At 36.7% G+C, this 288358-nt stretch overlaps 12 protein-coding genes and 1 long non-coding RNA gene across 45 annotated transcripts; 8 read left to right on the top strand and 5 right to left on the bottom strand.

The window, feature by feature from the left end:
- Positions 1–36299: 36299 nt before the first annotated feature.
- LOC127938539 (cbp/p300-interacting transactivator 2) lies at positions 36300–38738 on the top strand. Its single transcript, XM_052535223.1, has 2 exons — positions 36300–36555; positions 36736–38738. The coding sequence occupies exon 2, from the start codon at positions 36740–36742 to the stop codon at positions 37400–37402; it is 663 nt and encodes a 220-aa protein (XP_052391183.1). The 5' UTR covers positions 36300–36555; positions 36736–36739; the 3' UTR covers positions 37403–38738.
- A 7754-nt stretch (positions 38739–46492) lies between these two features.
- On the top strand, positions 46493–64520 carry LOC127938536 (beta-taxilin-like). 16 transcript variants are annotated; one of them, XM_052535213.1, is made up of 12 exons: positions 46493–46660; positions 48457–48742; positions 50573–50664; positions 51187–51357; positions 56565–56759; positions 58284–58403; positions 59161–59235; positions 61029–61121; positions 62148–62243; positions 62332–63217; positions 63428–63487; positions 63587–64520. In XM_052535213.1, the coding sequence occupies exons 2-12, from the start codon at positions 48460–48462 to the stop codon at positions 64042–64044; spliced, it is 2529 nt and encodes an 842-aa protein (XP_052391173.1). In that variant the 5' UTR covers positions 46493–46660; positions 48457–48459; the 3' UTR covers positions 64045–64520. The 16 variants fall into 16 exon arrangements, with proteins under 16 accessions (XP_052391173.1, XP_052391174.1, XP_052391175.1 ...); XM_052535214.1 differs by having other exon boundaries at positions 62332–63226; positions 63437–63487; XM_052535215.1 differs by having other exon boundaries at positions 62332–63226; positions 63437–63535; positions 63635–64520.
- A 4279-nt stretch (positions 64521–68799) lies between these two features.
- LOC127938538 (headcase protein homolog) lies at positions 68800–77933 on the bottom strand. Of its 3 annotated transcripts, none has more exons than XM_052535220.1 (5): positions 77532–77933; positions 76080–76109; positions 74877–75989; positions 71702–71856; positions 68800–69300 (listed from the first exon to the last, which is right to left on the bottom strand). In XM_052535220.1, exons 1-5 carry the CDS (start codon positions 77686–77688, stop codon positions 69136–69138), a joined length of 1620 nt encoding a protein of 539 aa, XP_052391180.1. In that variant the 5' UTR covers positions 77689–77933; the 3' UTR covers positions 68800–69135. The 3 variants fall into 3 exon arrangements, with proteins under 3 accessions (XP_052391180.1, XP_052391182.1, XP_052391181.1); XM_052535222.1 differs by lacking the exon at positions 77532–77933 and adding an exon at positions 77197–77278; XM_052535221.1 differs by lacking the exon at positions 76080–76109.
- A 947-nt stretch (positions 77934–78880) lies between these two features.
- Positions 78881–81377, bottom strand: abracl (ABRA C-terminal like). The gene is made up of 3 exons (XM_052534425.1): positions 81282–81377; positions 80243–80313; positions 78881–79662 (listed from the first exon to the last, which is right to left on the bottom strand). Exons 2-3 carry the CDS (start codon positions 80301–80303, stop codon positions 79478–79480), a joined length of 246 nt encoding a protein of 81 aa, XP_052390385.1. The 5' UTR covers positions 80304–80313; positions 81282–81377; the 3' UTR covers positions 78881–79477.
- Positions 81378–82288: 911 nt separating this feature from the next.
- slc25a27 (solute carrier family 25 member 27) lies at positions 82289–86109 on the top strand. Of its 2 annotated transcripts, XM_052535052.1 has the most exons (11): positions 82289–82633; positions 82743–82856; positions 83006–83194; positions 83316–83400; positions 83488–83610; positions 84285–84397; positions 84483–84567; positions 84647–84739; positions 84830–84932; positions 85015–85664; positions 85890–86109. In XM_052535052.1, the coding sequence occupies exons 2-10, from the start codon at positions 82772–82774 to the stop codon at positions 85084–85086; spliced, it is 948 nt and encodes a 315-aa protein (XP_052391012.1). In that variant the 5' UTR covers positions 82289–82633; positions 82743–82771; the 3' UTR covers positions 85087–85664; positions 85890–86109. The 2 variants fall into 2 exon arrangements, with proteins under 2 accessions (XP_052391012.1, XP_052391011.1); XM_052535051.1 differs by having other exon boundaries at positions 82539–82856.
- Positions 86110–86442: 333 nt separating this feature from the next.
- LOC127938438 (nuclear receptor coactivator 1-like) lies at positions 86443–137435 on the bottom strand. 3 transcript variants are annotated; one of them, XM_052535045.1, is made up of 22 exons: positions 136892–137435; positions 130370–130542; positions 128611–128781; positions 115807–115912; positions 112167–112333; positions 105242–105348; positions 103959–104136; positions 101497–101676; positions 101120–101218; positions 100196–100336; positions 99572–99719; positions 98497–99472; positions 96763–96928; positions 96483–96665; positions 96252–96372; positions 94979–95147; positions 94581–94883; positions 94268–94366; positions 92971–93364; positions 92447–92621; positions 92168–92354; positions 86443–91205 (listed from the first exon to the last, which is right to left on the bottom strand). In XM_052535045.1, the coding sequence occupies exons 4-22, from the start codon at positions 115902–115904 to the stop codon at positions 91038–91040; spliced, it is 4059 nt and encodes a 1352-aa protein (XP_052391005.1). In that variant the 5' UTR covers positions 115905–115912; positions 128611–128781; positions 130370–130542; positions 136892–137435; the 3' UTR covers positions 86443–91037. The 3 variants fall into 3 exon arrangements, with proteins under 3 accessions (XP_052391005.1, XP_052391006.1, XP_052391004.1); XM_052535046.1 differs by having other exon boundaries at positions 99265–99472; positions 136892–137378; XM_052535044.1 differs by lacking the exons at positions 128611–128781; positions 130370–130542; positions 136892–137435 and adding an exon at positions 123026–123728.
- Positions 137436–143135: 5700 nt separating this feature from the next.
- On the top strand, positions 143136–150212 carry rpl7l1 (ribosomal protein L7-like 1). Its single transcript, XM_052535053.1, has 6 exons — positions 143136–143193; positions 144888–144996; positions 145084–145247; positions 146752–146889; positions 147154–147263; positions 149936–150212. Exons 1-6 carry the CDS (start codon positions 143180–143182, stop codon positions 150142–150144), a joined length of 744 nt encoding a protein of 247 aa, XP_052391013.1. The 5' UTR covers positions 143136–143179; the 3' UTR covers positions 150145–150212.
- A 2497-nt stretch (positions 150213–152709) lies between these two features.
- LOC127938439 (sodium-dependent multivitamin transporter) lies at positions 152710–171320 on the top strand. Of its 2 annotated transcripts, XR_008148720.1 has the most exons (17): positions 152710–153001; positions 159197–159655; positions 161384–161449; positions 161798–161849; positions 161981–162048; positions 162571–162725; positions 162852–162992; positions 163084–163213; positions 163824–163912; positions 164019–164131; positions 164253–164320; positions 164465–164551; positions 164898–165070; positions 165346–165449; positions 166190–166311; positions 166421–168013; positions 169241–171320. XR_008148720.1 is itself a non-coding variant. In XM_052535047.1 (16 exons), exons 2-16 carry the CDS (start codon positions 159308–159310, stop codon positions 166580–166582), a joined length of 1878 nt encoding a protein of 625 aa, XP_052391007.1. In that variant the 5' UTR covers positions 152710–153001; positions 159197–159307; the 3' UTR covers positions 166583–171320. The 2 variants fall into 2 exon arrangements, 1 of the variants encoding a protein (XP_052391007.1); XM_052535047.1 differs by having other exon boundaries at positions 166421–171320.
- Positions 171321–171364: 44 nt separating this feature from the next.
- On the bottom strand, positions 171365–175186 carry LOC127938440 (epoxide hydrolase 1). Of its 2 annotated transcripts, XM_052535049.1 has the most exons (10): positions 175027–175092; positions 174580–174654; positions 174163–174365; positions 173889–174069; positions 173560–173778; positions 173308–173437; positions 172730–172944; positions 172536–172644; positions 172335–172457; positions 171365–171981 (listed from the first exon to the last, which is right to left on the bottom strand). In XM_052535049.1, the coding sequence occupies exons 3-10, from the start codon at positions 174352–174354 to the stop codon at positions 171771–171773; spliced, it is 1380 nt and encodes a 459-aa protein (XP_052391009.1). In that variant the 5' UTR covers positions 174355–174365; positions 174580–174654; positions 175027–175092; the 3' UTR covers positions 171365–171770. The 2 variants fall into 2 exon arrangements, with proteins under 2 accessions (XP_052391009.1, XP_052391008.1); XM_052535048.1 differs by lacking the exon at positions 174580–174654 and having other exon boundaries at positions 175027–175186.
- A 4516-nt stretch (positions 175187–179702) lies between these two features.
- On the bottom strand, positions 179703–180836 carry LOC127938437 (signal recognition particle 9 kDa protein). The gene is made up of 3 exons (XM_052535043.1): positions 180635–180836; positions 180324–180392; positions 179703–180245 (listed from the first exon to the last, which is right to left on the bottom strand). Exons 1-3 carry the CDS (start codon positions 180704–180706, stop codon positions 180126–180128), a joined length of 261 nt encoding a protein of 86 aa, XP_052391003.1. The 5' UTR covers positions 180707–180836; the 3' UTR covers positions 179703–180125.
- Positions 180837–186456: 5620 nt separating this feature from the next.
- On the top strand, positions 186457–269598 carry LOC127938435 (protein enabled homolog). Of its 10 annotated transcripts, none has more exons than XM_052535035.1 (15): positions 186457–186778; positions 226893–227058; positions 231188–231365; positions 244503–244575; positions 254172–254527; positions 258460–259188; positions 260637–260965; positions 261515–261645; positions 262749–262797; positions 262930–262981; positions 263344–263410; positions 263934–263993; positions 265831–265915; positions 266651–266708; positions 267318–269598. In XM_052535035.1, exons 1-15 carry the CDS (start codon positions 186774–186776, stop codon positions 267353–267355), a joined length of 2376 nt encoding a protein of 791 aa, XP_052390995.1. In that variant the 5' UTR covers positions 186457–186773; the 3' UTR covers positions 267356–269598. The 10 variants fall into 10 exon arrangements, with proteins under 10 accessions (XP_052390995.1, XP_052391000.1, XP_052390994.1 ...); XM_052535034.1 differs by lacking the exon at positions 186457–186778 and adding an exon at positions 204966–205124; XM_052535032.1 differs by lacking the exon at positions 186457–186778 and adding an exon at positions 214576–214899.
- Positions 269599–270755: 1157 nt separating this feature from the next.
- On the top strand, positions 270756–281868 carry LOC127938434 (delta(14)-sterol reductase LBR-like). The gene is made up of 14 exons (XM_052535031.1): positions 270756–270918; positions 274703–274877; positions 275174–275356; positions 275845–275922; positions 276560–276740; positions 276967–277163; positions 278690–278744; positions 278910–279104; positions 279417–279520; positions 279728–279853; positions 279943–280111; positions 280246–280326; positions 280408–280530; positions 280608–281868. The coding sequence occupies exons 2-14, from the start codon at positions 274713–274715 to the stop codon at positions 280766–280768; spliced, it is 1818 nt and encodes a 605-aa protein (XP_052390991.1). The 5' UTR covers positions 270756–270918; positions 274703–274712; the 3' UTR covers positions 280769–281868.
- A 1048-nt stretch (positions 281869–282916) lies between these two features.
- On the top strand, positions 282917–285602 carry LOC127938433 (uncharacterized). Of its 2 annotated transcripts, none has more exons than XR_008148718.1 (3): positions 282917–283189; positions 283375–283511; positions 285316–285602. It is a non-coding gene; the product is annotated as an uncharacterized LOC127938433 (long non-coding RNA). The 2 variants fall into 2 exon arrangements; XR_008148719.1 differs by having other exon boundaries at positions 283370–283511.
- The last annotated feature ends 2756 nt before the right edge of the window (positions 285603–288358 follow it).

Here is a 288358-nt window from a genome sequence, read left to right as displayed (position 1 = left end):
ACAGGGATGTACTAATAGTGGAGTGTTTATTTGCAAAGGCTAGTACCAGTATTGCCAGAGCTTGAGCTCTTATAGCTCCGCACTTTACCCCGCAACACCCGCTCATTTGCATTTAAAGGGGAAGACACGAAAATGATACGTTTTGGCTCATAGCCTAAAAGTGGCAATTTTAACAAGCTATAAAAAATTATCTTTTAATTATTTTGAGTTAAAATTTCACATACACATTCTGGGGACATCAGAGACTTATTTTACGTCTTGTGAAAATGGGCAAAATAGGTCCCCTTTAAGAACTATATTTTCTAAGAACATCGCAAAAGACATTTGCTATAAAAATATAAAATACGTTTTATGACTGTGTATACACACACACACACAGACACACACACACACATAATATACATGTAAGCTGTTTACATTTCTATGAAGATCGCAAAACCAATAGGCTAAAGAGCAAGATGCATTTATTGACCTCCACAGCACCAAATAACCAACCCCCTCTGCTCATGTGACTATTTCATGCTCAAACTGAATGCTATTACATTATCTGTATCCCTCAGAACATGTCGAAAATGATGGCACCAAGACACAGGCAGAAAATAAGGTAAGTCCCAGGCACAAGAATAATGTTCCCACTACTGTCTAATCAATATGTCAATGCCTGCCACAACCAGATAAAAGACACAGGACTATCCCTCAACATCGCACGCTTGAACACCTCTGGCTAAATTGAAGTGCATCCAAAGCTTCATCCTTTTAGAATGGATTCCAGTGATAGAAAGTTCAGGATCCAACAACATCATATTTCATTTTGCCCCATGACTTTGCTGCAAGGTGTATATTGTTTTTGATGGGTAGTTCTATTTTGAAACTACAAAAGGAAAAGTTGGTTTTCTAATGAATAATACATAATGTGTTCATTCATAAAATTGATGACATATTGTTTTCCATATTTTTGCATGTTTCTTTTCCTAGGTTAAACATGTTAGTGCAAACTCAAAGAAGTGTGCAAAAAAAAATTAATTAACAGTAATTAATAGTAATTAATTTAAAACAATTACATTCACACAGTAAATCTGCATTCAAAAGTCAGAAGGTCTCATAATTTGAGAAGACTTATTTGTGCTTTAGACACAACAAGACAAAACAAATTTAACCCAAGAAACAGAGAAATTTCAATGATCTAAGCAACAACTGGAAATGCGAACTAGATGCAGCAAACATTTCCAATTAAAGAGAAGTGACAGGAAAATCATGGCAAATGCTTTCTTACTAGAAGACTATAAATCTCATGTCATGCATTTTACACCTTGAGCCTTGTGCAATGAACCACATTTGTAGTTGTTGCACATACAGGGACAATATGTGTGCTCACCCAAGAATAAATAAAACACCAGTCCATACACCAGTACAAACAGTCCATGCATAACGTGTGTACAGGTGTGTAGCACAGTCTCAGAAGTATATGTGATGGAATGTGATAAGGATATGCACCTCAAAACTATAGTGATATTGTAATTTTGTGACAATATTAAAATATGTAAAGAGCCCTAAAAGATAAGATAAGAAAGTGATTTAAAGCTGCGGTAGGGAACTTTTGACGCTCTAGCGGTTAATAAACAGAACTGCTTGCGTCTTGCGGAAGAACATCGTAGCCGGAACTACTTCTCTCTGTTTATGTCTATGAAGAATCACAAAGGTACTGGGTTACTCCGCCGCGATATCCCCGAAGCAATCTAAAATAGTCAGAATATAAACACTTATTATAGGTGCACCCTAGTGATTCAGGACAAGCCAAAAACATGGTTTGGGAAATGGATTCATGGTGTACTCGCTTATTATATACATTTTTCTACATTTTACAAAGTTACGGACCGCAGCTCTGATTGGTTGATTTCTTACCGGGAGCGGTCTGTAACTGCAAATGGCAATAGGACCACTGGGAGGAGCCAGAGGAGCTTGATTTTTTTCACAGATTATCTGTCTCATATTCTACTGTCAGGACATAATGACAGGTTTAACAAATATGTAAAAAAATATATACATTTCCAAAAGTTACCTACTGCAGCTTTAAGAAAAAAAACAGTTTAAAAATATTTAAGACTTACAGAAACAGTTGATGTACAGAAATGAGTAGTCAGTTATGGTGTATAATCCAAATTATGATTAAACAGGCATGTGTCAACAGTCTTCAGATTTTGAGAATCGTGAATACAGGTTCAAGGTCATCTGGTTACAGCAATCAGGTTAATTCCTTTACATGAGGCTTACATAACTGGATCAAATTATGATTAATATTGGAATATTTCCGTGCATATAAACACAGTCAAGGCCAAATGGAGTAATGATGTAACTAAAGAGCAAATGCTGCGGCAAAGGTGTTTAAAGCAATTTGCTTTTGTGCAGTTATTCTTGACAAGCCCAAAAGCATACTGTATTTTAAAAAAGCTCCTAAAACATTGCTGTTGAAAAAAGAAAAATAATTCCTTATTTGCTAGCTCTCCTCTGGTGACATCAATATACTCTCCTTTCCTTTAAGTGAAAAGGTATTGTCCATACATATTACGTATTAGTACATCAACAGGGTATCTTGAAATTTTTTACGTAATAGAATGGCAAACAAAGAGGACTCTTGGGTAATCAAGCTCAAGCTAGCTAAGCAGCTATAAAATGACCCAGTTACAGAGCTGAGATAAAACCTACTCACAGAATGTGTGTGTGTGTGTGTGTGTGTGTGCGTGCGTGCGTGCGTGTGTGTGTGTGTGTGTCACACATCAGACACAACGGCTGCAAATATTTAAAACCCATCTGCACTCGGCCAATGGATGTCCTGTTTGTATGTTAATGCAACAAGATGGATTAGATCTTGCTTACTTAGTGTCTCATCATTGCCCAAAACTGACTGCTCATTACAGCCAAGAGTCACTACGTAGATGTCAGAAATCTTTAGAGAGCCAAGTGTGAATTCATGACTTGGAACTTTGTTTAAAACACATAAGTCACAGGAACAACTGCAATTCATCAAAACAACAAATTCAAAACAAATACACAACACTGAAACGAACATTCAGAGATCAGTTTCAAGAACAGCTTGTTTCTCACACATTACATTTAGCTTTAAATGACTTGATTTCCAAAAACTCCAGCCAATTCCTTCTCAACCAACTTTTTGTTGAAAAACTAAATAAATTATACATATGCTGAAGCCAAATATTAATTAGTTATTTGCTATCACTAATCCAAAGCAAGGTGGCATTTTCATTACATTAAATATATGCATTTGACAGACACTTTATCCAAAGTGACTTACATAGCTTTCAAAATAAAATTTTTATCAGTTCTTGATTTCCCTGTGAATCCATGATCTTGGTGTTGCTCTACTGTGAATAAATGCCTTCCTGTAGCTCAAACGGCCTACCTGTATCTTAGAAAAATAATAAAAACAAAAAAGAACAATAATATGTCAACATTAACTCCTTGATTGAAACCTTTTAACATTACAAAAACACAACCGAGGCTGAAAAGATAATGTGCACCCCTGCTTTACACAATAAAGCGATAAATAAATGCATCATTCATTAATTATTAAAGTTATTTCCAGCAACGTTGTATCTTTGATTCGAAAGGTTATTTCCTAAAACATTAGGGCATTAAAACATATTTTACATTAAAAAAAGGCCTTACAGATTTATAATTTTCCACCAAAAAATGCAGTACCTTGGGTGCAGCCAGATGCAGGGTTTCTGTATCTGTATCTTGAACGCAGTCACGCTATTGTGGAACAGTAAAGTATATTTGCTTCCCTATACTTACATACTTGCAATCCCAGCAAACACTGGCTTACAGCTGGTACCATATTTACAAACACTGCTTTTGCCACATCCAGCCATTCTGTCCAGACCTCTGTAAATTTGAACGTGGCACAAAATTATACACTGCGACAAAAATCAACAAAAATGTACCACTGGCTTCACATAATGCCAATTTTGATTTCAACGTGAAAGCGAGACTTAATGCAAGGGCTGAAATCAGTTTTAGGAACCATACTAAGAATAACATGAAGTAAGTTTCTTCATTGCATTTTAATCATAATTTCAAGTCTGGCTCAGAAAGGCAGATTTGGAGCTCCTATAAAGAACCTCATCTGGGGCTTTTCCAGTATTCCAGTTCCTCCTCCCAGTGTCACATACATTAACAAGAGTCTCAAAAAAGCTGATGTGCCTGCCAGCAGCAAAGGAAGGAGGATTCTTAGCTGCTGTCTTTATTTTACATTTGTGCAGCCATCTGCAGTAACAGGAATAAGTGATAATTAGCCATTAGTCATCAGCAGATCCCATTTCTGCCCTTGTTAATTACCACACCAGTGTCAGTGCAGGAAAGAGGGTGATTGGCTCATATTTTTCTATGCTGAGATGTCACTCATCACTTACCCTGAATTCTCTCTCGGAGAGATGATGATTGGCCCTAGATTGATGAAGATGGCTTGGTGCAATGATCATAACAGTTAACAGCATGCAGTGATTGACAGGATACTGCTGATTCCTCCCGGTCAAGTTCCTTTCTCTCTTTACCAACCTTATTGCTCAGTGTTATTGCGCTGATTACAGGAGACATGATTTGGCAGAATCAGGCTCCCTTCCCTCCTGTTTCTCCTTCAGCTGTGATAGTGCTAGTCTTCAAGATCACAGCAGGGCAAACGCTAAATTTGCTTAAATACTGTCAGCGATGTCTTAAATATCATCCCTGTTGAGATTAATCATTTGTGTGTTTTTATGTGATGCTAATACAAACCGTGGTTTCACATCACACCAGGAGATACTTCAAGTCGACTTATTTCAATTCCAGTTCACACAGTGCTTAGGCAGTTTGTGTTCATAAAACAGGCATCTTAATTCCCTCCGAAGCTTTGTGGCAGTTGACAGTTTCTGTTCTGTTCTGCTGTATTGTTGCATTGAACCTTTTCTTGTCTCATCGGCTTCCCTCCCTTGATGCTTCTTTTACCACATTGAGCTTTGACAAACCATGATCTTGGGAACAGTAGGCGTCTTTCAGTTTGAGCAGCCAGAATTTACATGCACACACATATGCACTGACATATTCAATGAAATACTCATGGTTTCAGACAGCTATTCGTAGTTTCACAGTTTTAGAACACATTTGTGATGTTGTCACCCTTAACACCTGATTTCCTTGCTGTGCAAAAGCCCTAAATTGCATACTCAAATTTTGAATTATAGCTTAATATTTCTATAACAAATTAATTGCAATACAGTTTTCAGATTTTTTCTTTTTAATCAAATCAGTTTTTTTTTTTTTTTAATTAAAACTGAATATAGATAACAATGTATGTTTAAGAGAAAAATGTTGACACATTATTGGTCAAAATACACCACGTTCAGAAGTTTGGGATTTGAGAACGATTTTCTTTAAATAAATTATTACTTGTATTCAGCAAATACACATTAAATTTATCAATAGTGACAGTAAAGACTTTTATATTGTTAAAAAAATGCATTTATATATCAAATAAATGCTGTTCTTTATAACTTCCTATTCTTCAAAGAATTCTGAAAAATGTATCATGGTTTCCATAAAAATATCAAGAAGCAAAAAGGAATTAGAATGATTTCTAAATGATTTTCGAATTTGACATTGGAGGAATGAAAATTCAACTGTGCCATCACAGGAATAAATTACATTAAATATAATAAACATTAATGTTACATTTTAATACTGAAACAAAAATATGTTTCCACTATATTTTTAATCGTGTAAATAAAGCTTTGGTTAGCAAGAGATGTCTTTCAATAACGTTATAAAAATATCTCCTGACACTGAAAGCAGAGGAAAGCATCCAAGAAGCATATTATTGCTGAGTGTACTATTAATATTATAATATGTTATACAATGGGGCCGTTGATTTCTTGAATCTGATTGGCTGACGAACGTGTGCAGTTATTTTCTGATAAACGCACAGCAAATGTAGTTCCAGCCAGCTCTCCTGACCGCATTACAGTTCCATATAATTTCGCATAGTAAAGCTGTAATAACGGATATAACAGGAATAACAAAAACAATAACTTGACAGACGATTTCCTGAAAGTAAATAAACATGACATTTCTCATTAACGAGGTAATAACAGCGCTGTTTAGAGAAGCTGCTGCAGCCTAATTCACACAAGCTCTCTCTCTTTCTTTTTTTCTCTGTGTGTCTCTCTCTCTTTCGCTCTCTTTCTAATAACTTAATAACTATATTAGAATGCTATCAACGGCTCATGCCTCCATTACCAACTTTAAAATTACATTTTGGAACCAGCAAAAGAGGCGTTGGATGAGATGCGGAAGAAATAATACTTAAATTCGTGATTTAAGTATCCCTCTAAATATATCATTTGATCAATGTCTTGAGGTGTGGTAACCATATAAGTGGAATAATTGACTCTGGGCCGTTGAATTATTATAAAAATAATAAATACCCGAGGTTTAATGGCCACGACGCAAATTCAATGGCCCGTCGTCAATTATTTCTTACATAATCTTTTTGGTGCCCAACTTGTAAAATAAGCTTATTTTTGGGGAAATCCAGTGTCAGAAACCCATTAATACACATGACTATGTATTTAAAGGTGCTGTATGTAAGTTTTTGACTCTACTAAACCATAAATATGCCATAATATGTTTGCAGATATTTAAGAAACATGCTTAGTTAACATAGGCTACTTGTTTAAATGAAGAATAATGCTACAGTGAGTAGCATTATAAATAATAATCAAATTTAATTTTGGGCTCTGTTGTTAAATGTAACCTTATAGTAGGCCTAATGTAAAAGGGCTCACTTTAGAGTGTTGTACTCACATGTTTAGAGTGTAATTATAATTGAATTTATTTAAAGAAAGAGCTATTTGTTCAGTAAACCAATTTTAAACCAATAAATTAGGTTTAATCTTTCCTCCTGCTCTACCAAAACTGTACCAATCTGTGACATCAAAACTGAATGTACCGTTACACCCCTGATATACAGTACATTACAACACTGCTTAAGTTGTAACTATAAAGATATAATCGATACAAAAAATAAAATGATAACTGAAAATAGAACATCTCACTCAACCATGCCATGCCACTCAACCAAAAGGATATTCATTTTTCTTTTCTTCTTTTCTGTGTGATTTCACCTCCCATAAGGAGACCCCTATTATACATGAATCAATTTGAGCAATGGCTCCAGGAACAAGTTCACAGGAGCTGTGGCAGATAACATGGGAATAAACACAGCTGCCCATCTGCACTTACTTCAGGCTTACTTAGAAGATATTTTGGGTTATAAATGAGCCAGAATTAGGACAGCAGAATGACTAACATGTAAACATGCATAAACAGAGCTTAGACTCAAGGTTTTATGACTTTCCTGGAGTTCTTCCAACATGTCTACAAAAAGGCCAACCACACACCATATTTCAGTGTAAATTAGAAATTATTCCCTGAACCTAGAAAAGTTGTGTATTTGGTTACAGAAATATTATAGCCAAACTGTTTCAGGGTGATAATGTTCTACATGGAAGTATGTTTCATGAATTATTAATCTACAAAGAGAGAGAGAGTAAGCAAAACTGTCCTCATTCAAGCTACTATAAGAGTGAAGTGTGAGATTCAAGTGTTAATGAATTCAAAGTGAAGGGCCATCTAGCACTGCACCATGCTATGCTGAGCTAACTTTAGTCTGGACTATTTTGGTTGGGCCCAGTGAAGCGTGCATCTCCCAGCCTCCCTGTGCCTGCTACTGACCTGGATTGCAGCAAGAATACTCATATTCACATATCATATGCAAGAAAATGCTAACAAATTAGCTCATAAACCAATTGAAGGAACTATGCAGACAATGAGCAATTGGTAATTTAACAATTATTTAATTAAAGTCAAAATATACCATATTAAGCACTTTACTTTGTGAAAGTGAAGCGGAGTTTGATTCTGCTGTTTGATTTTCACTGGTTGAGAAAAATTTTAATATAAAATTTTTTTAATATATAAAACACGACCGTTCAAATGTTTGAGGTTAGTATGTTGTTGTTGTTGTTGTTGTTGTTGTTTTATATTAAAACTTTTCATACATCAATAAAGACTTTTTACATTTGGCACCAAAAAAACTTAAATAAAACCTAATCTTATGAACAGTAGTTTTAAGGGGTCTTATTATGCTTTTACACTTTTAGAATTTTAGTCTGTGTGTAGTGTGTATGTTTGGGGAAATAAGATCTACAAAGTTACAAGATCTACAAAGTCCACTCCAAATGGAGACAATTGGTATTTAAAAAAAATCCCTTTTCAAGAACTACAACGAATGTCTCGTTTGAACTAGAGCGTTAGGTGCCATTAGAATATCATTAAAATAGTTCCTGCCTACAGGAAATTCATATGGCAGGGGGTGGAGAGGGGTATCTAAATCAGACAAGACAACGACGAAGAAGAAGTGCTGCTGCAGAGTAAGTGCATCAGAGGAAACGAAGAAGAAGAAGAGCTGCTGTAGCGTCAATTTTTTTTACAAGCTTTTTACAAGCAGCAGATGTTTTCTTACTCACTGGGCATTTTAATGAAGTTATTACACATGCACCTGGATAATTATCTATGTAAATATGTATGTTACATTTATGAAAACGTTTTTATAAATTGCTGACAGTACAATACAGTTTCACTGTAATTCATGTTATAATGTTAGAATTAAAGAACAATAAAGATAATACATATTACCATTGCACTTATCTGTATATAGTAAATGCACTTATTTTTAAGCGGTTGTTGACATCGTATCTAAAACCTGAGTAAGCCAAAAAAAAAAAAAAACTCTTGTTCAATATTCTCGTGGTCTGAATCCCACTCAAACTGATATGGCAAAATTAACGCCATCCTTAACTATACCGGAGTAGATGGAACTTGCTGCTTTGGCAAGGGGCAGGGCAGTACTGAAACACCATCTAAGATGGACAGCTAACCAATTACAACACATTTAGTTTTTTGGAAGGCAGGCATTCATCAGACCTGGAACTAATCGAGCTGTTTGTGCCAGGTTGAGGAGAAAGCTATTTTAATAATGTAAATAATGTGAAAAAAATTTTTTCAAACCACCAAGCATGAGAGCGTGTTCTAGTAACCTCAAAAACAAAATCAAGACTGTGTAAATGAGCATAACTGGACTATTTTAAAACAATCATCTACAACATAGATGACAGACAGACAGACAGACAGAGCTATGTTGTTGTTACACTAGCAATCATTTTCATTGCATGACTACTCCAGTAAAGGTACCAGTATCGTGAAAAACCACACCTATCCCGCTCAAAGTCTCTTCCAGCTCTTGCCATCAGGAAGACGGTACCGGAGCATCAGAGCCCACTCTGCCAGACTGCTCAACAGCTTTTTCCCCCAGGCTGTGAGAGCCCTCAATTCCTCAATCACTTCACCCCCACTGAAACCTCATCTACAACCCTAGCTCCTGAAACCAGGATCATCTCTCCCACCACACCACATGCACCACATGAAAACTGTTGCAACCTCAAGAACATTGTACAATTCTGAGTGTGTTACACACAGGTGAGTGGGCTGGATAAACCACCTGTAGAAAAACACACTCTTTCCTCTCTATAGGAACCAGACACTTTCTTATTAACACTCCATGTTACAAGGACTTAATAAGATAACACAAATGTTTACTTGTGAATGCACAACAAATCACACCACTTAACTTTAAATACATCTTCTGCACAATATCATGTACAATTATTATGAAGTGAAAGTGACATTCAGCCAAGTATGGTGACCCATACTCAGAATTTGTGCTCTGCATTTAACCCATCCGAAGTGCACACACACAGAGCAGTGAACACACACACACACACACACACACACACACACACACACACACACACACTGTGAACACACACCCGGAGCAGTGGGCAGCCATTTATGCTGCGGCGCCCGGGGAGCAGTTGGGGGTTCTATGCCTTGCTCAAGGGCACCTAAGTCATGGTATTGAAGGTGGAGAGAGAACTGTACATGCACTCCCCCCACCCACAATTCCTGTCGGCCCGAGACTCGAAATCACAACCTTTCGATTGCGAGTCCAAGTCGCTAACTGTCAGGCCACGACTTCCCCCCAGATGTATAAGTACTTATGTAAAAGTACTTATATAGTCTGTCTTAGGTTATGTGTATGAATAGTCAACTATTTATAGTATATGTGAAATTAGATTACTGCTTCAGAAAGTTAGCTATGTAGGTCTAAAAATTGTTCATATGTTTAGTGGCTGGCAACTAGTACAACATCTATCTTCTTGCCCTCATGTGATACGAAGACAACCATAAATGCATTTCCTTTTATACTGCATCTCTCACTTCAACAGACAATACATACTGAATTAGTTTCCATTGTTCAATTGTGACTTCAGATGACCACATTCTCTTTTAGAGTTTGCTTTCCGTAGTAATACAGCATGAGCAGCCTCTGTTGAGATGAGCTGCAGTGATGTGGATTGACCTACATCTGTGGCCAATTGTGTTTGTCAAGAAGAATCAAGGTTTTGTCTTCCATTTTGGTTTAAGAGATTGTTATTTGTTCTTTGTTTGTCCATTACTTTATATGTTGCCTTTTTACTACATGGATTGAGCCTTGGTCCATTACAAAGTGATTCACAAAAAATAGCTATTAAAAAGTCATCTTAACATCATAAGAAGATTTTGCATCATTAAAGATGATTACATTCAAAAAGCTTTATTTTAAGGCGTTATACAATTCATTAGCGCTGTCATTATTCTTATAAAGCAGAAAACTGAAAATTATATTAATTCAAATCTGCATGCTGTTTATGTTCCTAGGGTGCGCTTGCAAATGCTGTACTGAAACAATCAGGTTTGTCCTTCAGTTTATGCCTTTGCAGTTAAGTGATTCATCCGTAATTAGTAATGCACTTCAAATACTCCAGCGCTGTTTGTCTGTGTTCTCTCTTCTAAAATCACTGTTCTGACTCGAAGGAATTGGTATCGGTATCGAAAAAAATTTTACGATACCCAACCCTAATGATATGGAAATAAAACATTTTGATATTTCTTTTTTTTTTTTTTTTTTTTTTTTTTTTTTTTTTTTTTACAATTAAATGTTTTATGTGTAATCTTGAGTAATCTTTACGAGGCTTTCTAAATGTGTGCCTTTTCGACACACTATTTAGGCTAAAGGCTATGTAGGCTATGTGGGCTAAATTTACTTAAAAGACTAACAGGTGGCCAAACTGACTTTTCGCTTCAACAGGTGACAGGACTGATTTTAGCCTTGAAGCTAAAATTGGCTAACAATTTCACACCACGTTTGTTATTTTTTTGTATCAACACTAAGTAATATACTTTTGTTTTAACATTTTTATCCACTCAGGATTAAGCATGTGAGTTATATAGTTAAGGATTAGTTCTATTTTACAGCTGTAATTTAGTTGTAATTTGGATTACATGCTCAATATGCATTACTGCTTGTATACAACTAATAAAGAAAACTAATAAAAAAACAAGGTTTATGTTTGATAGACTTAAAACTATAGTTTGTAAATTGAAAAAAAAATGAGTTGCCATTGTAAGTGTAAGGTGAAAATGTGTATAGTATATTAGAACAAACAAAAATAAAATGAGTTCCAAATATTAAAAAGCTAATAAAGTGAAGTGAAGTGACATTGAGCCAAGTATGGTGACCCATACTCAGAATTTGTGCTCTGCATTTAACCCATCCAAAATGCACACACACAGAGCAGTGAACACACACACACACACTTTGAGCACACACCCGGAGCAGTGGGCAGCCATTTATGCTGCGGCGCCTGGGGAGCAGTTGGGGGTTCAATGCCTTGCTCAAGGGCACCTAAGACGTGGTATTGAAAGTGGAGAGAGAACTGTACATGCACTCCCCCCACCAACAATTCCGTCCGGCCTGAGACTAGAACCCACAACCCTTCAATTGGGAGTCCAACCCTCTAACCATTAGGCCACGACTTCCACACTTCCCCACTATGCAAATAGTTGTAGTAAAACAGGCACAATAGTTTTTATAGTGTACTGATATTTTGTGCACCACTAAACAAAAAAGTGTGATGTGCAAAATGAGAAGAGAAATGACAATAAAGGATTAATTCGATCCAAAAGCTTCCTAAAAATGTTGTAGATTGTTTTAAAGGTTTTAAAATATGCTCAATGTTTTTATTCTTTAATTTGAACATAACTCACTTTTAAACACACCTTCCATCACTAAGCCACAGCTGGGAGAATCCAAGCATCCAGTGTATACAAATTATCCACAAACAATATAACAACTATTTTCCTCCACAGGCAATAAAACACTAAAAATCAATACGAGTGCAGATGCTGTGCTTGTCATATTGTTTTGTGTGTCAGCAGAAGCCTGTTCAACCAAGCTGTCAATTTCACGACAGAAACTTCAAACTCTATTGCTGTTCCTAACACTCCTCCACACAAGCCCAACATGAGATGAAAAATATAATGTCATAACTCCACCTGGAAAATTTCCAGAGACCATTAGAAAACACAAATTATAATGTAAAATGGTCAACAACAACAAAAGGAACAACAGCCCAACTGTACAAATTACATCTTGAGATGAAATACCTTCACCAAAACCAAAGTACAAGATTAGAGACTTCAAAAATCAAGGCAGAACTTCTTAAAGGTTATTTCAAAACCCCATCTCTGTGGTGCAAATATTTTTGTCTACTTTACAATGCCGCTTTGAAGGCAGAATGCTAACCTCTCCAGGATATAACAGTGGTGTTTTGAAGGTTAATTCCTCGGCAGTGTAAAGAGCAAACTCTCTAAAGCAGTGCCCCCCTGCCATCCTCTGTGCTTACAGGAAAAAATAGAAGAGATAAAGAGCCTTGCACAACCTTGCATATCGAATGAAGCTCATGAGCAGTTCCTGTGCTCCTGAGTGCAAATCCCCCGGGTGCATCACCTCCCCTCCTTCACCCCCTCCCGGGGAGTCTTTCTCTCTCTCTCTCCTCCCTGACAGTGAGCAAATATTTCACCCAGACTCTAATTGCCCAGGGCTGCAGCATTCACTGCCTTAGCCACTGCTCAGACCGCAGAATGCAGCTTCTTGATCTACTCTGGACTGAGGTGAAATTTCAAAGACAGATGGCTGACCGTCACATTGCTCTTGGGTTTCTCTCGAACTCTTTTGTAAATGCTTGCAGTTTAAGGAGGACTAGACTACGATCTTGTTTTATACTGTCTTGTCACCAAGGAAAACCGATTTGGTTTGGAATCACTGCTTGGGGATTGAGCAAAACATCAATAACACTGAAAATCATGCTTAAATATTGTGTTTTGAGAAATCATTATTTGATCTCAAATATGGCACATCATTAGAAATTGAAACGTGTAAGTAGCAGCGACTTCTCACTCTAATGCTAACCTAGTTAAATGTGCTCTATTAGGAGCATATCCAAGGTTTTGCGTGGAGTGTGGAAGCTATTAGCGTACTACTATGACATGGAGCCGCCAGCGTGATAACTGACATTTTTTCCTGATAACAGTGGAAACAACTTAAAATACTCCCATCATTTTTGCTCAAACAGATAAAAGGAATCTTTTCGAAACTGTACAGGGTTCAGGGCCGCTGCTGGCCAAATGGGTGCCCTAAGCAGGATTGTATTGTTGTGCCCCCCCTTCCTCAGATATGATTATGGAAAAAAAAAAACACCTACCATAGGGGTGAAAATAGAAAAGTAAATGAATAAATTGTATTATTTACTAATTACAATTATAGCCCCTGACATTTATCTATGGCTATAACTTTATTATGATTCTAATTTATTTTATAGTCTCAGGCATTCAAAAATCATGCAAAAGGAAATTAAGCAGTTTTACTATGATAAAACCATGGTTTATTTTTGTAAGGCTTGTGATATGCACATTTTTTTTTTTTTTTTTTTGTTGAAGAAATTTTAAAGGCTGTGTCATCTATAGCAAAAAGGTGGTCAAAAATTAAAGATTAAGTGAATATTTGAATTAAATGTTTGGTCAGTAGCCTAAACAAGGATTTGATTGTCCTGTAAGTGTAACAGCAGCAATTATATGGCATTTGGCTCCCTTTGCAGGCATTTGTAATAACATGTACATAAATTGTTTATTTTGTATTTTGCCTACATTATATATTTTAACAGTGTTATTATTAACCAATCATTATTGCCTCATTGTTTTTTATATATATATATATATATATAATGCAGTTTAAGTCATTTTAAAGGCTATTGATGGCTTAGGTCTGTTTTTATAGGAACACCAACCACAACAAAAAATATTACAGTATATTAATACTTCTTTGTAAATTATTATTTGAAGTAACAACACCATAGTTAATTTGCAGTTACCATGGCTACAAGAACGATGATTTGTGGTGTTGTTGTTAAAACCATGGCTTTCTTTCGTTTTCTTTTCTCTGCGCCGGATTGCTGATCTGCTTTACCTGAGCATAGATGTCCATCCATCAATTATGAACATTCAGCCGCAAATATGAGGTGCGAGCGGTCTCGAGCGTGGATGGGAGAACGGCGCATGTTTTTTTTTTTTGAGCAACTGGGATGGTGCCCCCTCTGGGAGTTGGTGCCCTACGCAGACTGCATACTCTACTTATAGGGAGCGGGGGTACTGATAGGGTGTACTTTTATTTTTTGTATACTCACAATATCAACAAAAAATAGTGCTTTCTCCCATCTCGGCCTCCATGAACAGAAGCACATAACAAAAATGAACCGAAACTCAGTGTATAGTCTACTTGACTCACAGGTATGAGAAATATATCTGCAAAACACTTGAAATTTCCAAACAATTCAAATCAAAAACAAATACTCTCATTCTACTCTCGGAATGAAATATTCATTTCACTTTGAAGGCACATCCACTGTACTGCAGAGATGGCGATTCAGCATTGTCAACTTCATCTTTGCAACAAACACTGACTATTAATTGGGCCTAATAAAAAAAATATCTCCTTGCTATTTTTGTTAACCACAAAACATGGTTTTTATAGTTATAAACATTATTTAACCATGGTTTTGCTATAGTAAACATAGCTTAACCATGTTATTTATTATAAAACTGTGGTTATACTAATGGTAACCAATCCGCATGATTATAAGCAGTCCACACATTCAGAGTACGTGATCTCTGCAAAACAGACCTTCCCACCTCTATAATGAACATGGAGATGTTAGTCCTGTCCGAAATGATACGTGGAATCACAGATGTTGGGTGATACGAACTATAACTCAGACGTCATTTAGAAAATCAGTCACATTCCAATAGAGCTTTAGATGCCATTTTAAAGAATGACACCAGCAACAAACAAGGGGAGTCTAACCAGGCATGAAATTCGTCAGTGTCTTTTGCTGCATGGTGTGATTGCGCTGACATTGTTTGGAAGCTACTGCTACAAATAGCCCTGTCTGCAGTTTTGGGGGGAGGGGAGCAGTTTCTTCCCCCCTCATTGCTTTTCAAGGGTTGTAACCTGATCCAGCGACTTCCTGCTGACAGGGCTAAATGCTAGGTTTGAAAATTTGCAACGCATATTGTGACGGGCCATCTTCTAGCTTCCCTGTCAAGTTTCACAGTCCAACTAGACTTGGTTTAGAAGAAGAACGCAGTGCATATGCTACTTCAACTACACACATTTAACAAAAGTTTTGAAGTGGACGCCTGCAAAAAGAGGGGGAGTATGCTTGTAAAGCAACGATAAGAGATCCAGAGCATTTATGGATGACTAAGCTGACCTTTTCAATCTTTCCAACGCTTTATGTGACACTCTTTCCAAAGAACTGCAAACATTAATACAGTCATTTCCAATGCTTTCCCCTTTCACCACACTGAAGAAAATGGTGTTGAAATAACTAAGAAATTGTTTTGAATTGTAAATTTCACAATTAATAACAAAGTAATACATTCAGTTAACGACTGAAATAATAGTTTCTTGTAATCTGTAAGATTTTTCCAAGTTGTAAATAAAACAATGTAAGTTTATGTGATAATGCAACCATACAGTTGTACATCCTCATGTTTACTTGAATATTTGAATACATGTAGTTTTAAAGTATATTCTGACAATAACTCCCTCTGAAACTAATAACACAGATGAATTACATACTTCTGTGTATGGGAATAGAAAACAGCTTACTGTGGATCTTCATATACAGTCTTAATTCTGCACATGTGATTTACCCTTTATGAGTTTGCACTTTTTTACAGCCATATGTTGCAGCAAAGTAGCACACAGCTCCTCTAATTCTTCCTCACTTTACACAAACTCGTTCCTTTCCTTCTAGGTAGGGGAAAGCTGCAAATGTGCCGTTTGTCTCCCTACCCCCATTCCTCTGCGTCCCCCCTTTCAAAAGCATAAAGATGCTGTAGGCACTTGTTTTTCCTTTCACTTTTTATCTTGCCTCATAAAAATAAAAGTTATAGGGCTATTTTCCAAAGCATTCTTTTTACAGGAGGGATCCAAAAACAACATAGTGAGACAAAGGAAAACAGACAACAAAATAAGCCCATAAACAATAAGATGTAAATGTGTGACTGTGGAAACACAGCGGATGAATATGTTAGATGAAGGAGAGGTTATAAGGTGCAGTGGATAAGACAGGCGCTATCTTCCTCACAAAACATGATTCTCCTAGGGATAAGGATAACCCTTGAGACTGAATATCCCTTTAGCCTCTTACACAAGAAGTTTTTGAAGAGCCTTTTTTCAAATGTCTTTCAAAAGAGCAGAGCTGGCTTCAGTATCTGATTGTGCCAATTTTATGTACCTTTTGCATGTTCTTACTACAGGCAACTACTAAAGGTACACAGCCTAAAAAGTGTGTATTTTTAAAAAAAGGTTAGAAATGACACACTGGCAACTGAAAGTAGGTACTGGTTGTTGTCATGCACAAGGTGGTCTAAAATACCTAACTGTTAGCATTGCCATTTATCCCAGATGCAGTTTCTCAACTGGTGAAGGACTCCCTAGAGGTCTGCAATTATGCCAACTTTGCTTTCCTAAGCTGATTGTCTGATGGCACCATAAGGACATGCACTGTTCCAAACCCTTCACTAGCAATTATTCTAAGCTAAGACGTAGGCCCCGTCCACACGGAGACGCATTTCTGTGAATACGCACGAATTTTTTATCGGATAGGCATTTCGTACACACGGATCTGGTGTTTTCGTAAGGTGAAACCGCTATTTTTTGAAACGGGTCCCAGAGTGGATAAATGTGAAAACGCCGTCTTTGCGTTTTCGTTTGGACGGCTAATCTGTATATTTTCTGAAACGATGACGTCATCAGCCCACGTTTCCCCCCTAGTCAGACACCTCTACATCACGTAACAGCAACAAAAACATGAACAAACACTGAACGATTGTCTTTTTATTAACTAACATTAACACAGATTAATAAATGTATTGTTTCATGTTCGTTTGTGTAGTACCACACGCAAGGTTTATGAGCATAGTCCAAGTCTTCTTCTCTGTTTTTAGTGTATCTCTGTGGCAGAATTACAGCGCCACATACTGGTCTGGCATGTATACTACATCATTTTGCGGTTTCGTGTGGACGCGGATATTTCTTGAGACGAGGAAAAAAAAGATCGGATTGGGGTAAGCTGCGTCTCCGTGTGGACGGGGCAGTAAAAGGTAGTCATATCTAAACTCTTTAGTAAATAAATAAATAAAAAAACACAAGGGAAAAAAGTGCTACAAGTGAATTTAGACATCACATCAAAGCAATAATTATGTTTAATTAATAATTAAAGCTAAAGATTACTTTAAACTTTTATTAAATTACTAATATGTGTAAACATGAACTTAGATGATGCCAGTGGTAGAATATGTAGAAATGAGCATGCGTCTTTTCAGCTTAAAATTGGTTTTTCATTAAGTGTTGTTTCAGAATTATGGGAAGATTTATGGGAAGATTTATTTTATTGCATTTTATCTATTTGTATCGGTAGATTTCAATTGCATTACATAGCTTTAACGAGCATTTTATTTATTAATTAGATCAATTCTTATTTGCACATTTAAATGAAACATTTCAGAAAACCTGTAATACAAAACATTTTTTGCAATTTAACTTGGGAAGTATGGGAATATCTATTAGTTACATTTTAACCCATATTCCTTGCCTTAAATCTGGAGAGTTGACGACACTGATAAATGAATGCAAAAAATAAATAAATAAATAAATCACTAGCAACTGCACTGGTATAACGTGCCTCCCTAGTTATCAAAATCTAAATGCAAAAATTCCTGCCATTCATGAAAGCATAAATTTAACCTTACACCTTACAAAATCTGATGGTAGCAGTCCATAGAGCTGGTAGATTATTGTACTATTTAATAGTGAAGTGTGATTTTTTTCCACCACTAGCATCACAAAACTGCACAAATAAAGACCATTTCCAAACAGGTTTCCTGGATCAGTGATAACTGGTCAAACAAATATCCCTGACCCAAACACACTGTCAAACAGTAGCCACTGTTGCTATGACAGACTGATCTCAAACAATTAGTATTAATCTTGTAATATGTCATAGTCTATTACTTTCTCACTCATGTTATTTTGACAAGTGGGGTAGTTCTCTTCCTGAGCCATAGTTTTATATTATTCCATAAAAAAAATACAGACACATATTACTTGGAAGCAGAAAAGATGTTCTTAATTATTTGTCCATGGCCTGAAACAAGTCTTGCAATCTAACAATGAAATCAAAAAGAACTGCACAGTCCTGCTAGGGAAATACATTCGTTTGGCAGTAAAAGAGCCAAGAAATTAAATAAACAAAGGATATCAGAACAATGTCCAATTAACAAAGCCACTTACCACGCATCATGTATTTATGTCTCATTTCAATATTGTGAAACTTAATTAGTTGAGCTTTTAGTTAATTGGTTTATACGTAAAGATGCATTGAGTCATGAGTTGCTTTGCAGCTTATGCAAACATGATTAATTAAAACATTCAGGCTTACATTATCAAATCTACAGTTAAAGGCTGCACAGCAGGTGTGGGATAAGAAAAGAGATCTTGAGAAATCTTGAGTTTCTTCACTATAATTCCAAGATCAATCAGACTTTCTTTTTCAACTCTCTCAACAATCAACAGTACTTCATTAAATAAGGTTACATAGTATTCATTGCAACTGAGCTGCTCATTTGGTAGTCTTAAAACTCAGAAATGAATTTTAGGCAACAGAAATAACCATAATAAATATTGAGACCATATATACTCTGCTCCAGTTACTGTTGTCTCACATGTAGTGTTAACAGCATTACAATTATTGTAGTCAATGTGATCCCTTTACATAATCATATATTCTCTAAACATGCATTAGAACAGACAGTCTGTGTGTCATTCAGAAAACAAATCACACAAAGAACATACTTTCACACTGTGATGAGCTCCATGGCTCAACTTTTAAGTTAAATTCCCAATAAAGATTTTTTTGTCCAGTCATGTACCCTCAGGGAGGAGAGGGGGAGGTTGTACTGAAAATCCATTTTTAAGAATGAATACCATCTGCCAGGCACAGAGAGGTCAAAAAAAGGTTGGCAAGCTCGTCTGTGTTATAATATTTTGTCAGTCTGCTTTCCTCTGCATCCTGTTTACCATTCATAAATGCTCCTCTGTGGCTGCCCAACAAAGCACCAAAAATGCTAAATTAATATTGCAACTATTAATATTACAATGAAATGCAACTTCAACATGTAAAACTTATGTCTGAATAGGATTACTGTCAAATTTTGGTCACTTGAATTAGCCGGTTTCATGTTCTCACCAGCAAACAAAACACTTTGTGGTCAACGCAAGCCATCAAGAATCATGAGAACCTGTATGTATGTATAACCTGTCCATGTTGGCATCAATCACATTTGGTTAGGTTCAACCAAGTGACAAAACAAATCTGCACCCACTCTCTTGGAAGCTTGTAATAATATAATACAACTTGATTGTAATGGGAACATTTATCATACAGCCATGTTTGGTTTAGGGTTAGGGTTTGAGTTAGGGTTTCTGTACAACCCCAACTTGGTTTCATCATCTCATACAAATTATTATTACATCTCTTAAGACCAGGTTGAACATACAGTTGAGTTGGATTGAATGCAGAAACTCAAACATAAAAATTATATGGTAAACTTTTTGTCCTCCTTTTTACAAGCTCATGAGTCTATGTTTTGAAATCTTAACTATGCATTTTATTTTAATTTTCAGACTGCAACCCACCAGTTGTGGACAACTGCTTTTAAACATCACACATTAAAACTGACCCCTTTCTTCACCAAATGTGCTCTTGATATTCATTCACATTCTAATTTATTTTTGTCCAATTTGTGAGCCATTTTGAGAAACCTTGTGCACAGAGAGCCTGCAGTGTGTCCTTGCTTTGGCTCGAGTCATAATAAGTCAATGTTATGAGAAAAAGGAAATAACTATTTATAGGGCTCTTCAGTGGGCAAGGAGGCTTAATGAAAGCTAATAAAGCTTATTCTTACTTAGCCTAGATTATTTGGAATATATTACTTTCCTACTGAGATACAGAGGGACAGAATATGCGCAAGAGTAAGAGAGAGATTAAGAGATCTCATATATTAAATATAAGTGGCTTGTGGTATGTAACAAAAAAATACAATATTATCTGCAAATATAAATAGCTTGCAAACTTGACAGGTACATTTTAAATTTCTTTATAGGATGGGCAGTTTAAAATGCACAAGTAGAGTATGGATGGATTAGAGCCATTAGATAAATCTGCAATAATGAAGTAGAAGCAGGAGAGGTTGGCTCAGTAAAGACGGGGAGCTGTAACCTTTCTGTATCCACCATCCACACAGAACTTTTTTTTTTTCTTTGAAAAATGTGAGATGCGGGCAGTGGGATGGGGGAAAAACACAACGTTAAGAGGTTTGTTTTTTAATTTGAACTTATTTTAACTTCAGCGCTGCATCTTTAGAATGCCATGTCATGCACGAGATCCTAGATAAGACACAAGAGCAACAGTCAAACACGTCTAGTGCATTTACTTTGAAAATGTAAAAATATGTTCTCTGCAAACAGCTCCTAAGATATCATGCTTTTTTTTTTCTTTATCGTGATTGTCTTATTTTTTCCTTGATTTTAAAAAGTTCACCCAACAAAATTTCTGTCATCAAATATTCACCCCCATGTTATTTCAAATCAATATTTGAAATATATTTGACTTTTTCTTTCATTTTAGTTACTATTAACTTCTGTCCATAGAATTGGATTGTATGAGGAAAGAACACTTATGGGTGATTATATCATAACAGCATTTTCATTAATGAGTAAACTTTTTAACACAGCAACAACTACGTTTTCTCAATCGCACAACTTGATTTCTTATGATCTCCACATAAAAGTTTTTTTTTTTTTTTTTTTTGAGATCTCAATTTAATGTTCTTATATTCTTTTCCCTATAGTGCTTAGAATGATAAAGTTGCAGTATCCTCCCTCAGTGTGCTTTAGAAGTGGTCTATCATTGACAGACATAGCTGTTTCAGCTTCAGTAAATCTCTGATTAAAGTTGTGTTGCTTCCAGACCAAGAACTGGTAAATTTTTTGGTAAATTTGAGTCCCAGCCAACTATAGGGACTGAGATGTCTTTTAGGTTTACATGATGATTGACTTTACTTTTGATGCCGTTTTTTAATGTGAGAAATTTAAATGACAAAAGATCACAGAACTTCTGTACTATATTATAATAATATAATCTACATATGTATGCATATACACACATTATTATTATATATAGGGCAGTGTTGACCAACTATGGTCTTTCAGCTTTGTCAGTGAAAACGGGGTAAATGAAGACATATATGGATAACCAAATGCATTCTGACTTGTTAAATCCTCCATTTCAGTGCTTAAATTGTGTAGTTTAATCTAATCCTGCAATGAAGAGCAAATAAAATGCTTAAACTAACAGTACAGCTGGCAATCTCTCTCCATTACTCTGCCAGCTTAGAGACTCAGCATTAAGTTGCTATATAGATATATTAACACCTCTCCTACTTCCTTATTCTGAACAGACAGGATGTAACAGTAGGACATATTTTGCATATCTTAAGTCCCCAATTGCATCTTTAAAAAAAGTGCCAGCAGTCTATCAGCAGTCTTATGTTTTATTAAACAGCTGTACAGTTTAAACTGGGACATCTTTATTCTATTCGGTTATTCAGACTCATACACTATCTCCCGAAATGTTAGGATATCATGTTTTAGCTAATCCACTCATATCTATTTAGTGACTGTAACATTACAAGGTTCTAATATGTGTAAAATTAATTATTGGTTTGTCAATCCTACACATTTTATAGGCATAGCATGCAAAAAAATCAAATTCTGTACCAATTGATTTTAACTGTATGGAAAAAATAACACACAGGCATATTTTTAAATATATAAATACAAAATAACTCAGACAGGTTTGGAATAACATAAGGTTGACTAAATGAAACAGAATTTTCATTTATGGGTGAACTACTGCTTTAACTGTCAGTCGTCCTTGCAACCATGCTGAGTGGCAGGAGCTTTTTTCAAGGGAAATGCATATTATATGCACTCACACTGGGTAACGATCCCAGCTCTACGCTTTGATTAACATTTGCAGAAATGCAGATCAATACCGCTAGAGAGAGGCCAGTGGTATTGTATCACAGAAAAATTACTAGATATTCTGGAGCCCAACTAGTGCATGTGTGTGTGTATGTGGCGTAGGAGAGACCTTTGGCCCCTCATCATAAGACAACCAGTCTCCAATGGGTCCAAAGGTATTCCAACATCACATGGCCTGCCAGCCTGTGTTTGTTTACCCCATGCTTTTCGTCCTAATTCCAAGCCATGGCAACACTGGAGCAACGGCACGGGGGAGTATCGCTGTAACACAGGAATGTAGATTTCATAACAAGCGCTAAGTTCGTAAAAAAACAAAGTCAGAATGAGTTTGCAGGGCTGTGAAAACACTGTGGTGCTGCTGCAGCGCTTTGGACACCGACACACAGTTGTCACAAGGGCATTCCAGGCTGGAAAGGCAAGGGAAGGGGAAAAACAAAGTCAGCAGCATCAGCAGGACCCCCTCCTTCTCTTTTTTGCCCTCATTCCCCACTCCAGATATAGACAGCTGTTACAGATTTCTTCTTTTAAAGACATCTTTAGGCAAAAGGGTGCAGGAACTCCAGGCCATAAAGGACGGTGATGCCCTTGAGGCAGTTTCGACAAGGGAGGAAAAATAGTTCCTTTTGAGGCTTGTTGGAGCTGGAAGATTGAGGGAATGTCAGCCAGGAATTCTGGAGCCAGAGAGGGGGGCATTGAAATGAATAAAGCCCATTCTTCATACACCGAACATTGCCAACTTACAAAGAAGAGTGGTTGATTAGGGCTTGTTTTGCTTTTGTGACCTTAGTGCTTACAAGGTCTCAATCCCCCACTGAACCCAGCAGTGGCCTGGAGGGGTTCATATCAGCCTCGTTTGGTTGTTTCTCTTGCCCGTATAGATGCAGAAGCATGCAGTTTTGTCTTATGGGCAAAAATAATGTTGTAGAAAACTGTTTAGTATTACAAGATGTTTTACAGTACGTTGGAAGAGTAGGACAGCTGTGGAATCGAAGACCTATTCCAAACCTGCAATTTTTCACACTGCAAAAAAAATATATACTGGTACGGATTATGAACATACAGTGTAAAATCTTACTAACACATACTAGTTTCTTCAAGTAGGCTACACTTAATGTGTCTAGATGGCATATGCAAAAAATATGCAGATGAGGTCACGCATAATAATAAAAGTGTTGAAAGCTCTATGTATAGATATTTGGAGGAGAAATAAAGCTCATGTATGTACACACAAACTCTTATTCTGCTATATGTACAGTATTATAAATCAGAAAATGTTCCTCAATTATTATTTTTTTATAATAATCTGCCATTTGTAATCGGCACACAATTTTACACACCAAGCCCCTCGATTATATACAGAAGCCACAAAAGCCTAATTACATGGAGCAATATAGAATTTGAAAGTCAAATGGTTATTGTTGGTGGGTAGCATCTATTTCTCTCGAGTGAAGTTTGCCATACCTAATGCTGACAATTTTTCACAAAGAGATCACTTTTGTGAGCTCCAGTTTAAAGCTAAACTGTCTGAAAGTACTGTCTTTCACCAACTATTTGATGAGGGCGATAAATGACTCATCTGGTAAGTTTTATTGCAGTAAACATTTGTCATGATGTTCTGCTGCAGTTGCCTGGCAACCTTTGTGAGATGAGAGAGATAAGTATGGCAGGGCAGCCCACACCGCTCTAATCAAGTTTCTGAGATGAAGCTAATTATTGCTCCGGTTAAATTTAAGGACAAAGACAAAGTCCTAATCTTCTCTCTAGCAAGCCAACGGAAATCACATTTCTGGTAGATATTTCAGGTTATGGCAAAACAGTTGACGATTTAAGTTTTTAACAAAGTAGAATGTGCTCATTGTAACCTAAATGAAAGCATTATAGTAATTAGCGATTTAGTATCAACTGCACTGCATCCACAAAATATTGAAAGCAAAGCATGGTTTATATGTAATGGTTTATATGTAATGGATCTTAAGAATCCATATAGTTCATACACAGCTCAATAAGTGTGTAATTGTGTCTGTAGGGGTTGGTCAGGTTTTGTCCACATAATAGGGAACCAAATGGACAGAAAACCTGAAATCATGGGGACCAGCCAACTGTCCTGTTGAGGAAATACTGTTTTATATATATATATATATATATATATATATATATATATACCAGGTAAAATCTGTCAATCTTACTTGAATCATGTTTGTTGGAAAGAAGCCCACTAACTATAATCCAGCAAGGAAATATGGAAATAAAAAATTAAAAAATTATATATATATATATATATATATATATATATATATATATATATATATATATATATATATATATATATATATATATATATATAGCTTTTCTTCAAACAGCTCAGTTCAAGCATCAGACTGCTTAATTTAATAGCTTCAGGCTGCCAATTACATTCAGGGGAGCAAGCAGTACACTGTCAATTTCATCCTGTTGGGTTGAGTATTAATTTCCAATGACTCTTGTTGCTTGGAGACCGGCATAAAGTTGGATTGCTTCAATGTTTATTTATCAGAGTGCTTTCAGCCAGTGGAGAGGAATAATGCTAGACATACTTAAGATGGGAATAATGTCCTTGGTTCAGCGCAGTGAACTCACAGTCTGTACTGTGGCATTTCCAGATTACTGCAAAGATGACTTGAATGCAAATAAAGAAGTCAAAAAAGTACAAATCATTACAGCTGCTCCTTTTTGATCTATGATCTTCTGTACGATAAAGCCAAATCTATTTTGTTTCTGGACTAAAGTAGCAATGTAAATGTGGTGAATTCTGTAAGAAAAGTAATAGCTGAAAGTTTCTATTAACAGCAAATACTGTCAAGTTAGCACTAGGGACCAGACCTACACCCACATAAAATTTAGCTGAAGGGATGGTCCAGGGTAAATAAACGTTAATGTTTGTAATGTTCCATATTAGTAAACTGCTTTAAATAAATATGTATTCTATATGACAAAATGTAATAATGCTGAGCTTTAACAACAACTGCAGATGATTACCAAAGAAGATTACAAAAACATTAATCAACAAGAATAGTCAAACCAGAAATATTATGATTTAGATAACTTTATAGCTCAAATAATATATATATTTTTTATAGAAAAGTGTTGTAACAAAAACATGAAAAACTTCACATTTCAGCATTTAAAATCTCTGGTACTATTAAAGTGGTACCATTTATTCTATAGGCAACATATTCTAACCATTAACTTTTTAATGCAAGTTTGATAAGTTAACTTTAACAGTAAAACTAAAAAAAGTAAAAAATAAAAATAACAATAATAAAGAATGATCTGAAATTATTTTCTGTGTTTGGTAATCAATGAAACAGATGCAGTTCATTAAGCTTCACTTGTACTGAACCCAGAACATTCCTTTAACTAACAGCAATCAATGAATGTCGGGTTGCAGGCTGCATAAAATGATGATATATAAAAGTGCACAATGAATGTCAAATCAGAACCATTTATACTAACATATTACTTTCTAGTTTCGAGCCCTGCAATCTAATGTGTTAGGCTCTGTGGAATCCTGGTGTTGACCCTGCATTTCTGTTACTAGAGTGTGAAATGAAGCAGAAGAGTGCATGCGCCAGGACGGCGGAATTCCACAATCATTTTGCCACGCTGAGCAGAAGCTCACCAGACAGGATGGCAGCTACATTGCAGAGAGCAAGAGAATGTCAGAATATTATACAAGTTTTCAAGAGTTGATGGCTAATATAGCTTTAGTGTGGCATTTGCAAAGGTTTGTTGTTAACATGCCATTATCACTCCTGAAAATTAATGACACGGAGTTGCTGTGCTAGTTTAAATAAAGCCTGCAGGAAACTGCAGTCTTGATTAATATTAGAGGCAACTACTGGACATTTTTCAAACTTCTAATATTTTTAAGAAAAACTTTTGAGCCCATAACAAATGAATGCGTGATTTCAGCTCTGTGTAAGTTACAACTGCATGATGCAGGCATTAAAAAATATCACAGGTCATGTTTACACTTAGTATTAAATCTATCTTGGTTAATCCAATTGCAAGATTGCTTTGATTTCTTGAGTATATACCTCGATTACAATGTCAGTGTGTTACTACTTATTTTAAAGTGCACTTTTATCTCAGTGCTACACTGCAGTTTAATTCCAGAAATAAATTTGTTTTTGAACAAATCATTTGAGTCAATGGTTCAATGGTCCATTCATAAAGATAGTAACTTGCTTCATTTCTAAATGAATCAGCCATATTGAACAAATCATTTGAATGAATATACAATTAATCACTCAATAAGACCCCCACCCCCACCCCCCCAACCAAAAATTTTTTTATTAGTAGTAGGGCTGTGCAAAATTGAATGTGATGATCATGCGCACACATCACTAATACCTGTTTTGTGATTAGTAGTACATTTCCATCACGTGCTTTCAGATGTAGTGGCATTTAATACACAGAGCCATAGTTCACTGAAAAGCTACGAAATACCGATTATGAACGCATTATTGTGTAGCTTGTCAGTGAACTACAGCCCTGAGTATTAAATGCCGCACCAACTGAAATCAAGTGATGGAGATTTACTACTAATCACAAAACTGCCTTTATTGACGAGATGTGCATGATCTTCGTATTCGACTACTTGTAAGTCCCTAACTAGCAGTTATTGGAAAAAAGTCCCAAAAAAGAAATTGAGATCTCATTTTTGTTAATATTGCACACATCGACTAACAAATGTTCACCCGATGTAAACTGCTTGTTTTACAGATCAATTTCATTGCAACAAAAGGAAGTGCAATACTCATGTTTCAATTCTCACTTCAGTAAGTCTCAAAAATATATTCCAGTTAATTGAGACAGCAGAAAACTGTTTTACAGCTTCGCCTGAGGAAACTGAAGTGAGTGGAATGTAACTAGTGACTCAAATAAGCAGGTCATGCAAATAAAGCCAGATTAAATCTATATTCAACATCAGACACGGTATCTAAACTGCTAAAGCAGGCCTGCCCTGACCTCACAGACAAGCTGGAAACAACAACAACACTTGCAACTCCATAAATCAATGGGAACCTTGATGAACTGTGGAGGCGTAATTGTTGCAAAAGTTGCCTCATGCCTCAGCACTTTCTAATTGACTGAACTTATCCCCACATCTGCCATGCGTACACACACAACCACTTAAAAGGCTAAATGAACTGATTTATTGGCTCCAAAGTCTGTAAACATCCTGTCTTTGCAGAATGAACAAAAGTAGGTTTGAGAACCTGGTCTGCCTTCCCACTATGGGATGGCTGAAATATGGCGATCACATACACACATTCCTGCTGCAGTCCATCGGAATCATCATTTAGACCACCTTGAAGCAGCTTGTTCAATGGAAAAGACTGAAAAAAAAAACCTTTTGGATGTGCAACATGTACCATGACAACCAGACTGACATAAAAGGAAATCGCACACAGAGGAATTAACTAGCAGTTTAGACAAATAATCCATGACACCCAGTCATAAAGAACATAAAAATAAGATCAAGAAAACTTTTTAATACATGGGAATGACTTCAAAATAATGGCATGACCACATGAAATGTGTCATTGTCAAATGTATTCTGTTCTAGAAAAACTGTGCTGGTAAATTGCTTTGCACATCAGTGTAAATCAATACACTTGGATGACACTGTAGATGAATCATTTGAGAATATTGACAGACCTTTCAAGCAATGACAAAGGCAACGCATGGCATGCCCTCTCTAATGTGATATCAGAATCTCATAGGGGATTTCAAATGAACAGTCCAACCTTCAATACACACAAATGTGACTTACAGTTGAACAGTTCATTAACAACAACCAGTGGTCACATTTGTACAAGAAAATGACATGTTTACTTATGCTTATGAAAACTTAATCCTTAACATTTGAAACCTTTCTACTCAAAGGTATATATGGGAATTAATCAGTTTACTAGCTAGGGCCACAAAAATGCTTTTTAACTTTCATTTAAAATTTAAAGAAGTTCTACTTTTAACTATATACTGTGACGTTGGCTATTTTTTTTAGGTTAACAGACAAAAAGTGAACAAATGAAAAGCTGACGACTTAGCAAATATGTTTGTCATGTTGAAAAAAGAGCTTGTGAAGGTATGCATTAGAATCTTAAGCATGCAAATATCATAATTCTTTATGTAGTACTTTCTCCTACACATGCAAGCTAAAAATTTGACTCATAATTGCCATTTACACAGTTGGCTAGCTTTGATATACATGCAATATATCCAATATATATAGCTAATAGGTATGTGAAAGAAAGTAAGAAAGAAAGAAAGAAAGAAAGAATACACTTGTCTAAGTAAATTAGAGAGTGGAGAGTGAAGAAATGGGTCAATGTCTATTCCACTGACAGACATTCATTCATACCATTAAAGAAATGCCAGACATTAAGTGGAAAAAGGCAGGCTGATACATGATTAATGCACTAGAGCTCACTGCCCCCCCCCCAAAAAAAATCTTTATTTTCACCTTCATTTGACCCGCTTATATGTTAAACTATAAGTTATATTATGAAATACTGATATTTTCATTTGTTGCTATAGCTGTGCACTATTCATCTATCTATTTATGGCTACAATCATATTCATCAATGGCAAAACAAACTTATTTACCATTGCAATAAATAGTAAATTTACAATGAGATGACTAACATGAAGGGTCAACACATCATAACCAGATTAAATCCAGCAAAAATCTTAATAAATAAATCTGGGGTGGGGGGGGGGTTATAATACAGGGAAATCAAAACCATTTACATCTGCCAAATTTTGTTTTCAATTAGATTTGTATTAATGAATTAATTACTGTGTCCACAAGGTAACATTAACATTTAGTTACAGCAGATGAAGATATCATGGTACTTTAATAGATACCATATCGTTTCCGTTTGATATTTACCTGCCACTTAGACCGAATGAAAGTTGTTTACCTTGAAATATCCATTTCAAAAACATTCTGAAGGTATGCTGACTTACGAATGGCTTCTGTTTCCCACAGATGTTCTTTGGTGAGTGCGTAATTGTAAATGCGATTATTAATTACATCAACACAGTTTACATTAAATTATATTTATACCATTGTTTAATACAACTGCATGCTGTTTTTTGTATGAAAATAAACAAGCTAAGAAAAATCTAACTGAAAAACTTTTAGTGCTTTTCTATAGTATTAAGTCTCATTTATGTTAACTATACATCAGATTGGTTTCTTTTTTAAATTGGGCCTAAAAAACAAATATGAATGAAATTACAATGTTATACTTAAATTAAAATAGTAGGAAAAACCCTTAAGACAACATGCATCTTAAGCATGCAGAATAACATACCGTATTTTTCCGACTATAAGGCGCACCTGAGTATAAGTCACATCAGTCCAAAATATGTCTTGATGAGGAAAAAAACACATATAAGTCCATAGTTCATTTCTCTCGGTTCATGTCAAATTAATTTTGATAAATAAGTTGCACCTGACTATAAGTCGCAGGACCAGACAAACTATGAAAAAAAAACTTATAGTCTGGAAAATACGGTAAGTGGACTTTGAACGATTAATTGCTGCTTTGATCATGAAGTAATTGTGTCATCCATTATTGTAATCGCAATTCGAAATTCAATTAACTGTGCAGCCCTAGATCCAAAGTCGCAAAAATACTCAAAACTACATACAGTTGTTTTAATTTACTTCAAAGATTACCATGGTTCATGTAAAATAAAGTAATGTTACTATTATGATACTATTGTGTTACTGTTTTGCTACACTTGTGTTGCATGGTGTTTACCTTCAGAGTCGTTCACACAAGATGCACTGGCTAGCATTCACAACGTAATAAAATCTACAACGCTGGAAAACGACATAGTGCAGGTTTAGATTCGATGGATGTTCGATGTTGTTAAATTATAAATATCACTGTTTACGTACTTTTAGAATATATATATATATATATATATATATATATATATATATATATATATATATATATGTGTATATATATATATATATATATGTGTATATATATATATATATATATATATGTATATATATATATATATATATGAAGTTTCTGTGGCTGGCAGGCTTGTAGTTGATTCCCATATAAGTCTATGATGAGATATGCAAATCCCACCTTTATATGAACTCTAAACGAGACATTGAGGTATCATTTATTCATCTTTATCATCTATATAAAATAAATGTTCATGATTGAGTCATTGCAGGATAAATATTGCAGGCCAGTTCCCTCACAGTGCTGGCCTTGTGCCAATTCTATAAAATGTAACCAGCTTTTGCCCTTTGAGTAAACAGAAGAGGGGTTTACTGTACTTTTACTATAATGCTCTGTCTTATGAAAACATTGCTACATGGAGAAAGTAGTCCAGAGAGTTGTCTGCTTCTTTAGTTCACTGGCCAAATACTGCTGAAATGGAGTAAATAAAACTTTTTATTTCCTCCATAACTAAAACTGATTTTTATATATATAGTGAAAGCTGACACTACGTCTGCAGTTTTGCAAATGATAATACAAACAATTGATTCACACAGTCCCAACCTAAAAGGAAGAAGTGAACTTCTGTTTTACAAATCAAATTTAAAAGGGTTCAATGAATCTAAATTAATTTAGAAATGAATGAATCGATAGACACAAATGATTAATAATGCTACATTATTTTAATTTAGTACTTTATTGAGTTTAATATACAGTACATTGAAGACTGAATTCAAGACATGTTACTTTTTATATTTATATGTTTATGTTTACATATCTGATGACATCTAAAAATACATAAACAGCCAGGTTATTGAAATGGTCAAAGCTTAAATCAAAGTCGGGTTAGAGGTTTTATATTGGGTGCTAAAAGATACTCAGCTAATTTAATCTCTTCAAGTCTACCTAATCAACATGCTAAATGTTTGTACATGCATGACTGTTCACATGCACAGTGAAGTAAAAACAACAGAGACGGAAAGTGATTCAGTGTGGTTTTGAGATAAGGAACACATGGGTGTTACATGTGCTGCTGTTATGCTTTCAGTTTTCAGTTGTTATTTAACTTGTCGTTATTATTCAGACACAAGAATAGCTAGATTTTTATTGATAGTTCCAGATCTTAAAAGTGTAAATTGGAAGCATGTAACAGTACAATGCTCCACGTGACCCAGGTAAAAACAGTACAAGGTGCTCTGGGGTGAGAAATTATTTGAGGTTCTATATCAACTCATTTATTTGTGCAGTAAAAGTCTTCTTAGCTTATATGGTCTAATTGTGATGATCTCCACTGAAGAGAGGAAAAGATGTTAGACATTAGATATTTTATTTTTATTAACATGAAATAAATATCCTCAGTATCCTTCAAATTAAACTTCAACATCATAGTATAGCACAGGGAACAATTTATCTGTAATTTATTGTCCATAATAAACCCAGTTCTCTCAAATAAAATCATATGGCCCCTGACGGTTTTATTGGTTACAAAGCACAAAAGGGATATTAAAGAATATATTTTTTACACCATGTCTTATGTAAGAAAGTGTTGTTGTTTTTCTTTCTAATGTTAAAGCACTAAATTAGATCCAATGCACCAAACAGAAAAAGTCTATTGAAATAATAACAGAGCATGTTGCTTTTAAAAAAAAGCTCACAAATCAATGAGTATCTTCTTGTGACACAAATGTGCATTAGGTTTCGAACATAAGGCTTAGAGGGTGTAAAGCTCATTAGTTAGTTTCCCTACTGAGGCGGATTCAGGCATGACTTTGGGATTAAACGGCTTTTGGAATGCTATTGTCTAAGCAGCCTCTAAAACTGAAGGAACACAAATGGGTCCAGGTCTTTCTATGTGTACAAACTCTAAAGATACAGATCTTGTTCTTGTTTGACAGTATTAGGAGAGTGTCTAAAAATTAATGAACTAGTTTATTAATCAGTTCTTGATTATGCTTGTCTATTTATAGATATTTCATTAAACACTGACTTCATACCTCTGACTTTCAAACAGTGTGTCATTTTAGATCCTGTAGTGAAATATTTGAGATATTTTCATGCAAAAGCTATGCTTTCAATTAGCTCCTGTAGTGCATCATGCCATATTTCAATATTTGTGTGTGTGTGTGTGTGTGTGTGTGTGTGTGTTATTTTTACACTGAAATATTAAAACCAATAAGTGAGTTTGACTACAAATGTAAACATAAAATTGCACTGTACATTAAATATATTATAATATGTTTAATTATTTAAAAATTGGCCACATTTTTTAAATTAAGTTTGGTTTTTTGGCCTTTCGTATTGAAAACTTCTGCAGAGCAATATGAGGTTATGAGCCTTTCCCAAAAGTACATTGGTCACATTCACACATCACACGCTACAAAACATTTCAAACATGCATGCAAGTAATGATGGCCACAATAGGATTAATTGATGACCTTGTTAATGGGCCCATTAAACAAATGATCGTATCAACCAACGGTGATGATTTCTTGTAAACACGTATACATTATAATTGAATTGGAATGGCTTGTGTTTAGTGTTGAGATGTTTAAAATGCATGAAGCTCTGATCAACATTGCAAATTATTTTGACATTATTACCAGGCTGTTGCATTTAAAACAGGTGTTGTTTTATGTTTATCTTTCACAAAAAAACTTTTTTACTTGCTTATCCCCTCCATCTATTAAGGGCAGCATCTATATCGAGACTCACAATGAGATCATTTTTAGAGGTAATTTTCTAAAATAATAATTTACAAACTTGTAGCTGAATGGCAAGAAGTGTAATTTTTTTCACTTTTCCAGAGAAAGGTTTTAAGAGCATTATGCATCTGACACAATTACACACGATAACATAAATCTCTAAGGTTAGGTTTGTTTACTTGATTTCTTGAGATCAAACCTACTGTCAACTGTCTCTCAGCAGGCATATTGGTCTGGACGTGCAAAACGTGAAGATTCTTTGGCAGCAGCGCACACAGATTCTTCTTATCAGCACTACTGGGATTTAATGGCTGCTCTTTTTCCTTGTCTTGTTTTATGCTCTTAAATTTGACTGTGGACAAAACTGACACTTTGCATTAGTGTTCAAGTTACAGTGTAAACATTAAACAAATACTAATGATTGCAAATTATAACTTACAAATTAAATTATGTTTTTTTACTTAGAATTTTTTTTACTTTTGCTCTGTAAGCCCTTTTTATTTTAGAGATGCATATTATTGCAAGTGTTGGTATAAATTACATGTGAATAAAAAATGTGTGACATGGGCACTGCAGTGTAAAGGGTCACCAACCCTGTTTATCTCAATCAGTGTATGGTGTTAATGGATGTTCGAGCACGCACACTACCTTTAAAACCCGGTGAAACGTGATTCCATGTTTTGCTCACTCTTACCGTGAACAGAAATAGCCGCAATGAGGTAATGTGTGGAGCGGTGTTGCTCCATGCGCGCAGAAGGCGATTGGTTGAGCGCTTCAGCTCCACGTTTTGCACGAGCCCAGATCCAGACTTTTACGGCAAGCCATTTTAACATTTATCCATTATACGTGCTAGTGTCCATTTTTTTTTTGTGACTAGTCAATATTTTTCAATTACTAGTACACTGTAATATATTTTCGAAGTTGTAAATAAAACAAAGATTATTGTAGCATGTTTTACAATAAAAAATGCAGCTTTTGTTAAAAATTGCCTGTTTGTTCAGTGTGTCGCTATCATTTATTTGTAATTTCTTTTGTTGAGTTTAATTTACTTCTACACCATTTTTTTCTGTGTAAATAATAGTAGTTTTTTTTTTTTACTAGTAACTTAGATACTAGAAAGGTCTACTAGTAATCTATACTTATTTAATATACTGAACAAAATTATAAACGCAACACGTTTGTTTTTGCCCTCTTTTTTATGAGTTGAACTCAAAGATCTAAGACTTTTTAAGTTGATCAGGTTGTTGTATGTGGTCAGTAAAATGTTGGTCCACTCCTCTTCAATGGCTGTGCGAAGTTGCTGGATATTAGCAGGAATCCACAGCATCCCAAAACTCAATGGGTGACATGTCCAGTAAGTATGCTGGCCATGCAAGAACTGGGATGTTTTTGGCTTCCAGGAATGGTGTACAGATCCTTGCAACATGGGGCTGTCATGTGATGTCATCACAGTAACTATGTGCATTTAAAATGCAATCAATAAAATGCACCTGTGTTTGTTGTCCATAACATATGCCTGCCCATACTATAACCCCACCGCCACCATGAGCCAATCAATCCACAACGTTGACATCAGTAAACCACTAACCAACATGACGCCATACACGCTGTCTGCCATCTGCTCTGTACAATGAAAACCAGGATTCATACATAAAGAGAACACCTCTCCAAAGTGCCAGACACCATCGAATGTGACCATTTGCCTAGTTGGTTATGATGGCAAACTGCAGTCAGGTCGACACCCCGATGAGAATGACGAACATGCAGATGAGCTTCCCTTAGATTGTTTCTGACAGTTTGTACAGAACTTCTTTGGTTATGCAAACCAATTGTTGCAGCAGCAGTCCGACTTTTGGAGACAGCTAAAGGCAGAGAAATGAACATTCAATACACTGGCTTTGTTGGACATTCCTGCAGTCAGCATGCCAATTGCACGCTCTGTCAAAACTTGCAACATCTGTGGCATTGTGCTGTGTGATAAAATTGCACATTTTAGAGTGGCCTTTTATTGTGGCCAGCCTAAGGCACACCTCTGCAATGATCATGCTGTCTAACCAGCATCTTGATATGCCACACTTGTGAGGTGGATGGATTATCTTGGCAAATGAGAAGTGCTCACTAACACAGATTTAGAAAGATTTGTAAACAATATTTGAGAGAAATAAGCCTTTTGCTTTTTTCTTTGTCATATTTAAGGGGTGTTGGTGACACCGTTTTACTAAAAACTAAAAACTGAAATAATAACTTTTTATTTGTGTTTGCCATTTATTTACACGACAACAGCACTTTGGCTGCCTGAAAATGCAAACATTTGAAAACAGGTTTCAAAGTTCAAGTTTCTGAAACCGATACCATTATTGTCTCTATGTAACCTACAAAAATGCGAAATTGTGAAAATGGTGAAGTTATGCACATGCATATTATGTATTCAGTTTATATGTTTGTCGGTGTGTAGTGTTTCTTTTGCATAGTGACATCGACAACTACTGACCTGGCATGCAGGACTGTTATACTTAAATTAAAAATCAAATTACTTATAATAAAAAAAATTATTAAACATTACCATAACCAGTATATATAGTGTATATATAGTGTATAATAAAATACACTAATATATATATATATATATATATATATATATATATATATATATATATATATATATATATATATATATATATATATATATATATATATATATTAGTGTAGGAATATTGGAACAACTATCTATTATAAAACAGATTCAAGGAAAAGGGGAAAATTTAAGAACTACCCCCAGGGGACTATTACAAATAAAGCTGGTAGTTTGGATGAATAGACTACATGATAATACCGCTTGCCACAGGCGTGAATGTAGTCAGATTGAAGGTTGGCTTTGCTCCGCCCCTGGCTTGATTGTATATGAGTGCTGACCGAGAAGCATGCAGCAGTTTTTCGTAATGTTTTTGATGCGGAGGCTGGGGCTTAATGCGGTCCGTATTTGGAGAGCATACGCTTTTTATTGACTTGGATTAGGAGGGACTGTGAACTATTTCATCTTTGGGATTGTCAGTTACTTTTTGCTGTTGTCGTCTGCGGTGCGACGCACTCAGCCGATTCAAGCAGAGAGGTAAAGGTTACAAAGTTTTAGCCTGCTTGTGAATGTTGATGACACATTTAGACGCGTGTGTGTTTAATCGTGCATATTATAAACAAGCTCCGCAAACCAAATCCCTGTGCCTTCTGACGATTTATTTACACTATATGTTTACGCAAATTGCCATATTAACTTTTGTAAACTGTTTTTCAGTGGAATGGCAGACCGCATGATGGCAATGAACCATGCACGTTTCCCAGATGCAGTGAATGGGCATCAACACTCCACGCGCAGGATGGGAATGGGACAGTTTTCCAACGCGCTTCCACAGCAGCAGCATTATAACGTTAACATGGGAGATCACATGCATTACGCGGGAGGGAATGTAAACGCAAACCACGGGATCCGGCATTCCATGGTCTCTGGGAATAATATAAACGGAGGGATCCCCAATGGTAACTTTCCTGCCCGATTTAACTCCCAGTTTGTCGGACAAGGGCAGCAGCTCGCTGCCAGTATGCAGTTGCAGAAGCTCAATACGCCTTACTACGGTCACCACACGCATCCTTCCCATCATCACCATTACATGCACGAAATGCACCCCGCCAGTCACCAGTTAAACGGGACAGCACAACAGTTCCGAGACAGTAACGTTAAGCAGACTGGGGTTCCTCTGCCCGGCCACCACATGCCTGCAGCAATGCTGCCCCCCAACGTTATCGACACGGATTTTATTGACGAGGAGGTCTTGATGTCACTGGTGATAGAAATGGGCTTGGACCGAATAAAGGAGCTGCCAGAGCTCTGGCTGGGACAGAATGAGTTTGATTTCATGACAGATTTCGTTTGTAAGCAACAGCCCAGCCGAGTAAGCTGTTAATCTCGGCTTTGTCCTTTTTTATGAGACTGATATTACTGGTGTTTTCCTAGGTCCATAAACTAGAGGGTTCCCACAGTCCTGAATGTATCAGGGAATTTCAAAATTTAATTTTTAGGCCTGAAAAAGTCTTGGAGATTAATTACAATTAAAAAAGCCATGGACATTTGTGTAGTCAATATAAAATTTCTAGATATGCTGACATATACCAATGACCAAAAAAAAAAGAATGCGATTTCTATATTTTGAAAAATACTCCACGTCACGCATGACAGGAGAAGGGTGGAATCCTGTTAATTGATTAGTCAGGTGTGGGAACCCTGAAATCTGAATGATGAGCCCACAAAACATGGAAGTACCATTCAAGAGTAAACATTCATCAGCTGATTCATGCCATTATGTAACAGAAATTGATTTGTTTTGCATGAGGATGGTTTGGACACCCAAGAGTCATGCTATAAGTCACATACACAGAGGCTGGAGAGTGAGAAATGCACGGAAATCCCAGACAACTCAAGAATATCTTTTCAGTATTAATGTAGCAGAAAAAAAAAAATTAAAAAATCATGTTTTGCTTTTTCAGACACTTTTAATATGAGACCTCCAGTGGTATCAGATGTCAGTGAATGCATATTCTAAATAGTGTTGGTGGTTATGTGACATGATTGTAGATAATAGTGTGTAATTGTCTCAATCAGCAATGTAATATACACTTTAGTGGCCATATTTACCAGACTCCTGTGCTGCTCAGAGATTCACTGAACTGTGAGCAAATGCTTCAAGTTGTTCTTCTCTCCACCCTTTCTACATCTACTCAGGCCCATGTTGCCTCCATGATGCTTGTGTGTATATCAGAGCCTAAAACATATACGGAAATTATATGAATGTGAGCAAGAGTGTGCATTCGCCTGCTTCTCTCTATATGTGCTTACATCGAGTACAGCGTATCGAAAAGTCCAAGAAAAGGCATTCCGATCCTGAATGTCATAGTCTGGAATGTTTTATAAGAAGGGAATGTGGAAATATCCCAACACAGAAGAGTTTCATCTTCACCTGTTTTGAAAAATAGATAGACCACTGTGCTTATTATAGTATGCGGTACATGGCAATACTACTGTGTTGAGGCTTTCTAGGAAAGTTTGACAGTATTTTTGTATATTTTTAGAAAAAAAATGTTAATTTATTTTAATTTGCCAACATGAATAAAGCAGAAGAGGCTCATTACTGAAATCAATGCCCTGTTCTTTTGGGTGTCAGCATAATTTACGATTCCAAATTGTAATTATGATGTTCTATTCATGTCAGTTTTACAATTAAAGTTCTGTTCTAATCAACATAATACAGTGTTTTTGTTTTAACATTATAAATCTGTTTATACATTGCAACAATATTGTTTTCAAGCTAATTGGTTTTATTTGATTTGTTAATTCTACAATTAATTTACATTTAAGCTATTCATTTAAGTTAAGCTTTTATTTGGCGAAGAATGTCCTTTTATAGTCCCCTTTTTAAATGAAGTAATATGACATGTCATATGACACTTTGGCCAGCTTGTCCATTTCTAGTTCTGGTAGAAAATGTGCACATTTAAAAGGCTCACTGTAGATGTGTATTAAAATGCAAGACCAAGTGCTGGATAAAGCGTCCAGTTTCACTGCATGCATAATTATCATGCAAATAGGTAGCATTCAGCAGAGTTTGTCCTGCAGTGAAATTGAAGCTTCTCAGAGTTGACAGCTTACTAGTGCCAAGAGCAGTCTAAAAAAACCCATCAAGAGCTGACAGAGTGAGCATTAGCATAATTCGGAATTCAGGATATACAGACGTGGGAAATAAGAGCTTATCCTCATCCAGAACTGTATTTAACAATGATTTCAAATGTTCTTCTGGAGTTATATGTAACAAAAATGTGATAAATTTCTTGATTTATATGGATTCACTTTACGCCTCCTTTATGACCTTTTTGTATCTTCTAAGTTTTGGTTACCTGGACATTCAGTGGAGGAACATAAAACTGTCAGGTTTCTTTAAAAGTATTTTATTTTTTGTTTGAAGATGTTTTAACCAAAATCGTATGGGTTTGGAATGACACGAGGCTTAGTAAATGATGTTTTTATATTTTTGGAGTAAACTATCCCCTTAAGAGCAAGAACGTACATTTTCTACTGGCCAATATATATATATATATATATATATATATATATATATATATATATATATATATATATATATATATATATATATATATAGGTATTTTTAAGTACAGTTTAATAGAAATATATTATTACAGTTATGTTGAGAAGTGTTTTGTTCAAAATATGCCTTTTTAATTCTAGTTTCAGTGCTTCCCTGTGGTGATATTGACTTATAATGGATGTTTCCACAATGCCATTTTTAATATCAGATATCAACAACCTCTTGTTAACCTGTTAAATGTGAAGCAGACCTTCCGTTAAAGAGCCTGTGAAATCAAACTGTGTGTGCTTGATGGCTAACTTCTCAAGTTCCTTCATACATTAGTTCTTGCAAAGGCAATTATTCAGAGCTCCATTATGTATCCATTACAGCAAGTTAATTTGAAAAGAATTTTAAACACCGCTTATATCAATAATTGAGACTAATAAAAGGGAAATGTCAAAAGACTCCCTGATGAATATTGCAGAGAATATGCAGGCACACGCTCTTCCTCAAGGTCTGCTGTCCTTCAGATTTTTGGCAGAGCTTCAAATTCTGTCACCTAATTCAGAATTAAGTAAAAAAAAAAAAAGAGAGACAGACTCATGGAAATAGAGGAGAATTAAAACCATCTTATTGGCAATGAGAGAAATTACATTTACAGAACAGGGCAGAGATAAATAAAAATGGTAATTATGGAAATGCATCACTATTAAAAAAGGAGGAATGTCAGTGCAATGCCAAATGTCTTCAATAAGAAATCCATCCAATAATTTGACTGTGTCAGATACTCTGCTCACAAATTTAATGAATGATTGCATTTTATCAATGATCTGTAGCATACGAATTTAAACCATTATATTCATATTTCACACTGATAGAGACACTAAACCTTTAAAGAGAGTAAAACGTCATAGTACTGAAGTTGCCTTGCTCAAGAAGATCTTTGCACATGGGACTAAAATGCCTGTAAATGTCATGTGACTAATTACACTGTAACATGGGAACACACACAGCCTCAGTCGTATCACTAAGGGCTTGAAATGCGAAAGGCTGCATTTACATGAAAATACATGATTTAAAAATATACATTTTTTGAAAAAATAATTGGTAGTCTCCTATTATAAAAAATATTTCATTAATTACACGTTTAAAATTTTGGGTTCAGCAAGACCTTTTCCCTTTTTTAAAGAAACAAATACTTTTATTCAGCAAGAATGCATTAATTTGATCGGAAATGATAGTAAAGACATTTATAATGTTACAAAATAAATGCTGTTCTTTTCAATTTTTTTTCCATCAAAAAATGCAAGAGTTTCCATCAAAATATTAAGCAACTGTTTGCAACACTGATAGATGTTTCTTGAGCACCAAGTCACAGTTTTACCATCAGTTTTGTTGTTTTTTGTTTTGGATCAAATAATGGCAAACTTAGTAATTGGTTATTGTTATATATTTTATTGCCCAAAAAAACTTTAATCAGAATACATTGCTTTTTTTAAATGGCAATTAACCAAATGGTATAGTTATAACATCTACCAGCAGGGAGTAACTAGACCATGTTAGTAACCTGTCAAAACTTTGACCTTTTTCTCTTGATCATGTTCTTAAATATTATTTCCGGTGTGAAATAATCACTTAAATCTTTATTTGGTATATCAATCATCCTACTAATACAGTCATGACACTAAATCAGTGTGTAGAACATTCTGTAAACAGGCAAACGCTACATGACACTGATCTGGATTGTGATATTTTTTAATATACTAAGTGTGATCCATTATAACAGTCTGTCAATGGAGGTTCTGCCCTGCTGCTCAGAGGTGAGTTTCACAACATCATGTTTTTACAGCTTAATGCTCTGCAGATGCTGTCACTGCACTGCATGAAAGAGCATTGGACACTTACATGGTCCCATCAACATATCCATTAACACGACACTGCTATGAGTCAGTCTGTGATCACACCATTTTAGGGGCTAAAGAGGTATTTTTTATTTAATAAGGTTACATAGCCATTGCTGCTGTTGATGTCTTCCTCTGAGATGTGTAATTGCTCCTTTTTGCTTGCTTAAATAAGCACTCTTGTTGGAGAGTAATTCATTTTCCCATTTGCCTTTCCTAAAGGAAATAGTGCTTGTGAGCCAGCAAAATAGGGAAGATTTTTAGTGAAATGATCAAGAAAAGAAGAAAAAAGCGAAAGAGGAATAGACCCAGTTGACATCACACATGAAAGAAAAATCTCTATGATATTTCATTTATTCATTAATATATTCTTGGTCAGCACTGGGATTAAATTGAGAGCAAATTGAGGCTATTTTAACCCAATTAATCTCACATCTGTCTCCATCTAGTGTTGAGAAGTCACACATTGCCTCAAAGTTTGTGACCAAACCAGAGTTGAACATCAGAGATTTGTCATTGTCATTAAAATTAGCTTAAGATGTTATGTCAACAATTTTTCATTTAAGTTTTTCTCCTAAAAGGTTTTCAAAGTTTAAATAAAGTCCGGTTAAAGCAATATTAAATGTGTTTGACACACCACAGAAAAATGTGTTTTTAACCACCCAGCCAAAGTAAAAAAAAAAAAAAAAGGAAAATAAGGTATCGAAATCTTAAAAAATTAAGCAGTATTCTCTGCGCTCAAATGCAGGGGGCGTGTCCGCTGGTGGTGCTGAAACCACGCCCACTCGCGGGAAAACTGCCATCTCTCTCAACTCTCAAATGCAAATAAATTTAATCAAACGAGACTGAGCTGTTTTGTAAATTATCGCAACCAGGTGTTATGCATTTATGTGACATAGGCATAGCTAGAAAACTGTAGGCTGTAGTAACTAACAGCAATGACAGTAACTCGCTATTGGGCTTGGGCGCCGAGTTGCATTCTGGGACGTGGCGGTCCTGCTGGTAGCCTCGCGAAATGTAAACATACAGCAAGTCGAACGAGAAGAAGCAGAGTTGGGAGAAAGAGAAAGGATGGTAAAATCACGAAAAGGTTGTGGGATTTAAAGGGATACACAAAATAGGGATGTCAGGGACCGGTATGTGCACAAAATCGACACTATTAACGGTTTGGATCCATATGAAATTCCCAACAAAGAGTGGATCACCGACGATTACTTGCTGCCGCACTTTGGCATTACAGATATCCTCGACTACATTGTTTATTTTATGAGCACCTACACTTCAGACCAGTCCATGAGACACACATCCCGCGATTACTCAATTGAGTTTTCTCGCATCTTGTGTTTGAATGTTTTAGACACTTTTGAATGTTTAAATTGGTAAGGCTTACAAACACGTGCAAATGATAAGCTTTGGTGACGATGCGCAGCAGTGTCCCATCTGCTGTCCTGAGCATCTTTTAGGCTGGCCTCAGTCAGTCGGTTGAGATCACGGAGGAGGCCCCCCCCCTTAGCCGTGAAGCCCCTATGATCGTCACCACCTTTCATCCCACTAGCAACGGACCTGGGTCTCACTGTACTTTGATGACACACACACCAATCAGTCTGCGCAGCACTACTTCAAGTTGAACACACCTCTTATTACAGTGTTAGGGGAGGGGCCATGCTCTGTGGCTTCACTACGTCATCGAATCATGATTTTTGCCGTGCCCAAAATATCCTTAACACGTAAATGCTGAAAAACTGTCTAATGATCTTACTTAACAATTAAGTACTACATAGTTCACAGTCTTTGTAACATGTTTCAGCGATGCATTTCTAACATGTATAATGTGTTTAGAAACAATTCTCAGAATTGACTTTACTCAGACTTTAAGCAAATTTATGGAAACTATTAACGATTCGACTTATTCACAAAGAGCTTTCATTTTTAAACGAATCAATGTTTTTGTACGATCGAGCGCAATCACGACAGATTTTTTTTCACAAAACAGCTCAATAAACAATAAATTAAAGTTGAGTAACTTACATATTAGACATGATCTTTGAAACAAGGCTACTACCTTGTCTTCTCTGCTAAGCTATTGAAACTAAAGCCTACCCAAAAAAATAAAGACACAGTAGAATTTCAATCTTTGAATGAATCAGTAGAATGATTTTAAAAATAACTCACTCATAAAACAGTCTCTTGTTGCCTCCTATTGGAGTAACCGAACGATACAGTCCAGTTGAACTGCTACTAATATAAACACTATTGAAATGCTACTTCAATCATCCAAACTAACTGATAGCCTAACACTGAAATAAAATAGCCCTATGACTGAAACTCCAAGTCTCCATAAAATATTAAACTTCAGTTTATAAGTAAAATGTCGAGATCCAGGTTTTTTGTTGTTGTTGTTTGTACATTACCGCATTCCTTTGCTCTTACAGGACGGGTGCAAATTGCAATGAAGTCACGCAGAGGGATGTTGATTGTTATAATTGCCTTCACTGCGGGAATGTTGGTTGTGCTCATAACAGTCAGCGCTGAGCACCCCTGTGCTTTCTAGTCTCTGTAACTGTGAATCTAGACACCTCCTCCAGCCTGCATTGCAAGGAGACACTGTAGCCGACAAACAAGTCAGTCACATACAATGTCTGAAGAGCTGCTGGATTGTGTCTCCCTGAGAGCGTGAGGAGAAATTCTCTCTGTTAGCTACACGCATGTGTGACACATTGCCCCATCAAATGCTGCTCCATCTCTGCCCTGAGAATAAAACACAAGCTAAAAAAATTATAATAAGATATTCACATTTCTCAGAGAAATGTATTTCACTTCCATTTTTCATTGAAAATGTGTATTCACAATTAATTTGCATAATCAGAGTTCTCCGGTATGTATTTAAAAAACTGATATATTTTTTTATAAATATGTAAAAAAAAAAAAGACATTTTAATTTAAATCAATATCATTTATATGTGTATTATTGAGTATTCTTGCCATTTTTTATGATGTTGCTGTTATATATGTCTTAATATACTATGAAGTTTTCCTTCTCAAGTAAATTCCTCTTTATTTAAAAGATAGTTAGATATTTTGTGACAGTTTAGAAAAGTAAATATGATTCAAATAACCATCTCATTTGAATTTTTTACCATCTGCTATCAACTTTAACAACAAATCTGTGATCTAAAAATGACAAATGGCAGAAATTTTTGAATATGGCAATTCTCATTATCAACCATTAAATACAATGTCTGATGGAGTAAATTATATGCAGGATATGTTGACATTCTAAGGATTAGAGTTCTTTTGACAGCACCTGGAGAAAAGGGAGAGACGTGTACATCTTACTTAATTTGAATGCATGACTCAGCAGCTCATTTAGACAAGCCCTCAAGCCAAAAATAAATACAAATGGAGCAAGATTCTGTTGTCACTTTTTCAAAAGAGCTAGTCCTTTGCCACGGAAAACAGGAAATGAGCAGTTCGGAGAAGTATCGTTCATTCTTACCAGCTCATCTGTGCCTATGTACGCAAAATGTACAAGCCCAGAAACATTGGCCGAGTCCTTGTCTCTCCAGCTCTCTAAAATGCTGACAGTTGCGGCGAAATACAACTCAAGGTTAAAGAGACATATATCATAACACCCAAGCACGAGACTCTCAAAGAACAAGGACGTTACAATCATTAATTGAAATGCAGGTGCTGAGGGAAATAATTAAGCCTGGAGCCAGTGTCAGAATCATTTCGATCTGGTGATTAAAAAGATTCCCTCCTCAAAGCCAAAGAGGGTGAGGATTATCAGAGAGATGACCTGCAGTAAAGTCTATAGCCCACCACCCTTTACAAATCCTTAACATGACCCTCCAACAGTTTAGATTCATTTGTGCTTTTAGTAAGCGCTATTGCAAATAGCAAAGTAATGATTCTAATGCCCAAATTTGCTTATATCAGTGCATAAAAATGCTCTACATAGGCCATACATTAAAGACCCCATGATATTGTTTGATGAATAGGTGGGTACATTCTTAAAAATAAAGGTGCTTCAAAAGGTTCTTCAAGCTATGCCATAAAATAACCTTTTAGTCAAAGTCGTTTGACTTGTATGTCATTGTAAAGCACCTTTATTTTTAAGAGTGTATCCGTGTTTCAGTTGCATGCCAGTATTTTTAAATATTTAGAAATGTGCAGACAAAAACGCTGTTATGGAGTGAGTTGCACTGATGCTAATCACTTCACAACTCTCCATTTGCATGATTTGAAGCGATTAGAGTGCAATTGACTGGAATTATGGTGGACAAATGTGATAATAAATGCTAACAGGGGCTGTGAAAACCCAGGATTAACCAGATTGTTACAAGAAATTAGTCCTTAGGCATTCAGTACACAAGTCAATAACTGTAAACGCTGCTCAGATTTGCATGTTAACCCTATAAAGCAAAGTGTATTATATTTAATATGGAAATTTCTATGGGTTCTAAGTTATGAATATAACCAAAACTGATGTAAAACCTGTTGTACACAATCTACTAAATGCCTTCCATCATCAGACTGAGAGTAACCTCCAACCTCCTGACAGCTGATATTTAACATGCATTTTGTGTAAGCAGTCTGCTATACTGTTATAAATATCTCATAGATTATATTACAAGCTATCTGAGACTTTTTTCCTCTTTAAGTATGCACCCAATATATTCTCATTAATACAAAAAAAAAAGACGGAAACTTTTGATTTTCTTGTAGATTTTGTCTAAAGGTTTAATAAACTCTTCCATTTAAAAAATCTGACAATCATTTAATTTATCAAGCTTTAAAAAAAAAAAAATTAAATAAAAAAACATATAATTTTACTTCTAACCAACTTCCAGTTCTAAATCAGAATGAATTTTGGATTAGTATATCTGATAACTATCTATAATAACAAGTCTGAAGCCTTTCAAAGGATACTACAAAATTAGCTCCTCAGCTGTCTTCCTGAAAAGCCTAGAAAGATCTTGACGGGCCGATTCATTCAGAGTGTTTGGACAACGCTTCCATTGGTGTTCCAGTGGAGGTTATTTTAAGGGGCTCATGCTGTCAGCTGTTGTCTTAAGTCCTTTTGGAGCCTCCTCACCTCTCTTTTTCACTCTGATAAAACTGTGGACTGGCTGGTTCATTGTCCTCCTTTTCTATTTGAACCCGAACAGACACGTGTAAGGTAAGTCCTGAGCTGTCCTATTTTATTTAACTTTAGTTGATGTTGAGCTGATTGTCCCCATTGTGTCTTTGAGAAACTTGGTTGGATTTATTTGACCGTACGTTTTGTTTCAGTAATTATAGCATGGTTTCATTATTATGAATAAGTAAAAAGCACCAATGTATTACACTCTTAGCTTTGTTTAGATGTAAATGCAAATGTTTAAAATAGTCACAGTTTTTTCCACTTTGCATAAAACTGCTTCCATTGACATCAGAGTCTACGTGGCTAGAATAAGAAATAGCTTGTCCATATTTAGAGGGTCCAAAAATAGCATGTGGCTTCACAACAGGTGTCATGTTGCTAAACGAAGAGGGGTAGGTGCATGCACATGCACGGGGTTTGGAATGGGGGATATAATTTTAACCTGATAAGCAACAGAGCTGGGACATAAACAACCTCTGGAATCTCAGAGTTCATTCCACATGAAATCAGCTCTGTAGAGTTGAAGGGCTTCAGGCCTGGCGCTATCAGTGACACATCAGATTTAGAGGCTCTGCCACTGCGATTTGTGCTATTTTCTCTGCACCCTGTCCTTTAGCCTTCTGTGTCACAAGCTGTTTGTTGTCTCTCTTCAAATGTCCACCAGACATGTAGGCAGCTTAGAGATCAGATCTGACTAAAAATGTTAAAGAATGTAACTAACTGCCACTAAGTAGATCTGTATCTACTCTGTCCCCACAAGGATAGTAAAACCAGTCAGTTTTGACCTTGTGGGGACATTATTTTTTTTTTGTCCCCATGAGGAAAACCGCTTATAAATCATGCAGAATTAAGTTGTCTGAAAATCTAAAAATGCAGGTTTGGGTTAGGGTTAGGGTAAAGGGAAAAGAAGATACAGTTTGTACAATATAAAAACCACTATGTAATGTCCCCATAAAACATGGAAACCCAATGTGTGTGTATAAATACATTCAAAAGTTTGGGGTCAATAAAACAATTAATTAATAACTACATTAATTTTGTTTTGAAAGAATCTTGAAAAAATATATCAGGTTCCACAAAGAATATTAAGCAGCAAAACTGTATTGAAAATGTATTATAATAAGAAATGGTCCATTAGTAGTAAATCAACATATTAGAATGGTTTATAAAGGATCATGTGACACTGAAAATTCAGCTTTGCCATTATAGGATTAAATTACGTTTATAAAATATATTAACCAGAAAACAGTTGAATTTAAACAGAATTAAATAAACATATTTATAAATATTAACAAAATATCACTACACAACCATATCAGTACGTCAAAATCGAAACAAGACAGGTAGATAAATAGAACTTATTAAATTGGCCATCGTTATTGTATAGACTATTACTTCACATTTCCCTTCAGTTATTTCCAATTCTCAGTTTTAAGTTTCTCCAATTATTTGCTTTTCAAGGCCATTTCTCTATTATCCACATCATTTCTGCCGAAGGCAAACACATTAATCAAATTTTCTTTAATTTCCCCAAATTTAAAGTCCCATTTCTTACAAACAACCTCATGCATTTCAAACATACATTCCTTATGCAAAAACGGCCAAAAGCCATCCATCTTCACTTTAGTGGCTGGTGATTTCAGGGAGTCATATCAAACCTCTCAACAAGTAATGCATAAGCACTTCAAATTAATTTCAACAATCTCATTTCAGCATCAAGCTAAGAGTGTAATCAAGCAATTGGCTGTTCTACCTCTGCTAATCAATCTGCTTTCTTATGAAGTACTTTTATGATATATTTAACTTGTTTTTGTTTTGTTTTGTTTTTTCAGCATATGATGGAGGGCATTGACCAGACCTCTGAGAACACCAATGAACAAGTCAATGACCCTGAGGAGCAGCCAGTGGACCCCATGGAGGACTTCAGCCGGCAGCTAGAGGATATAATCAACACGTATGGAGTGGCATCGAGCCTGATGCAGGAGCAGATCTCCATCCTGGAGTCTGAGGAGAAAAAGGAAGAGGAGGCAAAGGCTGACGAAGAAGCTGACCCACAAGAAGCTGGTGCCAGTCCAGAGAAGGAGCAAAAGGCTGATAAGAAACTCCTCAAGGGCCTGGGTGAGCGATCTGCCTTTCTTTTGTTCATTTGATAAACAGAGAAAACATCTTGAGATCAAACAGACTAACTAAAAAACTAAGCCTCACAAAGAGAATTTTCATTTTGCTCAACATCATAAAAGGTCCCCTAGTATTGCCAAATCACTCAATAATTGGTTAAGAAATTACATGGGCCATTCTTTGAAATAGGTGCCATTTTAAGTTTGGAAACCACATAAATAATAAGTTACAATGTGCCATATCAAGTTAATCAAAAATACATCATAAAAGTCTTCTATTTTAATTTATTTCAAAAAGAATTCCAGTGATGGTCTTCATTGTCATATGAACCTTTAGAAATCATTCTAATATGTTCATTTGGAGCACTTTTTTATTTATTAATTATTATCAGTGTTGAAAGCAGCAGTGCTTAATATTTTGTTATATATAACAATGTATACATCATTTATAGGATTCACTGATAAATAGAAAGTCCAAAATTAATAATTTGAAATAGATTTTGTTGTAACGTCATATTTGATCCGTTTTAATGTGTCATAAAATAGTTTGAGAAAAAATCTTACTTACCTCAAACACTTGAACAGTAATGTAAGACTGAGTGACATGAATGACATCCATTATCTTAAATGACCCACAGAGCAGAGATTTCAGTGAGAAAACTGATTACTGTTTTATGTTTGAAAAATAATGTCATATGCAGCACCTCTCAATCGCACAGATGGAGCCATAAACAGTGATTGGGTTTTTCTATCAGCAGGATGGTCGAGTGCCATGAGCGTAGTAATCAACTGTCTGGAAAATGTCCATTCTAAAGAAAAGAATACTCTAAAGCACACTTCACCATCAAAATGCAGACAGCTATAGTGCTTGACTTAGTTTTCTGACACACTTGCAAACCTGTATGACTTTACTTTGTGGAACACAAAAAGAGAAGATATGAATTGGTCACTCAATTCAGTTTAGTTACAGGGGTATTAAAGTTTTTTACTAGGGGTGCAAGATAAATATCGGCCGATAATTAATGCACATTTCGTCAGTAAAGCCGGTTTTCTAATCAGCGGTAAATTCCATCAGGTGCGTGATTTCACATAGAGCAGCTGTTACTACACAGGGCCATTGTTAACTGACAAGCTACGCAAATCCACAGTCATTACCAGCTGACGAGATGTGCATTTATTATCGGCCGATATTTATTGTGCACCCCTAGTTTTTACAACAAAAAAGTACCATAAATGTATTATAAAACATCAGAAAAGTGCTCTATACTCATGCACTTCAGTTCAAGGCTTCTGAGGTCTTATAAATAGCCTCGTGTAAGAATAATTACAGATAAATTGGGCTGGTAGACACAGCAATGAGTCAATGAGTTGAACTGAAAAACTGGACGAGTCTGATTTGTGAGCTAAATAATGAATAAAACATTACTTTTCAGTTTGTTCCTTACAAAAGCTGTCTTAAGTCTTCTGAAGACTTGGAATATAGCACAGAAATGTTATGAACTACTTCTACAGTGCTTTTTCTGCTTGTTTTTTATAATAGTTTTTTGGAGATTTATATAAAATAAAAGACAACCAATAAGGCTTGGAAGGATAAATAATGACAGCGTTTTAATTTTTGGATGAACTATCCCCTTAAGACTGAGTAAGTGTCTTGTGCTTTATTTGCTTCTCTCAACCATTTTATCGTAATAAACACTATCATGCTGTGATTTCACCACTCCTTCCATTGATTTACTTTAAAGCTTGCGTGCAGAACTCTCCCTTGTGGGCTTCTGCTCATCTTCTTTATCTTCTCGTTCTCTGATCTGAACGGAAAACGCTTGTCTCGTAGGTAAAGAAGCCGCATCCTTATTGCAAAGCCTGAACAAGCTCGGCTCTCCAGAAGAGAAAGTGGAAATGGTGTTGAAGAAATACACTGAGCTGGTGAGTATCCAGACCCATGAAAGAATGCCGCTCCCTGAGCAGTTTTCACTATCGGCAACAACGATGCATGGAGGACAGTTAAGAGGAAACAAACAGAACAAACTGGATTGACACTGAGAGAAAATAAACTAATGCCTGGTGTGATGTAAAGAGTGGTTTCACTGATACTGCAATGACTTAAATATTCAACGCCCTGGGCTGAATATGCAAGTCTGAACTTAAGGCCATATGCCACACAAGAAAGTCACAACAATCTCTTCAATATGAGAACACAGAGATAATGACAGGGACACACAGAAAAAAGCTTAAAAATGACGGAATTCTCCCAGTTTTGACAAAACCAAATCTTATTCTCAGAAATAATCCAAGGGCCTTGAAAACTGGGAAAGTCTGTATCCCGTCATTCCTAAATCCTCTTGAGGACAACCAGGCAGACATTATCTAAAGCAGCTTTAGAGCAGTCAGAGGTGTATAAGATCAGGTGTGGATCACACCTTTGTGTGTTTTGTGCATATGGGGCAGGTGGAGGAACACAGGACTGAGAAGAAACAGCTGGAGCAGCTTCAGCAGAGACAGGGTCTTCTGGTCAAGCAGAGAGATCAGCTTCAGTTCGAGCACAGTCGTGCCATTCTGGCCCGCAGCAAGCTGGAGATGCTCTGCAGAGAGCTTCAGAGACATAACAGGACACTGAAGGTGAGAACATGATCTACTGACAGTTTGAGAGAATTTAGAAACATCCAGCAACTGTATCTTGGTAGGTTTATTTTCATGTATTTATGAAAAAATATATACTTTATTTATTTTGTCTGAATTCTGTTTTTAAAATAGTTATGCCTATTTTCTTATGCCGTTCAAATGTTTGGGGTCAGTTAGGAGCCAGCTGTTCTTTTTACATTTCTATTCATCAAAAAAGTATAATGGCTTCCACAAAAATATTATGATTTCAACATTGAAAATAATAAAAAATATTTTATGAGCACCATATAAGCACACTTCAGTGACACTTAAACCTGGAGTAAAAGATATTTATAAAAATTACATATATTAAAATTGTAATAATATTTCACAGTTGTATTATTTGACTGTATTTCAGTCAAATTAAAAGTGCAATGTGTAATATTTACAACGCTCTATTTACAGAAATGCAATATAATATATGTATACAAAACTATGTTGTGTTTATTACATTAGTTTAGCTATTTCTATATAAATACACTGCGGGTCCTCTTACATGTAAGTCGCACTATGTTTCTACAATAGCCTATAAACGGACAAACTGCTCTACAGAGCGCGTTTCCAAACTTCCTATCACTACTTTAAAGAGCACCTATTATGGCATTTAAAATGTTCCAAATATTGTTTTAGAAGTCCCCAACAACAGTTTTGCAAGCATGCTATGACAAAAAAGACTTTAGTTTTCTTATAATATGCATTTCTTTTTACCTGTTTTGATAGCGATTCTCAAATGATTCGTTTAGTGATTCACTTTTCAAAACCCCGCCTTTACGTGACGTTACCGAGTATAGACCAGAGTTCATATTGTAAAAGCACAATCAGTCTTTGTTTGCGTTAACTCGATGCATAAACATAACGTTTTTACCAAAAATAAATGCAGTAACGTTATGTTACTACGAGGTATGACTCTATTCTTAAAGAAAACTCCGAAAACAACAACAAACAATTCACATATCTCAATACAATTGTCATTGAAGACCTAGAAGCTAAACGGTGCTTACACAACAAACCAAACAATTATTAAGCATGCTACATAAAACATAAAAGCAACAATTATTAATAACACTTACAGGTTGTGATACAGAGGAGGAAGCTGATGCAAATACACTTGGAAATTTACACAACAGAGCCTATATATATATATATATATATATATATATATATATATATATATATATATATATATATATATATATATATATATATATATATATATATATATATATATATATATATATATATATATATATACACACACACATATATATATATATATATATATATATATATATATATATATATATATATATATATATATATATATATATATATATATATATATATATATATATATATATATATATATATATATATATATATATATATATAGGCTCTGTTGTGTAAATTTGTATATATATATATATATATATGTGTGTGTGTATGTGTGTATGTGTGTGTGTATGTGTGTGTGTATATATATATACACATTTACCTGAAATAAATACAGTAAGACCACAATAGCAGACCTCAACTTGTTCGACATGGGAGAGTGTTGAGCACCTGATATGTTTTCCTATTATTATCCTGTTACCCATGTCAGTGTTTTGATTGCTGAGATTGAGTCGACTCAACTTTCTTCTGAGAAGACAGCGTCTTAGAGCCCAGTGGGATGTTAGTGCACTCTGTGTCTCTGCCTCGATGAGACACTAGCTTTACAGACTCAAAGTGCTGCTGACAGATTACTATGACAAGAGGGATCACATTACTGAGCTTCAGTGGCATTTGCCCTTCTTTTATAAATCAAACGTCAAAGACAATGTCTCATTGGCTCAAATCACTGCAGAGGCCATGGCCTCCTGTTCTTTAGTTCTGTTGGTGCTACAGTGAATACATCTACATCCCAGTTTTTTATATTTTCTGTGCTAATTTTAAGGTGAAATCTGCTAAATTCTGCATGGATTTAACAGTGCAACGCTTTACACCTAAAGAAATTAATATTGCAATTAGATTTACACTTACAAGCTGTTTTATTTTACAATGAGCAGTTGAGATCACAAGAGACCATGTGACCGGCTGAAAACAACAAATTTTATTGTGTATACCACAAAAAAGTGCCATTACTATTATGTTTTCTTATATCAAATATTGCAAAAACAAGAACACAAAATGATCAAGTTTGCATTCGAAAATTACTTATATTTACATATTACATCATACAGGTAATGTTTTGTTTATTTTTAAATACCTTATATTTTTACAGTTTTACCACTCTCATTACAAATTATAAGGTTATATAAAAAAATCTACCCCAACTTCAAGCCTTGGTTTCAAAACATTTTGAAATTCCTATGGTTCGAGTGTGAACCGAAAAATGAGGGTTAGTTTTAAAAGATTCTGGGTAAGTTTTATAATGTAGGTTCATTTTTAATAAATGTAATGAATTTTAATATGCATGTGTAATACAAACGGGAGAATAAAATTTAATTGGTACCTAGTTTGCCAAACTTTAACACACATGCATTACACATTAATAAATAAAAAACACAAATTTGACAGAACATCATATTTAATAATGTTTAATTATTTGGTTATATTTAGGTACTCTTCCTGAAAACAAAGTGATTTGTAAAAGGTGTTATTATACATTGCAATTACAAGTTTTTGACCTGCAGGTGCCACCATCCTGTGGTGTTTGAGAGCATCCAAACAGTGAATCGTTTTGCAAAGACAAATAATTCAGGGTTTCAAAAAGCTTTGTTTCTCCCATCACTATGTTTAGCATTCACACGATTCAATAAAAAGAACAGACTCATAAGAGTCATTAACAAGGGAATCTAGATTTTTTTAATTCTTTAAAAGATCCAGTTCATAAGAGGTGGGGAATCAGACTTAACTGGTCGCACTGTATGTTTTTGATTCATGTAAACAGTTCTGAATATTAAAAATTGCAACCTAATTTGTGAATGCCTCTCTCAACTGAGATGCCATATTTGTCATTTTACAAAACTGTTATTCAGCACTTGAAATGTTTCCAGTTGTCGGATATAGCAGTCCACTCATTTCTTTCACTCTGCCAAACAATTATATTGCCTTCCAAGAAACAATATTACCTCCATTTGGTGAACGTGTACATAATATGAAAGATGTTATGAATCTTGCGCAAAGCACCTGGAGCCATTTTCTGTTTGCAGTTCAGCAACTGATTTCAGTACATTTGTACTGCTCAACGAACAGGTGCATGGAGGACTTTGTGAGAAAAGGTAGTGGTTTCTGTCCCAGCATCCACACACACAAACTTTTTTCAGTTTTTGTGGTCTGTAAGGTGACTCAGAGGAGCTTTCTAATCACGTTTGCATTGTTTTTTCTCCTCCGGGCATTGAAGATATTAAACTCTTGCTCTAATATAAACTCTGCATGCCTTTGGAAGCTGATGCTATCCTTCCCTAGAGGCTGGCTTTGACCTTGTTCACTCCCCAGTCAATTTTATTCAAGTATTATGGAAGCCATTAATGAGTGGGTCATAGCAGAACATCTAAGCCCTGTGTGTAGGTGCGACTCTCAGCTATGAGGACCATAAATTAGATTTAATCTGGGGTCATTTCCTTCGCGGTTATGTGAGCGATTCACCTCCCTGATGAGCTTGTGTAGTAATACAGCTTCAGCTTTCCCAGGTGGAAGCTTGAGACTCATGTCATGTGTAAACACAGGCAGGCAAACAGATTCAGCCCTGGAGAGGAACACTCCATGTGTGGATTCCTTACGAATCGCTGAGTCAGGAAGCTGGTGCTTCTGAAACAGGAGCTGATGTTTACAAAAGCGCACACATTGGATGGCAGGCCTGTTTAATATTCACACGTCCAATCCCAGATACTAAAAAAGGATAGTGCCACATAGATCTCATGTAGCTTAATATGTCATTTGCATCATTTGATTAATATGATCATTAGCTAGCCTTCACCACTTCCAGACCTTGTAAGGTAGAAAAATAGTGCAGTTAAAGTAACGGTTAGCACTATGGTGCTCATGTGGGCCACTCAGGTTCAAGTCTGGCCTATAACATGTCCATTCCCTCTCTATTTCACTATTCACAATAAAAGCCCCTTCCAAAAGGTTGTCCATTATTACTTTTGTGACATACTACTTTTATTAAAAATAATAATGTTTATGTTTCTTTTCTTTTTTTTAAATAAAGGTTACAACTCTTTTGTAAACTGTTTTACTTCTCAAATGCCTTTTTATATATTTTATCTTTTAAATATATCTTTTTTATATAGTTTATACCAGACACAGACTTCCAATCTGTGTTAATACGAAAATACAAAAGTCCATCATGAGCATTTTATAATATTATATTTAATATATCATATATGTTTTAGAATCATGATAATCTAAAATAAGTCAAAAAACAAACCATTGTGCATTTTACAATAATTTTCACACAATAAGAAATTATATTGTAATTTTTTTATTCATTTGTAACATATTAAGATTATTTTTAATAGTAATTTCCACCACTATAAATATATATATATATATATATATATATATATATATATATATATATATATATATATATATATATATATATATATATATATATATAATTGTATTTTTTATTTTTATGTTATTTTTTTATGCATTTTATATTAGTTTATTTTAGTACTAAAACTTATTTTAGTTAGTTGACGATGCAACATTTCTCATTTTCGTTTAAGTGATTTTAAGTTTAGGCTTTTCATCTAATATTTATATTATTTGAGATTTATTTTAATTAACAAATATTTTATTTAAATAGTGACATTTAGTGTTAGCATGACTGGGATGAAATATGTAGTTACAAATGAAGCAACAACCAAAAACAAATCATGCTGCATATCACTTGTGATCAATCCAGATGTCAAATTCAAAATTGTATATAACTGTCTGTATTTAGAATATATAAAATCCAAACTATGAAATAAGCTGAAGTAAGAGTTGGCCATTTTATTCCTCAAACATTTAATATATAGTTTCTTCTATACAGAATGCTATCAAATACAATACATTATTTGACTTACCGTCTAGTCTCACACCCTGACCTAATACTAGATCTAGATTGCTTTCATTACTTAAGGCTGCACATTCCCAGATTTCCCACTCATTTCCTTCTCTCTTTTTCCCTGCAGGAGGAGAGTCTGCAAAGGCTGCGGGAGGATGAAATGAAGCGGAAGGAGATCACCGATCATTTCCAGAGCACGCTGGTGGACATTCAGAATCAGATCGAGCAGCACAGTAACCGCAACAACAAGCTGTGCCAAGAGAACAGTGAGCTGGCCAGCAAACTCAAGACCATCATAGAGCAGTATGAGCGGAGAGAACAGGTACAGACCGAAAACAACACACAAGACATATCTGTACACATACCATTTGAAATGCATTAAATCCACACATAAGCAGAGATACAGCAGGCCCACCTTTCACAGTCCCTCTGCTGCATAACAAAACTCTATTTTCAGCTACACAGCACTGTGCTGTCTATGTGGGCAGTGTGAAGACTGTACCTGTTAATATGGGCCCTAAAATAAATATGTGCTTACGGTGTGAAGCAGATTGAAGACCTGTGCAACGAAAGCCAGCAAAATTAATTGAGTATTTTTCAAACACCCCAATATCTAACACATCTGTCAAAGCGATTCAGTCACAAATCCATTTAAAGCTGCACCCCGAGGCACAGTTGAGATTAGAGTAAGTGTGTGATACGATTTGATTTTTTGTTCTGGTCCATCTGAAAAGCTGAATGAGTCATTACTGGGGTTCCGAACTTACTTCAAACTCTGCAATTACATTACAGTCAAAAAAATTCAGAACAATTACTTTCTTTATGTCATATGAAGCCTCTTATGCTCACCGAGGCTGCCATTTATTTGATCAAAAATACAGTAAAAACTGTAATTTTGTAAAATATTATTACATTTTTTTTCTATTTGAGTATTTTTGTTCAAGTGCAGCCTTAGAGAGCCTAAGAGATTTTCAAAAACTTTACAAAATTATTCATAATTTACATGAGCAATTTTTACAGTCACTGTGCATAAAAAAACATATGCGTGTTTTAGAGCTGGAGCCTGTCAGAGCTGTAATTTCACAACACTAGGTGGAGGAAACTACACACTCACACTTTCTAATCCTGCTATATGCACACAGTAGATACTGGTATTTTTTTACTTTGACTCAGGGATTCACGCCTGGTTTGACAGTGAATATAGCACCTTGTAAAACACTCAGTATTCTGTATCTAATCACATGAGGATCGACCGATGGAATGACAAGCCTGATATGTGGGGAAGTTAAACTCAATCTGTCATGCTGATGGGTACCACAGAGGCTGCTCGCACACAGCTGTGTTGTGGGCTAAATTCGACACCGAGAATTGAACTAACTCGAATAAATTGTGCAGCGTGTCTCTGCTGCCCTCTGCTGGCTGCGATAGAGACACACATCATATGAGCGGGTGCTTAATGTTATTTATACTAGAACATGTTCCTGGAACAACATCCCTATTGACCAATCACCACCCTGATTTTAGGTGTAAAAGAATTGATACGAAAGCTGTTCCAAGAACAAGAAATGATGTTGATCCTGGAACCAGTTCTGCTTGTTAATCATCACACTGTGTGGTGTATCAGGATAGAGGCAAACCCAAAATCTCAATGTTGAAATGCACTGCCTTAAATGTTGTTCCTAGAAATTACAAGAGCTGGAAAGGGAAACTACAAAAATAAAAGGAAATAAAATCCGGCATCCCTGCGACCCTAACTAGGACAAGTGGTTTGGACAATGGAATGGAATTAGATTAAATCAGCTATGACCCCATTGCGTCTAAATTAATATTCTGTATTTTTATGCAGACTTTAGAGAAGATCTTCAAACACAGAGATCTACAGCAGAAACTGTCTGATGCCAAGCTGGAAGAAGCCAACATGCTCCTCAGTCAAGCTGAAGAGAAGCACAAAAGGGAGAAGGAATATGTAAGACACACAGATCTCCTATCCTGGCTCTTCAGATTTGCCTCAAGCAAAACGAAGGGCAGGCAAATTCATTTGCATGTGCTTACAATGATTTTCTTTACAAGCAGGGTCTAAAACGAAGTGCCAAAATGCAATTAAAAACTAGCTTGTAAAAGGAACTGCAACATAATATATTAAACTGATATGTATGAATGATAATGTGACCTTTCATGATGAATGCATTCAAATAACGCTGTCAGCTAAAGAAAACATCTGGTGAGTGAATTGCAAGTCTTCTCAGTGGAAAATTTCCCATAAAAAAATGTTTCTTGGATCTTCGTTTGGTCTCTATAATTCCATGTAGGAAAACATATGTAAAATAAACCTCACATAAAGGTACTGAAACAAGAATGCAAAGAACAAAATTACAATACTTTTATGATATAAAGTCACTTGCTCATCTCAAGTGACAAAATATCCATATAATAATAAAAAGAAAGAAGTATAAATATTATATAGCCTCTAACAATAAATTACATTTTCTCACACGAGGCAAAAAGTTAATTTTAGACCCTGTTTATAAAAACGTTTCAGTGAACCTCAAGAACTGGCACATGTTAACATCTCACCATTTATGTTGTTAGTTGCTTAAAGAGGCTATTGAAAAAACAAAGAAATGCTGCGCTATGAAGGAGCAGGAGTTACAGATGAAGAAACAGGTAATGCCAAGTTCTCGGCCTCTCTCACCTGTTTGTGTGTGTGTCTTGTGTTTAACCAGTTACTCACTCAGGCTGCAGAGTGGAAACTACAGGCTAAAGAGCTGAAAGAGCAGCACACTGTCATGCAGGCCCAGGTGAATATCTATCGCTGTGGCATTACCCACAATCCAACACTCTCTCCTCTCTAGCTGTGGTGTTTCTCTCACTGAGCTGTGTGACAAACCACATAAACCAATCAATCTTTAAAAGGCAATTCATTTATAATGGTGATTCATAGCCATTAGGAGCACTTAATGCTCTGTCTGGATTCATTTCAGTTGAGATGGATATAGATAAATTATAGACGGATGTTTATAAAAAATATATACCGGTATAGATATAATGAGAGCTTCACATTCCTGTGTAGACCATAATAAAGTACTTTTTTAAGTGCCTCAAGAGATAGTTTATCCAAAAATGAAAACTCTGTTCATTTTTCTGTTCAATTCATTTAGTCACCCTCATGTCGTCCTAAAGATGTATGACTTTTTTTCTTCAGTGGAACACAAAAGGAGAAATCGTTTACAATAAATAAAGTCTGAGGTTTTCCAGCAACCAAAAGGGCACAAAACATCATAAAACTGGTGCATATCGAGAAATATTATTTGGTCTTAGAGCAGAGAAATCATGTAGATACTGGTTAATTCTTTAACCTGATAACTGTCACTCACGTTTTTGAAGATAGACTTGAATGTGCATGATACAAACCCACATTTTTTTAATTCATGACTGAAAACATTTTGTGACATGATTTTGATGTACCATTTACATGGTAATACAATGTCTGATTTTAAAATGGGTTTTGAAGGATGAATTTTGAGATTTTATGTTTTCAAGTGATATATAACTTCTGATGATTTCTAAAATGTTATAGAGGAAAAAGGCAACGAGGAAGTCTTATTTTTAAAAAAAAGGTCAAAACTCCTTTTGTAATGTAGATTTCTGAGGGTGCACTCTTGTCATAAATGAATCTATTACTTTTCCTACATAATTTTTTACAAAAAATATTGGTAAAATATATTTTTGGGAGTCTTAGACCTTTCCAACGATATATAGTTGGTCAAGATTAGATTAGATTTGATTGTAATATAGTATAGTCAACGTAGGTGTCCCGTATACGGGACGGGGTGACTGTTAGCAGGTTAAGGAAATGAATGCAATCTCACTGTCTCTGAATCACCAAAGTTATGAATTTGAGTTATGTTGATAGCTGTATGAAGGCCTCCTGTCTTTCACGGCTCTATTATGGCAACACAGACGGAGATATATCATTTCAGTGTATTATTATAGTTCACAAGCATCACAAGTGCTCAACAGTAAATACGACCTGGATGCGTTTCATTGCTGCTATCATAAATAATAAGTGATGCCTTTCACATTACATACTGAGTCATTGCAGAAAGTGTTCATTTATTTAAAGCTTTGTGTTTTTTGACTGGAACATTTGCCTTGACTAATTGCAGATGGATTGTGCAGCTGCAATATCAGCGATTAACTCTTTCATCTTTCCATCAGGTCCATAATGTAAACAGAAGAATGAATAAGTAAATTAATGGATGTATGAATTAATAAAAGTAATATTTATTTATCCATTCATTAATGTATTCGTGCTTACGTTTATTCATAAGGGAATAAATACATACATTCATAGGAAAGAACAACTTTTTTTTTTTTTTTGCTTTTTCCAAAATAAGATATATTATATATGAAATATATGATACATGATATATATGATATATGAAAAACAATATATGAAAAATGTAAACGGAAGGCCAAGCTGATAAGTACGAAATGTCATTGTCATTGTGTGTGTTTCTCTTACTGTACTCCAAGGTATTGATTTACAGTGATTTTGTGAAGGATGCTAACACTAATTTTCTTCTTTCAGCTGGCGTTGTACTCCCAGAAGTTTGATGAGTTCCAGAACACACTAGCAAAAAGCAACGAAATTTACATCACTTTCAAACAGGAGATGGACAAGGTTTGTTGTGTTATGCACACTTTTAGAGTCAAAAGTTGATAGGAAAAAAGTAGGAATGATTCGTTTATACTTGTATTTCAGTGAAAATATCTAAATGATAAATTTACTTGCTTTAATTTACTTACTTTCACTTTATTTTAACTCTGCTTGATGATGCAGCAAGATACACTTGTATTAATGCTACAATCTCTGAAAACAAGTCTTAATCTCTGTTTAACTGTAAAATAAGACAAAATACTTTTGTTAAAGGTACAATTTGAAAGTTTTTTGCAGTAATATCCAAAAACCACTAGGCTAGAGTTATATATTTTGTCCGGCTGATTACTGACAATAGCTCTAATGTTTTCAACTACTTGTAAATCATGAGAAAATCCCCATTCTAAACAGTGTCACGGGGCAGTGCAGTCGCCTGTCAATGACGTTAGTTCCCCATTGTTACCGCCTTTACTGACATAGAAACCACATGACAACAGTGTCGTGGACATTGCGGAAGTAGCTTCGCGACAAACTTCAACTAGAAAGAGATGTCGATCTCGCTTGTGTTTAACTCGACAGGTGAGTTGTTTTGATTCGTATCTTTACAGAAAACGTATGCTATTATAACAATCAACAAGATTAGAATTATGGGGTGCCAATCACGGGGCATCGCGTCTCTAGACCCGCGCGAGGACTCGTCTGATCTATAGTCTGATCGCGTCTTTGCATTGACTTTGTATATAATCTACTCACGCAAATCGTTGAACTTGCATTAAGTCCATGATTTATCTTTTCGTCTGATTGATGGCCATCAGCGATTGAGTAGAAGACAACAAATCCTATCATTCCACGCTCTTTCTTAGCGTCATCAAACCACGCGATTGTTATTGTTTTGATAGTGCGCCCTCTCGTGGCAGGTCCTACAACCGATACCTTTAAGTATAGGATTTTTTCCCCCTTTTTTTTTTTTTTTGAAGTGAACAATTTAAAATGCCTTTGTCTATTTTAAAGCATATAAGTCTTATGCTGATCACATTTTTATTTGAACAGATGACAAAGAAGATGAAAAAGCTGGAAAAGGAGTCGGACATATGGAAGACACGGTTTGAAAGCTGCAATAAAGCTCTTGTTGAAATGATTGATGAGGTAATGTAATGTAATGATGTAAATGACTTGTCAGTATTTGATTATCATTAGCGTTTCACTTATTTACTGTTTAACTCTACTCCAACAGAGATCAGAAAAGGCCAAAGAGTTTGAACTCTTCACTTTGAAAATCGACCGTCTGGAGACTCTGTGCCGAGCACTGCAGGATGAAAGAAAAAGTTTATATAGCAAGATTAAAGAAATACGGTCCTCAGAAAAGGTTCTAGCAGCTGCAGTGGATTTGCCACAAGTAGATGAGCTTCCAGAGCTTGTCCAACTTCCCAAGTTAGCTCCCAACCCCATGTTGACCACAGAGATGAAGAGGCTGCGAGAAGAGCAGATTCGTCTGCAGGAGTTTGCAGCTTCCTTGGTAAGTTCCATAACAGATGATGCTGGAGAATCTGATAGTGGGGAAGAGGAGACGGCACAAAAGATTCCGGCAATTCCTGAGGCTACCAAACATGAGTCTACTGAACAAGAATCAATACAAGATGAATCCTGTACCACAGAAGAAAACAAAGCAGAGGTTGTTAGTGTAAACGAAGAGAAGTCATTAGTACCCTCAAATCCTGAACCCACCAAACCTGAGACAGAATCCAAACTTTCTCAAGAGCCTCTACAACCAGAGATCACTGAACAACAGACAGGAATACAAGATTCAGTCAAAGAGGAACCCAGCCAGGAAGAGGCGTCAAAATCAGAAAAGACGGTTGAACAGAAATCCCCTCAGCCAAAGCCTTTCATGAAAGAAGAGTGTAAACTTGAAAGTGTTATATCTGAGCTACCTGAACCAGAGCTGCGCAAACAAGAGCCCCTCAAACAGGAACAGCCAAAACCTGTCACGAAAGATGAGTGCAAAGATGAAGCTGTTAAACCTGATCTACTTGAACCAGAGTCACCCAAACAAGAGCCCCTCAAACAGGAGCAGCAAAAACCTTTCACGAAAGAAGAGTGCAAAGATGAAGCTGTTAAACCTGAGCTACCTGAACCAGAACCAGAGCCAGAGCTGCCCAAACCAGAGCCCCTCAAACAGGAGCACCCAAAACCTGTCACGAAAGATGAGTACAAACTTGAAGATGTTAAACCTGAGCTACCTGAACCAGAGTCCCCCAAACAAGAGCCCTTAAAACAGGAGCAGCAAAAACCTGCCATGAAAGAAGAGTGCAAAGATGAAGCTGTTAAACCTGAGTTACCTGAACCAGAGTCGCCTAAACAAGAGCCCCTCAAACAGGAGCAGCCAAAACCTGTAACGAAAGAAGAGTCCAAAGATGAAGCTGTTAAACCTGAGCTACCTGAACCAGAGTCGCCCAAACAAGAGCCCTTAAAACAGGGGCAGCAAAAACCTGCCATGAAAGAAGAGTGCAAAGATGAAGCTGTTAAACCTGAGCTACCTGAACCAGAGTCGCCCAAACAAGAGCCCTTCAAAGAGGAGAAGCCAAAGCCTTTCACGAAAGAAGAGTCCAAAGATGAAGCTGTTAAACCTGAGCTACCTGAACCAGAACCAGAGCCACCCAAACAAGAGCCCCTCAAGCAGGAGCAGCCAAAACCTGTCATGAAAGAAGAGTGCAAACTAGAAGATGTTAAACCTGAGCTACCTGAACCAGAGCTGCCTAAACAAGAGCCCTTCAAAGAGGAGCATGTTGAGAACGCCGCAGCTACATCTGATGAACCCAAAGCACAGGCAACAAAACCTAAAGCCTCAAAATCCCAAGAGGCAAAAGCGAAGGCCGGCAAAGCCCAGCCTAAAAAACAAAGTTCAACCAAGAAGAAAGGCTCTGCAAAGGGTCCGAATAAAAGCTAAGCAGAAATGTATTACCAAAGTAGTTTTTATTAATCATCTCTAGATTAGTTTGTTTGTGTAGATAGACAAGTCTGGCTGTAGACAGGTTTAATTCACACTGCACTGACAGTTACCAATAAAGACAACAGACACGTTTGAAAGGTTTTGTCTGATCAGTGTGTTACGCCTGTCAGCATCTGTTGGTGTTGGTCTGTGCTTGTTTTTGGCAACAGAATGTTGAATCTGCATTTATCGAGTCTTGGAAAGTGTCAGAAGGGACGTAGGCCTACTGTACCGGTCTGCATTGGTCTGTGTCTGTCTGTGCAGTTTGAATTGGCCTTATAAGTTAATACAGATGATGACAGACTGGTCATAGGACACGTTCCTTTATGAAAGTTTACTATAAAGATGAATATTTAGAGATGGGTGTGATACTTTTTTCCGCTTGTAATACTTTCTTAGAACCTTCAAATAAACGTCTGTTCTTGACAATCTTACAGGTATATGGTAAATGTTCTCTTTCACAAAGACATTTGATTATATGACTAATACAATTTAAATGCGAAGATTTGTGTGAAAAAGGCAGCTAAACAGTTGGTTTTCAAATGTTCTGGATGAAGCTACTTAAGGTGTTTGTGAAGCTATGAAATTTACACCTCTTTCAAACTGGAGATGGAAAAGGTTTGTCACACGTGGGAAATTACGTAAAACTGTTTTATTCCAGTAAAACATTTTAAAAAGTTGAGAACTTCTTGGTGTAGTTAGATGTAAAAGTTTTAAGTTAAATTCAAAGCATTGTGTGAACAAGGCAAATTACAGCTAAATACTATTTACAAAATAATAATTTTCAAGAAAATAGCTGCCAGGACGTTGCTAGGTGGTTGGTTTTTAGAACATTGCAATGCAATTGATAAAATCCGTAGCGATCGGTTTTGACCAAAATATCTCAATTTTGTTTTGTTTAGATTTTTGTCATAATTAATATTTTATATATATTATTATCATTATATATTATTCTGAAAATGTTTTTGTGCTGTTACCTTGGCTGGTTTAGGGCAGTAGGTGTTGCCAAGTCCCGGTCTTAATGAGTGATTAATTGAATCATTCATTCAAACGATTCAATGGCTGATATAGTTGAATTCATTTCACGTTTATTTGTATAACGCTTTTCAAATTGCAAAGCAACTAGACAGAAAATTTAAGTTTCTACTTTATATTTAGGAGTAGCTGATCAGTAGTGACCATGTCAAGATGATGTGATTCAGGCAGAAATATACAGTAAAAAATCATGCAGTTAGTTAATGGCATGTATTCAAACAAACGGTTAACACTATTAACAGCAATGATTATATGTTGAGATCAAACTTATAGCATGTGCTTGTTGTCTTCTAGCTGTCTTCCTTTGTGTTTCCACAGCATGAAGGTAATTAAGGTTTCAGGGCTCTGCCCTGGCAGCTTTGTCAATGTTATCTTTGTTTAATGTCTATTGGTTTGTCTTGTGTCTTCACATATTGCTTTGCCTTTATTTATGCCTGCCATGTGTTCCTGTGGTCCCACCTCCTTGTATCCCTTGGTCATGCCCTCTTGTTTAGGCCTTGGCTGCATCCGACAACTTTGGCAGGTGACTTGCTGCCTCGCTGCTGTATCAGGCAATGACTTTGCAGACAGCGTTTTTGCACAAAGGCACCTCATGAAACTTTTTGATTTTGGACAAGCTTCTGAGGCAGAGTAATGGTTTAATGATCGACAGCAAAATATAGAGAGCTTTGGTGACAACTAAGTGAATATTTCATTGCCGTAATATTAATTCCTCGCTAGAAATTACATAAAAAGTGGAAAACGTTGATCAAAAGCATTTGGATGTGCCTTGATGCCTTCCTACCTTGGAATGCGTCCTCCAAAGGCAGCATTTCTCAGTTTTCGGATGCAGCCCTTGTCTTGTCCTCGTTTCCGTAATTGTGCTCACCTGGTCCTTATGTACTTTCCTGTCTATATATTGTGCTGTTTTTCCTCTAGTTGTTGCTAGTTCGTCTTGTGCCAGAGACACTTGCTGCTAGTCCAGTCTTGCCCTGTTACTGTGTATCCTTTTTTTAGTTTTTGCTCTTGATTTTTTATTTTCTGATTTTGGTTCAGCTCTTTAGTAATCTTGTTTATATTTAATTGTATATCATATTTAGTTATTCATCAGTGTTGTTTCTACTCTTTAACTATTTAGATTTTATATTTATATTTTTCAGTCTAAACTTGGATATTTCCGTAAAAAGAAAAAAAGTATTTTATTTTTATAGTTTTGCTTTTTTCATCAAGTTGTCTCTCTGTGTGGTGTGCTGTGTAGTGTTGTTGTGTGGTCTTGAGTGGTGCCTTGTTGTGTGTTCCCTCCTGACCTGCTCTACCAGCCTGAGATTCCCTGCCTGTTGGTTCCCCAAGGCGGCCTGCTAACTGAGCCTGGTGCTGAGAACCGTATCTCTGACACTGCCTGCTTTGAGCTCCTTCGCTCTGCTTGCATGCTCTGCTGTTCTCTGCTCTGGTTTTCTCCCCATCATTCCACCCAGATTTGACCAACGACTTTGACTGTACCCCAGACTCTCTACCTCTCAGGGCATTGATCTCTCCCTGCTGGTTGGACCTGTCCCAAGATTGTCCACCCCTGTGCTGTGAACTTTTGTTTTCAATAAATCTTGTTTCACTCACTCTGCATTTGGGTCCCTTCCTTTTGACCGTGACATAAGGTTGTACAAATTTGTGACCCTGGACCACAAAACCAGTCATAAGGGTCAGTTTTCCAGTTAAATTATTTTAAAATTGTCTAAAAGCTGAATAAATAAGCTGGTTTGTTTGGATATGCAAAAAAAAAATCGAAATATTGAGAAAATCGCCTTTGAAGTTGTCCAAATGAAGTCCTTAGCAATGCATATTACTAATGATAATACATTTTTTATAGATGTACGGTAGTGCTTTTACAAAATATCTTCATGGAACATGAATCATTTTTGGCACAAAAGCAAAATTGATCATTTTAACCCATACAGTGTATTTTTGGCTATTGCTACAAACTTACCCTTGCTTCTTATGACTGGTTTTGTGGTCCAGGGTCACATTTATGAATGAACCTCTCATTTTATTCAATCTTCCCGGTCTATTGTTATTTCTCATGAAATCTGCCTCGAACATTAGCTACAATGTACATCAAATGATAACTTTAATTAACTTAAAATAAGCAATAAGCAAATCTACTTCACCAGCACCTGCTATATACTGCAAAAACTGAGGTTCAAAGACTAAATTCTAAAGATGGCTGCACACTTGCTTCTCTGAAGCAAAAGAGCTATAAAATTAATAGGCCTATCACTTTTGCAAAAGGTATTCAGGAAAACGGCACTTTTGCTTGTGAGATATTACTGATCATATATTATTATTATTTAAAATATTATACAGAAATATTTTTCATAAATTATAAGGGCATTACAACTGCATTATAAGCTTCATCACACAGTGATTGCTTTTGGACTCTCTAGGTGTTTTTTTATTGTTTTGCAAAATGAGTGATGCACTTTAATCTCAGCTCACACATCGTTAAAAAAGCAATAGTTATCGTAGATGATAAATGTTGCACAATCCTAAAAACACATCCATTTTGAATAAACCACAAAATCTGAACAATTCTTCATGCTGATAGCACAAATGCAGCAGGGCAGGTTATTTGCTTAGGTTTAGAACAATTGTGATTAACCCCAAATTACATTTTGGGCATCTTCTAATAAAAGGACTTTCAAAATAATGATGATAAATTATGCTAACTGCTGGTCACTGGCATACAATAACTCCTATTGCGCACCATGATTTTTACTCAAGCAGCAGTTGCCATGGCAACAGCCTAAAAAGACAAGCAGCTATCATGCTTTCGCTGTTCAAAATGATTAAGTGCCCATATCTGCAAGTGAATATGTATCGACTTGTATTTATATAGAAATTCTTTCACATAATTTTCCACTCTGGATTACAGATCCTGTACCTTGTAGACATACTTAAGCATTGCAGATCAAATCGAAATATCATATATTTCAGTTGTACAGCATCCCTCCACATACACAAAGAAGCCGCCTTTGTCCTGTTAAACATACTAATACACAAGCAGACCCAAATACATTTGTTCTGAAGGAAGATTCAGAGCAAGTCTGAGTTATACCTGCAGGCAGTTTTGTCTTGAACTGAGTACACTTTACATCATCTGATCTTGAGTTACTGTATGTGTAGCTACTGTGTTTGGTGTTTGTATGGCAGTAGAGATATAATCTTAGACATATTATTTATTATTTCATATTTAGAAGACAAAAACATGACCAACCAAAGTCCAGATCTAATGGTCTGGTAAATGTTAACTGATATTTTATAGATGCATGTTTCATGACTTTTCTAGGGATGCTTTATTATTAAAACCATGCATTTTTGTTTCCACAAAAATGTGTTGTTCCACAAGAGTCCACATATTGTTCTAGTACATTTAAATTTTACCTACAAAAAATGTATTTATTTCTGCCATTCAATAAGTGTCTTTGTCTTCCAAGATTCACAAACCAAAGGTTGCCTACATGAGAGTGCCTGCTCATTTGATCAAAGAAGCTGCTTCATCTGCAATAATGATGTTCATTGAGCATTGCTATTTGATATGGAAAACAGGAATTATGCAGACAGGCCCTTGGGTGGATGAGATTGAGATCAAAAAGATAACTGACCAAGCCATGGAATAATTAATAATTAGTCTGTGAAAAAGAAAGATCCTTTTATGTATTTTATTGTTTTCTTGTTTGTTTTTGTACAAAAAGCAAATTTGGCATACAGAGATACATTCACTTGTCACAGTATTGTTGCTTTGTTTTTTTAAAATGCAAGCTCAAACATTTCAAGGGTGGCATTAGTATATACGCAAAAGCATACCCTTTTTCTTTTAATAAAAGACACGCTCTTCGACGATCAACATTGTATGCTTTGATTCTTTCTATTGTGTTCCTAAAGATAACTAATTCCACACAAAGTGTCGACAAGAGCCCAAAATAAGTAATTCTATCAATAGAAAAAACAGGGGAAAATACTAGCATGCAAATGCAACTTTTGTCAATAAGCTTCGAGAACTTTGAACGAGGAGAATGGCTTTACAAAGTGATAGTCCAGATTGCCACAGTGAGGACACTGCTGTACATTGCTGTACTCAGAGAAATACTGCATGCCCACACGTACGTCTATGACAGGTTTCCCACAATGCTTGCAGTTCAGCCGGGCCTAGGCAGACAGAGAGTGGTGGTGCATTTAAAACCGAAATTTGGTTTTATATGCATGTATGTATATATACACACACACACACACACACACACACAAAATATATACACAGTGGAGATCTAAAGTTTGATTTCCTAAATTTCAAGATTTCTGTTTAAGTTATCTTAACAGGAGTAGATGGACAGTATTTTAAGCATATTTCATACATTTATTTTATTCTGAAGCACAGTATAAAAAACTTATATGAGATTAAAAAAAAAAAAAAAAAAAACACTTTTCAAAATTAGAGAACACTTACAGATAACTCCAAGTTATTGGTGTTAATCTGGCATATGGTGCCAATTTCCTATTTAACTGGCAGCATTCCTCCAATAGTCACTAAGATTGCAAGATGGCGGGCTGCTCTAAGGTGACTGAAACCCTGCAAAAGGACGTTGTACAGATGAAGGGCAAAGGTATGACCTTTTCAACCACTGCACAAGAAGTTTGTCGTTCCAAATCTGTAATTTCTTGTTTAATTTATTTGGGTCTGATTGGAAACATTATGTTTGGCATCAAACTGGGGAAAGACTGAAACCCAAGTGCATAAATAAGTCAGTGGAAGGTGGAGGAGGAAGTGTCATGGTTCTGCACTAGGAGTTGGGCCTCTTATAAAGCTACATGGCAGGGTGAATCCAAATATTTATCAGAACCTCCTTCAGCAACATGCAGTTACTTCCCTGCAAGCATCTCCCAATCATCCTGCAATTTTCATGCAAGACAAAGCCCCCGTCACACTGCAAAATGGGTAAACCAGTTCCTTGAAGCCAAGAACACTGAAATAATGAAATGGCCTTCCCAGATTTCTGATTTAAGCTCGGCTGAAAATTTCCTTGGAAAAATCCTTGGTGACAAAGTTATGGCCAAGAAACCCACTACTGTACAGTTACCGAACTATGGAGGAAACTGGAAGAAGAGTGGCCAAGATCACACCAGCTCAGTGTGAGAAACTATTGACGTCCTTATGGCTCACTCAAAGCAGGGGTCTCTACGCTTCCTACTAATTTCTGAGAGCTGTAACCCTCCAAAATTTTGTTGTAATCTTCTTTCGAGCTACAGTGGTTACTGTTCTCTAATTTTGATCACTATGTTTCAGAAAAAAAAAATCTACTGTTTATAGATTGTTCTCAAATTTTGATCTCCATATATAAACAGTACAGACCAAAAGTTTGGAAACATTACTATTTAATGTTTTTTAATGTTTTTGAAAGTAGTTTTTTCTGCTCATCAAACCTGCATTTATTTGATCAAAAATACAGAAAAAAAATGTAATATTGTGATATATTATTACAATTTAAAGTAATTGTTTTTAAATTTATTATACTTTAAATTATCATTTATTTCTGTGATGCAAAGCTGAGTTTTTAGGATCATTATCACATGATCCTTTAGAAATTATTCTAATATGATGATTCATTATCAAAGTTGGAAACAGTTCTGCTGCTTAATATTTTTTCAGAACATGTGATACTTTTTTAGGATACTTTGATGAATAAAAAGTAAAAAAAAAAAAAAGAAGCTATGTTTTTAAAATATAAATATTTTGTAATAACAATATACACTACTGGTCAGTAATTTTGGGTCAGTAATTTTTTTTTTCTTTCTTTCTTTTTTAAATAAAATCAATACTTTTTTTCAGCAAGGATGTGTTAAATTGATAAAAAGTGATAATAACGAAAATATATTATTAGAATATATATTATTAGAAGTTTTTATTTTGAATAAATGCAGTTCTTTTTAACCTTTTATTCATCAAATATATTAGACAGCAGAACTGTTTCCAACACTCATAATAAATCAGAATATTAGAATGATTTCTAAATGATCATGTGATAGACTGGATGTTACATGTGACACTGAAGGCTGGAGTAATGATGCTGAAAATTCAGCTTTGCATCACAGGAATAAATTTTTTTTTAAAGTATATTAAAATAGAAAACTATTATTTTAAGTTGTAATAATATTTCACAATATTACTGTTTTTTTTCTGTATTTTTGATCAAATAAATGCAGGCTTGATGACCAGAAGAAACTTCTTTCATAAACATTAAAAATAGTAATGTTTCCAAACTCTTGGTCTGTACTGTATATATGTATATATATATATGTGTGTGTATATATATATATATATATATATATATATGTATATATATGTGTGTGTGTGTGTGTGTGTGTGTGTGTGTGTGTGTGTGTGTGTATATATATATATATATATATATATATATATATATACACATACACACACACACAATTTAAATGTACTAGAACAATATGTGTATATATATATATATATATATATATATATATATATATATATATATATATAAATAATTTAGGTATTTATGAGCACAAACAAATTGATTACCTGGCAGCAGGGTGACGCAGCCAGTATGTCATATGTGTACATTGTGCCCAGCTGGTGCCAGCTTCCATCCCACCTGGACTTGCACTTTATACACACGATTTTGTGCACTCCTTCCAGGCAGTCCACACAGATGGCATAAAGGTGCATCAACCTCCCTTTAGAACATAAACAGAAAACCCTTTTAAACTGCAATTAGACTCTAATTAATGAAAATATATTCTGATAGAGGGTTAATGATATGCCATGATCAAAGCATTATTATCTGTCACAGCTGCTTTGCTTCTTTATTAGAAGAAGAAAAGTTATTTATGTTTCGGTACTTTGCTCAAAACTGCTTTAGTCTTTAACAACAGTCATATTTCATTCTCAAAAGCTACTTAATGATACTTGAATTGTTTTTGTTATGGTAAAATGAATATCATGCACAGTTTATCAACTCACTCGGCTCAACGTTATTTAATAAAAATGGAAAAGCTGGGAATGGAACATTTGTTGCTGTTCTTGGCATTTTAGCCATTAACAGTGTGCCTGCAATGTTCCAAAAAAAGTAAAAGCTATTTTGTAACCAGGGCAAAAGAGACTCGATGAAAAAAAAAATGGCAATGTGAACCAACACCAAAAAACAAGGTACTAAGTGATATTTTTATTTTAGGTATACTGATAATATCACTTCTGTAAATATATTAATACTACAAATTTGTTGGATAATTATTTTCATGTAATAGCTGCTAACCAAAAAAAGGAAAATATTAAATTCTATACAACTTATTAATAAAAATGCTTAAAAAATTACAATTATTGATTTTAAATGCTACAAGTGATTTTATGCATCACAACATTATAATGTGTATTAAAAAAAGTATATTCGTAATGAGATTGGTTTAAGATGACACTTAACAATGTTACTGAATTATTTGTGTTTTTAAAGATTAACTTTAAATGAGTGTTAGAATATAACAGAAGTATTCTAAATGTTAAAACAGAAGAAATGAGCATGAATAATTAATAAGTAAATATATTGCCTAGCAAACAGTTCTGAACATATGTATTGTGCATCCCTAAATTATATTTTTACTCTATATTTTAATAATAAAAAAAGATGTCATAAAATTGATAGTGAAAAAAATTACAGTTCTTTGGGTTCGGGCTATGCTCCGGCCCCCGGACCCCTCCCCCAGGACAGCGCGCTAAAATATGCTTACTATTCGCTTTCAGATTAGATGTAAGGGTGAACTCATGAAACTGAGTAAGCTTAAAATAATACAGCATTGTTCAAACTTAAAATAATTCAGGAAGTTCACATTAACTGAAACTTGTTTAAATGAATGAAAATGGAATTAAAGCTGTGGCTCAGTGGTAGAGCATTGCGTTGGCAATGCAAAAGGTCCTGAGTTCGATTCCCAGGGAACACACATGTCAAAAACATTTATGCCTGAATGCACTGTAAGTTGCTTTGGATAAAAATGTAATTGTAAACCAGAACTTAAGTTCAACTGAACTCTGTAAAACTTGTGAGCGGAGAAATTTTATGGGACACTGATGTATAATAAATTGTAGAAATTTATGGGACCCTGATGCAGAATAACACTTTCCACACTAATATTTATATTATTTCCACACTAATATAAATAAAAATAAATCAATAAATAAAATTATATATATATATATATTAGGGCCGGAACTTTAACGCGTTAATTGAGATTAATTAATTACACAAAAAATAACGCGTTAACTAAGATTAATTAATTACAGAAAAAAAAAAATCCCGCATTTTTTATAACTTATTTTTGCACCACGGAACGTTTCTCACTGGATTTGTTTCGGCGGACCGATTATACTGAAGCACCAACTAGCGTTCGCTTCTCATATCAACGCAAAACCAAGGGGCAAGGAACTCGACCGGAAGTTGAAGTCGGATGGGGGCTGCCATCTTTTAGCAGAACTTCACTTGCGTTAGCATTCCCATTGACTCCCATTCATTTTGGCGTCACTTTGACAGCGAATAACTTTACATCTGAGGCGTTTAAAGACTCTGTTTGTCCATTATTTATTTCTAAAGATACACGACAATGTATAAAGGGCTCCATTACCTTCTATGTTACATTATGGCCCCGTATAAACAGTTTTTGTAAAAAATAGGCTAACGATTGCGTCATAACCACTCGGCTCTCTGTCGCATTACCGTACAGACAGGAGGAGAAGCTCGCAGGCAATTAACTTAATATGGCGTACTGGCGTTACATACTATACAAAATAATTAATCAGAATACTTACTCCTGCTCACTCACGACAAAGAACTCCCCGCTCAAGCTCGCCGTCTCTGCAAGATTAACGATGGCAGTTTGCACACACAGCTACTAGAAGATTTACATCTGTCAGACAGGTTGCTGCTGTCGTCAAGCTTCGTTTGAGTCTGCGCGTCAGAAACGGAAGTGCTAAAAAACGCTAAAACTGGGCTTCATTTGTCTCAATTGAGTTCCAATGGGGTCGCTGTGTCCATTTCTTTTACTGTCTATGCGCAAAACATATAGCAGCTAGCGTGGACTTTACACTTTATGTTGAACTATATATTATTTTGTTGGTGCAACAGTTTATGTTAAACTCTTTATTGTTTTGGCCAAGGTTATTGAGAGTTGGACTTAGTATGTTATGGCCTCTGAAGCAACAGAGAGATGTTTTCTAATAGTCAGTGTTTCCAATGTTCTGAATGTAATTGACAGTATTGTGTTTTACTTAAAAAACTCTTTACAGAAGGTTCCAGCACCTATAAGTTTCCTGAATTTCTGAAATGTACTATTTCTAAATTGTTTCTAAATATGCTATTGCTACACTTCATGGCAAAAATTGCACTGGTCTGCTAGACTTGGTTGAACAAAAATAAACAATATTTTGTTGCTTAACCTTATGTATTCAGTCATTATTTAATGGTATACTATAAACTCATGTGAAAAAAAAATTACTTCTCACTGTTCTCAGGTCAAATATTTATATGCGATTAAAATGCGATTAATTTCGATTAATTAATTACAAAGCCTCTAATTAATTAGATTAATTTTTTTAATCGAGTCCCGGCCCTAATATATATATATATATATATATATATATATATATATATATATATATATATATATATGAGAAATGAATGAGAAATAGTGAGAAAAGTGAATTTGCTCACCTTGTAAATGGCAAGGGACATCATACTCAATTTCATCATGGCGTGAAGGGCTCAGGAACAGCGTTCCATCCACTAAAGGGAACTGCTCAAAGATGGGCAGGGTGTGATGGCAGAGGGCACAGTTCACCACATTGCGGTGACTCGCACTGAGTGCAGAGAGGATGAACTTCCTGAGATCCTCTCCCTGGCCGGCCTGGGCATCGTCCTCCATTCGCACATGATAGGTGTTAAGCTTGTGTCGGGGAATGTGCGTGAGCAGCTCAGAAAGATCCAGCCTCCTTAAGAACTGCACAGGGTTGTCTCCGGGAGAAAGCCGAGGGAGGCACATGTTAGCGGCTCCCTGCTCAAGTTGAGCCCCGCCACGTGCCACCCCGCCTCCGGACAGCAGATGCTTCCTGTGTCCTTCCGTATGAACCGCGTTCTTAAGAAACTCACCCAGGTGCCTTGAACACCGCGGGCCACTGAGGGACTGTGGGGAGAACGAGGAGAAGCCTGAAGGAGGGGACTGAGCGGGGGATTCGCAAGGGGAGCGGAGCCCGTGGGAAACCCCGCCGACGGCATTGGGAGTACCAGTGTGACATCTCTCCTGAGAGTTCTGCCAGTCTGCTGATTGTCTGCGAGACAGTTCCTGACTGGAGCCACGGTGTGCTAGCTTATGGCCTGCAGATGATTTCCCTTTCTTAGACTCATCGGTAGCTTCCGGACCACCTCCACCGCAAGCGCCACCTCCGGAGGCAGAAGCGCTGGGCTTCCAGCTCCCTTTTTCTGGCAACTTCTTCTTGCGCTCGTCCTGCATGCGCTTCACCTGGTACCAATCCGTGTCTTTTTTCAGGTGTCCCTGACCACAGCGGCAGGAGCAGAAGCGGAAGGCCAGATCGTAGCCCTTTTTGGTCCACATGTTCTGTCGGCACTGCTTCTCGTTCCAGCTGCGGGCCCGGCCGATGCAGTTGAACTGTACCAGGATGCTGCTCTCCCACTCATAGAAGCACTGCAGGTGCATCCAATTGCCGTAAGGGCAGAGTTCACTGTTGCACACCACACGCTGGTAGTCGTCCTTCTCAAGGTCAATGGGACGGCCCAGACTGCACACTAATGGAGTGGCACATGGGGCCTCTGCCAAACACAGTCAAGATTATATTCATTTAGGTTTAATGTGATGGAGTAACTCACCTAAAAATGACAATGCTTTCATTATTTACTCACCCTCATGTTGTTCCAAATCAGTATGACTTTCTTTATTCGGTGGGAAAAGAAAAAGAGATGTTAAAGTGATACACTTTCATTGTAGGTGAAAAGAAGATGCAATGAAAGTGACTTAATTGTCAATTAATTGTTAAAAGTTGTGACTTAGGCTGTTATTTTGCCTAATATCTTTTTTTGTGTCCCAGGGAGAAAAAAATTAGCTTGGTACAACATGAGGGTAAGGATTTATATTTCTGGATTCCTATATGGTAAAATATATGTATTACAGATTACAATACCTTATATTAAACACACACAAAAAAAGAGTATTGTTATTTTACGTGGGGTTAAATGTTTTGTACGCTAATGTAAAAGAATAATGACTGAATTAATAAATCAACCCCAAAAAATAACATGAGAAACATTTGATTAAAGAAAACCTTCAACAAATTCACTAACGGACATCTATTCATAGATTCAAGCAGCTCCACTGGCAGAACGTTCAATGTCAGTACATTCAATACATCATTTCTATTTATGATAACTCTGTGGGTGCGAATCCCACTCAAATAGAACAAATATTACGCAACACTCCTATGAATGAAGTCTGAGTGTGTGTCTCCTGAGAGACAGAGAAAGACAATTATAAAATAGAGAGCTTCATTCTTTAAATCTGATTGTAAAGCGCTGCCTTTTTCTGTTTGTTCACTACCTTTCAATTCAGACTATAGAAGTATGGAGTGACAGAATTGTGTCACTGTGTTTTCTTCTGTTTTCTCAATAATCGCTCTTACTGGGTTTCTCTCACAAGTTACATTTAAAACATGGAGTGGAGTCAGGTGCTCAAAGCTTGTTTTGAACGTATTTAGGAACAGCCATGTGGCTCCGCTCCACTAATAAAAGCGGTTCCAGTCCAGATTCCAGCATATGCATCACTTAATAACCTGCAAAAAGTTTTCTGAACTTTTTTTTTCATACAGTTTGCCTAAAACATATTTGCTATCAGTCAATAAACAGTAACAACAAATAATAAAATAAACATCGTTCTGTAGTACTGAATATAAAAGAGCAGTGATATTCAACAGCTCTTGCTCATTATTCATAACTGCCACTCAAAGACAGATTCCACTTCCATCACCTCAAGAGCCAAACCGATTCTATGGATTTTGAAACACTCTAACTGCACATCATTAGCGTGATATGATCTGCCATTACACAACACTGATCCCCAAATCGCATGCAACTCTATTTCAAGTGCATCTACCCTTGAACAAGGCCTAAGCAACCACCTTGTGCAGCAAGATCAGTGAAAAGACGGAAATCTCCATGCAATGTCGTAACAATTCTGATGGTGATGACACGCGCACTAAACAAGTTGCTGCAAGCGAGGGAACATTAAAAGGAAGGTAACGCGCACGCACGTTCAGAGAAACGTAGCATTTGGTAGAACATTGACTGAAGTGACGTTCTTACCGCTTCTATTGTCGCTCGGCGGACCCGCTGTCGCTCCAGTCAACACCGAGGCAGTTCCTCCTGTAACCGCAGACGCAGAGGCTCCATTTTCTTGCTCGTCCCCGCTACTGTTCGTGCGTTTATTTCTCTTCCCCTTGTTGCTTTTTTGGTTGGGCATAATGGTGCGCTCAGTATGAATGCAGCCTGTCAGCGACCGCCACCAAGCATTTCTGCGGATATCATGTCGAGGGTGCTTGGCGAATTCACTGCGAACTGTAATGCACGGGGGGTGCAGATGTTACAGTTCGATCATCATCGTCCTCATCATCATCCTCCTCCAGATTTGTGCAGGCAATCTTGACAGCAGAGGTACACCATGAAGAAGGCGTGTCCCTCTCTTGTTTTGATTCCTGCTCTGAAGAGAGAATGTTCCTCTGGCCCCGCCTCCATCTCTGATCCAGACCTAGAGCTCGGAGTTATTAATAGCAGCACAGACCTAAGAGGGAGTCGCGAGCAAATAAATAATCGACACACTGCTAAAATTATTAGTCATAAATGCTTTGCCACATATGGCTTTAAAAGTGATATACGTTATTTGAGCTTTTATATAGATAAAAAAAAAATCAAGGGTCTAAGTAGAACCTTAGCTAAATGTATTTAATTTGAGAACATTTTTTGATTAGAGAACCATTCTTTAAAGAACCCAGAAATGGTTCTCCACAGCTGTATCACATGGGAACCTTGTTGTAAGTTATACTAAATCAGAATGAGCTTTATTTTTAAAGAAGATTAAAAAAAAAAAGATTTTTAATTTTTACTTTATTTCTAAAAGAAGAACTTTATCCAGTCCTAAGAACCATTTTAGGTTCAAATGCCTTTAAACAATAAAAATCAAATCATTAAATGTCCATTTTTACTAGGCTCGTGCATTTAAAGATAAAAAGTCAGAAATGTGAAATATAAGTCTCGACTCCAGTTCATGCATTTATATTAGTTTATTACACTTTTTAAATCAACTGTCTCCAGCCATTTTAGAAGCAGATGAACTATCATAAGAATAAGGCAGCAACATAGAAATCCAAATACACACTAAAGTTAAAGTCAGTTTTAAATTATCCTACATTTATCTTTAAAAAAAAAATTAAAAAGGTTTTCCAGAAGTTTATATGCAGTCATTCTGGCATAATCCTCATAATGACACAGTAGAAAGTTATAAACACACTCCCCTCTATTTCATTGATTTGTTTAATTCCTATTGCTCCTCATGCTAAGGTCTTCCTGAGCTTGAAATGGCACAAACTGCACCATTGGGATTCCTAGCACATTTCTACAGACATAAATAACAAGAACAGCACAAGTAAACAAGGAGATCTTTTTGCAAGAGCTTTATAAAACAATATCACACTGTACAGTTGATGATTTGTTGAAGGTGTTTTTTTTTTTTTACATTTAATTCCAGAAAATCATAAAGCAGACACATGCTATTTACTAATTTCTGTTTCTCAGCATTTGAGATTTAATGGCACACATAACTTTAATGTCACAGTAATGATACTGCAAAGAAACAACCTCATGATCACCGCAGACGACCATTATGCATTCTACAATCAATACAGTCAGAATAAGACATCAGAGGTATAATCTGTCAAACTGATATTAACCTGCATGGATATTAATTTCAAATAGGTTCATTCAGTCCCAGAAAACCAGTTACATGATCATGCACACTATAAAGGTAATGCTATTTTAATGATATGGCTGTTGAGTTGTTTGAACAGGGAAGATTGCTACTTTACAAAAACTTTGTGCCGATCACTCCCCTGAGAGTAAAGTTGCTGTATAAAAATATTCCAACCCAGTATACAAAAATGTTACATTCTGGAGTATATTTCCATATCAAAATGTAGCAGTGACATGTCTAAAACACATTTTCACCTTTTACTTGAGTTTAGAGAAGACTGTTAAATTCAGTCCTGCAGTAATATGACATCAACGTTGTCATGTACTCCTTGCAGTAAGAGCTCCCCTTCGAACGCGATGACCTTCTTTCGCTTGGCCGCTTTCAGCGTTCCGACCAGAGCTTCAAAGAGGTTGGCGCACTGGTCATCATTAAACAAGACTCCAAATTTGACGCTGATCTTCCCATCTGCATCTGTGAGACAGTGAGAGTGGTCAAGGCTCGCTCTAAATAATTAATTAACAACCATGAACATTTATATTCTTAATAAAGCACTAAACCAACATAGAACCAGTGTTGGCAAATTTCAAAAGAAAAACGAGCACAGAGAGACAAATACCACAATGACACCTGCATTTGTGTCAACTAATAGAAATTAAACAACTAAAGACTGGAGTGATGCCTGCTGAAAATTCAGCTTTGCCATCACAGGAATAAATTAGTTTAAAATATATTAAACTATATTTAAAAAATCTTATTTTAAATGTTAATAATATTTACAATAATGTGATCAAATAAACGCAACGTTGGTTAGAATAAAATACTTATTTCAAAAACATTGCAAAACAAACTTAATTAGATAAATGTATAAGATGCTCTTTGACAATAGAAAAGCAGATCAAACCAAACATTTTAATGTTTAATTTTCGAATCAACTTTTCACTCATTTTAATATCATTATTGGGAATCGGCAAAACAGGGCAAAATAAGCATTTTCACTGGTGGTCTCAGACGTTATACCAACAATGTTGATCAAAAACAGCACAAGACTTACTTTTACTGCCCAATCGACGGATCTCATCAACGAGCAGTGTAACTTCATGTTCCACATTCATTTTTTTGTCACTGAAAGTATATGTGCATGTTAATATTCTAATTTACTCTATTTTACTGTATTCAATCATTGAAAGACTTTAGGTCAAGGGTGTCAAACTCAGTTCCTGGAGGGTCACAGTCTTGCACAGTTTAGATATAACCCTAATTAAACACGAAATCTAATCATTTTGGCTTATTTGAAAACTACATGATATAAGTGCTGGAGCAGGGTTAGAACTGCGGCCCTCCAGGAACTGAGTTTGACACACCTGCTTTAGGATATATTGAGATTCCTATAGTCTAGCTTTGGGTCATGCAATGCTGATTCATGTTTGAATATGTAAACATATTACAGGAATATTAAATAGTTCGTTTAAAACGTCCTAAGCATTCTTACGTGGATTACAACAGTAAACACGTGCTGAATAATAAATAGCTAATCTGATTTTAATTCTTTACACGCTTCATTTAGCGCCCTCTCTGGATGAGTTGAGAATTGCAACACCGCACCCCACCGGTTTATTGCAGATGCTGCCCATATAAAGATTATAATTACTTATCATCTTGAATTTTGCTTGAGAAAATAATACGTGTGGCCTACAAGCCAAACCGCTGGTTAAACATAATGAGGCATAATTAGTAATAGTCTGCACGGCTTTCATTGAGCACGAGGATTATCATTTGATCAAGCAATGCGGAAGTAGCCTACTAATCTGAACACTGAAAGTGAGAGAAATGTGTGAAAAATTGCATTGAGGCACATTGTGAATCACACATATTTTGAACTCTATCACCACACAGATTGAATTCCCTAAAGTATAAATAAACAAACAAACACTTCTATGCGTAAACCCATTCACACGGCATCAAACAGGGTTGCATACAGATTCTGGATTATTAAAGTATAACTCTACTGGCGGGGAAAAAACATATATTCGGACGAATAATTCATTAACATCAAAATCATTACAAAGCAGATGTACGTTGTATATTCTTACCTTTGTGGTGGTTTTGTGCCGCCGATTGCTGATTACAGTGAGAAAGAGCTCCCCTAGATGGCTTGGTGTGTGTGACGTCACATTAAACGGCCCTCATTAGGTTAAACTAGTTACAAAGTAATTTGTTAACCTAAATTGAATTTTTAGATTATTTTGTAATGGCACAGACACTAATACTATGCCGCTGAGTGATGCCATATCTCAACAAAATGTCAAATGTATAAGCGCTTTTAGATTTGATGCTACATGTGTAAAAGATACTGACATTAAAAGTACACATAACAGATTAAACAACAGCTTTAATGGACGTCTGTGATTCTAATAATGTAGGCCTAACTCTTTGTTGTATAGCTTGTTTTGGCAATTAAAATAAACTATAACCTGTGCAAATTGTGTTAAATTTTTATTATTATACGTTTGATGCGTAAATAATACAAGTAATACTAATTTATTATTTTAATTTACTGCAACATTCCATGAAAATGCGATGCAACCTGTTTGAACTATATATATATATATATATATATATATATATATATATATATGTGTGTGTGTGTGTGTGTGTGTGTGTGTGTGTGTGTGTGTGTGTGTGTGTGTGTGTGTGAAATTTCATTTACTAGACACCAGATGGCAGTAAACAGCAATTTATTATTGATTCCTGCAATTTTTAAAAAAAATTTTTTATTAATGCTCAAAAACAGCAATACAAATATCAACAAATACAAATAATAGACAATTAAATAAAAAAAAAATATATATATATATATATATATATATATATATATATATATATATATATATATATATATATATATATATATATATAAAAAGGGGGTGTTTAATACATTATAACCTGGGGAAAAAAACTATTTGAGACATGTCAATAGGAAATTAGTTACAAACAAAGTTTTTTAAAGCATTTTGTTCCTAGACGATCATGTCATGGATCATGTATTGCTCAGATTCTCTCATGGAAACAAAAAAGAGAGATATGGAATTTTAATATTTGCATCTGTGAATGTGGAATTTAGCAAGCAGCAAAATCAGATTCACTGCATAAAACTGATTTTTTTGGACAATTGGACAATTCAACGTTAATATAATATAAATGAGTAGCCTATATATGAAATTTGAAGAAAAAAGCGATAGATAGAATGCGCATGCGTACGAAAATGACGGGCGGTCCTTAGAGAAGTTTAGGATGTTTGTTGACGCCCCTTTGAAATGTGGGAAATGTGGTTTTAGGTGCCTGACGCTTCTTTTGTAGTCTACAACGTATTACGTAAGGGGGTCAGTAACTACACTGACCAACCGGTATGGTTTTAAAAACAAGGTTTCGCCTCTTATTAAAGGTCGTAGTCCGCTGTCTTACTGAGTAAACACGAGCATATACTCCAGGCTCGTGGTTCTTTTGGGAAATCGTTTTACATTCATAAATATATATATACATTTTTTTTTCAGTGGGAATCAAAGGACACCGGCAGCCTGCTATGTCTCCTGTACAAGAAAACTCGCGATGGCCCCGAGTATCAAAGTTCACTCTGTCAGCATGTGCTGCAACTGTTGCAGAGTTAGGTAGCTACGCATCCTTTTCTAGTTTTTAAAATAATGAATAAAAAAATAAATTCATATTTTGATATATTAATTAATGTCTACAATACAGTATATGTTAATAATCATTTGAGTGTACTTCTGTCTGTCTGTTTATAAAAAATGTATTTTAGTCACATTTCCTCTGGACCTTACCAAAACCAGACTTCAGGTACAGGGTGAAGGTGGTTCCCGACATCATGGTGGAAATGTACAGCCTCCAAAATACAGGGGCATGCTGAGCACAGCTCTGGGTATAGTGCGAGAAGAGGGGCCCTTGAAACTGTGGCAAGGGGTCACACCAGCTATCTACAGACATATAGGTAAAATGTTAATTGCAATGTGTTATATGCATGTACAGAATAAAATCTTGATGCACTTTCCTGAATTATTAAATATATGTATTTGAATCCCCTTCTGACCTTTGGAATTCCTCACTTTTAGTGTATTCAGGCGGCAGGATGTTAGCTTATGAACAGCTCAGGGAATCTGTCCTGGGAAGATCTGAAGATGGCGTTTTTCCAGTATGGTGAGGGAAACAGTTGTGGAATATGAAACAGGACAGTGATTAAAGTCTAAATAGATGGGATCAGCATATGTTCTGTGATGTGTATAGGAAAGCAGTGATCGGCAGTATGATATCAGGTGCCTTGGGCCAGTTCATCGCTAGTCCAACAGATCTAGTGAAGGTTCAGATGCAAATGGAGGGCAGGCGCCGTCTAGAAGGGAAGCCGCCAAGGTGAGACATAGACTAAAAGGAATAGTTCACCCTAAAATTAAAATGTGCTGAAAATGTACTCACCCTCAGGCCGTCCAAGATGTAGATGAGTTAGTTTCTTCATCTGAAGAGATTTGGAGAAATTCAGCATTACATCACTTGCTCACCAATGGCGTGAATGGGTGCCGTCAGAATGAGAGTCCAAGCAGCTGATTAAAAACATAATCCACACAACTCCAGTCAATCAATTAACATCTTGTAAGTAAAAAGCTTGCATTTGATAAACAAATACACCATTAAGGTGTTTTAAATCATCGCCTCTGGCCAAAATACTAGTCTATAATCCATAATTACAATTCCTCAGATGAAAGGTCCGTCCCCTGTTGTCCTATTACATCAAAATCTACTGACATATTTGCTTAGCAATGTTTTAGACTGTTTTCACCTCTCTATCTCTCTCCTGATTCAGACAAATTTTTATGGTTTACTTTACTTGCATAAGTTGTGGATTCTTCTGGACTCTCCTTCTGACGGCACCCATTCACTGCAGATGATCTATTGGTGAACAAGTGATGAAATGGTAAAATTCTGTTCTGATAAAAAAACAAACTCATCTACATCTTGGATGGCCTGAGGGTGAGTAAGTGTTTGGATGAATGATTCCCTTAATTCATCCGTTGTTTTTAAACTGACAGAGTACATGGGGTTTACCACGCATTTACAAAGATCGTAGCAGAGGGAGGAATACGAGGCCTTTGGGCTGGATGGGTTCCCAACGTTCAGAGAGCTGCACTGGTCAATTTAGGAGGTACAGTAGCCAAGACTTCTAGAAATCAATTGTCAGCTTCCCTTTTGAAACACGTTAAATATTTTTCACCTTATTACACATTTAGATCTCATGACATACGATACCGTAAAGCATTTTCTACTGAGAAACACCTCCATACCAGACAACAGCATTTGTCACGGATTGGCCAGGTGAAAGTTTGCTATTCTACTAATGTTGCCACACATAATGATGTCATGTTTAACAGTTTGTTGCAAAACATTTTTACAGTGTATGCTCAGGATTGGTTGCAGCTATTATGGGAACACCAGCTGATGTGGTGAAAACTAGAGTAATGAACCAGCCACGGGATTCAAATGGGAGGTTCGTTTGGTGTATTTTTTAAAGCTGATGTGTATTTAAGACAATTATTTAGTTTGTTATATTAACATATTTTTATGCTTCTGTTTGCAGGGGTCTTCTCTACAAGTCTTCTACTGACTGTCTGGTTCAGTCTGTGAGAAAAGAAGGATTTTTTTCCCTCTATAAAGGATTTCTACCAACTTGGTTTAGGATGGTACTATCACTTTAAATATGACATGAGTTTATTCAAGTTTTATTGTCTTGTTTTCCTATTCTAACTCTGTTTTCGTTCCTAGGCTCCCTGGTCTTTGACTTTCTGGCTTACATTTGAGCAAATGAGACGAGCAATGGGCATCAGCTCATTTTGACGAATTTAAGAGTTGGACCTAGAATATTTTTTTACTTTGTCTCTATAAAGTTTCTGAGCTGAACATTCCAGTCCTCATGTTTTTCGGTGTGAATTGTATGCAGGTACCGATTGCAGGACACGAATATTAGGATGAAGTTGTTTGATCACTGTATGTGCTGGAAAAATGTAAATGGCATAGCAATCATTAAGTCCTTTAAAAAAAAAGACATTTGTTGTCTTCTTTTAACATTTTTTAAATGGTACAAACCTGGATCAAACAACCACTAGAGGGCATCCAGTCAAAAAAAAATTGAGCAGAAACGAAATAAACCCGGAACGTAAACATGAACCCGCTGTGTGTGTCATTTCCGCTCTGGCTGTTTTCACATTCAATCAAATGGCAACGCTGAGCAGCGGCTCGTCTCGGCGTTTAGTCCAGTATGTCATCGTCCGATCAGACCTTATTCACACTTTGTCGTGGCGGTTATTACTCAAGCCTGTCACGCGGCCACTGCTGCTATACATTTACACTACAGTGACTCTGATACTCGGGAGTATCTGGCAGAACTGGACAGCATGCACAAAGTAGTGCTGCAGGTTAGTACTGCAATTACATCACATGCATCATGCGATTCTGTCTCTACAGTGCATGATAGGATGGGTAGCATTATATAGTAGTCTTTGATCTCTCTAGTATAATTGTTAACAAATACTAATAAATCCATTAGCCTACTCACAAGTGATAAATAAGTGAATAATTTGAAAGTAATATTTATGTACTATTTTTATAGTTTTAAGTTTTATTGTTACTTTTCCCCACAGGCACCAGATGAGGCATCTCTCTCCGCTCTTGCCAGTAGTCTACTAGAAAAAGACATTGCACATAAGCTATGGATGGAGCAGCCAGAGAATATCCCCACATGTCTGGCATTGAAGCCTTACCCTAAAGATGCCGTGCAGCCATTTCTAAAAAAGTTCAAGCTTTTCAAATGAATTCTGTATGAATTGTACTATATAAAAACAAAGATTGTTCAGAATGGAATGTGGCTAAATTAACCTGCTGGAACAGGTTTTCATCCATATATTGTTTCGACTCTTAAAAGAGCGGGTTCATTTTAGTGAATTACATTTATGAATCAGTTTTACAATTAATCTTACTTATATCATTAATGTCAGACTCAATTAACCAAGAACGAATGTTGGGTTATGTTGTTCTAAATATTAATGATAACTATCTGACTGGATGTTCATATGGCAAAGTATTGTTAAAAAAAATACACATTCAGTTTCTTGTACTGCATCAAAAGAATAATTAATCAAACGGTTATTAAACAGTTTAAATTCCATTCACTAGATATAAAGATGGCACTTGCAGTCCTTTTTTACATGGTGCTTTATTGCAATGTGTTGCATTCTCACATTCATGGATGTTATAGAGATTTGTTAGTCAAAGCATAATTTCCTTCAAGGTATGTATCTACACCTTGGAAAAGCAACAAAGGGGCCATATGCACGAGTGAGTGTTTCTTGTTTGTCTGAGTGTATATGTATGCATGTGTGTGTAAAATGTATGTGTGTGTAAACTTCAAATCTCAGTTTGAGCAGCCACAAAATTCCATGAAATGGACAAGAAAAATAAGACCGATTCAGTAGATGCGAAACAGTTTTGCAGCCCGCAGGACAATCCCGCAGGAGCTGGACCCAGCATGTGACTGATTGTCTACAACGTCCTAAGAAAGGTAGGATTCTCCAGATAAACCTGGATATAGAGAAAACAAAAACATGACAAAACATGCAGAAGTCTCCCAGATACATCTTCATTCATTATGTCCCACACACAGCTGCAATGATACCTCTTAAGAAAAGGGAAAAAAAAAAAGTTCACAAGTATTATACAAAACTGGACAAAATGAGTAAAATGTATATATCTATATATATTTGTTTATTTATATTAATTTTACAGGTGAAAAGTGGAACCTTGCCTTGAAAGAACAAGCGCCGTTTCAGTGGAGCTACAAACACATGACTTCCCTTTACCAATACAACTAATATCTGGATATTAATAAGGCAGCACTTACAAAATGTGAAAAATCTCAGGTAAACAGTAGCTACTGTAGATGATACCGTGTTAGAGATGACATCTGAATGACGAGGAGAGTGTGTGGTGGTCGATACGTAGGATTCACTACTATGATATGAGGAAATGCAGATTGTACAAGTTGGCATAAATGGTTCTTAGCACTTGGCACTGAGCATGCGGGGCCTGAAATGACTTTCAAAGCCTACGATACAGACCAGGATGAACAGAAAGCAGAGTACGATGAGGAATGTCTTTAAAAGATAAAGCCAGAAGGTCTGAACTTGAATGCAATCACTAAAAGGACGGGGAAAAGGGGAGGTGGAGCACCTGAAGAAGATAGGCATAGTTAGATCTATGGTTCAGCAGCAGAAAAAACACTCATGTAGCAAAGTCTCCGCTACCCTGCTCTTTTAAGGGATCCAGTGATGAGGGTCCACCAAGCCAAGTTCTTCCTGAAGAACCCGAGACACGTTTAGATTTTTCGTGGAAAGCAAAATGGCATTTCACTTAGCAAAAATACATTCAGGGGGTATTCTTTTTTTTTTTTTTTCGAACATGACGCTATATTCTGATTTAAACATGGCCTCTTTCCTGGTAATTCATGTGTAAAGTGCAAAATTAGATTGTATTCCTTGCAAGTTCCTGGTACATTTAGGTTTTTAGTAAAAAACTTCATGTAAAATACAGCAAAAGTCTTACAAAGGTCAGTATAAGAAAATCTTCATAAACAAGATGACGTTCATCAAATGGTGAGGAGCAGTCCTCTATGCTGAAAATATGTACAAGAGGCACCTCAAATTTGGTATAAAGAATCCAGCTAAATAAAGTCAAATATCGAAGTATAGTTGCATCAGTATGGTTTTCTCGTTTTTAGCCCGAGTAGTTTGAAACCACTTGTTTCGAACTACAAATGATGTATATCCTTGAGTTAAAAAACTAAATAGAAGAAAAACTGGAGATATTTGTCAGCATGCATTACTGGAATATTGCATTCGAGGCAATAATCCATTTGGAGTAGTCAGTTTTAAAACAAAAGCCTAAAGCTTTTTATTTAAACCTCTAAAGGTGCATAGCTAGCGGTTAGGAATCTGTCTTTCTGAAAACAGTGACTAAAGTTCCTCCCGATGAGGCATTTGCATGTTTGGTAGATCAGTAGCAACGGGGGAACATCTGAAGAAAATCGCTACTGAACATCTTTGAAAAGGGAATATGTCCAAAAAGTAAAGACAAAGTGGTAGTGTTATAAACATGACGGGATACGGGACACCTATTCAGGAAAAACTCAATGCTACATTTGTCGAATTGCATGAACCTTGCATATGATATGGATCTTTTAGTATCTTGAAGCTTTGGTCATATATCCGTTCTTGTCTTAAATGCGTTTACACATGGCAAAAACTACATCAGGCAGTTGACGAAACCCCACTACGATAAGCCAGTGCTGTTCTCAAACCAAGGTTCCACTTCGTCAGAGCTGTTTAAACTTTGACAACAGAGAAATTAAATAATATGGCCTTTTTTTTTCTTCTTTTTTTTTTTTTAAATTAACCCGTACAAAAGCCAGTCCATGCTGCTTCTCCCTCAGCAAAGTCACATTCAGCAGTCGCTAAACCATTCTCACATATAGAGCAATCTCAACACCCACAGGAAAAATTGCAGGTATAAAAAAACAAAAAGGAAAATCAAAATCAGGACATTTGTCTGTTTTTCCATTTTAAACACCAGATATACAGTATTAATCACACACATACACGCTTTCAGACAGCCATACACATATCAAAAAAAAGAAAGAAAAAAAAATGGAAGCAAGTAGTTATTACCACAAACTCGGAGCACTACATTTTGTTGATTCTGAACAGATACATATTCACATTTATCTGTTATATACACAATACTTTGATAATCCAGGTTCTGAATAGTTCTATTGTACCTTGATGTTGTGTATTGACTGTGAGAGCCGTTATAAATGAGAAATCAGAACGATAAAAACAGTATTAATAGGCGCTGTTTGCTAGTTTGGTATATTTGGCATAAACACGGTAATGATGACAGGTAGGGTTCATTAAATGAATCTTATCCACTGCATAAAAAACATTTTTATCTATACAGGAATGCCTGTTCCCCAAAGAGGAGGGCAGAGTTTATTAATTACGACATCTGTGTGTTTTTGGTGAGCCAAAAATGGGAAAAACACAGACTTGAATGACTTAAATGTTATGTATGTGTCAATTAATCTCGCTTTTTGAAATATCTATGTACATTTATACATAGCAGAAAGTGGCTCGATCTCAACAGTACATACTGCCGGCTGAATTTCGTAGACGACTGAGAATCTGCTTTACGAAATTAGACATTTTTATATAGTGTCACGAACAAAAGAACACTGTTAAAGGAGGATGAAAATACGTGAGACGGTTGCGCATGCAACGCGGTTAGGAGCTGTGCTCCAATGATGTTGCACGATTTGTGAAATACCTCGTGCTCAAATGGCGAGACATCAATTTCAAACATAGCAAGTCTTTTTGTTTTGACATCTTTGATCAAAAAAATAAAAAATATTTGATTTTACATTAGCACGTTTCACTTAAAATAGCAAATCTTTAGGTTCGAAATCAATCGGGGATGACTAGTAGGGTAAATGAACAAAGGATAACGCTGATGAACAGTGTGTGACTGGGCAACAGTAGTCTCATGAGCAGTCAAAGAGCTAGAGAATGCAGCCGACGGTACGGACATTGCGCAAAACAACGCCTCGCTCCTCCAGTCAGGAGAGAGCACCTGTGGTTTTGAAGAGCATTCTTGAAACACTCAACTGTATAATGAAAATCAATGTACAATCTACATTTTCGCAACTGCGTGCAATGCAACAGAGGGTTTGTAACATTTACTGGGGTGTTCGATAACCAATATCAATCGTAAAAATTTGAGTCTCTTGATATATGAGAGCGTGCGAGAGCCCCATGGATGATTACGTTTAAAATGACAAAAGTGACATGACAGATTCTCAAAGTCATTAGAAAGGAACTGGTGTGAAGTTGATGCTTCCGAAATAAGAGTTGCCTGTAAATTGATGAGGTTTCATTTTTAAAGGAAATTACAAAGTGTGAGCTTGTCCCAACTTTGTCCATTTGTGCTGTACAATAATACCATCCTGCACAACACGTCGCCGCAAACAACACTGATAGGCTGAGTTGACCCTAAGTGGCTCGTATTCACAGCTGCTGTGGGGGGGAAATGTGTAGGACATGGTTAAAAAAAATGTCTGCTGTTTCAAAACGGTGCTGCCAGGAAAGCTTGCGGCAGACGGATACGCACTACAGAGCAGTCTCCCATCCTGGCGATGCTTGTTCTGAAAACGACAACAGAGAAAAACAAAAAAAAAAACAGAAAAATAAAACAAAATGACAACAAACAAAACAGACTAACAAATAAAAAGAGGTGGGAAATTCCTCCCATCATCAGGCACTGCTGAGGAGAGCCTATCAGTCACAGATCCAGCTGAAACTGAGCAATACACCATGAATATAGCAACACTATGACAACAGCCTGCTCCAGTTTCCAGTTCGACCAATCCAAGCTCAGCTGCTGCGCTGCTCTCCAAGAAGCACTGCAACGTTGGCCTGACCGACAGGACGTGCAGCCGGCTGAAGCAGCAGGTCCTATTTTTTTTTTTTTTTACAGGCTTGGCAAATTCTGGAACGTGATCCTTTCTCCTTTCCGGAAACAGACATTTAAAAAGGTGACCAGGAATGAGCACTTTGTCGAACGGCTATGAAAGCTCACAAGCCTGGGCCCAGACACCGACCCTGCAGATATACTGTATAGAAACCAAAGGTGAAGAATAAAAATCTCTACATGTGGAGACGGTCCTCTGGCAGACGGTGGGCGACTCACTCGGTCAGAAGCTGCTGAAGGAGGCTTTTCTGCTGAGCCTGGGCTGTGGGGGTCCCGCTCGGGCCCTTCTGGGACCCCATGGGCCCCGACTGGTTAAGATAGGAGTCACTTCCCACCAGGTTTACCGTGCACTGGACATCAGCGAACACCTGAACCTGCTGTACCTGAGAAATGGGAATGAATGAAAAACGTCACGTCATGTCACGTTACATATGATTTAAAGAATGCATTACATTGAACAAAATGACAACTAACATTTATAATATTACAAAAAGATTACTTAAAAAAAATATATATAAAATAAGCAGCACAACAGTTTCGCACACTGATGATAATAATACAAAATGTTTTTTGAGCACCAAATCAGAATATTAAGAGTGATTTCTGAAGGATCATGTGGCACTGAATAACAATTAATGGCTTTTGAAAATATAGCTGTCATCATTACAGGAATAAATTAAATATAAAATATAAACATTTAAATATAAAGATATATTAAAATACTGTTTAAAAACTTTTTACATTTTTTTAATTATACTTCACAATATTACTGTTTAACTGTAATTTTAATCAAATAAATGCAGCCTTAGCTTTTTTAAATATAAAAAAAACATCTTCCACATCTTTTGAATGGTAGTGTACAGTTATTATCGTTAACATTTTCAGTACTTGAAAAAATTAACATGAAGATAAAAAAATAAAATATAAAAATAAACCTTTCCCCTTTTAACATTTATTTCAGCTTGTTGCCAACATTTCTAAATAAACTAATAATAAAACTTAAGCAAAAACTAGAGACATTAAAAAACGAGTTATTGAAACATTTGATTACATTTGAAACATTTAAGACATTTAATGAAAACTAAAATTATTATTTTTTTAAATTGCAGTAGAAAATATACAGAAATCTAAAATCTAATTCAAAATATTAACAAAAACTATAATAGTATATCAATTATGCTAAAATAACACAGTGTAACAAGTGTAGTAACAATGAACGAGGACTGAAACTTTCAAAATGTTAATAAAAACATTTTTTTTCCGCTGAAGGAAAAAGTAGTTGCACATAAAAACGGTATGCGGGTGAGTAAATGAAGACTCGATAAGTAACCAATGACCATCTTACCTGATCGTTACACATTGAAGTGACGTTGCCAAGGTTATTGTTGCCCATGCCGACAGATGGTCCAATAGGAGGTAGAGTGCTCACCGCTCCTGACCCTCCAGCCATTGACACGGTGATGCTCATGTTGTTATACACGCCTTGCTGGCCAAAGCTCTGAGAGACAGGCTGGCCTGCCTGGTTATACATACTGCCACAAAACAAGAAGAAATGGTTTAAATGAAGATGAACACACAGACACAAGTTTTCTGACCTTTTGGTGACTGCTATCAAACACCATACCTGTTGTTGCCCATGGCCCCTTGCTGCCAATTCTTTATGTCAGGTGACTGATAACCAGGTGGAGGCTGCGCTTGCTGGAGCAGAGGATTCTGGGAGGTTGAGTTCTGAGGTGAAAGCAGGGGGCTGGTTGGACTAAGCTCAGGAGCGAAGGATGGATCTGCTTGCTGGATCATGCCTGTGAGGGAGATGTGCATTGGCTCTTTTAGTCATCATGACAGAAGCATTAAAAGTTGTCATTATTTTTAATTGCATTTTTTTATTATTATATTTTTATATGACTATTTTTGCAATTTAATATTTTTATTTTAATGTCTACATAGTATCACTAATTTTTACTTCAGCTTTAGTTAATTTAGTGCATCAGGTAAACTAAATAAAAATGAAAAATGTTGCTTATCTGAAATTATACAAGTCTACATTTTAAAATATTTAAAGTTAAATTTTATTTTATGGTTTTAGTGTTAGCTACGGTAGTTATAATAACACGGGTGATGATAAATTAGTAGCTTATAAATGAGACATACCAGATCCCCCAAACTGCTGGAAAAGTCCCTGTTGAACAGGAGTGTTCACAGGCCCACCAAATTGCCCTTGAATGCCTCCCATAATGCCTTGGTTTCCCATGCCCACCCTGGTAGGTAGCTTGGGGTCCAGAGGTCCTCCCATGGGGTTAAAATGGCTTGGGGAGGTAGGCGTGTTTCCAGGCACGGCATTGTAGCCTGGAGAAAAACCGAACTGCTGCTGCTGTGGTGGCTGTTGCTGCTGGGGGCTCTTAGGAACTCGCTGAGCCCCCAGAGGTCCTGTGTTCATCCCCTGCCTCATCAGCAATACCTTCTGCTGCATAAGCTGCCGCTGGCGGTGCTGGAAACTATAAAGCTCCCGTTGCCGCTGGGCCATCATTTGAGCATTGAGTGGAGGCTGTTGAGAGAAAAGACGGGATTTCAGTTTCATTGAAAGACACAAACAGAAAAACAAACAATGATTGCGAAAGCAAAAATGCACAGATGCATCAATGACAATGATAATAGTAATAATAATATTAATATTAATCATTTTAGATTTTCATAAGAAATGCATTGATCTTGTAAAAAGATATAAAATAAATACTAGTATTATTTTTTACCCATGTCCCAAACCACAACTTTTGCATTAATACATAAATATATGTTTGAAAATGTATATATTTAATGAAAAAAATCTGTATAATTATTTAATTACAAATTTATAATCAAAATAATATATTATCATATTTAGAATAATAATTATAATTATTTGTATAAAATATATCAAAATAAAGACGTGTTAATATTTTTCTATCCATTTTACCTCTCTCTCTCTCTCTCTCTCTCTCTCTATATATATATATATATATATATATATATATATATATATATATATATATATATATATATATATATATATATATATATATATACACACACACACACACACACACACAAATAAACAATAATAAATAACAAATAATAAACAATACTAGCTTATTTACAATAATAATAATAATAGTAATAATATGATTTAGAATTTGATATAAAATATAAATGTATGAACTATATATAATACAATTTAACATATGTATGTAAAAAATATGTATAATTTAGCTTTAAAAAAGAAAAAGAAAAAATAAATTATTTTATCATCAGTATATATAATTATGAACCTTACCAAAACTAATCAAATCAAACTAAACTGTAACCAAGATTCATATCTGAGATAAACAATCTTAATCAAATTTTGTCAGAGCAAATGCTTGCACCCCTACTAATGAAATTCATTATTCGCCTCGGTGCATGTGACACTAACCTGAGAGGGCATCTGAGGCTGCTGCATGCCCTGACGCATCCCCATGGCAACATGCCCCCCTTGTGGGAACTGACCCATGGCCGCAAGCCTGTTCTGGAGCTGATGGAGAGATGAGATACATCACCACTAAACAAGTGCAACTAATCACACGTTCACTCGGCAGCTGCACTCGACAAAAGAATAGGTTAGTTCCACAGCATGTTATTTGAAAGGATCTGTTACACAGTGCAAGAAAATCCAAAAGGGGGATTTAGAAGTTGTGGTTCAAATTTATTATTACACAATGAAGTGAAAGCTAAAGCTGAAGCTCTACCTGCTGCGGGCCTTGCAAACGTTGCTGGAGCTGGAGTCTCAGCTGGTTGGGAGGTAGCCGCAGCTGGTTGGGCACACCAGGAGCTCGGTTCATGCCGGGCCGCACCGTCACTCCCACGTTGCCTGGAAACGCCATCCGTGGGGCCCCGAAACTCATGCCCTGTGCTGTGCCCATCTCAGCAGGAAACTGTGAGGGTGAGGTGGGGAACTGAGAGGGGTAGCTAGGCAGCTTGGGGTCCATAGGAACAGGTGTTGGAGGCTGAGACTGAGGAAAGGTCTGGGTGACAGGTTCGAGGCATCCACCCTGTAGGCGAGACAGTAAACCAGTCAACCTTTAGACACACTTTTCTTGTAAATGTAAAATGTATGAGAAGAATTGGTTTTTCTAATAATACTTACTTGAACAATCTTGTCGATGCCCAATGCTCTGTCCAGCTCGGCCAACTCACTCTCGTCAGTGCGGCTCAAGAAAGTGACCAGCTGCTCCAGCAGGGCCTTCTCGTCGTTACAGCCCTCAGGTGTGGTGGGTGGACACAGCATCTCATCCAGCGGACACGGAACACACTGCCTGCTTACAGCATAGAAAAAAAGGCAGTCTATATGATTCCATGACTGGTTGCATAAAAGGTTTAGACTAGTCTTAACAGTTAGTCATCTATTTTTTTCTTCAAGGTTTGTCATTTTTTTTTTTTACATTTGGTTACATAAAACTTAGAATAGTCTAAGCTGAATCCAAAAAATAAGACTGATTACCCCTTGGCTAACTGCCAGTTGGTTAAACTAGTTCTTAAGACACTGTCCCCAGATCTTGATGAACTTTGTTTAAGCAGCTGACAGTTCTATTTCATATTGCATGGTTAATTAAAGTTGAATTTGGGTGAAAGTGCACAACTGCTTCCCTGTGACTGAGATATGTTTATAACAGTAATTCTGACTGGAAATATAAATATTTCTATCGATTCTTCAGAGATGAGACAAAACATTACACCTGCTAATAGTTTTTAAAATAACAATTACACCTAGATATTAATCAGAGATAATTTACTTGAATGTCCTCAACACATATAAACACAAATGTAAAACTAAAGATAAAGAAATATTTAACAAAATCTAATTCATAAATGCAATATAAACACATAACAAGATGACTAAAACTTAATTTAAAAAGAAAAATGAAAATATTAAAATAAAGGCCAATTAAAAACATAAATAAATACTTCCATAGCACATAAAAATTACTGAAATTACTACTTAATGTAGTTAAAAAACATGTTTTTGCTTTCACCATTATATGAGATTCAACAAAGTCAAACTCTGGTGAGGTTACTAATATTTGTTATAGTTATATTTTTAATTATTATTATTATTAATAATAATACTATATATATATATATATATATATATGTGTGTGTGTGTGTGTGTGTGTGTGTGTGTGATTACATTTTCTGATTTCAATCATAATATACAGCACCTACTCCACCACCCAAATGTTAAAGAATCATAGGGATTTTTAAATAAATTGACTAATTTTACATAGGTTCTTTCAGTAGTTAGTGACACCAATAAAAATCACTAAGGTACAAAAATGTACAGAAACAAGAGTTTTCAATAAAATGCAAATCAATAGTTGTTATATTACTCAAATTCTTTTGTTTGTTTCTGTAGCACTCACTCTTGAGGAGAGGACAGAGGGGTCTGTGTCTGGTTGCCCAAGCTGCTATCGAAGGTCATTGGTTCAGCCAGGGACAAGGGCTGGAACTGCTGGGACTCGGAAAGCTCCAGCTTGGCCAGACCTGAATCAAACGAGACAATTTTCTGTTATTTTAACTGTCTTACTTCTCCCCTTCATTAACTAATCAAACCGTTTCTGTTTTCAAACATGGTGACGCGTTCAATCCTGCACCTGTGTTGGTGTTGAAAGAGTTGAGGCTGGTTGAATTGGCAAAGGGGCTGCTGCTCTCCTTGGGTGGCTGAAATGGGTCTGTCTGCCCAAGATCCGACACCTGGACCTGACCCTGGTTTGGTGTAGAGGGGTCACAGAACTCAAAAGAGGACTGATTTGAGAGGTTTGATCCATCAGGGAATGCTACAGAGAGACGGAGGAGGAAAAAGTAGTTATTGAGGACTTAAGATAAATGAAATATTATTTATTTTTATTATTACTATACTAAAATGGGCCTTACATTGGCTTGATGTTCCTGGTGACTCTCTCTTCACATTCAACCCGATGGAAATGTTGTCCTCACTGGGCTGGACGAGCACTGGCTCCTCTGCTGCTTTACCTCCCACAGAGCTTCTCAAAGTGGGCAAGAGCTGGTTCAAAGTGTCCAGATCGGTGCTGGGAAACTGCTACTCATGTAAACACATACAGATGTGGAATGGAAATGATAGCAAAGGTCATCAACATCAAAAGGCACACCAGAGCACAAGAAAGACAAAGTCCACATGTGACTGCCTCAAATCACTGCAATAGAGTAAACTCTACAAAATGCACTGAAATTTCGGCGGCCAAAAGAGAAATATATTTGATATTTAATAATAATGTATTTTCTGTCCGAGTTTTTAAAATTCAGTATAATTAAAATTATTGAGTTAAATTAAAAAGTCTTACAAAATGACTTTATATTATTTAATAAAATAATAAATAATTATTACAATGCATTTTCGATTTCGGTTTTCAACCAAGTGCATCTAGAATTTTCGGTTTCGGCCCAGAACTTTCATTTCTGTTCAAACCGCTACAAAATATACTATCAATATTCATGCTAGAGTTCACGTTAAAGCTGGTTTGAAGCTGGAATTTATTTTCATAAAAGACTGAGATATTTCCTGTGAGATGAATGCTGAGATGTCGGCATGTCCAGCCTCAAAGCAATACAATATAATGTAAGATATTTGCCCACATTAAGTAATAATACAATAAAATATTATATAGAAAACCACGTCAGAAATTGTGGCTATTTTAAATTAGTTTAATTTGTGCATTGTTCTAATTGCAAGCCATAAAAAAATTTTTAAAAAAAGTATTGTAAGTTACTGTTTTCTGGCAAAAAATAATAATAATAATAATATAAAATGTAGTTAATGTCATCATGTAAAAATCAATCATTTTAGTTTTAGTCTGAATAAAATATTATATGTATTAAAATATGCCAAATTAAATCAAAATTTTTAATTTTAACTTAAAACATGCATCAACGTTCAACAAAAACATCTGAAAACAGAACTTTGTTTTAAAACCTGATCTTCTGAAACAACAAAATAATTGCAATTAAATGCATTGAATTCTTTATGCTTTCTTGAGTATTTTTTAATTAAAATTGTTTAAGTATTGTCATAATGATGCTCTTTTTTCAACTCACTCTCATTACCAGTTTTGAAATAAAAAAGAACCTTCAATAACAAATAGTGATTTTGCTGCTGAGATCCACATGGAGAAGCAGTAAATTGTCAAAATAGACTTCCATCGGCCAAACATCCTATTTGCGGTCAGATTTTTAGGAGTTAAAACACTAGAGCATTCAAAAGTTTGGGGTCAGTCTTTTTTAAAATACTTTTCAGCAAAGATTCATTAAATTGATCAAAGGTTAAAGTAAATTAGTGTGATTTCTCAAAGACCATGTGACACTAAAGACTGGAGTAATTGCTGCTGATAATTCAGTTCTGCCATCATAGAAATAAATTAAAATATCTTAAAATATAAAAAGTTATTTTTAACTGTAATAACATTTTACAATATTACTGTTTTAACAGTATTTTTGATCAAACAAATGCAGACTAGCTGAGCATAAGGAGCTTCTTTCAAAAATATTACAAAAAACGTACCAACCCCAAACTATCGACCAGTACAGTAAACTTTACTTGAGTTATGAAGGCCATGAAAAATGTTATAAATAATGAAATAAGGATGTAAATACCGGGCTGGGCTTGTCACTGGATTGAGGCGAGCAAGCGACTGCAGACACGGTGGTGGCGGCAGCAGCAGCGGCACAGGGCACATTCTCTCTGCTCCCTTTCTTCTCTGCCTTTACCTTGACCGTATGGAGGCTAAAGACGGCTGGAGGCGGCAAGTCCTCCAGGTCCTTTTCATCCGTATCCAGCAGAAAGCGCAGCAGCTGGTGGTCCTGGGTTTCCTTCCCATTTCCCCGTGCCACCAAGGCCGCGTTGGGACTGGTCGGGGGCTCTTTCTTGACGTCGGGCTCCTTGCCTGCATCTGCAGGGCTGCTGTCCTGGAGCAGGCGGTGCAGAATCTTATGCCGCTCAGTCAGAGTACTGTGAGAAGCCGGACACTGGGACCCGGGTGCGGGACGGGGTTGGGAGTCATGTTCAGGGGCACCGTCCAAAAGCTGGTTAAGTTTGGGGTTGCCCACCGCAGTAGCTTTAGGCTCATCAGCGGACGCTTCCGGCGGTTTGGCCGGGGGCTGAAGTGCTGGGGAGCTACTAGGGGTTGGAGTCTGTCTGGGGGGTAAGGGAGAGGGGAGAGAGAAACTGATGCTGTCGCCACCAGACTGCTGCCTGGTCAGTCCGCCAGCGGGCGAGTGGATGCCAGGCGCAGAGGGGGAAAAGGGATGGCTGGGCACACGTGGGCTGCTGGCCAGGCCTGGGCTGCCCCGTAGAGGTCGAGGCGACATGAATGAGGTAGGGGTGGCAGTGAGAGGGCTGCCAAGTGGAGAGGGGCTGCTGACCTGCTGGGATGGCCCAACGCGGCTGGGCGTCAGGTAGCCTGGCGGAGTGGGTGTTGGGGGTCCAGGAGTGGCACAGGTGCCATTGCTGTTGTTGAGATGGAGGCTGAGGTCACTGGAGGTCTGCAGGGCAGGTGAGCGGGAGGCTGGGGCAGCAGGAGACAGAAGGCTAGGGGTAGTGTTTTCCTGAGAGCTAGCAGTGTTGTGTTCCCTAAAACACATTTAATCATAAAATTATATATATACACACGATGCAATAGTTATTATTGTGTGACATGCTCATATAAATGCGGAGGACATCATCAGCTACCTGTCTATAGTGTGAATGCCCATGATGAAGGGCTGTACGTCTGGGTTTGGGGGGCAGCAGAATTTGCAGCGTGTCTGCGCACTGAGGGACGTCCCGTCACTCAGTTTGAAATGGTACAGAGGACTGATGGCCATGCCGTGGGTCATCACTGTCAACACAAACACAGAGAATAAAAACTAGTTTGTTTTATAGTTCCCATATTTACATATATCAACTTAGTAACAATAAGTCTCATTTGCTAACTATAATTGCATGCAAACATTTTCACTCAAAAACAATGATTTATCAGTTAGCCTGCACTACATGTTCTCCACATTTAGGATACGTCCACATGTAAGCTGCATACTGACACTACGGTTCAAGAGTCCGCTGTCAAAAATCCTTTCATTCAGCAACGTACAATAAATTGATAAAAATTAGCATGAAATTAGCATTAAATCACGTTTCTACAAAAACACATAATAGTACAGCAAATCAGACTGAATCTGCATGACTACTGAAGGATCATGTGACATTAAATCATAAACTGTCGTTCTCTAGGCAAGGAAGGCAAGGGCAGATCATAACTGCTTGAAAAGTCAAGTACTACTCAAAATGGCTATAGATGGAGGTGAAAGCGCTCACCCTCATGAAGCAGCTTCTTGGCATGGGAGGGCTCATTGCCCTGAGGCTGGAAGAATGCGTAGATGCACTTCCTGACCAGGTCCTCCCAACCTGGTCGGCCTGTGGCCCTCAGAGCACTCGTCTCAATAGAGATGATTTTCCCTGCGTGCGCACACACACACACACACACACACACATGATTTTGTAAACCGGACTTCAGGTTCAAGAGGAAGAAGCTTTTCAAATCACAGATTTAACAACAAACCATTTTGCACTTCCTTCTACAAGAACAGAAAAAGAAAGCAGTTTCATTTTTCTGTTCTTGCAGTCGGTTTTCAGTCAGTAAGAAGAAAAGCAGTCCTTGAAACAAGTTTCTTATGCTCACTAAGGCTGTAAAATGAAGTGACCAAAAATACATTAGAAAAGTAATATAGTGAAATATTATTACATTTTAAAATAACAGCAGCTATTTGAAAAATAAATATTTTGTAATATTATGAATGTCTTTACTGTCACTTCTGATTAACTTTATATGCCCTGGCTAAATAAATTTGTGAATTGCTTTAAAACTAAATCCAAGCTTTTGAACAGTACTGTACAAAACTAAGCACGCTTTATTTTAGGGAGAAAGCCATGTCTGTTTTTAATCAGGAATTATGGGAAACGATGTGTCAGCTCATTGTACCTGTCGCTTCTTGGTGTGACATTCAAAAAATACAAAATAGAGTGCAATGAAATGTAAGATGTGTTTATAATCACTAAAAATTTCAGGAACAGCTATTTCAGCCACAGTTTTTCTACTTTCCAATATTCGTTTGATTCTGTATTTTATTCTTTTTTTTTTTTTTTGCCTATGACAATAACCCTGCATGAGCTCTTACATGATGATAATGTGGTCAGATCAACAGGTGTGTGTGTGTGTGTGTGTGTATAATGAAACACTACCTGTAGGGTCCTGCTTGGTGATGAAGGACTCTGTACTGACAGGGATCTGAGGTGGATGGGGTATTCGGCATGCTATACAGATCAAACAGCTCTGCAGGTCTGTGGAAAATACAGACATAGTGGTTTGAAGTGCCATATGCAACACATACCAAACATTTTTTCATAAATCTGTACAGATCATGATTAAACATAATTCAATTAGAAAAATGCAAAATACAGGAATTTTTATTAGTGGACTCAGACTTTTAAACTTCATGCCTAAAAAAAAATGATTTCGTATTTGAAGACTGGCGTGTCAACGACAGCTTCATCAGACTCCCTCCACTAAGCTAAATATTTATATGGGTATGACTTTATGAGTATGTGTGTGGTCTCACCCTCGCCCTCCTCCTGCACCGCTCTGGGCTGAGAGACCGTGAAGCACTGCATGAGCTCATACTGTTGTCGGGCCTCCTGGTTCTCTGAGTCCACCTCGTCTGGAGGTCTTTTCAGCAACCTGCAGTTAAACGTGTGGCTGTTCCTTCGGCCTTGCTCCTGAGGCCATGGCACACCATTTACTGAAGACACACACAGATGCGCAAGGTAAGTATGAGATAAAGAACCACCAGTCGAGTATCACTGAGCTCTAAAGAGGCTGACCTCTAACCTTTGTGCTAATAGTTAAAACAGAACACTACCTGCCTTTAGTTTTTAGCTAGATTATTTTTAAACAACTAACACAAACGTAACATACAGTAACATACAGTCTAATACAATTCAACCTCGATATCTTCTCCTATATCTCAATTTCTTATGAAATACAAATATACATAAATATTAAAAATATTGTTAATAATGAAATATAAAAAATAGTTAATAATAACAATGCAAAATAAAATATAAAATTATACAAAAATATATATTTTTTATTTATCTTCTTTTATATATCTTCACATATAAATGTTTCTATTTTTTTTTTTTTTTGCTATTTTATATTATTATTACCAATAAAATACTAATAATAATAAAATATAATTAAATATATTAGGGATGGTAAGGTATCACAATTTTTAATTAATTACATGATGTGGACAAAATTACTCCCAAAAGATCATTTAAAGTCATTGTCGTGTAAAGCATCAAACAGACATTACAAAAAGTAGGTTCAGCAAGAAATATTTTGTTTGATCAAATTTATTACATTACTCTTTTAGACCATGAGGTTGAGTAAATGATGACACAATTGTCATTTTTGGGTGGGTGAATTATACCTTTAATAACTTATTTTATTAATTTTATTATTTTTGCTAAGGAAATATTAAATTATTTGTTTAATGAAATTATACTCTTAACAATAAACTAAAACTGCTAGTAGGTGGTGATAAATGTCTTAATGATTAAGTCATCGAGTAATTTCATTTGATTCGTTCCCCAATGGCTGATTCCTTCAGGAGTGAAGTAAACGGCTCTTTATGAATGGTCCATTGAATCATTAGGCTTGTTCGACTTGAAGCGTATCATCACCATCAGACCAATCAGTGCGTGCAAGAGCTATGGAGAGCAGACGGCACTTTATGCTTTTGAATCCCTCTTGAGGTACTTTGATGTCACACATCGATCGGTATAAGAATATTAACTTCTTACTTATTGTACTGTTGTATAAGATTGGTATCATAATTTGCACTCGTGTGATATTTCACTTATTGCTCATGTGATATTGCTTAACTATAATGTAAATATGAGACAAAATCTCAAACGGGCATTTTTGCCCCGTATCTTGAATTTTAGGGACATTCTAACTACTTTCTCTAGGCTCCATGATGAAGTGGGGAACTGTTAGCACCCTCTAGAGAGGACCTAAACTATTGTAAAAAAACAACAACTATATTTACAATTTTAAATATTTTTTTAAATGACAAACTTTTAAATATTATTTTCAGTAAAAGTCCTAATTTCCAATTTTAAGCAATTCATTATTTGACAATCATCATCTAAATAAAATAAATACAATTTCTGTAAAAAATAAACTCTTCAAATCTGCCTATTCAGTGAATACGTCAAATGAACTCCGCCCATTTTCTCCATCTAGCGTTTGGAGCTCAGTGATTGGTGGTCCAGCTATGAAATTACAGAGGGCCCAGGAATAGTAAATCAATGGGAGTGTAATTTTAAATTACAGAAAGACTGACCAATTATATCTTTCCTATAAATGTGTGGGCCTTGTTATCACTAACCACCTGCTGTGGGATCTCGATCGAAAAAGAATATATATGCTAATAAACTAACTAGCCAATCTTCACGTCATGATGAAAGCCGCAAATAACGTAAGTGAGGACATTTACTGTGCCACTGTGCCAATAATAACAGTATTTAATATAAACACTGCTTGTTTGTAATGAAGTGTCTGTCACCGAGTTGTTATGCTGTGAGCGCTGTCTTGATGTGTTGCCATGCATTAAACATTACATTTGTTGGTTTTGTGCACAGATCGATTGTGTGATGATGCATTTGTAATGAAGATCTTTACGGTTTGTAATGCGGTCTTAAAATACTGAAAATATTTCAGTGTGGCTTTATGTACCCCCCACATGATGTAAAGAAGTGTAATGTAATAAAGCAACAAGCAACATGTTTTTGTTCTAACCAATGGTGCCTATGGCTATCGATAGCCCCGCCCACAAAGAAATCTCATTGGTCCAAATTCCTACTTGCCAAAACTGCATATTAATCATCAAATATCTTCTGAATGGTTGTAAGAGTGTCATGTCGCATGATGTCTGGTTGGTTAGGTGTAACATTTCTGTTAAATCTTTAGCTATAATTCTCCTCTTAATGTGTACTTTCTCACCGAGAGACTCACCAAGGCTCTTGGGTAGCAGGTTGCGCACAAACTCGTTGTGATCACCCACATGTAGGATGCTGTAGACGCTGGAGGTCATCAGCTCTTCCTGGGTATAACCCAGATAACTGGTGACGTTCTCAGACACAAACACAATGCGCCCCTCACGGTTCACGGCGAAAAAGAAGCCACCCAGGGCCTTGTGAAACAGAGATAGGAGAAAAAAAGATGTATGTTGAACAAAAGTTTGTCATTCCCAATTATAGAAACTGGGCCAGGCTCAGATGAGGAGAAAAAAAAAAAAAAAAAACTGGTCTACGGCAACACTCTGACATTATAAAACCTCAATATCAGTCTTTTCAACAGATAAACTGTTTAAAAAATCGGTAACACTTTATAATAACTGCATGCTATTAATCATTAGTTAAGCATTAGGAAACAGTTCATTCATCATTTATAAAGCATATCTATAATGTATTTAATAATAGTTTTTTCATACTTTATTAATGATCAATTTATCATTTCTAAATTAAGTATAGCATTATTTACACACCAGTTATTAAGGAGTGGTCAATGGTTCATAAGATCACTTAGAAATTGTAAGTAAATGATTAATAAACTATTTAAATGTGCATTCATCTTTTTATTCAGACATATAGTAATAGTTACTTATAGTATTAATAAATGGTTTATTAACATTTATACTGTAATTCAGGGTTAATTCAGGTAGTTATAAAACATGTAGTTGTAAGTTAACTATTTTTGTGAGCTCATCTAAAGTGAGGACTATTTATGCCTTGTAAAGCTTTTACAAATGAGATTTAAAGGCTGTTAATATTTCTACGTTCTGTTTCACTGTGTGGTGTTTGTTTCCGTTTTTTGTTTAGAAGATAACTGAGCCTTTAAATATCCTTTATAAATGCTTTACAAGGCATAACTAGATTCACTTTAGATGAGCTCACATAAATAGTTAACTGACCACTACTAAATGCTTTATAACTACCTGAATTTACTATCTGTGATCTTATGAATCACTGGCAACTCCTAATTAACTGGTTTGTAAATAATGCTATACTGCATTGAGAAATGATAAATTGATCATGAATAAAGTATGAAAATACAATTAGTAAACACATTATAGATATGCTTTTAAATCAAGAATAAAGCATTTATATCTGTATTTATAAACTGCTTATTACTGTCTATTAATGCTTTATAAATTATGAATTATCTGTTTACTAATGCTTAATGAATGATTAATAGTGTGCAGTTATTATAAAGTGTTACCAAAAAGGCTAATATACCTCCAAGAGAAGTGGCCCAAGGGCTTCCTTCTCCATCATGCCCTGACTGCTTGACGATATGTCACTCTTTTGCACCTCATCATCTGGAGACATCAGAGCTGCTTTCTCTGTGAACACACAAAGAACATCACTTTAAAATCCCAGATACGTGATACAAACGTTGTCTAAATTTGAATGCCTGAATATACATTATGGAAATAAAACAATAATAAAAAATTATTTAAATAAAGTATGTAATGCAATGTGACAAGATATTTATAAATGTCATAAAATTGAAATAAATGCTATTCTTTTAAACTTACTTTTCATCAAATAATTTTTAAAAACAAAATGTATAATGGTTTCCACAAAAAAAAAAAAAAAAAAATTAAGCACTAAATCAGTATATTAGATTGATTTCTAAAGGATGATGTGACACTGATGACTGAAGTAATGGTTGCTGAAATTCCAGCTTTGCCATCACAGGAAAAATTATTTCAAACTGTAATTATATTTCACAATATTACAGTTTTAACTGTATTTTTGATCAAATAAATGCGGCTTTGGTGAGCACGAGACACATTTTTTCAAAAACAAAAAAATAAATCTTACCAACCCCAGATATTTGAACACTAGCATAACACAATGAAACATACATTCACAATTATTTTTTGACCTCAAGTTTTGGTTCCTGGTTTTGAGAACAGTTTGTGGTGTTCATGTAATCCACACCTCCCTATCTATCAGAGCTTTCTCTAATGTGCAAGCGTCTTTTATACACACACAAAAAAAACATGCATCATTTGACTATTGTCCTCCTTCCTCTCTTGGACTGGGTGGATGAAAGCTATGCAGCGGAAGCCTCTCTAAGACTAATGTGAGCAAAGTGGTACTTTTGGACAGGAGCCAGCCGCAGTAAGTGCAGCGAGCACTCTTGAGAAAAGCTTGAGACTGAAGAGTCACAACTCGGTCACTCTTGTGCCAGTTTGACTCAGAGAGGCGATATAAAGTGTCAATGATTATTCTGTGGCCAAACTACTTAACCTTCTTTCTCCTCTTGAGATCAAAGCTTCTGAGAACACGACTCAGTCCAGCAGCTGGAGAGAAGAGAAGACGAGACTGTTTGTTTTGGGCTGCATTTTGAGTGAAGTCTTCTTGAAGGAAATACTAAATTTAGATCAGAGCTCGAGCACCGTATTTACACACATAATAGCAATGTATTTCTCACTGAGGAACTTCTGCAGAGCGCTCAACTCGGCGACGACATCAATCTGGTTTGCTGCGTTCTGAATTTTGGAAAGCAAAAGTTTAAAATAAGGAGTTTTGAAGGTTTTACAGAGACTTTAAGCAAATGCTTGGCCAATTTATTGTAAGTAAAGGGAAGGACAGAGTTAACTTTTTTTGAGGGCTGACGCTGATATCTTACAGTATGATCACACATACATAACTGAACTATGACATTATCGTGAACCCAGGTTGTGGGACTGAAATGAGTCAACATGTGGTTAAGTCAGTGTAATACAATAATTGTAGAAGAGCAAAAGAGAAAAGGAACCCAGCTCCACATCCTTACGATTCGCCCCTAAACAAATAAATACAAATGGGACTCCCAGTCAATCCCACAATCCTCCGGCTGATCAATCACAACGTTCTGACATCACTCCCACTTCAAACACAGCCAGTTGCCATGGCTGCAGTGTTACTCTGGCAGTGGTGCAGCATGCGATACCTGATCTCACAACAGTAGATTTCCGATCTGCATGATGTAAGGGCTTTTTGTGTTCGCGGTGTCACACGCACACAGGCAGCCTATAGATACAGAACTGCCAGGAACCTCCTACTATTTTTCAAAATAAAACAGATAAATCAAAGCATAAGACTTCAAAATTAATTTATTACCATTGTTTGCCAAGGCATGAATCCCCATTACTATTGCTCATACTTATGGCTTTGTTCAAATCCCTAACTATCAGAATTCAACTTTCGTAACTCAACCCACACTTTTTGTAAAACTAACATGTACAATACTCAAATCTTTCAGTGAGGCTGAGGAGAGGTGTGCTACTGATTATTTTTATATATGGTAAACAATAAACCACAAACAAATTAAAAAAAAGGCCAGATTTCGTAACAAAAAGGTACACTGCTGATTGTTAATAGTTTGCTTTCAAACCAGGCAGAATCCTGTTAATTGCAAAATCAGCAAGGGGAAATCTTTCTCCGTCACAGAAAGTCACATGGATTCCTACTGAAATTATTACATTTCGCCCACAAAAAATTCTCTAATAAGGACATACCACATAGCAAACAGCTTAAAAAATCTTAAAACACCTTTGCAACTACATACCAACAACCTGACGACTCTAGCTGGTGATCTACACCACCTTAACATAAAAGTGAAATAAGCTGAAAGTGAAAGTCAATTTTACATTTAAGCACCCTGAAAGCAAAGCAAGGGCACCATCAGTTGCTACTGTAATGATATATTAATTGTATCAACTCCGTTGCATTTTTAAGTTTAAGCTCGGAAGAAGGTGAAACGTTGCTATTTATACCGTGTTTTGCAAGCTGTGAGAAATCTAGCCAATCACAGAAAATGTTTGTTGATTTCTTGAACACAATGGCCAAGGTGTTTAACCACCTCACAATGCCGGAGATTTTGGTGAGTGCCGAGTTATGCTCGCTCTCGCAAAACCTCTCTCATTATCAAACGACATGACACAAGTAAGAGATTCATTGTGCAGTTTAGACAACTAAAGTTCAGGTAAACGACTAGTAAAACTAAAATGTATGACTCTGCAAATCTATTAAAATCAACTTTAAATAACTAACAAACTGTGATTATTATATCAACATGTTGTTTGTTATGATGCATAAATCTCAATTTAATAATGTACATATAACAATTTATTCTTAATCATAATATGGTTTGATTCTATTAATATATCGAAGGTTATATTCTTAATGTGTAGCTCTATTTGACACATTTTGTCTCTGTTGCCTAAAGGGGGTCGCACACCGGACGAGAAGCGGAGCGCCGCGTCGCGTCGCGCCACGTCTTTAAAATTCGAACACATTATTCTCTATGGGTGTACACACACCGGCGTCACCATTCTGCGTCTGTCCGCGGCGCCCAGCTACGACTCAGAACGCTGTTCAAATTTCTGCCACGCCACAGAGCGCCATCTGCATAGTTTTATATTAAAAAAACCCAGATGTTATAAACTGAAACTGAAATTAAAATACAGTACACTTGTTTCATTCAAATAAAACATTACAAAGTATTTGGTTACGTTTTCAGCTGCACAGTTGCCTATACAACAGATACAACAAAACAATAACAGACTTATTATAATAACACAGATTATTTTCATTAATTAACGTTCAAAACTCAGCTTTTATTAATTAAAATCATATATTTAAAATAATAATAATAGATGAAGTTAAAACTCTCCCATCTTGCTGCGAAATTGAGCTCACACATATAGAATGTGCGCATCCGGTGTGCGATACCTTGAGTTGTCCTACATGTGGCGCGACGCGACGCAGCGCTTCTCGTCCGGTGTGCGACCGCCTTAAGGGGTCCTTACCCTGTAAATCGTTGAAGACCCCTGCTCTAAAACATCTTACAACAACCAATCAAGGTTCTGCATCATGAAATAGCCTATATTTAAAAGGAGTGAATGTATTTAAATGCATCGAGAATCATCCTAGAATCAGACTGTGATTCATTGAAATGAAATAGATAAAATTGTGAGGTGCAAGATTCTCCTTCTATGAAACACATCATGTCACTTTACATAAGGTTGACAAAGTGAACAAATTACTATCGTTAGACACAGTCCTCAAAATGAGCTGAATAATTCGTCAAGTAATTTCACCCAGGCACTGAACTTCACAGTGAGTAAACAAAGCTAATGGCCGCCAGTTTTCCTGACCTTTGCCATGCGTATTGTGCTCTGACTTCATTTCTCAGGTTTCAAACTGAAGCAGATTTAGATTTTTTTTCAAGTGCATTTTCTGAGGGGCTGGAATGTTAACGAAGTGTGCTGTGCTGTATGAGAGCATGGCTGAAATGTGGAAAATTTCTTTGATGTACCCTTCATCCGACTGAAAGTGACATTTGGTCCTAGATTCCTAGTTCATATCATCCGGCCAACACATTGACAACCGTTTTCATAAACACAAACAGACAGGATCAATGTAAAAGTAGCCTAAAAAAATTTTCAAGTTGCAAATGATTCCATGACAGATCAGAAGAATTTCCTTGCTGAAGATGTGTGGCTAATTCAAATCTTGATCATTTTATATTATGGTGACAATAATGATTACAATTACCTTTTTCTGGAAATTCAATGAAAAATGTCTCCCAAGACACATCCCGCTCTTTGTTTTTTCACATTATTCAATGTTTCATCATCTCTTTCACACACATAATCTACAACAGTATAAATGGACACACCATTGAAAGTATTGTATGTCATACTCTAAAAGTGTCATAAAAGGCCCTTCGGGTGACATCTTAAAGGTTAAACTCAAGAAGGGAAAGTGTGTTATTGTCTGACAACATTAACACCACCGTGAAGCAGGGATATTAGAGGAGGGGCGGCAAGTTCCTGTTTCTCCTTTCTCGCAGAGAGAGAGGGGAAGTTGAGGTCTACGAGAGGCCCTCTCTTATACAAGGTCAGGGGGCAGGGCAGCGTCGCCATTGGCTGCTCTCTCGCACGCCCCTGCGGCCCCCCATTCCTCAGGCTCTGAATGAAAACAGAGAGGGCCAGCGCTCTGGGTGAGAAACTAGCGACTAAGTGAGATGACATTATTAAAGGATGACAAGAAACAAAATTGCAGTACTTAAGACTTTCTTCACAAGACTTTCTTCACATGCAATGCTTAAACCCTCAAGCGTTTATGTTGGCGGAAATCTCCAGCAAGACCTTTAAATGTCCGCAACAACAGGTTTAAAAACACTTCTCATTACAAATCGACCTGAGATGTGTGAAAGCATAACATGCTGTAATCATCTGTCCACAAAAATGCTGGAAATTAGGCAAATTTGAAAAAGTTTACCTGGCGCACGATGTGTTCCCAAATGCGGATCACGCATATCTTCCTCCATTTATATTCATAGAGACTGATTAGACTTCCTGCTTAAGCCATACTTTCTCCTGTGTCACCTATGCAGCAGTTTTACCCATTTCCCACTGCTTTAAAACAGCTAATAATAATAATGCATTTGCTCCCGCAGCGCATGCAGATGTGCCAGATATAGCAGAGCGGCTCCAGCAACTATCTGTCAAGTGTCATTTTAAAGGATTATGGTGTATACATTACAGTCCTGCAAAGAATCTAGACACAGCTTAAAATGTTTGTGCTAGCCAGTGCCTGCCCGCCTAATATGCAGACCCCACAGCTTTCTGACATTGATGAATTTTTAGATCTTTGGATAAACATCCTCTCATGGCCTCTTTGCATAAGTGATATTCACTATTCCAGGGGCTCCTTAGTTTGCCATGCCAACAAAACCCTTTCTTAAGCCTGCAAATCATGAGATGACATGTTTACCGCTGTCAAAATGAAGAATGATGGAGTGCATGTTCTGAATTACTTTCAAGTGTGAGATAACAGGGGTGGATTTGGAGCTAGCTGACATGCTTTGTTCACACTTCAATTGACTTATAAGTTCTCAAGGTTCCTCTCATTTGGAAATGACAGGGACAACAACTGCAAACCAAGTCAGTTACTGAAGCAAATGAAAATACCGGCAAGATTCAGGATTTAGCAATGCCAATGAAATTAATACTACACTGGTTGATCTTTAAGGTCAACCAAAAATAATCGCCTAACAAATAAAACGATCAATGATAAGTAAAGGAGCTTGGGTCACAAGGACTTTACTCAACTCCAGGTCTCACCATTCGGTGTCAGACAATATTTAACCATTGAGAGGAAATTGCAGTCTACTTATTGTCAGACTTGTCCAGGTATACTATATTTTAAATGGACTTTAAAGCCAAGACAATAAACATTTATGAAATCAATTAGATTATAAAAGTCATGCAAGAAAAACTAAAGATATCAGATGCAATAACTGCAATAAATAATGTGCTGAAATATAATGTCAATCTTTCATTTAGCATTTGTGCCCACTGCGTGCTTTAAGGCATTGCTAAATACACACTCCCAAAAATTATTTATGTACCAAGCGAACTCAACATAATCTTAAGCAACCAGTCTTATAAAGCCAAAATACTTCACTGCAGATCTGTGTTTAAACATAACACAGACATCTAGCTTTGATAAGAGCTAACATCTAATGATCGGTCAACATTGGGCTGGCCACAGATCCAAAATGTCTGGTTTAAAGGAATAGTTAAGCCGAAAAGCTGGCATCATTCATTCATTCACCCTTATGTCATTCCAAACCAGTAATATTTTCTTTCTTCTGTGAATCTACTTTGAATGCTACAATCCCTGTAGAACTTAAAAAACTGACTTAATCACTGACTGTGTCTTGGACTTCGTGTTCCCTTTATTTTATGGCTTTGTCTAAGAGCTTGGTCGAGTTACTGATTAAAACAAAGCAAAGAAGCAAGCAAATAATAACATCCTCTGGGTCCCCCCAAAAATATCAGCACAACTGATATAGAAGCTGCTAAAAAAGGAGTGCCGAACGAACAATGTCATTCTCACCACTGTGATTTACAGCCAGTCTAACAAACCTTATTTATTCACTTTAGTTCTTGTTACCCAAATATATTTTGAAGATGACTGAAGGAACACAAGTTCTTATCAGATTAGGCATGTCAACAAACCAACTTTCATATGCACTAAAATTCTGCAGTGTGCAACTGTGTAAATTTCCTGTCTGTACTGGGAAGTATATGGAAAAACGTGTGTGCAGCCTATGCACGGCTCCAAAGTAAAAGCATGGACACTGGCTACTCACCCTGCTCGCGCCGTTTGATCTGCTGGATCTGGTCCACGGTGCTCTTTAAGATGTGGCATTTGTCCGGCTTCACGTTCAAGCTGGCAATGTCACTCATGTTGGCTGACAGTAACTCAGCCAGTTCGTCAATGTAGCGGCATTCCAGCTCCCGCCGTCTCTTCTCCACACTACCATACGAACATGAACAGAGAGAATTGTACATTTTTTTTTTTTTAGAACTTAAAAGAAACTTAAGCACTGTACTTTACAATCCTATATAACGCTGCATTAGCACAGCATTAGCATTTTGCTGGCACATGAACAACCAACTGCACTCGGAAATAAAAAAGAAAATAAACAAAAGAAAAAAAAAAAGCCTGCCTACTACCGCTCTGTTATGATGTTTTTAAGACAAAGCCTTGAATGGGTAAAGTTTGGCACAGGGGCTGAGTGGGCATTCTGCAAGGACTTGGGCCCTGAATAATTCATGATGCTCAAAGAGCACTATGATCAAAAACAGCCCCTGAACCCAGATTCAGCGGTCTCAGCGTTCTGCCACCTGATAGAGGCAGAGGATTCTGCAGTTGAAAGGAAGAATGCTGGGCGATGGGAGACTATAGGTGCACTCAGGGACAAACTGTGGGTGGCCTGGAACCAGAACGAGGCTAAAACGCACACTTTTACACAGATGTATCATTGTAGAGCTAATAAGGGTTGGGCTGCATACAGTCCCTGCACTAGCAGGCATTCCTCAAAGGCTTTTGCTGCACATGGGTTATCAAGCTGAGAGGAGACACTGAAAGAAAGAGACATTGAATAAGAGAGAGAAAGACAGATGGTCAGGGGCTATGGTGAAGTAATGTTAGATATCAATGGAATGCAAAGGCTTCAGATCTGAGCCCATTTATCATCCAGTCAAAAACAAAAGATCAGCAAAGGCAAGGTGAAAAAGCGCTGTAGCTGAAGGCGTGCACCGTGTTAAAAGTAGTTGAAAAGATTTGACAGAAATGAACGGATTCTAAGGACACAGAATAAGGGAGTTTCAGTGGCCAATGTTTATTCTTCAACGCATAAAGAGTATAGAAACGTGTGTGTGAGTGTGTGTCATACATCCACGGTTGTTGTATGTATGCAGGGATAAATAAATGCTGTTTCTATTCATCAAAGAATTCTGGGAAAAAATGCACCATAGTTTCCACAAAAATATTAAGCAGCACAGCGGTTTTCAACGTTAACCAATAATATTCCTTTCTTGAAAAGAAATGTTTCTTGAGCACTAAATCAGCATATTAGAATGATTTCTGAAGTATTTATGACTGTTGGAAATTCAGATTTGCGTCACAGTTAAATTATATATTTTTTTGTTTTGTTTTGTTTTTTTAAACAGTAATAACATTTCACAATATTACTGTTTTTACTGTATTTTTGAAAATGCATGCTTGGTGAGAACAAGAGGCTTCTTTCAGAAACATAAAAAAAATCTTACCAACTTTTGAATGGTAATGTATATTTGAAAAAAAAAATAATAATTCTCAAAAGTCTAAAGCATTGTACTTTACAATGTAAAAGAAAACAATAAATCATTACAAATTAAACATTTATTGTTTTCATATATAATATTTTGTATAAAATAAAACTTTAATTATATTTATGTAAATAATATATTTATTTATCAAGTGCTATGTCACCCAGGGAAATAAATAAAAGCTCTCCCTTCCTCCAGAGTGTGCCGTGCATGCGTGACCAATGGCTGCCATACATTTGTGAGGATGGAGGATGTTTTTGCTTGTGCTGCTCCTGGGTGAGCAATTGCATGTACATATGAATGACTTGCAAGTGTGAGCGCATGTTGAAGTGTGTGTGTGTGTGTGTGTGTGTGTGTGTAGGAGAAGACGGCAGAGAAAGTAGGTCAGTGCCTCAACAAGGTTGTGCGCAGGCGCGATGATTACACAGGTCAGGGCGCTGCGTGGGGTTGCTGTAGAAACAGGCTATTACTTCAGCCCCACCAAGGCCCTATGGAAGAGTATCACCCAGCCAGACAGACCAGTTCTCCTCCAACCAACCCTGACACAAGAAAACCTTCTAAAACTATGTGCTGGCCTGCTATATTACACCTAAAACAACCCACTTTTGGACCTATATTATGCATTGCCCAAGACAGATACTTTTGGGACATGGCTTTTAGTTTTATTTATAAAGCTGTATTGTGCACAGAGACAGGGGTTGAATCCGGTCTGGACTATGTCACACTTATTCTGAAATTTAAAAGACTTTAGGTTTTTTAAACTTTTTTTTTTTTACTGATAAATGAACAAACAAATGCTGTGAAAATTTAAGTGTCTAAATTGTCACCCATATTCTAAAATAAAATAAAGTTTTTTTTTAAACGGTTTAAAAAATCTTAACTGTTGCCATTATTATAGTATTTGTAGGCTATTTTATTAAATACTTTTTAAAATATTTTATTTATTGTTAAACAAACAAGCAAAAAACCTAACAAACAAATGATTAAAAGACTTAAGTGTCTAAAGTGTTTAAAAACATATTTAAGTGTTTAAATATGTTTTGTTTATGGTTTTGTTAACAAAAAAACAAAAAACACAAAAAAAAAACAAATACAATTTTCATTTATATTTTACATTTAGTCATTTCGCAGATGCTTTTATCCAAAGCAACTTACAATTGGGGTGTACATAAAGCGATTTTTCTTAAAGAGACAAACAGACACAGGAAGTGCTTGTAATACCAAGTTATAGGCTTTGTTAAAATAAGTGCAGGCTACAAAGAGAAGGAATAAATAAAGATTTTTATTTTATTTTATTTATTTTTATTTTTACGATGAAGTCAAGTAGCTTCGAAAGAGATGCATTTTCAACTGTCACTTGAACAAGAAAAAGAACACACACGCACACACACATTGTTTACACTTCAGGCATGCATTCTTGTTAAAATAGATTTTCTGCTATTCACCATTTGATGCATTTCCTCTGACACACCTTGACTGCATTGTCAGCTGTCTGCTTGTCTCCTAAGATCTTATAAAACACTTAAGCCCCTTTCACACTGCCATTCCGGCAAATACAGGGGTAAAGTGTTCCTGTAATTGTTCCCTGGTCGCTAGATTTGGCACTTTCACACTGCCAGTGATGACCCGGTATATGTGTGTGCTTTCACACACAACCCTTGAAGATCCCGTAACGACACGTGACATCAGCGCGTGACGTGTAATGTACGAGTCGACAACGCTTGGCACGTTATACTTTAACTGAAGCAAGCAAACCATCTCTGCGTCAGCGCGGAAAGTGAGGAACTAACTGATCTCTGCTTCATTACAGTTTGCACATATGTGTTCGTCGCGAATGTTGATCTTCCTTCAAAACAGCCGGTAAAAGAGTCGCACGATAACGCGCGTCATCACTTCGATACGGAATTAGATCTGGCTTTTGTTCACACAGCGCTCGTTCCGGATCGATTACCGCAATGTTACTATGTCCCCGACCCGGGTTCGATTCGGTAATCAATTCCGGGACGTGGTTGCTTTCACACAGAAGGCGACCAGGCAATGTTACGGGAATATTGCGGGTCCGACGTGCAGTGTGAAAGGGGCTTTAGTAATGTGAAACACTCCAAACAGGAGAAGAAAGACGATCTTATACTTCACCTGAGACCAGAGGTATCACATGGCGAACCCTTCCTCTTCCGTGATTCTGGGGTGTCAGGGTCAAGGGCATTCTCCCCTGCAGCACTCATTTTCAGCATATGCACACCTGCAAAACAGGGTAGTTACCAGTCAGCCAACGGAGTCAAGCTTGAAGGAACCATTCTACTAAATAAACACAATGCAGGACAATGAATTTAAATCATCCAATGAAATCCAGTAAAAATGAGTATGTAATGGCAGCTGTCGTTGTCTGATACCCATATGTTGTTGTTTATAACTGCATTTATAATATCATCTAGAACTACAAAATAATGGTAGAAAAAGAATCCCCGGAACCACTGCGGACCAACAGTTTCTGGAAAACCAGCAAACTTCAAGTCAAACCAGTTCTGAAATAGTCCCATTTTACTGTAAACGCTATGACAGGCAACATATCTCGACCTAATTTGAGCAGAACAGTTCAGATGACTCCATATCAGGCACAGACCGAGGTGACAGCTCATTCCCGCTAGCAATATGCATTATCGATTGCTCCTTGAAGAGGAACCATAAATCTGCTGTGAAAGGGCTTGCTAACTGAAAGCCTTCTTTGATCTGTGGTGCTATACACTCAGCGCTACCATCTAACCCATGCTGTGAACTGCTAGAAGAGGAAACTGCTGAACCACCATTCATGAGAACAGGGGTGCTCCAATTGATTGGCTACTGGATCACTATCGGCCGATAATCACGTTGGGATGATTGATTGGTGGTCTCTAAATAAGCAGATCTCAAAAAAAACAATCTCAAGCTGATGACGCTGCCATAAGAGGTTTGACATGATATGCAGCGGCACTGTCTCAGTACCTGTACAATGCAGGTGAAATAATTATAATGATATATTTCTTCATTAAATAACTTAAAGTAATTTGAAAACCCTGTGTGAGGAGCGATTACAAAAGTGAAACTCTCTCTCTCTCTCTCTCTCTCTCTCTCTCTCTCTCTTAAAAAACGCAAATGGCTTGAAATCACCACACATCGTGTCTGTCTATAAGAGAGCTGCACGCTGCACAGTTGACAATGGAACAGTCACTTGCTCAGTCGAGGCAGTGTCACATCCTCACTAAAGTTTATAATATGCATTTCTTTTTAATTCTTGCCCATGTTTAACCATTTAGCGCTCACACACTCTCCTGGAGACCGTTTGCTCATGCACACTCACATAACGCCGGGTTCACATTACTCCATTTGCAGTTCACGCGTTGTGCATATTTTTTCTGCGCTCATGCTAACGGATTAAAGTGTTCACGTTAGAGTCTACTGTCACAGTCAAAACATATGGATTTTTGGCTTGGCCAAAAAGAGTGGTTGGTGTTGGCGCAGTGGACACATGCCTTAGGTGTGAGAGACCCGGGTTCGAATCCACTGCGAGACACCAATGTGTCCCTGAACAAGACCCATAAATGTAAATGTAAGAGCACTTTTAGATAAAGAAGGCAATAAACGATGGCACTTGTGTAGGTAGGAAAACAAAGTTCTTTGTGAATGGCAGAATTGCTTGTAATAAAGATTTAAATGCAAAAGAAAAGGCAGTAGAGCTGACTATTTCTGTCAATGGTAAGTTTGTGATTACATACAAAAAGTTGTTTTGCCACTTGCTTGAGCAACTTAATATATAAATCTAGAAGTAAATGCAAAAGTGAAAAGCACTGAATAATGTGTTACTTATATTTATTGTGTTTAAACAGGTCTGTGAAATGCTGTATTACTGTACTGTGGAAAAAAAGAAAGAATTGCAATGCTGTAAAAGGATTTTCAGTGACAAGTGATGTTTGGATTTGAAATCAAAATAATGGATGTTGTGTTTGTGGGAAACAGCTACGGATCAGTAGTGGACTCTTGTGTGAAAGTACAGTCCGTGCTGCTTCCCCTCTCACAAGAGTCACCTAAGAGGGGAATTCCCCCCATTTTCAAAAATGAAATTCAGTCCCTGAATAAATATCTAATAATCCTGATTGGAGTATCACTGTAAATAGTTCTAAATGATAAAAATGTGTTAAAAAATATTGTTATCAGTGATCGGAATCATATTGCTTTCTGTGATTGGCAATTGGTGATTGGCCTAAAAAATCCTGATCGGAGCTCCCATACATTAGAATACTGTGGGCCTCTAAAGGGCTGGTCACACTACAATTTCCATTCCATTGACTTCCATTCATATGCATACAAACACAGGAGACAAGAAACTAGTGAACTGGTTTAGTGAACTCCTCTGTGAATTCTTACCACATGAAGATGTTTATAGAAGACTAGCTTAAGTAAAAGAACATTTTTCAAACACATTTTACACGTATATTTTGAATGTATAATATGTAGAATTTAGTTTTTAAAATGTTACATGTTCGTGATACTATTTTCAGCAACAAATTCTTCTAATTACTTAAAATCACAACTCTCTGAAAAAAGCTTTTTAGTAAAGCATTTTTTTTATTCACTACTAAAAAAAGACACACTACTATTCAACAATATATACATATATACAATAAATGTTTTTATTTATTTTTTAAACTCTCTCCTCGCTGCTCTATCACTGAAGGTACTAAAGAAGTTTTGCTAATGATCACAAATAAAAAGTAATACTGCAAAAACTTACGTTAATTTTTAAATAACTGTTTCTACTTTAATATTTTTAAAAATCATTCTAAAATGTTATTCTAAAAGTGCTTAAGAAACAATTTTTCAGTTCAAAAGAACAGCATTTATTTGAAATAGAAATGTTTTGCAACAGCATAAATGTCTTTACTGTCTCTTTTGATCAATTTAATGTGTCCTTGATATAAATAAAATCAATAAAAGCATGAAAAAGTTATTGAACAGTACTTTACTAACAACTGAAATTTAAAAATTATATATCATTATTACACAGAATTATCTTTTCATATTTCAGAAATGAGAATGAGATTATATTCTGGAGAATTTCTTTTTTTAGAAAATCACAACATCCAATTGTCTACGTCCAGTTTACTTGAGCAAACGTTCTCTACAAGCATCAGGTGTCTTCAGTTGCAGTATGTAACCATAGAAACAGGAAACATTCAAGCTGTACATAAGGAGATCCTAAAGAGCATTCACAGCACACAGATACAACAAACATACAGTACATACCACTGCAGCTATTCACAACCAATACACTGTTAACTTGTCCACAATCCAACCCTTCATACATAGAAAGCTCTGCATCTATATTGACTATATACTCACTACTGCAATACACAGGGTGAATATGGTTAGCTGTGACAAGACCACACATGGGACAGCACGAAATTCCACCAGATAAACAATTTCAACTTCATTTATTGTATTTTCTTATTTATGCATTTGACAGATGCTTTTATCCAAAGCGACTTACAGTGCATTCAGGCTAACATTTCTTACCTAACATGTGTTCCCTGGGAATCGAACCCACAACCTTGCACTGCTAATGCAATGCTCTACCATTTGAGCCACAGGTGTATTGTAGATTATACAATACAACTTGATGTTCAATCAAATAAAAAGCCCAAGTAAATGGGTTTGATGTTTGAAAATAATAATAGTAAAATAACTAATATATTAAGAGGCAGTGTTTCTGCACCTTTTACATGATAGTGCTTGATCTAGGGTGCACCACCCCTTAAGTTGGTGACATCAACAGCAATTGTTCACCTCGGATGACCAACTAAAAAGCAACTTTAAAGTAAATACTGCTCTACCTGGAGCTTTGACGATCCCTTCAGTTTGAAGAAGATCATTAGCCATATCTTATGTTTGGTTTTTTTTCACTCACGGAGGACACCATCTAGACCAGTGCCTGGCTCCTAAGGCACAGTCCACTTTGATCTGCAAGGCCTGAACAGGCTGCTATTGTGGGTCTGTTGAAAACCTCCAGCGGCCCCTAATCCCTGGCAGCTCCATTTCCAGCAAATGCACCCTTAAACAGGCCTATTTAAGTTGAGCGGGGTGTCACTGAATTTTGGGCTGGTTTAAGAATTTAAACACTTGAACAGCTATTTTAGGAGAAAAAGCAAGAGATTTTCTTATATTACAAGCTTTAGCACCGACACATTCTACAATGAGAAATACACTTTTGAAGGATCGACTGAATATAACACTTATAACACAACCTAGAACATAATGAAATACCTCAAATTCACACATTTGAGCATTTCTTTAAAAAAGTTTGGTGGAAATGAGGGCACATTTGAGTTTACTGCCCCGTTTTTGGGGGCCCCTGAGCCTTCACTTTATTGCTCTGGAGAATGTGAAACATGACCATGCATGTGAACATGCAAAATTGTTCAGAAATGAGGCTAGATTAAAAAAAAAAATCCACCAGGACATAATGACTCCTGTGCATCTGAGCGGCCCCTTACTGTAATTACCAACAGCTTGCACCAATGTGTTCAGTGTTCAGTTCAGCCCTGCTCTGCCAAGTGTCGAGGAAAGCCAACCGACAGGTAATGAGGATACCTGTGCTTAGATTTGAGAATAACCAGCCGCACTGCTCGTGTTGCATGAGTTAATCTACATCAGCTAAAGCTAATGTTAAAGAAATGGACATGTGATTTACAAGAAACTTTAGCAGAATCTTAGTATATTTCAACTTCCCAAAACTTGTTTTACGAGGTTTACAGCACTTTTTTCTAAATTTCTAGGTTTTTTTAAGCTAATGGGGAGTAAAAGAATTATTAGTAGGACACCATTTATGTGCCTTAATCTTCTAAAGGAGTGCTATTTCAATATATCAATGCATGTCTGTTTACATTAACAACATTTGACTCATCTGCAATTGTAGTTTAATAAGAAAAATAGTATTTTGTCGCATTAGCACATTAGTCTTTCAAACAAGTTTGTCTTTCTTGTACTGTCTTCTGTTTGCTGGAGCTCATATTTCTAGCTAGATAAGAAATATTTGGCATCGTCCAATCTGATTTCAAATTCCCTCACCAAATGCAGTGGATATAACACACTAACTGCTAAGCTGTAAGAAAGAAGTTGACGAAACAGTCATGAATCTTGTCTATAGGTCAGCTTAGTCCTGTTTATAAACTAAGTCATCAGTCTTTGGTTGAGAAAGTTTGCATGTAAGCTGATGCTTCTATATTATAGAAATATAGTTTCAGTTCAGGCTGGTGGTGGTGGTGTAATGGTGTGGGGGGATGTTTTCTTGGCACACTTTGGGCCCCTTAGTACCAACTGAGCAATGTTTAAACACCACAGTTTACCTAATTTTTTTAATAAATACAAATTTACTGAAAGATTACATTAAGAACTTCTATACTACAGCAAAAACTACTATCTTAACTAATAAAGTCAGTAATAAAACAAGAAAAATTACACAAATTACAAGAATAGATGAATACTACATAACACAGTTACAAATAAAGTCAGTAACAGTAGTATTCAGGTTCAGAAATGTAATAATTGATTGTAAAAACACAATAGGGCTCACACGTTAAATAAAAATTAATCTTTGTTAAAACTGTTGTTTTGTTTGATAAGCGGAACAGAAGAAGGTATTTGTTGGCTGCTGTCTCTTTAAGGCCAAATGGACCTAATACTGATATACATCCGGTTTCTTTCTCAGCTGTTTACTTTCACTTAAGACATTAAGGGTATTTTAACATAACTTTGTGTTTATGTGAAAGAGGAATCAATTTGGTGTTCACACGTTGTGTCTCTGTCTGTGTGTGCGGCAGTTTGAACACACAGAAAACAGCGCGCGAGTTAAAATTACTTGAATGTGTTAAATGGGAAGACTAATGATGTGAAAATGATACATTTTCACTCTATGATGGTTAAACTTAACGGTTAGTCCACAAATCAGATGCGTGTCGAACTGTGAGGCCTGGTCCGTGCGGATCACGGATCACCTACGATCGTTGCACCCTTAATCATAAGTATGGTAAGAATATCTCAATGCATATTTTGTAAGTATACATGAATGTGCTGGGTGAATATGTTTGGGGTGCCTCAGGGCTCAGTACTTTGTCCCCTATTAGTCTCGATATACACAATGGGCTCTATGATAAAGGCAAACAGCTTGTCCTATAATTACAGACTGTATACAAGACTACCCATCCTTTCAATCTGACAACCATGATCTCGATTTATCTGTGATTTCAGATTTCTCGGCCTGAACAAAGGATCACTACCTTTAGAGTTCAACAATACAACTGTGAGGAAGAAACCTGGGTGTAGTGTTTGCTGACCAGTTACAGTTCAATGCCAACATGTTGAGGACCAGTCCTGCAGATTTGTTTTACAATATCAGAAAACAGATTCCATGTGTGCTGCACAGTTCTTAGTTCAGGTTCTCAGGTGACCTGAAAAGGAAAATGGACCATAAAAGATGATAGAAGTTCACTTTAATGCAGTGGTTCTCCTACTTTTTGATTTCAAGGCCCCTACAGTCAACAAGAATATTTAAAGGTGCTTTATCCTTAAAAAAAAAAAATAATAATAATCTAACATACAGAAATTAGAAGCTTTAAAATAATTACTAATAATTACATTGCAGAATTCCAGAAGTTTGGGGTTAATTACATTTCGAAATATCTTGATTTGCAGTTGTACTTGCTTTTTTTTTTTTTTTCATTTTGAGACCCCTTGGAAGTTTGAAGGGCCCCAGCCCCCTTGCCTGAGAACCACTGCTCTAAAGTCTATTATAGCACTCCCTGTGGTAACACTGAGAATCCAATGCATATTTGTGTCTCAATGTGAATTTCAGAATGCAACATTGAGTAAAAGTGAGCTTGCATAGCAAGAAGCAATCACATACTTGCATAGAGTAAAACAACATTCACAATTTTCCCTATTTAACACTGATTAAATATTCATGGAGAGCACAGTGCGAGGAACACTTCAAAATCAAGAGGATCTCACTCATTCTACTATTACAAAAACAAAAAAACATTATCCTCACTATATCCACAACAACATTTTAAAATGTGCTCACTTTGGTCACTCACTCCCAATGCTAGTGTGTATAATCTCCTCACACTTCCTTAAGCAGACAAACAAACTATGAAAGCCCTGGGAGGCCTGCAGTCCCCTCACATGCTCGGCACACATACTCTCCCACGCGTATGTGCACGCACACACAGTCAGCCTGAAAGTAAACAACCTGCTTATGGGAGAAAAACAGTGGAAGGGATTTTCCTTTTCGCTCGCTATTTCTCTCGCTTGCTCACTCACGCACCTGAGGCAGGGCTCAGCTGTCACCTATGAAGTTGGCCAACTCAGCCTGTCCGATCAGAGGAAGGTCCACGACAGTTGCGCTAACCCGTCTGTAAGCACGAGCTGTGGCCGTGTGTCGTGCCATTTCCCAGGATACGGGGCTCCTTCTCGTTGAGAGCTACACTAATCACCTCGTGCGCAGACAGAACAGCAATGTATGTCACTAAGCGAGAGGGACAGACCATCATAAACCAAAGGAAAGGGGATGAAAAGTATTGTTTACACACTCTTATCAGTGCTCACCCCAGACGAAAAAGTGTCTCATAAAAGCGAGCTAACAGGGCACAGCTCAACAGGAGAGGGGAGAGGCCCTCGTAGAGGAGACCAGCAGCAGAGCGAGGAAGTTTCGAAACAGACAAATCCCACGCCTGAATTCACACACCCGTCCCCTTCCGTCCGTCAATGGTTTGCTCCGTGAGACGCCGTGGAGTCACTGTTGCTGTCTACCTTTCCATAGCGATGCAGAAGAGAGAGAAAATGTATACAGCTCTCCCTGAAAATCTGAAATCAGTGCGAGGCTGAAGCAACAGTCATGACTCATTCTTTGATGATGTGCCAAATAATTCAATATTTCTCAAAGAACTGTGATCTTCCCAAAGCAGAAATTTGACCAGAATTATTTTGAAAAAATTTACCTAGTGATCCAAGGTATGTATATTAGGGGTGACACAGTTCAACTTTTTCATGATTTTGGTACAGTTCGGTATGTGCTATGTTTATGGAAAAACTATATTTTCTAATAATTAACAAAAAAAGATTATTCTATCCAGCTATGAGCAACAGCACAAATAAATACAATAAATAAACAAAAAATAAACAAGGATTTTCAGTTTTTTTTATTTAAGGAGGTCTAGCATTAGTTTTTAAGTACAGAAATTGAATAAAGTAATCAAATGTAAAACAGCATTGCATATTTGACTGTATAAATTAAATATTGTTCTTACAAAAGCTTTTTAATAAAGAGCAGTGAGTGGTTTCTTTGTTGTTGCTGTTCAATTAATATAAAGACTGTCTCTTCAAGAGAATGCACTGATCCAGTAGGCCTATGTTCAGCCGGCTATGTCTGCTGTAGGATACTTACAAAGACGGGCCTTTTGACGTCATTTTTGTGTGCATTTGTCCATTTAAACACAATATTTAAGAGACAGCTTAATATTTGCGTGCGTTCTGAGGACGGTTTGCGCGCTTCGGATGAGCGCATGCACAAATCTTCTCATTGTGCACGCGAGCTCACGTCCTCTGGCTCTTAAATGTTTAAATAAGTTTAGTTTAAACAAAGATATCAACGTGTGCTGTTCAGATCTCATCTGTGAGCCCGCTATCAGCACCTTGGTGATGACGGAATAAATGACTGCTCATAATACAGCATATGGCATTCGCGTTGAACAAAAGTTAATGGTTTGTCCAAGGATTTTTTCCCCTCATCGCTGTTCTTGTAATGTCTGGGAAGGCAGAAAGCACATCCATCAACAGAAACATATATTAACTGAACCCAGTTTGTTTTACGTGCTATTTATTAGAGCTGAAACAACTAATCGATTTAATCGATTAAAATCGATTATTAAAATAGTTGTCAACTAATTTAGTCATCGATTAGTTGCTAAACAACTTTTATTCGCCGTAAGCAGCTCATTTTGTGCATATTTTAAATCTGCGATGACCAAAGTGTGGCAGTAATGAGCCACCGGAGGTTTTATTCAGCCAGTACAGCAGGAGAAGTAGCGAATAGCCAATAGCTGGCCTCGTTTTATGTCACGTGCTTCCCGAACTGCGTCTGCAGCAGCGAGATGGTGGAGACAGACGGCAGTGGACTAAGCTTGAGAAAGAAAGTGTGGGAGAACTTTACTTTGAGCCTTCAAAAAAGAAGAGTAACCTCTAAACTCTGAACTAACGGTTTAAGACTTTTATTGTGCAGATTCTCCAGTACAATGTTGTTTGCAAATGTTAAGTCATTAAAGCTTATAACATTGCTTTTTAACAGTTAACATTTAAAGATCTACAAACATGTTCTGTGATCAGTTTGTCATTTACCAGTTCATAATTCAGTCTTGCAGCCTAATTATGACTGAATGAGAGAGGTAAATGTTTAAATGTATTTGAAATGCACTTTTTTCTAAGTATTCACTGCTCTTTTTTACACAGCAGGTTTTTTGTGTGTGTCAAAAAAAAATGCTGGACAACTTTCTGATGGATTTTACTTTAAAATGTGAGTTCCATTCAGGTTTCATGCCACTGGCACTTTATTCGAAGGATTATTTACAATTTCACAGCATAAGCTATAAAGCTGTTTCCCAGGTATACGTTGTGTGTTTACAGGAAAAAAAAATTATAAAATGCAATGTACTGCAAATTTATTCGGTTTTAATCTTATTCTTCTTGAATAAGATTCCTTAATAAGCTTTGTTCGGGATGTTAAACTACTTTAGGAGCCCTAAGGACTGACATGGTGAAAACATTATTTGAAATCTTGTGAAATTTGCTCGAGTATGGGTCAGGGTTTTGATTGCAGAAGACTTTGACAAAGAATTACTAACACATAATAAAACAAAACTCCAGGTATATTTTTGATGAAGATATGATGATGCAAAATGGTTAAAATCTCTAAAAGTCTATGTTGAATGATAAAGACCCTTTGTTAATAATTTAATTGGAAAAAATTAGCAAAACTAAAATATAAGTACATAAAGATTAATCGATTAATCGTAAAAATAATCGACAGATGAATCGTTTATCAAAATAATCGTTAGTTGCAGCCCTACTATTTATAGCAAACCATATTACAGATGCTTTGTCAGATTTAAGTCCTAGTGCGTGCCGAACCGTGTTTGGTGAACAGAACGGTTAATTGTTTTTCAGCGAACCATGCCACACCTAATGATATACACCTATATACAAATTGATAACACACACAAAGCCACATGCTTGTGTTTTACAGGCTTCAAAACAAACTCAGAATCTGTTTGAAAACCACTGTGCTACACCCTAGCTTCTCTTTGCTATTCAGTGTAATTGCACCCTTTTTTTCACCTCATCTGACCCCAGGTTGCAGTCTTGCAAAGGAACAAACGTAAAACTGAATACAACTGAAACAGAATATTATTCATGAAAAAATTGTTGTTCAGAGCCCTACCAGCGTTAAATTACCCGAACCTTACTGTATAACACGTTACTGTCGACATGAGAAAAAGATCACGGGTTCCATAACACAAAACACATGTCAAACTAAACCCGATAATTATGGGGAAGATTGTTGGGAGAGTACAACCTAAGAACGCGGAAGCAGTAAAGAGAAGTCTGACAACTACAGCTATGAAACCAGGTGTCAAAGCACTGTACAATCAGCACAAACACCTTTAAAGAAAACACAGGCATGCAATCATCGCACAAGCTAAACAAACTACCTTATTCCAAAAGAAAGGTTTTTTTGACTAATTCATGCAAGTCAGTGATTACCCTCATATTAAGAGGAAGGTCTGTCAATTCAGCTGGTTTCCAAGCAACTAAGTGATCAGCATGCGCATTTTTCCATACATTAGGAAATGGAGCAAATTATATTTTAGTCGTGGGTTTTTGCATTTGATTACAGCTTGTATGATACCAGTAACAAGGGTGAAAACATACCATCTGACAGCTTTAACCTACATCTTTGTGTGTATGTTGTGCGCTCTGCATCTTAAAAACATGCACACAGAGACGCAGGCAAATGCTGATGAATTTTTCTATGCTTTAGCTTTACGTATTTATGACATTTTAGTTACTTGAATTCACAGAATCAGAACGGGGAAACCAAGCAACCCAATAACAAGGACGGTCCTTCAAAAGCATCAAAGACAAGAATACAGCAATCAGCAAAAGCGGGTTCTTTAACAAACATGCATACATTAAAACCATGCTTATAATTAAACTACCCAAGTTTGAGTGTGAAAATTTAACTGCAAAATAAAACAGAGTGAAAACAGATGCAGTGCAGGCACAATGGGGTTTCACATTACCATGACAACAGCTGAACTACCACTACACATTTAGTATGAGCAAACGCAGAAAACACCATGCAGTAGGGGCAGGAAAGAGTGTTACACCTGCACCCACTGTCCCTAGCACCAATAATTAATATCTGAAACACCTCAAAGTAGTGTGCTGTGCTGAATACCTTACTTGTTTAAATAAAAACAACTGTCTATCGGTTAACTTTGCTGTGATGACAGTTGTTGACAGTTGTGACTTCAACATTAAAAGACTATGAAATATACAGTTTTGGAAGCTACTTTCACTTTTACATTTTTTTTTATCCAAATAAGCATAATATAAGCAGAAGTGAAACTTTTGTGTGCCAAGATGCAAACTAATGAATATTTGTAAAAAAGCTACATAAGAAACAATTTTTTTAAAACATATTAAATTAAATTATATTATTATTATTAACTGAAAAAAAATGGGCACCTTGACATATGCACAAAAAATATATATTTTCAATATTAATGTTAAAGGGATAGTCAACCCAAAAATTATTTCTTGATTCAAATTGATTAAATTTTAATGATTAAAATTCTGTCATTAATTACTCACCCAGATGTCGTTCCAAACCCGTAAGACTTTCGTTTATCTTCAAAACACAAATTAAGATATTTTGATGAAATCCGAGAGCTATCTGACCCTGCATAGACAGCAACGCAACTGGCACATTCAAGGCCCAGAAAGATAAGGGCATTGTTAAAATAGTCCATGTGACATCAGTGGTTCAACTGTAATTTTATGATGCTATGGTCAGAAAGCGCTAGGATTTCATCAAAAATATCATAATTTCTGTTTTAAAGATGTAAGTCTTATGGGTTTGGAACAACATGAGGGTGACTAATTATTATAACTATACCTATTTTTTTTCTCATCTCAATTGTTAAAATGCACACTAAAAAAAATATAAACTCACCCTAATTTGAATAAACAAATATAAAACGCATTAATAATTTTACAAAACCATTCAAAAGTTTGAGGTTTGAGATTTTCAGCAGCCATTACTCTAGTCTTCAGTGTAACATGATCCTTCAGAAATCACTTCAATATGCTGATTTTATGCTCAAGAAACATTTATTCTTATTATAAATTTTGAATTGTGGAGTATTTAACTTTTTTTGAATCACTATAAAACAATGTATGAACAAATCACCTGAATCATTAAATTAATACCCTATATTATGTTACGAGTATATCTGATTTTTACCTCTGCACACATGAGGCTACATGTGCAATATAATGAGATATAAACAAACGTGATGTAACATTTAGTCATGCCACAACTACTCAGAGAAAATAGCTTGTTACTGGAAGCACTACACTATTCTGAAATGAGCTAAGCTACTGTCACGCCACTAAGAACGCAGTCCAGTTACGACCATCACAACTTGTAGTTAGTTACTCCAAAACACTAGATGATTATTTAAACACTTCCTACTATAAAAGGCTTGTTATGGCTGTATCCACAGTTTCAGCTGTTGCCATTTCAGGTTATTTTAATACAGCTTTGAGCTTCTGCATGATCTGCTGACTTACTTGATCTAGGGCTCCAGAGGGATGCTCATTGAGGGGAACACTATGGCTGTGGTCCACTGGGTTTAGGGTGGGAGAGATCTCAAGGAGAGGGGGCTATGGTGCCACACCCTCCCTGTCATGCAGAACCATCCCACCGGGGGGAGGCAGTGGAGAATGGACACCCAGTGTAACCTGTGCAAGAAGAAAAATTGTGTAAGACTGTTTGTAGGCAACATTTACAGAGCAATAGAATATGATCATCAGTCCTATTGTGGTATTATTAGGGATTGAACGATAAACCGTGAGTCAGTTGGAATCAAATATGTGACGATTCAAATCGGTTGAGATGCTAAACAAATCATGAATCAGTTAGGGCGAGGAGTTTATATGAACATATTTCTGAGGGGAACTTACTGTCTTTAGTAAAGTTAAGATGGTATTTTTTATTTTTATCTTGATTCTGTATAATGCATCTTAAAGTTCATAAGTGCAGCGCTGCTTTGTTTACAGCAGAAACCAAGGAAATGCTTTAAGTGCCACCTGCTGGCAGAGAGTGAATCTGCGTCTCCTTCAGCTCGTCTGCTGTTTCATTCAGATATTTTTTATGTATAGTTTCACAAAACTGAAGTCAAACCATCCTGTTTTTGCTTCAGATTTTGAAATTCTAAAATCTAATGTAGATCAAAAACTGCTCATGTTGCATATATGCAGAATCTTTGTTAGGATCATGATTAAAAAACGCAGTGGTTGCCTTGCATGCATTTTGTCTAAGCAATAATAAAAGGACACATTTAATTTATAATTTGTCTTAAATCTCATTTTGTTAAAAAAAAAAATGGTGAATCGAATCAAATCGTTAAATCAATATCATGACTCAAATCGAATTATGAGTTGAGTGAATCGTTACATCCCTGTTGCTATCATATTTACTGGCCAAAAAATAATAATTATAATTATTTCAGTTATTGAAATTAAGCTGAAAACAAAATAAAAAATAAATATTAGATCAGTTTTAGTATCTAAAATAACTACTATAATGATTTGCATTTTTTTAATAAAAAATAATGTACTAAAATTCTAAAGAAAACTGAAAATATATAAAACTAATCCAAAAAATAAAAACACTATAAAAGTTTTTATCTTTTTAAATAAACTAAACTACTTGTTTTGTTTTTGTTTTTTGTACCAAAACTGCAGAAGCAAACAGAAGTTATGTAACATCAAGTATACATGACAGTCATGTTATCAGTGGATGTGAAAATTCAACAGAAGCCAAGACAGTCTAGTCATAATTGCATGTGTGTGCAAAATTATTTTTTTGCATTGCCATGGCAACTGTAAGTACTGTTACACTACATCTAGTAATAAGCCACATGAATAAAGCCTAACCAAGGCTTGGCAAAGTGTTTATACAATTATTGCACCATATCCACATCAATAACCTGCTGCACATCAGCACAGATTGTGACTTTGTGAAGGACCTTGATGGTTATAAAGTGGGCAAACAGTCCAGCCCACGGGAAAAAAAAAACAGCATTTACGACTTTCACCGTTATTGTATGTCTACAGCAAAGGGAGTAATATGTGAGTCTTTCAGCTTTAGTATCACATTGAAAACGAAATGGATCTAGATCCAATTTTTTTTTTTTTTTTTTTAGTAGTCTGTGGATTTTTGAAATGAAAGTTATTGAAGTGTACAGATAATATAGATCTTTTTAATACAGGAGGTCGCTGGATTAACTAAGAGTCTGGGTCTATAAAACTCAATGTGCTGACTTACTTGATCTAGAGCTCTGGAGGGATGTTCATTGAAGGGAACACTATGGCTGTGGTCCAATGGGTTTACGAGATGGGAACTGGAGAACAGAGAGGGGGTTACAGAACCATACCCTCCCTGTCATGCAGAACCATCCCACTAGGGGAGGCAGGAGGAAATATGGCGCTCAATGCAACCTGTGGATGAATAACAAGAGAACATGATCTTGGGATGAGGAAGCAAAATCAATCACACAAACATCAAAATGGAAAATTGCTGGCATTGAGTATACAGGGAGAAGATGAAAGTGACGATTTCCTACTGCGTTAAGAACCTTTTACTTCACCTCAACAGATGTGAGACCTAGGGCAGAGAGCACTGAGGGTTTGACTGAATGAGTGCTTGTATACGTTCTAGATTATAGCAACCAGGAAACCGTAAAGCTTTTGACTTCAGATGGGCCTTTGTTCTTGTTCAAGACCAGTATTCTCTAGAAACAATATTGATTCTCATGGGGCCCTTAAGGTATTTGAAGTGTAAGCTATCAATTTGCGCACCAGTGGGATCATATCTTTTCATATTTAAACAACAAGACTACTGGTAAATTTAAAACAAAAACTGCAGGACTATTTATTAATATTGAACACTTTGTTCATTACTTTAAAACACAACTAAAACACCATGATAGTAAGCAAATATGCCACAAATTAGATTAAAATGCATTGAGTATTTAATACAAGAATCTGCCTGAAGTTAAAGCCTGCTTGAGATAAAACAAAAAATAAAACAATTCATGTTTTACTGACAGGTTTCCCGCAATATCATGGGAGAGTTCATGAGGAAACTGAAGCACAGCTGAAAATATTTTTCCAAAAAGCTTAATTTTATTTGTATTTTTGTCCTATATATAAAGTTGTGCTATTGATTGATTGAACACAAAGTTGTGTTCTTGTCTTAGGACAACTTTGAACTTGTTTGATCCACTTTAAATGCTGATTTCTGTTTACCACATATTACCTGATATGGTCTTCTGTGCCCCAGAACTATTAAGTCTAAATATATGGGCTACATTTAGCAAATAGGCTATTACAGTGCAGCATAACAGTGAAGACAGATGTGAATCCAATGGAATACACAAAAAAATGAAAATCTTGAAAGGCAATGTTCATTATGCACTTATTTCATAGCTACATACTGATTAGCCTTAATGGGCACAAATGTGAGAAGGAAGAGACTGCTGGATGATATGACAACTGTAAAACTATCTGTAAAACTAGCACAGCTATATACGGGAAACTGGTTGCAGTCTGTTAAACAGTTTGGTATTCATAAGACTCATTATATAAAAAATATCTGACTGAAGAATGTCTCAATCAATCAATCAGTGATCATAACATAATATGAATTTTATATGCAATGCAATAGGATCTGGTCATGTATGAAAAATACCATTCATTAATCAAATTTAGTGTACTGTAGAGAAGACAATCTCAGCTTTAAAATGTCAGCTTGATCTTAGAATACAAAATCCAGTAGTTGTTGTCTCTTAATGTTTCTTCTTTGTAAACATCAAGTAAGCACTAGTGAAGTCAACATTATCTTTGTCTCTGTTTTTATGCCACAATCATATGTCCTAGTACAGAACGATGAGTAATTAAAGACATCATGAAGTCATCAGTGCACTTGCACTGAATGCAGATGCACATTTTGATTTGGAAACGTTATTAAACAACATTGTTTTATATAAATGAGTGGGAATTAAATACAAGCAATGATAATGACTGAGAAAAATACATAAATTTTGCAACCACAAATAATGTGGCACTTCAGTTCCCCAATGTAAAGAACGTCTTTACAGCCATTTCACATATTGTCTTTTTTAGCTATTGATCATAGAGTTGATTCTTCAAACCTGTACACAACCGTTCAAAACTTGGGGGTTAATATAATTTTTTTATCTTGAAAGAAATTCATACTTTTATTCAGCAAGGATGCATTAAATTGATCAAAAGTGGCAGATGTTTTTAGGATCATGTGACAGAGAAGACTTGAGCAAAGGCTGCTGAAAATTCAGCTGTGCCAGTCCAGAAATTAACTGCATTTTAAAACTAATATAGAATACATTTCAATACAACACAGAATGCATTTCAAATGGCATGAGGACAAAATAATGCATAACGTCTGAAAACTCTAGTCTACCTATTCTGTTACTCATATATGTTATGATATCTTACTCATATCAGGGCACATATTACGACAAACTAAAGCAGAATAAACTGAGATTTTGTTGCAACTTGCATGTAAGAAAATAAACTTTTTTTTAAAAACAAACATTTTCACAATTCATTCAAACAGAAAACAGATTAGACTCCATATATGGGAAATGTAAATGGTTAATAGCATAAGTATGCAAGTAAATTTGACTGTGACAAAATAAGAGAAAATAAATTTCAGGACTAGAAAAGCAAGATGCTGCTCACCATGTTTAGTGCATCTTACAGAAATACATTATAAGGCTGCCCTTTTGGAAGTCAATGAAGCAGGATGATATGAAAAGCAACTGAAAAAGGACAAAGAATAGAAAAAGGTGTGTGTCGTCATACACAAAAGCAAGGCAAAAAGCTTTGTTTGAAGAAAGGTCAGATTTTCACTGCAAATAAACTGATATATTGACTCTTCAAATGTGTTCACAGTTTGTGTAGTAATTACTTCCATCTCCAAACAATAATAGAGCTAACGAACATCTGTAGATGGGAACTCTGAACACAGTTTCCATGCATGTAACATCTGTGTATAGACTGAAATGACTTTCAGGAAGCATTCAAATTTAAATCAACTTCAAGAAGCATAATGACAATAACCTCTGGAGAAACAGGGTGAATTAGGCCATAGAAGCAGATTTCACTAAATATTTCCATATGTAATGCTCTGTTGATGGAAGAAGAGAAACGTTAATCTGGACTACTTATTAATAATAATCTAATAATAGTCTATTTCCTTATTGCTCATCGTTGCAAAAACAAGAACCTCTTAATTTACAATTTCAAATAGTAAACCTAGTGATAAAATCTTTCATATTAATTTGCTTAATATAGTCACAGACTGTAAATACATTTATGAAAGCTAGATGACCAATGCCAATTGGAAACAAAGATATATACATATTGATCACAATTAATGTAAAGTTTGTAGGTTGGAATCAAATCTTACATGCTCTAGATGCATTTATTTACATATTTAATACAAGAATGTTTACAAGGAAGTCTTACTGTTAGAGATTTATTGGAAAAGTAGACCTATTTATGCTTCAACGGTAACTTAGTATTTTACAAATAAAATGATGGAAAGGGGGAAATGCAAAATATTTAGAAGGTGGTGATTTTCAACCAAGAGTCCCAAAACAGCTGCTCGATGTTGACAAGTTCCCACAGCAGTCAGTCCCCATGGATTTTGCCATTTCAATACATATTCAAGCAATCTCTGCATTATCTGCAATAGCTTACAACTTTTGTTTCACACTACTAGTCACATGGCTTCCAGACTAGAAGACACATTTACTAGTCATTTGTTTACATACTCAACTCATATTCAAAATTATTTTCTTACTTTGAATTTGTCTCGTTTTCCACTACAAATATCTAAACATTCTTAAATGAAGATATTTACTTGAGAAGTAAATTTAAGCTACTACTAAGCCTTGTTTTTTTTTTTTATGTAAAATGCTGTAAGACATTTTAATTAAAAGGAAAATATTTTTCTATCCAATTAATTATATTTTTATTGATTTTAGCAAAAACTCACTAAATTGAGAAATGGCCTATATTAGTTATAATTACAAAATTAAGGGGGAATTGCCTTATTATACTTATTATAAGGGATATTAAAATGTAATGCTTTTTATAACAATTCAAACACCACAAACCAAATATTAGAAATACAGATTACTAATATAGAATATGTAATTAATTCAATCCCTCTCACAGACAAAAGCTAAAATATGCATATATGTTTTATTTTTAGTAACAGCTGACAATTTTCAAAGTGAGAGAGGGGAGAGGGTGTCAAACAATTGCCAGGTTTGTAATAGAAGCGAGTGTGGCACATGTTCTCCGTGGAGAAACTGATGTTTCACTCACACTGAGTTTGTTACACCATCCTGTACTTCTGAACTTTAGGGGCGAGACTGTCCCTCCCACCTCTGCTATCTGTTGATACAACTCCTGAGGCAAAGGAAGCAGTTAGCAGATGCTGCACTCGCAGAAACTGTTGCCCCTCGCCCAAACTTCCACACAGAGGGGAAGCAGAGTTTGTCCATCTTGTGCGGTTCCCGTGTGCTTAAAAAAAATAAAAGAAGCCAGAGTTGTTGTTAAGCCTGGGCATGGTCTGATAACAAGATGTGGAGCGCTGAGCCCCGGGTCCCGCTCTCGCCGTTCTTGTTGCACAGGGTGGGCGTCTGTTCGATGGCTTGAGCAGGCTTGCTTTCCTGTCCCTCTCACTCGATCATTTGCTAGTTCGCTCTGGCGCGCTCTTCCTACCCCCACACATTCTCACAGGCTGCTGCACAAGCTTTTTTCAAAAGAGATGTAGGTCAGCTCTCTGACGTCTAGGGAGGCACAGCTGAGCGCCCCTCTCCGTGCTGCGGCAGAGAGAGACGCTCACAGGGAAAGAAACTGCAGGAGTGATATGATATCGTCGCCTTTTGGTCATGCTGGAATCTGGATTTGATTGCTGATCGTTTACTCACTGAGTTGTGAGCGCATGTAAACAAAAACATTAGGGACCTTTGTAAAAAAAAAATAACAGCGACTACATTATCAACAGTTACATTGTATGAAAATACTTCAATTACTTGCTTTGAGATTTAGAAAAAAAATAAACTTTTTATTACATAATTATCTGGACTTCACCAATGAAACCAAGAAAAACTGAAAGCCAATTGGTTATGAATAACCAAACATTTTACACGGCTGTTTACAATCAATTGCAATTCATAGCATACATATTCATGAGCTCCTTCACTGGAAACTGTAATAAAGTTACATTTATAAGCCAGATACTCTCTCTTATTTAGCCAAACTAAAGTGTAAACACAATGCAGTTTGAAAACATGGAAATCCGCATCTTTTCATCATGCTCCAGGTTCATGTAAGGAACGTGCTTATGAATATGTGCTGGGGTGTAGAGTCGTGATAGTAAGCTGTGAATTCTGACCATGAACTTTGGATATTTGGAGACTTAAAAAATAGTATTAAAGCATTTTCCAGTGGCAAGCAAAGAAAGCACTAGAACAATTAAAATAATAAATGTCAGGATAAAATCCTATTTGAAGCACCTGATAAGTCAAGGACGGTAAATTAATAACAACTATTATTTTTATAATTATTTTATTGTTAGCAATAATAATAATAAAAACGATGATAATGACAATCATAATTTCTAAGAACGATCAACTTAACATAACATAACATTATTAACGATATAATTATTACCTTTATGAAATTTTAATGTTGTTAGAAAATCTTCACTCTCAATTACTCAATTAAATCTAAATTATTCTCATTAAACGTATCCAATTTAGAAAGATAGCTAACTGTACTTAGAAAAAAAGAAGCCACAAACAGAATGATATTGACAGAATAAAATAATATTTTATGCTACTGATCAGACAATAACAACAACAACAACAATAATAATAACAATTGGTGAGACTGGATGGTAAAATAATAACAAACCATTCTTCTCATTATTATTATTTATTATTTTTTAAATTGTAAAAAAAAAGAAAAATACATTTTAGGATTTCAGTCTTTCTGCTTCAAAATTCCATGTTTAATTCAACGTTTTTGCTGATAATTTATAATTCAAAGTGAATCCTACACCTATTTTTATCAGTCTAGAATGACATATGGCAGGATGAAATAATATTTTATTCACCTGATCAGAAATAATAATACCAATAGCAATAATCGTTAACTGGTTGGTAAAGTAATACAATAATAATTATTATATTAGATTATTATAATACTAATGTTACTATAATAATATAATAATTCTTATTAATATTACTAAAAACAGTTATTATTAATAAATATATAAACTGAATATCAAAGACAATTTTTTACATTTATTAAACTCAAATAACTGAAAGATCTAAATAACTGCATTCTCAACTAAATCAAAGCACTTCAGTTTCAAACCTGCAGACACAATTTGACACTGTTTAAACTTGAGGTGTCAACAATCACCATGCTGAATCTCTTGACATGACATTAGCTTGCACTTCAACCAAACGCACCAACTAAAACGAGCAATCCAATCCCAAATATTTTGATCTCAGTATGCAAATCTATTATTCACCGTAAGACAAAGAGAATGTCCAATTGCTCGAAAAGCAGTTTGTGTAAACTCCACTTTGGGTAAACTAGGCAATGTTTATGCATCTGGTTGTTCAGATCAAAGAAAGTTAACCTCTAGTTGGACCAGCCCCTTTATACGATCCCTTAACCAAACATCAACAAATACAAAACATGAACGCATTCCAGTTACCTTTTTGGTCCGTTCTCCTCTTACAGATGCTCGCTGAACTTTGAGAAGGCTCGGAGTATGGTGTTTGCAGGCTAATATTGCCAGATGGGGCGATTAGTTATGCATTCAATCAGATGCAAATATTTCTGCAAGCCCAGCGCCTACGACTGAGCTTGCATTTGAGAGATGAATCGAGAAATGCGCAGTCCATCTTATTCTGACAAAATATTTCCGTTGATGCGGTGCTGTGGTGTCAGTTAAACCTTCTAGTTAGAGACTAGCTAAGCTAACGAGGTTAGCGGGCTAAATTCAGGAGCTATTTTAAATCCAAGACGCAGTTTTCCCTTGTTAAACTCAGGGTGTTAGTTGTTGTAAATGCACTTTGTTGACGATAAGCTACTTCTTTATTCCCTCATGGAGCCGCCGTGCTGCTGTCATCCAAGTCAAATGGTCATTTGTGTGTTTGATTCTCGCGTTGATCTGTCCCCACCGCCATTTTCATCCTCGAGCTACACAAACAAACAGGAGGCTTGCTCACGTCACGCAGAAGGTGCGCGACTGCACTGCACTGATCTCTATGGCATAGTTTGAGGCGGTTGCTTGGTGACACATGACTTGGAAATCTGATTGGCTGCGCAGGTTTGTGTGTGATTGAAGAATCGCTGGGTTGCGTAGTGCGTGGACGTACAATAACGAGGCCTCTGCAGGACTGGGGACCAACAGCCGTTTAGATACCCACATTATTCAAAGTATCTTATTTTGTGTTCATCAGAAGAAAGCATTTGCAGGTTTAGAACAACTTGGGTAACTTATTGACAGAATTTTCATTGTTTGGGTGAACCATATATTTAAGGTGGAGGACACGTGCTTCTAAACCCACTGTTTTATTAACATTTTGATAGTCTGTTAGAGCTTGATGGACATAATTATTATATTTTACTTTATACATTATTAGACAGATGAATTAATGAATTATAATTAATATAAAATTTATAATTTATGTTCATCATAAATATATGCATAATAAATAAACATATTTTACATAAAGAAAATGCTAAATTATTTGGATTTAATGTAGTCCTAATTTAAGAAAATTAATAAAAAAAAATTAACTTCTGCAGTAACAGCTGCAGAACTGTCACACACAAAATACTAATAAGAATTGATAATTAACATACATGAGCATGTTTTCTCATGGTGTATTGTTAAGCTATGAGTTATTCACTGATGATTTGTGTCATCAGCTCATTAGTAGAGTTTTTTGCTCTAGAGTTAGCACCTTTCTTGCTTGAAACTTATTTGGAGAGTATTGCGTCTGAGACACTTCTGCCTACTTTATCACAGGGATTACTTACTTTAAATGCCTAAGAAAGACATTCTTTTGATTGATAGCTGGCGTCCAATTTGTTTATTAAACTTTGATTTTAAGATATTAGCTTTGTTACTGGCCAAAAGACTTAAACTGGTTCTGAGTACAATAATAGATGAGACTCAGGTTTCATCCCAAAAAGGTGAGAGATGAGGCATTAGAAATGAAAGTTTTGTTCTTTTTTTTTTTATTAAGCCTTTGATTAGTACAAATTTTCTGAAGAGACTCAATCACTGTACCATGAACATAATTACTTTTTTCACATTTAAACATTGTTTAGGGAACATAAACAGAAAATTTGGACTAAACCACATGATACGTATGAATTACTTCTCTTTATGGATTAGTTCTCTTTTGAAGTTTATGAAGTATTAAAGTGGTAGTTGTGTGGACGTCATTCAAGGGACAGAAATCTTATATTCTATTAAAATATCTTCAGTTGTGTTTCAAATATAACAAAAAGCTGAGTAAACTGATGAAAAGTTCATTTTTAGCGAACCCTGTAATAAAAGTATATGGCCATAAGTGTCACCCAAGATGCATGGTAATGCCAGGTTGTGAACAGAGCCACTGTGTGACTACACAATCAACTTAGCAGAATGGTTCCTGAGAGAGATGTTGTCATTAATTTTTTTTTTTTTTCAATAAGCCAAGTTCCTGGCTTCTCCCAAGACCTTCAAGGACCCAACTGACTTCTGAATTAGCTGTAAAGGAGGAAGAAACAGATTGTTCTGTTAGGGGAGACTATATTTCAGAATAAGAATATCTATATTCATGCTGTATCTATATTCTGTGTTCATAAATGTTTTGCTGATTTTGTCATATCTGCTATCTAGAATGGGACAGCGATATTGAATCAATTGGTCTCCTACTTCATTTGATTTCACCATCATCACAAGGCTGCAAGGAACCTGGAAAATGTCATCCTGTCAAGCTGAAAAACATCTTCAAAAAGGTACATTTGGACATTTCTGTCACTACCTATTGGCTGCCTCAAAATATTGGCATAATGACATATTGACATAATGAATTCCTGGCTACAAAGAGATTTGTCTTTACGAGGAAGGGCTCTCCTCACCAAGGTGGAGGGTATTTTAGATTGACCTACCCCGCTCTTTCTTTGTATGTGGATAGAACAATTTCTGTAGAGGTTTGCAGAATGCTTTTTTCCAGTGGAGCTATTGCACTTTTGAAAAACGCAGGCAATTCTTTATTATCTTCTTCCTCTTGGTTACATCCTTGTGAGACAGCAATATGGAAGATATGTTTTTTTATCTAGTCCCTCTCTTGGGAATAGAAAGATTAGACAACTGTTTGTGGAATTACATGCCACTGTAGTGCAAAAATGTTTGCGAGAATTTCCTGCATTATAAATGCAAAACCTACAGGAATGTGAATAATAATGCACAATACCCAATGCCGAAATTCAGGTAATGCTTAACTAAGCAAGCAAAAACTAAATTACAGAAGCCTATTTACAGATGAAACTGACCTGCACTTGAAGTTTTGAACAGATCCTCTCACCACCAATGCAATGAAGGGTTGCATATTCTAGCTATAATAATCTCTGCAGCTCAAACACTGGGTTAATTTAACCTATCGCAAGGCTAGAGTAACATTAAATAAAACTTTTTTTCTTTTTGAGTGTATTACTACTGCTTTGAGTTGATTTGTAGTAATACATACATGTTTGACATGCTTGTGTTTGTTATGCTGTGTGTTGTCAGTGGTGGCGTCTCCTGCTGGCCTCACATTCTTGCTGTTAATGTCGTCTGCCCTCCTCATCTACAATGCAATCAGCCCTGCGTCTGCCAGACAGAACCAGCTGCAGAAAAGGTCTCCAGAGGACTTAAAGAAAATCAAAGAAGGCTTTACTGCACTGGACAAGTTTGCTCATAGCAGAATTGACACTATTACTTCAGTAGTCTGCCCTTTTCTGTATATTATACCAGTTTATGGGCCACTGATAAGTGACCTTGTCAAATTTACAGCATCAGAAATAAAAGGATACACTGATATGGATCTTTTCATGGGTGAATTTCAAAAACTTAACGCTAAGATTGACCAATATCATGTAGAGCAGAAGTGGAACAGGCAGCTGGGCAAGTGGTGCCTACCACAAGCCAGAGATACTTATTGAAGATGTGTGGACTAAGTACACAACTCTGTTGCAGAGTCTTAGGGATGGGAAGAAATGGGAAGAAATGAAGAGGCTTAAGTATGAATTTATGAATCTATATACAAAGTATGAGCCTGCCACAACGAGATTACACAACTTGTTGCTGAGTAAGGAAGGAGTGAGCTTCAGATATCCTCTGGGAGACTCACTGGCTGAACATGTTAACTGTCATGAAAAGAATATCAGAGAATACACTGTGTTGATTTATAAACTCATCTACAAAGCCAATACAATGAATGAATTCTACTACAAACTCAAGAACACTGATGCTAAGGCTGACGAGATGGCTAAAATTGCATATGGCGCAGCATCAGTGATGTTCCAAGTCCACATGCAGTGCATTAAAAACAGCATGAAATACGTAAGAAAGGATGTTAAAAGTCTCATTGACCAAAAAAAAAAGCTCGTTCAGAACTAGCAAAAGAAGTCTGGTCATTCCTGGTGAATGCATACGACAGGTACGACTGGATGGTTGTTGTCTTCATTAGCAAGAAATCTCAACATGAAATAGTTACGTTTCTGAACAGTAACGTCTTGACAGGATTTACTCCGGTGGAAGAAGGCATCGTTACTGTGGCAGCTTTAGTCAAACAAGCCATTGGCAGAAGCATTAACGAGGAAGTCCTGTGTTACAAAGTAGCAAAGAAACTCTCTGAATGTAATGAACTTGTGGAAGGTAAGCCAGTATCTCAGACGTACACAGCAGTGCACGCCTATTTAAGAGGCGCTGACGACAGCCAGGATGCACAGAAAGAACAAGAGGAAGACTATGACGTCAGTGCTGCTTCAGATCAGTATATTTATAGAGGGAAGTGTAAGAAATGTCCACTTCTGAAAGGAAAGTTTGTAGTTTTGATTAAAAGTGATAAAGAAATGATGAAAGAAGATCCCTGCTCCACGTTGGACTGTGGTGAGAAAGAAAATGTTCCTGGCCGTGTGCGAGTGTAATAAGCCATTCTATGGCCAGAATTGTGAGAAGAGCTTAGATGACTACGAGAAGAACTTAATGCCAAAGACAGCAGTGGTAGACAGAAAGCATTGTTTGGTTGGTTCTGGCTAAAGACGGAATTCTGGAGTCAGCGAATTTCATGAAATGGCATAATTTCTGAAAATTGGTAAAAGTTCACATGTAACTAAATGTTCTCACTGAATATATTGGTGAAGCAACAAAAGCACTATTTTTTTTTTCAATCCATGAAAACACATGAATCCCAGAAAATAATACTAAAGACTAAACATCTCTATCATCCAAACCTAATCTGAACCTCATTCCTTTCAATACAACAGCAAAACTGAGTGCCAGAGTTACAGTCCATTTCATGAGATTTGTTTGTGATGCCTAGCTTGGTTTTCATTTTTCTGTGATGATGTATGAATGAAACGCATCATCAGCTGGAGTTGAGCTGTAACGCAAACTGCTAAGTAAAGCGAGCCTCTGTCCACAGGCAGGAGGAACTGTATTTTATGATGTCAAATAATAATTAAAAAAAAAGTAAAAAATGTATCCCATTCTGTGCAGCATTTTTGCTAAAGGTGATTCAAACATAAATGGCCAATTCTGTAACATAATGGGCAGAAATCTATGGTTAAAGTGTTTGAAAAAGATACATTTATATTTTATATTTAACTTTTAAAAGTTATATTTGAACTGATTTAATATTCATGTATGACTTGTGTTGATGTATTTATAGTAAACTTCAACCCCCCTCCCCCCCTTTAAACATATGTATAATTAACTTAAATATGTTTCATTTTACAAATGTTAAAATGTCATGATCAAGTCCAGCCTGTCAATGTGATAAGAGTTCGAACCACATGCTTTTACTGCTTCAAGCTTTTGCCCTGAATCTGTGAGCTGGTAAAAATGAATAAAAATATATATAAAAAAAGATTTGCCATTGGGATGTCTTTTTATTTGAATGCCTACATGTTTTTAAAATACAATACTATTTAAATATAAAGTTATGTAGTCTGTTAAAGTACTGAATAAGACATTGTGTTTCTACTCTACACTGTAAAAAAGTCTGTACCTCACCTTTTTTGGGATTGTGTTCATGTAGCTACTTTTTGTAAAAGAATTTGTCTATTTTTACGTGGAGATGTACAAAATGTGCAAGGAAGGGGTGCCTCCAGGACAGGTTTGAAGCTTTCCTAATTTGTTGCTACACAAATGATTGAAACATATTGACCCAAACAAATTTTGGTGGAAGAGAAAAAATATTAACAAAGAGAGATCTAATTGATTGGTACTGCACTTATCATTAATTAAATCAAATTTATCTTAAAATAAATGTTTGGAGACCTAAGGTGTAGATATGTGTGTATATATATATATATATATATATATATATATATATATATATATATATATATATACGTATATATGTGTTATATGTATATATATATATATATATATATATATATATATATATATATATATAAAGACAAACAGATAAATAGATAGATAGATAGATAGATAGATAGATAGATAGATAGATAGATAGATAGATAGATAGATAGATAGATAGATAGATAGATAGATAGATAGATAGATAGATAGATAGATAGTTAGACGTCTGTTTATTATATAATGCAGCACGTTTGCGCAATTTCATTCTGTATTGGTTGTTAGCTGTACAACTTTAGCTCGAGTCTGAGTCTGCTGTGAGCACTCCAAACGACAAGGGGGCAGTGTTACAGAAAACAGAGGGGAACTTAAAACCTCATCTCCGTGCGACCGGAAATAGTCACAGCAGAAGCGATGGCAGAATCAGGGTGAGTGTTTGGATTCACAGAAAAATCTAAAACAATCTGTGTTTAATATCTGAAAGACTATTTCTTATTTGTCATTTTTTAGTATACATATAATGTTTTTAATTTGTTTGAATAATTATTTTCCCGAATAACCGTATATAAACCGGAGTATTATGTGAGCGTGTTTTCACATGGTGTGAAAAAATAAAAAATAAGAAATAATCTTTCAGATGTTAATCACAGATTGTATATTATACTATATATATATATATATATATTTTTTTCTGATATTGGGTCTCTGTTTGTACTCCTGACCAACAAACACGGACATGAATTATTAAAGCAGACGTACTTAAGGCGGGCGTACACGGTGCGATTTTTGCTGTCGTACGAGTTCGCATGCGATTTTTTTTAAATCGTGTGGAAATCGCGTATGCTCGTATGGTCGCGGCTCGTATCATTTGCGATGAATTACGAGCCGAGCAGAGTGGCTTACGAGCACTTCCCGACCTCCCGATCATTTTTAAACATGTCTAAAAAGTTCGTGAGCTATCGGTTTGAATTCGTGCCATTTGTGCGGTTGAACGAGCCGATTTGTTGATTTATCTGAAGTTGACCAATCACGAACTAGGAAAACCACAGAAGACGAAGACGGCAGCGATACGATCTTCCGACCATCCGAATTCGCACCGTGTACGCCCGCCTTTAGGGTTACGTAGAAGTAAAGTTAAACCATTATTTTACAAACTTAAGTAGTGTTGATACAAAATATCTATACATTTATTAAGGCCTGGTTCACACGGGACGATTTTAAAATTGTCGGCAGATTTTCCAAACCTGAGAGACCCCACACACGGCGATTAAAAAATCACGGGTCTAACAGTTTTGGTCGCTCCGTGTGTGGTGTGCAGCCACACGGCAATATCAACACATCACACACGAACCGATTTGACTCCCGAGCATTCCCAGGTCAGACGGGAAATCTCGCAAAATCCCTCGAGATCAAACGTGACTTTAGAGTAAACAATCATGGCGGACAAAGAGGATGCAGTGGCCATAGTTTGTGCTTTGTTTTTAACGGGGAAAAAAACATAAGAAAAATAAGAAAAGGTGATGGTCAAAGAGGTGGAGACGACGCGAGCATGGACTATACTTGCTATATCATGATATGGAGATAAGTTGTTGTTTTATCTCATAGAAATGTTGTTACGTACTACACAGATTAATAACCGTTGAAATAAACGTTCATATATTAGTTTCCATGTACTCTGGTGGACTGCAGTTGTGGATGTAGTTATGCCCATCGACTTTATTTGTATTTGTTATATTATATACGCCGGCTGTTTTGATTTTGTTTCCCGGTACTATCACTGCCTCGTCACCTCGCTTTCTGATTGGCTACACGCCACAGTCCATAGGCTGCGTGATTGTTTGTCCTCGGGGGACACCACACACGAGAAGAAATCGGGCAAAATAAATCCAACATGTTGGATATCCCCGATTTGAGATCGGAGCGGTCCCGACATTCTTCCGAGCAGAGGAGATTAGTCTTAACACACCACACACGGCAGGAATATTTGATCAGATTATTTTACGATAATCGGAGCATCCTAAGATTGTCGGAAGGGCTGAATCGGGGCTAAAATCGGCCCAATTATCCTGCCGTGTGAACCAGCCTTAACTTTTAATGTGCATATTTGGTTTGTTTTGTTCAGAGATGAAAAAGTTATCAAGCTTGTTCCTGAAAACCTCCTCAAGAAACGGAAGGCATATCTTGCTATCAAAGCTACTCAAGCCAAACTTGCATTACAGCAGAAGAGAAAAGTGAGAATTCTTTCTTAATAACCTGCTTTTATATATGGTCCAACAATTGTTTCTGAACAAAACTGTTTTTTTTCTCAACTTGACCAGGTTCAAAAAGGAGTTCCCTTAAAGTTTAAGCGATTGGAGGAGTATTTAAAAAACAGCAAGAGGAAGAGTCGAGATGAGACCCGACTCACCAGACTCAAACACAGACCTCCACCGCCCATGCCACCAAAAAAGAACAGTCTTGTGTTCGCAGTCCGCATCAGAGAGTAATGTCCACTTATGCAACATTCACAATGAGACTTAGGTCTCTGCAGAGCAAAAGTGGGCGTTTATCACCATGTGGGTGTTTCCAAACTGCTGGGTGTTTCTAAATCATGCAATCTAAATGATCCCCCTTACCCAACCTAACCTCATTATTATATCAACCAATCTGGTAACTCCCATTACTTTCCTGCAGAGACCTATACTTGTTCACAATGAGGTTCTTCTTCTTTTAGTTGTTTGGCCGTTCACTCCATAGGAGCATTACATTATCTCACCCTCAGACCCTATATTTCTATATCCTGTAGCATAGACCTGTAACCTCCAAAAAAGGTTAAAACAGCCCTATATATCTGATTGTCACTTAAACCCTTCCCCAGAAGATCCACAACGCTCACTGGCCTATTTTTAATCCTATTAAAAAGACTGTCACGCTGACCATCATATTTACCACAATTAAAAAGCACATGCTCAACTGTTTGTAAAATATTACATTTGTTACACATCCCACTTTCATGCTTCCCCATTAATGCTAATGTTGAATTTAATCCTGTATGTCCCATTCTTAATCTAGATATCATTACTTCTTTTCTATATCTTCCAAAACTGTACTTTTTTCCCTACTGATTTCTCAATACTATAAAACCACCTACCTGTTCTGCTATTTTCCCTTCTTTGTTGCCATTCTTGTATTAATTTCCTATTAATCTCAAATTTTATTTCACTTCTACCCAAAGGGACTTCAACTTCCACCATGTTTTTCTTTAATGTCTCTCTTGCTAATTTATCAGCTATTTCATTCCCTATTATAACAATATAACAAAAATATACAGTTATACCTTCCATTTTCAATCTGTACAATAAAGTATAAATTTCCACTAACAGATCACTATCACTTTAGGTAGACTTTATACTTTTATGAGCTGATGAAGAATCTGAGCAAATTAATATCCTGTTTGTCCTAACCTGTTCAACCCATTGTAGTCCTACTATAATTGCAGTTAGCTCAGTAGAGTACACAGACAGTTTGTTACTTGGCCTCAAGATTATTTCTGTCTTAAAATTTGGAATATACACTCCTATGCCCACTTTTTGCTCAATTGGATCCTTAGATCCATCTGTGTAAATCTGCACAAAAGAATTAAAGTTTTCTCTCATAAAAACATTAACTCTGTAACTATTACTGCATATTTCTTCTGCTTTTTCCCGATCACAATGAGGTTAAAGGGATAGATGACCAAAAAGTGAAAATTCTTTCATTTAATCACCTTCATGTCATTCTAAACCTGATGGAAAAAGTATATTAGACTCAACTGATATTTATTCTGTGAACAAAAACTATTTTCAAAAGACTATCTTTTATGAAATGTTTGGCAGTGAGATGAAAGAGTGGAATGATTTTCATTTTTGGTCAAACTATTCCTTTAAGATTCCTTCAAGACTATTGCTTTATTGATTGTTCCAAATCGGCTAGAACTTTATTTTCTCTCTTTTTTTTTTGCTTTGTAGGATCAAAGGTGTAAGCCACAAAGTGATCAGGGCCATTCAGATGCTTAGACTAAGGAAGATCTTCAGTGGCACTTTTCTGAAAGTCAGCAAGGCTTCTATAAAAATGCTTAAGACTGTGGAACCCTATGTTGCTTGGGGGTGAGTACTCATAAAATGTCCATTTTATTTAAAAGAATATCTGAACAGATTTTAAAAACACCAGATCTGCAGATTGGCTTTGACCTTCATCTACTGTTGTTGAGTCCAGACTGTAGATGGGGACAAAAAAAAACTGTGCAACAGTTGAGTAGCATATTCCTGCGTTTTAGGTTTATTTGGATTTAAAGGACTGGCTTCTTTTTTTCTTTCTTTTTTTTGTTGTGAATTTACCTTATTTCATTTATTGATGTGATCTCTTATCAGTTATCCCAACTTGAAATCAGTCCGTGAGCTCGTATTGAAAAGAGGTCTGGCAAGAGTTGATAAGAGAAAGATTCCTCTGACTGACAATACACTCATTGAACAGCATCTCGGTAAGTGTTTGACACGTTTAATTCAGTGGGAGATTGGGGATTTTGGTGTACCGAACAAAACTTTTCAGAATGAACTTTACTATGTAATATGAACTTTGTAATCAGCTTTTTCAAAAAGGGGGCAGTGTAAATTATATTGGACCTGACAATAATTGCAATTAATCGCATTGGGAAATAGTGTCTATTAACGTACAGGTGCTGGTTGATACATTTATTACACACAGACTGATATTTCAAATGTTTATTTCTTTCAATTTTGATGATTATAACTGACAACTAAGGAAAATCCCAAATTCAGTATCTCAGAAAATTAGAATATTGTGAAAAGGTTCAATAGAAGACACCTGGTGCCACACTCTAATCAGCTAATTAACTAAAAACACCTGCAAATTCCTTTAATGGTCTCTGTCTAGTTCTGTAGGCTACACAATCATGGGTAGACTGCTGACTTGACAGTTGTCCAAAAGATGGCCATTGACACCTTGCACAAGGAGGACAAGACACAAAAGGTCATTGCAAAAGAGGCTGGCTGTTCAGAGAGCTCAGTGTCCAAGCACATTAATAGAGAGGCGAAGGGAAGGAAAAGATGTGGTAGAAAAAAAAGTGTACAAGCAGTAGGGATAACCGTACCCTGGAGAGGATTGTGAAACAAAATCCGTTCAAAAATGTGAGGGAGATTCACAAAGCGTGAACTGCAACTGGAGTCAGTGCTTCAAGAACCTCTACGCACAGATGTATGCAAGACATGTGTTTCAGCTGTCGCATTCCTTGTGAGCCACTCTTGAACAACAGACAGCGTCAGAAGCGTCTCGCTTCAAAAAGGACTGGACTGCTGCTGAGTGGTCCAAGGTTATGTTCTCTGATGAAAGTAAATTTTGGATTTCCTTTGGAAATCAGGGTCCCAGAGTTTGGAGGAAGCGAGGAGAGGCACACAATCCACGTTGCTTGAGGTCCAGTGTAAAGTTTCCACAGTCAGTGATGGTTTGGGGTTCCATGTCATCTGCTGGTGTTGGTCCACTGTGTTTTCTGAGGTCCAAGGTCAACGCAGCCGTATACCAGGAACTTGGCACCTGCACATAGTGCCAAAGCTGCCACTACCTGGCTTAAGGACCATGGTATCCCTGTTCTTAATTGTCCAGCAAACTCGCCTGACCTTAACCCCATAGAAAAATCTATGGGGTATTGGGAAGAGGAAGATGCGATATGCCAGACCCAAGCAAAAGAGCTGAAGGAGCAAAAGAGCTGAAGGCCACTATCAGAGCAAACTGGGCTCTCATAACACCTGATCAGTGCCACAGACTGATCAACTCCATGTCACGCTGCATTGCTGCAGTAATTCAGGCAAAAGGAGCCCCAACTAAGTATTGAGTGCTGTACATGCTCATACTTTTCATGTTCATACTTTTCAGTTGGCCAAGATTTCTAAAAATCCTTTTTTTTTTGTCTTAAAGGGGGGGTGAAATGCTATTTCATGCAAACTGAGTTTTTTACACTGTTAAAGAGTTGGATTCCCATGCTAAACATGGACAAAGTTTCAAAAATTAAGTTGTACGTTTGAAGGAATATTTTTGTTCCCAAAATACTCCTTCCGGTTTGTCACAAGTTTCGGAAAGTCACAAAAGAAGTGTGTTTTTGGTTGCCAGGGCAAGACAACCCTGCACAGATTACCAAAAAAAAAAAAAAAACAGCATTAAGGGACCAGTGGATGGAGTTTATTTTTACAGAGCATCAACGGAGTTGTGCAAGTGTTTGTATCCCTGCATTTCGAAGATGCTTGTTCACAAGGCCCAGTTTGACGACGGATTTGCGTATCATTTATTTCTTAAGGATGATGCAATCCCAACGAAAAAGGGTCACGATTGTGTGTTGGAACCGCAGGTGGTGAGTAAAACTGCTTAAAATATCTCTGCCTCCTTGTTAGTGCGTCCCCTCCCATGCCAGAGACCGGGTTCCAGCCCCGCTCGGAGCGAGTCGTTGCTGCTGCTGCTTTCGTTCAGTTTCAGCCTCTGGATCTGATTCTGGATCATAAATAAACGGCTGAATCTGACTGTAAGCCATGGTTTGTTTTGGATGATGGGTTTCCCTCACGGTAATGTCACAGCTTCCACATGCTCTCAACGCAAAAGCCTATTCGCGCTCGTGATTCTTTAGCTCCTCCCACACGTCACGCCTCCAGCCGGTCGTGTTTTTCCGGGAAAAATCGGTACAGACTATCTTTCTCTTATGAATATAATAAAACTAAAGACTTTTTGGATTTATGAAGGATGCAGTACTACTCTATATGTACTCAAGATTAACAGGATATTGAGTGAAAACGAGCATTTCACCCCCCTTTAAGTAATATTCTTATTTCTGAGTTACTGAATTTGGGATTTTCCTTAGTTGTCAGTTATAATCATCAAAATTAAAAGAAATAAACATTTGAAATATATCAGTCTGTGTGTAATGAATATAATATACAAGTTTAACTCTTTGAATGGAATTACTGAAATCTACTTTTTGATGATATTCTAATTATATGACCAACACCTGTAAATGATTTGAACAGACCGTAGCAAAACAAAATCCTAGTAAATTTGTAATGACAATTATCTATTAGGTTTCATATATTTATACTACAGTTTTAAATTAAACATATAGTTTGAATGGGTTTCTTCTGTTTGTGTCTCAAGGACAACATGGGGTCATCTGTTTGGAGGACCTTATCCATGAGATTTATTCTGCTGGAAAGAACTTCAGGTTTGTCAACAACTTCCTGTATCCGTTCCGTTTATCAGTACCACGACATGCTGCTAGAGACAAAGTTGGACTTCTGAAAGATATTGGTGAACCTGGACCCAGAGCTGAGGACATAAACACAGTCATCAGGAAACTCAACTGAACCAATGGACCGTTATTTTGTCACCGTTGTCAATTTCTTTTTTTTTGAGAATAAATGTATATTCAGAAGCAGTGTTGTGGGTAATGCTTTACAAGTAACTCGAGTAACCTAATCAGATAACATTTTTCAAGTAACTAGTTGATATCAGGTATTTTTTCAAATAAGTAACACCAGTTACTTTTTTCCCACTTTATATTGTGTCCCTAATACCTGTGTACTTGCGTAGTAACTAGAGGTGTACGTAGTATGTAACCACAGTGTAAGTACACATTAGTACATAGTAGCTACAGCTCTAGTGTCTGTGTAACTACATGTATGTAACAACCCACTGAATGATTTGTGTAAGTACAAATGTATAACAGGATATTGGTAAGAAAACTTTTTAATTAATCTGGGCCCGTATTCATAAAGATTTTAAGAATCCTCTCAGAAAACTCTTAATTAAGCTTAAAAACTTTTACGTAGGAGTCTTGGCTTAAGAGTGATTCGGGACCGATCTGAGAGCAACTCTGAGTAAGGAAAAGACAAAAACTTTCATCTTAGTGAAGAGGCGGGGTTGACACAATCTTTTGAAGACTGTGATTGGCTGGTTGTCCAAGAATGAAAAAAAGAGTGATTGTAAGTATAGGGTCTATTCTAATTCTCACTTAATTTACATGCCTAATTTTTCCTATTTGACCGTTCTCTCTCTCACACACACACACATTATACGTGTGTATATAAATCCTTTTTTATTTACCATGCTTTTACTTTCCTATAAGGTATTTTATTGGCTTAGAATGATAAAAATTGTTCCACTCTTACCAATTACAGTGATTGCTGTCCTATTCAAGTGGCAGTTTGAATGTTGGTTTTAATGTATCAAACATGGAATCAAAACCAAGAAGGGCGAGAAACCCAAACTGGAAAGAGAAACAGTGTTTACTGTTAGCCCAGTTAGTGGATGAACACAAGGCCATTCTTAAAGGAAAATTCGGGTCGGGTGTCACAGCAAGGGACAAGAAGCAGACATGGGAGCATATAGCACAAACTATTAACGGTTCATTCCCCCTGCTTGTGCGCACCTAGTCTGCTATATTCATAAATGCAGTTTTTTGAGCCTGCAAGGTGGGAATGTCCAGTGGAAACGAAATGAACTTCGACACAATAAGATGCTCTGAAAGTGCTGTAATTGTGTGATCACTGCTTACAGAAGGTTGTGACAGACCCAAAGCATCACTATTGCATTGTTGCATTTTCCCAGTTGCCAAATATCGTAATGTAGTGATTACTTAATTTATATATTAAATGATAAATTATATAATCTATACTGTCTTATTAACTCACTGTCATCCATTGTCTGCAACAGATTTCTTCTGCCTCTTCATCTTTCTGCCATTTTCTCCTCTGCTAAAGAAACTCTTAAGCCTCTTAAAAGTCCTCATCTGTGCTCCTGACAAGTTTGAGGAAACGCCCACATTTCTAAGAATTTTCTTAGAATTTTGTCACTAGGAGCTACTTTTTGCATTAAGATTCTTTATGAATACGGGCCCAGATATTCATGGAGTCAACTATGTTTTTTTTTTGAGTGAGTTATACAGAAAATATACATTTTTACATAACATCACATTCTGATAACATTTACAGAGAAAAGAGTTTTATATACACTGTGTTTCCTTTGTTACATCACATTATAATTTAGAAAGGAGGAGAAATTTGGTTTACAAAGTGCCCACTCATTCTGTTGTATTCCTTTTAATGGAATTAAATCAACTTTTTGATGATATTCTAATTATATGACCAGCGCCTGTATGTGTGTGTGTGTGTGTGTGTGTGTGTGTGTATACACCCCCCCCACAGACACACTCTTAAAAATAGAGGTGCTTTAAAGGTTCTTCACTGTGATGCCATAGAACCCCCTTCCTCAAATCTTACCCTGGAGGTCCAATGCACTGCAGTGTTTAGCTCCAACCTGATCAAAGTCACCTGTCTGGGATTATCTAATGATCCCAAAGACATTAATTGGCATTAATTAGCATGCTCAGGTGTGTTTGATTAGGGTTAGAGCTAAACTCTGCAGGAAAGTGGATCTCGAGGTCCAGATTTGAGGATCCCTGCCATAGAAGAACCATTTTTGGTTCCACAAAGAACCATTCAGTCATAGGTTCTTTAAAGAACCATCTTTTTCTTACTTTTTTATAATCTGTAGAAACTTCTTTCGCCACAAAGAACCAAAGAAACCGAAGGGTTCTTCAGATGTTAAATGTTCTTTATGGAACCATTTAGACAAAAATTTTCTTCTATGGCATTGTGAAACACCTTTATTTTAAGAGTGTAGAGAGAGACATTATGTTGCACAAGTTTGTTTAAGTTGAATACATTTTACAATTTTGAATTTTGAGGAATTAAAAAAAAAAACATTAATTTATTTGACCATTGTCTCGGTTCAAGATTAATATGGATGGTTTTAGAAACAATCAATTTATATATTATTGCTTAGAATGTTATAGGCGTTAATAACTTAATGCTCAATAAAGTTGGAAATAATTTTTTAAATTAGAAACAAATGGTTTGCAGGCAGATCATTTAATCTTGTGAATGTGAAAGGTTACCAATAAAATAGTTTTTTTTTTAAATATATATTTCAGTTTTCCCCCGCTTGAGAAAGGATAATTGATTAGCTACTTATGAAAGTCATGAGTGAGGCGGCGACATTGTGACGTTCCCACAGCGTGACGTCGGAAGCACGTGTATCAACTGTGGAGCAGCAACCTCTATGTGATGTCAAGGAGAGTACGTTAGCGGTGTTCTGAACCGAGACTGGTTTAAACCTTTCTCCATTCATTACGCATTTTTCATCGGAATAACTGTAACCAAGGTAAGATGATGACATGATGGCTGGGTAGAATGAATGACAAGGTAGGCTAGCTAAAAAGCAGCATCGTTCATTATAATGGGAGCGTTCTCTTCATTTGCTACACAGCGCGAACGTATTACCGTACGTTCTCGTGGGTAGCCCATATTTCGCTCTGTTGTGATGTAAATTTACATTAGCATTTCATTTCCTTTAAGGCATCGTGGTATTCTACGCAGTTATTACATGCAAGGACAGAAGTCCAGGAAACATTAGCGCGAACACGTTGTAGCTGTCAGATGCAGTTCATAGTAGCTGTACATCGGGTTAAACCTATAACTCATCTAACTATGAAATCAATTTTCAAAGCCGCTCTTTCTCTCTTCCTGTGAGAAGTAAACTATCAATCTATTTCTTCTCGAGCTCGTGGCTCTGTTGCTCGCGCATAGCGCGTGGGCTGAAATAGTAAACCGTCTTCGTTTAACTAAACGCCATTTTCTGTGATGTTACGCTCATAAAATGTCTTTTTTTTTATATTGTGATGGATTAAAATTCACTTCAAAACAATGTTGTATCTATCTATTAAAACGAACCGGAAAAATGTCAGACAGGTTAACGTTATTAATTTACCTGTAAGATGTTGCATTTCAACCCTTCAATATTTTTCTTGAAACCATATTGTATTAACATTTCATTTTGGAGTTAGGGTACCTGGACTGGAGTAATGGCTGATGGAAATTCATCTTTGCATCACAGTAATATATATATATATATTTATAAATGTCTGACCTCAACCGAACACAAACACAGGCCTGAACTTTTGAGGAACACTGAAGCTATAAACTTTGATTAAAACGTGTCCAGGACATAAATTGTCATTCTGTATCAGTATTCCAGTAAGTGGCTGCAATAATTGTGAAGTGTTTGTCAGATCTTGTGTAAACTGATTTTAATCTTTGAACATTAATTTCTGTAGAGAATTACTGGGCAAACATTGATTTAGAAATACAGGTTGCATAATAGCTGTTGTAAAAAGATTTACAGCTGTGATTTAAAGGGGGGGTGAAATGCTCGTTTTCACTCAATATCCTGTTATTCTTGAGTACCTATAGAGTAGTACTGCATCCTTCATAACTCCAAAAAGTCTTTAGTTTTATTATATTCATAAGAAAAAGATAGTCTGTACCGATTTTTCCTGGAAAAACACGAACGACTGGAGGCGTGATGTGTGGGCGGAGCTAAAGAATCACGAGCGCCAGTAGGCTTTTGCGTTGAGAGCGTTTGGAAGCTGTGACACCGTGAGGACAAAACCAACCAAAACAAACCATGGCTTACAGTCAGATACAGCCGTTTATTTATGATCCAGAATCAGATCCCGAGGCTGAAACTGAACGAGAGCAGCAGCAGCAACGACTTGCTCCGAGCGGGGCTCGAACCCAGGTCTCCGGCATGGGAGGCGGACGCACTAACAAGGAGGCAGAGATATTTTAAGCAGTTTTACTCACCGCCTTCAGTTCCAACACACGATCGTGACCCTTTTTCGTTGGGACTGCATCATCCTTAAGAAATAAACGATACGCAAATCCGTCGTCAAACTGGGCCTTGTTTGTAAAACAAGCATCTTCGAAATGCAGGGAACAAACAAAAACACTTGCACAACTCCGTTGATGCTCTGTAAAAATAAACTCCATCCACTGGTCCCTTAATGCTGTTTTTTGTTTGGTAATCTGTGCAGGGTTGTCTTGCCCTGGCAACCAAAAACACACTCCTTTTGTGACATTTCGCAACGCTCTCGCTCTGATCAGTGATTGTCTGTGCTCAGCCTCTCAGTGCTCTGCTATACGGGAGCGCGCGCTCTTCCGGCAGACGTCACGTGCCCTTAGCACCCATATAAGGAAATTCCGCTCCATCTAACGTCACACAGAGCCATACTCGAAAAAAACTTTCCGAAACTTGTGACAAACCGGAAGGAGTATTTTTGGAACAGAAATACTCCTTCAAACGTACAACTTAATTTTTGAAACTTTGTCCATGTTTAGCATGGGAATCCAACTCATTAACAGTGTAAAAAACTCAGTATGCATGAAATAGCATTTCACCCCCCCTTTAATGTTTTGTTAGAAGGAGAAGTGAACGACAAGCTGCGAAAATCCAGGTATTGGCATGAATTTGCGCAGCTTGTCAGTTAACAACAGCTCTGTGTAGTAACAGCTGCTCTGTGTGAAATCATGCACCTGATGGATGGATACCGCTAATTAGATAACTGGCTTTACTGACAAGATGCGCATTAATAATCGCCCGATATTTATTGTGCACCCCTATGATATAGGAACATATTGTCAATTGGTATCAGCAGTTCCTTGTTATGAAAAGCAAGATAAAGATAAAAAAGAATATAGAAATATGTTTTAAGTTGTTATAACATAAAATTTACCTGACGGGACAGCCTTGTCATGTAGCTAGGACTAAAAATTTAAAGTGGTATTTCAAGGTAGATTTCCTCTGTTGGTAAAAATTGGGTTCGGTTTTAGAATTAATTCCTTTAAATTGACATCCCTATTTATAAGATAAATATTGTGGCTATTTTTTTTTTTTTTTAAATCAAGAAAGGCAAATTATAGAGGCACCCAAGCTGAAGCAGCATAAATCATGGGACAGTTGGGTTGTTAGTTGATTGGATGGTTAGATTGTGTAATACATTGGGTTCTGATGCTGCTGGTGAGTCATAAGCGGTGTCTGTATGCAGGAGCAGGCCTTGATCTCATAGAGGCTAAAGAAAATCAAACAGACACTTTGCTATGCTGTTACCCCACTGTTTGATCATCAAAAGCCTTGTGACCATAGAAGCTATACAAGTTTGTCCTTTTTTTTGCCCCTTGATAGGCTAAATATAATTTGATTTCTTATCATAGATTACTTGGCTATTTTGCAGAGTAATAGGAAAGAATCTGAGCAAACATTTTGACAGCGTACAGTGGCTTGACGAATCTTGGCCTGTGTGTTCTTGCATCTTTCTTCACTGTTCTGCAGATAAGAACCGGTCTGTCGTTTCTTTTCTTTCAAATAAGAAGTAAGATTAAATTGGTGTGAATTTCATGTGGGATCTTAGATTTCATGTCCGACTCGTCTTTTTTATTTATTTTTTCAACCGCAATTTGACCAGCGCAACATTTGGGGGCAGCACTTCGTGGGTGCAACCTGCATCATTCCATAGGTGACATACGAGTAAGTGATTGATGAACGCGTTGCGTTGATGGTTCGCCACCACGGCAGTTTGCGAAATCGCAAGCATGGGCAAAGACGATAAAGCTGTGGACAAGACCACGATTGTCAGGTCTCGCTATCTTGGTTCTCAGTTTTTGAGCCCCTCAACGGCAGAAGACTTGCTGGAGCACTTTAAGGTAAGACTCTAAAAGTAACATTTAAAATTATTTGAATATGTTAAAATGCTTCATGTGTTTTTGTTATTTCCTAATGAATATTTGGGACAATATATCGATGCGACACAATTCTTGGATTGATTTAAATATTTTCCGAATGCGTTCCGAATTGATTCTGAGCTTAGTTTTTGCAGATGGCGCTCTAGGCTAGTTTTTAACCGAACACTCAAATTCTCACGACGAAGAGCGCTCGTGCGTTCTGCTGAGTCTGAGTATGTAATTGATATATTGCTTTAATGACGCGAGATTAATGTAAATGCCCCACTGCAAACACCCTTGTACTTCGCTTCAACCTTTTCGAACTTTATTAATTATTATTTTATAGTAGGTTCAAGTGGTGTGTGTAAGGCATATAAATCACGCAGTGGCATCTGCTGTTAAAAACTAAACTAAGAATCGATTCGAGAGAGAATCGAAATGCATTCAGAAAAATTGGAATCGATCCAGAATAATTTCTCGATTCAAAATGCATCAATATATTGTCCCAGCCAATCAGTTAAAAAAATGTGGGTGGGTGGGTGACATCTAGGCATAGGACTACTGCATTATGGATGGAAGGCAGTGCTGTAAATAACTTTATTGTATAAAGCATTCAATATGCATTATGCTTCTTGCATATTTTTTATGTTAAAAGTAAAATTGAATTGAATTAAATAATGTAGCCCAGTTCATAATTATACTCCAAATATTTGTTTTGTGCTTCTCAATTTGAGGTTAACAATGTTGACACTGAACCCTATCACATAGGCCCAATTTGTGAGCATTCACTATTATGGCTAAACTTGTTTCTCAAACATTTTTTCTTTGAAATCAAGGACCACTTAGCCAATTAAAAAAAAAAAAAAACTTGGCATATTTGGCTTAATGATCATCCCTAATGCATGTAAAAATGCAGGCCATTTTAGTCTTCTGAAACCATGGCTAACTTCACCTGCTCATAATGTGCATGATTAGAAAACAAGTCATGAGAAGTGAATTGGAAATGTTCAACGGTGTCACAGTCCATGTCAGTCATTTTTGGTTGATGACTTTTGCTCACAGACCTCTTTGGTAATCTGGCATACCTCCAGAGGTCCCCAGACCACAGTTTGAGAATCACTACTTTAGACAAACCATCTAATCTGAGTGAACATGAATGAAAATGTTATCATTCTTGAGGTGGACTTTGTTTTGATTTTATTTTTTTATAATTTCAGGAGGGCACCAAGGAACTTAATTTAAGGAACATGCTTTCTGTGTCAATGGATGGACCCACAGTAAATTGGAAAGTCATGGATCTCCTACAACTGGAACATGCAATAAATTTCTGATCCTGATCTTTCCTACAATTGTCTGTCATTCATTAGGTCTATGCATAGATTATTGAATGTGCTTGCATTTATCTGTGTCTGAAATGACATAGAAAACACTAATCAGACCCTGAACAACATTTTCTTGGGGGAGAACCCCTAAACCCAGCTCAGGGCTATTAGGCAGCAACATTTAACCATAATTTAGATCAAGTATGATGAAAATGGCTTTTGTAATGTCCTGGGGCTGTCTTCCATGTCTTTTTCAAACTGCTATGAGGGGCCAGAATTTAGAAATTACCTGAAGTACCTTAAAGGCTGATAGTTTATACATAGTCAACCATGTCAGGGTTGTAAGGTCAATCAGCACTTGGTATAAAAGTTTCCGCGCCCCTTTGACCTGTCTTGAGCGTGGTTGTGATGTGTTGTGCCACACTAATGCTTCGCCACATCAATCTGTGTTGTCGGACTGAACATTTTCCTGTTTTTTTTTTGTTTAGATAAAGTCTTAAATTTTCCTTTTAGAGGACTTAAAAAGGTCTTAAAAGTCATTAAATTTGCTGTTAAAAAATGTGAAGATACCCTGATTCCAACCCAAACATATTTTGCGTGGTGTTGTTATCTGAGTTGTAAGAAAATCTTCTAGGTCAGAGTCTTTCACTGTCTTTATCATGTCACACGTGACACTTGCCCTTTAGCATACTAGCCGACACAACAGCTTTGATGACACTAAATTAATCTGATGTTCCACAGCCAGGGTTTGAATAAAAATATATGTTTGTGTATATATATTTATTTTAAAGTTACACTCAACTGTTCTTGAATTCAAAATGAAAAATATATTGTGTGCTGTGGTACTAAAAACACATGTTTCTGATTGTAGGCTGTAAGGCTGTATTGTTCCATTGAACAGGTCAGGATTGTGTGCAGTAAATTGTGTACATTGTATGCAAGTAATTTACAGATAGTGCAAGTGTAATCAATAAATGACAATTAGCAAACAGTTGCAATAAGCTTTAGTTTTACCATTTTACAGGATGTTATACAACTTTAACATTGTATGAAATTAAAGTCCTTTTACTTAAACTTTGCTGTTTGGGGTTGGTAAGATCTTTTGTTTTAGTTTTTTTTTGTTCAGTGCATTCTTGCAATCTGTAAGGCAATCTAATGACCCCAGTTTTATCAATGTTCAAGTTCACTGCTCACGTTTACATAGAACCAAGTCTCTGCTCCACATTTATTTATTTATTTTTGATAACCAATTACACGTGTATGGACGTCACCGTATGGAAGATAAAATTTTTGTTGCTACTTTGGTTTGATTGTGAGTCTTACATATTGCACAATGCATTAGTGTATATGTTTCCTTACTGCTAGTTTTGAATCTTTTATTTTAATCTGTAAATTTTAACAATCAGAAATTATAATTTAGATATTCAGTTTGCATTTTTGCCTAATCAGTCTTTAAATTTTTTTTTTTTTTTTTATAGCACGTCACCTGCAGTCCTTCATGATTCACTCCACTGAGCCTTCACTTACCCTTCACTGATAATCCAGGGGTCACATCACTCTGTGTGCTCCTCCCCATACCTCACGGCATTATGGGGGACGTAGTCCTAATGCACTTCAGCACAGTGGATTATGTGATTTTCGTCGTGCTGCTAGTAGCCTCTGCAGGAATCGGCCTTTACTATGCCTTCTCAGGGGGTTGTCAGAGGACCACACAGGAGTTCCTGCTGGCCGACCGCAGCATGCGCTGCCTTCCAGTGTCCCTTTCGCTGTTGGCCACCTTTCAATCAGCAGTGGCCATCCTGGGTGCCCCATCTGAGATTTACACACATGGCACGCAGTACTGGTTCCTGGGTTGCTCCTATTTCCTTGGCCTGCTCATCCCTGCGCACATTTTCATACCTGTTTTCTATCGGCTCCACCTCAGCAGCACATATCAGGTAGCACTTTAGAAATTTACTGTACAGGTGCATCTCAATAAATTACAGGGTTGTGGAAAAGCTCATTTCAGTAATTCAACTCAAATTGTGAAACTGGTGTATTAAATAAATTCAGTGCACACAGACAGAAGTAGTTAAAGTCTTTGGTTCTTTTAATTGTGATGATTTTGGCTCACATTTAACAAAAACCTATCAATTCACTCTCAACAAATTAGAATATGGTGACATGCCAATCAGCTAATCAACTCAAAACCAAATGGTCTTTCAGTTTGGTTCACTATAGGCTACACAGTCATGGGGAAGACTGCTGATCTGACAGTTGTCCAGAAGGTAATCATTGACACACTTCACAAGGAAGGGTAAGCCACAAACATTCATTGCCAAATATGCTGGCTGTTCACAGAGTGCTGTATCCAAGCAAAAAAAGTGAGTGGAAGGGAAAAGTGTGGAAGAAAAATATGCACAAACAACCGAGAAAACCGCAGCCTTATGAGGATTGTTGAGCAAAATCGATTCAAGAATTTGAGTGAAATTCACAAGAAATGGGCTGGGGTCAAGGCATCAAGAGCCACCACACACAGACATGTCAAGGAATTTGCTGAACCACAGACAACATCAGAGGTGTCTTACCTGGGCTAAGGAGAAGAACTGGACTGTTGCCCAGTGGTCCAAAGTCCTCTTCAGATAAGAGCAAGTTTTGTATTTCATTTGGAAACCAAGGTCCTAGAGTCTGGAGGAAGGGTGGAGAAGCTCATAGCTCAAGTTGCTTGAAATCCAGTGTTAAGTTTCCACAGTCTGTGATGATTTGGGGTGCAATGTCATCTGCTGCTTTTGGTCTATTGTGTTTTTTGAAAACCAAAGACACTGCACCCGTTTACCAAGCAAACACATCATGCTTCCTTCTGCTGACCAGCTTTTTGAAGATGCCAACCAAAAGTTGGTTAAATGAGCATGGTGTTGGTGTGCTTTACTGGCCAGAAAACTCACCAGACCTGGACCCCAGAGAGAATCTATGGGCTATTGTCAAGAGGAAAATGAGAAACAAGAGACCAAAAAATGCAGATGAGCTGAAGGCCACTGTCAAAAAAAACCTGGGCTTCCACACCACCTCAGCAGTGCCACAAACTGATCACCTTCATGCCGCGCTGAATTGACGCAGTAATTAAAGCAAAAGGAGCTCCTACCAAGTATTGGGTACATGTACAGTAAATGAACATACTTTCCACCAACAATTCACTAAAAATATTTTTTTAATTGATCTTATGAAGTATTAAAATTTTTTGAGATAGCGAATTGGTGGGTCTTTGTTAAATGTGAGCCAAAACAATCACAGTTAAAAGAACTAAAGACTTAAACTACTTCAGTCTGTGTGCATTGAATTTATTTAATACACCATTTTCACAATTTGAGTTGAATTACTGAAATAAATTAATTTTTCCATGACATTCTAATTTGAGATATACCCGTGTATGTTTGTTTGAGAGATTGTCACTGTTTTGGAACTGGAGTTTTTTAATGACTCAGCCAGTGAATGATTCATCGGCGAATGAGTCTAAATGTAAAAGAATAATAAAAAAATAAAAAAATCCATATTCAGTTATCATTAAACAAATAGAAAATTAATGGGAAAAAACATGGATATTAATTCTAAAAGAGTGGGAACCTTGTAAATGTCCCACATGGTATCATATTTATTTATTGAATGTGCATTCTTTTTCCTCTTCATAGTACTTGGAGCTTCGTTTTAGTAAAAGTGTTCGGATATGTGGCACTGTGACCTTCATCTTTCAGATGGTGAGTTGTGTTTAGCACCTGAATGTGTGCAATTGGATATTAAAACCAGTAGGAGTATAATCTAGTAATTAATATGAATTTTGTCCTTTACTCCTGTTTTGTTAGGCACAAAGACTGTTGTCAGTATAAAACCTGAACTTTCACTTAAAAACTTATTCTGACCTCCCCACTGACATGGACAATATTTTACTCAGTGTTGTTGATCTAAGTGCAATGATTCTCAGAACTATCAGTTACTTAGACAGGGGGAGTTTCAAAGAAAAAAGTTATTATGTGATAAAACAATCTAGTGTGGTTTCAGAAAAGTATTACAGCTGTTTCATTTGTCATATTCTTATTTTTATGCAGGTGATCTATATGGGAGTTGTCCTGTATGCTCCAGCACTTGCACTTAATGCAGGTAATTAAGACGAGGCTACTGATGCATAACAAGACATGCATGTTGATGTATATCAGATTAGTAGTTTTTTTGTTTTGTTTTTTATGCTTTTCCTCTTGTAAATGTTTATTTGAATTTGTTTGTGATCACAGTAACCGGGTTTGACCTTTGGGGGGCTGTGCTGGCCATGGGATTGGTGTGCACGTTTTATACAGCTTTGGTAAGTTGGAGACATGCCTCAGTTTACACAAGCATAAAAGAAAATGTATACTTTTCAGTTTGTAAAGGGAAAGGAATACTTTTAATCAGCAGGGATGCATTCAAATGATCATAAGGGTCAGAAAAGACATTTATGATGTTACAAAGATTTAATTTTAAGTTAATGTTATTTTGAAATTTCTATTGATCATATATATATATATATATATATATATATATATATTATAGAATAATATAGAAACAAAATCATCATTAACATTAAAATATTAAGCAGCAGGCCTGTTTTCATGCTGATAATAATAAGAAATGTTTCTTGAGAACCAAATCAGTATATTAGAATGATTCCTGATGGATCAAAATGACTAATGAATGGAAAATTCGGCTTTATATAAATTACATTTTAAAATGTATAAAAAGTATAAAACAGTTATTCTAAATTGTAATACTATTTCACAACACTTTTTTTGATCAAATGAATGTAGCCTTGGTGTAGCCTTAGTTCTTCTTTTCTCTTTATCTCCAGGGCGGTCTGAAAGCAGTGATCTGGACAGATGTGTTCCAGACAATCGTGATGTTTGCGGGGCAGCTGGCAGTGATTATAGTGGGTACCCATCAGGCAGGTGGCATCGCTGAAGTATGGAAGAAAGCACAAAACGGCAGCCGTATCTCAGGCCTTGAGTGAGTGATGGGATTTTATATCATTTTGTTTCATTTATGAGTAAACTGTTCCATTACGTTTATCTAACAAACACTGTTCCACTGTAACTGAAGCTCACATTCTTTGTTTTGTGGTCCCCATGGCAGCCTGAACCCTGACCCTTTGGAGAGGCACACATTCTGGACTCTGGGAGTCGGGGGGGTTTTCCTCATGCTAGCCCTGTATGGAGTGAATCAGGCTCAGGTCCAGAGATACCTTTGCTCCCGCACAGAAAAAGAGGCCATCATGTAAGAAAGAAGTTGTTTTATGCAACATTTTTACTCTTTCTACTGTGTTATGTCAAATTACTTAACAAAATTGGTGTTTTTTGTTCTCCAGGTCCTGTTATGCAGTATTCCCATGCCAGCAGATTGTGCTCTCAATGGGCTGTTTAATGGGTTTGGTTATGTACGCCCGATATGGGGAGGAGAGCCCACTGGATAAGGGCTACGTCAAAAGTAACGACCAGGTCAGATACAAAAAACATTATTTTTTTGATAGAAATTAATACTTTAAATGAGCAATGATGTATTAGATTGATTAAAAGTGACATGAAGACACTGTTTCAAATGTATTTTAGAAGCTTTTGGCTTTTGTGTTGCATCACTGAATAATGAAAAAATGTATCATGGTTTCCTCAAAAATATTAAACTGTTTTCAACATTGATAATAATCAGAAATGTTTTTTGAGCACCAAATCGGCATATTAGAATGAATTCTGGAGGATCATGTGACATGACCATGCTGGAAATTCAACTTTGCTTCACAGGAATAAGTTATATTTTAAAATATATGAAAATATAAAAATTGTAGTAACATTTTACAATATTTTCAATGCAATGATTAAAAACCAGATATATATGATATGATTGTTTATTTTTATGCAACAGCCTATCGTTTTGAAAATCATTACATTTTGTTTTCTTGATAAGGTGTTATGGCCTTTATCATTATCTTCTGTACGTGTTAATCATTTCTTGTTATCGTTTGATCTCAAGGTCATCACACCATCGCTGAATTGATGTTAATTTGGCAGTTATTATGGTGAAGTCATGTTCCACCTTTCTCTCCTTCTGCAGATGGTGCTGTACTTTGTAATGGATGTGTTGCAAGATCTTCCTGGTTTGCCAGGACTTTTTGTTGCCTGCCTGTTCAGTGGCGCTCTTAGGTATTAACAAGATTTTGTGATGATAGCATATGTATGTATGTATGTATGTATATATTTAGCTGTTAATCTTGATTTTTCTTTAAACGGGGTCCAATTTATTTTACAGCACTATCTCATCTGCCTTCAACTCCCTGGCAACAGTTACCATGGAGGACCTGATCAAACCTCACGTGTCACCCATGACAGAGGCCCGTGCCACCTTGTTATCGAAAATGTTGGGTAGGCTATCTTTCAATAACTGCCTGAAAGGCAGAGCTTATTATTTCATATATTAGTTTCTTTACGAGTTGTCCATTGGGATCATGGGGTAATCATTTTTTGTCATTATATTCCCCCACAGCACTTGGCTATGGTCTTGTGTGTCTGGCTATGGCATACATCGCCTCTTTAATGGGTTCTGTGTTGCAGGTGAGGACCATGATTATCTAATATGGAAATAAAAATAATAAAGTAAATGCAGACAAATTTGAGATGTAATTTAGTATGATGTATTCCTACAGTTAACAATAAACTATATTTATGTATATTTTCCTTAATGTTTAACATCTTTAGGCAGCACTCAGTATATTTGGGATGGTGGGGGGACCTCTTCTTGGTCTTTTCTGTCTCGGGATGTTTTTCCCTTGGGCCAATTCCACTGTAAGTCAAACGAAGCATCCACATCTATACAAAACTGTTGAAAGGATTGGGGTCATATTTTTGGTTTGTTTCATAAGTCTCTTACAGTATGCTCACCAAGGCTGTGTTTAGTGGAACAAAATACAGTAAATATTAGAAATACTTACTTGTCTATTTTCTTCTAATATATTTAAAAATGTAATTTATTCCTGTGATGGCAGAGCTGAATTCTCAGCAGTCATTATTTCAGTCTTCAGTGTCACATCTATTTTTAATTTTTTTTATGTCTTGTCACTAATGCGTCCAGTGGACTTTGGTAGATATTTTCTTGGTTTGATTTAATTTAATGGACTGGGTGTGTTTTCAGGGTGCTCTTGTTGGGCTGTTATCGGGGCTGGTCATGGCTTTCTGGATCGGTATCGGAAGCTTTCTTTCACGAATGTCTGCATCTGCGCCACCTTTGATAAATGCCACCATCATACCTGATGTAGGAAACATGACCACAGCTATCATGACGACGCTCATCACATCTAAACCCAGGTACCCAGGTGCATATTTTTAAGATAGTAGAAATACCTGTTCTAAAATGCTTGATTACTTCAGACAAAGCAGAAATCCATTTGTTTAGCTTCTGTGACCAGTTGCATAAACTTCTTAGATCCTACAAATTAGTCATAACCATAAGGAAGTTGCATAAAAACAATGATTGGTCTAATTTGAGACTGAAAAGTAAGACAGTTCATAAAGGCTTTTCAACATGATAGATATATCACAGACTAAACTGGCCCATTTATTCTGTCGTCTTGTATTTTCAGGCCTTCTGGAGTTCAGGCTCTGTACTCTTTATCATACATGTGGTACAGTGCTCATAATTCTGCCACAGTTGTGGTGGTTGGACTACTGGTCAGCTTTCTGACGGGTAAAGTGTGTTTCCAAACCGATCAAACACTCTACGTTTAAAGTTTTGTTTGGATGCTGATAAAGCTACCTTTGTGAATATGGCTCATTTGTAGTTTAATCTGTGAAATGTAAAGACAAGGTAAGAGTTTACTGCCCAAGTTAGATTGCACTAGGAAATCATCATAGTTGTCCGGGAGAGGTTTTCAAATTGCAGATCGCAAAGGGGTGCTAGTGGGTCTGAGAAAAGGAAAAAGATAAGTTGTTTTGGAATAATAAAACTAAAGTGCCATTCAAATAAATTGTTACTCGTAAATTATTGGGTAAATGCACTGTTAAACTAATACAAAGTAAATATATTCAAGAGAATATTTTAAAAAAAATTTGCTTTAATACAATGACATATAGAAGATAATCATGTAAAAGTGAATTGATCCACATAAAAATATATTATATATTTTAGTAACAGCTTTATATAAGGGCACCTTAAATCACTCACTATGTTATACAATGACATTTATTAGCAGTTTTGTTTTAGTATTATTAATATACTATTATAATATGTATTATTTAAAAGGTTTTACTTTTTATTTAAAAACTAAAAATGTATCTAATATTTATAGTTACTATATATTCAGTTATTTAAATTACCAGATGCTCATTTTAATAGTTTTATAATTTACAATGTACAATAACAACATTGATTGTTAGTCTGCAACAATTTTTATCATAATAATTTTTTTCTGCTTTGTGTTCACTCAGGGCCTTCGAAGGAGAAAGATTTAAACCCAGGCACGATTTACCCTGTGCTTGGCAATTTGCTGTTCTTTCTGCCCCAACGCTACAAGGAGAAACTGTGCTGTGTTACCCCACTGGATGACAAGGTAACTCACTTAAATGCTCAGCTGAGCTTCACTTACGAATCAAAACCAAGTTTCAAATACAGCATTCTTCTATTTTGAATGGTTATGTACGTCTGTGTCTATGCTATAGTCTAAAGTCATGGACCAACAGCCTTACCAGATGGCCCAGAAAGAGAGCAATGGCATTGCCGGCACTAAAGAGGAAGACCAGCTCAGGGAAGAGGAAGGAGAACAGAAATCCGCCCAGCCTACTTGCAACCTGGCCCATACGTTGCAGGAAACAGCCTTGTGAAATGTCCCATACAGCGACAGTCCTAAATGGTCTTAGTTTCCTACAGGACGTCGGTTATGATGCCAAAACAGCGTGCAAATTCACAATCTCACTGTTTTCCCCTCTTGAATTTGGTAAGAATCTTAAGTGCATAAGTTATATTGTGGGCCCTTTGCAATATTAGTACGCTGTGCCCTCAACTGCCAGTGATCTCGTTTATATGTGGTACCTTTTGATGTCAGTGGTCTGTCATAAAAATTAGATTACGTTTAGATCTTGAATGATTTGAGATGTATTGAGCGATACAAGTGATCACCTAAACTTAGTTTACATTTCCTAAACTGAATGTCAAGAATACTTGGTTGAATATTGCTGGTTCTTGATATACATACACCCACACATCAAAAAAATCATGCTGAACGTCAGGTTTATGGATGGTTTATCAGCAGAAAGAACTACATTTGCACAAATCTATAGTCGTTTAATGTCAGTGCCATTCGAGTTTTGGGGTTTTTCTCTCCCAGAGATTTAGTTTCGTCCAAAGTTCACTACATTTGCCTTTCCATTCTGTTGGCCTTGAAAGCACTACGGTCCATGTGTTTGTTCCCTAAACTGAGTTAAAAGTTTACAGTGAATGAAGAATTGCTAATACTGCAAATGTCAGTGTAGTAAACTTTTAGCTTGACATTCATGAAAGACCATTCGACTTGAAGAAGCCTCATGTTGTGATAGATACAGTGAATCTAATGCATGCTGAATCTCTAGTTCCCTCATTGAAGCCCATTGTTTGTGACAAGTGCCTCCTCATATGAATGTATGATGTAGTTTTGTGACTGGATCATTGCTTTAGTTTGCCGTTTCTTCGCCTAGCCCAAATGCCCAAATGGTCCTGACCTTGATAGTATCTGGAAGTATCTAGAAGTATCTGGATACCTCACTATTGAATTCCCATGATGCTTTGCATTGTGAGAGCCTGGCTAATTATAATTTAGCATCTCAGAAAAAGTTTTAAATTTGCCTGTATTAAAGATTATTTTGGTATGGATGATTATTTACCAAATGGTCATGTTAGAAATGTTCTTGTAGACAAGTTCTAAGAATAGCCTAATCAAATATTTGATCTTAGATATAGAAGTAAAGATATGTGTTATTGTATCAAGACTAACCGCACAGAATTGAAACTTTAGTGTGTTACTGACCATAATTCTCAGTGTTAGCATATGGATTGATTTGGTTGCACTTGTTTTCTTGTGATTTGATATGTTTTTTTGATGTTGTAATGGGATTTTCTGTGCTTTGCTGTCTAGTCTAAATTCATACCTCAGTCTAAGCCAAACCATTTGTAGTTGCTGTAGGATTCCTAGGTCCTTGTATTGTGCCTATGACTGGAATGAAAGCTTTCTCTGAACCTGTCACAATCTCACAATCACAGGCAGTCAGTTATATTTTCTGGTTATGAACTCATACAGTTCAACAGTCTCTCATCTATAATCCATTTTTTTTTTGTTCGTTTGTTATTGTGGGTGTATCATCTTGGTCTGGTGACAGGTTTCAGTTTAACATTTGTCTCTAATGAATCATCCTATGTGGAATCATGTTTGTCCCATGTGCAAACATAAGTCATCGGTTCACACAGAGTGCATTTTTATATTCCACTGTGGTGTGTTTTTAAAATTATTTTCCAAAGTTAACGCACTGTTGCGCCACATCTCATTGATTTTTCAGCATCCCACTCATGAGTGATGCATTTGCACAATTTAAAAATAATTTAAAATAGAAGCTTTATTTTAAATGCAAGAATCACAACTTTTATCGCTGTGCCACGTGTTCACTACTCATTCAGATCGATTTTGTAATGCTCTTTTTGTTTTTAAGCCACATTTTGTCCATCTGCACTTCTTTAGAATATCACGCAATGCACACTATAATTTTAGGACACTACTTCATGTTAAACAAGGTTTTTAAATGGATCTCGATGCACAATTACACATCCCACGTAAATTTCCCCAAGGGTTTTACGTTTAGTTGAGTGATGACCACTCTACATTTCATAGTAGCTTCACGCCTATATTGACAGCAATGAATTATGACATAAATCTTTAGCCTATCTAATGGTACCTTACAGTATTCGATTCAAAACTAGACAGGGAATAGTATTTGCTGTGAAATGACTGCAGTGGAGGAGATATGAGTTTAAAGAGGTCATATGATGCAATTTCAAGTTTTCCTTTCTCTTTGGAGTGTTAGGAGCTCTTGGTGCATAAAGAAGATCTGTAAAGTTGCAAAGATTTAAGTCTCAAATCCAAAGAGATTAGTACAGACAAAAAAAGTTTGGACCCACCTTCTCATTCAAAGAGTTTTATTTTCATGACTATGAAAATTGTAGATTCACACTGAAGGCATCAAAACAATGAATTAACATGTGGAATTATATATGGAATTATATACATAACAAAAAAGTGTGAAACAACTGAAAATAAGTCATATTCTAGGTTTTTCAAAGTAGCCACCTTTTGCTTTGATTACTGCTTTGCACACTCTTCATACCTCAGTCTAAGCCAAACCATTTGTAGTTGCTGTAGGATTCCTAGGTCCTTGTATTGTGCCTATTACTGGAATGAAAGCTTTCTCTGAACCTGTCACAATCTCACAATCACAGGCAGTCAGTTATATTTTCAGGTTATGAACTCAGACAGTTCAACAGTCTCTCATCCATAATCCATTTTTTTTTTTTTGTTCGTTTGTTATTGTGGGTGTATCATCTTGGTCTGGTGACAGGTTTCAGTTTAACATTTGTCTCGAATGAATCATCCTATGTGGAATCATGTTTGTCCCATGTGCAAACATAAGTCATCGGTTCACACAGAGTGCATTTTTATATTCCACTGTGGTGTGTTTTTAAAATTATTTTCCAAAGTTAACAAAGAGTTAGTCAAAGAGTTTTCTTTATTTTCATGACTATGAAAATTGTAGATTCACACTGAAGGCATCAAAACTATGAATTAACACATGTGGAATTATATATGGAATTATATACATAAGAAAAAAGTGTGAAACAACTGAAAATAAGTCATATTCTAGGTTTTTCAAAGTAGCCACCTTTTGCTCTGATTACTGCTTTGCACACTCTTGGCTTTCTCTTGATGAGCTTCAAGAGGTGGTCACCTGAAATGGTCTTCCAACAGTCTTTAAGGAGTTCCTTAGCACTTGTTGGCCCTTTTGCCTTCTGTCTGCGGTCCAGCTTACCCCTAAACCATCTGGAGTGGGTTCAGGTCCGGTGACTGTGGAGGCCAGGTCATCTGGCGTAGCACCCCATCACTCTCCTTCTTGGTCAAATAGCCCTTGATGCCTTCAGTGTGAATCTACAATTTTCATAGTCATGAAAATAAAGAAAACTCTTTGTGTCCAAACTTTTGGTCTGTACTGTATATCTATTTAGCCTACAAAAAAAATCTTATGCATTGCAATCCTTTAATTTTTAATATTTGGCATGTTTGTGTGCTGCTGTGCATCCCTGTGTTTAATAAGCAGCGTGTACGCTCTTTAAATAACAAAGAAAAAACATTGTCTATTTTCAGCTCCTTAAAAAAAAGCATTGCGCCTGAACACACCTCAGCAACATCATATGACCTCTTTAATGCTTCTTTAACATGCAGTGACTCTTTTTTTTAATTCATCCAGTTCAATCTATTAGAATGATGTTTACATTCAGGTATGAAAATAAGAAATGGTCTGAATATTAGTAACATTCCAATCAGAGGGTCCAACACTGATAATCTCTTTATTGTAAAATGTAAACATAGCTTGATTTCTCATCTGTCACTATATTCACTGTGTAAAAGTTTTTTTTTTTTAACATTATTAGTGTCATGATGTACGTGTCAGACTGCATATAGACCTGCCATATGTCATACCTGAAATTACTTGAACTATGTGTGCAAAATGCTTTAAAACTCTCATTTTTTTATAGTACAGAGCATTTGCATTTATAGACTCCACTGATCATTTCATTTTGTCCTAAGAATGTCTTAATTCAGAAAGCATTTCCCCTGTGAGCAGTCAAAGGAGGAATAAATCACATGCACATTTTAAAACTGCCTACAACAAAACAAACTGTTAAGGCACAGGCAGGGATCGACCTATTATAAACTATGCTGTCCTACAATCTAAAACTGTGTAACCCTAAGAGAATTAACCTTGGGGGCCCATGTGGGGTGGGGGGAGGTTGGGGGACTATGTGAACTGTACTGTGAGAATAGTTTTTTATGACATTTTTTAAATACTCATTTTATATGATAAGCGCAACTCTCATAAGTGCAAAATAAATATTTCGATACATGATATTTATGTTTATATAAATATTATGAGAATATTTATTTTTTTAATAGAAGTTTACCTATATTTTATTTTCCCAATTATGCATTCCAGAAAGCCATAAGCAATGGAGTCTGACCAGCTTCATTCCTTTGGTCGTGCCTTCACTTCTCTTTGTCTCTTTATTTGATTGGTCATGAAAGTTCTTGCCGAGAACTTTCCATTATGTGAAAAAGAGGCAAGTTGCATTGGCCAGCAGAGCGTCTATAGCGATGATACCTTTTATTTATGTAGATGAATGCAGAACAGAGGAATAGAAATACTTAGCCACTCTAGTGGGCATTACTTTGAATCACGAAAACTCATTTTTCCTCTTGATGAAATGTTTGTAACGAAAGAGTGGTATACAATTTGTCTTGATAACAATAAAAAATATCTTCCCGACTGTCTTTTGTCATTTGTCATTGCCACATATTATCATTCAATAACTACTTAAAAAAAATGCTTTATTAAAGGATTGACTATCATTTCATACAGTTTAACACCAGCATTAAATTGGTTCCAGTGGTCCCATTCAAAAATGGTCAGAACACTTCAGCAACTCAGTGAAAAAAATCAGTGAAATATGAAAAAAGCAAGCTCCTGTCATTATGTAATCATTTAAAATTACAATTAATCAAAAGGCACATAGTACAAATAAAATATTGTGTTAATATATTCCTAGGATTAAACCATGCTATTACCCCAAAATTAATATAATAAATTTGTTTATAATAGTTTTAGCCATTGGTTGTGCTCCAAGGGTTGTTTTTTTACATCATGGTCATCTATGTTTAGATGTATTCACAGAGAGTTCCCTTAGCCCATGAATATGAATAAAAGGACAGAGAACTTTTTATTTCTTCTTGCTCTTTTCCACAATCTTGACAAAGTTCTGAACATCCTCTGCCAGTAACTGCGGCTCCTCCATAGCAGCAAAATGCCCCCCGCGAGCCATCTGTGTGTAAGTCTTGAGCTTATAATATTTCTGTTCCACCCATGATTTAGGGGAGTGCTTCAGCTCATTGGGGAAACAGGCCACACCTGTTGGAACGTAAACTGGAAGCCTATTGGATAAAAAGAGACACTGCATACTAATGTTGCGATTCTGCATTGTAATTTGGGGTCAGTAAGATTTTTTTTTTTTTACTTTTTACTCCAGAAGTTAATGCATTTAATTGTTTTGCACTGCATTTAATTTACAATAATAAAATGTTTCCAATTTATTTTTTATCAAATAAATGCATCCGTAGGGAGTCAATAAAAAATGCCAATCTCAGACAGTATTGCACACATTTACACATAGCCCAAATTTTTAAGCCCAAATATCTCTAAATACTTGAGGGAACACAATATTGATAAGTACTGAACAGAAATTACAGCTTCCTGTAATCTAAATCAAAGCCTGCAGTTCTCTTACTTTGCATGGAGCTGATTCATGCCTTTGCTGAAGTTCTCCTTGTAGAAACGCATGGAGGATATAATGGACCTAGAGGTCCAGTAGATCATCACATTCGTCAGAAGATCGTCAAGAGAAAACTTCCTGTTGGGAAATCACTATTTAACTGAAAACATACTTCAGCAATCTATAAGAAAGCTGAAATCAAATATGATCGACTACCTCTCCAGTCCACCATCCTCAAGGTTCTTGAATTCATTATCAGTCCAGGTTGAAAATTTCTCCAAAATGTAGGCAGCCAAACCAACGGGAGAGTCGTTCAATGCACGGCCTGTGCAATATAGTCAAGTGTCAAATCAAAGTCTGTTGTCTATTTAAAGATGCACACATTCTAAATATTTTAATACGTCTCTCACCTGCAGTGTCAGGTTTAGTGGCCTGTATGTGCATGTATCCAGTCTCCCTTATTGAGTCTACTACAAGCTTTTCCATGATGGGGAAAAGTTGTTTCACATCATACTCGGTGAAGCCAAATAGTTTGGGAAATCGGCGACCAAAAAGTAAGGACATTATCATGAGAAGGGCTCCTTTTCCTGGAGGAGCGAAGTTAACGTGGAGGCCTTTCACAGCACTGAGGAAAACAAAGATGAACAACAAAAATCCTTCAGATCTTTCAATTACTTTTAATTCACATCGTCTTCTCTAACCTTAAGGGTTATCTGACTTTAATTTACTTCCATCTGAGGATTTCAATGTGATGAAATACTAGAATAAAGTGGTTCTCAACAAGGGGGCCCCAGTAACTCTTAAAATTATTTAAATAGTTATATAGTTAGAATTAATTTTATTTTGTAGAAAAGCTACAATGCCATTTTGCTCCAAATTGAATGCATCTAATATTGTAATTACTTCCCGACTTGTAAACATGAACTTCCCAGGGGGACTTAAATGTTTTGGATAACGTGGGGTCGAGATGCACTACTGTTATACATACTTGGGCTCCAGCTGGGCCATATTAGTGGTAATAAGTGAGCCCCAGTCTCCTCCCTGAACATAGTACTGGTCGAAACCAAGCCTCTTCATCAGTTTATTGAATATGTGTGCTGCACATAGACCGTCAAAACCTGTGCAAAATACAGGTTTTGATTATTTTTTTAAATGCAAAAAAAGGAAAATATTTAATCGACTATTCCACATTAGTTTTAAACAATAAAATATCTGTTAGGCTGGGTTGTTTGCCCTTTACCTTTTTTATGCGGGGCCTCTGAAAAACCATAACCAGGTATTGAGGGACAAATGATTTCGAAGGTAATGTCATCAGGACTGGATGGCTCCGTAAGCAGGGGGATGATGCCATAAAACTCATAGAAGGAGCCTGGCCATCCATGTACCATCATCAGAGGCACAGCACGGGTTCCCTCAGCCAGCCTCTTTGGTTTCACGTGAACATAGTGAATATCAATACCTTTATTTAGAGAGAGAACAACATAAAATTAATATGTGATGCAATGCTAAATAGCTCCAAAACATCACAGCATTTGCCTTTACTACGGCTGTGTACCAGTCTTGACTCACCTTCGATTTTGGTTTTGAAATGAGGGTATTTGTTTAGTTTATCCACTTGTTTCCTCCAGCTGAAATCATTCCTCCAATAAGACACAACCTTCTCAAGGTATTTGGAGTTGAAGCCATAGTTAAACTGACTGTCTTCAAGAGAAGGAAAGGAGCGTGTCTGATCTAGCCTGAGGTTTAGATCCTAAGGATTATAAAGGAGATTTTGCTACAGACAAAACACACACCAAAATGTATTTCCAGTGAAACCTTATTCTGATGATGACATCAGGATTACCTCAATCTCTCCAGAAGTTGTCTCAACTTTGAAAGGGCGGATACTGTCATCCTCGGGTTCTTGGGGACAAGCTCCCACACCCCACCACCCATCTTGTGCTTCCAGGACAATCTTTGATTTCTTCTGGAATATCACAGCTACCAGAGCTACCACCGCTCCAAGTCCCAACGCCAGTGCCAACTCTGTGTACATGGTTTAGGGCCCTAGAATGTAACAACTTATATTTTTATCTACGTGGAGTAAACTGGAGTCTTGCGCAAGGTGGAAATTATGATAGTTAGCAACCTTTTATACAACCACTAAGCAACATGCTTTTAATGCATGCATGCATGCAGGAAAATGGAGCAAAGGTTTGTTGCACAACACTCCCAGCACTGAGTGTATGACAAAGCTCTTTTCCCAACACACACTACATACCCTGTAAACAGGAATGTCAGAATGTTCTTTTACAGATATATCATAACATCATCTGGCACATTAACGTTACTTTTCCTGCACACAAAAATGACATAAACAGTTTTTAAAATATTTAATCTAAGAGGCTAAATCCTTTTAGTCGAGAGACTAATAATAAAAGACTAATAAGGAACTTTTTTTTTTTAAGGGGAAAAAAAAACATTTATGAGCCACCAAGTAGCTAAAATAACATGCACAGAAGTTCATTCTTAATTGTATTTACCTTAATAAACTTATTATTGAACGTGGATGTTGCTGCAAAACCAGTGATTTGATAATAATAATTACACATGTACAGATCGTGCTATAGCAACACTCTAACTGACTGATATGTTGTTGCTTCGGATTAATATTAATTAACAAACTATCTTAATTTTGCTAAAATTATTAAAAACGCCAAACACTCACCTCTCAGCCTCAAACGTCACACCCGCTGACCGTTGGCTAAACGTCTTCCGTGGGTTCTTCTTCTTCTGTGTTTTTTTATTTGCAAACGAAGTACATTACCGCCATCTGAAGAACTGAATTGTGAACTCATTGGGATATAACCACTGATCTAATATATACATAGATCAGTGGCTATAACATTTCAGTCTACTCTTTGTGTGTGTGTGTGTGTGTAAACCCTTTCCTTCCATTATTAAATCCTGTTTACAAGCTGAGTTTCTTGGAGGATAGTCATGACAGCCTTATGTATTGCGTGCCAGGCAGACTCAATATTTTTTTTAAGCTCAATCCATTATTCAATGCCTCTGTAGTTCTTTCCTTTTTTTCAGATTATTTCCAATATATCAGGAGTATGTTTTACACCTTCCACTTCACCACAATGTATACATAATCCTGTCTGGTTTTTTTCCTATTAATCTTAAGCAACTATTTAACCTTGTGTGCCCTATCCTCAGTCTTTTGAAAATAGTTTCCTCCTGCCTCCTCATGTTACTGTACTTTTTAACAATCACTTCTTTCTGAATGCTATATAAATGTCTTCCTTTCTCCTCCTGATCCCATGTATCCTGCCACATTTTATTAATATTGTCTTTAATGATAACTTTAATTTCTGATTTACTGAATGTTGTTTTTATATCTAGCTATATTTTCTGTCTTCAGGGCTTCTTTTGCCAATTTATCCACCTTTTAATTTCCATCAATATGCTACCAACATATTGATGGAACTCCTTAGTTAAACTGTGTGTAACCTTTTTGTTGAGTTAGTCTAAAAATTTGTTGATTTATTTAATCGAAAATATCTTTAGACACGGAATCTGAGCATATGACTCTCTTATGTGACCTGGGCCGTTTCCCAAAAGCTTCGTTAGCCTAAAAAGTTCATTAAAAATTACGGTCTGTTTCCCAAAAGCATCGTAACTTAAAGGGTAAGTTCACCCAATAATGAAAATCATGTCATTAGTAACTCACCCTCATGTCGTTCCAAACCCGTGAGAACTCCGTTTATCTTCGGAACACACTTTAAGATATTTTAGATTTAGTCCGAGAGCTCTCAGTCTATAGAGCCAAAAGAGTCTCAATAAAGATAAATGCACACACTTCATTCACAAATGCACACACATGATTCATAAATACACACAGAGGATACACAAATGCGCACAAAATTTACAAATGCACACACAACATTTAAAAAGCACAGAAGATTCACAAATGCATACAAAATTCAGAAATGCACACAAAATTCAGAAATACACACACAATTCAGAAATGCAAACAATATTTACAAATGCACTCAAGATTCACAAATGCACAGGACAAGATTCAGAAATGTATTTCTGATGCACACACACATATATCTTAATTAACAAACTGCTTGCGGTCTGTGAACTTCACTGCATTCGTGTGTGAATTTTGAGACTCCCCTGACTTGACTCGACACACAAATGCCTTTTTTTAAAACAGGAAATTGTCAGCAACCAATCAGATATCTCCCTTCTTTTAGCCAATCACAAGAACGCACTCCACGTGGGGGATTGTTTACTTATGAGCCAATCACATGAATGCTTTCACACAGCATGATATGCCTGTGGTGCTGCATATTAAAGCCAATATGAAATTGTATGAAAATACAGATGTTTAGATTACAATTCAGGTTTACTTTTTTATAATTTTTATATAAATTTATAAATGTCTCAATACATATAGCCCAGTGACTGCAGAAAAAAGTTAACCATGGATTCATAAATTTGCAATAGGAAATTATTTAATTTTATTTAAATATTTTAATGAAAGAAAAAAAATTACATCGTTTTGAATATTTAAATATATCTAAATATTCTTTTGGATGCAATATAGAAGTCACTTTAATTATAATAATTCGGTCCCTACATGAAGAGAGAGTCAGTGGTCCACTGCAAGAGGAAAGTGACTCTCCGACTGCGCAAAGTGAGTCGCTGGCTGCATGAGGAAAGTGAATCGTTCGCTTAGGAAAGTGAGTCGTTCGCTGCGTGACTCGTGAGGAAAGTGAATCGTTCGCTTATGAAAGTGAGTCGTTCGCTGCGTGACTCGTGAGGAAAGTGAATCGTTCGATGAGGAAAGTGAGTCGTTCGCTGCGAGAGGAAAGTGACTCTCCGGCTGCGCAAAGTGAGGCGCCGGCTGCGTGAGGAAAGTGAATCGTTCGCTTAGGAAAGTGAGTCGTTCGCTGCGTGACTCGTGAGGAAAGTGAATCGTTCGCTTATGAAAGTGAGTCGTTCGCTGCGTGACTCGTGAGGAAAGTGAATCGTTCGATGAGGAAAGTGAGTCGTTCGCTGCGAGAGGAAAGTGACTCTCCGGCTGCGCAAAGTGAGGCGCCGGCTGCGTGAGGAAAGTGAATCGTTCGCTTAGGAAAGTGAGTCGTTCGCTGCGTGACTCGTGAGGAAAGTGAATCGTTCGCTTATGAAAGTGAGTCGTTCGCTGCGTGACTCGTGAGGAAAGTGAATCGTTCGCTGAGGAAAATGAGTCGTTCGCTGCGTGACTCGTGAGGAAAGTGAATCTTTCGATGAGGAAAGTGAGTCGTTCGCTGCGAGAGGAAAGTGACTCTCGGAAAGTGAGTCTCCTGCTGCGCAAAGTGGGTCGCCGGCTGCGTGAGGAAAGTGAGTTTTTCGCTGCGCGAGGAAAGTGAATCGTTCGCTGAGGAAAGTGAGTCGTTCGCTGCACGAGGAAAGTGAATCGTTTGCCGAGGAAAGTGAGTCTTTCGCTTCGTGTGGAAAGGGAGTTGTTCGCTGAGGAAAGTGAGTCGTTCGCTGATTGGCTCATAAGTAAACAATCCCCCACGTGGGGTGCATTCTTGTGATTGGCTAAAACAAGGTAGATATCTGATTGGTTGCAGATTCCCTGTTTAAAAAAAGGCATTTGTGTGTCGAGTCAAGTCAGGGGAGTCTCAAAATTCACACACGAATGCAGTGAAGTTCACAGACCGCAAGCAGTTTGTAAATTAAGATATATGTGTGTGTGCATCAGAAATACATTTCTGAATCTTGTCCTGTGCATTTGTGAATCTTGAGTGCATTTGTAAATGTTGTTTGCATTTCTGAATTGTGTGTGTATTTCTGAATTTTGTGTGTATTTCTGAATTTTGTGTGCATTTCTGAATTGTGTAAGCATTTGTGAATCTTCTGTGCTTTTAAAATGTTGTGTGTGCATTTGTAAATTTTGTGCGCATTTGTGTATCATGTGTGTGTATTTATGAATCATGTGTGTGCATGTATGAATCCTATGTGTGCATATGTGAAAGAATAGTGTGCATTTATCTTTATTGAGACTCTTTTGGCTCCATATCAGTCCCTCCATTGAAACTGTGTGTACGGTATACTGTCCATGTCCAGAAAGGTAATAAAAACATCATCAAAGTAGTCCATGTGTAGTGATATTGTTCACGAACGAATCATTTGATGTAAATGGATCTTTTTGAACCAGTTCACCGAATCAAACTGAATCATTTAAAACGGTTCGCATAAGCATTAATCCACATATGACTTAAGCTGTTAACTTTTTTAATGTGTCTGACAATCCCTCTGAGTTCAAACAAACCAATATCCCGGAGTAAATCATTTACTCAAACAGTACACCGACTGAACTGCTGTGAAGAGAGAACTGAAGATGGACACCGTTTACATGCTTTTTAGTGAAAAATATATATTATGTCTTTTCCACAGATAAACAAAAGACCACTCATATTCTCCAACCTGATCTATCACTTTCTGCATTCTTGACTCCAGTATACTAATGTTACGACCCATCACCCACAATGCTCCATCATCAGCATATAAAGGTTTACTTATTCTCTGCTCAACTCCGAAAAACACATCATCAATCATTAAACCATAAAGGGCTACATACACTCCCCTGAGGTGTACCGTTTTTTATTGAGTGTTTGATAATTCCACTCCTATTCAAACCTCAATATTTCTGTTTTAAAAAGTCTCTAATCCAATTGATCATTTTACCACCTATTCCCAATTTAGTTTAATGAAAAGCCCCTCCTTCCATAACATACCGTATGCCTTTTCGATGTCAAAAAACTCACTATTTACTTGCACTTTGCGTATTTCATTCTCCAAGCAAATAATAGGATCCATGGTTGTTCATCCTTTACGAAAGCCGCTTTGATACTGGGAGAAAAGTACTCTCTTTTTTTTCATATACTAATCTTTTAGTTATCATTTCCTCCATGAGTCTATGTTTTAACATTTACCACAGAGCCTGTACCTCCTCACATGATTTTTGTTCTCCTGAGGAACCCAAGTTTCTATTTTAAACATGACCAGTAGTTTAAAGGGGATAAACTGCTGGTAGGTCATCCTAAGCAGTTAGGCCAGATTTCCTGTAAACAATAAATTGCATCGATTAACCAAAAGAGAAGTTTAAATAATTCAAAAACGCCATTACAATTTTGAGAACTTGGAGTAGTTTTAATTTTAATAAAACTGACACCCTCCAGTCGACAGCTGTTCTCTCATCTTATAAAAATAGTTTTAGACCGAAGTGTATTGTCAAATATTGAAATAAACAGAATTATTGATAACAATTGCTTTTCAAATGATCTTTAAAGAAACTCATTATTTGTTAGTACACAGTAATGCTTGCAGAGTAAAATAAAATATGAAGAAAAAAAAACAATTTATTTAGGTTCATTGTACATCATGCATAGATAAACTTCAGGACTGGGATTTTATTCTAATCTATAAAATTAAGAAGGTCCTGCTTCAAACTGTAGTCTCTTGATGTTGTAGCAGTTAAAACATACTATTTCCAAATGTTAAATAATAGGCAGACCAAATGAAAACAGCTGTTTGATCATTATGACATAGTCCGACCTCCAAACAGGAACACAGAAATCAGCCTCTTGTAGGATGTTCTCACTGCTTGCTCTCCAAACGAGCAAAATCTTGAACATTCTCAGTAAACAGTCAATAAACATCAACCAAACTTCATCTCCATCCTCCTGCAGATCCATGTCTCTTCACTGCCAGTAGGACTGAGAAACAAACAACTGTCCAATCTCAACAGGTCCTTCGATATGTTCAGTCCGTCTCCATGGCCCCACTGTGGGACTCTTTGGAGACCATTAATCTCATCAGTTTCCCATGCAGTTTCTCGATCTTCTTTACATCTTGGGCTTGGTCGGTTTTGTACTGCAGACACTGAAAGAAAACAGTCAAAATCACATGACCTACACAAGACCACAAACAAAACTATATTTGCAGGAGCTTAAAACTTACCACAGCATCATCTGTGACTTTCAGACAGAGATTTCCATCACAGTGTCGATATTTCAGAACCACTCTGACCTGAATAAACATTATTAACAGTTACGTACATTTATAGTACACGTACAGCCTTTCTCTGCCTGACAGTTGATTTAGACGCATATATACTTAACATTACATATATTTTACGCACAGACCACATATCAAATTTACTCTAAATCACATTTACACAGCTGTAATAAGTTGCTTTTGACTGTAAAACGTGAACATGAGCTGTGCTTGTAGCCAGTAGCCTCAAACTAAGAGGTTGTTTATCGGTTTACCTTCATTGGATCCGTCAGGTAAAGCTTTTCTGCAGCTCGCGCAAACTCTTCCCACGTCTGATAATAAGGCATGATGTAATCAACCTTAAATAAAGGGTATCTTACTAAATAATTTAGCGTCGTACTAAAATACAGCTGGTTCAAGCAAAACCCAGGTGGCAGAAAATATGGCCACCTTCAGTCGTAGAAAACCCCACTCTGATTGGTCGGCAGCTGAACGGGCAAATAGAAACCATGCACACTGATGGGTGCACACTACGTAGTGTACGTGTCGGATTTGAAGATCGTGATTGGTTCATTCAGCAGAAAGACGGGCGGAGCTTAATGGCTGCGTTGTCACATGGTACTTGTTTAATTTCGCAGCGCTGGTCAGGGTGGATCAATCATAGTATTTGTGATGACTGTATTTAAAATCATTTTTATAGTAATTGCTAAATTGGAGTTCAGTAGTTATGTTAGTTACATGTCCCTTAGAATAACAGATAAACTATTACACGTGCTAGTTTCAAATGCATACGACTCAAAACGTCCTGTGAATTAAATGCGGCTCAGAAAATGATTCTCGGGGGATTTTGACAACCCATGCACGCGCCCTCTGCTGGTACACAACTTTGTGTCTCTGTCCTGTCCTATCCAAATAATAGCTACAAACTTTCCCGTAAACGGCCAATGAGCGACTGCTAAACTGACGTGTCATTTAAAAGAGTCCTAGAGGAATACTGTATAAATAATATTGTATAATATTTATGTAGTAGTAGTTGTATTGCAAAGCATTACGTAAGAAATTTTTTAATGGTGGTTAATGCTTTCTTTTTTATAACATGCTTGAAACGACACGTGCGTTCAAAGAGATGTTTATTGTAGCCTACTTAGAATGCATAAATTAAACACTGTATTAACGACTAAATATGGTCTAAATAGCAATGACATGACTGTGATACAGTTGTGGGACGGATAAAACTATACAGGGATCCTGAATCTAAAGCACAAGAATGTTTTGTTCAAATATGTGCACAAACTGTATAATGAGTGCACCAGCAGATGGCAGTATACACTTTTTTAAAGTTGAATTTTACACAATTTTGAAATTGTATTACAAATAATATCCCTTTCATTTTGCCTTCAGTCATATACCCATGCTACATATACAGTGGGTAAAGAAAAGAACCAGGCACTTTTAAAATAGTCACATTTTGTTGCTTTGCAGCCTGAAATGAAGAATTAATTAATTCAGCTGTATTTACTCAGTGCAACTTATATCATCCAAGTGAAAGATATAACACCAACATGTCAGAAAAAAAACCCAACCCGGAATCAATGTGTTGGATAGAGGATCACCCACTTTTTTGTTGAACCACATTTTGCTTTAAATACAGCCTTTAGTCTGTTGGAAATGTCTCTAACTCTGCGCATTGCAATATTTGCCCTCTCTTCTTTGCAGAACTGCTCAAGTTCAGTTTAATTTGATGGTGACTGTTTGTGGACTGCCGTCTTTAAGTCATTCCACAGATTTTCAATGAGGTTTAGGTCTGGGCTTCGACTTGGCCATGCAAGGACATTCAACTTTTTCTCCTTCAACCACTTGTGTGGTCAGTTTTGCTGTGTGCTTTGGGCCAATGTCATATTGGAAAGTAAACCGTCTTCCCATTGAGAACTTTCTGGCAGAATGAAGCATATTTTCCTCAATAATTTGATGGTATTTTGCTCCGTCCATTTTTACATTTTATTCTGACCAGTTCAATTCAATTCAATTCAATTCAAGTTTATCTGTATAGTGCTTTTTACAATACAAATCATTACAAAGCAACTTTACAGAAAATTACGTTTTTACAATATTTAGTAGTAGCTTATAAGTGGTGACTGTCAGTTTGTGTGCATATGACAGGATTTTTCAGAAAAATAAATACAAGACGTAGTCAACCAGATGATGAACATTATTAACAGCAATTATTATATGATGCAGTCACACTTGTAGCAATATTTGTTAATTCTGTATGTTGTCATCATCTGAGATCGTCTGAGGGGTTGGCATCATCTCTTCTCAGGTGTTTTGGATCCATACTGGAGCTTGTGTAAATCCTAGTTACCACAGGATGTGATCACAGGATGTAAATCCCGTAGCAAAACAGAGAAACTAATAGAGACATAATTAGCGTAGGTGCTGTTCCAACAAAGTAATATTAATTAGTTTAACCCAAGCTAAAGAATAAGAATGCACATTTGATCAGAAGCGAACTGCAGACACAATTGAAGAGATGCATTATTCAAATGCTTGGCAAAAGAGATGTGTTTTTAATCTAGATTTAAACCGAGAGAGTGTGTCTGAACCCTGAACATTATCAGGAAGACTATTCCAGAGTTTGGGAGTCAAATGTGATGATAATCTGTAACGGATACGGAACTTAATAGGTAGCCAGTGCAGAGACTGTAAAATTGGGGTAATATGATGATATTTTCTTGAACTGGTTAGGACTCTAGCCGTTGCATTTTGGACTACCTGTAGCTTGTTTATTGAAGATGCAGGACAACCACCTAGAAGTGCATTACAATAGTCCAGTCTAGAGGTCATGAATGCATGAACTAGCTTTTCTGCTTCAGAAAGAGGTAACATGTTTTGTAGCTTGGCAGTGTTTCAAAGATGGAAGAATGCAGTTTTTGTAACATGGGAAATAGGGTTTTCAAAAGACAAGTTGCTGTCTAATATAACACCCAGATTTTTGACTGTAGAGGAAGTAACACTACATCCATCTAGTTGGAAAATGTAATCTACAACATTCTGTGTACTGTTTTTTGGTCGAATAATTTATTTGTCTGTCTTATCCGAATTTAATAGGAGAAAATTATTGGTCATCCAATCTTTTACTTTTTTAACATACTCTGTTAGCTTAGATAATTTAGAAGTTTCATCTGGTCTCGATGAGATATATAGCTGAGTATCATCAGCATAACAGTGGAAACTAATCCCGTATTTTCGAATAATATTACCAAGGGGCAGCATGTATATTGAAAATAGAAGAGGACCTAGGACGGATCCTTGTGGCACTCCATATTTTACTGGTGATAAAGGAGATGACTCCCCATTTAAATAAACAAAATGGTAGCGATCGGACAGGTAGGATCTAAACCATTTTAGATCCTGCCCTTGAATACCTGTATAGTTTTGTAATCTATCTATGAGTATATCATGATCTATGGTGTCGAATGCAGCACTAAGATCAAGTAAAACTAGCAATGAGATGCAGCCTTGATGTGATGCAAGAAGCAAGTCATTCGTAATTTTAGCAAGTGCAGTTTCTGTGCTATGGTGGCACCTGAAACCTGATTGAAATTCTTCATATAGATCTTTTTTTTTTTTTTTTTTTGCAGGATGGAGCTCAATTGAGCAGACACAACTTTTTCTAAAATTTTAGACATAAATGGAACCCTTAAAAATAAAATTGTAACCCTCACAGACAAGCCACATTTGAGGAGAATTTGTGATATTGTTGTCTCATGCACACAATGACCATTCTTTGTCATAAATTACTTCAACTCTTGGTCACCTCTCTGGCACTTTCATCCAGTTTGGAGTAATGTCCTGATCCAGGGAGGGCCTGTGTTGTACCAAATACTTTCCACTTCTTAATAATTGACTTCTCTTTGCTTTTAGGCATTGATAAAACCTTAGATTTTTTTTTTTTTTTTTAAGCCGGCTTGTGCTTTTCCACCACATTATTTTGGAGATCTTTTGACAGTGCCTTGCCACCCATAACTGATTGTTTGTTTCAGTTGCACTATCAATTGAAATGCTCCAGGAAAGCTCTTTTCATGCTGAGCTTATCAAAATGACCACTGATGATTACAGTTGAAAGTCAAATTTCTTTGTGTGCCACTGAGTCTTCTAACATTTTTTTTTATTTTTTTTTTATTTTCACTTGGATGTTATTATGAGTAAATACAACTGGATTAAAAAAAAATTGGTGTCCTTCTTTCATTTCAGGGCTGCAAAGCCTTCAAACTGAGCTTATTTTAAAGGGGGTGATTCTTTTCTATACCCACTATATAAATAAATAAAGTTCATATTTATCCATATATATCCATATAAATACCACAGTTCAGAATCAGAGATGCATGAGTGACAATGATAGTTGATCTAGCTAACTGAGATGTGGGGGTTTAACCCTGCTCAAGTCACACGGTTCGAACACCATTGGTTCTTTTTATGAACATGTGACTGCAGATCATAGTCAGATGACATACGCTTGTCAAGCATCTTAACATGGTGATAAAGCTTGAATGAATATTATCAAATGCGCTATCAAATATAGTCTTTGATTATTATTATTATGTATTATTTTTGCTGGAAAAACTATGCATTGGTATTTATAATAATAAATAGTCAATAATACCACTGCTGACTGCTAATTTGCATAATTGTAGGGCTGGTAAGTGATAAAAAATTGTAATCTAATTAATTACATAATGTGGTGATTAATTAATTGAATTAATCGCACATCAAATTTGTAGAAATTACTTCCAAAAGATAATTTAAAGTCATTGTTTGTAAAGCATCAAACAGGCATTACAAAAAGTAGGTTCAGCAAAAATTATTTTGTTTGATAAAACTGATTACATACAGCCTTTGGACCATGTGAGTAAATTATGACCGAATTAACATTTTTGGTGAACTATAACTTTAATTAATTATTTTGTTAATTACTATTACTATGAAAATATGAAATTATTTCTTTAATGAAATGATACTCTAAATAATAAACTAAAACTGCCAGTAGATGGTGGTAAATGTCTTAATGATTAAGTCATGAGTCATTTATTCATTAATTTGATTCTTTCAAATAGCTGATTCATTCAGGAGTGAAGTAAATGGTTCTTTATGAATGGTTCATTGAATCATTAGGCTTGTTGGACTTGAAGTGGATCATCGCCATCAGACCGATCTGTGTGTGACATCAAAGAACTGCAAGATCTTAGAGAGCAGACTCTTGAGCTTTTGAATTGTTCTCGCTGTACTTTAATGTCATACACCGATCGGTCTGTGCAGCCACGTCAAAGCAAACACGACTATGGGCAGTGGTTCAACGCGCCAAATGGTTCACCAAATTAGTTTAAAACGTAGATTAAGAAATGAAATGCCGTTGTGGGTTGCTCAGAGAAGAACAGTTCTGCTTTGTCTTTATCTTCTTGGTTGGCCAAACTGAGCAAAACAGACAACATTGTGTCTAAAATAACACAATATAGTAATTTCTTAATAAACTGTTGTATAAGATGATTGTTAGCCTACATTTGTACTATTGTGATATTGCACTTAGCCTACTTCTTGTGTGATATTTCTTAACTATGTGATGTAAATAAGAAACACAATCTCAAACGGGCGTTTTGCCCCATATCTTGAATGTTAGGGCCATTTTCTAGGCTCCATCAAGCAGTTAAGTTGTTGCCCTGCCCCATATTAGTCATCAATCGACTGTATGAAATGGCAGATGATCCACATAGGTCTGGGGCGGGGCAAGTGCGTCAAATGCGTTAATAATTTTAACGTGTTACTGTTCTCCATAATTAATTAAAATTAATTATTAAATTAATTATTAAATTAATTAAATTACAAGCCCTAGTAAATGTATTCATTAATTTCCGTTTTACTTATCAATAATTTGTGTGTTATACAAATATTACAAATCTGTCTAAGATTGTATGTGCCGTCTAAATACCATAGACAGTAAAAGAAAAATACTAAATACTAACGAACTACCATATAGGGGCGTGGCCTGTACGTCTCTTGCGTGTTGACGTATCCAAGTAAAGCGCTGCGTCGCTGCTGTGGCTGTAGAAGGGGATTCCAGCGGCACGTTGCTACTATTAGAAGATCAGGCGCTTGCAAGACCAAACAGAAAATTGCGTTCTCACTTACATTTTTTGTGTGCTGCAGCATCCACATAAGAGGTGCAATGCGGTAGATCATGTAGACCAATTTTTTTTTTTTGTTATTTACTTTCATTTTTATTATTATTATTATTTTATTTTTACTTTGCGGGATACAAACTCTGGTCCTGCGGCTTTCCATTCATATCTTTTGTAATCAAGTGCGAACTTTGTCAACTCTGAAATTATATAACAACGAACATACAGCGTGGAAATCACCATGAGGTAAGAAAAAAAATCTAGTTTGATCTCAACCCACAGGTATTTAAGATTGATATATATGTATATATATAGAGAAAGAGAGAGAGAGAGAAAGAAAGAAAGAGCTGAACATTTTGTACGCGTTCTATTTGCGCACTGCCTATAAATAATTCATAAACAAACAGTTGTTTTAAATGCATTCCATTTATGATATAGATTGTCCTCGCATTAGTCTTGGAATTGATAGTATTGTTAAAATGAACAGCTAAATTGGTCAGTTAGTAAAATCAGGTTGAGCTCTGCTCATACTTGGATTTTTCTTCATATGGGGTGTGAGAAAAAGAGATGCATAGGCTATGCATATACACATGTGCATTTCTGTTTGAACAATCATGGAAATAGGCAGTTGTTGCAATGCAGCAATACACTAAAACTCGAGAGATGTTTAGAATGCACCATATAAGTTTAGCTCAGTTTGTGTCAAAACTTTGACACTTCTGTTTATGTTATAAAGACAATGAGCATAACAGTTCTTTAATACACTGGGTTCATGTTATATGATGATGGCAGTTCTACATTGTGTTGTAGGTGAGTTTCAAGTGTCTGGTGATCTTATGAGAGCATGTGTTAAAATGTTCAAACCTTGCTTTGGTTATCAGAATAATTAAGTATTTCCTCCCACACTCCCACTGAAGACACATGAAGGAAGAGCGAGCTGTTGGCAGCCTTCAGCAAAAATAAGCTGCCCAAAAAGCAGACGTGTATGATGTGACATAACCTTCCCCTTAGGTTTAGATTAATCTCTTCTGTATTATCTGGCCTGTCTTCCCACAAACTGTGGTGTTGCATAGTAAATCACCTCTTGTGGAGGGTGATTGAGCGGAGGCTAATGTTCAGATTTGCTAGCAATAACAGGTGTGGTTTGTGAATTTTAGACCCAGGGTGTTCCCTTTTACTCATCACGAGCAAGTTGGGAAGTGTCCAGCTTTTAACTGTGTGACACGACCATAGGTTTATTATGTGTCTGCAACCTCTCTGAGAATCAAGTCGATTGCTCGACTTGGATTTTGTTTTCTTACAGTTTTTTTTTTCCTGCTATACCAGTCAAAAATGTGGACACACTTGACTACATTTGTTTCTTGTGATCTTAAAAAATGCTTCATTTCTTTACGAATAATGAGTAGTGTGTCTGAACTTGTGACTGGTGTGAATATGAGGTTAGTAACTTAATAAACTTACTTAAGATTTACAAAATTCCAGGAAGGCCAGGTCAGTAACACTGTTCTCCGGTTCATAGATCATGAAAGTAACTTTCAAGTTGCAGATAGCCTGGCTGAATGGACTTGAATAATGTGGGTCATGTGTTTTCACCTGAAGTCGATCAAAATCAACTCAACTTTTATTCTTGAGCACTTTTGTATCTTTTCAGACTGTTTAAGCGAATTTAAATCTGGCTGCTCTGAGCTTTAGGCCCAATCAAGGCTTTGTAGAGGGGAAAGTGTCTGTGTAAATTCATCAGTATGCTCTTGCTGTATCTATCTGCCATTAGAAAGGACTCAAGCCCCCTCACAATATTCATGCCTAATCAGAACAGAATAATACCGTATGTGAGCACAGTTATATTGAAGGGGCCATTTAAACTTTTCTCTTCCTTTTCTTCTTCTGTAATTACTCTCTTTGGTAGAGATAGGGGTGGGGGCAGATGAGATAGACACACTATCTCTCTATTGCACCCTGTCACCCATTATATTTTCCATTTCATCTCTCATTTAGATACAGAGCTCTCTGTGAAGGTTCTTTATCCTTGACGTCAGTGACTCATTCTGTTGCACTCCTCGCTTACCACAGGCCCCACTTTGTTTCCAGAGGAATTTAGATAAAGCAAAAGCAATCAAGAATGCATTTAATCATAGTGGATCACTGCTGATTTGTACTTTTGTTTAAAGCAAATTCATAATGTCAATGAATATCTATGCCTGGATTGTACCAAAACAGGTTTGGACTGACATTATTTTGCTACTTGTAAGTTGTAGCTAATGGACTGAATTTCGTTAAATGCAGTGTTGCACTGTGTGATTCCTAATACACAGTGACAGAAAGAATGTATTGCATTATAACATACTTGCTTAGATTACATTTTGTTAAGCAACAAAAAGTTTTTTCCCCATTATTATTCAGGTAACATGTAACCGCATTTGCAAGCAATGTAAATAATACATGACTGTATAATTATCCCTAACACTCATTGTTAATCAATGAAAAATTGAAGCACAACTTTTAGCTCACAGTCACCTTGAATCTTCAGTTATTTTCAAGGGCTGTTGTAGTTGAAGCTTGAATTTGGGTAGACAGATGAGCATCGAATCAGGTGGTGTAGGATAATTGTCTTCATTTGACCGGCATTTTAGGAACAAGATTTTGGATCTAGCTTAGATCTGTTGAAAAAATGATCACACCTGCTATCATGGCTCTCTGCAGTTTGGATTTTAATGAATGGATTTAGTGGCAAGCATCGAGTAGAGTGATTCTGATTACCTATTATGCCCACACTGTTTCCCAGATGCTTTATGGCCACTTAGCTTTCCAGAGTGGGCTTGTCATGAATGGGTTTGATAGTGTCTTAGATACATTTGAATAAGGCCTTATTGTCAGGTAGCAGAGCACAGCACTTTTTCTTCTCTAAAGCATGTTTCATATTGCAAATGCAGTTAGTTCATACGTGAAGTGAAAAAAAAATTCTGGGTTTTTATATTGGGTTTTACTTAGGGGTGCACGATAAATATCGGCCGATAATTAATGTGCATCTTGTCAGTAAAGCCGGTTATTTGATAATGAACATGGATTTGCGCAGCTTGTCAGTTAACAACAGCTCTGTGTAGTAACAGCTGCTCTATGTGAAATCACGCACCTGATGGAATTTACCGCTGATTAGAGAACCTTCTTTACTGACGAGATGCGCATTAATTATAGGCCGATATTTATCATGCACCCCTAATATATGGATAATTTGACTTGGCAGTTGAGAATCATTAAAACTTAAAAAAATTAAACCTTAAAAAAATATATAAAACCGTCTGATTTGTTGAAATATTGCAAAACCTTATAGACTTTGTCAATGAATAATAATAAAAAAATAATTAATTGACTTGTAAATGAGTCACTGATTTACAGTACTGTGCAAAAGTCTTATGCCACTAGTATTTTCACCAACAAAAATGGATTTACGTCAGTTATTTCTATGTTTTGCTGTAGTGTGTGTGGTAAATATCGGTTTACATTTCCAAACATTACTTTTAGCATTAAATGTAGTCTGACACCAGCTTAATAAGCGCGTCAAAAATAATGCCATAAATAGATTTGATTAATTTACTTCTATTAACTTAACTAAATTAAATCAACATTTGGTGTGACCACACTATGCGTTAAGAAAACTTTTGTCCTAGGTGCACTTGCGCAAGTGTTTTGGAGACATTGCCACAGTTTTTCTTGATTTAGTCTGTCTCCGTTTGTTCTGTTTCTTCATATTATTCCAGACAGACTGATGATGATGAGATCAGATCTCTGTGTGGAGCACTGGTTGTTTTCAGACACCTTGTGCAAACAAAAATCTCACTGGATTATTACAATTAATGGCAAAAATAATGTTTGGAAATGTAAACTGCTATTTACTACTGACACACTACAGCAAAACATAGAAATAACTGAATTAAAACCGTTTTTTGTTGGTGAAAATACTAGTGGCCTAAGACTTTTGCCCAGTACTGTATTTGCATCTTTGTTTCTTCATGATGGCCTAAATTGCAGTACATTGTTCTTAGGTTTATGCATTCTCAAAGTGTTTTCTGCTAAGTTTGAAAGCACATAGCATGGTAAAAATAAGCTCAGCAACGAAACTCTTCTTGCACACTGCTGGTGTGGTCATTGTGAACTACAGTACCTATTATTGTGGGAACCAAAATAAATATGTGCTGCTTCTGCGTGTGGCATGTACCCATCCTAAGTTCCTCTTCAATGTGAACCTGGCTGACTCTGCACCGTGTGGGTCTCTGAGTGTTGAGAGGTAGCAGGAAATATCTATCTCCCATATGCTTAGTTTTACTTTGTTTCCTTACTTTGTTATCTTTGTTTTGCATTCTGTAGTGCTCACAGTGAGCACCTGTTCATTGTCCATGTAAGCAGAGACCATTGAGCTATTATTTTGGGTTTTTCATTGGAAACCGTGTTAATTTTGTTGACTAATAAAAACAAGACAAAAATGTTAGGGAGGGATGATTTGGGAAGAGATCCAATCAGAATGAATCTCCTGCATGATTGGGAGGTTTAGATGCACACATTTGAACAAACTGATCTATGAGACGGTACATAAGCTAGCGTAATCGTGCTGCACTTCTCATAAAACGTTCAAAAATGTCAACATCTGAGTGCATACACATGAATCTTGCACACAGAAAAGCGTTTCTCAGGCTGTGCACGATTACGGAATTTTAAATCCAAACTAAATCCAAATTTGTTGTCAAAATTAACACTGATTGGAAAAAGGCTTTACTTTTTGCCCATAGCTTTTTGTCCACGGCGCAAAAGTCTGACCATGAAAATGATTTTCTTATAGTGCCTTAGATGTCTTCATCTTAATCAATGCTTGTCATCAATTGATTAAGAATGATTTTCTCTTCTGTCTACTTCAAAGATGTTATCTACGGATCTCGGAAGGCTAATAGTGATGCATCTTTGGACTGAAAGAGACATTGTCTTTTTTTCTAAAGGAAATGCATAATCTAACATTCCCCTTTACCTAGCTGCATATGCTTCGTCAATCATGATGTGTTCTCTCAATGAGGACTGGTCACGAATGTGCATTTTTTTTTTTTTGTTCTTGGTACCCTTTCTTTTCTAAATTAACAATATAAGTTAGGTCTAATGGAATATTAAGTCAGTCTCATTTTAGTACATTGTTTTTGTATTATACATTTCAATTGACATTGTATTTTCCTATTAAATTTCTAAAAATCCCACTTTGGAAAACTACTTATGGGAACACATGACCAGTGCTTGTGACTCAGGAACATGGGAGTAGATGGCAATGTTCGGTTTTGCACACACCAAGTGCGTTAGATAGATTAACAAGAAAATAGCAGCATGTTGGGGAGGCATAACTTGTTAGTTAGATTTGCTTATTCGTGATCCTTTTCTCCAAACATAATGCAGTATGCATTGATGCCTTGGGGTCCATCTGTACTTCCTATGAAAGGAACAATGCTACAGTTTTCCACCTCTTGATGGTTATATTGCAATCATTCAGCATCCATTAACCAACAGCTCTGGTTGGAAAATTATGTTTGGCCTCTTGAGTTTTTTGCCTTCAGGCAATGAAATGATGTGTGAAAATGGAACTAAAAAATGTACTCAACCCTCAATCATTATGAAGTTCACACCTTCACTTAACTGTACCCTAGGAAAACATGGACAGACTTTAAGTAGCAGTACCTGCATCTAGCACAGACTGTTTGCACTCAACTAACTCAACTCATTCCATTTAAGAATCTCTGAGCCAGTTTTAAGGCCTTTTCACTTCAAACAGATACAGCATCTGAATTAAAGATGAGATGTTTTTTTGTGTGTGGGTGCATTCGGTTTAGAAATCTGGCCAGCATCCCTTGGTCTTGTTTTCAAGATGGCATGCTACACAGCACGACAGCAAGTGATGGATTCCTTACTGTCGTCGTTTCTACCCCCGTCCCTCTGTGTTTGTGAAGCTGTTCCTGTACCTGGAACCACTGTTCGGCAGGCCCTCTCCCTTAAGGCTGCTGTCTCTATAAAAGGACACTTTTTCGATATGAAGTTTGGGTTTGTAAGAAGCTTAAGGGGCAGCGTGTGGTGGTTGCATTTCACCATGCGGAGGAGGACATGGATAATTACTCCAATGTGTACGTAGAGTGTTAAAACAGCTGTGAATGTTATCACAACACAGAATTCTGATGAGTTTGCACAGTTGTACAGCAATCTCAAAGAAGACTTGGATAAGGACTCCTCTTTATCAGCAAATATAATCCTTGCTTTGGCACCCATTAAGTTTTTCAAAATCCCTCAGAACATGGTTGTGGAATTTGACAGTCAGATGTTTCTTAATACTCCCCATCGTCCATGGCAAAACAAATAACTGAAACTGACGTTACGTTCACGTCTCGTGTCACACCATAAGCTCACAATCCTCATTTCCTACAAATGTTATGGACTTCATCAATTATTGGTTGTGATGAAAATAACCTTAAAGTAAAATAACTGTGGCAATGTTGCAGTGTTCGCCTTGTGTTGCTTACCCGATTTTACTACAAGCATGTTTTCTTGAAAATGGAAAATGTAAACAGTTAGTTACCACACAACATCTAACTAGGATGCTTTGGCAGCAATGAATGATTTTGGAATTTGTTGATACACTGTGTAATAATATTAACAAAAGCATCCAAAGCTTCTCAGTTGATTAGAAGCTTTGAAGGTTGAGAGGCAATTGATCTGCATTCCTTCGCCAGTCCCCCGATACCCTACATAATGTAGTACACTGCTATTGTGAATAAAACATCTCCCTTTTATGTGTGCTACAATAGAGCTCAACCCTGAAGCTGGAGTGTTGGACACTGGCTGTAAAACCTTCTCTGGGTTTTGTGGCTGTTTAACAAAACATTCCTGAGCCTGGTGTTGAGGAGCCAACAAACTGAACCTCTGGATTCTAAAGAGTGTTTATCAAAAAAAAAAAAAAAAAAAAAAACCTGCTTGAGAGTTTGGCCAAATTTGGCGATGAGATACTGTTATATCCCACTTTGGCAGAAATTGTCTACTTGAATAAGCACAAGAGTCCTCTTTCTTTATAGTCAACTCTAATACTTGCTTTTTTCCATGCACTTTTTTCTTTCATAGTTTCATAATTGTGAGCTTGTCTCATGTTAAGTCTTTCTTTAATCCTCCTTTGTGCTCTTTTTATCAATATCGGATTGAATGTAAAGGATACGTCTGCATTCCCTATTTAATGTCACCGCTGAGAAGCTTCTTGTGATCTTTGAGTCTGTATGCCATACAGCAGCTCCATGTCATCCCTTGTGCTGCGTAAAAGATCTGTGATCACAGCCCTAATCCAGCTGCATGATTGAACCCTGCAGCCCATCTGCCTTCTGCCCACCTCAAGCTTTGCCATTCACAGCACACAAGCCAAGAGAAATCCCTGAAACAAAAAAACAGCATCACCAATGTCCTAAATGGAATCATTGTGCTAATGGCACTGACTGCTTATGAAAGCAATGAATCAAATATCGTTTTTCAGTGAAAGTTGGATCTTCTTCAAGGTGCCTCAAGTTCAGAAGTGATGCCATGAGATTTTTTGGGGTAAATTATTTTTGGAATTATTATCTTTATTATTGGTGTTTCTCAATATTTATCTTATCACTGTGACATTGTTAAAGCGTCGAGTAGAAGGTTTGACCTTTATGGTGTGAGATCTCTTTTTCCATGATATTTAGACCTTTATCTGTAGGAATGACTTGTTTTTGCTGTACTCCAGAACTGTATTTTGAGATTTTGTCCATTTCGTCACTTTTCTGCAAAGTTTCTCTTGCAAGGAAGGACATAGTGTATTAAAGGCATGGTAGGTGATTTGGATTACAAAAAACATTTGTTATGCTGGTTGTATCTCTCTTCACATCCCGATAACAATCAATAAGTTAAGTGGTCTAAATGTATTAATATGTGTTTATATCATCTGTGGAAAGCGTAGGACCATAAAATATTAAATGTGTATCATTCTTGTCAATGAATCGTTTTATCTAAGTTTCAACATAATGAGTTGAACTTTTGTTGCTCTGTCTGAGGAGTAGCTTCAATGTTGATTTTTAACAGTCAGTGTGAAGAATTTCTGCATGCATTAGTTCTCTACATTAATAAACACACATCATTCACCATGAGGCTGACCAGTGGGCAAAAACAAGCACATGTCAGCCCTGGGCTTAAAGACTCTTATTGCAACAGATGTTGTGAATGAGAAAAGGAAGACTTTTTACGTCTTCTCTGTGGTTCAATAAAGCATCTTTTTTCTAATGCAGAATTTCACAAACTCTCCCTTTTCAAACCCCTTTTACCCCTATCAGTCTATAGTTGGGGATCTCACAGTGTGCATGTACTGAACAGGTGGTCTCTATGTTGACCCATCTGTCCGAGAGAGAGCAGCTGTCCTGCAAACGTTGTCTTTATTACCCCTGAGTGTTTTTCTTCTAGATGTTTTCCTGTAGTCTGTGGGTTTGGGTGTTTGCTGAGGTTAGTGGGACATACTCTGCACCTGCATTATCTACTATTTATCTAGACTAATGGGTGGTGTTGGCGCAGTGGATAAGACACATGCCTTTGGTGTGAGAGACCAGGGTTCGAATCTACTGTGAGACACCAATGTGTCCCTGAGCAAGACACTTAACCCCAAGTTGCTCCAGAGGCGTGCGACCTCTGACATGTATAGCAATTGTAAGTTGCTTTGGATAAAAAGCGTCAGCTAAATGAATAAATGTAAATGTAAATCTTCAGGTTGCACCCCTTCCTTTTCTAGGTGCACCATTCTGAGGATAAAAAGAGAAAGGGCAGCTTGCTATATATTTTATAAATTAGGTGAATCTTAAATTGAGTTTTTTTTCCACAATATCCTGCAATTCCATTACCATAATGCAAAAAGAAATAAAATAATAATAATAAATACGACAAATACATTTTTATCTACTCATACTACAAAAATATTTGAAAATAATTCTACACTATTATTCACTACTGTTAACTATAATAATTCATTAGTATTTGTAATTTATGCAGATTAGTATTAGTAATAATAGGAATTAACCAAAATTGGGGTGCAAAATACAAGTCATTTTTTGAATGCCTTTTTAGTAGCGGCAATTTTTGTAGTATATATATATATATGAAAGCTTTAACAGTCCTTAAAAAAAGCCTAATTTTCTCAAATTTAATAATCTCCTTAATGGTTTACCAACATTGACATTGAAGGTTGTAAAACAGCTGAACATACTTCAGCTGTCTTTTTTCTGTCTGTCTTTGTGTCAATCCCAAACACACTCGCACCAGTGGGTGAAACAGGTGAGTCTCAGTCAGCATCAGACAGCCGGGCCTTCCCTTTCATTAAGCCATCAACAGCAGAACCTTCTCACACCTGTTAGCCCTCCCAGAGAGGGTTAATAAAGACTAACAAGAGTCATGGACAGATGCATAGCATGATCCAGAGTATTTACCAGTACATGCTAGTTGTTATTTGTCAGACGTCCAGTATTCTGTCTTCACGATGCATTTGCTTTCACTTGATCAGATTTCCACTGGTTCAGTTAAGATAGTCATTACAACTACCGTCACACATCTACTGCTGCTACACATGTGCTGCTGGTCCTCTGGGCTGTTTAGAGGACAGTGCAGTTTCCCTTCTTCTGTTGGCCAGTGGCGGCACATTAAAAATTTGGAGTAGTTTCATTGCGGCATCCAGTCTGACTGTGTTGTGCTGTCAGAATATTAACTTCTCTTTTCCTTCTTCTCTTCACCCCCCAGTCCTCCCACCGCCCATGTGCTGAAAGAGCCTCTGGAGCGTTTTCGTGGCACGTGGCCAGCCCTGGAGTGAATATGTGAAGAATTTATCTGCTTCTCTCTCTCTTTTCTCATTTGATCAATGTTCTCTCCGCTTTCCGCGAGGGAATACAGTGCTCAGCACAGAGCGAAGGAAGAGCGCTAGACCCACAGCTAATCAGCTCATAATTAATAGAAAGAAATTAGGGTTTAAGATGAATGAGATGGTGATAGGGTTCCTCACGTGGTCTTCACACGTTCCGCTAATCAAAAGTGCTGTTTTTTTCCCCTGTTCTTTTGGTTTCTTTTATGATTTTAAAATACTAATAACAATACTAATAATAATACAGGTTGTTATTCATTTATGCAACAATATATATTATAAAACAAAGCAATATGTATTTTTATTAAAAATCTTAAGAAATGTAAAATACTGCTTTTTTTTTTTTTTTTTTTTTTTTTTTTTTTTTTTTTTGGAATGCTCTGAAGTGATTAGTGGAGATTAATTAAATTTCTTTGTTGGTCTATAGTTAGGTTAGATAATCTAGGGCACTGAGAGATAAAGTTAACATCAGTGTTTCTGTCTTGAAGGGAACAGATTTCTATTTCCAGTCACATATGTAACAATAAAACCCTCTGAGAAGCCTGTAAAGGAGTGAGATGGTGTGATTTTGAACTCAATTACTATTGAAATCAATTACACACTCCATACGGTCAGAGAGAAAAAGGCAAATGGTTCTACTGAGGAATTGTTCTTTTCAGATGGTTTGAAAATGCTCCGGCTGCAGTCTTGCTGAAAACCCCCCCGAGCAGACTCTTTGGCGGACGTGAGAGTCTGGGATGACTTTTAGAGCCATGCTGCACACAGCGTGATTAACTACAGCTTGCCCGTTAAAGCCGTAGAGCTGTTGAATGACTGGATACATTTTTTTTTTCTTTTGAAACTCTACATAGAACACTATGATGTAACTTCATAATGCTTCATTTATGAAGATACATTTCCTCATATTACTGAATATTCATCAAATAAATACCAGAGGGTGAATGGATCAATTGCAATATTAATATAAATTGTAAAGATAAGTCTTTAGTCTTATCATATATATATTTTTTTTTACTATCATCCCTATGTACCAGACATGGACAATTGACCTGTATGTAGCACTAAACCGAGGGAGGCTATTAGGTCTTGAGTGAATACAGTTTTCAGCTGTCCCAGGATGGCAGCGTGTGCTAGCATAGGGCCAGGCTGGAGTCACATGGCCGTGTCTCGAAATTAATGTCCTCCAGCCAGTTGGGATTTAATTAAGACAACTGGTGCCAGATCAGTTAGCATTATTGTCAAATGTGCCTTGGATCACACTCTGTCTTGTTTTAGTATGATCTGAATGATATTTGTTTGCCCTCTTGAGTGGGATCTGGATACACACATCAACAAAGAGTCTATATTCTACACATTTGTAGCTGCTTATTTTTTATCTGAAGTCACTTGTAAAGTTAGTCAAGGTTTCTTGCACCACAAGCAGTTTTGTGTAAGCTTTGTGTAAGCTTTCTGACAATTAAACTGTTGTTCATTGCAGTTTTGGGGATCAGTAGACTTCCAAAACATTCGCACAACTTTTGAAAGCTGGTGTATATAGTACGTATACGATTTCTGTTATGACCGGCTAAACTCAGTATTCTGATGTTGTTCACACTCTTTAATTATAACTGAATCAAGTCTACATGTCAAGTTTGTTATTTTTTCTCTCAGTTTGTTGGATTCTGTGTGGTTGAAGTGTCCTGTGCTGCTTTTGTACTCCGCATCAGTTTTTGCGCCCCATGACTGATAGCCTGAAGAGATGGAAAGTATGCAGTGAATTTTTTTTTTTTTTTTCCTCTTTGGAGTAGCCTCAGCTGATGAGCTCAACAATCCATATCACTTAAAGTTCCAGCTCTGAGTGGAATGTAGAGAACCACATGCATCCAGATCTCTGACTGCAGAGTTATTCTCTGAGTGAAAAATGGAGAGCATGGGGTTAACTTAAGGCAGCTTAAAAGGGAGCATGACTCATCACACACTGATTGCCATGTTTGGCACCCGGAGCAGCTCGCTCTCACCTCCATGTGGACTTGATTACCTCAGTGAAAAAGGGAGAGAAAGATTCAAACACATCCCTGGACTCGGAGGGGTATTAATGAGAACATTATTTCAGGACAGGTTGCTTCAGAGTTTATTTTTAGGGAGATGACCGCTCTGATTTTGTTATAGTTGTGACTTAAACATGCAAAAAAAAAAAAGAAACGATCAAGACTTTTTTTTATTGTTATTATTTATTAAAGTTTTCTGTTTTGATTTTGAAAAGGTACTTTCAAGTTAATTAGAAAAGCAGGTAGGTAGTTGGTTTCATCTGTTAGATATTTATTTAGATTAATGCATTTTATCATAATAAATTAGGTACATAACATATAAGCTAGATACAGTCAACACTATGGTACAGTGCTATGCCATACCATTAACATGATTACAGAATTCAGTTGCACATGCCAGATGCACTTTTGTGTTATGGCTCATTATCATACATCAGGCAATCTACTGCTTAGTCTCATTATATTTTATTTATTTACACAAGTGATACTGTTTACAACCGTTTGTAATCGATTGCAAAATCTGTTTTTGCTAAAATCTCAAACTATAAACTACCTCTCAGTATGTTTACTGGTCAGTGACTACTCATGTACACCATTAAGTTCAAACCAACAGTGAAGTTTGCTGTCTGTATTGGTTTCATGTGTGTTTAAAAGGAGTATTCATGTTGGATGATGATTATGTGTTAGAAAGTAGGATAGATGATTCCCATCTCATGGATATCAGTGTGTATTCCTCTGTATTTTTATATAATAATGTTTCAAGGAGTTCTAATCCTGGAGACCTGTAAAGTGCCAAAGAATCCACTGCACACAGTCAGTGCAATGTATAAGTTTTATGGTCCAGAACAATCAATATTCTAATGTGTACTTGATCAATGGATCTGGTTTCCTGAGTTTACCGAGTAACTATATCTCCCCGAAGCTCAACCCAGTAGGCTCTTGGTCTTTGTTACAGAGACACCTAATTTAACATTTGATTGTTATGAATAATCTTCAGAAGAATCCACAAAATAAACAAGAAGATTCTGAGTGACCTCAGAATGACCTATAAATATTGTTTTAAAATCTAAAAAAATAAAGCGGCACAAACATAAGAGGGGATCGTAGTTGCAGTGTTTCTTTCAACGGCACAAACAAGCACAAATCTAGCACAAACGAAAGACACTGGTTTGGTGCGATTTAAATGAGGTGGGATGGAGAGTGGCGTCACTGAATTATATTTATTATTTCTAAAGGAGGGGATATAGATAGAATGTAAATGTTTAAGCACAAACAAACGACACCGTTTAAATGCAATTTAGACCAAATGGGGCGGAGAGTGACGTCACAGCTCCAGAATTAAAATTGCTATATCTGCGAAGGGAAAATAGATAGACTGTTTGTTTTAACGGCACAAATGAATGACACCGGCTTGGAGCGATTTGACTGACATGCGGTGAAGAGTGACATAACGCAACCAAAAAAATTATGTTCAATATCTCAACAACAAAACCAGGACAAACTTTAATTTTTACGGCACAAACGAATGGCATAGTTTTGGAGATTATTTCCTTTTATGGGGTGCCAACTTCACGGAGGTCTATTACTGCGATGAAAAATTACTTGGACCTTGATATAGGATTTTTTTCATACGTCCACTCTTACCATCTGTTATTGACCCAGCTGTTAGGCCTCATCTTTTTCCATGACTTTTCTCTCCTCTGTCCGAACATTTCCTACATGATATTAAAAGATTTAAGGATTATGGGCTTAGCGTCACTGAAGCGCTAAATCCTGCTTTTGCCAGTTGAAATCTGTTAGTAAGCTGAGTGACAGAGCACCGAGAGCGACCTGGGTTTTTTTAGTTGACCAGGTCAAGAGCAGAGGCTTCTCGGCAGAAGAAAAACATATGATTTTGTTTCCATGTCATAAGGCTATCCTGTTGATCCAGATATTCTTTGCTTGATTTCAAAATAAGTTAATTCATTAGGTATAATGAACTAACAATGAACTTTTCAGCATTTATGTGTACACAATAATGTTTATTTTTAAATACCCAAATGTTTGTTGTTAAAGAGATTGTTCACTCTAAAATGAAAATTGCCTCACCTTTTTTGCTCACCCTTGCAGGCACGTGCACAGGTAGGGCTCAACCTGTGCAGAGCACATGCCCTTTTTGCCCTTACACTCCGAAGTGCCCTTTTTTTGGTGGTGTTTTTTTTTTTTTTTTTTTAATGCTATTGGTCACCCTTTACGTCTGTCTGTCTGTCTGTTTTACCAAATGAAAGTTCTTAAAACGAGCTTGTGTAAATCTTATTCGATCCTCAAGCGGTCAATAAGCTGATAACTCCGCCCCCTCTATTGAATCAACTGAAGTTCCACAGCAGCCGCACAGTAGACACCAGCTGAGCTGAACAAAGTTTTGCGAAGGGTAAATAAATATCTTGTTGTTTGAATAAGTACTACTAAACACTGTATATAAAGGCTCATATTTTATTTATTTGATGTCTGACTGACTCACTGACTGAGACATGTGGGACGTCGCCTGAGAGAGAGGGCTAGCATTTGCCATCTAGTCATAGCCAATACATAGCCAACACTTAAATAGCCTGTGCAGATAGTAGCATTTCATCTTTTATAAAATGCGATTTTGGCCAAATGCATTTTACCACAGGAAAAACTGAGCGCTCCGTCTATATAGCTAAAAAAACTAGTTTGTAACCTGTAGATGAAAATGTAATGTGATGCCCGCAGCGGCAGGCGCCGTCGCCGTTTTAATGACGGACCAAAAAAAAATCACATTTGCACACATTCGCTGGTCAAAAACGATATATTGATAAGTAATACAACAACATATAATTTGTTTTTACCATCGGAAAATCATAACAGGTGCGCCCCCGCTGTTTCGGACTGGAACTTACACAGCGACGAGTGATCCTCGGCACCTAGATAACATATTTCTAAGAAATTTCTTCTTTGATTTATGATTGATGATACACTTAATTTATTAATATTTAGGCTAATCATGTTATGGTATACTCTCTGTATACACTCTGTATAAAATGTTGTAAAACATGGTTTTACTACAGTAATGTAGTAGTAACTAAAAAAAAAATTACAGAAGATCACTGAAATATTGGATTCATGAAGCTCACAGAAGGTTGCTGTTGTAATTAGGTTTAAAGAAGCCCTTAAAACCCTGTTTATCTATATTATCTAATATTATTATTATGGTTGTTATTAATCGTGAATAAATCTAAAGCTTTTGAGGCTATTATTTTGTGTTATTGAATTTGTCATGAAGATGTGACCATTTCTTCCTTTTATGCAGGCTTACTAAATAATCTTGATATAAAAAATGGGGGGGGGGGGGAGCCCTTTTTCAGTTTCAGCACATGCCCCTCAAAAGGTCTGTGCACGGCCCTGCACCCTTGTGTCATTCCAAATTGGAATTAATTACATTTTTCTTTAGAGCAAAAGAAGATATTTTGAGATCATTAGTAACCAAAACTGTTGGGTTACGAACATTCTTTAATATGTCGTCTTCTATCTTCATCACACAGGTTTGGAATGACATGAGAGTGAGTAAATATTAATAATGACAGAATTTTCATGTTAATTCGTAATGTTAAAACTAGGGCCGAGACTCGATTAAAAAAATTAATCTAATTAATTTGAGGCTTTGTAATTAATTAATCGAAATTAATCGCATTTTAATAGCAGATAAATATTTGACCTGAGAACAGTGAGAAGTAATTTTTTTTCACATGGATTTATAGTATACCATTGAATAATGACTGAATACATAAGCTTAAGCAACAAAATATTGTTTATTTTTGTTCAACCAAGTCTAGCAGACCAGTGCAATTTTTGCCATGAAGTGTAGCAATAGCATATTCAGAAACAATTTAGAAATAGTACTGTTCAGAAATTCAGGAAGCTTATTGGTGCTGGAACCTTCTGTAAAGTGTTTTTTTTTAAAGTAAAACACAATACTGTCAAGTACATTCAGAACATTGGAAACACTGACTATAAGAGAACCTCTCTCTGTTGCTTCAGAGGCCATAACATACTAAGTCCAACTCTCAATAACCTTGGCCAAAACAATAAAGAGTTCAACATAAACTGTTGCACCAACAAAATAATACATAGTTCAACATAAAGTGTAAAGTCCACGCTAGCTGCTATATGTTTTGCGTTGAGGTGATACTTGAGACTTGATGTGCTGCTGCGGTGATATGCGAACGCTAGTTGGTGCTTCAGTATAATCGGTCCGCCGAAACGCATCCAGTGAGAAACGTTCCGCGGTGCAAAAATAAGTTATTAAAAATGCGGGAATTTTTTTTTCTGTAATTAATTAATCTTAGTTAACGCGTTAAAGTCCCGGCCCTAGTTAAAAGTGTTAATTATGCAAAATAGGACATGTACGCAAGATGAAAAATGCTGTAAAAGTATTGTTCAGTATTTCATAATGATGCATGAACCAATGATATCAAATTAAACCTTATTGTAACTGTAAGAAATTATTTGATTATCTAATGCATAAGGAAAATATCTCTGATCATGATGTAAGTTTGTTAACAGAGAATGTTTTATTTTCCATTAGAATATTGACCGGATTCCATGTAACAGCAGCTCTCTGTGCTTTATGATACAGAAAGGAAAGTGCATGTGAAAGCGGTGTCCATCGTTGTATAGAGTTCAGAATCCTGATGGCCAGATGCTGCTGTAGTATTTCCTGAGAAACTGAGTGTAGAGATGAATAGTCAGCACTTTGTCAACAACTAGACACAAGTTTGGCAGCTGATACAAGAAGGCCACAGTCTAACGTGTAAGTTTCTGCTCAGCAGATGAAAATTACACACTATTTGTTTTCTATCTGGGAACAAATTGTTTATGTTCAAAAATAGTGCACTGATATGTTTTATTTATTTATTTTCATACAAAGCTGCGCCAGTAAAACCTAGTGGTGTCACCATTGGTTGTTTGCTTGTCACATTATTCAGAGCAATGGTTACACTTGGTGAGACATGTTTGGCAACATTTACAAGCACAAAGACAAAAACTGCATTTTACAAATGGTCTTTACTTTCACGTTGTTGTAGCAACACCCTGTCACTAACAAACAACTCCTTGCCACAGAGGGTTTTATTTGAGAATTCAGATCAAACTCTGCCAGACTGCATGCTTGAATCATTGTTTTGCTCCTCAGTTCCTCAATAATGACATACAGGCCCTTGCTGTGGTTGCTACTATGGGATTTCTCCCAAGCTTTACTTGCTATGTGAAAAGCCACAAAATCTCTCAACTCTTCCAAACCAGAGGTGGAGAAACTAACTTTGGCTTCTGACTTTAAATGTTTCGACCAAATCCCAGATAGTCTGAGAAAAGACTATTTGTTTCCTTTCAAGTCTATCAGTCCCATCTCTTCAGATGGATGGACGGGGCCAAGTCACCATGGAGACGAGTTCAAAAAAAATATAGGGTTGTCCGCATTTTCAGGGATCTTTTTAATAGTGGCCCTCTGTTTGGATCCCAACTCATTCAGACTTGTAGTTTGGTTTCAGTGGCCTGTGCGTTCTCTTTCGAGGATTGGATTTCACCACAGAGCTCCTCTCCATGGTTACTTTAGAAAAGCCTCCACAGGCTGAAGGACTAACCCTTTGCCTGCCATTTACATCACTACCACATATACTGAAGTTATTTACTTAACGGTTGTGGGCATATTTAGCCTCTTGTTTATTAATTGATAATGTCTTTTAAATTCCCACTCAGTTCCCGAATTTGAATTGAGGTAGAATATAAGAAGCAGAATTGTGATTTGAATTTGAAAGAAAAACTTATTGGAAAAAAACTATATATATATGAAAAATGCCAAATATTGACTGATATATCGGCCTTGGCAAAAAAAAAAAAAATATATATATATATATTGACCGATAAATAGAAAGGACAGGTGGAACAATAGATTGGACAGAACATTAGATAGCTACGAATGGATGGAATGACCGATAAATGGAACGGACGAACAGAATGATAGAATGAACAAACAAAAGACAGACTGACAGAAATTGTATTTAATCAATTAATCTTTCTGGACCAGTGTTGAAGAATATTTATTTCCCTGAATGCATTACATTGTATTACATTCCAGTGAATTTCTTTTTCTGTCAGTCCAGTTGAACTTTCTGTGCAGAGTGGCCATTTAAACTCAAATTCATTCTTATTAGGGAGCCAATTCTTAATTCATCATTCATGCTTGTTCGACTTAGTATATCAACCCATCTGAGTTTGCTTTAATAGACCTTAAATGAACTTTCCGTGCTCTACCGCTCCAATTGGGAACAAATGAGAGACATGGGCCAAAAGAGAAAAAAAACAAAAAAAACATCAGTGAGCTCATGCCACTCTTCAGTCAGCAGGTTTATTTTGGGAAGGCATTTGAGGAGGCATTCTTTAGGGGACTGCCCAGCTTGCCTGATTTAGCCCTGAGGGAGGGGTCCTAACGGCGAAGCTTGTCCCAGCCTCGTCTCTGAGTCCCACAGACCTGTCAGCTACGAGGACACCTCAGACTCAGAGGAATCTTTGGAGGAGAACAGGAGTAGACAGGAGTAGGAAGACTCCTTGCGGGTGGAGGTTCGGAACACGCAGAAATGACACGTGACGTGTAAGTCTCCAAGAAAGTGGTCGATTGAGGCCCTCAAGATCTAGTGGACATGTAGAGCATTTATTTTAAATGAATTCTGGATATATCTGTAACATGATCATATGGAATAGTAAACATGCTTGATGTATTTACTGATAACTAATCTTGGTGTTCTCTGAAGTCTGGGTAAAAATAGATACTGTACCCTCTGGCTTGTGCTGCTTAGGTTATAACTTGAGGTAAAAGTGACTTGAGGTTATCGCAACAGCAAGTCAGTATTAAACTCAACCACCTTATGTTAAAGTTAGGATGAATGGAGGGACCAGCCTAATTATTCTGAGCCCAGAGATGGGTGTGGAGCACCAAAATAGAGAACATTTATTAATGTGTTCCAAAGTTACAGTAGCTTATACAGTATGGACAATATAATACTTGGATCAATGACATGACACTATAAATAAATTAGATATCATTAATTAACAATTATTATTATTCTTTATCATCATCATCATCATCCTCTTATTAGTAATTTTTATTTATTAATCTGATTTTCAGTAGTGGAATCTTTTATAGTTGGCCAAATGAAAGTCATTATGGTGTAATAAGGCACATTATATTTTTATAGTACAGACCTTTCTTGCTGGTAATGTGTTTGTCCTTACATGTGCAATGAATCAATGAATTCTAATAGTCTTGGTGGCGTAGTTTCTCCCCACACAGCCAGCTGGGTTTTGATGTTTTTGCTGAACTGTACTCCTGTGTTCAGCAATAAATTAGCAACTCACCAGCATGTGCATGTGCCCTTAACAGATGGGGAGTGATGTGGCGTTTTTTTTTTCTTTCTTTCTTTTCCTCAGTGTCTATGTAAATTTGCTCAGCTGTGTAGTCAGAGACAGGTTTTTCTGTATACAGCTCGAAAGAGTATTCAGGATCACAGTATTGTGTGATTTGGAGGTTTTTCCTTGGCACTGTTGCCTTTTTGTCACTTGGGTTACTAAGCCACTTTTCTGTAAAGCTGTTTTGAAGTATAATGTGCATTGTGAAAAGCACTTTGCAAATACAACTGTTTTCAACTTGATATTTGACAGCCATCTCTGTCAAAGTGGTTTCTCACAGGTATTGCATTTACAAGTGTTTACAATCGCCCTGATGCTTTTGTTTGGTGTGTAATGTAGCTGCAAAAATTATTTTTATTTTTCCCTTCCACATTTTTGTTTAAGCTTCCATAGTACTTTGATTTCCTTGTTTTACCTATAGACCATCTATTGTGTGCTTAAATGTTTTGAAATTGTGTGCTATCTTTGGTAGTTTATTTCTTGGCTTTGTGATATTATATAATAGGATTCAGCTGCATTTATTTATATATGCTAACAAGGATCTAAATATAAAATCAGTTGGTTTACGGTTTAACACACTGATGCAGCAGGCATCTGGCATATGCAGTCATTATAGTTTGCAGAGCTGATTGAAGTGATTGTTGAATAAGTCACCTGGACCCGCCGTATGTGTTTGTTTGGGAGATTGATGCTCCGTATGCGTCTGTGTGTCTGTGCTGCAGTAAATCATTAGCAATTCCATGTCTGTCCTCCATGGTCTAATCCAGTCTCTTTCTACCCCTCAGCATAGCTGGCATCCCAGTGCAGTCGTCTGTAAGGTTAAAATCTCAACTCGTGACCTCTCATATTTTTGCTATTAAAGGGATAGGTAATGAAATTTTCATTTTTGGGTTTAAGTCGCAAATACTGTGTCTCTGTACACAAAACCCTAGTGTTTAGGGAAGAACGAGTGAATTTGTTCAGTGCCGCAGTACTTCCCTCCATTTGTTATTCTGAGGATGATGTGTGGTACTGATCTGGGGATTTTTCTGTCTGTCTGCTTCTGAGAGTGCAGAGAAAACAGGAGCCCTGTGGCCTTCTGCTGTTCTTTTTGCACATTTGAAGGGCACAGTATTTATTCATTCCTCTTTTTTTGAAACGAAAGTGGTTATTTAGGCGAGAAACTGGTTATTTAGGGCTCTATGAAATCAGTTGTATTTTTTTCCCAAATTCAGTTTTTTCAGTTTAAATTTTTTTGGATTCCGTTTTTTTCTGTTTTAATTTTTCTCAATTCCTTTTTAATGGTTAAATTAAATTGTATTAATCAATAAGCATGTAAATTAATTAACCAATTAATAGAGGTCGACCGATATTGGATTTTGCCGATACCGATAGCTAGGTTGGACCACACTGGCCGATACCGATTAATTAACCGATAGTTTTTAAAATGGATACTGAAAAAATAATAATAAAAACTTAATGTGCTTTATTTACAAAAAGTAGTGGTAATAATAATAATAATAATAATAATAATAATAATAATAATAGTAATGTTGAAATTACCACACTCTAATAGGGCCCAATGAAATCTGTTTGAAATTTGATTTTTTTTTTCTAAATTCCATTTTATTTATTTCCAAATTCTGTTATAAAATTTTTCTGGATTCTGTTTTTTCCATTTTAATTTTTCTTCACTCTTTTTAATAATTAAATTAAAGTTTATTGATCATAAAGTAAGTCTAATTAAATAAATCATGAAACTTACACATTTTAAAATCAGTTATAAAAGTCTAACAAAAATTACATGATTAGGGCCCTAGGAAATGTTTTATTTTTTTCTCACCATATTTTTTTTTATTGTCACCAAATTCTGTTTTAGCATGTCTAATTATATGAATGCATAAAATTAGGGCCGGGACTCGATTAAAAAAATTAATCTAATTAATTAGAGGCATTGTAATTAATTAATCAAAATTAATCGCATTTTAATCGCATATAAATATTTGACCTGAGAACAGTGAGAAATAAAAAACATTTTCACATGGATTTATATTATACCATTGAATAATGACTGAATACATAAGCTTAAGCAACAAAATATTGTTTATTTTTGTTCAACCAAGTCTAGCAGACCAGTTCAATTTTTGCCATTAAGTGTAGCAATAGCATATTTAGAAACGATTTAGAAATAGTACATTTCAGAAATGCATGTAGCTTATAGGTGCTGGAACCTTCTGTAAAGTGTTTTTTTTAAGTAAAACACAATACTTTCAATTACATTCAGAACATTGGAAACCATGACTATTAGAAAACCTCTCTCTGTTGCTTCAGAGGCCATAACATACTAAGTCCAACTCTCAATAACCTTGGCCAAAACAATAAAGAGTTCAACATAAACTGCCAGTTGCACCAACAAAATAATACATAGTTCAACATAAAGGGTAAAGTCCACGCTAGCTGCTATATGTTTTTCGTTGAGGTGATACTTGAGACTCGATGTGCTGCTGCGGTGATATGCGAATGCTAGTTTGTGCTCCAGTATAATCAGTCCGCCGAAACTCATCCAGTGAGAAACGTTCCGCGGTGCAAAAATAAGTTATTAAAAATGCGGGAATTTTTTTCTGTGATTAATTAATCTTATTTAAAGCGTTATTTTTTTGTGTAATTAATTAATCTCAATTAACGCGTTAAAGTCCCGGCCCTTCATAAAATAAATTAATTTCTTTCTTTTTTTCTTAAAGAAGCTAAATGATTTTCCCCCTCAAATTCTGTGTGTATTTACATTTTTATCGTTATCAAATCAAGGCATGAAACATAAATTTTATTTGTCTTTTTAATAGGGCTTGGGCGTCGTGACGTCATTACTTGGCGTGGCCACCACGTTGACAGCAACCTTTACTGCTACTCGGGCTACTGCGCAATGTTTAGACATACTCCCTCTCATCCGTGTGTCTTAATTTGATTAATTAAAAATCTATTTCAACCATGGTAAACCGTTGCTGTATTGTGGGGTGTAAATAGCGCAACATATAATCGCCATGGGGAAAACAAAATGAGAATGGATTAACTTTACACCGCTTTCCTGCTTGGAGGCGTGACGGAGACCATAACATCTGAATATTAATTTATAGCTTAAGTCAACATTGAAAATAAGGGAAATTTCTTGGGTTACTCATCCAAAATACAGGAAATTTCAACATTCATTTTTGTTGCTATCCCTCTGCTGACATAAAAAAAAATTTGAACTACAAAACTGCTGCATTAACTAACGTTAAGCGATTTGTGAAGCTAGGTCTAACGTGACTTTAGTTACAGATTGGTGTGAAATCGTGCTCTCACAACAACCACGCTATCTTAAAAAGCCCAACATCATGCTAAGGTTGCTTTCAAGTAAGCAAAACGATGCTTTGAAAACCGCTGTTTCGCTGGAAGGGCAAGGAGTAGCAACAGGACAACAGCACAGAGACTTGACAGGTCCGATCGAAGAGCTAACGGGATATTTTACAGGAAAATACCCATCCATTTGTGAACTGTACATGAGACTTCAATGACTTGTAGCTTCAGAATTATTCTGAAGTGTAGGCGCTCACAAAACAAACAAGGTAGCCGAAGATATCTATTATGCAAAAGTGTGGCAGCAAGTCTCCGTCGGTACTCCACTATTTGTTGGGAATTTCATATGGATCTAAACCGTTAATAGTGCCGATTTTGTCCACATACCTGGCATCCATATTTAGCGTATCCCTATAAATCCCACAACCTTTTCACGATTTTACCATCTTTTCTCTTTCTCCTAACTCTGCTTCTTCTCATTCGACTTGATGTATGTTTACATTTGCGAGGCTGCCAGCAGGACCGCCACGTCCCAGAATGCAACGCGGCGCCCAAGCCCTATTACTTAAAATTAAGCAAACTTTTTTTTGCAAACAAGGGGGTCTACTATTAAAATTAAAACATGGAAGAAATGTGTGATTATTCCTTAAAAAATAATGTTTGTTTCATTGTAGTAGTAGTAGTAGTAGTAGTAGTAGGCTATGTACATTCTACTGAACAATAGACTTCAAAACTGGACTTTTATTTTGATGGGTTTCAAAATAAATGAATACCTTTACAATTCTGTGCATGTTATATGATGCTTTTGCTCAAATAAAATGGTCTTATGCTCACGAAGTGACTCTCAGAGCAGTTCTGAAGATGTTGTTCATGTGTTTTCATCCTCATTTAGTGAGACGGCAGACGCTGAAATCATCGCGAATGTCACACGTGCTTCTGTGTATGTAATAAAGGAAACAGCACTTCTGCGCCATTCATTAACACAGACACGCTTAACATGCAGGATTCTTATTTAAATAGACTTTTCCGGCTTAATATGTACAGATATTAGTCCATATCGCGATTTGATGTAAGTGCAATGACCTCCTTTTGATTAATTAATTCAAAATTTGACAAATTCCATGACATTGCGTGTTAAACTTTAAATTCCGTTTTTATGACTGGATTCCGCGATTCCGTCTGCGTTTTCTGCATCGCGGAAATCATAGGGCCCTAGTTATTATATAGAACCAGTTCTACTTAAAATTGCTGAAATTGAAATCAGATTTGTTAAAAACATCATGATCCTTTTCTTTAGTGAAAGTATGCACAACGTAATGATGAATCAGTATGACATCTTGACTTTTTATCAAGCTGTTTAGTAGTGATCATATATGGTAATCTGTTGGTGAGCTCTTAACCTTTAGTAAGCTTTTCCCTATAAGTGTTGGTGTGAGAGCTCTGCTGTCAGCACTATTCTGAGCTCCGTTTAGTCTAAGGCTGGATGAGTCCTATCCTCACTACTTGAGATGATTCATGGCCTTTCTACTGCTAGGGGGAAATACTGTTGAATTGACTTCATAGGAATTCAAGTTATAACTCAAATTCAAAAAAAGTATTGTGTAAAGCAATCATCAAAACCATGAATAAGCTGCAAGATTAAATGAATGCTTCATGCCTATTGTAGCATTGCGTAAAGATTTTTTCATGTGACATTGAGATGGTTTGAGTGCTCTTTGATGTCCTGCTTGGAGCCAGACCCTAGCAGTCAGTCAGTCTGTCTATCTCTGCTGTCACATGTATTAGAATATAGCTGCATCCTGGCAGGTTGTTGCTAGGGGCAGGATAGAGTGCTTGCATATGTTTAGGCATTCACATGGTTTTGCATTTCAGATTTGAGCAGCTAAAGATTTGGATCACCGTTAAAAAAGTACTTTACACAGTTTTAAAAATGTATTGATTCATAATATTTATTTTTAATTACTACATTAATACCCAGTGCATTTTTTATATATGTTATATTAGATTTTTTTAATACATTTTTACTCTGTCCAGATTTCCAATTTTATTTTTTTATTATTATTAATTAACTAATAATTTCTATATTTTTTTTTATTGCCACAGTATGAATTGCTATAAAACTATTGATTTGGTTGGAATCAAGCTGACCAAGTCTTATGGTCATATTGCTGCATTTTTATATATTAAAGGTCCCGTTTTTCGCGCTTTTTTGAAGCTTTGATTGTGTTTACAGTGTGCAATATAACATGTGTTCATGTTTCGCATGTAAAAAAACACAGTATTTTTTACAAAATTCACCTATTTATATGTCACTATTATATTATAAACCAACACACTATTATTTTGGAGCCTTATTTTATGTGTCCATCTTTAAGTAATAAAGAAAACTTATGGCACTTTTCCACTCCATGGTATGACTCGTCTCGGCACGGCTCGGCTAGCGTTTCCACTCCATTTTCGTATTGCTTTAGAGTAGGCGGGATTATTCATGTGTCGGTGGGGCCGAGAGCCATGGGAATGGAGCGATGCTGGTGGAGTCAATGAGAATGAGCGACACCTGCCCCACTCACCAGTATTGAGTCCCGCGGAGGAGCTCCGGAAGGATAAAAGGAGCAACGACATTGAAGGACGAGGGAGGACCAGGCCTGGGTTTTATTTCGTGTTTTGGTTTGTGCGAGGGGCTGTCGCGCTGTTTATTTATTTTTTATTAAAGTTTCATTTAAATGTCTGCCTTTTCCTGCCTCCTCCTTTCCGACTCACAAACGTTTTTAACTTTGTTACAATATCATTATAGTTGTGCCACCTCTACTGCCACGACGCCTGAAAAACATTTTTATTCCACATTGCCCCATCAAGCTCTCACTGGATCCACTGGTCGGCTAGCAATGAGAGGAACTTCTGTAATTCCTCAACAGAGACAACAAAACCATTTTTTGTTGTTAAAACAGGGCGCACTCGTTAAAAACTGTTGCGTTCGATCCTTTGCTGACTGTGCTGATTTAAATCTAGCAGTTCTGTTGTGTTTGTGTCACAAGTTCAGTGATGCAGGTACTGAAGATTATCTATGTGCTTATCTGATTAACCACTGTGACTTTCTATGGAGAAAAGAGGACACTCATATAGTGTCAAAGTATTTTTAGGAAAGGGATAAGCCCAGACTTGGTTCTATGACTGTTTTCGCCACCGCCTGCAAATGCATAAAGCTTGAAGCGGCAGTGCCAGGCCTCCTGCGGACATGAGGTTTATAAGCAGAGGTGTTGCATGCATCCTCCCATGCACCATGTGATGCACCATGTGTTCCACCAATGCCGGGCTCAAGGTTTCACACTCTCAGCCTGACCTGACTACACCACCCACTCGCGGGAACCTGGTGCTTCCAGGTGGCTCTCTCAGTGCCTGACAAATCTGGGATGTGGCACGCCAATTGCTGTCTACGTGAGACTCCAAAGGTCTACGTTAGCTGTTGTAATTGATAGCATGTTGGCCTACTGCTCTCAGAGCCAAAGTAGCTAATTGATTCCTGCATAATTGCGCTTCTCTCTAAACGTGAGAGTCTGTTGTGAGTATGCTTGACGTGCACGTTTGCTTGAGTGAATTACATTCATTGGTCTGAAAATGTTGAAATGCAATGCCATCAATGAAATGCAAAATGAGAGTGAGCATTACCTGCTTTCAAGAACTGCTTTCATGGTATTGAGGCAGTATACAGCATATAATAATTTTGTATTGTATATACAAAATATACTCTATATGTGGTTGAGCAGTTGGGAAGTAAAGATATAACAGTCCTCCTTACGTGTAAATGTCATTTGATTGAATTGTTTAATTTGTTAGTATTTATATAATTATTTATTAACATTATAATATTTTAACACAGATGCAAATATTGTAGTATATAGTGCTAATTTAATAATAGTCATACTACTACTACTACTACTATTACTATCATTAATAATAGTAATACATACAAAAGTAACTTTAATACAAATTATTAGAATACTTATAATTGGTATTGGCTGCTGAAAGCTATATATATTGACAGCCCTGCTGAGAAGCACCAAAGTCACATCACTTAATCTTGCTGTCCACTCGTCCCGTCAGTGATGATTGATTTGGGTGGGTCCTTGACCGGCTCTGTCCTGGCGTCAGCGCCTGAGTGATTAATTGCAGAGTTTACAGGCTGGACGCTTGGAGTGTGACCGTGCATTATGATCAGGCATCTGTGCAGTCAGCCCAACCCTCAAAAATGACCAGGCCCTTATTCTACACCTGGCCCGTCACTCACACCCATCTGTTCCTGTGGAGACAGGCCAGACAATCGCAAACCACAGGTCTGTGCCATACACCAAACCACATGATCTCAGAGTGCATCTGTCACGTTTCACCAGTTTTATTTTACTGTTCAGGAATTCTGCAATAATATATGTTTATCATTTTAATTGATTTGTCTTCATTGCTCATTGCCTTGAGCAGCTGAAACTAAGCTGTAGTCAATGTTCTGGTCAAATCATTCCCTAGTTTTTAAAGGTCCGCTACCTCACAAAAATTGTTTAAATTTAAAGTCATAATATATAAATGTTTGGTAGCATGGTACATTTTTTGTAATGATACTGTCTTTCTCTACTGAGTGTCTAAAGCCCCAAAACAAGATCCATTCAAGTCATGGGACTTCTTTCTAACTACACAAGCTCAGTTTTGGGTGTTGTCTAACAAAAGTAAAAACAAAACTTATTTCATGGTGCTGTAAATTAAAAGGCTGCTTTATTATTTAGCAGTTAATTAGTAGTTATTTAGTAGTTATTCGTGAGGCCTAACAATGTGCAGTACATTTCCTAGAATGAAATATTGTGATTGGTATTGAAATGAAATAACATAATATTTTCAGGCATATCATCCAGCCCTAGGCGCTTAGAAAATAATCTTACATGTTCAAAGATAACTCAGTATTACAACTTAGCCTACTTTAGAATTAGAATTCGAACACATCTGGTTTAATTGCACAACATCTGATGGTAACTCCAGTGCCTCCTTCAGTACTGAGGTCTGTTGCCATCCAAGCGCTCACATTTTACATAAGTACTTAAAGTACGTTTGTGACCTGAGAGGTCACATAAGGTGTTTTCTTCTTTTGGATTGCCTCCAATCTATTCTCAATCATTAAATATTTAGCTTATCATCCTATTGAAATGGAGCAGTACAGAATAAAGAGAGGAGGGTGGGGGGTAGGAAAGACCAGAACGAGGGGGAGAGAGAGAGAAAGAGAGAGAGAGGCAGGGCGAGAAAAAGCCTGCTCAGTTGAGCAGTATTAACACAGCGTAGCAATTTCATCTTCCCAAACGTGATCTCCTTTAACAACTGTGAGCGCTCAAATGCTTGTTGCCAGGTTACCATCCAGCACTGTGAAAAACGGGATTGTGTATGCAAGCAGCATGGAGAAACATCGCTGACTTGCGCCCGTCTCAAAATAATGAATCACCGATGTATTCAGAATAGGAGGAATGCGATGAATATGCGAGTGTGATCGGGATCGAATCCGCAGCGTCGGAGCCGGGGGTAGCCATGCAGCTCCAGTCTGCAGCACAATGCAAGGTGTCCGGCTTCATACTGAATGAAAGATGCACCCTGTCTTCAAAAATGGAAGTCCACCGGTATGTACGCACACAGGCTTCATGGATTTATTTTCCTGATACGAGCAACTGTTGCATCCTTCAATATATTGTTGAAATGCATTGTTTAGGTTCTCGTCGGTTTCATTTCTGCTTCATCGTTGGTTGTTTGGGTTTGTGGGGTTTAATAAAGCAATGCTCTATTGCAATTATGGAGAATGTGAGCTGCTTTAGGAAGTTTGGTGGAAAATGTTTTCGGTAAGATTAGCTCTAATAGCTCCCTGTGGAATGGATGGGAGATTCACAAATTGGCCTATAAAACCGGTGGCAGGCAACCAACATTTGCGCTCTGCAAAATCACTCATCAAACATTGATGGCTAGTTTATCCCATAACACAAATATTGCCCTACAGACCGTATTAAAGTTCGTTTTTGTCCTCGTTTTACTGATAAGGGTTCTCAGCCAAATTAAATTGGGTTTCTCTCTTCCAATAAGTGCTTAAAAGTCTTTGGAGGAAAGGTGTTTCTCTATTTAGCTGCTATGAATGGTGTGTTTAATAGACCATGCTGCCATTCACTGTCATGTCTAACAAGTATCACTTATGATGTTCTCAAGGGGGAACCTCCATGCATGCAAAAGGATTGGTGTGAGAAGTCACTGTGTTCTTCGGGTGTGAATAGCAGCTCAGTCGGGGGAAAACATGTCACTGTCAACACTCACCTGGTACTTTGTTAAAATTGAATTGCCTTATGTATTATGTAAACACCAGAATGACCTGAGGCTCTCCGAAAACCAGGTTTGTACTGTGGTGAGGTGTTGGTGGTAGTTTTCTCTAGAATGAAAAGATTCTTTGAAATTCGTTTTTTGTTGATGTTGATGTTGATGTTTTGCATTACTGTGCTGAGTAACACCTGCCATGCCGATCCGGTTTTGAGTCAGGGCTGCTCATTCTTAAGATTTTTTTTTTGTGGTTAACACTATTGCTTTGGAAACATTCACTCCACTTTAAATGCATGCAAAACATGTATGTTTTTAGTTTCTGTATATGTATTTTTAGACATTTATATAGTTATGATAATATTTTAAAATAGTAATAACTATTTTAAACATATTTAAATACATTTCTGAAATGTATATACTTAATATGCACACATTATTATTATTATTATTGTTGTTATTATTATTATTATTATTATTTGCATTTAAAGTGAAGTGTTGCCAAAAAAAAGTTATCTAGCATTCCCAACTCAATAGTAAAAAAATATTTAAATATTAAATAACACAATATTTTTACAAGGTGGGAATGCTAATGTTTGTGTTGGCAACACTTCAGTCCACTTTAAATGCAATCAAAAAGACAAGTGTGTGTGTATTTATATATTTAAATAGAATATTATTGTGCACTTTCTATTCATATCTAGAAAGGATGGAACATGGTTTCAGAGGGCAATGTTAGCTTGGCATATCAAACTATTCAGTGGTTTAATGACAGGGGTTTTGTGTGGTTGAAGTTGTGGTTTCCAAGATGCTGTCTTAGGTCACAGTAATTATTGTCAGCTTGAGTTAAAATTTTAATTGGAAACCTATTTAGAGTAAAAATGTATTATGATTTAAAAAAAATCTAATATTTCTTAGACTTTGTAAAGCCATCCATCTGGCTTTACTACACAACCATGAACATCTTGAATGTCCTACATGTCAAACTGTGTGGATTATACCCGACACACTGCTTAGATAAAGATGACAGATGGCATCTGTCAAAGTGAAAATGTATTTAGGATAGCAGTATTTTGCTGATGTTCTTTAGTGGCCAGTCAAACAAGGATGCCTGAAGGAAAAAGGAATAGATTTGTGCTAGAGTAGATATTGGGTAGAACAGCACTTTCTTTGAAGAGTTTCGGTGTCAGGTCAACATTCTCTGACTTAAAACGTGTCTACCTTTTTAATTGTTGAAAAGTGCTTGAGTATGTTTACATGTACAACAATAATTGTATATTAACAAGATTAAGACCATACTCCATACTCCAATGTAAACAGATTTTTGATTACCTTAGGGGCTGTTCACATGTCGCGCCTAAAATGCGTGGAAACGCTAGCAGCGCTGCTTTCTCCTCCTTTCCAAAACGCTCGGTAGCTTGCGCTCCCGCTGTGTCTGCTGTTGCTAAGTAACCATGACCTGCGCTCTCCATGACGACGCGGAAGTTTCAGCAAAGGATAAATGGATGTCCAGCACTGAAAATTGCTTACAGTAGCTCTGCTACTAAATTTACACTACATTTACTTAAAAATGGCTATCCCTGTACAGCGATGATCAGCTGTTCCTCTATCTTGGCTGAGCTTTCAGTGTTATAGAAAGGATGATTGGTTCTTGTCACATGACCTGTGGTGCGCTTGCAGCATTCTGAGAAGTTGAGATGTAGAGATGAAGTCTGAGAAGTAAATCGCTTCAATAACCACCAGTGTGGAGCATCTACCTGGATGATGCGACAGCAGCCATATTGCACCAGATCGCCCACCACACAAGCTCATTGGTGGAGAGGAGACAGAGTGATAAGGCAAATCAATGTATGGGGATGGTTAGGAAGCCATGATGGTCAGAGGCCAATGGGCAAATTTGGCTAGAATGCCAGGGTTACACCTCTACTCTTTGTAGGGGATTTTTTGTACTGGGATTTTTAATGACCACATAGAGTCAGGACCTCGGTTTAAATTCTCATCCGAAAGACTGGTGTGGAACCTTAATCACACTAATACTGTCCTGTAGGATTTTTCACCGCATTTTCTGACGGGATACACACTAACAAAAGAGCATGGATTCAAGCAAGAAGGCATATTTTTATCCATTGTTAAAAGGGTCCTATTATGCTTTTTAACCATTTTTGAATTTTAGTCAGTGAAAAATATGTATTTTTTGGCCTTTTAAAAAGGTCTACAAAGTTAGAAAACTCAAAGTCAACTCCAAAGGGAGATTCATCATTTTTAAGGTTTTTCAAGAACTACAATGAACGGCTCGTTTGGACTACCGCATTGTTATCCGTGGTATGTGATGTCGCAAAGCGGACCATTGGAATATCATAAGAATAAATCCTGCTTATGGAAATTTGAATGTGATGCACATTATACTGAGGACAGCTTCCACAACATGAGGGAGTACAGTGCTGGTTTCGCCAAAAAGCTTTTTGCTGAAAGATGGAGCAGTTCCCACTTTTTCGGGACAATCTGCTGTATCTGCATCACAGCCTGTAAATATGCTGCTTTGTTGTTGTGGGTGTTATTTATGTTTTAAATTATAAGTTGTATGCCGTTTCTGCGATGTAATCTAACCCTTGCACTTATGTGTACATAGTAAATGAAGTTGTTTTTTAGCAGTTGTTGACATCGTATCTAAAACATGATTTAGCACAAAAAATAGGGCTGCACGATTTATCGCATGTGATTTTCATGCGTGTCTCGTTAGTAAAGCCGGTTCTGTGATTAGTGCTGACAAGCTACGCAATATCGCGTTCATAATCGCATGCGATTCATCTGCTATTATGAACTAGATATTGAGTAGCGAACTACGGCTCTGTCTGAAAGCAGGTGATGGACATTTACCACTAATCACAGAACCCCCCCCCCCCCAAAAGCTATGTCTTGCAATATACTCTGTCTTGCAATATCTGTGTGAGTAAAGGTCCTGCACAATTATCTTGTTTAGCATTCTCGGATCTGAATCAGGCTCAAATTGATGTGCTAATATTGATGCCATGCTTAACTATACTGGAGCAGACGGAACTTGCTACTGTGGCAAAGGTTGGGGCAATACCAAAACACTGTCTAAGATGTTCGCCAATCACAATGCACTGGGACAGCTAACCAATCATAACACATTTAGTTTTTTGGAAGGCGGGCCTTTATCAAACCTGGAACTAATCAAGCCGTTTTTGCCAGGCTGGGGAGAAAGGGTATTGTAAAAATGTTAATTATGTGAAAAAATTGCGTTTTTCGAATCACCAAGCATGAGAGCGTTTTGTAGTACATCTCCAAAACTAAATCAAGACTTTTTAAAAAAGCATAATAGGACCCCTTTAACTGCTCTTGAAGCTTTCTTAAAATTAAAAATGAAACACCCTAAACTGTATATGATACCATTGATACGTAAAATTCTGGAGAGAATGTCAGATGGCGTTGCATGGGAACGTTGAAAGGAATATTCTAAAAGCAACTCGTGTAAACAATTTAATCATAATATTGTCTTTAGCTTACTTAGATTACAGATGTCCATGCAAACATACTCAATGTCTCTTGGAGTGGAGGAAATGTCACAATTTAGTGATGCTTGTGAAACAGGATGACATATAACCTAACAACATTTCCAATTAGAATTTATTACAGATAATCACTATATTCTCAGCACAAATCTAACCTAGAAGACCGTCTCAGAGAGTGTGCGAGTGCTTTGTGTTAAAATAGCTTGAAAATAGTTTAAATTGAGACTTAAAATTTTGAACTATCCGAAACATGCCCTAGTCTTGTATTGAGTCATGCAGCTCGCTTGCAGAGCAAACTCAATGTGGATATCATGGATGTGAGGCTATTTGTACATTTTGAGAGAGTGGGAGAAGACGAGGTATCACTCAATCCCAATCAATCGCACTGAGAAATTCCGTATCACACAAAGTTTTCAAATGACTGATCCTGTTCTGATAATCTGTTTGAATTCAACCAGCTTTAGTGCATAAATGTTTGCGGGAATTTCCTGCTTTATAATTATGAAATCTGTGGGAATGTGTAGAATTACGCACAATGTTCATAATCCTGCAGTGAAACACGGCAAATAAGTGAGAGCTCAGTCTGAGTGGCTGCAAAAGTGAACTTGACTATGCTAGTCATGAAGATATAACTTTGTGGACTCATTCTTTCCATAACGACATGCTGAAACATGGCATATTCTTTTACAGTCATGTTCTCTTGGTAATTTTATGAAACATTTATGACAGATTTGTTCTGCACATGTTGCCCTTAATGGTACCTTCCTTTTCAAAGTGATTAAAGCTAATCAAAACCATTGTGGTCATATATATATATATATAATAAATATAGAAATATTTGGCACATTTTTGTATCTGCTGGTGCTGACTTTTATTTTTCATCTTACATAATGCTCATTTTGTGTCCGTAGTCAAGGATCTTTGAATTAAAACGGTATTAGCACTCTGCTCGCATTGGTTTCTGTCCCTTTTAAGTGTGTTCTTGTCCCCTTGCCAGTGGCTTAAAAGCAGACTCTTCTCACAAATAGCTGCCCATGCAGAGGATGTCACCAGAGCTGTTTATACAGTGATGATGTCTCCCATTGTCCTGCAAAGCATGGCATGAATGAATCTACACTGGCATCCACTGAAATGGGTGTTCTGCGTGACTCATGGTTTGTGAGTGGAGTGTATTTTTAAGCCAGTTTTTGCAGTTTTTGTGGAGGAGGTGAGGTGTTGGCAGCTCAGGGACTCTCCATCTCGACGGTGGAAGGAAGCAGTTGCTGTCGTTAGCTGTAAAGGATCATAGTAAGGATGCCAAGGTGAACGGTGAACACCGGGTTGAGAGTATTTATATCCATTTTGCATTTTTGGGATAGTCTCGGGATAGACCCGTTTACTGTATTTAGTGCTGATCATGCGCTCAGAGCTTGTGTTATGCAGCAAAACAAAAGGCAAAGTGAAAAGAAGCCTGAATGGCTCTGTTATTTTTTTCCCTTTTCTCATACAGAGCTACACATACAACCCAGCCATTCACACAGTGTTACTTAGGTGATGGCTTTAATTCCTCAGTCTATAAAAAGACCAACAGAAAAAAAAAACCTAATGAGAGATTGTGACTTATGAGGATGTCTCTTTCGACATTAGTGCATGATCACTACAAAGTCTGAAATCTTTTGAATTTGCATGAATATTGTATCACAGATAGTTCTGTGGAATACATAATGAAATATCCTCCTCAAAATGGAGGAAATGAAATGCACAGGAAAACGGATACAAGTGCTGAATCAGTTGACATGACACTTCATACAGTGAGATCGACATCCTGCCCTTCCAAACGCCTCCTAAACAGTCATACAGGAAGAATAATATTCAGAATTTCTCAGCTAGCCTGACTACTCCGCAATAGTGTTTGCTTATTTTTCTCATTAAAGGAATCTGGTTCAGCTATAAAGTAAAATTCTGTCATCAATTACATAATTGTTGTTTTAAACCCATGCAACTCAATGACAGTTTTGAAGAATATTCATGCAGTGTTTTTCTATACACTTCTCACTGCCAAAAAAATCACCATGAAGGTGGCAGATGACTATTTCAAAAACAGGTTATCTCCTCTCAAGAGATGTTCTAAAACTCTAATTCAGGTATACATCAAATACAGGTTGACCAGTAATTCGAGAACGAGTCATGAACGTTATCTGTTTCGGCTCGGTGTTCATCTTCAGTTCTCTCTTCACACTTTTGGACCAAAATGTATTTTCGATGCTTCAAAATATTCTAACTGACCCTCTGATGTCACATGGACTACTTCTTACCTTTCTGGACATGGACAGTGTACCGTACACACAGTTTCAATGGAGGGACTGAGAGCTCTCAGACTTAATCTAAAATATCTTAAACTGTGTTTCAAAGATAAACGGAGGTTACTAAAAACATAATTTGGCTATTTGGGCGAACTAACCCTTTAACTGTGCTTTTTGGTGCCTTTATGCATACAGTATTGTTCAAAATTGTGTGAAATGGGACATTGGATGCAAAATGTACTTTTAAATTGTGTTTACATGCACTGTAAACCCTGATAAGTTCACAGAACTCAAAAAATATTTTGAAAAAAATTTAATTCCAGTTGCCTTAAATTATCTCAGAGTTATCTTAAATAATTATATCTCTGAACTTATAATTAGGGAGTAATTCACTCATAATTTTATCTATTTTTCAACTCCTATAATGTGGGAAATACACTCAAAATAAGGCTTTTGCTGTCCATCCTCAGTCTAACCACAGGCTCTACTCTTCACCACAACGGTAACACTACAAATCCAACATAACATAAACCTTTGTAAAATCTAATATAACACAACATTTGTGTATTAACTTATGTCCCTCTATGTTAATCTTGTGTAAAAACACACAAAATAACACTTAATTTCTAAATGTATTTTCCTTGTTTTCTGATGCAGAGCATGCTGGGAACTAGAAAACACAATCATTTTAAGTTCACCTCACTACAACAAATTTTTGAGTTAACAGAACTTATTTAAATTAAGTCCAATGAACTTTCGTTATTATTTGAGTGCAATTAACTAATTTCATTTGATTAATTTCACTGTTCGGTTTTACAGTGTATAAATGTGACCCAGCAGTGTTTGGACACAACCACCCTACAATGATAAAAATCCATTCACTCCTTTTTTCTTTTTCTTTTTTTTAAACCTCCCAAAAACCTAATCGGTCTCAATTATCAAGCCGTTTTGATTATTTGAGCAGTATGATGTCATACTGCTCAGGCTCTGACTGACTGTCCGGTGACTGCCACTGACTGACTGTCCAGTATTAGCATATTTCCACCCTCAGCCAGTTGTACATTGTTTGCGATTTCAACAGCTGTGGCAACAGTAGTGTCTTGTGAGCAGTGCAGGTGTGTTGTAGTTTAATGTTAAAGTGAACAAAAGTCTCAATTTTCTCCTGAAATCAGAGACACTCTTTTTATGGTACTGAATGCACAAAAAAAAAGCGAGAGAGGGATGAGGTTAGCAGTAGCTGATTATCATTTAAAGATACATGCACCGAAATGGGTCGCTGTGAACAGAGCTGTTTTTGAATAAATGACATTTTAAAATGCATTAAAATTGAATAATAATAATAATTTTTCACAAATTTAGTTTTACTGTATTTTTCATCAAATAAATGCAGCCTTGAAGTTGATATGCATAAGAGAATTCTTTCAGAAACACTTAAAAAATCTTAACAACCCCAACGTTTTGAATGGTAGTGTATGGTATATATCTTTGTATATGTATGTATTTTTTGGTCACATCTTGCCAGGTTCATCGTGATCTCATTTTGTAGACTGTTCAGGGATTCAGTTATTTGTCACTGTATGCTAATTTCACCTTGTGGCTGTGAGACAGTATACATCTCACAGTGGGAGTCGGAGCCTATTTCGAGCTCCCTGCAACGCCTACACCATGCCGTGGACCCTCGAGCTCCCTGTGAGCAGTCAGCCTGAGCCATCTCTGTTACAGGAGTAGGGTTTAAAATAGCGCCTGTCTGCTCTTTCTCACGCACCTGTGGCTAGCTGAGTAGGTAACGCGCAGCAGAAGTGTTATTTTAGGAGTCTGTGGCTCTCTTAGGGATTTGTAGAACCGTCCAAATGGAGACATTTAGTTTTTATGCTTTGTTGTCATTGATAATTTAGGCCATTTTCCTATTAAAGCTGTGTGAAACACAATGTAGGATTATGTAGTGATACTGTAATATTAAGGTGGCAAACATGACTAAGACTTTGCTTCTCTTTTTTATTTTCTTTGCACAAGATCGCAACAGTACCTCAGAAATCCCTTGGCCTCTAAGCAGGATTGCTGTAGATCTCTGGATCTGAGGCCAGTGTGTCCGCTTGACTTGTGAGGAAGTTTGATTTCTTGTGTTTGTTAGAGTGTCAGTGGATTTTTGATATGGCTTAGAGATGGCAGCTTGTTGAGTTATAATGTTAGACCATTTGAGCCGTGTAAACAAACGAAGTGTTAAAGTGTGAACATGGCGCAGTTGGCCTTCGTGACATGCATGATTTATGTCAAACCTTCTGGGCTAGTTCATTATATGCCAACACAAATATTAAGATCCATGTATAATTCACAAGCATCCTATTATATTGAATGTTAATGCATAAGTTAAATTTCCCTAAATGGATGATAAAAAAGAAAAAAAAAGTACAGACCAAAAGTTTGGACACACCTTCTCATTCAAAGAGTTTGCTTTATTTTCATGACTATGAAACTTGTAGATTCACACTGAAGGCTTCAAAACTATGAATTAACACATGTGGAATTATATACATAACAAAAAAGTGTGAAACAACTGAAAATATGTCATATCCTAGGTTCTTCAAAGGAGCCACCTTTTGCTTTGATTACTGCTTTGCACACTCTTGGCTTTCTCTTGATGAGCTTCACCTGAAATGGTCTTCCAAAAGTCTTTCTGTAAACCTTTCTTAGTGCTGAAGCAAATTGAAATCATTTGGATGGAGACCGTGAAGGTTTGTAAAAACTTAACAGCTGAATAAAAAACAATAATAAAATTATGATATTCACAATGTTGCGAAATTTATTTTGGCAGCAGCATCCTTGGCCTGTTGTCAGCATGCAGAAATGGCATCTATGTTTATATATGCAGTGCCATTATCACGCATGCTGCAACAAGCATCCCTTCATCTTAACTTGTGTAGTTTATTTGTGAATGAGTGTGTTACATGGCCAGAGACAATGGAGCTGTCATCGAGGATGTTACTTTGAGCTGTGGAGAAGGTTGATGATTATTTCTCCTGATGTTGTGGGCGCTGGGTTGCATAATCAGATCTTAGTTTACCATGCTCTTCCCCAGAGCATTTTGCAGGCAGCGGTTGCTCCCGCGTCTCTGCAGCCTCAGCACGAAGCTTTCTGATGTCATTTTTTAGCTATTGAGATGTTAAAATGATGAGGGAATGAAAATGTTTCCTGATTGCATTGCTACAGTGCTTTGGATGTTTTTTTTATTGTTTTTTTTTTTTTAATCAGAGGAGTTTATGATCACACTTTGTCAAATTTACAGTCAAATTAATTTGTTTAAACATTAACCAAACAGTTTTTTTGAGTCATCTTTGATCCAAATGTCAAACACTTGACCTGCAACAGAGATTCAGTCAAGTATTTGCCAATTAACACTAATATAATGATTAATTACAATTGTTCACTTAATCTTTGAAGAAAGACAAATAATAAAAGGTTTGAAAAAGATTAAATGTTTTGTACTTGACGCAATTGATAATCTCTCTCTCTCTCTCTCTCTCTCTCTCACACACACACACACACACACACACACACACGCTTAAACTGCTTTATTATTTGCATCCAATTCCAGCAAAGCTTTTTATGAGTTTTTTATTTTAACATGTTCCCTAAATAGCTGTCATAATTTGGGTATGCACATTATTACATTATTATGAAAGGAAGTTTTCCTTTCATGATCACTTGTGCTAATCTCCCTCTGTCCTTGGAATTTATTTGCACCTCTGGATTAGGGCTGGGCGATATATCTAACGATATGATCATGCACATTTAGTCAGTTAATCTGGTTCCGTGATTAGCACTAAATCACCATCACCTTCTTTCAAATGGAGCAGCATTTAATTGACAGAGCCGTAGATCATTGACAAGCTACGCAATATAATGTTCATTATCGAAGGCGATTCATCTGCGATAATGAACGCGATATTGCGTAGCTTGTCAGTGATCTATGGCAGTCATCTATATATATATCAGTGATCTATATATATATAATATGGAGAGAGAGAGAGAGAGGGGGAGAGAGAGAGAGTTATTTTTTTGGATAATTTGTTTTGATTTTGTTTAGTAATTGTTTAAAACGTTGTTCTTTTTGTTTCTTTGCAAAAACTGTTTGGGGATTTCAGTATTTCCTATTTGAGTCATAGATTTGTTGAAAGAATGGGGTTTTTGTTTTGGATGTGTCATGGCTCTCTCCCCTTGGCCAGTTGTCCTGTGTAAACCATTAGCTCTCTGACTGTTTGCCATCTATTACTCTGTAATATGACAGAGAGCACCGGAGAGCCCTCTCGGCTCACTCCTGCACCCCTGTTTATTAATTAAAGTGCAGGGATTGGTCTCTGCAGACAATCCTGTTAGATTAGCCTTTATCTGCCGGGCCCGTGATCCCCTGAATTCATCTCAGTTCTCAGATTGATTTCAGGGGAAAGGAAAACAAAACACTGGACAGTTTGTCAATGTATATATTCTGAAGTGCTTTGTCATGATTGTTAATTTTACCTGATTAACTAAATGCTGTTAGCAGTGTTGCATCTGATCTTGAAGTCTTTCTTTTTTTTTGTATGTGAATATTAAGTTGCATCATTTTTTTGTGAGAATTTATATTAGTGTAAATCAAATAGTAAGGACATCAGAGTATTGGTGCTAGTTTTACAGTGTGTCAACCAAGAACTGTTGTTATCTGGTGCAAAGAAACCAAGCAACTAACAAAATGCAGCTGGTCATAAACAATCTAGCAATTTAGACATGTTTTCCGTTGCGCAAACAAAGAAGGGACACAGATTCATTACAAATGGGAAAAGATTTATTGAATGATATACTGCCATAATAATATTTGTCAGTGTTTCTAAAGGAGGGAGATATGCACAGCCAGAAATATATTTTCACAAGGTCGGAGCACTTTTTCCACTCTCTCTCGCCTTTTCACGTCTGTGTTAAAAGTGTTGCTTCCATGTGATCACATGACAAAGTAAGTGCGTGTTAGCAGCACCTTTTAGTGGCTCGCAGTGGGAAGTTGGAAGTCATTGTAAATTATTTAGTGTTAAATGCAAGGAAGAGTTGCTCTATAGTGCAAAGTGAGCAGAGAGACCGGGGAGATTGATTTCCAGTGTTTACATTTAATGGGTGACTGCTTAATGAATGCGTGACCTATAAAGGTGTACTGCATTTGAGAGCCAGTCCAGGATCACATGACAGATGGTTACTTCTCTATGCTTTAAAGCTTTCTGTGATTGAAAGAAGAGTTGTCTACTACAATGATTTACTTGCAATGTCTTCTTATTGAATATAAGGCTCTGATTTCCATATTTATTGCCTTATTTATTTTAGACCAGAGAGAGCTGGAGGACATCAAATTATATATTTTTTAATTACTTTATTGAATTTTGAATTTTATTGAATGAGTGCTTTAACCATTGAAGACTATTCAAGGCAGATTTGTTTTGCACCATCCAATCATTCATATGTCTCTCTCTTCTTCCTTTTCAGTGAGCAGAGTATCTGTCAGGCGCGGGCTGCTGTCATGGTATATGATGACGCCAATAAGAAGTGGGTTCCGGCTGGTGGATCCACAGGCTTTAGTCGAGTCCACATCTATCATCACACTGGCAACAACGCCTTCAGAGTAGTGGGCCGTAAAATTCAGGACCACCAGGTAAGCGAAAGGGGAGCTGTAGTTGGAAACTTTTAATTAGCATGATGGATGGACAAATAAATTCTTTAATTAAGTTTCCATGCTGGTCATTTGAAAAGAGGTCGATATTTGTACTTGGTATTACACTCCAAAAAATAAATTCATGTCACCTATTACCTATTAGAAAGTTCCAAACATTGTTTTTAAAGTTCTTTTGAAATAATAATATTGATCATGACATTAATGTAATATTGTGTATAATATAAACAAATTTCCTGCATTAATTAATTAGTTAAAAACATTTGTAGTAACTTAAATTAAATTACGCTTCTTTGACCATATGAGGAATGACTGTGCTAACACTATAATATCTTCACTGACAAGTAAAATGTACTTTATTAACTTCACATGCTTAATAATTAAAATTTCTGCAGTTTTTTTTATGCAGTTTTTTTTTTTTTGCATTATGTTGTGTTTGCTGTTAATTTGAAATGACATAGATAAGACTTCTTTTCTTCTAGTTTTTTGGAACCTCTCACTTTTTTTGAGTAATCACTTGAAAATTGTTTATGCTACAAATTGAGTTCATCGTATTCAATGTAGTGTATTTAAACACTATTTCATTAGAAGTTGCATAACTCAAATATTTATGCAAACTGTGGCATTATTTAAAAAACATTTTTAAAAGTGTTTTTTTCATTTATTAGCTCAATTATTTCTGAATTAATTTATACTAAATGATTTTATTTTAAATCACTTTTAAGCTTTTAGGAAGCAGTATGGATCTTCTGCTTTTTATTGTAGTTTTTAAAAAGGATAGCTTCTAAAAAAAAACAGTAAGGTATGTAATATTATAGTGAATATTGTCACAGATATGGGCTGTTGTGATAACGTCTTTTAGAATCTAGTCTGATATGAGTGTTGTAAAGGCAGTCCACACCCAGTGGGTTTAACTGAAGGCAGTCTGCTTGGCCTCGTCGGCTTCTCCTGCAGAGAGTGCTTTGATGACCCATGACACAGAACATGGGAGGTTTGAGAGGCTCACAGATCAGCACAGCGTGCTTTAAAGAGAATAACATCTCATGAGAAATGCTAATGCATTGTGGGGTTTCAAGAAATGGTTCACACACAAAAAATTGTCATCATATACTCAGCATGACAATGGTCTAAACCATTATGAATTTCTTTCTTTTGTGAATCTAAATGTGGAATGATAAAGAAACTACTGACTACTGTCAATGTTCAAGACATTTGCGGAGATTATAATTGTTACCCTGGTCCCATTTGAATCCTATTAACATTATCTTAAATGAAACATCTACTTTAGAGATTCTGCCAAATGTGCATGCACACACGTGAGAGCTATGCGCAGCTTCAGCAACCTTTCCTCATTTTTTTGGTGTATTTTTGTGAACTCCCATATGTGGTGGGAGAGACTTAATTAACTGCCCCTAAACTGTAAAACAGGAGCCTCCTTTTAATGTTGAAGGCTTCTTGACGATTTTGTTTATGCCAACCATTTGGCAAGTAATTATATTATGAATAGATACATGAATATGAAGTCTGGTGGAAATTAATAGAATAACTTTTCTGTGACAGGTGTATTTATGTGACCGATTTCTGATGTTTTTTTTAGTTAGTTTTTTGCGTACATAGCAAATATAGACTTTGACTGATCATGCGTTTCTTTGCCATGTTTTTTTACCATGCCACTGATGCTGTCAATACAGCTTAACTTGTATATATATTCTTTAAAGTGGACATCCTTTTTTAAATTTTTTCCCCCTATAATGTGTCAAAGTTTTGTGCATCAACCTCTTTGCACTGAAACGAGTAACAGTGCATGCTTATGAAACCATTTTTTCAATATGTTTTGTGCTTTTGATTATGCTTTCATTTTCAAGCTTTGTACAGTTGCTGCTGTTCCATCCTTGCGAAGTCTGTGTTATATTTCCTGATCATCATCAAGGACTTATTTGTATGCTGTATCCTGATATAACCAAGTCCATTGTATCCATGTTAATAGGCAGCCAATCAATCTCTCTGTGAAGGTTACTCAGTCAAGGCTGTGCTGGAGTCGAATGTTCAGTGTTCAGCTGAATTGACACTGTGTTGAAACACCTTTTTAAAATTAAGAGTGTTGCACTTGTATCCGTTTCATTTAATTTTAAGAGTGTAAATGCTGTTTCTAGGATCATTAAAAGGTGTTTTTTAATATTTCTATCCCACCAAAAAACTTTAGGACATGCATGTCATTTGTATTTAAGAAGTGATTTGACGGGGAAACCTATTTGAAAAGAGTTTTTGATTTTCTGTTCAGAGGCATAGAAACTCACTTTTGTGTGCTAAATTTAGAATGTTCCACGTCACGTAATTCACTTCAGGCTGTATATTGCACATGTATTTAATTAGCGTGTGGCCTGCTTCTTTTTTTATCTGTTCATTTCCTGTGAAGAAATGAACCGTTAAAGAAACCGTTCCGTCTTCCATTGTTTAGGTGAGGACATTTTTCTACACTTTTAGTGAAGTGCATGGTAATGTGCACTTAAAGGTAACCTTTATTCAGCACTGACCGTGGTTGTTGCGTCCTGCTGCACAAATGGCAGAATTCTGAGGGGGTGGTGACACTGTACGTGACTCATTGTGATTTTATGGTTTTCTGTGTTTTGTGGAAAGCCTATTTCTGCTTCTAAAGCACCTAGGCCTTTTTAGTCATGGTTATGTTAATAATTCACAACCGGCACAGTCATCACTGTGATATCTGAAGATGGGGCATATCAGATTACTTCAGGAAACTTACTGGCATTTGTTGACGAGCCATTCACGGCGGTTTAATATCGGAAATGAGAAAAGAATTAGAGCTGCACAGAAAATGTCAACACACCTTTTACGTTTGACCTGCCAGGATAGCCTTGTCATCTATATATAACTGAATAATGTCTTTAGATCTATTCTTGCAAGGGAGCCAGTAATTGTAAATTAATAGACACACATTTACAAGAACAACACTCTATAAAAAGCTGTTCCAGTAATGACTGCTTGTGATATATTCTGTGTAAGTGGTTGGAGTGGAGGAAAAAATATATATGTTTCCTGTATATATTCAAATTAATATGAAGAAAAAATTGCGCCTAACATATATGTACAGTATAGGTGATTTAAAATTTTTACTGTATTTAGCAGAAGTTGCCACCACTTAAGGCCTGTACGGCTAAAACACTGGAAACTAGTCGAGAAAAGTTCTTATACAGGGCCATGCCCCAGTCTTAATTCTTGCTGCTGAATCTCATTAATGTGTTGAGAAAACTGAGAAGGTTTCTCCACTTGTAAGTTGTGACAGGATGGCTGACAGTTCAGATCTCCTTTTATAAAGCTTGCTAATTAGTTGCACTTCTCATGGTAATTACATTGATGTCAATGGATGAGAAAATGAAATGACTGGGAAAACAGCCAGTTTACACAGAAGCTATAGAGAAAGAGTCACCTTGTTGAGGACATGATATTTGGAGAGTTTAGGGAGCCAGTCAAGTGTTTTCATAGGAGATTACCACATTTACAGAGTAGTATGATTGCTGTGACACCTGTCTGGTGCCGGGATGGCTTTAGAAAACTTTGTGCAAGTTCTGAAGAAATGCATTTACTTTATCTACAAGAATAGAGGTGCTGCTAGTAGCATTTTCAGTTTCTAGTTCGTCCTTGTGAATCTTTAAGGGAGCAAGTCTTTGTCTCTGAAATGCAGCATTATCTGTCATCTTTTAGTAATGCAGATGTTTCTCCTTTGTGTGGAGAGGTGGTTTAGTGAGAATTTTTTTACTTTAAACTTTTGAAGCCTTGAGTTTTATCGGATAGGTCTCATGAGGAAAAACTTGGCTGTGCATATGTTTTTTGCAAAAAGTGGAATATGTTGCCGATACTAAACATGGGTTTTATTTTGTTCAGCACAGATGAGGCTTTTTTTAATGCTTCACATGGAAGCTGCAGAAATTTGTATATGCAATGTCACATTGTTCCCCCGAGACCGTTGTAGAGTTTTATGGACTACTCCGTTTTGTCTTGAATGGGGATATGTAGTGCTTTACAGCCTTTTGTAAAATATATGATTTTCAGGTATTGATTTGAATATTAATATGCTGTTCTTATCTGTTAACAGGTGGTAATAAACTGTGCCATTCCCAAGGGGCTGAAATACAACCAGGCCACACTAACGTTTCACCAGTGGCGAGATGCAAGGCAGGTGTACGGCCTTAACTTTGGCAGCAAAGAGGATGCCAATGTATTTGCCAGTGCCATGATGCACGCCCTGGAGGTGCTGAACTCTCAGGATGCAGGTGGGAATGCTGTTTTCACACCAGCGTGCAGAGCTTAATGACGTGTGAATTGTGTGAACTGGGTTCTGTGTTTCAGCACTTTCACATGGCACTCCAATAGTGATAGTCAGGATACTTCTGAAGAATCATACGAAGAATCATTTTGGAACTCTTTTAGGAAGTTTTTGTTATATAACAATCAATAATAATAATATTCATAATTATTATTATTATTATTGTTGTTGTTTTTATAATAATGAATCTTGGTTGAATGATGTTCAGATAAATAATTAATTAAAAAAATAAATAAAACTGCAACATTATTATTATTTTTATTGTCAATATTTTAATGGTTAATTTTTTTCGTCAAATAAATAATGTATTAAAGTAAATAAAATAATTATTATAATAATTATTGTAGTAGTAGTATTTTGGTGTCATATTACTGTTATTAATGATCATATTAGCTATCATATTACTATTCCCACCACTTGAAAAGTTCCAGGATGTGCATCAGTGATTTTGCACCGCAGTAACAACAGCCCATAAGTCCTGGTAAAAATACTGCAATGCACTTGGCTTATTGCTTTACTGTAAGATCGTTGAAGCTGCACATTGCATAAACTACACTTTGTGTTTTTATTCTGTGTCAGACATGATTTAAATGTATTAAAAACCGTCTAATTAGTAAATGGTACTTCACTGGTGAGCTCTGCAGAACCTGACTGAGTTCTGTTCTCTGCCCAGTTAGTGAGGTCACACTTGGAGCCAGACTCAGCCTGTTGTGCTCAACGAATTGTACTTTAGCAAACGGGGCCTGCTCACAGGGGTTTTGTTTTTGTTATTCATGTTGTTTATGAGAGTGAGAGTCTGGGTTACCTCTGATTGGGTTTAGGAGGAGGTGCCTCGGCTTGTGTATAACAGTCTGCATGAAATCCATTTGTCTGCAGTGGTTGCGTGTGCTTGTGTGCGCTGACACGTCGCTTTCGGCCTTTTTTCCTGTCTGAGACTCTTGCACTTTCACAGCGGGGGGTCATTCCCCACACTGAGCTCAGTGTTCTCAGCGTGTCAGGGGCAGTTCATTGCTGAGCTTGTTTTCTCTATTAGAAACAGATGATACTTTGTTTTGTGGACCGGACTCTGCTTGTCTCTTTGAGATATGGCTGATCACAGAGTGCTGAACTTTTGCATATTGATCTGTTCTCTCTTCTACAGTGTATCACAATAGTAAGGTCATTCTGTTAACCCCACACTGTGTGTGTGAGGCAAGGAAGCCTCAAAGGATTGTTTGTATCCATTGCAACAAGTTGGAATCTATTCAGTTAGGCTTTCTTTATAGGAAAATAGTGTTTCAGTGATGTATAGAATAAATATGAATGTCACATTTTGGTTTTTGACTTTTTTTTTAAATTCTATTTCAGCTTTATTTCAGTTAATAAATTCTTTTTTTTTCGTCTTTTTGTATCTGAGAAGGAAGAGAAGGCATTTTGTGAAATAATATTTATTCAAGCAATGCAGACATTGTGACTGTTGCCGTTTTCCATGACCTTCAGTTCTTTGTCTCACTAATCTAACTATGGAAAGGTATCTAGTCACTGCTCTGGGCTCCTGTTATCTCCACAGGAGGCTTCAGACTCTGTGGCCTTATTACTGTCTATTAATTACCTGATAGCACGGCAGTTAATTATGCAAAGCCATGTTAATTATGCATACTTTGCTGATGTGTGGATAGCTTTGCAGTCCAAGTCTTCTGACTGTTGCCATCCAAAAAGCATTGAATGAATGATGTGAAATGCTGTTTACTGTGAGATTGTCATTTTAGTCTCACTCTCAGACCCCACAGACAGAAGAATCTCCTGATGCCTTGGGGAGAGGAGTTTTGCCTTTGGGATTTTAGTTTCTCCCTCTTCTCATGTGCCCCGCAGCTTTCTTCTCACTTCTTTCATCCACGTTCTCTCTTATTAGAGACATTAAGTTATTTAAGCCAGCATTGGGGACACTATCTGTTCATAATTTAAGGTAGTTCAATGACAGTCAAACTGCACTAAAAAACAAAAAAAGAGATTTATATATGTATAAGCTTGTAGTGTAACTAACTACATTTATGTAAGATATGTATTTCTGTAATTTTCTGTATTTCTTTACTGTCAAATTGAAATATATATATATTATTACATTTTTTTAAAAACTTGTATCTTTAATATTTTAATCTTAATTTTAGCTGAATTTAAGCAATTTTTTGTGTGTGTGTGGAAACCATGATAATTTTGTCAGGATTAATATAAAGTTCAAAAGAACAGCATTTATTTGAAATAAAAATAAATATTGTTTCAGCATTATACATTTTTATGCATTTAATTAGTATTAAATATAAGAAATGGCATACATATTTATTAGACACACACACACACACACACACACACACACACACACACACTTTTTTCAATTAATTAATGAATTAATTTGAATGGCTTCATTCATGATTTAAATGAGTAGATCACTAAAATTGAACCTGTTTTTTCAATGATACATGTGAGCAAAGTGTCAATATAGGACAGCGTGTCTTGTTATTATGTTTTCTAGGGTTAAAAGTGTGAAATGCTGTGTGAGACAAAATGCTACAGTTGAAAAAGTCATTTTCAAAAAAGCAGCTTGTAGGTGCCTGTAGGTACCTGGCATGGAGACAGTAATTTTGGGGAGTGGCCTGCTGCTTAGAGAAATTCGCTGTACCGGATAAATCCGTCTCTTTCTCTGTTTTTTAGACGACTTGAAAGGGGGCCTGTTTCAAGATAGGCGATGGAGTAGACCAAACTAAACAGAGAGGGAAGGCAAAACACTCATCCAAACAAATGCTTCATTAAATTGGTGGTATTGCGGGCTTTGGTTGCAATACTCTTATCGCATATGTTGCACTTTGCTGACTCGGCATCCACTTTTATAAAGTGTAGCCACAATTTAGACTTCTTTGGCATTGTAAAACGGAAACGTTTTGAGAAAAAACAACTACACTTGTGTTGTGTGACTGCGAGTATCTTCATAAATCCTCCCTGTCATGTCACGTGGTGGTGGACGGCCAATCACAGCGAATGTAGGTCCTTACATGCACGTATGCTATAAGCTCACACAGACACAGCCGCTTGGCAAAAAAAAAAATTGGAACCAAAATTTGGCCCCGAAAGATAAAATTTTTTTTGATACTCATAGTATCAAAGTTTTTCGTTCGATACCATAAAGGCATCGAAATTCGGTACCCAGCCCTAGTCCAGGGGAACCAAAAGTCCTTTTTTTACAAACCCCTAGAATATGTCTGCTAATTTAAGTTGGGTGTAATTTGCAACCGTCACATGCCAGGGTGATGTTACCCTGATGCTGGAGCCATGGACAGTGTGAGATTTGGTGAGTTTTTATATAAATGCTGTTGCCAGCATGACTGAGGATCTCTGTTGCAAGGCAGACAGCCCTTGAGCTCTTGGCAACATTGACTATATATACAAGGAGGTGTGATGGATGTGCTGATTGATGTATTGGTGAGGTAATGCATGAACAAGTTTGTCACTGAAAAATCAAACCGTCCAAACCAGACAATCTGCCTGTGGAGCTTATATGAGAAATGTGACATTTTATCTTTCCCACGGTTAATTGGAGTTTAACTACTGTAAACTTTATGCTTTCTTCACTTTTATTTAGTTTATCTCCCACATTGACGTGACCGCTAGGAATGTGTGAACAAAAGCGTGATTGCTTACTGGCACCGACAGCCATGTGTTTGTGGTTGAGGACCAGGATCTGAAGTTTGTTGTAGTGCTGATGGGATGGCAGCAGTTGGGTGATTTAGTTGCTGTTGGTTAAGCTCCTTCAATACCCTGGCTTAGCTGAAGCCGTGTGATTTTTCACGCCGTGAAATCTCAGTGGGGAAAAAGACCTTGTCTTGTACCGAAATAATTACCCTGGCAGTGTAGACTGTTATTGAAATCTTCTTTCTCAGTTGAGATGGACAGATGTTAATACTTTGGTTGTTAATTATGTTCATGTTAGGACCGTTCATCTTGTTTTTCTAAAAAAAAAAAAAAAAAAAACTAGGCTTAAATGTATTGGTTTTAAATGCTTAAAGTGAATGTGTGCATTACAACATGATGGAAAGCATATTATTAATAGCATATCATACAAATGGATATTCATTTTGAGATTTTCTTAAGGGTGTGTTCACACTTGTAGTTCGATTTGGTTGGTTTATTTGGCCCGGACCAAAAAGGAAAATTATAAATTTGGTCTTGGTTCGCTTAGCGTTCAAATTTTTTTCCCCAGGAACTCCCGATTACCTGTTAGATTTACCCAAAACAAATTATATTCTATGTTTAACGTCTAAAGCGACATCAGAACCAGCGGCACATATCAGAAGGTCTATCTGAGGTGAGACTGCTCTCGGTGGATAGATGATCACTGAGCTCCCGCTGATCGCGTGGAGCTCACCGTCTCCGAAATCGGCGAAACACATTTTTAAATAGGCGTTGTCTTTATAAATGAACCACAGATTTGAGTTTTAACCAACTACATTCTTGCCTGAAATACTTTTAAAACTACATTTCATGACAGAATAACAGCAATATTTTGAAAATGATTCAAATAAATGGTGGCTGAAATCACAATGCTGCGTGAACTCAACCAATCAGCATGTTTAGCGCCCAGGTCCCGCCCCCGAAAGTTCCGGAACTTGGAAAAATACCACCTCGCCAGCAGGGACTTTCTGAGGGGCATTTTTTTACCCAGAACTTTTAGTTCCTGGTTCCTGTGGTGGAAACACACAGAGTACCAGCCCAAAGTCCCTAGTTCCTGGGTAAAGTTCCTGCGGTGGAAACGCAGATTAAGAGAGCAATCGCACAAGGGTTCGTTTTAATTGAACCAAACATGACAGGTGTGAATGCACCCTTAAGATTATATTTAACATAATTACCTGCATTTTAAGTTAATCTTTAAGAACAATGTCACAACAAAATACTTATTCAAGACCAGTTTCTGTTCAATTTTGTTTCATAGCTTTGCTTCCATGTGAATTTATCAGGTTTAAGGTTGTTTAGACAAGATTATTTAATATAAGTAATAACAGGATGACCCCGGGTCCTTAAGTCTTAAAATGTCTTAAATTCAATCATTGAATTTACAAACATTGGACAGACTGAAGTTTTTTTTCCCCGCTGTAGTTGGTGCGTCAACAGATTAATTAACAATTGTAAGAATTTTACATGAAGGCCTTTCTAAAGGTAAATAACATCCTGGGGTAAATATTGAAAATGCTGATTTAAGTATGTAAAAGCTGATAGAACGCTGATGAAAATTTTGCTTCAGAATAATTCATTTACACCACCAAAAATCTCTGTGATGCTGTGCTTTTGTGGGGATATTTTGTATGATTTCACATAGGTGGTATTAAAAAAATCTCAAGTCTTCAATTTAACTTATGTATGTAAACACACTGTATAATACTAAATATAAGATAAAGGATGCAAGTAAGATGTTTTTTCAAATTGATACCTGGTCTTCCACATCCTTTTGCCTAAAATGGAGAAGAAAAAAAAATCAGATCTTTAAAAGTCCAGATACCTTAGCCACCACATGGCTCATGTGTCCTGACCTTTATGTCATCACTTTCTGAGATTGAAGGATGGACTAACAGTCTAGTAAGAAAAATAGAAACACACACCTGGTATATGCTTAAAAAATATTCTTTCTCAGAAACTTTACTTGGCAACTGTTATAACTAACACGACTGATCATAGAGCACTAATTTTAGGTATCTGTCACTAGCTTCCGTGTAGCATCCTGCCTGGACCAGTAGCCTGCAACATGTAAGAAGGTCATGAGTTAAGGTTTCTGTGCCACCCTTCAGTGTATAAATATGTCTCGTGATGACTTGTTGACAATCGTGACATATGGGGGATTGCATGAGCTCATCCATGTCAGAACAAAGCAGGCTTTTCACCCCGTCCTACCGAAGACCCCCAGCAACCTGCTATGTCTGTGTCTAGAGGTCTAAATGAAGGACACCCTGCTTTGAGACTTCACAGGTTGTCAGGACAGGTATTTATCTTTTGAGACATGGTCCTTCTGAGAGGAAATAGAAAGACAGAACATTCCTGAGCCAAAAAGAGTTTGTTTTTCTGGTCACAGAGCCTAAATATGGCTTGAAAGCGGTGGGCTTGAACTTGTGTCTGGTATGTGTTTGTTTTCTGACTAGTGACACCACATGACCACCAAAATTGCTCCAACAGCCAAGGTGGGAGTGATGACGTTGGCAGCCCAGAACACTTTTTATCGATGAGATCATTCTCTTGCCCCAGACTCTTTATAGTCCTCGTTGCAGAAGGTTTCTCCTCTCCAGCTTTCTAAATAGTTGCAGAGGCTTGGCTTGTCACTTCTTGGGGTCTTCCAGGACTCAGATTGGCATTTTTGCTTTGGAATTAGCTTCTTTTTTTGGGTTCTGTTCTTAGTTATACAGTTTCATTCTCCATTTTTTCTTTTTTGTGAATGGGAATCTGACTCTGGTTTACAACGGTAGAACTCAGTATCTCTGCCCCAGCTCTCCCAGAGGGACTTGGTCCGTGTTCAGAGCGTCAGAGCAGAAAGGCAGACCTGCAGGCACCTGTCCATCATGCCAGCCCCCAGAGTGTACCGCTTCCCGCAGAAGATCAGCCGCACTGAGATCATCTTGAGGAGTGAGTTTGATGGGGAGGGATGGGGCTTATAACCATGAGACACCTAGCAGGGGCAGTTAGGTACTCTGGGATATTACATCTCTATTTCCAGGACTAAATTGTCTCTTTCTGGTTCAAAGAAACTGTAATGAGCTTTAAAAATCTGACCTTTGTAAAAAAAAAAAAAAAAAAAAAATCTGGATCAGTAGTTGATATGCCCGTGCCTGGTTGTCAGATTCTGTCCTAAAAAAACATCATCTGTCTGAGCAGCAATGAAATGAAAGCATGTAATAAGATTTTTGTTTGCTATGAAGATGGTTTGTATAGTTAATAGGCTTTAATAGCCTTTTTTTCCAATATGCATTGTGCTTGTTTTGAAATGCACCATAGATAAAACTAAATTTACGACCCAAACAAGTAAAAAAAAAAAAAAAAAAAAAAAAAACAAAGAAAAAGCTTTTACATCCCAAGCAGCAAGTCAAAACAGCAGTGGCTCAGCCAATATAATTAGTTTGGGGGCGGGATTAAAGGGCTTGACAGTGTGAGCATTTCACTCCTATTTAAAACTTAAAATGTGTGCGAACTGTAAAATGTGTTTAGGAGCATGAGGGGATAATAATAATAATAATAATAAAAGGCTTCTACAGGCTTGCGATTTCAGAGCAGTTTGTATTCAGTGAATACTGTGCAATAGATTGCTTATGATCTAATGTTGATGAATTATGACAATGTTTGCCTTGTGGTGTTTGTATTGTAATATGTTTTAGATGGTTGTAAGAGTACATTACATATCGTTCTCATCTTTTTGAACGCACAGCTGGCAGTAGTAAAGCATAAACACTTCAAAATAAGAGTCCCAGTCCATTTTAGGCTTGTTAATAGTTACATTTGTTTGTTGTTGTTGCTTTTTTTTTATCTGGTTATTATTGGCATTTTGGTTATAGTAAACCGTATCTGTTTGATGTAATCGTGTGTAGCTTCTGTCTTGGCTGCCTGTTACAGGAAGAAAATACTTAACACATGTTATTCAGTGTGTAGATTTGATCAGTATTGGGACAATAATCTGTTTATTCCAGTTTTTCAGTTTAGTAGCGCATGTGCTCTTTTGGATTATCTATTTGGCTGACCTGATTTTGTCCGGAAACCTACTGAAACACGGTCATTATTTTTACAGTTTCTTTTGTTGCCACTAGTACCGCAGAAAAACTTCACCTTCAAACACGTCACTTTGTAAGTTCCCTCCAACCAAGTATAACAAACTCAATTATGGATTTGAATCTGATGAACATCAAGCCAAAATACTGGTCAAGGTATGTTAATTGTGACGGCTGACAGATTTTGTCTAATCATTCCAATTAACCACTTCACATTCCTTGCCAAGTTTATCACGAGAAGTCATTAAATGTCTGAAACAAGAGCTGCTCTTTTCCTTCTATGAAATGTGTGCATGTTTTAGCTCTGTGTGCTGAGTCAGTCTGTCCACTACTTTTGCAGCCATTCTCAATCTAGTTTATCCTGTAGTTTGTTTTTTACTCGATTTGAGTTGTCTTTCCAAGATAATACCATTTCCCAATGTCATTTCAGCTTTCTGTCAGAAGTGTAAGTGACATGCTTGCGATGGTCTACACAATGTAATGAATCTATTTTGCTAATAGTCTCTAAAGACGTCCGTTATTTCAACAAAAGCTGCATTTTATGGTTCGACAGGATGTCTTTAGCTAAAAACAGTCTTGCCAGCTTATTTCAGAAGTGCTAAAAATGATTGTTTACACTCTGCACCTGTTCAGTGGTCAGATTTTCTTTCATTTGGAGTACAGATGGCAGGACTGTTTCCAAGCAGAACTTCTTTTATTAGGCAACATTGCATCAAAAAGCCTCCCTCCAATGGTTATGCTTCTCATTCCTGCCACTGCAGTCGTTTAGCCGCCCCAGAGCTGAAGTGGGATCAGGTGATGCTATTTAGGATCTCTGGGGTAATGCAGAACACAGAAAACATCAACACCTTGTACACGAGGCAGCTGATCTAGGGCCAGTAGAATTACTAGTTGATTTATTTTTTTATTTCATATTTAGCAATATTTATAAATTATTTTCTATATTATTTATTATAAATACATTTATGTGTTATTTATTTATTTTACATTTTTATTTATTTTTACTTTGGAGGTTATCAAATCTGTATGGACACAACGGATTGTGTAACTAGATGGACAAACTATTTTGAGAAAGTTGTAATACGTAGAACACAGTAACTTCTACTATTTTTATGTCCCAGTCCCATTTCTTGCCAGACTTTCTGTCTCTGACTTGGAGCCCTAAGTAATGAAACTCATCAAAACTATGATGCTATAGATTTTCATTATATCGTAATCTTTGGATGTCCGTGAACACAGACCAATATTTCTCTTGACTCCTTCAACTTTCTACCTCTGGGCCAGAAATCCTGATTCTGTATGCAGTGACACACAGCATTTCTTTTGACTCATATATGCATGCTTTAATAACGTCCCATTTAACCGGTTCACAGACTTGCTCACAATCCAATCAGAATCTGTGTAAAGCTAGAGAACTAATCATTTGCTTCCTCATCTTCAAATTATGCAGTACTTGACTGTAATTTTCCCATTTGCGGAACCACAACTGTGGAATTAATTGGAAGGCTTGTGTCTGTCTGTGTTGTGGGACACACATGAGTGATAAGGGGATTTGTGTGTTGTATTTACAAGGTGATGAGGCAGTGTGTTAGCTGATGTTTCCTTTTCCCAAATGTTGTTATAAAACATCAAGGGGAAAAACGTTTTTTCATGACCAGGTGGTGTCTCAATCTTGGACTGATTTTGAAGGCTTTGGGGCATAATTAATGGTGCTTGCTATGGGAAAGCATCCCAGTTACTATTGCTCAAATGTAGATCTAGGAATTTGAACAATCACTTACATGTTGCTCCAGTTTTGCTAACAAGTTAGATTTTGTCCAGATCAACTATGACTGGACATTTGTTGATCGCCTGCTTTGTGTTTCGGTTACTTACAGTGTTGCACCTGGTTAGGCCATTTAATGGATTAATGTGGCTGTTTTATGTGGCTATTTGTATTGTTTAAATGATCAACACAAATGTGAAAATTTGGTTATAATTTACTCAGCCTCGTCTCATTCCAAATCTGTGTGACTTTATTTCAGAAGATATTTTTATTATTACAATATTATATATATATTTTTTTATCCTAAACGTCAAGCCAGTTTTACACTCATTGACTTTCATTGTATGGACCAAAGTCTTAAAAATATTAGCTTTTGTTGTTCCACAGAAGTGTGTGTTTATATACATATATTTATATACTTTTTTTGTATGGAAAGGTTTGAAACTACTACACAATAACAACCAAACATTTCTTGGCAGTACCATTTCAAATATTTTGTTAGAAAAAGAGATTAAATATTATTTTATGTAGTAGTATATATTGTCTCATATAGTATAATATATTTGTGTTGTATGTACATATAGTAGGTAAACTGTCCAACACTGACAACGTTTCAGAAGGAAGCAGAATTTATTTTTCTTCCCTTGAACTCATGCTTTTTTTGTATTTCACATGGTGTGAATTTTGATGGAGTGAAAGATGATTCAGCTCTGTGAAATGAAAGCTGTCCGGTGTATTCATGGCTATTAGTTGTTGGTGACATCATCCGATAACTTGATTTCAAGCCCATTACTTGGTCCTGTGGCCAAGACGAGCTTTGTTTCTCCATATCAGTGCTTAGTGAGACTTCCTTGATCCTCCCTGAAGAAAATATATTTGTACCAATTTTTCTGAAGCGGATCTCTACAATTCACCCTTCATAGTAGCTCGCCAGATTTCAGAGTCTCAGCTGTATCTCGCTGTCTCTGTCCCGAAAGGGTTAAACCCGTGAAAACATCCATGTTTTTCTCCACCCACCTGCCCGTAATAGTTGTGATGCGATTGTAACATTGACCGCTTTACCCTTCGCCCATCCAGGCATATGAATAATTGATCAGGTCCGGAAAGTGCAATAAGTGGACCACATCCTGCTCGGTGAACGTTGTGAGAGAGCGTCTAACGTCTAACTGCCAGCCTATTGGTCTGGTCTTGTCTTACCACAGCAGTGTTTGCTTGAGAGTAGCCACAACAACATGCTGCTTTCTCTGAGATCTCACGGAGTCGCTGATAGCAGTTTGGGAGCTAACGCGAACGGCTCTAACGCACTTGTTACAAGTGCACCTAAAGACCAGGATGGACTTCTGCAGTACATCTGCTGTCAGAAGAGACTCGGTGGTTCTCTCCTCCTCTCATGTAGGTGCTATTCTGACTCTTTATCTTTCTGTTTGCTCTTAAACTGAGCTGATAGTTGAGTGTGATCTCTAGTTTCACTATCGGATTTTATTTTATGTAATGTAAATTAATGTAATGTAATTTTACATTTTCTAATTAATATATAAGCAGTATTATTCATTTTTGTGTAAATTAATCTAGCTAAGGTGGTGCAAGTGCACTAAGAAACAAATTATGCATCTAATAATGTTTAATTATTATTATTATTATTATTAATCAGGAATACATATTAAACTTAACACTAAACTGTGTTTCTAATGACTTTTATTATTTGTATTTTATTTTTTATACGTTATTATATTATGATTTATTATTATTATTATTTATTTTTTTTTCTGGAATAAGAAATCAGTTGTAGGTTCTGCTATCTGTGTCTGATCTAATGGCAGTACATTACCAAACTGGTTTGAAGGAGGATCTGTCCATATTAAAGCTGACACTGAGTGCCTTTTAAAGGGCTGTTCTGATTGGCCGGGATGAAAGGGGCAAGTATACTTGCCTTTGTGTCAGTTTCAAATTGCACTCAAAAATCTTCATAATGTTGCCATAATAACAAATCAAGTTAATATTTGCACAACTTGACCTTGCTCTCTGAAGAGGCTATATCCGCTGACTCATTAGATATCATCTAAACAGCTTTGATAATTTGTGATTAGCTCATCACATTTTATGAGTAATGTTTGTTTCGGTTTCGAGGCAGGAAGAGAAACTGAGGGTGCTTGCTTATATAACGGGGCCTTTTACATGCACATTAAGGCTAGCGTAGGTGTATGTTCTGTGTTAAAGACAAGGAACATTTGAGAAGGGAATTTGTAGGGTGGGTTACACAAACATGGACCATTCCGAATGGTTGCCTTTCTTAAAGTTGGGCACAGAATTGTAATGTTAGATTAGATTTGACACATGAGTTGATTACTGCTTGGCTTGTCCAGATGGCTGAGCTCTAATGTCATATTTTTGCATGGAGTCTTGTGCTGCAGGGAGAATTCTGTGAGAATCCAATTAATGTGTTCTGCAAGCCATTTGTCTCTGGTTAAGGCTGAGTTTAGCTTTGCTACTTGGTGCGCTTTGCATGCCATGATCTACTTTGCTCCCAACATTCATGTTGATGTAAAAACAATGTTACTTTAGTATTATCCCAAGACAGATGTTGTTTTATGTTTTGTTACATTTTGTGTTTTATTTAGTTTTACCTTTTATATGTTAAATGTAATATATTTTTCAAATATAATTTTTAGTTTTGTTTTAGATTTTGTGTTGTGCTTTGTGAAAGGTTATGTTTTGCTATTTTAGCTTGCTTAGATTTTATTATTGTGGCATAATCCATTCAGAAAAATCCATTGGAAACATTAACTATGGGTCCTTTGTCAGGCAGATGATCTCAAATCTGCAGTGTGGACCAGACCTTTTGATGTGTAGACAAAAGTTACTCTTGTTTTTGCAATGCCCTGCTGTGTGAAGCAAATAAACCGGAAATGGCACATGTAGTCTGGTAATGCGCTACAGAGAGGGCCTTACCTCCAGACTCTGTAAACAGACCTCTCTCACCTGCACAATGCTGCATTGATTGATTAGTAAAGCATGTCACGGCAGAGACTTGTCCTGTGTTCATGCTAAGATTTCATTCAGACCTCTACCTTCCTTTGCTCTCATATCCAGCCTGGCAAAATCAGCAAAGCCTCTATACCCAAACTGTGCTGTAAAATTAGACAATATCAAGGCTTTCTTTTCAATCTGCATGATATATTTCCAGCATGAGGTCATCTGTCAGCCTTCCTTCCATTTTATATTTTTCTTTTCTTTTAGTTTATAATATTTACTTATATCAATATAAATAATTCATTTTTATTTTAAATGTATTTTCAATTTTTGGTATATATATTTTTTACAGTAATGCAAATGCTTCCATTTCTAACAAAGTCCCGCCCTTCAGACAAGAATGATATAAAGTTAGGTTTGGTTTAGATAAAGTTAACTCTGAAAGATAACTCTAAAACCTCAACTTGTATTACTCTTTTGGGGTTTGTCCATTGCACTTTACATTATTGATCAGATTTCAAAGTCTTTAGTGCTTTCCAAGGTTTAAATTTTTCTCTCTCTTTTTTTTTTTTTTTCACAGGCCCCCCGATGCCAAGACAGACCCCTCAGGTGCAGAATGGCCCATCACCAGATGAACTGGAGGTGCAGAAAAGGTAAAAACCAAAGTTACAGACACTGACTGCAGTAAACTGTGCAAACAGGGATTGATGTGTTGTAGTAGCTTTAATCAGCTAGTAAACAAAAAGCCTAGAACAGTGATATTTACTCAAAATTATTTCTTTAGGTGTAAAATTAGTTTTAGTGGGAAAAATGACTTCGTAAATCAGTCTTATCCACGAAACACCTTCCACCCCATGGAAGAATATGAACCTGGTGAACTCTCACATTGCAGAATTTAAACGCAGATAGTGCAGCAATGTAATGTTAATGTCTGCTGGACTAAGTTCAGTTAAATCACCACTTAGAAGCCTGAATTCGCCTTTTCATGAGCGTGTTTTTATGAAGATATCTGTAGACTTCAAACGAGGACAGAGGTTGTTACTCAGCCTGCTCTTATTAATGAAAAGCTTTTCTGCAACGAGTTCCCTAAGGAAGCAACAGTCAAGTTTGAGGCTGCTTGACTGGAATATAAATGTTCAAAGCTCACTGCCTTCTTGTCAGAGTCGTCTTTCTGCTTTTTGCTTTAATAATACAATACCATTGATGCAACTATTGCATCTTTGTTTTTTGGCTTTCAAAGAGGTGGTGCTATTTTGTGAATATAGTCAGTTTAAGTGCCGTTTAAGCATGACACATATATATATATATATATATATATATGTATGTATGTATGTATGTGTGTATGTGTGTATGTATGTATGTGTGTATATATATAGGTGTATGTATATGTGTATGTATATGTGTATGTATATATGTATATATGTGTATATATGTATGCGTATGTGTAAATGTATATGTGTATATGTATATGTGTATATGTATATGTGTATGTATATGTGTATGTATATATGTATATGTATATATATGTGTATGTGTATGTGTATATGTATATATGTATGTGTGTAATATTTTTGTTAAATGTCATGCTTAACAACAGCACTTAAAATTATCTATATTATAGATAAAATTATATTTAATTCTTAGAATTATTTATCTAGTATTATTTAAATTATATTAAATTATATATAATTTCTAAGTATAATCTTTTTGATTTGTTTTTAAACTCAAAAATACTGTTTTGATTTATTTTTAATTAATGTGTGTGTTTGTGATAACATCAACAGAAAAATCATTACAAAGAAGCAGAAAAAGTATGAAAACAATCCTTCTGCCCAATTTCTTTCACCATAAGAATAGAGACATTTGTTATGTTAAAGGGGGGGTGAAATGCTCGTTTTCACTCAATATCCTGTTAATCTTGAGTACCTATAGAGTAGTACTGCATCCTTCATAACTCCAAAAAGTCTTTATTTTTATTATATTTATAAGAGAAAGATAGTCTGTACCGATTTTTCCCGGAAAAACACGAGCGCCTAGAGGCGTGACGTGTGGGCGTAGCTAAAGAATCACGAGCGCCAGTAGGCTTTTGAGTTGAGAGCGTTTGGAAGCTGTGACACAGATCCAGAGGCTGAAATTTAACAAGAGCAGCATCAGCAAAGGCGGTATGCTATGTGGTATGTACTGAAACTGTATATATTTGCTTAGCGGTTTTGGAAAATGACTAAGTTCCACTTTGTCGTCTTTTTTTTTTTTTTTTTTTTAAGCTGTACATGTGGAAAGTGCAGTTTGATGACAACATCACATGTTGTTTACTTGATGTGCTTACACGCTGATAGCTAAGTTAACAACACAGAGATATTAGAAGCAGTTTTACTCACCGCCTGCGGTTCCAACACACGATCGTGACCCTTTTCTGTTGGGACTGCATTATCCTTAAGAAATAAACGATGTGCAATCCGAAATGCAGGGAACAAACAAAAACACTTGCATGACTCCGTTGATGCTCTGTAAAAATAAACTCCATCCACTGGTCCCTTAATGCTGTTTTTTTTTTTGGTAATCTGTGCAGGGTTGTCCTGCCCTGGCAACCAAAAACACACTTCTTTTGTGACATTTCGCGATGCTCTCGCTCTGATCAGGCTGTGCTCAGCCTCTCATTGCTCTGCTATACGGGAGCGCGCGCTCTTCCGGCAGAAGTGCCTTCAGGACCCATATAAGGAAATTCCGCTCCATCTAACGTCACACAGAGCCATACTCGAAAAAAACTTTCCGAAACTTGTGACAAACCGGAAGGAGTATTTTGGGAACAAAAATACTCCTTCAAACGTACAACTTAATTTTTGAAACTTTGTCCATGTTTAGCATGGGAATCCAACTCTTTAACAGTGTAAAAAAACTCAGTATGCATGAAATAGCATTTCACCCCCCCTTTAATGACTCAATGAAAGTTATTAGCCTTTTCCTTGATGGAGAGTAGAGACATATCTACAGATCTGCCACATGAGTGTTTCTTCATTAGTGGTGCATCATTCCATGAGACGAACCCGAGGGAGTCTGGTGCGCTCTGTAAAATACTGAATATGATCTCAGTCTTTTGATGGTGACTCAGCAGTGGTCATGTCCTACTTGTCTACTACAGAAGAAATGTCAAATCTTCACAGGCTTTATCTGCAGAGCCCCTGCTGCCTGTTAAACATTAACCATTGGTGTATTCCCTCCGTGCTGTGAGCCAGGGGAGAACGGCGTTGGACAACGCTGCACGTCCTGCATAACATACATTATTTGGCTGGTTTTTCACTCCAGACAGACATGCTACAAAGGGTGCACGGCTTACGTACACTGCAGACACGATACTGATTTATAATCATGTGCATGTCATATCAAGGCAGTGTTTTGTGGGTTGTTAAAATAGTGTGGGGAAGATAGTTTTTGTATTGTTGAGCTTGATAGCTTTGGCCTTCCCTTCTGGCTATTTTTCAGAAATGTTGCGTTACAGAATATTGAGGATGTAGAAGGAGTTGGGTACTGTAAAAAGAAATGATGGGACCCACCCAGTTTTAGTACTATTTGTAAAAATCTTTTCAATATTTTGAATTAACTTATAATAGTTTGTTAGCTACTTATTCAATTTATATTTTAATGTTATTAACAATTTTGTTTACATTTTTTTGCTATTGTCCATTTTATTATAATTTAATTGACTTTATATGTTTTTTTTTTTTTCATTTATGCATTTAGCAGATTTTTTTATCCAAAGCAACTTAGTGCATTCAGGCCAAAAATTATTATTTTTTTTCCTAACATGTTTTCCCCTGGGAATTGAACCCACAACCTTTTTTTGCGGTGCTAACGCAATGCTCTACCACTGAGCCACAGGAACACTTTTCAACCTAATTTCAATTAATCAAGAAAATTTTGTTAACAATAACACTTTATCCACCTCAATTAAATTAATATCTATGCAGCTAATGCACAACTCTATTCAGTTTAGTTTCAATTGGATATATATAATTGTCCATTTTGCTTGTATATAATAAAAACTCTTAATTATTTTGGTTACACCTTTATTTTACAGTATGATCACTTACCAGTGTTTACAGTGTACTTACCTAAGAAAGTGCTGGATAATATAAAGTAACTACATGGGTTAGGTTTAGGGGTAGTTTCAGGGTTAGTATAGTTATTTCCCAGTTATTGTAATTACTATAACAAGTATATAGTATGTACATGCAAAACAGGACTGTAAAATAAAGTGTATTTTTGAACTAATCATTAAAGATCCAACTCATAAAAGTCATTACATTTAGGAATCAGACACCACTGGTTGTATATTGTTTTTAATTCACTCAAAAGAAACATGAAGTTTAGGTTAGTGGTAATTATTTTTGGGTGAACTATCCCTTTAAGGAAGTTGAAAAAGCCATTCATACATTCTAAAATCTTGTGTTCATCAGTCAGGTGTTGTAGTGTACATATATAGGGGAAATGTTCCTTTTAAGGATATTTTCCCCTGTCTGATGAAGATCAGCCAGAAAGAAAAGGGCTCATATTCTCCGAAAGAATGTCATTGAGTGCGTGTAATAGAATTGGCCCGCCCGCCCGGCCGCAGCGTGCCGACCCACAGCCATATTTAGCTATTGCAGTCAATGGAACTGAAAGCATGCTTGGTGTCTGATGTCATCTCGTGATGCAAGCCTGATACAATGCTGCTGAGAAGGAAAGCAGAAGAAAGGAATGAGAGGCAGGTTTCTCATAGTCAGTATATGAACAGCCATCAGGGCATCTGCATACTGTCAGAAGATAAATTAGTCATCCTGTCAGACAGGCCACAGGACTCTGGTGGCATGAGTAAGATTTGTCAAAGGGTTTTAGAGGTCACTTAAAAATAAAGGTCCCATGGTTACAAGGTGCTTAGAGGAATTTTAGACAAATTTCTCTTTATCTTAATAGCATATATAGGTATAACCAGTGCAGACAACTTTAAAATGACAAATTATTTCGAAAAAATTGATGTTGCATAGTATCCTAACAATTATATTGATGCAATGACTGAAGAGTGCAGTTTTGAACTTAAATTAGAGACTATAGTAGGATTTGTCATTCTGTTCTCTGTGTTTTCACATCTAAATTCTTTTAGTATGAGTCAGTGTCCATTTGTTTGCTTGTGCAAAAGAACCACTAAGTCTGAGGCTTAGAATGTTTCGGGATTCTATGCTTTTTGTCTTTTAATTTTCTGGAGTGTTTTAGCGCACACATGCTTTGAATTAGAGACTTGAGCATTTCTGTAAAGCTCATGATGAAATGATTCCTCAGAAATGATCTTGTGAGGAATTTATACCCCTTTAGGTCTGAACTGCATGCCATTGCCTGTATTGAGACATGCTATATTTGTGTTACTTTCATGCTGGGGAAAATTAATATTCGGCTATGTCTCCCATCACCAGGGCACCAAGGATTACGGTTTCCGGGGGATTACTTGTATAAAAGTATACTTTTTAGCTTTCATTTATTTCTACAGGTTGTTCCAACTCCAGCAGGACCGCAGTGTCACGTGGGTCGACTCTTTAATCAAATACTAACAGTTTATTTTTTGGCTCATAAAGACATGAAGTGGTATGAGAGGATAAAAATAGTCAGTGGGACGCTGATGCAGGTTTGCTGCTCTGCCAGCTTTCAGCACATCTGTCAGGTGGAGACACAAAAGAACATTTCCCACAACTATACCGAGCTAGCAGGCCGAGAAAAGAGCCACCACCTCATTAGCAGACTTATGGCTTCATTTACAGATGATTGTCATAATCATAGCCACTTCCTCACACTTCAGAACAATAATGCACCCAGATCACATCGGCAGCCACGTCCAGATGTCTGTCATCTCTTCATGAATGACCCTTCAGTAACAGAAAGCTCACTTCCTGCTTTCTGAGCTCTTTGGGGATGTGCTGCTCTACTCTCTCTTTTTAAAGATGTTCTTCCTTCTGTGTAAGGGGGAATCAGTGAGCTGGGCCCAAATCTGTTGAAATTTTGGATGAAGCCTTGCAATAGACACCATATGGCTTAGCTTGGACACAGCTGATGTTAACCAAATTGCCGGGCCTTTCCAGGAGAGAAGGGAATTGCACGTGCCAAAAAGACTTCAATATGGTGCACATTCTGCTCACTTTTTCACAACGGTCTGTCTTTTTTTATTAGTCAGTGTTGGCTTTTTTTCTCCATATAATTATATTTCAGTTTTTCAAGCAGTGCAGTAATTTGCCCTGTTTTGTAATATTTATTGACTACTCGTGATTTTCTTCTATACCACTAATCTTCCATCAGCATTTTGGTGTCTTCAAGTTGGAAATGATATACATAACTTAATATACATTACTACTTGAGTTAGAAGTAAATGAGTTTTAATTAGAGCTGTTTGTTGACTAGTAAAATATATTAAGTAGTTGAATTTACTTAAAACAATTCTAAGAAAGATATTAAAGTGTTTTCATAGATTGTAAGTGTATAATACACACACACACACACACATATATAATACTTTATATTCAAAATAGGTGACAAAATCTGCTAGTGCAGTAGAACAAAACACACTTGAAAAGATACATTCTCTGAAGACAGGTAAGATTAGAATGAATATATATATATATAAAATGTTTGTTTCGTATTGAAAAAAAATTCTGTATCTTATTTTCCATTATTATTATTATTTTTTAAATGTATTATTACCATTTTTTTGTCATCCAATGAAGTCACACTGCCTTTAGAATCTGTTGTAGTAAGTTGGAAGACATTCTGAATCAGGCTGTGAACCGCCTACACTCTCTTCGCTACTGTTTCCTTGGTAACTGATGTCAGGAACAGAGACGCCAATAAATGGATCTGCTGCATGTTTATCATTTTTTAAACCCTTATTGCTTGTTGGAGAATGGGGTGTTTGAGGGAGGGACAGTAAGCTAATTTTGCATTGCTTGTAGTTTTTCCATTGCCCTAAACTAATGCAGATTCCAAACTGATATTGTTTTTGATCAAAGGTCTGCCATTTGAACATTGCTTTATAATTTTCATATAGAGTTCTTGACTTGCTGACTCATTGCTGTGGCTTGTTTAACTTCTTGACAGAATATTGGATGGCCTTTTGACAAGTATCTCTAGTTCTGTTCCAAAATATGAGAACAATTCCTGCCATGCTTCACTGTGATTGCAGTGGAACAAACCCGTACTTTTAAGTGACCACGAGTTTTGTTGAAAAGGTTTATTACATAAATGCATTGGAATGTTGAAGAACTAGAGCGCTTGCTTACCTGACAGGGTCAGAAAGAGCAGATACATATGAAAATAAAAAAGACCTACTAAAGTAAGCTCTTAGTGTAGCAGCCCAGGTTGCTGAACCCCTCAACCCCGTATTTTGGCCCCTTCCAGTCTCTCTTCTGAGAGAGGCCCGCTTCTAATTTGAAGTGTTTGTGTTGCTCGTTATTTCAGAATGTTGTGATCTCCTATGCCAGGGAATGTGTATGTGTCCGATAGGATTACGCACAAATAAAGCTCTCAACCTAAATGGTGCAAACTGCACTTGAGAACAGGTCTGGGGTGTCATTCTTATTTTAAGAAACAAGGAGCGCACACATTTGATCCCCTACATCCTTTTTCCTGTTGGTCAAATGCCAGTTTGGTTTAAAGTGATGTTTGTTCTACGTTTATTTTCAGCAGCTTCTGAAAACAAGAAGCCCTTGATATTATTATGACCTCTCCACCCCTGTAGGATCACTGGGATTGCACATCAATTGCATCATGAAAAGTTAACCTCGCCTAACCCGTATGTGTCATGGAAATTAAATATAGGCCTCTCATATCAAATATCCATTTGACCCCATTTCTTTTCAGCGCTCATCTCTATAGGATGCTTGCACTAAAACCCTATCCAGGGATGACTTATGGATGGCTCCGGTATGGCTGCCATGGTCTTTTGGGGTAGTATATTATCACAGATATAAACAAGGCTTCCTCTGCTCTTTAATTACATCTCTGAGAGCTTGGCTCGGGCTCAGCAGGGATTTTGGGGGAAGTGGGACACGCTCTCAGCAATCCATGCCTTAACAGCATTTCATAATGGAGTGGCTCAGAATACATCCTCTGGGAAGCCAGGTTCAGGAACAACTCTGAAACAAGGCTACTAAATTAAGCAGATATAGAGAACTCGGGCAGTAGACCAAGCATATGGAAGCTCCTTTCGAAAGATCTTCATAGCAGCCCTTGTGGATTAACTGATAGCTCTATGGTTGTATTCCCTCTCGACTAAACCCAGTTGCATTTGTTGTATCCATTTCAGATGTTCAAGAATCAACCCTTGTTAAGACACCTTACTTAGTTTCATATTAAATGGAAAAAATGATGTGAAATGTGAAAAAAAATATGTGTCCGCCATATTTTCTTACTTGCATGCCCCCAACTCAGAAACAGGGTAAAGTACATTGTGTCGTCATTTTAAGTGCCTAGACTGTCTTTCACTATATTTTTGGATATTTTCTGTAAATTTCAGTAGAAAAGAGTCTGATAATAAGGCAGATGACAATAGTTGCGTAGGAGTGGTTTGTAATGTTTTAAGGCAACTGATGAAGCAAATATTGTTCAGCGTTTAATCAAATGTACATATGCAAATGCAGAATTATATTAAATGAAAAGTAGAATATTTGTTACAGATCTTGTTTTGGATGGGGTTATAAATGTGAATGGCCCAGTAGTTGAGAATCTTTGTAGCTTTGGTCTGAGATTTGAAGTCGATTGAATGTCAGAACTAATGAGACGGCAGGAGTGACTCGGTTCAGGTGTGACTGCATCCGTTGGAGCCTTAGGCATAAACTTGCTCTTCTAAAGGGGTCTGAGATTGAGGTGTGGTTTTCCCATCTTGTTCTCTTCTTTGGAAACTTGTGGAGGCATGATGTCACCGCACCTATGCTGGTATTTGTCATGGTGATGATGACACTCTGTTGAGTGGAAGGTGTGTCTGGCAAGGTCCCAGGAAATGACATCATGAATGCCCATTCAAAAAGACGTGTGGGAGATCATTAGCCAGATGGAAAAACAGGATCACCAGTTTTAATGCAAACCTTGATGATGTGTTGTTTATCATCTATCCAGTTTCCCATGACAGCTGTCTGATTTCACAAGCTATTTCACGTTAAAAAATGAAAATTGTCTCATAATTTACTCCACAGCTTTTCCTCTTGCCATTAGAAATGCCCTGATACTGTTATAGCATGTTTGAGACAACATGATTGTGATTAATGACAGTTTTTTTTTTTTTTTTTTTGGTATATGTTTCTTTGAAGTAAATTGATGTAAAAACACAACATGTTAGGGACGGCCTGGAAGATGACACCTCTTCATATTGTTATGAATGCTCTCCAATTTGTCCAGGCCCTAGTCTTCGAGATAGGTCCATCTGTCCTCCTTCAGCACCAGAGCTGCGAACAGCCCGTTTTCTTCATTTACTGTCCCTGATGTCCACAGTCCAAATGTCTCTGGCTCTCTAATGTAATTAGACACTGAAATTCTGGGCATGGGGATGTGCTGGATGCTGATTAAGCACAAGAGGACTGACAAGCAAATCTTTCATAAAGCCTTACTTAGCAGAACGTTTGCAGGCGAGCTGGTCCGGATGCTGAAGTTGGCACTTCTTCTCACACCTCTTGTTACCCATTTGAGTGTGCTTCCCTCTAGTGTATGATATGATGTACTGCGCTGCTCGTATTTCAGTGTTCATTTGTCTCAGTATCTGGAAGAAAGCAAGGAATTTTTATTTGTCATCTATAAAAGCCTTTCTTATTGAATATGTCCCAAAGGCCCTTTAAGGCCATCTTGTTAATTCCCCCAACAGCCCGTTTTTTTTAAATGGGCAGAGACCATATTATTGTTTTTAATACATTAATTTTTTTTTTATTCCTGTGGTGACAGCTGAATTGTCAGCAGCCATTACTCCAGTATTCAGTGTCACATGATCCTTCAGAAATCAGTCTAATATATATATATATATATATATATATATATATATATATATATATATATATATATATATATATATATATATATATATATATAAAATTACTGATCGAGACCTGGAATTGCACATTGTACCAAAACTGCTGAAACAAAATAAGAATCTGATATTGTAGTAGTGTGGCAAAATTGTTAAAGGTAATTGTAAAGCTGTAGGTTCACTATGCACTCACTCATTCCTTCTACTCTCATGTGTCCTCAGGCAGCTGCAGGAGCTCCAGCGTCAGAAGGAGCAAGAGAGGGAACGACTGGAGCGAGAGCGGCTAGAGCGGGAACAGCAGGAACGAGAGATGCTGGAACGGGAACGTCAGGAACGGGAGCGTCTGGAGCGGGAGCGTCTGGAGAGGGAACGTAACGAGCAGGAACGTCTGGAGCGCCTTGAGCGTGAGCGTCAAGAGCAGGAGCAGCTCGAGCGAGAACGCCAGGAACGGGAGCGCACCGAGCGGGAGCTGATGGAGAGAGAGCGTGCCGAGAGAGAGAAGCAAGAAAGAGAGAACCAAGAGCAGCTGGACAGAGAGCAGATGGACTGGGAGAGAGGGAGACGCATCTCCAACGCTGGTGAGTATCTGTATTTTCTCTTTTTAACGTCTTTTGATGGATAGAATTGACAGATAAGAGGTAGACAAGAAGGGCTGGAGTCAAAAAATGAGTGAGGTTTTAACACACACTAACAATACAAGTGGCTTTTCTTCTGTTGTACAGTACGCTTAGCATGCAAATGCCTGTGAAATGCTGTTAGTGTCACTTAGAATTCATTTCTTACAGTGTTACAGTTAGTATGTCCATGAAATGTCATTTAAATAACTTTTTTCCTTTAAGTTCACACTGCGTTCGGACTGGGGATGCACTGATATTACAATTCCATGCCAATAATAACTAATAACCAATAAACAAAAGGTTTAAAAATCTGTACTATTTTGTCTTTGTATCGCCACATTGACAAAAAATGTAAAATAAAATCAGTGCTGTTCTTGTCAATGTTAAATCAGTGTTGCAATAAACAACAATATAATATACAATATGAAATATGGATAGATATTAATTTGGGAATCTGATAAAGAAAAAAGTTTATTTGAATAATAAAGTAAGTTCTTTATTATAAAATAGCAGTGTTTTTGAAGGGTTAAATATTTTGTAATCTAGACTTGTCCCTCTAAGATTTAAACATAAAATGTGAAACAAGTGACCAAAAGTTAATATCCAATAATGTAAATCACAGATAAAAATTAAATGAATAAATTCCACTGATATCCGATGTTGTGCATCTCTGGTTTGGACGTTTCCTTTTGTTCTTCTTGCTGTAAAACATTTTTAGTATGTATTTGGCCTCTAGTTCTACGTAAGGGTATTGTTTATATGAAAGAAGGGTCAGTACCTCCTTGCATCTTAATATATCAATAGGCGATCTTCTCCTGACGTGTCCATCTGTCTGTATGTTGGAAGAGTCTGAATCAACAGCTTGAAAGATGACGAAACACAAGGAGAGCTGCACACACTAGCCATATTTCCCTCATGCTGTCCTGTGTACAGGATTATGGGTTAACCTGCCAGAACTCGAGAATTTAGGTGACAGTACGGAGAGGTTATATTATTATATTATATTATTATTATTATATATATATAATAAGGGTCTGTATTGAGTTCATCACATCACATTGCATACATTTCTCAGAAGCATGTGAAAAAATAGGCCCTTTTCTTCTGGGTGTTGGGGGCAGGGATGTTTATTCCACAGATGATGCGTGAGAGGTCTGGCCTCAGGCTTTGATAGAAAAAAAATATTGTAGCGGTTAAGTATAGTGCATGTGTGGTTTTTGTATCAGATAATCTGTGTTATTTGGAGGTAATGCAATAGTTTGCATAAAGCAAGATGCATTTTTCCATAGCAGTGTCAGCCGCTCAGGGATGTGTTGAATCTAGATTACTACTAACACAACCGGTCGTGTTACACATTGACACACTGGCAATCAGATTTGTGAAGGAGACGTCATTGTTCAGAAAACTGAAGCTTTATTCACTGGCAGTGAATTGTAAATTGTGACTGTCTTTCTGCCTTGTATTCGATTAGAACAGTGATATTCTTTTTACATACTTCCAAATGCTCTCAAGGAGGGTAAGAATAACATTTCCTGATCACAAATGTCTGAATGCTTCAGTGTTGTTTTTGTTCGCTTGCTTTCTAGACAGAGCGTTGAACAGCTTGTCTGCAGTTCATGTGTTTCTCACTGCAGTATTGATTCGCTGGTGCTTTTAATGTTTTATTCTGAGTGTTGAATTGACACCAGATTGAGTTCTCTGTCTGGAATGAAATCTTTCTGTATGGCAGTTGTATTTTTAGTGGATCTTGTCTTGGCTCAGTGACTTTTCTGAGTCATGTCTTGAGAGAATTCTGCTTTTTGGTTAGAATTATCCAATAAATACCTTGACATTTTGCTGAATGGATGCAACAAATTTTATATCATTAGTTGGCGCACTAGTAGAGATGCATAATTATAAGTACTTGGTATTGGTGTAAATGGGGAAATTATTGCCAAAACTATTTTCTAACCATTGACTTTTACTTTAAAGTCATACAGTTATGTTCATGCTAAATTAATAAACTCATTAGTATTAAAAGCAGTATGTGAGGATCCCTAGTTGATTTAATAAAGTTAGATTAGTCTCTCTGGAGCACAGCCGATAGGTCTTGCCATGTGACCGCTTGTGCTCTAGGAGTGGAAGAATTTCATTAAGTCACTTTGGTGAACATACTGCGCTACATCATGGGTCATGTGGCCTGCTTGTTAAAGCTAATAGTGTGGAAAGGCAGAGGAGGCAAGTGAAATGGAAAAAAGCAGGGTGAAGATACAGGTTACATATTAATTATTTGTTACATTATAATTTTAAATAAAGGATAAAGAGAAATCAGCTGTACTTAAGTCATGAAGCCAGCGTGAATAATGGGAAAGTGTTAATAAAGAGATGACCTGAATGTAGGGCATGATAATTTGTGTTTGCCTGTGTGTTGACGTGTATTTTGAAGAGTGCTAAGGGGGGCGTGGTGGGCTTCACGCAGCAGTAGGGCAACTGTGTCTGCAGGCTGCTTATGAGAATCACTAGAGCAGAAAGATTTGGACAACATATGGCAGGCAGTGACTCTTACAGTGCAATCTCACCATAAACCAAAACAAGAATTTACTTGCACTTAATAAATAAACAGCCCTAAAAGTGTTACCTTGCCCTAGCAAATAGGGAAACAGGGCTCCCGTTACATATATACTGCATAAAATTGTGTCGCACTCTAAGCCTGGCTTTCAGTTACATCTGTGATAATTTCATCAAAAAATTATATTTCATATACGATTGCAAAGAAGGGGAAGATTTCCGATAAATTACAGAAAACATTTAAGAAATTGTCCCCTTGAAACACTAATTTCAAATAAATGCTATTCTTTTTAACTTCTATTCATCAGAGAATTAATAAAAAAAAGTTTTTTGGTAAAATATTAGGCATTTTTCAACATTGATAATAATAAGAAATGTTTATTGAGCAAAAAAAATCAATCATATTAGAATGAATTTGAAAGGATCATGTGACACTGCTGAAAATTCAGCTTTGACATCACAGCAATAAATGACTTACTAAAGTTTATAGACCAACTTTGTCGGCTTGAGATAGCCTAGGTTGAATGTTTGAAGTAGTTTAAAAAGCTTGACATTTTAATAGTAAAAAATTACATTTTAAAATTGAATATTATTTTAAAATGTAATATATTTTAATTATTTTTGCTGTTTTTTTTTTTTTGATCAAATAAATGCAGCATAAGAGACTTCTTTGAGAAACAACAAGAACAACAAAAAATCTTACTGACCACAAACTTTTGAATGGTGATATATATTTGTTTTTTGTTTTGTTTATCACTTTTTTTTGTGCATAATATACGTTTTTACACAGCTCGTGACTCACCAATGATGTTGTTTCAGCGGGAATGTGTGATTATTGGGTTAAATTTGATATTCAGATTAATGAAATATTTGACTATAGAAAGCACAAAAAGTGTAGGTTTTCATTAGCATATTCTTGGCAGGCAGAGAGTGGATGACTAGCCTTTAGCAGTTGTGTGACAAAGCTAGGACACTAACTTCATGTGACACATGCATCCAGGATGTACAGTAACCCTTAGGTGCTCTCTCCTGAAAATACTACATGCTAAACTAGATGTTTGTGTAACATTTTGCCCACATGCATTGGAGTTGATCAGTCTTTTTCAGTTCATGAAGTTGTCAACAGCTAACCGATTGTACTAATTCCAGTGTGTTCCCCATTCATAGACAGAAATAAGTACATATGATGGTCTTGTAGGTCTCTGCTGGTTTTCTTGCTTCATTTGCCCCCTTTCTCTCTTCTGTCTCCTCCCCCTTTCTCTCTTTGTCTTGTGTTCTTTCCCTTTGCACGGTTGCCGCTTCCTCCCGTCCTGTCCCATCCTGTCCTGTCCTCTGGTTGTGTGCAGCATTTGAAAGCACCCTCTACACTCCTCCACCTCCAGAATACAAGACCACCTCCTCCTCACCCGTGTCTCCTTCCACACCCAGCTACCCACCACCAACGCCATCTCCCTCCACAGCCACTCCTCCGACCCCGCCCCTGCGCCACTCGGCCTCCCGATTCGCCACGTCGCTTGGCTCCGCCTTCCACCCGGTCCTGCCTCATTACGCCACCGTACCTCGCAGACAGCCTGCCCCGCCCACACCACCACCCCCTGCTCCACCTCCAGTTCCAGTTCCAGCCTCCAAATCCGCAGTCTGGATGGCAAACAACTTCACGCCCCTACCGCCCTCACCTCCGGTCATGATCAGCAGCCCCCCGGGCAAGGCCAAGGGTCCTCGCCCGATGATTATGATCCCGGCCCCTAGTCCGCTCTCCCAGAAACCCCCCTCGCCCATCTCGGCGCCCAATGGGCCACCCACCACACTTCACTTCCACGTCTCATCACCGGTGTCGAGTCAGCCGTTTTCTTTGCCGCCAACGCCGCCCCCTCCGCCGCCACTCTATTCCCCCTCGCCCACCTTGTCCATCACTCCCCTTGTGTCTTATCCCTCACCCCAGCCTGCTGTTCTCCCTTCTCCTTCCACAGCCTTCCCTGCCTCTGCTGAGCACTCTGTAAACTCTGGGTTGGGAGACTCCTGCTCCTCTGCTCCAGAGCTGCCCACTCAGCCTGCTGACTTCCCCTGCCAGCCGGGTAAGGCCTCTTCTGTGTCGCTCAGCCTCCACTAACCTGCTAATCGGGGTTCGAAGAGGTTGGCTTCCATGTTGAGCTGGGTTGCTTTTTTGGCTGCAATTGGCGATTCGCTTTTTGGCTCAATACGAAAAGTCCTTAGGAAATGTTTGGCTTTTTGTCTTGTCTTTTGGGTTCATCGGTTTAATGGATGCTCATTTGTGTGGCCCATGATTGTGTAAAATAGCATGGCATGAAAACACATCTCTCTTATGAAACTTGGATTTGAGTCTCGTGGACTGCAAAGTTGCGATATCATTGCTTTAGTTCTCGTCAGTGTTTTTCTGCCGTTTATCACAACCATCTCATTCTGATTACTGGTTTATGGTAAAGAAGTTCTAGATGTTAACATGTACAAGTGAACTGTCATTGCACAGTAAGCTTTACATGATCAATAACTGGATGCCCCACATCCTGTTTGGTTATTCTTCACATTCACACATTTGTTTCATGAAACATCCTTATTTTAAAAAGAAATGAAATGAATGAAAATAACATTGATTACACTTTTATCCTTGAATGCTTGTTTTGTTCCCTACTGCATACAGTAAATGGAGCGTTTCATGTGAGGTCAGGTCAATACAGCAATGAAGAAATAAAATCAGCTCTGAGTTATTTATAGAAGAGGTTTTAGACTTCACACCTCATATGCATGATGCAGCTTGACGCTGAGCTAAATTCTACACACTAATATGCTTAACGTGAGTGTGTTTGACAGGCATGCCTGTCATATAGACTTGAAAAAACTTCAGCTGTTTATATCAAAACAGCCAAATGTGAAAACTAGTTAAACGGATTTGTTCCTGAAATGTAAAGATTTTTACATGCAATATCAGCTTTAAGTTACATTTAAATGATTAAATAGTATGAAACCATTACCCCGATTATATATCTGAATTTTGTTAAATTGATGTACAGATTTGTTTAATATTATGATAAATCATCAGTTTTTGTGGAAGTTGGTTTAATGATCATCAGCTATTGACAAGTGTTTAGTATGTTCACGTCATGTATTAATGTCATCTGTCTTCGTTCACTATTATGTGTAAGCTTTGTTTGTTGTTTTTGTTATTTGTTTGTTTTATTTTAATTATTATTATCGATGGATTTTTATTACACTATGGTGCACAAATTTTATTTTTAAAGAAATTAGTAATTTTGTTCAGCAAGGATGAAATTTTTAATGTTACAGAAGATTTTTGTTTCAAATAAATGCTGTTCCTTTGACCTTTCTATTCAGTATCTTGCTGACCTCAAACTTTTGAACATTATATTATATTATATTATACTGAGATCCTCATTCTGATTTTAATGATCTATTTCACAAACTAAAACAGCCCTGGATTTAGATCATAGCAAGTTATAAAGACATGTTATAATGGTCTTTTTCTTTTGTCTATTCATCACTGCAGATTCATCACAGGGGATACCAGCCCCTCCACCCCCACCACCACTCCCTCCCAGCTCCACTGTGACTCCTACCACTGCTGGACCTCCACCACCCCCTGGTCCCCCTCCTCCTCCCCCACCACCTCTGCCCCCCACACTCACCCCAACAGGTCCTCCCCCTCCCCCTGGCCCACCGCCTCCACTTTCAGGCCAGGCTCCTCCACCAGCTCCACCCCCAGCCCCGCCTTTGCCCTCGGGTCTGTTTACCCCCTCGCCCACCACAGAGGAGAACAAGGGTCTGTCTGGGCTCGCAGCCGCCCTTGCTGGAGCCAAGCTAAAGAAAGTGCCAAGGGTAAGGGTTCAAGGACTGTAAAGCTCCCATTTGCATTAAATTTCACCTGAAGCATGTTAGCACATTTCACAGGGTCAGAAATTAACAAATTTCCACCAAAATGAACAGAAATGCCGCCCCAAACTCAAGATAAGGGAGCAAAAAATGCCCCTGGACAATTAAACTATATCTATTATGGCTGTCACAATTACAGTGAAATGTCAAAATGAATGAATAGCATTAAATTTAGATCTGCTCATGTTTCATCACATTGCTTTGGTAACAACATAGTATTCTGATTGCTTGAGGTGATTGGTTAAATTTAAGTATTTGTCATTTAATAAGGTAATTATAAAAACTGCCCTTGGAAGGTTAAAAAAAATAAAAAAATAAAAAAATAAATAAATTGTCCAAGTAAATAAATTCCAGAGGACAAATATTGTTCCTTTATTGAAAAGTTATTTCTGACCCTGCACTGCACCCTAAAGCTGAAAACAACAAGTTTTCTTTTTTTCTGAAACATCAAAAATGCTAAACATGTTCAGTAACAAATCCCACGTGTTACTGTAGAGTGATGAGCCCCAGGCAGGATCTGCGGTGAGTTCTGGTGGTCCCAAGCCAGAGGCATCCCGTGGAAATGGTCTTTTACCTGGAGGAGGAGGAGGTCTGATGGAGGAGATGAGCGCCCTGCTGGCCAGGAGGTGAACTATCTGCTTTTTCTGTCTCCAATGCCAGAATGATTGCAGTGATAGAAACAGGGCTTAGTTTTCAAACAATTATTAGTCTCAGAACTTACTAATAAAAAGAAGAAGAGTTTGGCCAATCAGAGTGCTGGGTTCATTCCCCAAATATCTAGCAGGGAGGATTGACAAATGCTTAAGGGCTATCATTAAATTGTCAGCAAGACAACATCCTGCTCGATCACCCTTCCACTCCTGCCGTCTGACTCATTTAAGCGAGGACATTACAGTAGTCATTACTTGTTTTTTTTCTGTTTTGCTTTTAAATAATTTCAGTTAATATTTTATTTCTCTCCAAACTGGCCCTGTTTGTATGTGTCCATGTGTTTACACGTTTAGATGGGAAAACGCCTCTCTGCTTATAACAAGCTTTCGAAAAAGCAACAAGGCTTAATGACTAATGACATAATGAGAAGCATTTCTAAACCTGCTGTCCAACAAAAGAGAACATTCTACCATGTTTTTACTCCACAACATCAGATGTCTTTGTCCATATTAGGGATTACTTCTGTGATGCATGTATGGATTTTCAGCACAAGGGCCCCTCAGGCTACCAGCATGAATGAAACAGACGTTACATATGTTTATAGGCCAATCCATAAAATTAATACTTCTCTCAAAAGAAATCTGTAGACATGATAATCCTTGTTTTTCTACAGTGTACAGAAGTGTACTGGAGTTTTTTTTTGTTTTTTTTCTAAAGTAAATTTTAAATTCCAAATCGCAATAAAACACTGATGTAACAAGCCATTACAACTGAACTGAACTAAAACCGAGGTATGTATTGATCCGTGGGCTAACTGTAATGTTGCAAACTATGCAGACCTGCTAACCTTAACATTTAAATCTTGCATTTTGCACATTGTGCAATTACGATTTTGACATCAGTTACCAGGGACTAAGCTTCAGTTAATAATGTAACTAGGAATCTAGGAATATATGCATCTCCATAAACCCAATGTCCCATCTCGTCAAACTGGTTGCAAAAATGGTTCCAAGGTTGGCAGGGCTGTAATATCCAGTATTGTAATGAAATGTAAGATCCTACCATTGATTTGATACAGGAGAAGAATTGCTGAGAAGGGATCATCGCCAGAGCCTGAGCAGAAAGCTGTGAGTTAGTTTCATTCAGCTGTTTCCGGTCTCTCTCTAAATATGTGCATATAGACTGCTTCATTGTATTGATATGATCATACCTTCATCTGACTGATTTTCAAATTGATTAAGTTTTTATTTTTCTGTCAGGATGACACTGAGGCTACCATAACTCCAAAAGTGTCAGCCTGTAGCACTCCAGGTAAGCGAGAGAAACTATGCTAAAAACAAGCGATTAAAATGCAGCTAACCTTCTAATAATGCTCCATAAGAATCATTGGGTTAGTCGTATGAATTGGGTAACTATTAAAAGGAGGTGAAAACATTTCCTATACCTTTTTTTGTTGTTCAGTGAAAGTCTGGTACTTTGGTGCAGATTTAACTGCTGGTTATGAGGCTAAAACTAATGCAACTGTTGTTGTTTTTTCACTTGCAATAGGTCAAAATAATGTTCTTCAATGTACAGTCTGGGCCTTGAAGCATAACCATAGCTTTTTTGTGAAATAAGAGACTGCAATTATCACAACATTTTACATTCATTACATGAATGATTTTTTTTTACAGATATGCCCAGAAAGCCTTGGGAGAGGACAAACACCATGAATGGTAGCAAATCACCAGTCATCGGAAGGTAATAATTTGCATGTCGTTTTGATGGGTTGAATCAGTGTGTGAATTACACCTCCACCAATTCATAATACCCTTTGAAGGAAATGTCCAGCTTTTGGGATCTAAGTCTTCAACAGGTCCCGCTTTTCTCAAAGCTAATTTGAATTATTGTTGCTTCGACTGCTTTGTATCACATGCTTGCAGGCCGGGGCCCCTCACAATCGCATGTGAGAATGCAGGCAGTCGGGTCCCGCGCTCCACATCACTAAAGCACAGTGCTGTTGCTTCTCATCAGATCTGTGTCTACCAGAGCTGTCCAGCATTTTTTTGAAGGATTTGCTTATTCCTTTTGCTTTAGTATATTATATCCTTTCATGCATTTGCAAGGGCAATTATACAAATGGTTGAAGCACTTTTCAGTAGGGAATTGAAATTTCTCCTTTCACCTGAGTTGGAACCAGTGCATTCAGAAGATTACTATGAGTATGCATAGTTCAGATCCACGCTGTTGACCTCTGACCTGGTTAGTCTCTTTACTCTCACAGACGGGACACACCATGGAGAAATCAGATGGGTACTGACAAGTACTATGATTCCTTAAACAGGTATAAGAGGCTAGTTTGAGAACTCTTTCTAGAATTTGTTTGCTGAGAGTGCTCTCTAAATAGGATGAGGGTTGGTGCAATGATTGTCTACGGTTATTCTTTTTTTTTTCTTGTCCATAAACAAAGATTTTGCTGTTGCCAACAGTATAACCACCATGAAATGGCATAAATAAAAAACTTTATGCTTTTCAAAACTGTTGCTTCTTTTATAATAAAGATGCATATTTAATAAATGGGTGTTTCCTCAACTTTGAAAACCTTTGATTCTGTGGACTTTTTGAAAAATGTAAATTGCACCAGATCTGAGGCAAATCAGTGGTAATTTGTGTAAATGTATACAATACTGTTCAAAAGTTTTCATTTTATAGAAGTTAATCCCTTTACTCAGCAAGGCTGCCTTCAAATTAACTTTCAGTACAGACTTTTTTATTTTCTTTCTTTCTTTAGTTTTTTAACAAATGCTGTTATTTTGAACTTTCTATTCATCAACGAATCCTTAAAAATATATCACATTTTACACAAAAATATTAAACAGCACAATTGTTTACAACACTGATAATGAAAAATGTTTCTTGAACATCAAATCAGTGTGTTTGAATTATATCTGAAGGTTTATGTGACACTGAAGAGTGAAGTAATGGATGGTGCAAATTACATGTTAAATTATGTCTGAAAAAAAATGCTATTTTAAATTCTAAAAATGTTTCACAATATTACAGGTTACTGTATTTTTGCTCAAATAAATGCAGCCTTGGTGAGCAGCATAGGATACTTTTTTTTTAAAACATTTAAAACACTTGCTGACCCCAGCTTTTGAATGGTGGTCTGGTCTATATAAATAATTTCCACACAATATAAATGTTGTAAATAATTTATAATCGTTTCACTCATATGGATTATCATAGTTCTTCAAATGTAATAATGCGAGATGGATTATTAATTAAAAAGTGAAAGTCTAGGTTTTGGATAAGAGTAACACAAAATCTATACATAAGGCATTTGAAAAAGTATAAAATTAAGACAGTTTAAATATGATCTTCATGGAAAAACAAAAAGAGAGCGTACAAATGTACTTCTAATTTAGTTTATTCTGCCAAAGAAGGCAGTTATCCTTTCACTCCAAATGCAGAAAGCTTTGATACAAAGACTTCAGGCGAAACACACTTGTATTTTTACACATAACTTTTGCTGTAAGCTGTGTCTATGTTCTCATCTGCTTGACTTCTGCTTCCTTTCTGCACAACGCAACCCACTCTTCAGCATTCATTTCTTTTGGGAGAGATAAAGCGTCATATCCCTCACTTCCCATGTCCCACCCTATGGTGATTATTGTGTTGGCAATAGTATCCTGTCTGAATCAGCCACAGACACGCATGAGAGTGATATGGCAGCTGCATTGTGTGTCTTGAAGTGTGGATGGTGTCTCAAGCGGTGGTTTTTGGTTTGCTGTGCTTTGAAATGTTTTTCTTTTGGGGCTGCAAAAGTGTTGGTTTCGATGAATGTGCCCGCTCCTCTCAAGGAAATACAATTCTTATGGTGTTCATGTACATTTCACCCAGTTCTGCATATATATCTGGATGTGTGTATTTCCTTTGCAGTACAAGGTTTCCAACTACCTGAAATCTTAAAATGCCCTGCATTCTCCTCCCTCATCTTGAAATGATTCCTTGTTAATGCTGTGCATATCACCAATTGTGATTGAACAGTGTAGATTTGCACAGCATCTAAAAATGACGGTTAAAGCGTGTTTCTAAACTTCTGTCTTGCATCTTGCCTCTACAATGTTCATTTCTGTGACTAAAATAGCATTGCTTCACGCAAATTCTTTTCTCTTTAGACCAAGGTCTACACCAACTCCTACCGGATCCATAAGTGCCAATGGGGTGCCAACAGAAGCTCTCGACTATGACAGATTGAAACAGGTACTTCTCAAAATTTGAGAAGAACTGAAACTCATTTAAACTTTTAGCCCTTCAGGGTTTGATAAGAGGGGCTGTACACTTCCTCAATAGGTTGGCAAAGTGTTACCAAAGCTAGTGGCACAATTACTCATTTTTCCTCATTTGAAAAAACCTGCTTGATATTACAGCACTTCCTAAAAAACGGAGGGAGAAATACTGGTTGACAGTGTACAGTTATGCTTTTGTGGGCGTGTACATTTATAGACCTCTCTACAAAGGCAATACCTCCCTTCTGTATGAATGAGCGTGTTAGATATGAAAGGCATATGTAAGAGTCTTACTTATCTATAAGAACACTGTTACTCAAGTCACTCAGCTCTGTCTGCTTTGTTCAGAGAATGTTTTTAGTGTCAAAGAGCTACTTACAGTATAGCAGCAGTAATTGTGACTGAGTGTTGTTATTACATGCATCTACTTACCTGGTGATCTTGTCATTTAACGGTCAAGGCCAACTGCATTTAAGATAACAGCTTCTATTAAGAACTCGTAGCATAGTTTTTTTTTTCTTGCCACAGTATCATGGTAGCTCATTTCTATTTTCAAGTTCATATTTTCTTATTGAATATGTAATCTTACTGACATGAAAACAGTTCAGTGACATGCACATGCAACTTAAGTTGCTTGGCTCCTTTTGATTTGTGGAGTATTTTAAATAATATTCTAGTCTAATTACACATGTATTGCTTTGCTTTTTAGGACATTCTAGAGGAGATGAGGAAAGAACTATCGAAGCTTAAAGAAGAACTTATTGATGGTAACATGTTTTTGCATTGTATTGGCATTATATATGATGCACATTTTGCATTTTAAATCAATAGGAACATGAAAATACTTGACACTAACAGTCAATGGTTTGGACACATTTGACTGAATTTGTTTATGATCCTGAAAACATTTTTGATCTAAAAGCTTATGCTTGAATTCTTGATGATGTTTATAATAAAAAAAGAAATACTTAATTTATTTCGCTAATATCCAAAGTGGTGGCTAATAATAATGAATTATTACAAATATTTATAATTTATTATGTGTTTTCCATTTTTATTTATTTTAAACAAATAAAAGTGTCTTTACAAGCCTTTAATTACAAATAAATTAGTTTGAATGGGCAATAACAAGTGACAAGTGTTCAGCATACAAAGGATGCATAATATTTAATATTTTAAATATGAGATTAATTTGTTTTTGGTCAGTGCATGATTCCCATATCATCTTTTTGTATTCTTTTATAGTTTTAATATCTCAACTATTATATTAGAATATATTAAACCGTTATAATGAACGAGTATGTGTCTAAACCTTTTACTGTTAGTGTACTGCTAGAGGACTGTTTCGAATTCTTCTGTCGATTTTGTGTTTTCAGCAATCAGGGAGGAGTTGGGCAAGTCAAACTCTGCGTAGGAGGATGAGATGCACCTGTATTTTTTTTATCCACAATCTGTCACTTCAGAGGTCAGCTTCAGTTTAAGACACTATCTCAAAAGCAATGAAAATGGAGAATTACAGTTTTAACCAGTGGTGATCACAATAACCATGATAATTCGGAGGATCTACGATGAAGTTTTGAGCATCAAAAATGGGGCATAAGAGGCGTAACAGTGAGAGGATAACCAGATGCCTCAAAGCAACGCCATACACCAAAAGCCCCGTCTTGAAGGGGGTCAAGACACAGTCTTAAGGAAGTGACTGTCAGTATGCAATGGATGACTCTTTACTGTGGAAAGAAAAAAGACACTGAATTACATACTGTATTAACCATCGAAGAGTGAAATTGTAAAACAAGCAGATGACATTCATTTTACTGCACATTGTTTAGCAAAGGGCAGGTTTTGTTTATGAATTTAAAAAGGTGGTGGTGGTGAAGTTACATTAAGTTGGCCTTGTATAAAGCAAAACCTTGAATCTGGCCAACCAAATGACTATGGTCTATTGCTGCAGGACTCTAAAGCTTGTCTTCCTACTATTTTAACCAGAATATATACATTAAAATGACAACAAAATAAACATTATACCTGCAAGTCATTCAGTCAACCTGTTCTAATGTACGCCATGACCACATCAGGTAGCTTACTTGCTCTTTTGGACGGTTTTCGTTATTATTCTCTTTTCAAAAGTGAATGCTCGACAGGCTGTCTCCAATTAATCACTGTTATCTGTATACCTTCATCTTGTGTGTTCGCTAAGTGTTCAGAAAGATCACGAAGGACAATGCCTTTCTACTGTACGTCATTGTAGCTCTCTACCAAAATCCTCTCAGCCAATCGAAGTTAAGGTTGACGTCAGCGTCAGCTCAGACCGTATCTGTAGATAGTGCTAACCAGAAATACTATGAACTTTTTATTCACCGTAGGCTCTTTTCGTATTTCTTTTTCGATTTCAGTGCATGTCTTCTTATGATTGGTAAGGGAAAAATGGTTGCCACGAAAAATAATTGAATTTTCCGTTCATAAGCAATAAGTGTAGCATTGTTACGCAAATTTCTCTCTCTCTGTCCTTTAATCATCCACTCTGCCCTCAAACTGTGGTTGAATTATATTTTCCATACACGTTCTCAAAATGCAGTTTGCAATGGACAGCTCTTTATAGCCATAATACATTTGCAGCGGTTTGACATTTTACTAATTTTACCTTACTTTGGGATTCAAAGATGCGAAAGATCATGTATGGCTACTTTATTCATTTTGCATGGGGTGTTTACCAACGAAAAAAAGTCAGGAATATCTTATCGAGGGCCTAGACACACATAACATCATCTTGAATGGTTTTGGGATTTTTTTTTTTTTTTTCTGCAAGCATTTATCGTTTATCCTCTTTCTGCACACTGGAAAGCACTTGGCTCTTGTTTTTTTAAGAGGGGCTTTATCTTCCAAACACGATTTTGTTAGGGAACTTTATTGGGAAGTATTCCTTTTAAGACCCAAAATCTTTTGAACAAACATGAAGTGTGATTTATAGGCTGTGCGAATTTTGAGGAGAATAACTGAGAACATGAATTTGTGACGTTCTTTCTGAACAGGTTTTTCCCTCTGTTATCCATTTCCTCCCGCTATGCTCACTCATCAATCCTTTCATTTCTTTTCACTTCCAAACCATCACTCAAAATGATCTCTCAAGGAATCAGAAAGTTTGTATAGAGTGTTTACAGCATTGATTGCACTTTAAAAACCCGTAGAAGTTCAAATGATTCTATTGCCGACAAGACTGCCGTCATTTTGTGATCGGCACTATCACCAAAGCTAAACGGTAATCTATAGAACGTCACAATCTCCTGATCCACCTTTGTTTTGACAATAAATAACTATTGTTGATTGGTCTTTATGTTAAGCAGGTAAAATGTATTGATCAGGGTTGATTCATTCCTGGATAAACCTGTTTGTGATCTTCATGGTTCGTGCCTTGTTCGGAAATTGCATTTGATGTGTCAAAAATTTAAATGCGTATATATAGAGAGTATTAATTTAGGGCCCTCCATAACTTTATTCATTTGCTTTGCATTTTGCTTCAGTGACACTTTTACGATCTTTGTTTAAAATAAATTTCTGTTCTATCGTTCATGTTGTACCATACTGTTTTCATGTTAATTAAAAGTTTCTTACATGCTAACAATGTTTTGTTTGAGCCAATTAAATAAAAATTGCAATACATTGCTGTTTGCATTTATTTCAGCATTTAAATGTGCAAATGACTTAAAACTGATTACTTGAGAACTCACGTATGATTACCAAACTGTGTTTTGCTTTTAAAGTAACATAATCTGGATGGTTCTAATCACTATATTAATGCATTTTTATTCATATCTACTCAGTCCTGAGTATTTGACTTTGGAAATGACAAATGTAAACCTTGTTCAGCATGTCATCACTCCTCTGTAACAAATGCTGCTACTTTTCTGTATGCTGCTGCATGGTTCAACTGTGGCAAACCGGAAGAACGCAGGACTGATCTAACACTGAAACAAAATATGAGCATTACACAAACAGCTACTGAACACTACTCTTCTTAAACAATCCTACTGGGTTGAGAAGCAGCTACTAGAGTATGAGAAGTTCAAGCATCAAAATGCACAGTTCTTGACACCTTCAGGATTTAGCATGTAAGGCATTGCTAGCATTCAGCTGAGGTCAAATGCAGCAGTGCAACTTTGCAAAAACGGAAACAGAGTTGAACTACATCTACTGTGCACCTACTCTTCAGCATACACAAACCTGGTTTGTGATGAAAAAGTTTGATTGGTTGACATTGCAAATATTGTTTTATATATATATATATACTTATTATTATAAATACAATTGCTATTAAACATCAAATATATAATCTATACAATTTACTAATAAATCGACATTTCAAGAAACCTGTGGTTAAGAGTATATTTCTGAACCGTAATCAGTCTGTAAAAATTATAGACCGTAAAAATGAATCCAGAAAAAAAAAAAATCAAAAAAACGTTTGGTTTCAGTGATGAGTTTATGTATTTTAAAAACATTAACTTTACCCTTCACTGCACACTTCTTATAAAATACACAAGTTATAAACGGTTAATTAAAAAGCATGTTGACCCTTTCTATGCTCCGATCCATTATTAACCAACTGTAATTGCCCTTTTCAAAAAACTTTTCGCGTTTCGACGCACATCGGCTGTCTACCCACTCTTTCCTCATATCGCACTGACTGAATCTGACCTACCCTCCATTTTGTAAAAACCCGATGTTAGGGCTCAAATGCCTCGCCTCCAATCAACGCTCACGTAAACCCCACCGCCGTCCAATCAGAAAATTCAAAAATTTAAAAACGGGATATCCTAGCCAATCAGAGAGCTTCCCGCCCTCAAGGACTCTGGTAGGTTGAGCGGTCACAGAGGGAGGAACGAATTCAGAGCGGGGACCAGTGTTTTAAAACAATTTTCTTTATTTTATGAAGTCCTGCGGATAAACTTTGGATTTTTAAGATATTAAGATAGCCTGAAGGTAAGAAATCATAATCAGTTCACTTTGCATGTTTGTTTTTGTATGAGAATGGCTTTATTGTGACTGCGTAGTTAACGGTACAGAACTAACGTTAGACCAGCGTTCAGCCCGTCCGCAACTCAGCGTTTATGAAGTAACGTTAATTTATTGCTTTTAACGGTCTCTAGTTCTATCTGTAATATAATATTTTGTAGAAACACGTCAAAATCTTTATTAAACTTTAACTGTTTAGCGTTGTTTTGGTATTCGACTTGAATTAATAACCCGATTTCCAGCCGGCTCTTTATACAGGAAACTTGGGCTCGGCGCGCGTTTATTGTTCGCTAACAGCTCCACTGTTTTACCTCACGAATTCCGCATTCGTTTTTTTGTGTTAATGTAATCATCTACATCGGACCTTTCGGTTTCATTGTCTTGTATGTGCACTCTTGCGCAAAATAGTCACGTTTAATAGTTACTTGACTCTGTGGTTTGGCAGAACGTTTGTGTTTAATACACTATTCATTCATTCTAACTGTTGATTTCTGCATCCGTTGTTTATGAAGTTATGAACTGATTTACTGCTGCTGTTTACGAGTCTCTCGCATGCGGACTGACAATGGTTTGAATACATGACGTTTTCCCTCCATTCCTGTCATTTTATTTTTTATTTTTTGCTGCGTTAAAGGAACAGCATGTGAATCTGCTTTGGGTGACTTTGCATCACATGGAAGTAACGTTAACCTTACAATGAGTCACCATAACAGTTTACTTTATCACATTTTTATTAAATATTCCAGAGTTTATATTCAGTCCGCCATAGCGAAGTTATTCTGTTTCGCTGACTTGTTAATTTAAAATCACTTAATGTGGTCAGTGTTTGAAATACTGATGTTTTAAAAAGTAAAACCAGAATATCTGTCGTGAGTTTGAATAGATGTTCGTAGTGATAGTAAAGCGCGCGTGTCGTCGTGTGCCCCCTCAGATGCACAACAAAAGCACTCGACTCCGCCCACGCACAATCACTCAGTTTAAATCTTTTGCTCGATAGTTTCAGTTCATCTCTCTTGAAACACATAGGATCTCAGCAGTGCATCTCAGTATTGGGTGTGTGTGTGTGTGTGTGTCTGTGATCTGGTTCAGGAATGTCTGTAATGTGTTTCATTGGATTATGTGGTTTTAGGGTAGAAGACTTGTTTTTATGAGCAGTACTTAACATATGGTTTTAATATGAACATGTGGGTGTTTCCTATAATGGAGAGTGTGTGAGCAGAAGTGCTGGGGGTTGCAGGTCTTTACAACAGAATTTCTTTGAAATTATTCTTAAACATTATTATTTTTTTAATTTATCAGTATCAAGCATTACTGTATTTCATTGCATGAAAAGTTACAGATTTTGTTGAAATGTCTAAAAAGTGATATCCAGAAACATTTGTATTATTTTGACACTAAAACCCATTTGTTTTAATGAATGTCTGTAAAAAGCTGAGTAATTATTCAAACAATACAGTTGATAAGTAATTAGATTGATGGATAGATGGTCTCATCGGCCAGAAGTTGTTGATACCAGTGATAGTAAAATCCCTCTCATACAGGCAGGCCATTGAGAGCTCAACAATAGTGCTGAATACATTTTGGGTGCGTAATTCAGACCCATCAGCACTCCCGAGGTAGCAGCTGACATCATCACTTCACTGTCATCAGGCCATGTGCAGCTACCCTCGTGTTTCCCTCATGGGTTCAACATTGAACGTGTTTGAAATATCACAGATAATCTTTACGTTATAAATAATCTTATCTTTAAGATAGATTTCTGGTTTTGTTTTGAAGGGTCAAGCAACTGCTCATGTGCATTAAGTATAAAGGTGAAGTGTGTGTTGTTCCATGTAAAAATACTTATATTTCAGCGTAATATGAAGAGACAACTGTAAGTTATTCATAGGTTAATTGTCCCAAAAAGTATAAACAATGGCACTACCAAATCTCTGTTGGAGCATCTCAGGTTCCCAACAATAGGTTTGTAGTTTTTTGGTCTTTTTAGTGGAAGACCTACTTTTTGTCTTGGGAAACCTGTCTGAGTGCTTGAACCAGTTGTAAAAATGGTGATGCGATTGGCACAGAGATTACACACTTGAATTAATCTTTAAAGGCTGCACTGCTAGATACTATCATCAGCAGAGTTTATGTTGATTAATTTTGTGTCTAGTATTTCCTAATTTTAAGACTGTTGCATTTGTTTATTAGTTATTTAAACAAGAAAGACAAATAAACTGGTTATGTCTACAAAGTGAGGGAACTGAAGAGATGCATCGACGGATTGCAATTTTATTTACTTTTTTTTTTAAGTGTGATCTGCTGATACTGAAGTTTGCCGATTCCGATTTTCTTAATTGATATTATATACAAACAAAAATATTATTATTATTATTTTTTTTACTAGATGCAATCAATTATTTACATAATAAAATAAATGATTCAGCATTATAATTCCCCCCAATCTGGACTGTTACTGATGTTCTCTCTTTTACACAACTCTGTTCCGTGCTCTGGGACTGGAAAGAGGCAGAAGTGATTTGCTGTATGTAACAAAACATTTATCATTTCGCAGTATGTTTATAAATGGTAATGTTTTTCCCCAAACAATATTAAATGTCATTTTTCACATCAAATTTTTGAACTACAAACAAGCATGAAAAGTGTTAAAAAAATTACAAACATATCGTAAATATGCGAGACCCATGGACAGGTAAAGAAAGGGGTTTGAGTGGTAAATAATCAATATCTAACCCGTTGAAATTTTTTTTAATGTTATCCACATTATATTTCATCTGCAGCAACACTATGAACTTTATAATGATACGTTTGGTCAATAACTTTTAAAGTCGTCATCTCAGAGCTGAGATCTCGGCATGATAAACCCTTAAATGGCCGGTCAATGTGTATCTTTATTTCTCTCCAATATGGTAGGAAATTAAATTAAATGAAATCTGGATAATGCTAACTTTGACAAGATGATTTACAGTGCAGTTTAAATTGTGACAGGATGTATGTAACTAAGCGACAGAGCGTCCATTAAAGACACAGTTATATGTCTAAGTAGTATGTCCCAAAGCTTGCTTACTGTTCTATTCAAAAGTATGTGCCTCTTCCTCACAAAATGAGTACATAATTTAAGGGCATAAATTAAGTAGGTGAATTGGGACGCAGCAACGGTCTATGAATGGATTTCTGAATTTGACTCAGTTTGTTGGATTCATTCAGTAAAACACCACTGTGTTGTTCAGAGACACACAACAGTTTTGGCACGACATAAAAACATCTGAATGCAATAAAATCAGAATAATTTTGTTCGCCAAGTTTCAATAGTTGTTGTTGTTTTAATCAGTCTCTCTGTCTTTCAGGCAAATAAAATTCTCTCTCACTTGCCCCTTTAAAAAGTCTACTTGTCCCAGACAAGCATTAATCGAGGCCTGTTCCCTCACGGGTTACTTTGGCACCCAGTGTATTACAAACTGCAAACTTTGTGTCTTCTTCAATCACAGTGAAGAACTTCCATGCTGAAGACATGTTTACATGCAGATGTGAGTGTATGTGTGATGTCAAATAGACCAGCTTGAAATCGGCGGACTGGCCGGCCGTTCACCAGTCCAGGCCACTCATGCAGAAAATCGTCTAATTCCGGTCCCTGGCGGTCGATCGGTGCATCTCTAGAACTCAGTCATATCATTGTACTTTTAGTGGGGAGAAAACCTGTTGAATTGGTTGTAATTCAGGTATCTTTTATCTTGTGTTAATTATTTTGTAGGAAAACGAGCATGCCGACTGCAAGGTTTCAGATTGGAGATACGGTAATGGGCCGCTGGCCTGGCAGTAACCTTTATTATGAGGTCAAGGTGCTGAGTTATGACAACAAGACTCGGCTCTACACCGTCATCTACAAAGATGGTACTGAACTGGAGCTGAAAGAATCTGACATCACGGTATGAATGAATTGAGAATAATTCAAAGAGCATCATCTGCTTCACTGGAAGAAAGATCACCTGACTTTCTGTACAAATGATTTCACATGATCAGTGACACACATTTACGTATTTGATCAGTGACCTAGAAATTGTGCAGAATATTTGTATTAGTTTATGTCATAGTATTTCTTCAAATGTTTCAAAATCCTAAAAATCCTGTAAACTCACAGGTTTTAAAAGCAGTTATATAGATATTTAATTGAACAACAGTATTAACTTGCAGTTTCTTGTGGATATTGTTTTCTTTGTTGCAGAGCCTGACAGTATTTAAGCAAGGTGGACGCTCTCGGTCCAGATCCCGCTCTCGCTCACCGGGACGCCCGCGTCGCAGTCGTTCCCGTTCTCCAGCTAGGACACCCCGCCAATCTTCCTCTCGCACCACAGATGTGCGCAAGGAAAAACTCAAAGAAGTGCTGGAGGTCCGCCTCACCCCGGTGGTAAGGAGACTTGTTTGCTAGGACAGAACAAACACAAACGCTCTACATTCAGGTCTTTCTTTCTCTCTCTCTCTCTCTCCCTCTCTCTCTCTCTCCCTCCCTGATATTTGATATCCCATCTGATATTTAGCATGTTCAGGATGTTAAGTAAATTAAAAACTTGAATATATATAGTGTCCAAAAAAGCATTAAGCCTTTGTATACCTTAATGAATGAAGCCTCTTATGCTCACCAATGCTGCATTTTTTTTGATTAGTAAAAAGACTACAATTTAAAATGATTTTTAAATTAAATTGAAGCTTTTTTTTCTCTTTTTTAATGTTTTAAAATAAAATAAAAATTCTGCCGATGGAATTTTGTATTTGTTGATTACAAGTATAGGAGTTGAATCTAATTTAAAGCAGTTAACTCAACCATTTTAATGCTGTTATCTCATTTACTTTCCTCCTGGGTTCACCTCACATGTCCTTGACTATCATCTGTTTCAGCCGCTGACACACGAGAACAATAGCAACAGCAGACATGAGAAGAAAGAGGAAAATAATACAGCTTCCGCTGTCACTGAGGTATGAATACATCATGGATTCATGTTTCATTAATGTCTTAATCACTAGCAACAATAGAACCTCCTTAATGTTTCCTGTCAGATATGTTAGAAACTGCTCTAGTGAAGGCTGGAATGTCATGATGCATGCATGTTGTGCCTCTCATGTGTGACAGGATCCCATTTAGTTGTGCACACAAAGCTAAAGCTGACTGTGGGCTCTGTTTAATCACATCCTCATACTTTTCAGCATGTTTCTCCTCATGGGACAATTGAATGGACTTTACAAAGCATGACCAGACTGCTTTAGCCTTACACTAGCATGACTATGAAATCCTAATGATTCTTTTCTTGACTCAAGATTGATTGGCACTGAAACTTTGTGATTAAGCATGACACAACACATAAAAACATACACAAACACTTTTTTTTTTTGTATTCATTAAAAAAAAAAAAAAAATCAATGTAACATGATCTTTCAGAAATCATCCTTATATTTGGTGTTCAAGAAACATTTCTTGTTCTAAATGTTGAAAGAAGCTGTGTTTTTTGTTTATTGAAATATTTGGTAAAATAAATGTCTTTACTGTGACTTTTGACAAATTCAATGAATAAAGTGTTCATATTTAGTGTGCTCTCTTATTGTAATGTTCTAACAGGAGAAGACGGAGACTGAATCTGAGAATCAGGCTGGTGGGCGCTACAATCTACGTCACAGGAAGGACCAGGGTGATGGGAAGACAGTTGAGTTGGAGCAAAAGACAGAGACGGCGGTATTATCGCAAACTAAACCACCCACTGCCATCAAAACAACTGATCTGGAGTTCGGAGGAAGAGTTGGTGAGTCTCTGCAATTTAATGTGACTTTGGACTGTAAATATTCACAGCACAGAACATTAACGTGAATAATTTTGCTACAAATAAATTGTAAAAAAAAAGATGCACAATTGTAAGTCTGCAGGAAAATTATTGTCAGAAATTGATTATTTCTGTGCATTTCAATCTGAATAGCTTTCTCCATGATATTTATTGGAATGAAATGCTTCTATTTCCCCTTGTCTTTCAGGTGTGTTCTTCCTGATGTTTCTGTTGCCTGTGGCTGTGTGGGCATTGCTCATTCTCTGTGGGCAGAAGGATGCTAGTCTCCAGAGCTTCCCTCTTGAGCTCCCTGCCCTTCAGTCTCTCTGGGACTGGCAGGTTTTTGGCATCGTCCTGCTCTGGCTTCTCTTCCAGGCTGTTCTCTCCCTGCTCCCTTTCGGAAAGGTACTGTCCACCAATCACATGACTCCCCGTGACCCAGGATTAGGCACATGACTACATAACTCTATGGCTCTTATTTCTGCTTTGCCTGTTAGTTGTAGTAAAGCAGGCTAGATTAGATTAGTCACTGTTGGTGGCATGATGATATAGAGCCTTGCTGGAAAATATCTGGTTTAGTTTTCCAGCCTCTTAAGGGTAATTAAGATAGGATCTGAAAATTGTAGTGTGTTTCCATGAGTTGAAATAGATTATGATGGTTGGTGATGGGTTTTTGTTAAACGTTTGCCAAAATCATCACAATTAAAAGAACCAAAGACTTAGGCTGCATTTACACTGCAGGTCTTGATGCCCAAATCCGATTTTCTGACTATATCCGATTTTTTTGACGACCTGCTTACATCATCTTTTAAAAGTGTCCTGTATCCGATTTTTGCATTTACACTATACACTGCTGAAACTACCATACGTAGACGTTCTGACCCGGAAAAAGAATTAAAACAGCACAAAATACAATGGATGCAGATGTAAATAAAATTATACAGTAGGGCAGCACGATATTGGGAAAAAATTACATTGCAATATTTTATTTTTCTACGATATATATTGCGATATGAAATCTAATCAAATTTTTTTATTTCTGTAACAACCCTGCATTTTTGCTCAATCTCTTCGCCCCAAAGACTGAAAAGACATGAAACCTCGGCATTGCTCCACTGTGTGTATCCTTCGTCCCCCATCACGCCTATAATATGTCATGTGATCTCAGTTGGCGGTGTCCACCTGAGTTGACGTCACTTTTTAATGACGTACTGCTCGCATTTACTGGGGAATATCCGATTTGTCTGCTTACATGGCACACGCAAACGCACGTATCCGATTAATATCCGATTTATTACCACATATGAATGAGGCCTGAATCCGATCTAAGAACATCAGAATCCATGCGTTTTTTCCTGCTTAAACGTACACCGGTCACATCCGATCTATGCCACATGACAGCAAATAATCGGATTTGGGTCACTTGAACCATGCAGTGTAAATGGGGCCTTAAACTACTTTAGTCTGTGTGCATTGAATTGATTTTCACAGTTTGAGTTGAATTACTGAAATAAATGAACTTTGAACTTTGTCCATGACAATCTAATTTATTGAGATGCACCTGTATTTTGAATTAGCTTTTGTTGTTTTTCATTTTAGATTTGTAATTTTATGTGCCTTTGTCATTTTTAGTTTATATTTAGCTTTATATAGCTTTCTATTTAGCCTTGTTTTAATTTCAGTTATTTTAGTACTTCATGAGTATATAGTATGTTATAATAATTAGTTCTTATTTACTTAGTATTCAATTTGAGTTAATTGCCAATGCAATCTTTTTAAGAATTGTTTGTAAATCAAGTTTTGTCGTCATACATTTTTTTTTTTTTTTGTTTGTTTATTTCAGCTTTGAGTTAACAAAATTAGTAGTTTTAGTTAATAAGAACAGTGGTTAATGTTCACATATAAATCATTCATCTCTCTCCACTCTACAGCTTGTTGAAGGAATGCCTCTCAAGAATGGGAAAACTTTGAAATACAGGATTAATGGTTAGTCTTCAAAATGTTGATGCATTTTATGTTGTCATTTCTAATGTCATAATCTAAATGACTCCTGCTTAAAATGAGGCATTTTTACGTTCGGTTTTTAAAACTTTACTGCTCAGGTATTTGTGAGTGAACTGTTTAGTGATCTCTGATTGTGTTCTGCATCAGGTGTCTATGCACTTCTCCTCACGGCTGTGGCAGTAGGTGTGGCCGTGTATCAGGAAGTGGATCTCAGCTACATCCATGCGCACTTCCTGCAGTTCTACACCTCGGCTCTGCTCATTGTAACTCTTCTTAGCGTCTACCTTTTTGTCCGCTCTCGCTGGGCGTCTCAAGATGAGCTCGCTCCTGGAGGCAACTCTGGTATGATGCTTGGTGACAAATCAGGCTGCATTGACTGTATTCTCAATTTAGCTCTGGATATTTTTATTTCAATGGCTTTTAAAGTGACTAATCCCCATTAGTGACTACCATTTATACGATTATCCAGACAGAGTTCTCATATAGTTCAAAGTACTTTTTGCAGTTCTAGTTGGAATAGAGCAATCACAGTTGTTTATAATTACTTAAGCCTTCTGACAAATCATTTTATAAAGATTGCAAGGGAGATTTTCCATGTATGTTGGGTTGAGTTAATAGATTTAAAAGACTCTACTTGTTCTTTTATTCCTCTAGGCTACGTTATCTATGACTTCTTCATGGGCAGAGAATTAAATCCCCGCATCAAGAACTTCGATATCAAGTTCTTCTGTGAAATGCGTCCAGGCCTGTTGGGTTGGGTGAGTTTTTTTTTTTTTTTTTTTTACTGTTTTTAATTTTCTCTTGTGATGGTTTATTTTGGTTAGAATAATGTTCTAATTGCTCCCTCTTGTGGTCGAATGTATAGTCAAATTTGCAATTTGCAGGATGGAGTCAGTAACACTCATGTGATTCCTTAGTGTGCTAGGTTAGTTTTGAAGAAACATACTCATTGCTTGTTTCCATAGGTATTGATTAACTTTGCAATGTTGCAAGCTGAAATGAAGCACCAGAATCTAGAGAATCCCTCTCCAGCGATGCTCCTGGTCAACATCTTCCAGCTCCTGTGGGTGGTTGATGGCTTTTGGCATGAGGTACAACAACAGCAGTTTTACAAATCAAACAGTTATTTCTTAATGCAGTATGGAAACCCTAAACTGATATCAAAATCACTGTATTTCAGGAGAAACTTCTGACCATGATGGATATAGTGTATGATGGCTTCGGATTTATGTTGACGTTCGGAGATCTGGCTTTTGTTCCCTTCACATTCACCTGTCAAGCGTACTATCTAGTCAGCCATCCCAGTGAACTCTCTGTATTCTGGATCATTACTCTCATCACCATGAATGGTCAGCTTCTGCCATGTTTTTATTAATCAACTACACTAGAAAGATGCTAATATGACTTTTACAGAACACAATATCAATATGCTCCGATTTTAAACGTCTTAAAGTCGTTTTAAAGTCTTTAACTTCTCTCACAGGAGTTGGATACTATATTTTCCGGAAAGCCAACTCTCAAAAGTTCGCCTTCAGAAAAAACCCTTCTGACCCGGCAGTGTCTCGTGAGTGTTTTGAAACCCATTTACCAAACAGACATAAAATGTTAAACTTATTGCTTTAAATTGTCTTTTAAATCTTATCAGACCTGAAAACCATTCCTACTGCAACTGGAAAGAGTCTTATTGTGTCTGGCCTCTGGGGGTGGCTCCGTCATCCTAATTACCTGGGTGACATCTTCATGGGTTTGGCTTGGTCTCTGCCGTGCGGTAAGTGTTTGACTTCATTTCAGTTCTCCTTTCAGATGGAGTGAAATCTTGCATTTGATTCCTGATCTTTCCTGTAGGATTCAACCATTTGATCCCGTACTTCTACCTGATCTACTTGATCACTCTACTGGTGCACCGTAATGCACGGGACGACCGTCAGTGCAGAAAAAAGTATGGCTCTGCGTGGGAAGAGTACTGCAAAGCTGTCCCGTACCGCATCTTCCCAGGGATATACTAAGGACTCCCAGACTCAGTCTGTTTACAGACACTCGGGCAAATAAAACTTTCCTCAGGAAGACCTGGTTAAACATCAGACATGGGAATGAGTTGTTAGCAGCTTGGCAGCTTTTTTTAAATCTTTGACCTTTTTGAAATTGAACATCACATTTATACCAAATTTTCTGCCTTGTAACAAAACGTTTACAGATAGTGGATACTGCCCCCTTTTTTATTTAGAGTTTGTTCTCTTAAAGATGTATATTGTTGTACAGATGTTTTTTTTTTTTATAACTCCGAAGACTTTTTGCAGGATCCGTAACTTTTAATCTCATCTACACATTTTAAGATCTGCTTGGCTATTTACTATTGGCTTTTTGTAATGACAATTTGTGGAATGTGTTTGTATATTGTGTATGATGGGATTTTTTTTATTTTTATATATGTATAGTAAGAAAATATGTAATGTTCTTTCTCAGGACCAGCAATTTGTGAAAAAAACAAAACTAAACACAAAACGATATTTTCTTAATTTCTGTACATATTTAATATACATTTTTAGGTCTGGTTCACATTTTAGGCATTATGCACTGTTGAACAACTTTCTTTTATCCAAAGTTCACAAAATTTGGCTTTGCTACCTCAGATTTTTCCAATTGAAAACAATGTAAAAATTAGTTTTGTTTTTAGTCAGTTATTGGAAACTAGTTTTCAGGCTCTATGTGAAGTATTTTACAAAATCATAATTGTGTGTTGTGAACAGAAACCTTGAGCTATGAACTTCAATCTTGTAAAAGGTAGCATCACTTTACCTTTTCATTAAGGTTTTAATTTAAAACGTCAGTGCTCAACTGTGAATGTAATGTAAGGCTTTTCTTAACTTCTCTTTTACGCAAGTATATCACTTGTGGGCATAACATTTGTCCTAATGAGAGTTTGAAGTAAGTATTTATAGCTAAGATGAGCTTTTACTTTATCGCAGTGAATAGAAGCATTGTACAATGTTATTATTTATCTGGTTAAATGAGTGTTCACTTTTGTTAAATTTTGTTATCTGATGAGTAATTTCTGTAAAAATCCAATGTTGAAGTACCCATTATTAATTAAACTACTCTAGACAAACCGTCTGCCACATCTTGCCACAAAATGAAATGTACCAATTATATATATATATATATATATTGTTGTTGTTGTTTTTTTTGTTTTTTTTGGTAGATATTTAAAGTTGCATTCATTTTGACTGTTGAGCCTAAATTCCTAAAGCTTATACACCTGAAAACTTTTTGGGCAATGTTGCCGCCAACGGGCAACCTGATGGGATGGGGCCGACTAATGATCTAAAGTATCCAGAAAGACATTTGTTATCCACTCTCAATGTGAAAGTGCCCAAGCTATATTGCTCAACAAAAAAAAGCTGCCCCGTGTATCATCAGCCTAAGTCAATTGTTTACCATCCTCTTTTTCTTCCATTACATTATCCCTTTTTCCCGTCAATAATTCCACTCTCTGCTTCACTCAGGTGATTTGTAATAGATCAATGTATCATCAAAACAAGAAAAGAAGCTTGTCATAAACTATACAATTTTCTATTCCACTTCCATAAATGTAGACCATTTATAAAGGCTTCAAATTTATATTTTGGCAGGATGCAATATTACATAATAATAAAAAAGTAACACAATTCTATAAGAATTACATAATTTTGAATGACACAGTAAATACAACAGAAGTCATGTATCTTTTTTATAATTTCATCATTTTAGATCCCATCCCTGCAGAAAACTATAGCATATTAATGCAAGTCAAAAGTCAAGGATTAGGCCTGTACATCCGAGACACAATTCTTTTGGGGCATACTATTCGTATAGGATTTTTATGTTTTATTTCATGTGGGTAATTTTTTGTATTTATTTATATTTTGCTTGCTTCGTGCCACAGCAGAGTCGTTTAGTAGCCCTCTGGATCAATTCCTTAAGTGGGTAATTTGTTGATTAAGTAGATTCGTTTAGTTCGCTCAATGGATCATTCGTTTTAATGAACCGATTCACAAGAGTCATTTGTTCGTGAATCGAGCCATATCCAGGTGCGGTAATGCGTGGAGCACGCGAGGAGCGCAGGTGCTGAAAAGCAGCGCCTGAAAACGGCGACCGACGTACGTCATGTGATTAATATGTAAATAGACATCAAAGTGAATAGAGTTCAACGAACTTTTTTTTTTTAAATTGTATTAAGCATTCCAACCGTATCTCCGTTAGTGCTGCATTTCTGCTAACCAAGTTTGAAATTGGTCGGATTACGCGCTTTAATTTCTAATATATATCATATTTAAAAAGCTAGTTTGGGCGGGAAATATCGTAGTTTAATCAGGTCACGTGTTCCATTATTGTTCCCAGTCGATTGCAAAGTACAGTACCGTAAGATCAGAAAGTTCGAGGTTTGAAGTGTGAGTAAACATTGATTTGTCTCATTTTTATTCTCTTACTTGGGGCCTGTCCCCAAACTGGAGTCTAGCGGATGCGTGATAGATCAGAGTCCTCAGTGATCATTCTTATGCATAGCTACAGTCTAGCACTAGATGTCAGCAATGTGTTGTACAATTGATCTAAGGTTTTCTCTGTGAAAGGTCAGCTGGCATAAGGATGTTTATTTTGGGCTCCTGGGGTGAAGGATCTAGTGTCAAATTATCACTTCTCCCATCAAGAGAAATGACAAAGTGACTGATGCATGAAACCATTTAATTCCTTGGCCAGTGCGCAACAGATGAAGTAAGTTACCCATGAATGTGCACATTAGAAAGCTAATTGGTTTTAGTGTCGTGCTAAATAGTTCTTTATTAGAGATAGCATCTGTTAGCCTGGATCTGTGTGAAGTGCTTCTCACTTTTCAACTAGATTTTCCTTCTTTCCTGTGACAATTTCTTAGCAAATTTTTAACATAAAATTTCCGTGACTGTATAAGTACCCATTTGATTTAAGTAAAATGTTGTTGATTAATGTGAGATTGAGTTAAAAAAAAATTGCTCAGTTGTGTTTCATAGTTGCATATGGAGAGGATACAAACTCCAAGCTGAGTGAATGTATCATAACTCACCAAGGACTGATATAAAGGTTTTTCCTCAGAGCAAGATGGGTATTTTTAATAGAGCTCAAGCATTGGAAGCAGACATAAATCTGAGACTGTATGTGACCTCTAGTAATATGAGGATTTGTCTTCAGACTTTGTGTTCTTTTCTGCAGCCTGCTGCGGTTGATTGAGACCATTTGCAATTTATTACAGCACTGGAAATTATAGGAATTTGTCCAGCTTTGGTACTCTTTGGCATCGCTGACAGAGCGTGAGAGCGGAGCTGTAGTGCGTTGAGAAATGCATTCGAGATGCAGTTTAATTTTGTAGCAACACATCCATCTGATTGGGGGTGGGAGGGAGTTCACTGATGTTGAAAGTAGTGTCCATGTACAGCTATTTCACAAACCCAATGAAAGCGAACATGAAATGCACTTAAAACTTTGAATTATCTAGCTGTTTTTGTTTGTTTACTTGATACAAAGCTAATAATGGTTAAAGAACAAATGCGGCATTAACACATTCCTATTAATCAGAAACACACAGATGTTTTTTTTTTAGAAGCTCTGACTGCTCCTCTTTTTGGGTGGCGAGAGGTGGTGCATCGGTTTTTCTCAGTTTGGAGCTGGAGCAATTATAATTATGCTGCTCCAGATGGCTTGCATATTGTGTTACTGTTGGAAAGAGCTTTCATCTTTATCGTGCAATAAAATCATCTCGGTGAGCAGACACGTCAAACTTAAAGACACAGCCATAATAACATCTCTAGAGGTCTGTGCATTTCCTGCAGCCAGTCCTCTTCTTTCAAAGTGTTAAACGCGAGTGACACTGATGATGCTCGCGAGAAACTGAGAAACTGTGACTCGTGCTTACTGTTAATCCTGGCGGACAATGCCAAGAAAAGCCCAAGGGGGAAGATGTATGAGTTCCTTGTCCTTATCAGCTCAGCAGGCTCTCAGAGGGCAGAGCGGCTGTGGCGCCTCCGACGATCACTTGTGCTCAGCGACCCCCCTATTATCATGTGTGCTCACTGATATAACAGTGACATCAATCTGCCGTGAACCAGACCTTACCTGTGCCATGTTAAACAATCAAAGCCGTGCATAAGGTGCCCTGTGAATTCACACACCCACGCAAAAACACATGCCCACATATTTCTCTCCAGGGATGCTGAAGTTCATCTGGCAGGGAACCTGTCATGATCTGTGCATGTCATTTTTCTCACCAACGTGCTGTTCTGGGAGGTTTTACAGAGCTTCCACGTTTTTGCTAAACATTTCAGCTCATTTCAGACTTCATCTGAGCACAGACCTACTACAGCCTTAAGACATTCAAGTCCTATTAAGCATTTGGTCACAAGGTAAGTCTGCATGAGCAATTTGCATCTAATACAAACATGATGTCCGTTTTGAAGCAATATGTGGGTTTCTTTTTGCAGTAATACTCCTAATGCTCTTTTCAGTAGGATTATTACGTAATTAAATCACTGGCTTTTTGTGTTTTCAGGGATATGAAGCTGGTTGCAGGGTTAGCTGTGCTGTGGCTGTGGATTGCAGAGGCCGTGGAAAACTGCCTCAGTTCTTGTAAATGCAGCCAGAAATGACTGACGTCAGTTCTCAAAAGGAGGGGCTTGACTGCATCCCTAAACTCCATCTGGACACATGGATCTTTAAAATTGCTAAGGAGATACTGCTAACTTTTTTTGGGAAGACATGGTCGTAATACTAACCCTCATAATGAAATATAAAGGAACAAGAAAATAAATATAATAAACGAAACACTTAATAAATCAAGGATCTTTGTGTAGCTATATTCCACTGCCTAATATTATATTTTATATTTTTCTGACTCCAAAACTTTGAACAGTAGTGTACATTAGTGTACAAAAACTTAAGCCTGCTGTGGCTAGCTGGAATATTTGATAAGTTTATGGTTTTTTTACCTTTCTGGTCAAAAGGTCAGGAAACCAGATAAAACCATATAAACAATCTATAAAATAAATAAAAATAAGTCCTTCACTGTTAGTCTGTAAGTTATTATTCCTGTCCCAGTGCGCTTAGACACAAACCTCTCACTTGGGTTAAAACTTATGTAGTAATTTGTGAGGTATATTTCAGTAAAGAATGGACAGTTTAAAGAGTGTTACTCTCTTGAGTGAATAAGCAGATTTTTACATCTTCTGAAGAAAATGTGGATGATAGTCACCACAGTGATGCTAGGTTGTTATGGATTTTTGCAAGGCATTGCAAAGGTTTTTGAAATAGTTATTACAGCATTAATAGGGTGCACTTTGTGGTTGCTAAGGAGTTGCTAGGGTATTTTGGGTGGCTGCTAGGTGCTTGCCTCAAAACTGCTTCAACATACCCTCAAGTCTCTTTGATATTCTGCTCTCTAGAAATGGCTCTGCTTCCTCATTCAAATCAATGTAAATCAGCTGCAGGATTGGAGATAATGTCTGTACAGAGTGCACTGGTGCAGTCCACTTTTTCAGCTTCCAAAAGTATTTTTACCTTAGGTTTCTCCCATAGCTTATTAATTAAAAACTAATTCCCCAATGGAGAAAAGGAATGGGATTTTTACTTCTGGAACTCAACTGTTGCACTCTATTGTTTGTTTAAATTCCTTACCCAAGGCATATGTTTACTCCAACACCACTAATTAAACCCTCCTCTTTCGCTTCCTTTTGTTTCTTATTTTCAAGGTGAAAATTTACTGCAGGACCTCCCAGCCAGCATCCTGAGCTTTGTCCCAAAAATCGAGAGTGTAAACTTGAGCGGAACTCAATCAAATTAATACACCCTCAAGCAAATGCTGGTGCCCAGCTACTGATGGTTCTGAATCTGCAAGGAAACCAATGTACCATCTCCCAGAAAAGGGCTTCAAAGATCTCCTAAACATAGTCATTGGCATGAAGAACCTCTGCTCTCCCACCAAATGCATTCAAGCCTCTGATTGCCCTCGAAGTCCTGGATCTAGCCTTGAACCACATACAAAGCATTTCACCCAAAGTTTTTGTCGGACTTGAAGCACTGCTTTTTCTCATTTTGGAAAACAAGAAGCTGAAGAATATCCAAGCTGGGACCTTTGCACCCCAATTGGTCTTGAAATACTGGTGCTAGACAACAGTTTTCTCTTCACACTTACCACAGCCACACGAGAAGTTATTTCCAACCTGCAGGAGCTCTATGTGAGAAAGAATGAAATTGAGAGTCTGTCAGCTGACTTCTTCTGCCACATACCTAAACTGTCTCACATAGACTTAAGTGGAAATCGACTACATTCCATTGATGGAAACGTGCTAGCCAACATGCAAGGTAAGAAGTAGTACTCTTAAAAACAACTAGTATGTTGGTTGCCTGGATGACTATTTAGTTATCGGTTCTAAGGAAACTGAATGTTATTAGGCTGGTTTGAGGTCCCTCGTCAAAATTGGCCAGTAATTCCCTTCGATTTGGCCCACCATGTCATATCACAAAAAAAAAAAAAAGCAAAAATATCTTTTTTTTTTATTTCTGTTTATGTTTTAACATTTTTTATTTGAAATGTAAGGAATGATTTTCTTTATGTTAATTTGAATAATACGGAGCCCCGCACTTGACATGCAGGAAAAAATATTAGGCTAAATCATGTGATTTACACAATTACTATTGCGTTCCATCGATTTCCTATTGCGTTCCCTCGATTTGCTAAATTGTGCGCACGATTTAGCAAATCGAGCAAATGAATAAGGAAATTGTGCGCTCAATTTATAAATCGAGTGAACGAAATAGTAAATCGAGGGAGCACAATAGTAATCGTGTGCAATTTTTAGTACATTGAGGGAACGAATTAGTAAATCGTGCGCACAATTTATTTATTTTTTCTTTCATGTCGTGTGCGGGGCTCCGTAGAATAATATAGTTGGATATAAAGCAACATTTAATTTTTGCCCATTGTCCTCAAACAAGTTTGATTTTTGGTCCTCAACAGTAAACATTATTAATGATTTTGAGCTAGATGGAATGGAGTGTAACTGAAATTTTTTGTAACTGAAACATCATCTTAAAAATGCAACTAATTAATTATATAAAATAAAAATAAATGGAAAAACCTAGATAACATAATTACCATAATTGCTAGCAGAAAAGAGCTGTTAAATGTAACATGTTATGGACATCTCTGAATTATTCAGGTTTAAATGAAGTGTTTCTGCATGACAACCCATGGAAATGTGACTGCAGTATAGGGCTAATCACTCTCCTCCACGAAGACTTCAGTGCACTAGCCCAGAAGAGTTTCGTAGTAGACCCTTCCACCAGCTGAAATATGATGAACTTCCCTGCAGGGCCTAGATAATCCTCACGTCTGATATCATATCACGAACACCTTCTAAAAGTTGGGAACATGGGTATAATAACAGCATGATACTTTCTGCAACTAAATGATGATGCTTCATATAACTCCAAACACAATGACTTTGACAGGTTAATGATAGAGATGCTGTTCTGCAGATAGTCATAATTTTCACCCACGTCAGTCGACTATTTTAAGGCCACCTGGAGAGCAGAGA

The sequence above is a fragment of the Carassius gibelio genome, chromosome A20, assembly GCF_023724105.1.
Source record: "Carassius gibelio isolate Cgi1373 ecotype wild population from Czech Republic chromosome A20, carGib1.2-hapl.c, whole genome shotgun sequence".
Lineage (NCBI taxonomy): Eukaryota > Metazoa > Chordata > Actinopteri > Cypriniformes > Cyprinidae > Carassius > Carassius gibelio.
Note: the sequence above shows the minus strand (reverse complement) of the source record. Positions and strands in the feature narration are given on the sequence as shown.

Excerpts from the sequence above, each read along its gene's own strand:
- LOC127938539 (XM_052535223.1), top strand. The coding sequence starts at position 36,740 with ATGGCAGACCGCATGATGGCAATGAACCATGCACGTTTCCCAGATGCA.
- LOC127938440 (XM_052535048.1), bottom strand. The coding sequence starts at position 174,354 with ATGTACACAGAGTTGGCACTGGCGTTGGGACTTGGAGCGGTGGTAGCT. Across the intron at positions 173,438-173,559 it reads AGAGGCCCCGCATAAAAAAG|GTTTTGACGGTCTATGTGCA; the intron begins GTAAAGGGCAAA and ends TATTTTGCACAG. Across the intron at positions 172,945-173,307 it reads ATGGCCCAGCTGGAGCCCAA|TGCTGTGAAAGGCCTCCACG; the intron begins GTATGTATAACA and ends TGTTTTCCTCAG.
- abracl (XM_052534425.1), bottom strand. The coding sequence starts at position 80,303 with ATGAATGTGGAACATGAAGTTACACTGCTCGTTGATGAGATCCGTCGA. Across the intron at positions 79,663-80,242 it reads CCGTCGATTGGGCAGTAAAA|ATGCAGATGGGAAGATCAGC; the intron begins GTAAGTCTTGTG and ends ACTGTCTCACAG.
- LOC127938536 (XM_052535205.1), top strand. The coding sequence starts at position 48,460 with ATGATGGAGGGCATTGACCAGACCTCTGAGAACACCAATGAACAAGTC. Across the intron at positions 50,665-51,186 it reads TGAAGAAATACACTGAGCTG|GTGGAGGAACACAGGACTGA; the intron begins GTGAGTATCCAG and ends CATATGGGGCAG. Across the intron at positions 59,236-61,028 it reads ACACTGTCATGCAGGCCCAG|CTGGCGTTGTACTCCCAGAA; the intron begins GTGAATATCTAT and ends TTCTTCTTTCAG.
- rpl7l1 (XM_052535053.1), top strand. Across the intron at positions 144,997-145,083 it reads CATTACAGCAGAAGAGAAAA|GTTCAAAAAGGAGTTCCCTT; the intron begins GTGAGAATTCTT and ends CAACTTGACCAG. Across the intron at positions 146,890-147,153 it reads GAACCCTATGTTGCTTGGGG|TTATCCCAACTTGAAATCAG; the intron begins GTGAGTACTCAT and ends ATCTCTTATCAG.
- LOC127938435 (XM_052535032.1), top strand. The coding sequence starts at position 214,811 with ATGCAGCTCCAGTCTGCAGCACAATGCAAGGTGTCCGGCTTCATACTG. Across the intron at positions 214,900-226,892 it reads TCAAAAATGGAAGTCCACCG|TGAGCAGAGTATCTGTCAGG; the intron begins GTATGTACGCAC and ends CTTCCTTTTCAG. Across the intron at positions 262,982-263,343 it reads GTCAGCCTGTAGCACTCCAG|ATATGCCCAGAAAGCCTTGG; the intron begins GTAAGCGAGAGA and ends TTTTTTTTACAG.
- LOC127938538 (XM_052535220.1), bottom strand. The coding sequence starts at position 77,688 with ATGCCCAACCAAAAAAGCAACAAGGGGAAGAGAAATAAACGCACGAAC. Across the intron at positions 76,110-77,531 it reads GCCGAGCGACAATAGAAGCG|AAAGTCATACTGATTTGGAA; the intron begins GTAAGAACGTCA and ends CACCGAATAAAG. Across the intron at positions 69,301-71,701 it reads CTGCGTCACCCTGCTGCCAG|GCCCGGCTGAACTGCAAGCA; the intron begins GTAATCAATTTG and ends CTGTCTGCCTAG.
- LOC127938437 (XM_052535043.1), bottom strand. The coding sequence starts at position 180,706 with ATGCCTTATTATCAGACGTGGGAAGAGTTTGCGCGAGCTGCAGAAAAG. Across the intron at positions 180,393-180,634 it reads ACCTGACGGATCCAATGAAG|GTCAGAGTGGTTCTGAAATA; the intron begins GTAAACCGATAA and ends ATGTTTATTCAG. Across the intron at positions 180,246-180,323 it reads AAGTCACAGATGATGCTGTG|TGTCTGCAGTACAAAACCGA; the intron begins GTAAGTTTTAAG and ends GTTTTCTTTCAG.
- LOC127938439 (XM_052535047.1), top strand. The coding sequence starts at position 159,308 with ATGGGGGACGTAGTCCTAATGCACTTCAGCACAGTGGATTATGTGATT. Across the intron at positions 162,726-162,851 it reads AGCCGTATCTCAGGCCTTGA|CCTGAACCCTGACCCTTTGG; the intron begins GTGAGTGATGGG and ends TCCCCATGGCAG. Across the intron at positions 163,214-163,823 it reads ACGTCAAAAGTAACGACCAG|ATGGTGCTGTACTTTGTAAT; the intron begins GTCAGATACAAA and ends CTCCTTCTGCAG.
- LOC127938434 (XM_052535031.1), top strand. The coding sequence starts at position 274,713 with ATGCCGACTGCAAGGTTTCAGATTGGAGATACGGTAATGGGCCGCTGG. Across the intron at positions 279,105-279,416 it reads CGCTCCTGGAGGCAACTCTG|GCTACGTTATCTATGACTTC; the intron begins GTATGATGCTTG and ends TTATTCCTCTAG. Across the intron at positions 280,112-280,245 it reads TACTCTCATCACCATGAATG|GAGTTGGATACTATATTTTC; the intron begins GTCAGCTTCTGC and ends CTTCTCTCACAG.
- LOC127938438 (XM_052535045.1), bottom strand. The coding sequence starts at position 115,904 with ATGCTGAAAATGAGTGCTGCAGGGGAGAATGCCCTTGACCCTGACACC. Across the intron at positions 112,334-115,806 it reads TGTGATACCTCTGGTCTCAG|TGTGGAGAAGAGACGGCGGG; the intron begins GTGAAGTATAAG and ends TTCGTATGGTAG. Across the intron at positions 100,337-101,119 it reads CACCAAGCAGGACCCTACAG|GGAAAATCATCTCTATTGAG; the intron begins GTAGTGTTTCAT and ends GTGCGCACGCAG.
- slc25a27 (XM_052535052.1), top strand. The coding sequence starts at position 82,772 with ATGTCTCCTGTACAAGAAAACTCGCGATGGCCCCGAGTATCAAAGTTC. Across the intron at positions 82,857-83,005 it reads TGCAACTGTTGCAGAGTTAG|TCACATTTCCTCTGGACCTT; the intron begins GTAGCTACGCAT and ends AATGTATTTTAG. Across the intron at positions 84,398-84,482 it reads TGCACTGGTCAATTTAGGAG|ATCTCATGACATACGATACC; the intron begins GTACAGTAGCCA and ends TTACACATTTAG.